The following is a 212,854-nucleotide window of genomic DNA, read 5'->3' as shown; positions in this document are numbered from 1 at the left end:
GCTACCAGCTGGGTCCAGCTCTTTCCTTACAAACAGATCCATTTTCTATTTTAGCCCATAGCTGTTGGAGTATCTACACACAGATTCGTACCATTCTCTTTTTTTTTTTTTTTTTGCTCTTGACAGGGTTTAATTCATCAGCTATAATCAAGCACTGCAGAGGTCATTTTTTTCAACCTCTCTCTCTCCTTGATTTTTTTTTTTTTTTTTTTAATTGGAGTACCCAAATTAAAATGACATGCAAATACAGTGATGTTACTGCAGCTCTGCAGTGCCCTTCCCAGCCTGCTGGCACACTGGCCAGCAGATCCTCCCTTGCCATCTGGTTCTTCCTAACTAAGGTAACTCCTGCAATCCTGCAGAGCAGGAAGCGCCTTGGCCAGAGCCTGGCAGCTGTTCACCTCTGGGGCTTGAGAAACAAGCTGCTGAGACAATTTCTTGTGCCCATTTTTTATAATTTTTGGCCATTGTTCAGGTGCCACTCAGAGCCAACCTCTGTCAAGGAAGATCCCATATGGAGAGGGGCACCACCCTTCCCAGCCAGGCTGGTGGGGAGGCATCAGAGCACATAACATCTATAAACCATTATACAATGCAGGTTTTAAAGAAAACCAAGTGCCCAGCCCTTCAACCAGGGTCACAGCCAGGCAACACCTCCAAAATACCAACCCCAGGCTTAGAATAGAAATAGAAGGGGAAAACAGAATTAAAAATAGAAGAGGCAAGAAAAGGCAAGCGTGTTCAGCCGTGAGAGTAAGCAGATTAGCAAGATAAAAAGAGGAACAGATTAACAGAGATTAATACAACTTTATTGGAATTGGCTAGTACAGATTTCCTTCTACATCTCAGCAAGGATTCCCCCCTTCCCTTCCCCAGCAGGCACAAGCCCTGGCCCTGCACAGTTTAACACAGCACGAGTTTCCAGCAGTCCCCATGAGCCCCTGCCACCCCCTGCTCCCAGGGAGCCCCCTGGGCTTCACCACAGCAGGGTGGGAAGGAGAACAGCCCCCCTCAGCTCTGCCTTCCATCAGCAGAGAAGCCACCAAGCTCAGGAATGCCCCAGAGGAGCAGGCCAGGGGCTGGGGGGGCTCCAAGCCCAACCCCAGCATTGCCAGGGGGCTGCCTGGGGAAGGAAAGTGGGGTCACCCTCAGGACACAGAGTCCCTGCTCTGGAACCAGGACACCCCGAGCAGCTCTCCCCAAGGAGAGGTAAGAGCAGCTCCCAGCTCACCTCCTGCTCCCCTCCTGGCCTGCAGCACGTTCCCCTGGCAATGTCCCAGCCCAGGCTGGCCCCACCGAGCAGGGGACAAAGGCAACTGTTCCACCCAGCTCCAGAGGCAGAGTGGAGGAGGTGGAGGCACAGGGGAGGCTCCTTGGGGTGAAACCCCAGCTGGGCAGGGGCCAGCCTGCACGATCAGACTCTGCTGTGCAGGACCCCCTCCCACCCACACAGCTGCTGGGGCTCACTGCACCACTCAAGGGCTGGCCAGGGCTCCCAGATGTGCTGTCACCTCTGTGCCCTGTCCCCAGCAGCCCCTCAGCAGCTGTGACCTGGCCCACGAAGTGATGCTGTCTGGGGAAGGACTGAGCAGGACAGAGAACTCCCTGTGAGCACCAACACAAGGGCAGGGAACCTACGCCTGCACCAGGAGCTACGTACGGGGGGCAGGTTCACAGTCACCACGGCCCCAAATGCCTCTGGGGTACAGAACACACAAACAGGAGGGTCAGTGCAGGCCACAGGTGGCTGCTGTGGCTACTTCCTCTCCTGCTTCTGCTGCTGGTACCTCCTGAAGTGGGTCTGGATGGTGATGGCTGCCCTCTCAGATGGGTCAGTGACCTTGCTCTCCTTGCTGCCATCAGGGGTCACGTCACCTGGGGGGACAAACAGAGCATCACAGTGAGCACAGACAGTGCCAGCAGTGCTGAACAGGCTCCACGGAGCAGGGCAGGGCTCTGGCATCACCCCCACGGGGTCAGTGGCCTCCCCATTCCCCAGACAGGACATCTGTCCCTGCTGCAGGGCCCACAGCATGAAACCACCACTCTGCCAGCTCACAGGGACATCCCCAGGGCAGCAGGAGCAGGGAGCAGGAGGCAGAGCAAAGCCCAGCCTCCCTGGCAGGGCTAAGCCCTCTATTTACCCAGCCCCAGTCCCCAGGGCAGCAGCTTCCCCACGTTTAATCAGCACGTGGGATGTTCACTTACTTTCGCACACACAAATAAGATTAGAAGGCAGCCCGGCCCCGCGCAGCAATAAAGCTCTCACGCTGACAAACGGGAGCCCTCCCCACTCCTGCCTAATGTGGCATTAGGGAAGTATTGTGAAATTCAACAGGAACTGCATCAAAGGCACTCAGCGGTGCTCCTCTAAGCCACTGTGTCACTGCTAAGCACCCCCTGAGCAGCCATCAGCAATCCTGGGGCCAGATGCTGCTGAATAAACCCACGCTGCCACCTGAACCCATCTCCCTTCCCTGCCTGAGAGAAACTGCAGAGCAAAAGGATAAATAAAAGGAGGGAGTGGGCTCCCCCCTGCCCTGCTCAACAGGACACTGCCAGCTGTGAACCCTGCCCAGGGGCAGAGGCTGAGGACAGGCACAGCTGGGCACTGGCAGGGTGAGCCCTGGTCGTGCAGCTCTGCCACGAGCTCACCTGCCCGAGGGGCTCAGCAGCCCCTGGCACCCCCAGAGCTGCCCGAGGGGCTCAGCAGCCCCTGGCACCCCAGAGCTGCCCCTGTTTGCAGCGAGCCCCAGGCCAGCAGCCAGGCTGGGCAGAGCTCCTGGCCATGGGGAGGGGTGGCACCCCCAGCCCCCCCAGCCCCTGATCCGCTCAGCACTGAGAATAGAAGGGCCCAAATCCTCTTTGCTGAGCACTGCAGGGCCTCGAGACAGGCCCGAAGAGAGGAGGGGGGAATGCCAGGTGGTTCTCCCAGAAGCAGGAGAAAGGGGGTTTCATGGGACAGCATGGCCCCAGCTGAGTCAGTGGGGCAGGTTTCCAGAGGAGCAGGGTCTGCACAGACACACTGGGGTTATAAATTCAGCCCTGCAGCACTGGGACCTTCACCGGCTGATGCTGCACACACTAACAAATATCTCATCATCAAATACCCCTCAACAACGTCACAGACATATCTGGGGAAGGAGAAAGAGGCCAAGAAGGATGCAGGTACTGCAATGCCTGCTCTTCTGCTGCATCCACAGCCCCAGCCATGAGTTCCACCCGCTTCTTGTGGTGATTGGGGTTTTCTTCCCTGCCTCCCTGCCTGTTCCACACTCACCTTTGTCTCCAGAAAGAGAGTAGATGCTGTTGTGCCGGGAGTTCCTGCCTCTCTAGAAAGGTAGAGAAATAAAAGTTACTTCTATCCCAGGCAGAGGCAGTGAGGGCAGTCCCTGTCAGGCCAGCCAGGAACCCTTCCACTCTCCATTCCCTTCAGGAAACTGCAGCATGCTCACTGTTGTTCCCTTAAAGAGCACTGATTAATTAATCTGCATTTATGGAAGGACCTCCAAGGAGAGGCAGGAAACAGCTCTGCATCCAAACCCAGAGCTGTGAGATGCTGCAGTCCATGGATGGATGTTGGCACTGGCTATCCTCACTGGATCTGCATTCCAAACCAGTAAGGAGGCAGCCCCTACACCATGAACCTGCAGCTCCTGGGCTGCCAGGGCTTCCGGGGGAAATTTCCATTTCTAAAAATAAACTTGAATTTGTCTGCAAATACCTGCTTACCCTGCCCTCTTGGCTTTACATTTCCCCCTTACCCAAACCTGCAGGACGCCTGGCTCACAGCTGCCCCTGCAGCAGCACTGCCACCCTGAGCCAGCTGTCCTGGCAGTGCCAGCATCCCTCACCTCACCTGGCTGTCCCAGCAGTGCCAACAGCCTCACCTGGCTGTCCCAGCAGTGCCAACAGCCTCACCTGGCTGTCCTGGCAGTGCCAGCAGCCTCACCATGCTGTCCCAGCAGTGCCAGCCTCCCTCCCCTCCCTGTGCCAGCCTCCCTCACCTCGCTGTCCCGGCTGGTGCGGCGGCTCTGGGACACGCACTGGATCTGCCAGGGCAGGGGTTGGTACACCAGGTAGGGCAGGGGCTCCTCACGGAACAGGTTGGTCCCCAGCTGCACCCGGGGAAGGTTTTTCAGCAGGGAAGAGCACAGGAGGGGAAGAGGAACAGAGAGAGCTGCTCAGGCACGCTCAGCACCAGAGATGCCAGCCCTGCCCAGCCACAGCGACCCCACAGAGCTCCCAGCCCTCCTGCCCAGGTGGTTTAGGAGGCACAGCAGCCATTCCCAGCAGGGCAGGCAGGAGCTGCTGCCTCCCCTGCCCGCCCCAGGCAGGTGAGCACAGCTCTGCAGCAATCGAGCTCCCCCTGGGAGGACTCACCTGTCTGACCACCCTCACCACGAAGAACAGCGCTGTCATCAGGGTGCCCAGCATGGCCAGGGCTGCGGGGCTCTGGGAGCAGCACTCAGGACGTCCAGCAGCAGAACTGAGCTGTGCCTCCTTGGGCAGGCACAGGCCAAGCCCCTTAATGAGCTTACAGCCCTGCTCAGCCTGCTGAAGTAATCAGGCCCTGCCCTTTTGCTCTTCTAATCGCAGAGTTTCTCCAACAGACAGGGCTGGCATTCCAGGAAAGGCAAATCCTCTGCTCCAGGAGTAGGGACAGACAGCCCAGCCCACACCTGCTCCCTGGGGACCACCTCAGCAGGGTCACAGCCCCCCACACCCCAGCTGGGATTTGGGATGTCCCAGAACCTCCCTGAACTGCTCAGCAGTGGGGTGGGAGACTCGTCCCCAGCAGTGCGTGCCTGGACAGTGTGTGCTGCCTCCAGAGCTCCTATCCAGCTCTCCAGAGGGCAAAGACACACCAGTTTTGGGGGGTTTTGCCCCATTTGCTGCTCAGCCACAGGAGCAACTGGGGCAAAAAAGTCTGGTGGTGGTTTGTTTTCTTTTTAAGGGTGAAACTACCAGCCTCCACTTGTCCCCAAGCAGCTGATGCACACCCTGCTCCCCTGTGCCCCACCTGATGCACGCCCTGCTCCCCCGTGCCTCACCAGCTCCCACAGGCTGCTGGCAGGTGAGCAGGAGATGGGGAAGAGCAGGAGAAGAACACGTCACCAAGCCTCCCTAGCTCCTGGTGAGAGTGTTACTCAGAGATCCCCCAGCACCCAGCACGCTGCTGGGACAGTTCCTGGCTGCTCCCAAAGCCAGGGGAAAGCAGCAGCCCCAGCCAAGCTGCAGTGAGACATCTTTCACAGATGCCAGGCTGCCAGAGCGATGCCTTGCTGTCGTTCTGTAGTTTTGGTTTTCAGCTTTCTTCTCGCTGCCTCTGCATTTGCTACCCTGTCCAGACACTTAAAAGAATAATGGTAACAAAGCCCCAGCGAGCTTAAGTGGTCTTGGGAACTGCCAGAAGTGACCTTGACAAGAAAAAACATGAGAGAGCCCAGAGACAGGGGGAGATGTGAGAGGTAAGTACAGCTGGATGCCCAGCTACAACAGAACAGTGACAACCACCAGCATCATACAAAACAGGCTCATGTTGATTTAATTTATACAAAACCAGATACAGCTGCTATCCCGGGTTTTAACAGGAAAAAGGAGCACGTTTCAAACCAAGTTATTGTTAAAAAAATGGCATTTCCCTGCACCATTAATGCATGCTTCTCCCAAAACACAGAATGCACTCAGTGATATGGCTTGGGCCACAGCAACCACAACTGTGGGGTCCCCTCTAAAACCCCTGACTGCAAGGACTGCCCTGTGTCCTCTGAGTATGCAGTAAACTAAAAGCAAAATCCCTGCAGGAAGGGGTTTGTGCAGTCCAGCAGCAGGGGGGATACCCGTGCTTGGCTCCCTCCTTTCCTAGGAAGGAATAAGGCTATTGAGCAATTACAAAAACTCTAGAAAAACAGCAAGGAAAAATAAAATAAATACCTTCTTAAGAGTTTCAAAATGGTGTTCATCAAAAATATATTTCCACGTTTCTATTTGCATGTAAACATCCCCGTGCCAGGCTCAGGGTGCGTGCCAGCACTCTGCAGAGCAGGGGCTCCCCCTGCCACCCCCACCCAGCCCAGGGGCTCTCACAGCACAGGGCTGAGGGGCAGCAGCTCCAGAGCCTCCCCCAGCAGCTGTGTCAGGAGCAAGGCTCTGAGGATGGTTCCTCACAGATGGGCTCCTTGTCCTCGGCAGCCGTGACGGGCGAGCGGCGCGGCAGCTTTCTAAAGCATCAAATATTTACAGTCAGCTCGGAGCAAATACTGACAAAGGCAACCAAACAGCACGTTCCCGTGAAAGCCTGGCTCCTCCCCGCTGCCTAGGGTGAAACCCTCCCAGCCCCAAGCATCCCAGCGGGCTGGGACACCCTCTGCATGTGGCCTTCCCAGAGGAACCTGGTGAGCAAAGCCAGGAGCCGCTGCGAGCTCCAGGAGCTGCCCATCCCAACTCCTCAGCCACCCTCCAGCCTTCCCACAGCCCTGATGCCCATGGATCTGCTGCAGGAGCAGCAACTCTGGGCTCCAGGATTCATGGCAGGGGCTCCCACCCGTGCATGAAGGAGATCCCAGCTGCTGAGCTGGATCCCTCTCCCCCAAGGGCATGGAGGGCACAGGTGGGGCTGTCCCAGCACCACAGGAGCTCCTCACTGTGCCTGCACACACCCTCCCTGTGTCCTGCCACCATCCCTGCTCCTGCTGCCATCACAGGGGACAGAGCTGCAGCAGCTGCTTTGCTGCTCAGCTCTGGCCAGCCTGGCATGAAAGGAGCAGGGAGGGCTCCTCCAGACCTGCCACTCTTGGCTCAGCTCCCACAGTTTCCACCCCAAACAAGCAGAAATTCCCCAGGAGCCAGCACGTGCCATTCCCTGATTTTACCCCGTCCTGCTGCTCCCACGTGCCAGAGGCCACCTGGCACTGCCCACCTGCCACCAAGCACTGCTGGGCACGGGGGCAGGCTCATTTCCTGACCCAATTCCTCCAGCAGAGCCTCAGCTGGATCCACATCCTCCCCCTTGACCAGTTACTCCAAGTCCTCTGTGATTCACAGCCCTGCCTCGCCATCGCTGGAATACCAATGAGGGCAATGTTGATTTATTGAAGCCCTGATATGTCACTGCTGGATTAAACACTCTATAAAGTATATTTGGACACATTACAGGATTAGAAGAACCCGCCTGGGAAGTTCTCTTCCCCTCTCCTCCACTCTCTTGCAGAAACACCCAGTTTCAAGGACATGGCCACAGACACAGTGGAGGTGCATCCCCAAAACCCAGCCCATGGTGGGGAGCCTGCCCAGGCCCCCCAGCCCACCCTCCGTGCAGAGGAAAACCCCACCTCTCAGTAGTGGTACACCTTGATCTCTCTGTTCTCATCCAGCCCCAGCTGCAGGAGGCTGGGGCTGCTGCCTGGGGGCTGCTGTGCCCGTGGGGAGCGCGCTCTGGCAGCTGGGTGAAGGAAAAGCCTGGCTCACAGCAGGGATCAGCCCAGCCAGGACAGGTACCGAGCCAGCCCAGGGCACACAGGCTGTGCTGGGCCTGCTGCACCCCAGTCTAACGGAATTAGAGGGGGATTAGGGAATTCAGGGGCACACCTCGCTCAGGGCAGCACGGAGCTTTGCTGCCAATATCAGTGTACACTGAGGAGACACCCAGAGCCCCAGCACAGCCTGGGAGCATCCCTGCTCACTGCACAGACAGGTCCTGCTGCCTGCATCCAGCCCCACGCTTCAGGATTCCTCAAACCAGAGCTGGAGAGAGCTCTGGGGGGAGCCCAGCCCTCCCTGCCCCACCAGAGCCCAGCCACACATCTCCAGGTGCCCTCACCTCCTCCCAGGTGCCCTCACCTCCTCCCAGGCTGCCCAGCAGGCCCTGCCCATGCCAAGGGCTCCATCCACGGCACCAGAGGCAGCCCTGCAAAGCCAGACCCCCTTCTTGCCCACCCCATCCTCCACTCTGCACTGTTTAAATCCATATTTTCAAATCCTCACATTCCCAGCTCCAACTGCTCCTCTACAGCTGAGCAGCGCCACTCAAGAGCATCACAACACAGGGAAAGGAAGGGAAGCTTCCTCAGCCAGGTCCAGCCCAGAGAGCAGCACACAGATCACTCCTGCTCCATCTGCAGCACCAGGCACTGCAATAGAGGCCAAGGCCTCGAAATTGCTGCTCAGTTCTTCATTTCACACCCCTCCTGCCACCCTCCTCCCACCTTCTGCAGGAATGCAATTAAAGACCAGAGCCAGGTAAAAGATACACTTTGGAATCCTTCTTGAAGCCTTTCAGCCATTTCTTGTTGCTCTCAATCATCCCCTCAATATTCTTTGTCTCTGGCTCACTGAACTTGGAGTGCTGGAAGAGCCTGATTTGTTCACTGTGGCAGAGAGAGAGAGAGAGAGGGTAAGAGGGGAAAAAAAGAGGTCTGGGAAGAAATTATCCCCGAGATGAGAAAGTGATGGGCTGCTGAAGAAAAAAACACCTCCTCTAATATATCTACTGATAGTTCACCTTTTCTCCTTAATAAATAGTTCATAGTAATTACCAAATTGTAATGTACTTGTTACGTGAGGAGTGACCCAATAACCAGTGCAGAGAAACAAAGCAGCACAGGGGAACTCAAGGGAAAAGTCCTTACTCTGCAGGGACATAGCCCAGCTTGCTGTCCAGGGGCACGGGAGTCCCACCGAGCCACGAGAACCCACCTGCAAAACAGACATGAAACACAGAGCCCTGAAAATGCACATTTCTGCAAAACAGACATGAAACACAGAGCCCACAACTCCACATTTCTGCAAAACAGACATGAAACACAGAGCCCTAAAAATCCACATTTCTACAAAACAGACATGAAACACAGAGCCCACAACTCCACATTTCTGCCTGGGTGTGCTCTCCTGCACCACGGGCACGCTGCCCCACAAGGACACCAAGGACACAGATGGAGACCCCTGGTGACACAGGGGACAGGGCTGGCCCCTCCTTTGCTGCTCCCTCGGGTATTAAAGAGCAGGAGGACAGGATCAGCCCCATGCTGCACTTCTGGAGGGAGCGTCTCATCCCTTATCCCCTTAGCACCCTTCCCAAGCAGCAGCAGCACCCCCACCCTCCCCAGCGCTGGAAGCTTGAGCCAAAACCAGCAAAGCAGGTGGGATGAGGCCAGGAGACTCACCTGGGAAATACCTGTGCCATTTCTCTGCCAGCATGCTGTCCACTGACTGCCCTGAGATGGGGTAACTGGAGCTGGGCCGGCTGCTCCGGGCCCACTGGTCCAGGGGGGACGCCCTGGGGGGGTTCCCCAGGGAGCTGCCCCCCCCCAGGCCGGCCAGGGAGGGGTGGGTGGGAAGGGGGATGCCCTGATGGGGTGTGGAGGTGAGCAGAGGGGGCTGGTGCTGGCTCAGGGAGTCCAGGAGCCCCAGGACCCCGCTGAGCTCGCTGGTGATGCTCTGCACTGAGTCCCTCAGGTGCTGGATCTTGTCCTGCTGCAGCACGGGCCACAAATCCATCCTCAAGTCAGCTGAAGGAAGAAAGGGGAAGAAAGGGATCACAGACCAGCCCTGACCAGAGCAGCCTGTGTGCAAGGAACCCAGCCCTGCTGCCTGCCTGCCCTTCCTCCCCCAGCACCACTCCAGGCAAGCAAAGCCCAAGAGAAAGCAGGAGCGGCAGAGAGGGAGTGGCAGCAGCTTCTCCTGCCATGGTGGGAGGAAGGGGAAGCCCAGAGTCCTGCAGAAGAGCAATACAGATCTGCAGGATCAGAGGGATACCAGAGAGGTTTTATAATCCACAGAGATTTACAAGGCAGGTTCACTCACAGACCCCTTATCTGCCACTAAGGCAGGAAATGAGTTTTGCAATCAGGTGTGGGACACAGAGCAGTGCCAGACCTGCCCTGGACACAGCTGAGCACAGGGGCAGCAGAGAGGTGAGAGGGAAAGGCAGAACAGGCCTGGAGCCTCCCATGCTGGCCACTTACACCTGGGCTGGCCCAGGTTCACACTGGACGTGCTGTTTGTGTCCTCAGAGGTGCTCAGATCAAACGTCACCACCTTCCTGCACGCAGAGCTCTTCAGCGTATCCTCATCTGAGAGCTGCCCAGGAGCAGGAAAACAAAGCCAGTAAAAGCTGCTGGATCATCCCTGGAACATAAAAGCTACTGGAAATCTGCCTGCAGAGCTGGACTGCAGTCAGGCACAGGTCAAGTGAAGGCACACTCGTCTCCAGCCCCTGACAGCACGGTCTGAATGTCCAGAGACTGCTGTGGCTCTCAGAGGGCAGAGGCCAAAGCCAGCAGGCACAGGAGGTTTGTGCTGTAAATAACCTCACAGCTCTCGCAGGGCTGGGCGCTCTGTGCCAAGGGCAGGAGTTTGACCACCAAAGGTCTGCTTCTCCTGCATCTGCTGCTGCCCTGCCTGAGGCCACGTGGCAGAGCCAAAGGCCCCGAGGTTTGCCGTGGTCAGGGAGCAGGCTCCATCCCAGCCCACAGGAGGTGACCTGCCCTGCTCTCTCCAGGCTCAATCCGTGCAGCTTTTCCAAGCTGCAGCCACACACTCAGCAGTCTCTGGTGCTCTCACACAAAGTGGTTCCACAATCCAGCTCTGCTGCCAGCACCAGGAGAGTTTACCTCCTCCAGCAGCGAGGACTCCAGCTGGCTGAGCTTCTCCTCCTTCTTCTTCAGCAGCACCTGTCCTTTCTGCATGGCCGACTTCATCTTGTCCAGCTCCTTTGCCTCCTGCACAGACCAACAGCCACGCCAGGGAGGGAAATTGAACAGCAATGACTGAAATAATCCCTGCCAGCAGTTGGGGTGAGTGCCATCACCTCACTCTGCTCAGCACAGGGAGTGCTGCTGCACTGAAATCCCTCCAATTCCCTCCAAGTGTGGGAAGGGGTGTGCACAGTGAGCACATGGCTCAAAGCAGGCTCAGCCTGAGGAAAAGGAGCTTTCACCTCCAAAGCCCCATCCAAGAGGGTCCCCAAGCCCCCATCCAAGAGGGTCCCCAAGCCCCCATCCAAGAGGGTCCCCAAGCCCCCATCCAAGAGGGTCCTCAGGCCCACGCCAAGAGGGCCACCAAGCCCACACCAACAAGGACACCAAACCCACACCAAGAGGGTCACCAAACCCACACCAAGGGTCCTCAAGCCCTCATCCAAAAGGGTCCCCAAGCCCAGGGTCCCCAAATCCCCATCCAAGAGGGTCCCCAGCCCCCACCAAGGGTCCCCCAGCCCCCAGCACAGCACCAGGAGCCGATGCCAGGGCTGCAGGCGCTCTGCGACACCCAACAGCCGGGCTCGGGCAGCGCCCAGGGCTCACCTCCTGCAGGTTCTGGCGCACTCCCTGCAGCAGCTGGGAGCTGTGGGGACCCTGCTCGGCCCCCTGGGCCCTGTGCAGGTGCTGGTGCCACTGCAGGCTGGCAGCCCTGAGCGCCGAGCGGCGCCGGCGCAGGGAGCGGCGCTGGCGCTGCAGGAACTCCTTGGCGCTGCGCAGGGACTGCCCCTCGGCCGCCAGGTAGCTCTGCACTCTGGGGGGAGAGGAGCGCTGTGCTGGCTCCCTGGGCTGCTGCACAGCTCACACAGCAGCCCCAAAACGGGCTCAGTGCCCAGCCAAGGCCCAACACAGAGCAGGGAGCTCTCCTGGCACAGGATCTCACCGGTCGAGCTGCAGCTCGCTGTCCTCGGGGCTCTGGGAAGGTGGGGAAGGCTCTCTGGACGAGTGCTGGGGGGTGACACATTGCAAAAACCAAGTGTTTATGGGGGAAACAGAAGGCCAGGGCCCCTAAGGATCCACTGACATCACCACGGCACTGCCCAGATCAAGCACAGCACCAGGGCTGCTCTTGATGTGGCTCTTGAAGGTAACAAAGACATTTCTGTCCCTGCTTTTGTCTTGAGTACCCCACACTCCTCTCCACCCACTAATAATAGACAGACACCTGCAAATACTACTGAACACACCAGCAAAGAGAAATCCATCTCTGCACCTCAAATGGTTTCAAACAGAAGGAACAAATGCTGGGATTTTCAAGGGAGTTTCAGCCTCAGATCTCACAAGGCAAACACCTTCACAGGCTGCTTTACTCACAGCTTGAGGAGTTTCTCTCAGGTCTTCAACACAGAGCTCAGCTTTCTTTCTTGGAGATTCCACACTTTCTTCTGCCTCCAGTTCTTTCAGAGACTCCTGCTTGCTCCTGATTGCTTCCTCCAGCTCTCTGCCACAGGAAAAAGCAGCAGCAGAGGCACTTGATTAGCCTGCACTGGTGTCCAGAGTGAGCTCCAGATTCCAGCAGGGAAAGGGCCACAGGTGTGCAAGACAACACCAGGGCTGGGCAGGGAAACTGCTTCCCACCCCTCCTGAGCAGCTCAGCCCCCTCAGGAAAACCCCTCTGCATTTCAGTGCCCCTCTCACAGCACCTCATTAACCACCCAAGGCAGGAGTGGAGGAGACAAACCTGACCTGCAGAGGTGAAGGAGCAAATTGAAATTCACACCCTGAGTTAATGAAAAATCCAGAACCAGCCCCCAGCAACTCTGTGCCCGCATGGGCACCTGAGGATTCTGAAGGAACAGGGCCCAACACAGAGCTCAGAGGTCGGGGAGAGGCCCAGGTTAGGCTGGGGAGGTTTGCCAGGGGCACAGGGCAGATTTTGGGGTATCAGAGGCAATTTCTCACACACACCCAATGCGTTTGTGCAGCCTCTGGCTGCGGCTCTGCAGCAAATCCACCTGGGCCTCCAGCTCGGCCTTCTGGTCCTGCAGCTCCTGCAGGGTCCTGCGCAGCTGCCGGACAGACTCCTGCAGGCTGCAGTGCTCCTTCCTGCTCTCCTCCAGGCGCAGCTGAGAGGCCAGAGCAGCTTCCTGGGAGAAAGCCAGAAGATCCCTCCCAGTCATTTCCCCAAGAGCCAAACAGGGGGCACACAGCTCACGGGCTCCCAGAGCCACACACCAATCCTGGGAGCTCAGAACTGCCCCCCACCCAGCACTCTGCTTCCCTAAAGCCCCAGTTCTGAGGTGCTGCCCCCAGCCCAGAGCAGCACAGCCCCTCTCAGAGTGTCCGTACGTCTCTCTCCAGCTGCATCCGTCCGTCCTCATCCAGCAGCAGCTGCCTCCTCCTCTGCAGGGACTCCTCCTGTCACAGGGGAAGGGCAGGGCAGTGACAGAGCCAGGACACTGCTGATGCTGAGCAGCACCTCAGGCCTGAGTCTCACGACCTTTCCAAAACAGGAGAGTGGTCAGGTTTGCTTTGTGACCCCTCTCACTGCCCCCAAAGCACTGAGCAAACCCAGAGCTCAGAGCTGCTCAGCAAACACCAGAATGCTCAGCCCTGCTCTGACTGGTGACAAAGCTTCACCTCTCAGTGGGATGGCAGCAGAAGCCCTGGCTGAGCTTCCCTGAGCAGCTCCTCGTGAGGAATCAGCCCAAGGACTGGCACAGGTCAGGGGAGCTCTGTGAGCCCAGCACAGGACTCACCTGGCTCTGGAGCTGCTCTGATCTGGCTTGGATGTTCTTCATGCGGATCTCGAGCTCGTTCTCTGAATCCTGGAGCTTTCTTTCCTGCACAGGGTTAAGAGAATGGCACAGGCTCCCCCCTCACCAGTAACACACAAGCTGGGAAGTGTGACCTGCCACTCGTGTCCATGCAGCACGGACCCTGTGCTGGTGATGGACAGGGGGACAGGGTGGGGATCCTCCAGGGCACCCCTGAGGAGCCCCAGGGGCCAGAAGCAGAGCCTGCTGCTCACCTTCTCCCTGTGCCTGTGCTGCAGGGCCGCCAGCCTCCCCTCCAGCTCTGCCTGCAGCCCCTTCAGGTCGGCGTCGTGCAGCTGCCGCAGCCGCGCGGCCTCGCTGCGCAGCCCCTCCAGCAGCTCCGACCTCTGCCGGCGCTCCTGCCGGCCCAGGGGGCAGGGAAACACCTCTGTGAGGCACAGGGGTCTCCAGAAATGCAGCACGGACACGCAGGCATCCCCAGCAATGCAGCACAGACACACAGGGCTCTCCAATGCACCATGGGCACGCAGGGATCCCCAGCAATGCAGCACAGACACACAGGGCTCTCCAACGCACCATGGGCATGCAGGGATCTCCAATGCAGCACAGACACACAGGGCTGTCCAATGCACCATGGGCACGCAGGGATCCCCAGCAATGCAGCACAGACACACAGGGCTCTCCAACGCACCATGGGCATGCAGGGATCTCCAATGCAGCACAGACACACAGGGCTGTCCAATGCAGCACAGACATGCAGCACCCATTGCAGGTGCAGCCCCCCAGGCAGTACCTCCTCCTCGTAGTGCTCCTGGGTCCGCTCCAGGGCCTCCCTGTGCTCCTCTCTCATCCTCTCCATTCTCCTCTCGTGCTCCTTCTCCACCTCCCGCCGTCTGTCGCCCATCAGCTCGCTGAGCTGCAGGGGGGGCAGGGAAAGAGGCTCCCCTGAACTGCAGCGCTGCACCGCAGTGGGCTCCCCAAAACCAGCCCCCCAGCCAGCCCAAGGGCACAGTGGGATCAGGGACTGTGTCCTGGGGAGCACAGAGCCTTCACCCTGCTCAGGTGAGGTGCTGAGGGATGTCCTGCCCCCCACAAGGCAGGGATGTGGGCACCCAGAGCTCTCCCCACACCTGAGAGCGTGAAGAACCTTCAGCACAGAGCCACCGCTCACCTCACGCTCGTATTCCTTCACTTTCAGGGCTTTTTCCTGCACTTTCTGGTCTGCTCTCTGCAGCTCCTCACGTAGCTGGGCCTCCTGGCTGCTCTGTGCCTCTGCCAGCTGGGCTTGCAGGCTGGCAATGACCTGTCAGGAAAGGCACCCACAGAGACTCCTCAGCCTTTGCACAGGATCCACCCCATGCCCTCCACAGGGCACGGCACGGCCAAACACTGAGCCAGACCAGAACCACAGCCAGGGAGGGGGAAAAAACTAATGCCACCCTCCCTGGCCACCTTTTACATTCAGCAATTGACATTCTGAGGACACCATCCTCACCTCGCGGTGCTTCTCCTCTGCTGCAGCCCTCAGCTGCTGGAGCTCCCTGGCAAACTGTTCTTCCAGCTCCTCTGCTGCCTACAGAACACGAGCACAACAGTCTGCTGGGAAAGCTCTGCGTGTGGGGACGAGGTGCATTTGCAATTAAATCCTGTCCAAAAGCACCAAAAGGCACAGCAGTGACCCCCTCCCTCCAAACGGGGTCACTGCAAGCGCCTTCATTCCCTCTGTGCTTTCCCTCCAGGGGATCTCCATGAATCCCAGCCAAGCTGGGCTGGAGGGACTGGAACTGCCCCACCGAGGGCTGCCCAGGGCCCTGCAGGGCTGAAGCAGCAGCCAAAGAGGTGTTGGGAGCTGATGGAGGCTCAGTTCTGATCTGGTAACAGGGCTGGGGACACACACCCTGATCCTTATCTTGTGATCCTTATCTCGTCTTCAATCCAGAGTGGCCATTGCAGTAACTGTTAGTTAATCACCACTGCAATAACAACTGGGGGAGCCCTGCTGCCCACCTCCCCGTGCCTCCAACAGCCCTGGCACCTGCCCTTGGTGCCCAAGAGAGCTGTCCCCAAACCCTGCAGGCGTGAGTCAATCCCACACCTGGCACTGCCCTGCCAGCCAGGACGGGCTCAGCCTGGCCCTGCCTGGCAATAAAGATCTCACCTTCTTCTTCTCCCTGCCCAACCTGTCCCTGAGCTGCCTCAGGAACTCCTCCTGCTCCTGCTCCAGCTCACTCATCTCCTTCTGCTGGGCCTCCTCTGCTGCCAGCCTCATTTCCTCCAGGGCAAGCTGCTGCTGCCTCTGCAGCCTCTCCTTCTCCAGCAGCTGCTGGGATTGCCACTCCTCCCTGAGCTGCTGCAGCCTGGCCTCCTGCTCTGCCCTGGTGGGTGTGGAACAGAGCACACACATGGCATCCAGCACTGGAGGGGGCTCAGAGCTCATCCCTGCTGGGTTTGTGCCCAGCCCTCCCCTCCCAAACCAGCCCTGCACAGCCCAGGAGGGGCAGCAGAACCTCCCACCTCATCCTCTGCTCCTCTGCCTCCACCTCTGAGGCCATTTGGGCTCGCAGCCTCTCCAGTCTCTTGGCTTTTTCCTCTCTGAGCAGCAACTCTTCCTCTTCCTGCTCAGACTTTGCTAAATCTTCTTCTGGAGCGCTGACAGAAAAGAAAACCAAAGGAAATGGGTTCAGTATGTCCCAGCCCAGTGTGCAAGGGCTGCAGCTCAGCTGGGGTGACACATTCATCTCCCCCACGCCTGCAGGACCTGGAGATGCACAGGAGATGCAGCCCCAGCACCAACCCTGAGCAGTGTGGGTTTAAAACTTGCTATATCACCATAGTTTTGGGGGTTTTGTTCTTTTTTCTTTGCAGGTAAGTGAAATCCACTCTCATTAAATGGATGCAGGCTCCCAGGCAAGGTACCTGGATGCATTAGCACATCTGGAAGCTCCACATTTCCATCTTATACCTTTTGCTACACATTTTTTTCCCCTTCAGGTGCCATTTCTGCATCGTCCTTCACACCCAGACTGCATCCCCACGATTTCCACGTCGACATGCTGATTCTGGCTGCTCAGAACATGAGCATCAAGCCAGCAAGACAACAGAGAAACCTCAAGAGCAGAGTTCCCCAGGGAAAGGACACAGCTCCCAGTGCTGCCCCAGCCCTGCCCTCAGACCCTGCTCTCCCACAGCCATCCCTGCCCTGTTGTAGGAGCCTCGTGGGGAAGGCCCTGTGTAGAACAGCCCCTGGCAGAGCTGCATCCAGCTCCTCTGGGGTAACCTCACCTCTGATGCTCCCATTTACCCAGGATGTGAGCAGCTGCCAGGTGGGAGAGCTCCAGCACTGAGCTGGGACCTCCTCCCAGGTTAAGCAGAAGCCACAGCTCTGGCTGTGAGTGTGTGACCACAGCTCAGCCTGCAGGATGCCCTCCTGCCCCTCTGCCAGGGCGCCAGGGCCCTTTCCTGAGCTCCCCTGGGTGGGCAGATCCTCGCACACAGAGCCGCCTGTGCCAATGCCTGTGCTTCCTCCTCCTCCTCCTCCTCCTCCTCCTCCTGAGAGCCCTGATCTTGCTCCTTCCCCAGCTCTGCCCCACTCCCAGCAGCACTGAAATCCCACCCTGGAAAGGCTTGCAGGACATGGAGTGAAAAAGGAAAGTACCTGAGGGGCTTTTCTTTTTGCTGATGAAGCTCTTCAGCTTCCACCTCCTCCTCCTGCTGCCTCATCTCCTCCTGGAATCGCTGGATTTTCTCCTCCTTTGCTTGAAATAAATGTATTTCCTCTTGCTCCAGCTCCGTCTCCACCTCCCTGACTATTTCCTCCAGGGATTCATCGTGAGGCTGGCTCAAGGACTGCTCCCTTTCCTTCTCAGGTTGCCTACCAAAGACAAAAAGCTCCTTTGGCAAAAGGGTGACAGAAAACAGAGAAACATAAAAGGAACAGCAACCTCCTCCACAGAGCATCGACTCCAAAGCAACAGTCTCAGAGCCACCTACTCCAAAAGCTTCCCTGCTGACCTCAGGGGGCTCCTGAGGATCACTGGTGGTCCAGAGAATCTCCAGCTGATCAACTGAACCCAGCCCCAGCTGCACTCCAGGCCCAAATGACTCCGATTTTGGCCCACCAGAGCTCACCTTGTGAGGACAATAAAATCTGACCTGAGGAAAAGCCCTGGCCAGGCTGCCAGGCACAGGAGCAGATGCCATCAGTACCTGCTCCCAGCCCAGGGGTTGCTGCTTCTCATGGACCAGGTATTCCTCTGCAATTGCAGCCTAAAGTGTGCTGGGAATGTGCCAGCTCCAGGCAACAGAAAGCCCTCAGCACTCCAAAAATTCAAACCCAATCTGGTCCTAATTAAGTGTTTTTTCAGAGAGACAGCAGCAAAATTATAAGCTGAAGGGGAAGGAGAGGAAAACTGAGATTAGCCTAGGAAGAAAGATTTTTGTTCTTTGCTCGTGAAGGCTGGAGCAGGAGGGTCTCACCATGCTGAGACTGGCAGGGCAAGGCAGAGGGACTCCTGCCAGGAACCAGGGAAATAACAGCCCCAGCTTTTCAGCCTCCAGTCAGGAGAGAAAAGGTCATTTCTGCAGCCATTAGCACAAAGAGCAAGGCACAGCAAAGTGGTGGGGTTGGAACAGTCCCCCTTCATGGTGTCCCCCTTCCACCAGGTGTCCTTCACCAGGCTGCTCTGCAGAGCAATTCCACCTGCTCATCACCTCGTTCTCTGCCCCACTTTGTGCTGCACAGGAGCCCCAGCACACACACACACAGTTACACAGCTCCTGGGAGAGCAGAGCTCCCTCCCCACCGCCCTGTCCCCAGAGACACTGCCTGATCTCTGCAGCTGCAGCTGTGTCACTGACGGGAATGCAGACTCAGCAGCTCGCATGCCCTGAGCTGCAGGTAGGAGCCCACACACACCAGCCTGGAGCAGCACACAACAGCAGCCTGGGCAGGGGCTCAGCTCTGACCCCACGGTTCCACTGCCCCCAAGGTGCCCAGTGGCTGTAAATGGGGTGAATTTGTGGGGTTTTGCCCTTTGTGCCCAGCCCAGCCTCACTCAGCAGGTTCAGTGTGGGTTTCTCAGGGAGGGAGAACGACACAGTGACACGTGCACGGGGAGGGCTTTCCCAAAGACAAAGCAGCAGCTCCCCTCATCCCAGGGAGCCTGAGCCACAGCCCCAGGGCTGAGTGCTGCCCTGGCCCTGCCCACCTGGCACTGTGGCAGGGGCACAGCTGCTGGCATGGGCACACGGCCCCGCTGTGCCCACCAACCCCAGCTGCAGCCACCCCAGGGGACAGGAGGACAGGAGACAGGAGGACAGAAGGACAGGAGGACAGGAGGACAGGAGGACAGGAGGACAGGAGGACAGGAGGACAGGAGGACAGGAGGATAGAAGGACAGGAGGACAGGAGGACAGGAGGACAGGAGGATAGAAGGAGAGGAGGACAGGACAGGGACAGGAGGACAGGAGGACAGGAGGACAGGAGGACAGGAGGACAGGAGCTGTCACAGCCACACACTGCCCCCAGGCACTGCCACCAAGCCCTTACACGTCCTGTGGGCCACGAAGCTCCTCAGGATCCACCAGGCTGTCCAGGGCTCCCTCCTGCTGCTGCACAGCCTCCTCCCCACGGGGAGTTTCCAACCCCCAGGGCTCCAGGCGTGTCTCAGCAGCACTGGGATCCCTCTCACTGGGCAGCACAAGAGAGGGGACACAAGATCAGGTGAGCTCAGGGGGCTGCTGCAGGTGGACAAGGTGTGCAGGTGACACAGGTGACACAGCCATGCCTGCCAACAGGACCTGCCTGGGGCTGCCAGAGCTGCAGGAAGCTCCACACCATTCCCAGCACCTCATTGTGGGCATTTTGGGCAGCTGAGGCTGTCATGGGCAGCAGCTCAGAGTGCTGGGGCCCTTCCCTGGGTTATCCCACTCTCTCCAGGCCCCTGGGGAGCGTGCCCAAGGTGTGCCAGCCCTGCAGCCATACTCACACTGCTGTCCCCATCACAGCTGGGCGTGTTGGCAGGCAGGCTGGTGTCAGAAGCACAGAGAGGAGAGGCAGGGCAAGCACGAGCAGCTCCACAGGCACACAGAGAGACAGAGAGAGGATGCTCACTGAGAAGCAGGAGCCAAGGGATAAGGAGACAATTCCTGCGGGCAGAACACGTTTCTGGAGACCCTCACACCAACAGCTCCTCCAGGAACAAGGCTGCAAATCCCACAGAGCACTCATTAGGATGGACTGCAGCTTCTGCTCACGGGCCTTCCTGGCACAGGCAGCAGCCCCTTGGTCCCCAGTGCCCTGGAGAAGGTGTGACTGCTGGAGGCCAAGGGCTCTGACAGCTCTCATCTGAGAGCTTCAGCCACAGGCTCAGCCCAGCAGGACCGGCGAGGTGGCACCAGGCAGGGCCCGGAGGCCACATCTGCCCTGGTAACAGCCAGCACAGGGCATTACCAGCTCAGAGCACCCTGGCAAGGGCAGTGGGAGCTGTGGGGGAGGCACAGCTGGGGCAGCCCCAGGGAAAGGACAGGCTGGCACTTCCCCTGCCCAGCCAGCCAGAAGCTGCTGGGAAAGGGAGGAGGAGGCAGCAGGAGCAGAGAGATTCAGTGGGAAACCCTTGGGAGAGGCTGCAGCACAGGAGGGAGCTGGGCAGGGCACACCTGGGCAGGTGCAGCACACGGGGAGCTGTGCAGGGCACACCTGGGAGAGGCTGCAGCACAGGGGGAGCTGGGCAGGGCACACCTGGGCAGGTGCAGCACAGGGGGAGCTGGGCAGGGCACACCTGGGCAGGTGCAGCACAGGGGGAGCTGGGCAGGGCACACCTGGGCAGGTGCAGCACAGGGGGAGCTGTGCAGGGCACACCTGGGCAGGTGCAGCACAGGAGGAGCTGTGCAGGGCACACCTGGGCAGGTGCAGCACAGGGGGTGCTGGGTAGGGCACACCTGGGCAGGTGCAGCACAGGGGGCTGGGCAGGGCACACCTGGGCAGGTGCAGCACAGGGGGAGCTGGGCAGGGCACACCTGGGAGAGGCTGCAGCACAGGGGGAGCTGTGCAGGGCACACCTGGGCAGGTGCAGCACAGGGGGAGCTGGGCAGGGCACACCTGGGCAGGTGCAGCACAGGAGGAGCTGGGCAGGGCACACCTGGGCAGGTGCAGCACAGGAGGAGCTGGGCAGGGCACACCTGGGCAGGTGCAGCACAGGGGGAGCTGGGCAGGGCACACCTGGGCAGGTGCAGCACAGGAGGAGCTGTGCAGGGCACACCTGGGCAGGCTGCAGTGAGCACTGCAGCGAGGGCAGCAGGAGCTGGAGCTGCCCAGGCCTCCCTTGTGCCTCTGTTTGTACCATACCTCTCAGCAGCTTCTGTTCCCTTCCTTTGCTCTTCCTCCTCCACACTGGCCTTGCTTTGGTCTTTGTCCTCTTCTCCCAGCTCCTGCAGGTAAAAGCAAACAGGGTGGAGTTTGTGGCTCCCTCAGCATCAGAGACCTCAGAGGAGCCCTGCTGAAGGAATCAGCTGGGCCATGCGGCACCCACAGGCTGTTCCAGAATGTTGGATGTGCCAGGCTCCTCTCCTGAGGGTACCCAGGGGTCTCCAACCATCCCAGGAATCCTTCCAGAAGCACAAGGGGAGGCCTGGGAGCTTTCTCAGGATAAAAGATTAATTCCCTGCCAGCACCAAGAACTGGGGACACAGGTTTGGCTTTTCTTTCCTGAAGGTCATTTTACAATCCTGAATCCCCTGGAAAGCACAGGAGAGAAATCTCCTAAAATAGAAATGTCCCACACAGCCAGGGCTGTGGCAATGAAGCACAGGATGCATTGTCTGGGACCAAAAACCACAATCCTGCCTCCCACCTGGGCTCTGGGGCAGGGCGTGAGGGGCTGCACAGAGTCACCAGTCCAGGCATTTCTGACTCCAGGGTACCTCAGCAACCCAGCCCCCCTGGCAGCACACTGAGCATTCAGTTGGCTCATTTGTGGCATAGTAAATACCAGAAATATGAATAGAAAACATCTGAATGTGAAATAATCAGCTGCTCCTTCCCCTCGTGCCAGCTCCCTCTGTCCCTGCAGCAGGGACACCTGAGGAGGGCAAGGACTTCCCCCCTCACCTGTGAGCCCCAGGGGAAGCAGGGAGGGCCCACTCCCAGGTTTTTGGGGATCCCAGCAGGCGAGCCCAGCCCCTGGCACAGGGCTGTGCGTGGAGCAGGGCCAAGGCAGGGCGGAATTAACGCCGCAGTAATTAATGCAAATGTGCAGCAGAGCAAACGGCAGAAGGGTTCCCTGCAAGTGCTGTCACCTCCCATCACATCAGCCTGGGCAGGGCCCCCACCCAGCCCCTCCTGCCCCTGTGACTGATGGCTGCAATTCCCCAGAACCGAGGAGCTCAGCAAACGCCTCCCGGCTCCAAACGGGCCGGTCAGAGCAGCCTGGAACGGGCAGGAGCCAGAAAAACGGGGCAGGAATCATCCTGGAGAGAGGGGAACTGCTCTGAGCCCATGAACAGGGCTCCTGAAGGGGAACTGCTCCCAGGGAACTGCTCTGAGCCCATGCACAGGGCTCCTGAAGGGGAACTGCTCCCAGGGAACTGCTCTGAGCCCCTGCACAGGGCTCCTGACTGGGATCTGCTCCCAGGGAAGCCCTCTGAGCCCTGGGGCTCCTGCTGCCCCTCTGCCCAGTCCCTCCCTTGGAACCACGGGCTGCAGGAGCCTCAGGACACGTTGGGAAGGTGAGGACAGCCCCCATCTGCAGGGAACGAGGGCAGATTTGAAGCCCTGCCTGTGGAATTGTCAGATCCTTGCCCCTCCTGCTGCCCCAGGATCCCTGCAGCCCCAGCAGCCCCAGCAGCTCAGTTTTCTGCCCAGCTGCATCCCCGCAGGACACTTCACACGCTCCAGACACAGAACCAGCTGTGTGAACACAGGGCTGACAGATCCCGGGCCACCTCCTCCCTGTGCACAGCCCAGACCCCGCGGGCCCAGCTCACACCAGCTCACACCACGCTGCAAGGCGCCAGCACTGAGCACCTGGCACAGCTCTGCCTTTCTCCTGAGGGTCTGGCACTGCCCAGGCTCCCCAGGGAATGGGCACAGAGCATTCTCACAGGGCACGGGGTGGGGTTTGGCTTGGATGGTGTTTGTGGGTTCCTTCCAGCTTGGGATATTGTATAGTTCCACAGTTCTGCATCTTGAACCTCCAGTCTGGGGAAGGGGAAAGGGGAAGGGGAAAGGAAGAGGGAAATGGGGAAAGGGAAAGGGAAGAGGGAAAGGGGAAAAGGGAAAAGGGAAAGGGGAAAGGGAAAAGGGAAAGGGAAAAGGGAAAGGGAAAAGGGAAAGGGGAAAAGGAAAAAAAAGGGGAAAGGGAAAGGGAAAGGGGAAAGGGGAAAGGAAAATGGAAAAGGGAAAAAAAAAAGGGGAAAAGGGGAAAAGGGAAAAAGGGAAAGGGAAAAAGGGAAAGGGGAAGGAAAAGGAAAAGGGGAAAGGGGGAAGGAGCAGCTTCCCCTCTCCCAGGTCCAGCAGGACACATCCCACAGAGCCTCTGCCCCACCACAGCTCCTGCCAAAACACACCAACAAACCCCCTCCAATTCTGTGCTCACAGAGCTGCCAGAGGTGCCTTTCATTTTTATCTGTATTTTTTTGAACAGGATATTTTGCCCATGAATTCAAAGCAAGGCAAGCCCCTCTCAGGGAAGCAGGCACATTCCTCCAGCCCAGCCTCTGAGCACAGACACAAAAGAGCAGCTGCAGTTCTGCAGGGAGCTCCATTTCACACCCAGCTCTCCCCAAGCAGGGCTGGAACAAACCCACCGTGGCTGCTCCCAGCAGCATTTGCATGCACAGAGCTGTGCAGGGAGGAGAGGCCCAGCACGGCAGGCGCGGGTTTTGTTTTCCCTTCACATCTGATTATGCTCATTATGAGGCACGAGAGGACAGGTGTGCTCTCCAGACACAGCCCTGCAGACAGGATCGCTCCTCTCTGCTGGACAGGTGGGGATTTGCCACCCGGGGGCAAATCCAGAGCAGCTGACGTGCTCCCAGCCAGGGCAGGGCTGAGGAGCCCCAGCTGCATGCTGCAGCTACAGACACGGGCTGCGAGGGCTCCGGAGGAACGTGGGGCTGAGCAAAGCAGCTCAGAGCCATGCTGAGAAGGCAAGGATGGAGCAGAGATCACAGCAATCTGCAGGCAGAGCTGCCTGGGCAGTGCTGCATGCCAGGCTGACACAGCCATGTGCACACACGCTCACTCCATGTGCCACAGACCCGCTCAAAGGAGCCCCTTTCCCCCCTGCATTAAAGCAGGCAAGGCAACCAAATGCTTCAAAATAAGCTTCCCTCTACCAAAATCTGTCAGAGGGAGTTAACCTCCTTTTCTTCCCATTGATTTTATCGTGTTCTGCCACACAAATCCTTCCCATCTGCTTAGGAGAAAGAAAAGGACACAAAATACACTGACAAAAGAAGAAAGGAGAACAGGCTCTGCTCCCTCCATTCCCCAGGAAAAGCCATTTATCTATTGGCTCTCCTGTTGGGGCAGGGACAGCACCCAGGGCAGCTGCCTGTGCACACCCCTCCAGCCACCTGTGCTCAGGGTTTGTGCTCCTTGTGTTCCTGCACAACAAACAATGCACAGCTGCTGCTGCTGGCACCCCTGGCACCTCACACCCCCAGCCCTGTTCGGCTCTGCAGGGCCTTCACTGACAGCACCACACCTCAGGGCTCCCCAGAGCCCCCCGATCCCCCACACAGCCCTGACCTGGCTCCTGGGGCTGTCCAGATCAGGGGACACGGTCCCCACACCCAGAACCTCCTGGGACAGCTGGCTCTTGGAGTCCAAGCCCTGAAAGAGAAAGCAGAAAGGATCAGCCTGTGATGGGCAAGCAGAGATGCTGACACCAATATCCCAGCACAGCTCAGAACCCCCCTCAGCACCCCAATGGCAGCAGCTCGGCAGCATTTCCCCTCCCTGGGGGAGCAGGGGACACTAGTGCCACTCTGGGAGGGCTCTGTCACCCCCAGTGCACCCTCCCGTGTCACCAACCTCAGGAGGGGGTGGCACAAGGAACACCCAAAGGGGACACTGTCACAGACACATTTTATGGAAAATCCTTTCCTTAGGATTTTTCCTCCTGAGAAGCTGAGAGGCCTCAGGAACAAAATGTAAGCAATGGTTATCTGCTGCTGTGGAATGCAACAGGTGCATCTGTGATTGGTCTCATGTGGTTGTTTCTAATCAATGGCCAATCACAGTCCAGCTGTCCGGACTGTCTCGGTCAGTCACAAGCCTTTGGTTTTCATTCTTTTTCTATTCTTAGCCAGCCTTCTGATGAGATCCTCTCTTCTATTCTTTTAGTATAGCTTTAATATAATATATATCATAAAATAATAAATCAGCCTTCTGAAACATGGAGTGAGATCCTCATCTCTTCCCTCATCCTCAGACCCCTGTGAACACGGTCACAGGGCACATCTTCCCAGCCCCTTGGTGCTACTGCTGCACATTTCCAGGGATTTCTGTGCTCACAGCCAGCCCCCCCAGGTGTTCCCCCTTCGGGACAATCCCCCTGTGCAGCCCTGGGCCCTGCACACACGAGGCAGAGCCCCTGGCCACACAGGCTGGTGCCACACGGGCAATAATGACATTCCCTGCCATTTGCTGCCCCTGCTCCCACTGGCAGATGGCAGAGGCAGCTTCCTGCGGAGCTGCAGAGATGCTGATGGGCATCTCCCCCAGCCCAGGGCTGCTCTCCCCTCCAGGGTGGGGTGTCCAGCCAGGCACAGCCCGCTCAGCAAAGCTGCTGAGCCCCCCAAGCCCAACCCTTACATCGTTCTTTTCCTTTCTGCAATGACCCGAGCAGGCTCCCAGCTCTGTGTGACCCAGTTCTGCAGGGATATCACCTCACCCCAGCCCCAGGAGCCACGAGGGGCAGCGGGGCACTGCTGGGCTGTGCCACCACACCTGGGAGGGCACTGCAGAGGTGGGCACTGCACCGTGCCAGGGGAAGCTGATGCCCACCCCCAGGGAAAAAGGAGAAAAAGGAGGAAAAGGATAAAAAAAGGGAGTAAAAAAGGAGAAAAAAAGGAGAAAAGAAAGGGGGGAAAAAAAGGGAAAAAAAAAAGGAGAAAAAAAAGGAGAATAAAAGGAGAGGAAAAAAAGAGAAAAAAAGGAGGGAAAAAAAGGAGAAAAAAAGGAGAAAAAGGAGAAAAAAAAGGCGAAAAAAAAGGAGGAAAAAAAAGGAGAGAAAAGGAGAAAAAAAGAGGAAAAAAATGAGAAAAAAAAGGAGAAAAAGGAGTTTTTGGTGACTCACCAGAGGCTGAGGCACCTCATGGTCGGAGCTCTTGGAGACTGGCAGGTCCTGCTCACAGCCACTGACCCCGGATGCCATTGAAAGCTGAGAGGAAAAACCCATCACAGCCTGCACAGGTCCCAGCCCTGCAGCTTCACCTGGGCACTGCTGCTGCCAACACAAACCTGGCCTGTCCCAGGGAAGAAAAGGTGACTGGACATCATGGGGAACACAGCAAGGATGTGTGACCCACAGGACAAGGATGTGTGACCCACAGGACAAGGATGTGTGACCCACAGGACAAGCACAAAGCACCAGAAGGGCAAGGAGCTGCTCTTTGAACACCCCTGATACAAGGCACTTGCTTCCTCTCCATCTGCAAGGATCTCTGCAGCTCTCAGAGCTCCCAGCCCAGCACGCAGCACAGCACTGGAGCCACAAAAGCACTTTAAAATTCCACTTTGCTGTGCCTAAGTGCAGCGAGGGCCCCTGCATGGCCAGCCATTTGCAGCTGCTCGATGGGAGCACCCTGTGGCCCTGCTGACCTCGGCAGAACAGCTCAGGTGCACAGAGCACAGAGATGAGCCTGGGAAAGCAGCACCCGCAGCTCTTCAGGGCACGGAGCGTTTTCCAGGCTCAGATTTGCAGTTCATCATTTCTTACAGACATAACGCATCAGTGAACTCGAGAAATGATCGGAATCAGCAGGAAGGCAGCCAGATCGCAGAGAGATCGTCCATCAGAGCCCGAATTCTGGCAGGGATCCTGCCCTGGAGCGTGGGCACGGGCGGGCAGCGCGGCTCTGGCAGCCCAGGCAGCGTGTGACACAGCCCCAGCCCTGCTGCTGCAGCTCTCCTCACACACTGCGAGGGCTGGGAGGGTCTGTGCTCCCAGAATCTGTGCTCCCAGCTCCAGAACCAGCTCCAGAACCAGCCCTGGGCTCTGCCCCACTCCCAGCTCTCACCTCGCGCGGAGCCGCGAGCGCAGCTCGGAGCAAGCTGGGAGAGACACAGCAGGAGAGAAACAAAGCAGCACGGGCAGCTGGGCTCCGTGTGAGCTCCATTATCAGCCCTGCTGGCCCAGCACAGGCGCTGGAGGCCGGGGCTGCTCCTCCTCCAGACTCAGAACACACCCTGGGCTCTGCCTGCGGCTGCCTGTGGTGTGTGCACGAGGGAAGGATTGCCCAGCTCAGCCCTGAAGGTGCCCAGCTGGGGATTCAGAGCACTCGTGCCCCCCCAGGAATGACTGCCCTGCCGACCAGGAAAGGTTTGGGCTGGCTGCACAGGAAAGCAGACAGTGCTCCAAGAGCTCTCCTGAGTCAGGGCCTGACGAGGCGATGGGAACAGCCAACACCAAAAGCACACAGGCAGGACTCTTACTTTGCCATCATCCAGCCTGTCCTCTGATACTGAATCAGCTGCTGCTTCTTCCCTCTCTTCCTGCAGCGCCTTCTCTGCACAGGACAGGGTGTCCGCAGTGGCAGCCAGGCTGGCTGGCTGATCTGTCCCCTCCACAGCCAGAGGGGCAGCTCGGGGCTGCCCGGCACAGCTGGGCACCTCCAGCCCTGCTCTGCTCCTCTCCCCCTCAGACAGAGGCAGCTCCTCAGCTGCAGAGGCGTCTCCTTCCACCTCAGCATCTTCTCCGTGCACTGCCAGGTCCCCAGCAGGCTCCTGCAGCTGTGCCTGGGCACACAGGCTGCTGCCAGCCTCTCCAGAGAGGAGCTGAGCTGCAGACGGGGGGCACGCAGCTCCAGAATCCAGGGAAGACTCTGCCACTTCTTCAGGGTGCCTCGATTTTAAGGATTCCTTCTAGGCAGCAAGTCAAACACAATTATAGACCCAATATTCTCCCTGGGGGATGCAGGAGTCGGGAACAGCGCAGGCTCTCCTACAGCAAGCAGCACAATCACAAATCTTTGGGTGACTTCAAGACCTGTTGGATTTCTTTCCACACAGTCCCGTTCCAAGGCAAGGGACTCCACTGACATAACCTCACTCATTTCTTGGGCTCTGACTTTTTGTGATCTGTTGTTTTTTACTCACAGTGGATAAGAGGGGCTGTGCAAGGCCACCAGCCCCTGTGAGCCCCCACGTGCCCCACTGCAGGCCCATTTATGCTCCCACATCGGATCTGTCTGGTGAGAGGTGGAAATTTGAAAGAGAGCACGACAGGACATTTCACTTCTGCCTGACATTTCAAGCAGAGGAGAGCAGCAGGATCTCCATCCCACCCTCCAGAGGGACAGACTGGAGGGTGGGCACTGACTGAAGGCAGCACTCAGAGCTCAGAAAGAGCCCGTGACTAACACAGGAGGCTGAGAGATGGGGGAAAAACAGCCCCAAATCAAAGCTTAGTCACCCAAAGGTTCCACTGCCTCTCCCAGCACAGGGGAGGCCACAGCACTGCCCAGGGAGAGGGGAACAGCCAGGGGAAGGCTCCCTCATCAGCATCAGCATGCACACAGAGCTGCTGGCACGTCCCACTTCCTCACTGTTTTATTAATGCCACGGTGCCTTGTCAAACAGGGCCTGCCTCCTGTGCACGCCGTGTTCTGTACACTGAGCGCATATTTTAGCTGTGTATTTTTATCAGAGTGCCTCTGGAACGCTCCCAGCTCCCAGGCCAGGGCTGCCGCGCTCCTGGAGCTCGTCCTGAGTGTGTCACTGCTCTGCCACACCTCCCCGGGGCTGGCAGAGCATCCAGCAGCATGGGGAGGGCAGAGGGGCCCAACCCCAGGCACTTCCCAAAATCCCTGCAGCTCTGGGGCTCAGCTGCAATCCCCTGGCACTGACAGCTCCCAGCCCTGGCAGCAGAGTCCCAGGGTCACCAACCACCACACCAGGCTCCTGGGCACAGCAGGAGCCAGAGGAAGGTGGGCACAGGGAAGTTCTTCAGCCACCCTCCTTTAGTGCTTCCCCTTTTATGGGGATTGGGGTGGCTGGAAAGTTTTGCTCCTTTTGCACAACTTGCTCCAGAGTTCTCCTGAGGACATCCCAGCAGGGCACCTGGCAGTGTCCAGGATATCCCAAACGGGGCCAAGCAGGGCTCTGATGCCTGAACACAGGATCACACACAGCCCAGAATGTGCCAGCAATGGTGTGCACACAAAAGGACTTCTCCCCAGGCAGGTTCACCTGAGCTACTGAGATATCCCAGAATAATCTCTCTGGCTGGCAGAATCCTGTTTCAATGGCAATAACAGGCAATCCTTTTGTTAGCCTCACACCTTGATGATCACAAATGCAACTCTGCAGAGGAGAGACCTGTGCTAGTCAGACCCACAGGAGCAGGAGGGAGGTTTTTTCTCCTGCAGCAAGACTTTCTATGAGATTTTCTAGAGACTTTCCAGATTTTCTCTGGATTTCAGAGCTGGACAAGTCAGCTGGGTTATCACTGGCTTTGGGTGATCTTTTCACAAGCTGTAACATTCCACCCACCCTGAGTAGCACTAAGTGATGGGAAATCCTATCAAATCACTGCTCCCAGTGAGCAGCATTAAACTTTAACCAGCACCAGAAACAAGCCAAGCAGCTGCAGACACACACCACAACACCAGCAGCTGCCTACTGCATGCAAAGCCTGGGTGGCACCGTGCAAGCAGGGCAGGGATGCCAGGGAGCCACTGTCACCTCTCCCAGGCTGGCAGCCTCCTCCTCAGGGCTCCCGTGGGGCTGGGGAGCAGCACCAGCAGCACCAGCAGCACCAGCTGACGAAGGGCTGCCACGCTCCTCCTGCTCCTCCTTGCTGTTCTCCTAGTGGGGGGACACAGCCGCTTGCAGGATTCCCCACAGCACCTTCCCAGGCTGGAGGGTTTGCCCACCCAGGACAGGTCAGCACCCACCACCCGCAGCCCTAGAGCAGAAAGGGACTCACAGGCCCAGATTCCCAAACATCAAGCTGTGGGATGCTTCAGTGCTGCTTTTCCTGCTGGCCATCTCCATGAACTGCTCCTGCAGACTCTTCCCAGCTCTGAGCTCCCTGTGAGCTGTGTCTGATGCTGCCTCTGCTCCACCCAACATCCTGGCTCAGCAAGTCACTAAAACCTCCTATGTCCTTCAAATACAGGCATCCAACCCTGACCACGGGCTACACGAAGCAGTTTTTTCATTATTTCACCCATTACTGCTTAGGACTTGCTACACAAACCCTCGTCTGCTGCTTTGCTGCTTTGGAGAGAGGCTGCTCCTAGGGATGCTTTTCTACTGCCATCTCATGGAGCTACAGGGGAATTCTGTTTTCCAGTCGGGCACTGCTGCCTTATCAGGACTCGGCTATCACCCATGTGGGTGAACAGCCTGGCTGCTGGGCAGCAATTGCCATTCCATAATGGATTCCCAGAGCCCCATCCCCACGGCACTGAAATGCCAAGGCAGCTCTTTGTTCCTGCAGACATTAACATTTCAGTGAGGAACTGGGCCCCCACGGGCTGCTGTTGTCTGGAGATGAGAGACTCAGGGCTCTCTTTGTCACATCCACTTCAGCATAAGCCTTTGCAGATCCTGCCCAGCACCCTGAATAGGTTCTCCAGCAAAGTACTTTACAGCTTAATTTTCCTGCGCCGTGAAAAGGATAAGGAAAATACTCTAAAACACTTTAAAAGAAATTAATTTGCCTTTCAGATACTGGAACAGGATTTTCAAAGCGGTGAGAAAGGATTAATGTCAGCACAAACAGTCGGGCCAAATCACCAGAGCTGCTTACAACGCACTTCCCATTGTGCCCTTGTCATGCTAAGCCTGATCCCAGCTAAGGAAGCGCAGGGAAAGCACAGCCCCTGCTCAGGGCCTTGGCTGCACTGCATGCTCTGAGCCTCAGCCACGGGATTTAGCAGTAGAGAGAAAAGAAAGAAGAACAGGTTTTGTGTTGGCACAGAGAAGGGGCCACGTGCAGCCCCCGTGAGGGTTCCTGTGGGGACAGCAGCAGAGCATTCCCACAGGGAATGTTCCCCTCTCCCCTCCCCAGGGCCAGCCCTGCAGCTTCAGCTGCCAAGGAGCCTTCCTCCATAGCCCTGACAAACAGAATAGAGGTGCTTCTTCCTCACTGAGCCTTCCTCCACAGCCCTGACAAACAGAATGGAGGTGCCTCTTCCTCACTGAGCCTTCCTCCACACCCCTGATGAACAGAGAGCAGAATGGAGGTGCCTCTTCCTCACTGAGCCTTCCTCCACACCAAGTGCAGCAGCCCCTCTGCCCCCAGAGCCTTTCCCTGCTGTTCCCTAGAAAAGCAGATTTCCCCCTGCCACCTCCACCCACCTGCCTTTATTTTCCCTGTCTGAGGATGAAGCAGAGCTCCAGCCTGGGCAAAGATGTCTCCTCAATCCCAGGTACCAAAGCACAACCACCCCAGGCACAAATGTCCCTTCAATGCCCACCCCACTGTCCCCTGTGGGCCACACCTGGCTTCCCCCAGCCCTGCTGCTGAGCCTTCCTCTCTTTTTCTCTGCTCCAGGTCATTCCTCTCACAGGAAACTCGTCCCTCTGGCACTGTTCCTGCAGTCCCATCCCCTGGCAGTGCCTCTGTCCCCTGGGCAGCCTCCCCTGCCCATCCCAGCACCCTGGTCTTACCTCAAAGTCAAAGCTGCCTGCCAGGGCTTCAACATCCAGGTACACGTTTTTTAACAGCCTGGAGGTCCCAGGGAAACTCTAAAAAAAAAAAAAAAAATGGCCAAAATTGAGTTCTGACCTGTGCAATGCCACAGGAGGGTTCCCCAGCAGTGAAATTGGGCAGCAGAGCCATGGCAATGCACCTACAGCCAATTCACCTTGCAACGACCCCATGGCAGATGCTCACTCATAGGGATTCCATGTGAAAATAGGATCAGATGATTTTGGGGACCAAGCAGCACAAGGAAAAGAGAGCACAAATGAGAGCCCAGGGGCAAATGGAACAGCCACTCCCAGGGGAGCACCAGGAGGCTCCAGCACTCTGCCTACAGCCAGGGCACACAAATACCTCATTTTCACTGTCTTCCTCTTCATTTCTCCATTTCTCTGGCACGGCCACGTTCAAGGAACTTTTCTCTTCACAGATCAAATCCAGCAGGTTCTTGGTGTGGCTGGTGGGCTTTGGGACCTCTGCAGGCTGTGAAGGCCAGGAGCCAGGGAAGGGAGGGGTCAGACAACAGGAAAGGGGAGATACAGACCACTGAGACACTGAGCTGCTGGGTTCTGGCAGGGAGGTCAGTTTCCTACCGCTAAACATCTTTGTTTACTTTTCAAGATGTTTATATCTATGTTTTGCACATATTTTGCTTTGGCTTCCTTTAAAGGGTCAATTTCTTCCCATTTAACATTGGCTTCCTTTAAAGGGTCCATTTCTTCCCATTTAACAAGTTTTATTGACCCTCAGGTCACTTCCTAGTAATAAATAAACAAAGCATTCCACATGGTTGTAAACCTTACACTCAGCAGGACAATAGTTCTTTAAATTTTATTCTCAAATAGAAGAGTGAAAATAGTTTATCAAATTGCATTATCTGCACTGTTTGTCATACTTCATTAGGGCGCCAAATCCTACTAAAACTCAACACACTTTTTTTCCTCTTCAATAGTTATTGAAACAATTCTTTCAATTCTGCCAAAGACAGCAGAAGAAAGCTCACCACTAATTTAGCACTAGAAGAAGAAAAGAAATAGAGTTTTTTAACATACAACAGCATTTCCAAACTGACAGAAGATCACAAATCCTGTCATTTAAGTGTCCCCACGCCAGTGACCCTTTGCAGTGTGCTTCCAGGGCACATTCCCAGGGGAGAGGGAGCCTCACCAGCGTTCCTTCCTTGGGGGCGAGGCTGGAGTCCACCACGTTCCCCAGGTCCAGGCTCAGGGCCCCACGAAGGGCGATGGATGGGTGTGGGGTGAGGCCACGGAGAGGAGAGAGGCTGCCCAGGGGGGGCTGGATGGGGGCCAGCTGCGAGCCTGGGGGCTGCAGGAGCACAGGGAGGTCACTGCCAGGACAGCACAGCTCACACTCCTGCCCCTGGAGCGGGACAAGGAGCTCCCCTGGGCAAACAGGGGCTGTGGGACCAGCCCTACTCAGAGACCCCACACTCACACATGGGACAGGTGGGGAAACAGGGTTTGAGTCACTCACACGCTCTGCTTTCAGAATTCTGAGTGGGTCCTGGGACAGGTGGGGAAACAGGGTCTGAGTCACTCACACGCTCTGCTTTCCAAATGCCTGACCCATCTGAGTGGGTCCTGAATACTGCCCTCCCTCCCAGACACACCAGGAGTGGGTGTTTACCACAGAGTGTCTCACAGCCAAACTCAAAGGTGATTCTGTCCCCAGTGCTCCCACCCAGCTGATTCACTGCCCATCACCCGGGCTGGGGTCACAAAGCACTTTGTGTCCTTGTCATCCCTGCCCAGCCCTCCCCAGAGCACTGCAGGCAGATCCCACTCACAGGGAGTTGCTTCAGGAGCTGCTTCTCCTTCTTGTCCTTCTTCTTCTCTTTCTTGTCCTTCTTGTCCTTCTTCTCTTTTTTCTCCTTCTTTTCCTTCTTCAGGCTGCCCCGTGCCAGCAGCTTCTCCCTCTCCCTGATGACCAGCTGCTTGTAGTGCTCATCACAGGGGTGCTCCCACGTGGAGAGGCCACTCTCAAAGTTGAAGAAATAGATGTCACCCCCTGCAATATCCTGGCTGCAGGGCAAAAACAGCAGGGAAAGGTGAAAGAGCACAAATTAAAAATACAGCTGCACAGGCCAGAACACCTCTGCTGATGGTGGGAGCACCTGAAGCCCAGGGAAGAGGAGTGTGATGTGTCCAGGAGGCCACAAATGTACCAGTGAGGGAAGCAGCTCTCCCAGGATGTCATACCCAGCTTCCCAAACAGTTCTTCCCTTTCTTCTGCCACCCTGAGCTCCTGATACCCCACCAACCCCAATCCTCCGCCAGCTGGAGCCGTTCCCCTTGTCCTGGCACTGGGAATGCCCAGCACAGCAGCTGCCAGAGCTCTCACCAGGCCTTCCACTCGGGGGGCATTGGGGTCACCAGGCACTCCCTGGCCAGCCACAGCAGCTCCGACTCCTTGTCGGGGTCAATCCCGATTGTTGGCGCAAAATCCCGGATTTCTGCGGAAACAGAGAGCAGTCTGTGAGCTTGGTCCACCCAGCAGAGCCACCCTCCTCAGCCAAAGCTGTGGGCACACTGGGAAATCCCGAGGCAAGGCCAGCAGCAGAGCCCTGTGTGCCTGCAGAGCCAGGCTGGGGACAGGGGCAGTGACACCATGAAGTGACATTCAGCTCTGCTAAAATCCCCTGGGTTCTGAACACCCCTGGAAGTGACCTGTGTGCCCGTATCCCCCCTCCCAGCCCCGGGGAAGGCGGGCTCACTCACCCTGCTCCTTGGGAACGTAGGATTCATTGTAGTCCTCTTCCAGAATGAGCTGGTCCCCAATGCGCACGGCTCCTGCCATGGGCGCCACACCTGGCACGGGGAGGAACCACTCAGAGTCACACCTGCCCTCAGGAAAGGCAATTCCTCACTCCCAGCACATGGCAGAGCCCTTCTGCTGCAGCACACCCAGCAAAACTGAACCAGAGAGCCTCCACACGCACTGCCACGGGCTGTGGAAACGGAGAGCAGAGCTGAACTGGACAAAGTTACAATCACATCCCCCGGGCCTCACAGGTCCTACAGGAAAGATGCTTCAGGCACTTTCTAACCAGGTAAAAAATAAGCTGAAATGAGACAGGGAAGGAAGAGAAAGCAAGCACCCCTCCCAAAGCATTGCTTTGTGATTGAACTCCCAGAGCTCACCACGGCTGGGCCCTTCCAGCCCATCCAGCACGGTTCACAGCTGGAATTCACCAGCTCACCCCAAACACCCTCACCAGGGGCTCTGTGTGGCCACATTGGGACCACAGCTGCTGCTCAAACACACAACTGAACACCAAGGTCAAGCATTCCAGCCTAAACCCCCCCCCAATTCTCAGCGCAAAAAGCATTCCTCTGCTTTCCTTGTGAGACTCAGGGGGTTGTGGTGCCTGCCAGGTACCCGCAGTGACAGCACCAGAGCAGGATCAGCACCTGTGACACGGCCAGCACTGCCCTCTCCACCTCCCCGTGCCCTCAGCCCGCTCTGTATTTATAACTCTTACATAAAGTCTCAGAAGCAGCAACTAATCCCGGCACTTCCAGGTGAAGATATCCTCAGGAGATCCAAACCACACCAGCACCACGGAGCTCGCACCTCTCCCCCTCCCAAACGTCCCCAGTCAGAGCTTTTGGGTGTGGGCACCTCACTCAGGGCCTCCTGTTCTTATTTTCCTCTCCCAAAACTATCTCAGCCCCGTCTCCCATCCCTGGCGTTGGCACTGGGGGATGAATGATGGGCTCACTCCTCTCCTGGAGAATCTGCCTCGCCACGAATGGGGGGACCTCAGAGCGACCTTTCAGTGCTTGAGGGGCAGCTACAATAGATGGGGACAAGGGGGAACGGCTTTAAACTAAAAGAGGACGATTTAGGTGAGATCTGGGGAGGGAATTCTTTCCGGTGAGGGTGGGGAGACCCAGGCACAGGGTGCCCAGAGAAGTTGTGGCTGCCCCATGCCTGGAAGTGTTCAAAGCCAGGTTGGATGGGGGGCGTGGAGAGAGCTAGGATAGTGGAAGGCCGATGCCCACGCCATGGAGGTGGAAGTGGATGATTTTCAGGTCCGTTCCAACCCAAAAAACCGTTCTATAGCCCCGCGCAAACAGAACCGAAGCCTCAGTGCAGCCACCGCCGCGCCAGCCTGAAGTCACGGAAAAAGCGCGGCGAGCAAGGAGAACAAACAGCTTTGGTTGATAGGGTAGTTGAAAAAGTAGGAAAAAAAGCCATTCTCGCCCGTATCACGACAGCACCCACGCGACACTCGCACAGCCCGCAGCCCGCGTGCGGCGAGGCCGGAACCGCGCGGCGCGGGGCCGCTCCCCGCAGCCCCCGCTCGCCGAGGGGACCCTCCCGGGGCCCGGGCCCGGCTCCCCCGCCGCTGTGGGGCCCCTCCCCGCCCGCCGCTCACCGTGCCGCGGGCCCCGTCCGCCGCCCCGCGGGTGCCGCCGGTTGCCGGGAGCGCGGGAGCCGCCGCGGCCGCTGCCCCAGGGCCCGCCCCTCCCCGCCATTGGCCGGCGGGGCGATGCGCGCCATCCCATTGGCCGCCGGGGAGGCAGGATGCATGACGTCACCGCGGCGGGGCCCCCGGGGCTGCGGTTGCCATGGCGACGCGTGGGTACCGCCCGCGGCCCGGCCCGGTCCGGCCCGGCGTGTCCCGGTGTGTCCCGGCGGGGCGGGACGGGGCAGCGGGACAAGCACGGGGAGAGGAACCGGGCAAGGGCCGCGGGCAGCGGGCAGGGGCCGGGGCGGGTCTCTCGGTGAGCGCTTCCGCCGGCGGGCGGGCTTTCCGGGGCGGGTCCGTGCGCGCCGCCATGCCCGCCGCTGCCGCGCCGCCCGCCCGCCCCGGCGCGGCCGCCCCCGCCGAGGCGCGGGGCGCTGCGAGCCCGCTGACCGCGTCCCCCGAGGGCTCCCCGCGGCCATGGCGCCCGCCTGGCCCTGGCTGCTGCTGTGGCTGGGCGTCCTGCGCGCCCTCCCGGCCCCGCCGCGCATCCGGCTGCCGCTGCGGGGCGGCGCGGCCCCGCCGTCGGGGCTCCGGCAGCGCCGGGCGCCGCTGGACGCCGAGCCCGACAGCGCCGGCAGCTTCGTGGACATGATCGACAACCTGCGGGGCAAGTCCGGGCAGGGCTACTACGTGGAGATGACGGTGGGCAGCCCCCCGCAGAAGGTGAGGTGGGAGGGGATCCCCGCATCTCCCGCATCCCCCGCATCTCCCTCATCCCCTGCATTCCCCGCACCCCGGGGGCTGCGGGTGCCGCTCCGGGCCGGTGCGGGGCGCGGAGCAGAGGGGCTGCGGGGGCCACCATGGCTTCGCGGGCCTCTCGCCGCACGGCCCGGGCACCATTCCTGCTTCTCATCGCTCCGCTGATGCTTTTCCCGCTGCCTTTCGGCTAAAACTGGCCGCAGGGCCCCGCCGAAGGTGACCCCAGCGCTCCCGGGGCTGCCCGGGCGCGGTGGCCGGTGCTGCGTGTGCCTCTACGTGCGGGCGAGCCAGGCTGCATCGCTGCATCCCTCCCTTCCCGCTCCATCCCTCCTCCCTCCCCGCTCCCGAGCCGCGGGTGCCGCTGGAGCTGCGCGGGCTGTGGGCGGCAGGGGGTGGGATGTGGCTGCGCAGCCCCGTGCCCGCCTGGAGCGGGCACATGCGGGCACGGAGGAGCCCACGGCCCAGCCGGGCTTGGCAGCTCCTCCCAGCGCAGCCCCGGGCGCAGCTGCTGCCTGGCTCTGCCTGCTGCTCCCGGCCGCGGAAATTCTCCAGAAATCCTCCCGAGCTCGGCTTTCCCGGGGACCTCGTGATGGTTTGTGCTGTGCAGGAGTTGGGGCAGCGTGGGGAGGCAAAGTGCAGGAAAATGGGATGGAAAGGGACCCAGAGAGCCAGCAGAGCAGGCGTTGGTGCGTCACCAGGCTCTGATCCTGCTCCATCTTTTTGTCAGCATCCCTCACACGCTGCCCAGCTCGTGTGGCACCGTGTGCCTGCCCGCTGGGGACGGGGTGAATGCTGAGGGCCAGGTGCCAGTCACACAGCACAGAGCAACCAGCTCCTCCCCTCTTTTATGGATGAGATCGGGGATGTTCCCACTGCTAAATCCTTTTGTGCCCATCCTGATCCCCGTTGTCACCAGCAACAAGTCTGGCCCAGAGGTCCAGCTCAGTGGTTGAGGCTCCAGTTCCTCCAAGCACAGGGCCACATTCCCTCATGCCTGCCATCACCGCTTTTTGGGTGCTGCCAGAACAGCCAGCACCCACACAGGCTGTGAAATAAAGGCTGGCTTTCCCCACGAGCTGGCTGTGCTCTGTGTGCGTGGTGGGAGAAGAGCAATGGGAGCAAGATGTGGATGGAGGAATGATACCACTGCCATGGAAATTGCATCTCTGGGAGCACTGTTGTGTTGTCCCTGTGTGCCTGGGCTATATTGCCTGGCAGGGTATGTTTAGGAGGGAAAAAAAGGGAGGAGATTATTTCTAAAATCTGGTTTTAAATGTGATTTCATCATCTCCTGCCTGCCACGTGTCGCAGCTGCCAGATAATTTCCGTGCAAACCACCTGTTCAGGCACCCGCGCGTTCCGGAGCCAGCCACCCTTTGGGCAGCATCTTCCAGCCTTGGATTGCTTCCAAATGCAAACGTGGTGCCTGTGTGTGTGTGTGTGTGTGTGTGTGTGTGTGTGTGCTGGAGCAGAATCCCTCCAGGCACTGCAATGGAATGAGAGGATTCCTATGAAAGAGTTCTGCTGTGCCTCTGCAGGAAATTGGGGGCGTGTTTGCCCCGGGGTGGGTGCATCCTTCCCAAAGGCTCTCACGCAGCAGGGAGATGGTGATCCATCTCCTCACCTTTCCTTTCACCTTCCCGATGCTGACAAGGAAGTTTCTGTGTCCCCTTGTGCTTTAATTTTGGTTCTGAGCCGTGCTGCGCTGCCAAGTCAGCGTCAGCAGCTGATTGCTCACACATTCCATGTGCCCAAGCATGTTGGTTTCCCTGGCTCCCCAGAACGGGCTGATTCATAAACACACAGGGGAGAGGGGTGAGCCGAGCAGCAGGAGCTGGTGTTTTGGGACGGATGGCACAGGATTGGTGCCCCAGGAGCAGCACACAGCTCTAGGGACACGCGTGGCACGGAGCCAGTGCTGCTGCTGAGGTGCCTGGAGGGGCTGTCACTTCCAGGGACAGGTTTCAGGCAGTGTAGGGACTGCCACACATGTCCTGGCCTCCCCAGTTCACGTGCCATGTCCTGGCCTGAATGGATGGCTGGGCTGAGTCTCAAGGATCTGGGTCCTCTCCACGTGGGTCCTGTGCGTGACCCCCTCAGCAGGATGGAGCCTGTGAGAGGAAAAGCCCTCCCTGCCTCCTCTCCCTGCAGTGTCAGCTCAGCAGGTCCTTCTCCAGGGAAACCGGTCTCCTCTGGGTGCCCTGGGGATTGCAGATGAGCTGTGTGGATGGAGCAGGTGGCCCCTAATGGCACAGAGCTGGGAGCAGCCCTGGCAATGCTGCTGCCGGGTTGCCAGGCTGTGTGGTGTGTGCTGAGCTGGCACCCGCCCAGGGTGGGTACTGGGGGGATGAATGTGCTGCTCTGGTCTTTACCCACGGCCTGAAGCATTCCCCTGGGCAGGGAGGTGGAGCTGGGGCACTCAGGACATGCCAGCCCCTGTCAGGGGGAGCCCTGGGCAGCTGCAGCCGGTGCTGCTGCGATTAACACAAGCGCATTAACCTCCTTCCTCTGCCTCTGCCTGCACAGATTAGGGGCCAAAGCCCTGGAGCTGCTGCCCGGGGTGCTGCTGTGAAGCAGCTCCTGGGTCTGGGGCCAGGGGGCCTTACCCCGAGCTCTGCTGCCCACGGCTACCAGGCCAGGGACGGCATGACGCCCCCAATCCCATCCCAGGCTATCCCACCGGCTATCCCACCTCTACCGGGTATCCACCGGGCTATCCCACCTGGGCTATCCTACCCGGGCTATCCTACCCGGGCTATCCCACCAGGGCTATCCCACCCGGGCTATCCCACCTGGGCTATCCCACCCGGGCTATCCCACCTGGGCTATCCACCGGGTCCACCAGGCTATCCACCCGGGCTATCTCACTGCCATCCGAGGGCGGAGGGCAGGATCAGGCTGGCCCACTCCTGCCCTGCCAGTGGGATGTTTGCCAGGCGTGGTTGGTAATCCTGCCCAGGCAGGAATGAATCGGGAGCAGGGCTCGGCATATGGGTGGTGATTAGGGGCACAGGGGCCCGCGGGGGCTGCCCACCAGCCATCCTGCCCACCAGCAGTGCCAGCCAATCTGCTTTCCTGGCAGGGGCAGCCTGTGCACCCTGTGTTGCTGCCCCAAGACACCTGCCAGGTGGTTCCTGAGTCCTGCCTGTGGATTTGGGGGCTGAGGCTGGGCCGTGCTGAGCGAGGAGCCCGCGCTCTGTTTGCACAGTGCTGGATGGTGTTTGCTCTTTGTGCAACTCCCTGATGTCACTGCCTCCTGCTCCACCTCCTCCTTCTCTCCTCTCTGGGCGCAACAAAAGGGGGTCCCACTGCATTCATGAGCCTTCCTGTCTTTCTTCCTTCTCCAGCTGAATATCCTGGTGGACACAGGGAGCAGTAACTTCGCTGTGGGAGCTGCACCACACCCCTTCCTCCGGAGATACTACCAGCGGCAGCTGTGAGTATTCTGGGGGGACACAGAGCACAGCCTCTCAGGCACACTGCTTCTCCTTGCTGCAGGTCCAGCCAGACCCTGCCAGGTACAACCTGGCCTCTGGGATGGCTGGGTGCACGTAAACCCTGCTGCTCTGACTCGTCCCTTCGCTGCCATTGCAGGTCCAGCACCTACCGTGACCTGCGGAAGGGGGTGTACGTGCCCTACACCCAGGGCAAGTGGGAAGGGGAGCTGGGCACTGACCTTGTCACCATCCCCCACGGCCCCAACGTCACTGTCAGAGCCAACATCGCTGCCATCACGGAGTCTGACAAATTCTTCATCAACGGCTCCAACTGGGAAGGGATCCTGGGGCTGGCGTATGCCGAGATTGCCCGGGTGAGTCCTGGCTGGCAGTCCTGGATGTCAGCAGCAAAACGCTTCAGCTGCCTTTTTCCTTGTCCCTGTTTGTCCCCTGGGGCACAGCAGTGCTGCTGAGGGAAGCTGCCCTGGGTGCAGAGGGCTCCTGGAGAAGGGACAGCACTGACACATCCCTGTCCTGCCTCTGCTTTCTCCTCCCACCAGCCCGACGACAGCCTGGAGCCCTTCTTTGACTCCCTGGTGAAGCAGACACGGGTGCCCAACATCTTCTCCCTGCAGCTGTGCGGGACAGGCTTCTCTCCCAACGAGACAGAGGCCGTGGCCTCGGTGGGAGGCAGCATGGTGAGCCCTCCACAGGTGGCTGGGGGGTTCCTGTGTGGCACTGCCAGCGCGTGGTGGCAGCGCCGTCCTGTCTGCTCTGCAGATCATCGGTGGCATCGACCGCTCGCTGTATGTGGGTGACATTTGGTACACCCCCATCCGCAAGGAGTGGTACTACGAGGTCATCATCGTCAAGCTGGAGGTCAACGGGCAGGACCTGAACATGGACTGCAAGGAGGTGAGCATGGTGGAACTGCCCCACGGGCACTGGAGGCTCCCGGCATTGGTCAGAGGAGGCTGGGAGGGGAGTGGGCTGGGGTCCTGCACCTGGGTCACTCCTCCTCTTCTGCCCCCCAGTACAACTACGACAAGAGCATTGTGGACAGCGGGACCACCAACCTCAGGCTGCCGAAGAAGGTGTTTGAGGCTGCGGTGAAATCCATCAAAACGGCGTCTTCGGTCAGTGGAACCCATCCCTTCCCCACGGGCACAGCCCAGGGGCCGTGGGCAGTGTGGCTGCCCCTCACCGGCCTGGCATCTCTGCTGCCTGCCCAGCTTGGCCCTGCTCACCTTCCCTTTCCCTCTGGCAGACGGAGAAATTCCCAGACGGCTTCTGGCTGGGGGAGCAGCTGGTTTGCTGGCAGGTCGGCACCACCCCCTGGCACATCTTCCCTGTCCTGTCCCTCTACCTGATGGGGGAGGCCACCAACCAGTCCTTCCGCATCACCATCCTGCCCCAGGTGAGTGCTGGCCTGGCCAGACCCAGGCTGGAGAGGGCAGGGCAGGCAGGACACAGCTGGCTGGACACAGCTGCCTCCCGTGCCCCCTCCCTGAGCGCTCCTCTGCCCCTGCAGCAATACCTGCGCCCCGTGGAGGACGTGGCCACCTCTCAGGATGACTGCTACAAGTTTGCCATCTCCCAGTCCTCCACCGGCACCGTCATGGGCGCCGTGATCATGGAGGGTTTCTACGTGGTGTTCGACCGCGCGCGCAAGCGCATCGGCTTCGCCGTCAGCGCCTGCCACGGTGAGCTGGGCCCGCGGGGAGGGGAGTGGGTGTGTGTGTCACAGACATGTTTTATGAAAGATCCTTTCCTTAGGATTTTTCCTCCTGAGAAGCTGAGAGGCCTCAGGAACAAAATGTAACCAATGGTTATCTGCTGCTGTGGAATGCAACAGGTGCATCTGTGATTGGTCTGATGTGGTTGTTTCTAATTAATGGCCAATCACAGCCCAGCTGGCTCAGACTCTGTGTCTGAGACACAAACCTTTGTTACTATTCTTTCTTTTGCTATTCTTAGCCAGCCTTCTGATGAAATCCTTTCTTCTATTCTTTTAGTATAGTTTTATATAATATAAAAATATATAATAATATTATATTATGTATATAATATTAATATTTGTATAATTAATATATATAATATTAATATATAACATAAAATAATAAACCTTCTGAAACATGGAGTCAGATCCTCATCTCTTCCCTCATCCTCGGACCCCTGTGAACACGGTCACAGGTGTGCAGAGACCAGAGCCTGCCTCCCCTTCCCACAGTGCACGACGAGTTCCGGACGGCGGCGGTGGACGGGCCCCACCTGCACTCCAACATGGAGGACTGCGGCTACAACATCCCGCAGACGGACGAGTCCACGCTGATGACCATCGCCTACGTCATGGCGGCCATCTGCGCCCTCTTCATGCTGCCCCTGTGCCTCATGGTGTTCCAGTGGCGCTGCTTCCGCTGCCTGCGGCGGGACCACGACGACTTCGCCGACGACATCTCCCTGCTGAAGTGACGGCGGAGCATGGGCACAGCCCCGGGGCTGCAGGTGAGGCAGCAGGGCAGGGGCCCCGCTCCCGGGGTGTGGTGGAGTGTGGGGAGCTCACACCCTGGGGACTCGGTGTCCATCAGGGCCAGCAGCCAGGGGAGCCCCAGCCCGGGCTCCATTCGTCTGGGAGCTGCAGCAGGAGCGTGGCAGCCGGGCAGTGGGAGAGCTCAGCACCCCCATCCTGGGAGCTGGCGGCAGCTTCTCTGCTCCAGCACCAGGACAGGAGCAAGCTCTCCCACCCAGCCTTGCCTGGCTTGGTGGAGTGACGCTGATGAGCCATCCCCTGCCTGTCCCCCTCCATCCCTGTGCGTCCCTTTCCAGCTCGCCCCGCCGGGAAGCTGCCAGCCCAGGCTCTCTTGTAGGGAGCTGTGCTGCAGCTGTGCCTCCCCCTGACTCCCTGCACTGAGCCAGACTGCGGGGATCATCCTGGAGCCATCCAGCCTCGGGCTTTTCAGAGACAGCCCTGCAGGGCCAGCCTGGGCTGCCCAGACAGGGCTTTCCCTCCTGCCCTGCTGCCCCTACACCGCTCACTGTCACATTTCCCCTGCATTTTCCTGCCTTCCTGAGCTGTGCTGCCGCTGCTGCCGGCCCCAGGACTCCCTGCACCCTCCTGGGACAGGCAGGAGCAGGCACCCATCCTCTCCCCACATCACATGGCATGGGAAACTCCCTGCCCTGGCTTCCAGCATCAGCAGCAGCTGCCATGCAGAAGCCAGTGGCAGGAGTGAAGTTCCCCGCCCTGGCAGGGGCTGCTCCCCAGCCCACCCAGCCCTTCAAAAGCCATAGGGGAGCCTGGGCCCCCCCTGCAGCCCCCCCAGCTCACTGCCGGCACATCCCACGGCCCAGCAGCTCCTCCCTGCTCACTCCACACGTCCAGGCCTGGCTGTGAGACGCCCTGGCATCCCGGGGACAGGCGGCAGCTGCGGGAACTGCAGCATTTATTGTTTTGTAAACACATGGTTGTATTTATTTTTTTTTTTTACAAAGCGTGTCACTGGTAGCGCAGCTGCGCGTTGAGAGCGTGTACAGAGCCGGTCCCACGTGTACAGAGCACGGCTGCCTCTCACCTGTACAGTATATACATATATCTCTATTTTTAATTCTAGCCCTGAAAGCCACTGTTCCAACGTTAGGGGTCGGTCCTGTTTTGTTTTGGGTTTTTTTTAATTAAAATCTTTTTAGCCTTCTGCTCAGCCATTGTTGGCAGCACGCAGGGCCGGGGCTCACGCTGCAGCCACGTGTGTGTGGTGGGAGATGCGATGGTGAGGGGCTCCCAGCTGGCTCGAGGAGGGGCTGCAGGGCTGGAGCACGCAGAGCAGTGGCTCACAAGCCCAAAGGACCCTGAGCACAGAAGGCACCTCTGTCCTCAGAGAGGATTTTCGGTGTGTGAGGACAACCCCTCCTCCCCGTGCTGCAGGATCACCGTCCCTTCCCCAGAGCAGACGCCTGTGACCTTGCAGGCAGTGGTAGTGCTGTACTCCCTTGCTTCTCTGCCTCCAGCCTGGATAGGAAAGAGCTCAGACACAGAGATTCCACAATTTAAAGGCATCACTCCTCCATGAGCAAAGAGGGGATACCTGCAGTGCCAGGGCTGAGCTGGCAGCTGCCTGCAGAGCCACCGGGTCAGGCAGGGACAGACTGATCACCCACAGCAGTCACCGAGCACAGAGCTTGTTAATTAAACCCTGCAGCCAAACGTTTCTCTGGGAAGGCAGCGAGGGAGCCAGGAAACACCGGCTGAGTAGGAGACCAGCCAGCCCTGCACGGGCACTGCCACAACAGCCCCCACGCTGCCCCCTGCTCACACCGAGCCCCCCGGCCCTGCCTCGCTCCAAACCCCATCCAGCCACTCCCTGCAAGAGGACAACGCTCTCCCCCCACCCTCGTGCCTGCCCAGGACCCCCAGAACCCCAGAGACTCTGTTGTGGACCACTGCCTTAAAACACACCCCGAGAGCCGGGTGGGCACAGGGGGCTGCCCTGCCCTCGGGGCACAGGGGCTGCCAGCAGTGCCCAGTTCTGCAGTGGGTGGGCACCAGGGGCTGCCAGCAGTGCCCAGTTCCTGCCACAGACTGCCAGGAAAGCGGGGGGGGGGGATTTTTAGAGAGTCATTGCCAGATTTTCAGCGGTGCTGAGCACCTCGCAATCCCACCGAGATCCATGGAGAAAGGGTTGGTGAGCCAGCCCGAGCTTTAGGAGGAAGGACAGGAGGGGGAACGCAGGAATTCTGACAGGTTGGTTTATCCCGAGCTGCAGCGCAGCCGCGTCCCTCCGCTCCCTCCCCGGGCCCGGGGACAGCAGGGGATGGGACGGGACAGGATGGGACCACGGGCTGTCGCTGGAGGCTCCAGTACTCTGTAACCCAGTGTCTATGTAAGAACAATGAATGTTAACATGGTAAATTATTATGACATTAAAATAAATGACCACAGAAAATCGGCTCTTCATCCGCAACTCGTTCGCTGGCAAGAGGGGAAAAAGCAGGTGATGAGTGGCAGGGATTGGGGGTGGTGAGGCAGCAGGTCATGAGGAATGGCCCTAGGAAAGGAGCTGATGGGAGCCAAGTGCGCAGAGGTCATTCCCACCAAGCAGGGAACGCTGACCCTCATTTGGAAGAAGCCAGCAAGGCTGCAGACTAAGAAATGAGGAGCTGCAGCAAATCACTGCATAATATACACACTTTATTTATGAATTTGTATGTTTACAGACTTTCTATACACACATTACCTATATAATAAAAATGTACATGTGTATACATGATCGTATAAATATAGAACTGTAGAAATCTTAGAACTGATCCTGTCTATTCACAGCAACTCCTCCCAGGGGCCCACGTTGTCCCAGCAGCCGTCATTTGAGGCTTGGGCAAAAGGGGCAAGTGTCATTCGTGTTGGTTTGTGCCCAGAATTTGATGCACTGGAAGAGAGAGAATTAGTCAAGAGCCACTGGCCCAACCCAGAGGTGCCATCACTGTCCACAGCACTCGCTTCAGGGGTGGTGTCCTTTGCTCCTTGCAGCCTCCAGCACAAGGTCACCGTGAGGAAGGAGCCCTTGTCAGTCCTGTAGGACCATCAGGCCCTCCTCAACAGGAGTTTCCATTTCCTTGGGCCACTGCTGGAGGCCCAGAGCCGTTGGGATGGGGGGCTGCCCACATAGGTGACCCACTGCCAGAGCCATGGGACAGGAATGTCTCCTCCTCTTGCCAGAGCTCTGTCTGGCATCCCCACCCAGACACCTGGGCAGCAGTGGCAGCTCTCCCCTCACCCTGTGTTCCAGATCCTTCCAGACTGCCTTGCTCCAGCATCCAACCCTCACAGACACAGCGCAGGCTCAGGGACACAAGGGCAGCCTGCTCCTAAAGCCACCACCCACTGGCCATGCAGGGTGGCCCAGCCCAGAGTAAAGGATGGCATGACAGGATGCAGGGAAGCTGTTTATTGATCGTACCCTTCTCCTGGCACAGTGTCAGGACAACAAGGACTCGGGAAGGGTCACCTGGAAGGACCAGGAGGAGGCTCTGAGCAGCAGAACACACTCACCTCCTTGTGCAGCACATGTGAGCAGGCCATGGGGTGAAGGTCACCGGGCTGCACGAGCTTCTGGCACATCAGACACAGCTTACAGGCAGCTGGGGTCTGGGAGGGGCAGTGAGGGAAAGAAAGGAGGCAGGGAAGTCAGACACAAAGCTCTGATCACAGATTCAGCTGCAGCCTGAGGCCACAGGGTGCTCAGTCCCCTCTGCCCACAGCCATCATGCCCTGAGAGCCACCATCATGTCTTGTGTCCCTCTGTTCCAGTGTGAAACCCAACGGATCTGTGCCCCACTCCTCCCCTTCACCTCAGCAGCCAGGCAGCTCCCGGGGCTCATCCCATCCCTTCAGGACACCCCAGGCAGGCTCCCCCTCCCCACTCCCAGGGAAGCCAAGCAGCCTTACGTGTGACGCCGTTCCTGGGTAGGCGACCTGGGCCGGGGGCAGGAACATGGGTGTGCTGATCTGAGGCAGGGGAGCAGAGAACATGGGGGCCCTGATCCGGCCCAGAGGCTGCAGCGAGGCAGAGGAGGCACATCAGAACAGCCCGGGAGGAAAGGACAGAGAAGTCACCCCAGAGAAAAGTGTTCCCTGGTTACGCTGCAGTCAGCAGGACAGGGAGCCCAGGGGACAGCCCTGACGCACAACCCGAGCTCTGTGGGGAGCCAGGGAGCAGGGGCAGCTCTCCCTGCTCCCCAGGCAGCTCTCCTGCTCCCCAGGCAGCTCTCCTGCTCCCCAGGCAGCTCTCCCGCTCCCCAGGCAGCTCTCTTGCTCCCCAGGCAGCTCTCCCGCTCCCCAGGCAGCTCTCCGCCCCCCGCTCTCCCGCTCCCCAGGCAGCTCTCCTGCTCCCCAGGCCCCTTGCAGCAGCCCCCAGGCAGCTCTCCGCCCCCAGGCAGCCCCCTGCCCCGGCAGCTCTCCCGCTCCCCAGCAGCTCCCCCCCAGCTCTCGCTCCCCAGCAGTCTCCCCCCAGGCAGCTCCCTGCTCCCCACTGCCCCCAGGCTGTCCCACCTGAGCACTGGCCGCTGCCCGCTCCTGCTGCTCTGCCAGCTTGGCTGCCACCAGCTGGTTCAGCTCCTCCATGGTCAGGCCGGCCATGGTCCTCCGGGCAGTCTTGATCTGCTGCAGGATGTTGGTCAGCTGGGCCCTGCGTGGACAGCAGCCTGCTAAGAGCTCCTGGTGCTCACACACGGTGGGATCCCTCAGCCACCGCTGCCTGGGGGAATCCGTGTGCTTCCCCTCCACCCTCCAGGTGAGGTGAGCCACGTGCTGAGGAGCTCCTCTCCCCAAAACACTGGGGATAGAGCAGGGAACCCCCAGAGCCAGGCTGAGGGGGCTGTGCCCAGATAGCCCTGCCGTCCTGCAAAGCTCCCAGTGATCCCCATCCCCAGCACTAGGGCAAACCTGACAGAGACCACCACCTCTGCCTGCCTCCCTTCCCAGAGCCCCCCTTCCCCTGATCCCAGCTCCCACTGCCCTCACCCCAAAAACCACCAGCACACCCTTACTTGTTGCACTGAGGGAAGCGAGTGAGCAGCTTCTCCAGCAGCTTCTCCAGCTTGTCGGCCGGCTGGGCCCGGGGGAACTCAGGCGCCGCCCAGGCCGGGCGGAGGAGGGATGGGGGCAGCGGGGGCCATGTGGGGGCTGTGAGTGCCCAGCAGCGATGCCACCACCGGGCTGCTCCTGCCCTGGGAGGCGGGCAGGGGTGGCGAGGGCTGGTTGGGCCTGGACATGGCAGGGTTCAGCAGAGGGAAGGACAGAGCCCGGGGATCGGCGCTGGGCATGACCATGGGGACGGGGACGGGCCCGATGGGGAAGGGGAGCCGGGGGGTCAGGGATGGGCTGGGCTGGAATGCCGTCAGCATGAAATCTGTCTGAGAAAGAAAAGCAGGGCAGGAGGGAAAGGCTGGTTAGTGAGAGCGCCTGGGAGCAGAGCTGAGCGCCCTCCTCTGCAGGCAGCGAGGTGGGAACTGCAGGCACCGGCAGCTGGAAAGGGAAGGAGACCCTTCCCTTCCTCTCTGGTAAGCCCAGACAGGGAATGGGCCACCCCACACATGCCCAGCACCAGGCAGGCTGTGCCAGGGCCTGGCAGCACCACGCTGTGGGGCTGGAGAGGCACTCACTTCTGAAGGTGGAGGAGGCAGCGTTGGTGTCGGGATCTGGGGGAGGCTGCTCAGCTTCGTGCCATTCCTCACCATCTGGATGTGGTCGTTGAACTGATCCTGGCAGAGAGGGAAGAAAATAGACACATTTATCAAACCTGAGCAAGTTTGGGGCACCTAAACCAGGGGGTGGCAGGCCCTGAAGAGGCACAGTTTGGCTCCCCAGAATGGAGGGAGCTGAAGGGAGGAACACTGTGTATGTGAAGGGCTGCTCACTGTGTGTGTGAAGAACTGCTCACTGCTAGGCTGGGAGAGGTCAGCAGGAACTTACTCGGACACTCTGCTTGGTCATACGTATCCTGTTCAGCCTCATCTCCCACTCCTGCTTTGGCCTCATGGTCTCCAGCGTGGGCGGCGCAGACCTGCAAGCACAGCTGAACTTTCCCACTTGCAACTGTGCTCTCACTGCCTGCGAAGGGGGAACAGCAGCCCCCACACCCGCCTGGCTTCCCCTCCTCCAGAGGGCTGGGAAGGGCTCACCCCCAGGTGAGGCACCCCACAAGGGAGAGGGACTGACCTGGGGCACACACAGGGACACTGGGATGAACAGTGACAGGGGACAAGCACAGCCCCACACACCCTTGCTGTGGGACACTACTGAATCACACTGATCCAGCAAGAAAACCACAGGAAATCCTGAACTATGCCAGTCCAACCTCCAACGTAAGCAGAGGAAGAGGAGATGGGACACCGGGACACCTGAGTGACCCTCCCTGCCACTTCTGACACACCACAGACTTACTTGAGGTAGGTGAGGTGTAGCTCTGCTTCTTTTTCTGCTTCTTCTAGTTTCAACACCAGCAGCTCCTTCCGGCTCTCCAGGGACAGGATCTAAGGAGAGAGGCTCAGTTTTTGTACTCCCATTTCTTGCTGCCAGCCCAGGCACTGGGCACGGCTCCCTGCTAATGCTCCCTGCACTCACACGTGTTCATCCTTCCTCTTATCCCAGAGTGGGACTTGGCCTTGCTCCCAGTCTCACAGCACTGTCCATCACCCAGCTGGAGCCTCAAACCAACCACTCTGCAGGGAAGGAGTCACCTGCTCACCTCTGCTTTCCAGGCCCGCTCTGTCTCCTCAAGAATGTTCCTGTTGATTTCATTGTGCTGGTTCTTCAGCTTGTCCAGCTCCATCTCCCACAGCTGCCTGCACACAGAACAGAGCAGAACGAGCCCCCTCAGGCTCAGGCACTGGAATGGCACCACAGGATGGATCCCAGGAGCTCTGGATGGGCTGGAACATGGAAGATCAGCAGTCTCCAGCCCGTGACACCAGCCCCAGCTCCCTGGGCTGCGAGAGTCACTGTCCCAGCAGTGAGCTGCTCCAGAGCACACAAACAAGCAGCGTGCAAAGACACTGGGCCAAACGAGGGGAGTTCCCCTCAGCAAAATTCAGTCCAACCCCAGGGAAGACCTGAACCAGGAATCAACACGAGCAGCTATGTTGTTCTGATCCTGGAGAAGTTTAAAGCTGGGCATTTCCACCTGTGCTTTGGGAACAGCTGGAGCATCCCTGCCCAGGGTTAAATACCCAGAGTTTAGTGTAGCTGGACAGCTGTGGGGAACAGACAGGGACATCAGTCTGCCCTAATTCTGGGGAGCTGAAGTTCAGTCAGAAGTAGCAGTTACAAGCTGAGTCAATCCACCAAGCACAAACTCTAATCTTGTGGGATCTTTATGTCACAAGTATCCAGGAGTCTGCTTGTGACTGGGATCAAGGAAGATTTAATCCAGAGCCCTGATGCTGAAAGAGGACATAAAACCTCTCGGGCACGTAACTGGCCAGCACTGCTGGCTCATTGTCTCTGCTCTGTCCCAGCCAAAGCACCGGATTCACTCTGAGGCACAATGACAGGAAGGAACAGTGCTCTGGGCAGCACTAACCAGGTGAGGGATAAGAGCCTTACTTCTCATCAGACTGCTCTGCAATCAGAGAGGCAATCTTGTTTTCCTTCTCCTCCTGCTCCTTCAGCAACCTGCACGGGAGAAAAGGGACAGCACAGCTGGAATCCCAAGGGAGCAGGGCCCACATTCAAACATCCCCAGGCCCAACCCCACACCACGGGCTGGGGGTGGCTCCCTGCAATGTGTGTGGGAAAACAGCCGCCACCAAGAGCCTCTGGAGCACAAATCCTGCTGTCTCATGACACTGCACAAAGGCTGTGGCACAGAACCAGGCTGGCTGCAGGCAGCTGAGCTGCTCTCCCAGCACGTGCTCTGCCACAGTCACCTGGGGGAAAAGGGCTGAGCACTCGGAGCCATCACTGGAGGAGTTTTACCCAAAAACATCACCAAGCCCTCAGAATAAAAACCAGATCTCTGTGACATAATGGAATGGCCCCATAAAAATGCCAATTCAAATATAGGGCCTATCCTAAATTCATCCATGTACAGGTGTGACCTAAGTACTCGCTGCTTCCTAAAAGTTTAAAGCTCTTTGCTCCATCAGGTTTATATCACAGTTAAGCAACATTTTCTTCCCCAAAAATAAACACTTTCTTTTCTGTACAAATACCTTCTGCCTTTCTCACAGAGTTTCTCAATTTCAGCTTTGAGATCCTGCTCTTTCTGCAGGAATTCTTTCTTTTCTTTCTCCATCTTTTTCTTAGTCTCTTCTCGCTTGATCGTAACATCCTGAATGGCTTTCAGGATCTCCTGGAGTAAAAGAAGCATCACAAAGACACAGAGCAAAATTACCAAGTAATGGTTTTTGATTTAAAATACATTATTTTTCTGTATTAACTGATTAATGAGATTACACAGCAAACTCTTTCTTTTTAGCAGATCCACTCAAGATATAAATTGGTTATTATGAGGAAACTCAGGAGACTGATGCTCTGGACTGCAGGTTGTTCTGCCTCTTCATAAAGACCTTAAAATTAATTACAGGGCAGGTTAAACAAAAGCAGTTCTTCACCAAATACCTGGTGGTTTTTCATCTCCTCTTCCCTCCGCTGCTGGAGCTGCTTAAGCTGGACCTGCAGCTGATTCTCCACCTGCCTCTGTTTGTCCAACACCTCCTGGTAGCGCTCCTTCAGCAAGGCCCTCTCGGACATCATCTTGTCCTGCAGTGGAGAGCAAAGCTCCTCTGTAACAAGGACAGCCTGTAACAGACTTCAAGGCTGATATTTGATGGACTTGGAGCTCTTTTCCAACTGCAATGATTCTGTGATTCTATTTTGACAGGAATAAAGTGGGAAGAACAGCTCCAGCTCCTGTGCCTGGGAGTGTGAGCAGCAGAGCCTGAGCACAGGGCTTTGACACCCACCAGGTTCTTCTCGATGTCCTGGTCCGTGTTCACGTCTGCATCGGCCGCCTTGAAGTCGGTCTGTGAAGGAACATGATTGAGATCAGCCCCTGCAGCGACCAGAGAGGGACTCCAGGCCCTCCCTGGGCACCTGCTCCAGTGCTCTGCCACCCTCCACAGAAAGGAGTTCTCTGTCATATTGTGATGAAACTTATTTTAGTTTATGGCCATTGTTCCTCATGCTATGGCTGCGCACCAACAAAAAGAAGCCAGCACCACCCTCTGACACCCCTTGGAGATATTTATATGCATTAATGGGATCCCCTCCCAGACTTATCCAGACCAACCAGGCCCAGCTCCTGCAGCCTCTCCGTATAAACCCCTCATCATCTTCACAGCCTCCGCTGCACCCTTCTTCGCTAGCTCCTTCTCTTTCTTGTACTGAGCAGCCCAGACCTGAACACAGCACTCCAGATGTTGCCTCATTAGAGTCAAATTTTAATTAAAGATTAATTAAAATTCAAGCAGAGGACCGGGCACACAGCAGCGCTACAGATGCGTTTTACCCTTCAGTCACGGTTTATTCAGTTCTTTGTCCTCTGGGTTCCACAGGAGCCTTGCAGGGCCCTGGCCCCGGGGAGCTGCACCCACCTGCACCGCGATGTTCTGCGACGGCCGGGCCGGGGCCGCCTCCTCGTCGGGCTCCTCGGCCGCCCGCGCTCTGCCCGCGGCCTCCGCGCCCGCCGGGCCCGGGCTCCGCATCGCCGCGGGGCGGGGCGGGCCGCGGGCTCCGCGTCCCCGCTGGGCCCGGGCTCGCTGGGGCTCTCCGGGGCGGAGAGCGGGCTCCCGCTGCGGAACGGGGACACGGCTCAGCGCTGCGCCGCGTCCGGGCCCCATCCCGGCTCCATCCCCGCTCCATCCCGGCCCTATCCCCGCTCCATCCCGGCCCCATCCCGGCCCCATCCCGGCTCCATCCCGGCCCCATCCCCGCTCCATCCCGGCCCCATCCCGGCCCCATCCCCGCTCCATCCCGGCCCCATCCCCGCCCCATCCCGGCCCCATCCCCGCCCCATCCCGGCCCCATCCCGGCCCCATCCCCGCTCCATCCCGGCCCCATCCCGGCCCCATCCCGGCCCCATCCCCGCCCCATCCCGGCCTCCATCCCGGCCCCATCCCGGCCCCATCCCCGCTCCATCCCGGCCCCATCCCGGCCCCATCCCCGCCCCATCCCGGCTCCATCCCGGCCCCATCCCGGCCCCATCCCGGCCCCATCCCGGCCCCATCCCGGCTCCATCCCGGCCCCATCCCGGCCCCATCCCGGCTCCATCCCGGCCCCATCCCGGCCCCATCCCGGCCCCATCCCCGCTCCATCCCGGCCCCATCCCCGCTCCATCCCGGCCCTATCCCGGCTCCATCCCGGCTCCATCCCGGCTCCATCCCCGCTCCATCCCGGCCCCATCCCCGCTCCATCCCGGCTCCATCCCGGCCCCATCCCGGCTCCATCCCGGCCCTATCCCGGCCCCTATCCCGGCCCCATCCCCGCTCCATCCCGGCCCCATCCCCGCTCCATCCCGGCTCCATCCCGGCCCCATCCCCGCTCCATCCCGGCCCTATCCCGGCTCCATCCCGGCTCCATCCCGGCCCCATCCCGGCCCCATCCCCGCTCCATCCCGGCCCCATCCCGGTGCGCTGCCGCCCCGCTGGGCCCCGCCGTTACCTGCCGGGCGGCGCGGCGGGGCCGGGCTCGCAGAGGCGCGGCGGGTCGGGGCCGTCGACCTGCGCCTGTTCCAGCGCCATGGGGGCGGCTGCGGGGCTGGGCCGGGCCGGCGGAGCGGCACCGGGGGCACCGAGCGGCACCGAGCGGCACCGGGCGGAGCGCACGACCCGCGCCCCCGCCGCGCCGCCCCTTCCGCCCCGCGCCCCGGCGGATGTGACGCCGCTGTCAGCGGCACCGCGGTTCCGGCGGCGGCGGCGGCTCATGCCCGGTGAGCGCTGCGGGGCGGCACCGGCGGGCGGCGGGGCTTCGGGTGGCGGGAGGGATGCGCCCCGGGCCGGGCAGCGCCGCCGCCGGCTCCCCACGGGCCCGGGCGGGGTGGCGGAGCGGAGCGGGGGTGCTGTGCCCGGCGGTGACCTCCGCGGTGTCCCCGGTGCCGGTGCCCGGCGGAGCGGGGAGCGCCGCGGCTGCCCCGGGGCGCTGCGCGGTGCCGCTGCCGGGGCGCTTAAAGCCCGAGTTTTAGGGAGAGAAACGCGGAGTTCGGTGTCCAGCGGCGGCTGATGAGTTGTGTCAGAGGGGAATGGACCGGGTCGAGGGAGGAGAAGGGCCGGGGTGTGGAGCTCCGGGCACGGCCGAGGCAGCGGGATCTCGGGAGGTGTTTTCCCCGCTCTGCGGTGCCGTGGTTTATGGACTGCGGGTTGAACCGGGGCTCGGTGGTGATTCCTGCCCGTGCCAGGGAAAAGCAGGTTCCTCCGGCCGTGGAGCAGGTGAGGAACGAGTTCGATGGGGCTGCTGCAGAAGAGGAACCGGCTCTGGGCTGCCCGCGGAGCATGGCGGTGCCCGTGGTGTTTGCTCTGGGGAGCCACGCATCAAGAGTTTCTTATCAGTTCCTTATCAGAGGCAAGAAGGGGAAGTGGCTGCTCCTGCCAGCCCAGCGCGGTGTTTCCTGGCCCGGGGCTGGCACCCAGCAGGGCAGGGCAGGGCAGGGCAGGGCAGGGCTGGGACGGATCCCTGGGTGTGCCTCCCGTTCTGAACCGCTGGGAAGGAGCCGCTGGGGTTCCCCGGGAAGGAGATCTGCCGTGCAGCGGGTTGGTGGCAACCCCTATGGGGTTCTGTGGGACCTTCAGGTGGCCCTGGCCACCGTGTCCCTCATCAGGAGGGGCTGTCACCAGTCTCACCTGTGCCCTTGCAGCCCTCCTGTCTGATGCTGCATTGGAGGCGGGCAGCGCCGCTATGGAGTGCGGGGATGGAGGCCACGCTCTGCATCCACACGTGCCTTTGGCTCAGCGCTTCCTGGATCCCCCTGGCCTCGCCGGCCCTGGACACTGAGGGCAGCCACGGGAAGCTGACGTGGGCGGTCAGCCTGGAGGCACCCGAGGAGGAGCTGGAGCAGCGGGCAGAGGAGCTGGCCCGGACTGCGGGGCTGGTGAACATGGGCCGTGTCGGGGAGCTCAAGGGCCATTACCTCTTTGCCTACCAGCCCGACGGCCACGCGGCGCCTGAGCACGAAGCCATAAGGAGATCCGTGGACACTTTGTTTGCACAGCACGACAGCGTGCGGTGGCACTCGGAACAGAAGCTTCTGAAGCGCTCCAAGCGCAGCCTGCACTTTAACGATCCCAAATACCCCCAGCAGTGGCATCTGGTGAGTGGTTTCCCGGCTCCTGCTGTGCTCCCAGGCTCGGGCTGTCTGTGTGGCCATGGGCGAGCTGTCATGCAGGAGGCAGAGCAGCCTCTTTCTGTGCTTTGGTGAGGAGGGAGCTCGCTGAGAGCTCGCCCTGCCTGCCACATGCTTGCTGTGATGGTGGGATGTGCACTGGTGGCACTGGGGTGGGCAGAGGGCTTTGGCTGGAGCACACTATGCCCTCCACCTCATGGCTCCAGCAGCTTTTGCTCGTTGTCAGCCTCAGTTTATCTCCCCTGACTGTCCTGTGAGTTCTTCCTGTGCTGGCCCCAGCCCCACATGTGATATCCAGTGCACCCAGGAGGTCTCCTCAGCGCTGACCGTGTCCCCTCGCTGTCCTTTCTGGCGCTCAGAACAACCGCAGGAGCCCCGGGAAGGACATCAACGTCACGGGCGTGTGGGAGCGGAACGTGACGGGGCGCGGGGTGACGGTGGTGGTGGTGGACGACGGCGTGGAGCACACCATCAAGGACATCCAGCCAAACTACGTGAGTGCCTGTGCAGGGCAGTGTGACAGGAGCGTGTGAGAGCTCGGAGAGCTCTGTCACCTTGGCTCAGCCAGGGCGGGAAGGGCCAGCAGCAAGCCTTTCCTGGGAGGTTCTACACCCAGGTTTTGGGGTTACCTGCCTTTGTGCAACCCGTGGGGGGCAGCTGGCATCGCTCTGACCCGCAGCAGTGCCTGGAGCTGCCCAGGTTGGTCCCTTCAGCAGTGTTGAGCAGCAGCCCTGTGAGGAAGCAGCCTCCAAGTTCCCGTGATGCACAGCCCGTGTTTCAGCTCAACTCCTGCTTTTCCCAGCCTGAGGAGAGCAGAGCCCCAGTCCTGACCGTGGGTCTGTTTGCAGAGCCCAGAGGGCAGCTATGACCTGAACTCCAACGACCCTGACCCCATGCCTCACCCCGACGAGGAGAACGGGAACCACCACGGGACGCGCTGCGCCGGGGAGATCGCGGCCGTGCCCAACAACAGCTTCTGCACCGTGGGAGTTGCTTTCGGCAGCCGCATCGCGGGTACGTCAGCCTGCCAGGCTGCCCCAGGGCCTGCCCTCCATCCCTGGGCATTGGAATATCACCAGTATAGCCAGACAGGACCTGCCTGAGCCGGGCTGGCCCTTGGTGCTGCACAAATAGCGGCACAGGGAACAGGAGGGCTTGCCCCACATCCAGCAGGACCTGGCGCTGCCTCAGCCCTCCAAAGCTGGGCTGGCCTTGCAGGGTGAGCGCAGCGGGGCAGCCTCGAGCCAGGAGTGTGTTTGCAGTTTGTGCAGCTCACGTGTCCCTCACGTCCCTTGTGCTCTGTCCTGCAGGCATCCGAGTGCTGGACGGGCCCCTCACGGACAGCATGGAGGCCATTGCCTTCAACAAGCACTATCAGATCAATGACATCTACAGCTGCAGGTGAGCCCTGGGACCCTGAGCTGGCTGCCAGCCCTGCTCTGCCTGGGCACGGGGCCACAGCTCGTGGCTGAGTGCTCACACCAGCTCCCATCCTGCTGTGGCTGCAGTTAGCCTTGAGGCACCATAATCCTGTTCCTGGAGACCTGTCCCGGGCTCTGCACAGCGCCTGCAGTTGTGAGATGTCCCTGTGTGTGCTGCTGCAGCACATCCCCTGGGCTGGCTGTGCTGGAGGGGGCACTGTGCTCCCCTCTGTGGTCAGGCAGCCCCGGCTGAGCCATGTGACGGGGACTGGAATGCGTGAGAAGCCGCTTGTTAAATAAAAATCAAACGTTTTGTGCACTGGAATCTGACCCAGGGGCGCAGTGCAGACACGACAGCCATGTCCCAGCAGCAAGGGGCCATCCTGATGGGTGGGAAAGTGCAGTGTTCTGCAGTCCCAGTGGTGGCTCTGGGAGCAGCTGGGAGCTCGCTGTGGTGACAGGAAGAGCCGCCCGTGCCTCCTGGGGCTGTCACCTCACGCTGTCTCTCTTTGCAGCTGGGGTCCCGACGACGATGGGAAGACTGTGGATGGCCCCCACCAACTGGGAAAGGTAAATCCCAGCTCCAGCTGCCCTGGGAGAGCCTCCAGGGCTTGTGGCTTGTTGCCTGCCCGTTCAGGGCGGGAGGGACATGGCTGTGACACTCTGCACATCTGTGTGTCCCTCCGTGCCAGCAGAGGTGTCCCTGTCACCGTGGGGCTGGGAGAGGCCGCGCTGCGTGCAGGCAGGGCAGGGCACGGTGAGCTTTCCAAGGAGAGGCTGCTTCCAGCAGGGAAAGGCTCTTTCACAACCTGTGGAAGGTGTGGCACTGACAGCTCGTGCAGCCCACGGGGTGCTCTCTGCTCAGGAGGCCGAGCTTTCCCTGTGCTCAGGGTGGCTCTCCAGGCAGGGATGGTGCCTTTGGATACTGGCAGTAAATAAGGGGGGGTGAGATTGCAGTGGGAGGAAGAGTCAGAGCTGAGGCTGCTCCTTCCCAGGCCATTAAGGTTTTCTCTGAGCTCATGTGCTGCAGAACTGCTGCAGAACACAGCCAGCCTGCCTGTGCTGCAGCAAGGGGTCACCGAGGGGCCCCAAAACCAGCAGTGGGGTGTGGTTCTGCTCCAGTGCTCTGCTGCTGTGCTTTTCCAACCACAGCTCAGCAGCGCTGACAGCCGAGCTGCTCGTTCACCGTAACAAATGGTTCCCAGTCCTGCAAGTTAATTTATTCCCTTCCTGCCTGCAGACAGCTGGAACAAGCTCCAGGACACAAAGCACAGGCAGGGCTCGCTGTGCCACAGAGAATGGGCAGAATGTGCCCTCATCTGCCAGGGGAGGGAGAGCAGGGTGGTCACTTCCAGTGGGGCTGTGTTCTTGCTCATCCCTCAGACGTGTCCTTCCCCTAGGTGGGAGCAGAGGCTGGGCTGAAATGTGCTGCCAGGTGGAGCCCCAGCTGTGGTGTGTGCCAGCAAAGGCAAAGCCCCAGGGTCTGTGGGGCAGGGCACTCAGAGAGGGGCAGTGGGGAGCCCTGATCACACGTGCTGGGCTGGCTGCTGCAGGAAGCCCTGGGATCGGTGTGGAAGGAGCCCCCTGCCCTGGGATCCTTGTGGAAGGAGCCCCCTGCCCTGGGATCCTTGTGGAAGGAGCCCCCTGCCCTGGGATCGGTGTGGAAGGAGCCCCCTGCCCTGGGATCCTTGTGGAAGGAGCCCCCTGCCCTGGGATCCTTGTGGAAGGAGCCCCCTGCCCTGGGATCGGTGTGGAAGGAGCCCCCTGCCCTGTCCCTCTCCACAGGCTGCCCTGCAGCACGGGGTGATCGCGGGTCGCCGCGGCTTCGGGAGCATCTTCGTGGTGGCCAGTGGCAACGGGGGCCAGCACAGTGACAACTGCAACTACGATGGATACGCCAACTCCATCTACACTGTCACCATAGGTGAGCCCTCTGTCTGCTCCCCTCCCAGCCTGGAGCAGTGAGGCCATCCCAAAATCTGTGGGGAATGTCTGGGGACAAGCATGGCAGTGACTGGGGTGTGCTGGGCTTCAGCCCCCACGCCTGCAGTTTGCTTCTGAGCTACAGAGCAAGAGGAGGCAGAGGAATTCCTGCCCGTGCCCAGGCTCCCTCCCGGGCTGTGACAGACACTGCCATGTTCAGGGAATGGTCTGGAATGCAGCATTCCCATCATTTGTGTTAGAGGAGAAGTGTGTGATCCACGTTCTCCAGAGCAGAAGCTGTGTGAGGGGCAGGAGATCTGTGTGACACTGGGCACAGTGAGGGATTATTTATCATGGCTGCCCTTTCTGTGCATCTTCCAGGTGGGCAAAACACAGGCTTGGTTCTGATTCCCCTGCCCAGCTCCCAGGCCCTGGAGGAGCACATCTGGCAGGAGAGGCTCTCAGGGGATCAACACCCCGAGATCCAGCAGTGGGAGCAGGGCAGTGTCACACAGGGGGTGCCTCTGCTGTTTCCCCAGGAGCTGTGGATGAGACGGGCTCCATGCCCTTCTATGCTGAGGAGTGTGCCTCCATGCTGGCTGTCACCTTCAGCGGCGGGGACAAGATGATGAGGAGCATTGTGAGTACCTGTGTCCCCTGTCTGTGCCCTCCTGGCCACCCCGGGGACAGCCAGGACATGGCTCTGTCCCCTCTGATTGCCTTTTATTCCCTCTGATGTGCCTTTGATCCAGGCCCTGCAGAGAGAGGCTCCTGTTTCTCAGCCCCCCTCTCTCTGCTCCCAAGGAGTGCTGGAGCACAGAAGGCAGGGAGAGCCTCGGGCTCTTTAAACCACTTGGCCCCAGCTTCTCCTCTGTTCTGGCACGTGGGCCTCTCCCAGTTGAATTTTTAAGAATATTTTTATCAGCTTTTCCCTTCTTTTGCCAAAAAACCACTTCTTGTCAACAACACGTCCTCTCTGCCCGAGCCAAGCAGCCAGAGCTGTTTTCCCCCCTGCAGGCCTGACCCAGCCTGTCCCTCCCTTGGTGCCAGGCTGCCCCCACCCCGGTGCTGTGACCCCTTCCTGTCCTGTGGGGCCAGCAGGGACTGCAGAGCCCTCCCACCCCAGGGCAGCTCGGGGCAGACATCGCTGCCTCCTGATATTTGGGGTTGGGTTGTCCATGTTTGGAGGATCTCCCACGAGCACAGGACTTCCCAAAAGCTCTTTCCTGTGGCTCTGTGCCTGCCACAGAGCAGCTGAATCCAGGCTTGTCAAACAGGCTGGGGAAACCTGGGGAACAGGGAGAGCCTGGGATCCTCAGGCACCTGGCTGGGACTCAGGCAGCTCCTCCTGCAGCCCAGGGCCAGGGCAGGGATCTGTGCCCAGCCAGGGCACGGCACAGTCTGCCACAGGGACAGTAAAACCCAGAGCAGGGCTGATTCTTGCTCTCAGAAATCCCTGCAGTTGTCCCAGGCTGGTTTGGAAAGTGCTGACCCTGGGAAAAAAGGGAACCAGCGAGGGCTGTGCTGCATTCCATCAGGAGCTCCAGGCTCAGGGCTTGGTCTGGCTTCCCCCAGCACGGTGTGAGTGCTTTGGAGGTCACAAATGCACGTTCATCTTAAACACTGGCTTTGTGGGACACTACCGGGGAGCTGGCACTCCATGGGGCAGCCAGGGCGAGGTGCACACGTGCACACTGTACCACAGTGGCTCCTCCAGCCAGCCTGAGCCTTGCTAAACCCCACACAGCCCTTTCCAGGAGCTGCTGAACCCCACACAGCCCTTTCCAGGAGCACAGTCTGCTCCTGGGCACCCTGGAGCTCGCTGCAGTGCTGCCAGAGTTAACTCAGAGTTAATTTCCCTGCAGCCATCTGCTCCAGCTCTTTTTGTTTTTTTTTTCTTTTACCAGACCATAAACTTTGTGTGGTTTCCTTAATGGGAAGAATTTAATACAGCTTCTGGCAGTGGATGTGTTTCCTACTGAAAGTTTGTGCTCTCGGGGTGCTCTGTGTGGGACACTCAGTGTCCCAGCGTGAGCTGGAGCCGCTCACAGCTGGAGAAATGGGATGGAGTCAAGCAAAAACACAAGAAACCCTTCAGATGTTGGGCTGTCTCCCCACAGGGAGCAGAGGGAGATGGATGCACTTGCTTTGCAGTGAGTGGCACAATTTGAGAGCTGCCTGCTGCCTCTTCGGAGGCTGTGTGTGTGCTCTGCCCAGCCCCACGTGGCCCCTCAGCCTGCTTGTGACACTGATCAGCAGTGACGGTGAGGAAGAGCCCGAACTGTGTCTGCCAGGGGTTTCCCACAGGGTTCCTTCGTTAGGGCTAGTTTCTCTCTCTCTCTCCAAAGGGAGCTGTGTCCATGCACCGTTTCCCAGCTGGGATCCCTGTCCCTGCAGCGAGGCTGTCCCAGGGACCCTTCCTGGCTGTGAGCAGGGACACTTGTGTCAGGGACACTTGTGTCACAGGGGCCAGGAGCACACGTCCCCGTGCAGCCCAGGGGCCTGACAGGGGCCTGTCCCCCGTTCCTCGGCAGGTGACGACAGACTGGGACCTGCAGAAGGGCACGGGCTGCACAGAGGGGCACACGGGCACGTCGGCGGCCGCCCCGCTGGCCGCGGGGATGATCGCGCTGATGCTGCAGGTGCGGCCCTGCCTCACGTGGCGCGACGTGCAGCACGTCATCGTCTTCACCGCCACCAAGGTGAGCCTGGCCCTGCTCCTCCTCCTCCCTCCCTCCCTCCCCTCAGGGTGCTGCAGGATGCCGGGCCCTGCTGTGCACATCCTTGTTTGTGTCTGCTGCCCCTCCATAAATCTCTGCCTCGCCTGGCTCTCTCCTCACCCCGTGTTCCTTCCAGGAATGTTGCTGAGGCATTTTCCCCTGTCATGATAATAAATGGGTTGTTTGCCTCAGGAATGCCTCCATCTGCCAATGGAGGGGTCTTCCAGGGGCTCAGCAGGGTCCAGGGGCTCAGCAGGTTCCAGGGCTCAGCAGGTTCTGGGGGCTCAGCAGGTCTCAGCAGGGTCCGGGGCTCAGGAGGTTCCAGGGCTCAGCAGGTTCTGGGGGCTCAGGGTGGGCTCAGGCGGGGTTCAGGTGGGGCTCGCAGGTTCCGGGGCTCAGGAGGTTCCAGGGCTCAGCAGGTTCTGGGGGCTCAGCAGGGTCCAGGGGCTCAGGAGGTTCCAGGGCTCAGCAGGTTCTGGGGGCTCAGCAGGTTCTGGGGGCTCAGGAGGTTCCAGGGCTCAGCAGGTTCTGGGAGCTCAGCAGGGTCCAGGGGCTCAGGAGGTTCCAGGGCTCAGCAGGGTCCAGGGCTCAGCAGGTGGGGCTGGCCCAGCCCAAGGGCTGCCACCTCTGCAATGTCACCTCACAGTCCAGGCACTGGGAAACAGCAGCTCTGCCCTGCCCTGGCCGTTCCTGGGCTCTCCAGAGAACTGGGCTCCTGGAAACAGCACAACAGAGCTGGGCAGCAGACACAGCCCTGCCCTTCACCCAGAGCAGGAGTGGGAACTCACTGCAGGGATGGGGCTTCTTCCTCACCCCTGTGGGGAGCAGGAGCTGTGTCCAGCTGATGCTGTGCTCTCTTTGGCATGGGACAGTGTTTTCCATAACTTCCAAGCCAATGTTGCCAGAGCAGTACGACCCAGTAAGTGATGGGACCCAGATCTGTCCTGCCTCAGCTCTTGGTGATTTAAAGGACTCCATTCCTTCTCTCCAAGGCCTCTGCCATGCCACAGGCAGTGGTTTGGGCAGCAGGGAGCAGCTGGGATGTTTCAGAGCAGAGGCATTTGTGCCCTTTCGTGCAGCTCCATTTCCTTTCTGAGGAGCTGGAAGCCGCTTTGTCCTGGGATTTGTTTCAAACAAAGATCAACCTGTTCCTTTCTAATAAGGCCATGTGGGTTTGCATCCCCACCCCTGTGGGATGTGTCTGGGCCTCCTTCCCTTCATGCTGGGGGTTCAGGCTGCCTGAGCCCCCAGGTGAGCAGAGCCCCCCGTGTGTCTTTGCAGTACGAGGACCGTCACGCCAAGTGGGACACGAACCAGGCTGGCTTCAGCCACAGCCACCAGCATGGCTTCGGCCTGCTCAACGCCTGGAGGCTGGTGAACGCTGCCAAGGTACCGCCCTGCCCTGCCACACCTGCCCTGGGGCAGGCACAGCAGCCCAGCCCAGCCCCATGGCAGGACAGCTCCTGTCCCGGTGACACCTCGGGTGGCACCGCTGCCGTTCAGCACTTTGGCCACCATCCTGCTGGCCCTGCCTCTGAGGCTGCTTTGCCTGTGAGCTCACGAGGCTCCCAGCAGTGCCTGAGAGCTGCCCCTGAGAGCTGCTGCTCTCCAGCACTATATATAGCCATGGTGAGGGCCATGATCCACAGCAACGGGAGCAGCCCAGCACCTTCCTCCCTCCACAGGGGCTGCAAGGAGGGTGTCCTGCCCCAGAACCAGGAGAGTGTCCTGCCCCAGATCCAGGCTGTGCTCAGCTGGCAGCTCTGGGGGAGTGGTGTGCTCACAGCAGGCTGAGGCATCCCCATCTCTTCCTCCTCTGTCACACGGAGCCCAGGGCACGTCCCTTTGGCACTTGGTCCCAGCTGTGTGTGGAGCTCTGTGCAGCTCTGCTGGGTCACTGCTGCTGCCAGCTGTGCCCCCAGGGTCACAGGGACCTCCAGGCTGCTCTCTCTTCCTGCAGGCACTTGGGTTCTGCTGTTCCTGTCCCCTGTATGGGGGTTGGAGTGGAACAGCCTCAGGACACCACTCAAAGCCAGAGCTGGGGAGTCCCAAACCTTGATCAGCCCTCCTGGCTCCCAGGCAGTGACTTTCCCTCCTTTCCTGGGCGTGTGGGCACTGCTCCTGTCCCTGGGGTGTCCCAGAGCACCATTGGGAGAGGCCCCTTGGCCTGGGCCCACATCCAGCACAGGAGCAGCCTGTGGGAGGGATGGGTGTGCAGGGAGGCTGCAATCCGTGCTGAACCCTCTCTCCTTCCCCTGGCAGATCTGGGAGTCTGTGCCATACCTGGCCTCGTACGTGAGCCCCGTGCTGAAGGAGGGCAGGAGCATCCCGTGGCTCCCTCAGGAGCTGGAGGTGGCCTGGAATGGTAAGAGCAGGTGTGCCATGGAGAGCAGAGCCTGCCCTGCCAGGTGTGCCATGGGTGGAGAGCAGAGCCTGCCCTGCCAGATGTGCCATGGGTGGAGAGCAGAGCCTGCCCTGCCAGGTGTGCCATGGGTGGACAGCTGAGCCAGCCCTGCCATGTGGCACAGCAGGGCAGGACCAGCCCTGGGCTGCAGGAGGCCAGGAAGGGGTTAAGTGCTGGGCTGCCTGGGCCTTTTCCGCTGCCCATCCCCAGGGGATCCCCTCCCCACACCCCCATCCCTGCTCTGATGTGTTTGGGGAGCCAGACGGGCTCAGGAGCAGGCTGGGCAGCGGCCAGAGCCGCGCTGCTGCCTTTGACCATTTTAGGAAATGCTGCAGCTCCCGACTTGGCCGGGCTGTGCCGAGCAGCAGCGGCTGCCCCGGGCTACCAGGGGCAGGGAGAGCTCAGCCCGGCCCTGCCTGGCCCCCAGCAGGCCTGCAGGCAGGGCACACTGCTGCCTCTGTGACCTGCCTGTCCTGCCATGTGCCCACGTCCCCTGGCAGGGGCTGGGGCACCCACCCAGCTCGCCCCAGAGCTGCCGAGGGGCTGCGGTCAGCAGCAGAGGGGCTGTGAGCATTCCTGGGGCTGGGAACGGCTGGAGATGGGCTGGGCCAGCCTGGACACCTGGCTTCTGCTGCCTGCCCCACACAGGGCAGTGGGGAAGAGGCAGAGACTGCGTGTGTGTCCTGTGAAGTGGCACCACAGCCCAGCAGGGCTGCCTGGCAGTGGGGACTCCATCCCAACGCCACCGGCCTTGACCAACCCCCCCTTCCCTTTCCCAGTGACCCCTGCCGACCTGCAGCTGTCCGGCATGAGGACCCTGGAGCACGTGGCTGTCACTGTCACCATAACCCACCCTCGCCGTGGCAACCTGGAGATCCGGCTGCTGTGCCCCAGCGGGATGATGTCCCTGATCGGCACCACGCGCAGCATGGACTCGTGAGCACCGAGGGCACAGGGCTGGGGCCGGGTCCTGCCTGCTGCCTCTGTGACCCCTCACGGGTTGTTTCCCCTCCCCTCTTGGCAGGGACCCCAGTGGCTTCTCCGACTGGACCTTCTCCACGGTGCGCTGCTGGGGCGAGCAGGCGCAGGGCACCTACAGGCTGCTCATCAGGGACATCGGTGAGTGCTGCCCTCAGGGCACCCTCAGGAGTGCTGGCAGCTCCGTGCCACGTCCCAGGGAGCTGCCAGCTCCTGTGGTTCGCTCAGAGTTCCCCACTGGAGCAGCCTGCTTCCTCCCCAGGGGATGACAGCCTGAGGCCTGGCACCTTGAGGCAGTGGCAGCTGACCCTGTACGGCTCCTCCTGGTCCCCAGCAGAGATGCAGGAACGGCAGAGGTAAGGCACCACGTCCCCACAGAGGTAGAACACCCCGTCCCCAGCGTGGAGGGAGCCAGCAGAGGGAGGCTGGGGGGTTCATCCCTGCCTCCCTATGAGCAGCGGCTGGGTTGGAGCCGTGTTGCTGTTGAGGCTGGGGCTGCCCTCACACCTCACAGGGCTGCAGAACACAGCTCTGTGTGCTGAAGGAGACACTGCAGACCCTTTGTGGGTGTTTTGGAGCCCCCCTACCCATGGGAGCCTCACGGGGTGTCTCCGTCCCCAGGCTGCTGGAGGAAGCCATGAGTGGGCAGTACCTGAGCAGTGACTTCTCCCTGCCCTGTCCCCCAGGGCTGGACATCCCCGAGGAGCAGCGTTACACCATCACAGCCAACACCCTCAAGGTGAGCCTGCCTGCAGGCTGGGAGCCCTGCGTGCCCCAGGATGGGCTGGAAGAGCAGGACCCTGCTCTGTGCCCTCTCTGCTGGGCAGTGGGCAGGGCCCTGAGGGGTTTGAGAGCTGTGTTTTTCAAGGGGTTTCCCTCTGCAGACCCTCCTGCTCTTGGGATGCTTTGCCGTGTTCTGGACATTTTACTACATGCTGGAGGTTTGCCTGACGAGGAACGAGGTGGGGCTGGACCTGGCCTGCTCCAGCTCCAGCAGCTGCAGGTGGTACCAGCAGGGCAGGAAGCACCGAGCCCTGGAGAGCGACCTGGAGATGGAGTCGGTGCCTCTGTACCGGGAGAAGGACGTGGAGGAGGCCGAGATGGAGTGTGAGCACCTGGAGCCTGCCCAGGATGGGCAGGAGGGGTCCTGGAGCCCCACACACCCCAAACTTTCCAGCAATGGCAGAGCTGGGAGCTCCCACGAGGCAGCCCCCACTGGAACGGGGTTCCTGGGCCAGGAGGCATCGACTGAACTCCTCGGGGAGGACAGGGAGCGCCAGCCCTGCTGACTGGGGCTGGGCTGGGCTCCCTCCCTTGGTACGACCTGCCTGGGCTCGGGCAGCACAGACTCATTCCTGAGCCTCCACGGACCATTGCCACTGTGTCCTGCGGGAGGTGGTGTTGGAGGGGCTTGGGAACAAGGAGAGAGGGCTGGTACTGGAAAAGGAGCTTCCCTTCCCTCCTCCTGGAAAACAAAGCAAGCCTTAAACCCTTTCCTGGTGGAGCCTGCCCTGCTGGGCGCTCAGGGCGCCGTTGTGAGTGGAGTGCCATTCCCACCGAGCCCCTTGCTGCCGCTGCAGCACGGCCAAGACGTGGCCCTGTGTCCCTGATTTCTGCAGAGCCAGCCTGGAAAATGCAGCAGGGCCCCAGCAGCCGCCTCTGCAGGCAGGGACCCCGCAGCGCTGGCATTTCCCCGGGCTGGCAGCCGGCCCCTGCCCACCAGTTATCCCAGTTTAGAAGCAGGGAGCTATTTCACTCATCTCCAGCCAGCGCTTCTGCCTGCCCCCGTGCTCCAGTGCTGCCGATTCCTCCTCTCCTGTGGGCACAGAGCAGCTGTGGGGTGGGGGAGGCAGGAGCCAGCCTGTTTGGGGGCAGGATGGGGCTGTCCCTGTGTCACTCTGGTGGCAGGTAGGCCTGGCTTGGGCTGGGGAGGGGAGGCTGAGTTGCTCTGGCAGTGGCTCATCTGAGCAGCGTTGGCTTCTTCACATGTCTTTGGGTTCGGTGGTTTATTTTTTTAAAGCTGGGGTTTGTTTTTTAATCAGCAAAGCCCTTTTGTGTAGCTTTCCAAATAAAGCCTGAAAAACCCTCCTCTCCCCCCCCCCACCATCCATCATTCTTCTGCCCTCCCAGAGCTTCCTCACTGTGGAAAAATGTGTCACACAGCAGCTCCCAGGGGCTGGGGGGGAACCCAGGGCTGGGGTGCTGCATCTGGGGGGCTGTGAGCCCGCTGTGCCCCGGGTGAAAGGGGCTGCTCCAGGCAGGGGGAGGCAAGGGCTGGGCCAGAGCCCTGGCAGGAACAGGACAAAAGTGGCTGTCATGGTTCAGTGGGAAGAGGGCAGAGTTTTCCGAGGCAGGCAGGGAAAATCCAAGCTTTTCCCAGCTTTGGAGGTGGCAGAAGGAGCAGCTCCCTTTTAGGGACAAGGACTTTGTCTCTCCAGGCGCCACCGGCCAGCCGCAGGAGGAAACCTCGTCAGGCCACGCTCGATGAATATAACCTTTTAATTTTGACAAAAACGAAGTACAAAACCGAGGCCAATTCTCTCTTCTCCCCGTTGCAGGGATCTCTGCGGCGGTGGCGCGGGGCTGGTGCGGGCAGGGCGGGCGGTGCTCCCGGGGTCCCACCCGAGGGTTCCGGCCGGGGCAGGGCCGGCTGGCGGCGGGGGTGCGAGGCCGGGGGCTGCGGGGGCTGCCCGGGGCACGGCGCTGGGGACACGGCCCCGGGCCGGGGGCTGCGGCGGGGCTCGTGCGGCCGCTGGCGGGGCGATGGGGCTGGCGGGCGGATGCTCCTCAATAAATACCAATGGACGGGCGGCGGCGCTGGGCCGGGGGAGCGGAGACGGAGGTCCCGGCTGGGGAGGGCTGGGGGCGGCGCGGCAGTGCCTAGCTGATGATCTGCCGGGGCCGGCCGTAGCTCATGCCCGCCTGTGACGCTCCCTTGTTGGTGCCCATCTGTAGCCCGATGATGTTCTTGCCCTCCTTCAGCTGGCTCTCGGTGAACTCCCGCTTGTGCTCCTGAGCTTTCCTGCGGGGCACGGGGAGAGGCCGTGGGGCTCCCGCACCCCCGGCTGCCCGGGAGCACCCCCCGATCCCCAGGAATGTCCCAGCCACGCTCCCTCCCCAGCTGAAAGTCTGGCATCCCAGCTCCGTGTGCTTCTAGGCACAGCAGAGAGCCAGCTCTGAGCAGCCGCAGCACAGGGCGGTCCCAGTGCCCAGCTCGGCACTCCCCCACTTACTTCATGAACCAGTTGGGGTCCCCGTGGTAGTTCCCGTCGTTCTTGGTGACTGCCAGGCTGCCCAGGGCCATCAGCGTCCTCTGCACCGCTGCCATGTCCTTGGCTGCCCAGGGAGAGAGGGGCGTGAGGATGGGCACAGCACAGCGGGACCCCCCGGGACCCCCAACCCCGCCTGCCCCCCTCCTGCACCTTCAAACAGGTCCACGGTCTGGAAGATGTCTGTCTTGACCACTCCATAGTCTTCAGCTGCCTTCAGGAACTGGGCAATCTGTTCCATCTGCTTGAAGACCATGGTGGGCGGCGCGTCGGGGATCTTGACGGGCTTGGAGCCGTCGGGGTAGAGGCTGTTCACCAGCCTGCTGAGCACCTGCCACAGAGGGGAGCCTGGGCTTGCTGCAGGAGCTCCCCATGCTGCCCATGGAGCTCCCCGTGATTCCCTCGGAGCTCCCTGTGCTGCCCTCAGAGCTCTCCACGCTACCCTTGGGGCTCCCCGTGGAGTTCCCCACGTTGCCCTCGGAGCTCCCCGTGCTGCCCAGCCCCAGCCCCACTTACGATGCCGTTCTTCAGCCAGACCTGGAAGCCCAGGCGGCCGCGCTCGGGGCGCCCCACGGCAGCCCCACACTGCGCCACGATCCACTCCACCAGCCGGTCCTCCAGCTCGTCATCGTACTTCTTCTCGATCTTGGACTGCACGTCCCTGCTCATGCCATAGGCCGGCCCTTTGTTTGCCATGGCTGCGGTGGTGGGAGACCTGGTGGCACGACAGGGACAGTCAGGCTGTGGAGATGCTGTCTCCTCTCCAGAGACCCCGCAGACACCATGGTGTCATCTGCCTGCCACTCTGCTGCAGTGGGCACAAGCCCTTCCAACTCTGCCCTCGCCCTTCAGCTCCATCCAGGTGTGTTTGGAGGAGAATTCACCACCATGACCTCCAAAATCTGCCCCGACAGATGGTTGGTGTCCTGGCAGAGATGCCTCATCCCCAGCTCAGACTGTGCACAGGAGCAGCCTCATCCCTGTCCCTTGCCAGCTCTCGGTTGGCATGGATGTCCCTGGTGTGACCCATGCCAGGATCCGGGGGCAGGGTGACCACGTCAAGGCTGGCTGGCTGTGGCATGGTAGGGTGGCAGTGGCACAGCAGGGTGGCCATGGGATGGCCTTGGCACAGCAGGGTGGCCGTGGGATGGCCTTGGCACAGCAGGGTGGCCGTGGGATGGCCTTGGCACGGCAGGTCCAGGAGCCAGGGAGGAGCAGGGGAGCAGCGGGAGCCGTGCCCGTGCCCTTGTAAGGACATGCTGCAGGCAGTGATGGCAGGTAGCCGGCTGCAGGCAGGTCCCGAGGGTGCCAGGGAGGATGCCAGGGAAGATGCCATCAGGGAGAGGCTCTGGGAGTGGCAGTCAAGCCTTTGGTGGAGCTGGCATCGCTCCCTCCTGCGCGGCTCCTTGCTTGGCAGGAAGCCCCTGGGTGCCTCCAGGAGCAGGGTGGATGTCCCACATCCACCCCAGCCTCCAGTGGGCTCCTCCTGACCACGGGGCACCCCGGCTGCTGCGGGCTGGGCTGAGAGCTGGCACAGCTCAGTGCGGGAGAGGACACCGACCCCTCTTGCTGCCAGCAATGCAGGGGCGCCCCCCGAGCCCCGTGATTAATGTGGTGATACCCCACGGGCCCCACGGGCAGCCTGTACCCACATCCCAAGCACTGCTGGGCACATCCCGTGATGCTACAGCTGCCACAGCAATCCCGCTCCGTGCCCTGGCCCGACCTGGCTCACAGGGGTCACCCACGGCTCCCTCGGCCACATGGCACTGCCTGGCGCCGGGCCCGCCAGCCCCGTGCCCATCTCCCGAGCGCAGAGCAGAAACGGGCACTGAGGTCTGGAGCTGCCCCTCCATCGCTGCCCTGAGCCCCGCACGGCCCTTCCGCGGGGACCCGCGGCTGCGCAGCCCCGCCGGGAACGCGGTCCTGAGGGGCGCAGCAGGACAGAACCCCGGCAGTGACCCCTGCCCGAGCAGGGGAGCCCGACCCTCCTCCGGGGAGCGGCATGCCCATCCCGGGGAGCAGCATCCCCATCCCGGAGGAGCGGAATCCCCATCCCGGGGAGCCGCATCCCCATCCTCGAGGAGCGGAATCCGCGGCATCCGGGGAGCCGCAGATCGCAGTCCCGGGAGCGGCTCCCCTGTCCCAGGTACAGGGTGCCCATCCCGGGAGCAGCACCCCCGTGCCGGGGGCTGGGGTTCCCACCCCGGGGACCCTCCCCGCCGCCCCCCTTCCCCCGCGGCAGGACTTACAAGCGGCTGCGGACGGAGCGAGGGCGATGCTCGGCGAGGGACCAGCGCACTGCCCCGCGGGGACCCCGACCTTGTGCTAAAAGGCGGGCGGCGGGACGGTGATGTCAGCGGGGCGCGGAGCCCGGCCCCCCCCAGACCCTCCCTCCCGGGGCGCCCGGCCCCGCAGCGCTCCGTGACTCCATCCCAGGCACCATATTTGGGGAAAGACTCCGAAAAACCAGCGACGAAAGCCCGTGCTGGAGCATTCCCCGCGTGCCTCCGCCCCAGCGCGGCCGGGGCCAGGGCGGAACCGGGCCGGGGGCTGATGGAGTAAATCCTTTTATAGCCAGGCGGCAGCGCCGAGGGCTCCTGCTCTGACTTCATGGCTGGTTTTCCCGTGCGCTCACCGCCGGGAGCCGGGCCGGCCGCGCGGGGGATGCTGCGGGGGCACGGGTGACACCCACGGGGCCCGCCCGGAGCCGCCGGACCGGCAGCGAGGCCGCGGCATCCCGCGGGCACCGCGCCGGGGCAGCCCGCACGCAGATGCCGGGATTCCCTCTGCCCCGCGGGCACCAGCTGGAGCGGGTCAGGGCACAGCGGGGCACGCAGCAGCCCTGGCACCGCGCTGCCAGGATGCCCCAGCCCCAGGGAACTTTGCTGCCTGTGAATTGGGACCCCCACGGGCATCCCTTACCCACCCGTGGGGCTGGCAGTGCCCCCGTGACCCACAGCCCGGGGAGGTGGGCTGGCCACGGCGGAATGTAGGCTGTTTTGGCAAGGAATGGTCAGCTGTATCGTGGATCATCGATTACAGAACAGGCTCCTCTAGGTGGGTTTGGGGCACTGTCAAGTCCTTAGAGTTTTAAGCATTGGTACTCATAGATCTTGGGCAGATGCTTTAGTAGGGGTAAGCATCAAGATTTAGGGCCAGGCATAGTGGGGTATCTAATACCAGTTTGGGCCCTGGCTTTCGTGGAGTTCAATTAATTGTTGTTCTTAAATCATTGATGTGGAGGCCTTACTGGCATCTTGGGCTTGTGACAGCTCAGTTGCTTTTCAATCTTAGCTACCCGGATAACCCCACCCTCCCCACATGCACTGTCCAGGGCAGCATTTCCCAGCCCCTGCAGCATCTCCCCCCTCCCAAAATCAATGGGGAGAAGGGACCCCTGGCAGGCAGCAGAGGCACGGGCAAAGTGCAGACACTTTAATGCGAGTCCCTTCCCAGCAGATCCCTGCGGGGAGCATGGCACCTTGGTGGGGAGTGACAGGGGCCCACAGCGGCCACCCCTCCTGGAGGAGACACGAGTGGGGCCTCTCGGGCCACTGCCACCACCGTGCTGGCCCCACGCACCCCCCATCCCACCCACTCAACTCAGGCACTGAAGAGAGACCCACACCCATGTGCTCGGGGGGCCACGGGGCTGCTGGCACAGAGCTCGCCCCAGTCCCCCCCTGTGCCCACGGGCACACGGACACGGAGCAGCAGCAGCAGCAGCAGCAGCACTTTTCCAGTGTCACTTGCCACAGAGGACGGATGCTCTGGTGGCCCCCCAGTCCCATTTTTGGCTGTGACGGGCCCAGGGATGGGCACGAAGTGCCTGGAGGGACCCGGCTGACGGGGAGGAGGCAAACCAGGACCCCAGGGCTGTGTGGGGAGGGGGACAGAGTGGCTGGCAGGACCTGCAGCGCAGACATCCCTCCCCAGGGGTGGGTGCCCCTCCCGGGGCTGCAGCCGGGCGTTTGGCACGGTCCCAGGGCAGCGCGTGGCTGCAGGCTCCTAGAAGACGTAGATCTTGTCCCGCTGGACACAGTCCAGGTCATCGTCCAGCGTCAGCAGCACCTGTGGGGCGAGGGCAGTGAGGGGAGCGGGGCACTGGGGACCTGGGCACAGAGGCTGCCGTGCCAGTGGAACCAGCACCTACCAGGAAGGAGCCGAACATGGCGATGGAGGAGAGGAAATGCCAGATGTCGTGGTCGTCAAAGAAGTCGAGTAGGATGCAGTCACGGTTGTGCTCCCGGGATTCAGCTGGTGTTTTCTGCCGGGCACAGGGCCAGCGTCACTGTGCCTGCCCATGGCCACCCTGCCCGCCCCGCTGCCCGTGCCACCCTCCTGCTCACCTGCCAGGTGCTGAGCCCCTGGAAGAAGAAGAAGAGGGCGAAGCCCCAGACCACGGAGGTGCTGATGATGCAGAGCAGGGGGATGAGCTTGATGCGCTCGCCACTGCGGAGCTGCGGGAGAGGCCGGGGTCACCGTGTGGGCAGGAGCTGGCAGCAGTGCCCACCCCTGCCCTGCCCTGCCCGTGGGGGCCGAGGGCTCAATTCCCACCTTCATGATAATGTAGAAGGCGAAGTAAAGGAGGAGGTTGCAGATGCCGATGGCCAGCAGGTAGGAAGCAAAATCATTGGGGCGGACAATGAGGCCGTAGGCAGCGCTGGGGAGGCAGGGACAGGCAGTGGGGTCAGCCTGGGGGTCCCCCTGCCATGCCCACTGCCCCCATAGCATGTCTGCAGCCCCCAGGAGATCAGGCAGCATGTGGGGACTCCAGGGTGCCACAGCTGCAGGGGGACCAGCATTCTGGGCTCACAGCTGCCATGAGCTGCCAGTCCCTGCCCAGCCCCACTGAGGGATGGCAGTGCCACAGGAGAGGGGTTGGGGCAGCAGCAGGGATGGGGAGAAGCAGGGTGGGATCTGCCACATGCCCAGCTCTGCACTCACAGCGACCAGTTGATGATGTTCCCCATGACCAGGAGCACCATTCGGTCCTGCAGAAGAGGAGGGGGCTGTGAGGGGCTGGGGGAAGCTGCTCTGGGGGGGCTGCCAGGCAGAGCCGGGGGCCCCGGGGCCAGCACTCACCACGTACATGGGCCCGCTGCACTGCCGCACGCAGTCCGTGTACAGCACGTGCAGGATCCTGCGCAGGATGCCCGAGTCTGTGGGGAGAGGGGACGTGACACGGGGGGGCCACCCACTGTCCCCTCCCACCTCGCTCCTGGTGCCCCCCTCACCCAGCTTCCAGCGGCCCATGTAGTACAGCTGGGTGCTCAGCAGCAGCGTGGCCACGATGTGGATGACGGAGAAGACGATCCAGAAGGCCGTGTTCCCCTTCCCAAAGACCTGCAGGGCGAGCGGGGGGCGGGCAGTGAGCCCTGAGGGCAGCCAGCCGCCCTCCCTCAGTGCCCACCACACTTACCACGCCCACCACGGAGAAGAAGATGACAAGGGCCAGGCAGGCGTAGGCGCTGTAGGCGCTGGCGTTGATGTCCGGGTGACGCTTCTGGTAGAGCTTCAGCATGCAGAGCCCCGCGATCATGTACATGAAGGAGGTGTCTGGGGGGGCACAGCAGTGAGAGGGGCGTGGGTGGCCCTGCTGTGGGTGGGGAGGGACCGGGGGGGCACTCACCAAACTGGAAGTTGGTGTAGTTGGGGCAGACGTGGTAGCAGGCGCTGAGCAGCCCCTCCATCATGAGGGCGGTGCCCATGGCGTAGAAGAGCCCAAAGTGCTTGGGGATGCCACACTCCTAGGGGGAAGAGGAGAGGCACGGAGGGGAAGTGGGGGGTCCCGGGAGGCTGAGCCCTCCCAGGCAGCCGCAGCCCCCCAGGCAGCCCCGTCCCTCACCAGGGCGTGGGCGTCGTTGCGCAGCAGCGCGCGGTTGTAGTTGATCTCGCGCTGCAGGATGATCAGCAGGAAGAGCAGACCCAGCAGCACGTAGCCCAGGTTGCTGAGGATGTTGTTGAAGGCGCTGCGAGGGGCCAGTCCCAGCGTGGGTGCTGTGAGCCCCCTCCCCCACCGGGGTCCTGCTGCAGCCCAGCCCTGGGCACAGGGGACCCCCAGCCACCCTCCACCGGCCCCCCAGCCCACCTGAGGTTCCCCAGCGGGTGGGCGCACAAGAAGTTGTAGTAGCAGATGTCCTGGTTGCCAGTGACATTCACCACCTGTGGGCACGAGCAGGGTGAGGGACACAGGGGGCTCCCAGGGACGTCCCCACCGTGCTGGGGAGCACGGTTTGGGACTGCAGCCCCCAGAGCTCCCGGTGAGGAGCCCTGCGTGGCTGCCCTGGCCGCACTCACTGTCTGGTAGGTGATGACGAGCTGGATGACGGGGAGGGCGTAGAAGACAGCGATGGTGGCGATGTTCCTGGGAGAGGGTGGGGCTGTCAGGGGGTCCCTGCTGTGCACCCCAGGCTGGGACACTGCTGGGTGCCCCCCTCCCCACTGCCTCCCACTCACCAGAAATAAATCTGGTACTTCTTCCGCAGCACCCGCTTGTCCTTGCGCGCCAGGTCGGCCACGCACAGGTATTGCTGGAAGGAGAGGGGGGTCAGGGGCCTGCCTGGCCAGCAGGGACATGCTGGGGCTGGGGCGGGCACTCACCTTGGTGCGGATGACGTTCTTGTCATAGTCAATGTCGGCCAGCGTGTCGTAGTCATCCTCCTCCACGGAGCTGAGCGAGTCCAGGCGCGGCCGGCTGGCCACGTTCTCCAGTGACCGCTCCCCTGCGGCCGGGCCAGGGCCATCAGCAGGGCCCCAGGGCCATCAGCAGGGCCCGTGGGCCAGCCCACCTTGGTGCCCACCCCGCAGAACCCCAATCAGCCCCAATTAACCACTGGGCTGCCTCCCTGCCAACTCACACTGGGGACAGGTTTCAGCTCCCTACAGCCCTGCCCTGGGGACAGCTGGTGGCTGTGCCCACGTGGGCAAGCACTGCCCTGTGCCCGTTCCCCGGGGCTCTGCCACGCTGGGGAACACAGAGAGCCAGGGGACAATTCCCTGCTCTGCAGCCCCTCAGGTGCTGCCCTGGCTCTGAGGGAGAGGAGCGGGGGTCCTGTGCCCTGGGCACAGCCGGGGGCTGGGCAGATTTCGCCCTGATTGGCCCGACCCTGCCCGGTACCAGCATCTACCCATGGGAATGCTCAGTGGCCTCGCCGGGGCGGAGGGCGTGCGCCGCTTGAACTGCTCCTGCCCTTCAAAGGAAAGCCAGAGTTACTGAAGCAGAGCTCCCTGAGGTGTGTCACAGATGGAAACCCCGCTGGGGGCTGCACGGAGGGGCCAGCAGCCCCAGGACCCTTCTCAGAGATGGAGGGGACAGAGCCAGGATGCCACTGGGCACGAGGCTCGGCGGGGCTGCGGCCACACAACTCACCCACGTAACTGTAGGAGACTTCTGCTGAGCCCAGGCTGTCTGTGATGCCCTCGGTGCTGCTGGAGGAGCCGTTCCCTGCAAGGACAAGGACAAAGGACAGGCAGAGGCTGGGCACAGCCCACGGGCAGGGGTGAGGGACAGGGGACAGTGTGTGGCACTCACCGAAGGAGCCGTAACCGTAGCTGTCGTAGGGGCCATGGTTCAGGAAGGAGTCGGGGATGCTGCGGGAGTGACCTGCGGGACAGGAGGGTTCCTGTCACCCTCTGTGGCACCCCTGACCCAGGGCTGCAAGGCCACTGGGCACACAGCAGCTCCCACCACCCCTGCCCTGGCACGGAGCGAGCTCAGAGCCAAGGACAGAGCTGGCACCTACCCAGGAGTGACGCTGGGAGTCCCCGGAAAGCCACGAGAAGAAAGAGATAGACCTGGTGAGATGCACAGCCCCAGCACAGCCCTGCCAGCCCCACAGCAGGGACCTCCCTGTCCCCCTGACACTGGGATTTACCCCCAGGGACTCAGGGGGATACTCCTGCAGAGGCAGAGGCTTTGCCACAGGCTAAAGAGGGCAGAACAATGAGGAACTCCCCAGGCAGAGCCTTCCATGCTGCTGGCTGCTGCCTCCAGCCCTCACCTGTGTCCAGGCTGGGCGAATCCATGGCGGCCAGGAGCCCCTTCCTCTTGTGCTGCCTGCCAAGGGAAGTGCCTGTCAGCCCGTCTGTGACACTGCAGGACTGTGCCCACGGGCTCAGCACCCAGAGGGGCAGTGACACCCAGCACTCACCGGCAGCTCTCCCAGCAGGCGATGAGCAGCGTGAGGATGTAGAAGGAGAGGAAGATGCCGAGGCAGAAGAGCACACTGCGCACGTAGGCCTCGGCTGTGCAGAGCCAGGACAGGCCCTCAGCAGGGGTGGCACCTCGGGGGCCCTGCCATGGGTCCCCACAGAGCACCCCCAGCACCCCCAGCCCCTCCCAGACTCACAGGTGATGGCGGGTGACACCATCACCTCCAGGGTCTTCTGCCGGTTGTGCTGATCCACGGGCTCATCTGGAAGAAGGCAGGGACGGGGCTCAGCTCTCTGCCCTGTGCCCAGCCTGTCCCCACACACAGCCCGCGGTGGCAGCCCCACTGCAAACCTGGAGAGGCGTTCTTGGAGAGGGGGTAGTAGGGCAGAGCCCCCCCGCACGCCTCGTCCTCCGTCTTCACCACCACCACCACGTAGAAGCTATGGCTGGGGAAATCCTTCTTCTGCAGCAAGAGACGGGGGTCAGCAGAGCCCAGCAGGGGATCTCCCATGCCAGAGGCGATCCCTGGAATGTCCTTTGTGGGCTCTGGCAGCACCAGGCAGGGACTGGGCACAGTTCAGCCCTGTGGCATAGCCCTGTGCCCACCTGCACCGTGATGGCCGCCTTCTTCGTCATGGTCTGGTACATCCCGATGAAGGCCACGTTGTTGTCCAGGTCGTAGACGGGGCACTGAGGGGGCAGAGGGGCCGTCAGCCCCCCTGGGCACCACGGGTCAGCCAGAGAGGAGACCCAGTGCCCAGACCTACCAGGATGTCCTGGATGGAGATGACGGAGCAGGGGAAGGCCATGGCTGAGGTCACCTTCACGATCACTGAATCCACTTCCTCGGGGAACTCGTACTTGAAGTACTGTGGGGAGAAAGGGCCTGTTGGTGCCATGGTGGCCACGCTCCCCTCCGGTGCAGACCTCCCTGCGCCACGCCGTGCTGGCAGCCTCACCTGCGGCTGGGCAGCCGTGGCATTGAAGCTGAACCTTTCATTGGTCCTGCAGAGAGCACGGGAGAGGTGATGGGTGGTGAGGGGGGCCCACAGCCCCTGCAGCCCCCGCAGGCAGCAGGCAGGGAAGGGGACAGGGGCGCGGGGCTCCCCTCACCGCAGCACAAAGTTCTCCACGCGGGTGACCCGCAGCTGGTAGGAGGTGTTGAGGGAAAGAGTGGACACATCCACGTAGAAGTGCTGGGTCTCCACCTCAGCCTTGGTCTGTGGCTGGCAGAGCGTGCGGCTCACCTCCTGGTACGCGTATTTCCGCTGGTACCTGGGCAGGGAGAGCCCAGGTGTGTGCCCAGCCACCCCTCCCAGGGACCCCTGCGTGGGGCATCCCAGCCTGGGGAGCTCCTGCGTGGGGCATCCCAGCCTGGGCAACTCCTGCGTGGGGAAGGAGGAGTCCCTGCCCGCCCCCTGGTACTCACAGGCCCCGGAGGATGAGCGGCACCTGGAAGGAGACCACCGCCTCCTTCTGCCTCACCACGAAGAGGACGGGCTGGTCCTTCTGGTCCGAGAGGACATGGACCGACACCCGCACGCCCTCGGTCTGCAGGGACAGGGGCAGCTGAGGCGTTGGCCGGGCAGGTCGGGCCGCGGCGCCTCGAAGCGAGGGCCGGACTTTGCTCGGCCGCCGTGGCAGAGGCTGCCGTGCCCGGCGCACCCCGCAGCCGCCCCGGGCACGGTCAGCCCGCGGGGGACGCGACCACCCCGGCTCACCCTGTTCCTGCGGACGCTGTGGTTGAAGGCGTAGATGTTGAGCAGGTTGGCGTGCACCCAGTCGCTGTAGGTGGTGTTGAACTGCGCTTCCTTCTCGTGCACTTCGCTGTCCCCGTGGGGCAGGGGCTGGGGCCGGACGGGCGGCGGGGGCAGCAGCGCCCCGGCCAGCAGCGCCCAGGCCAGCACGGCCGCCCCGGCGCCCGACATCCCGCCAGCATCCCCGGCCAAGGTCCGCGGGGCGGGACGGCACGGACGGGACGGAAGGGACGGGTCGGGTCGGGACGGGACGGACGGACGGACGGGGCGTTCAGCCGGGGCGCGCCCGGGCGCGCTGCGCCATGGCCGGGCCGGAGCGGTGCCGGGCGCGCTGCGGGGCTGTGCCGGGGCGCGGAGCCGCTCGCGGGGCGATCCCGGTGCCGGTCCCGTCTCCCCTTCCCGTTCCGCACCGCGGTAAACACGGACCGGCGGTGACGTCAGCCCCGGCGCACGCCGAGCGCCCGGCCGGGGAAGTGACGCGGCGGGCGGGGCGGGGGGACCGGCCCGAACCGGGGAACCGGCCCGAACCGGGGGGAGCGACCCGAGACCGGCGGGACGGACCCGAGCCCGGGGGACCGATCCGAGCCCGGGGAAGCGGCCTGAACCGGGGGGAGCGGCCCGAGCGCGGGGAACCGGTCCGAGCCTTGCGGACCGGCCCGAACCCGGGGACAACGGCCCGAGCTCGAGAGATCGGCCCGGCCGGGAACCCCCGCCCCGGGGCACCGAGCTCCGTGCGCGACCCCGCGGGGGAAGCCCGGCTCCATAGGGAACCATACAGGGGATGCCCTGTCCTACAGGGCAGGCCCTGTCCCATATAAAACCCCATAAGGGAGCCCTGATCCATATGGGACAACACAGGGGCAGCCCTGCTGTATAGGGGAGCCCCATGGCCATATAGGACCCCGGCTCCAAAGGGGACCCCGGCTCCATATGGGAACTCCAGTTCCCTGTGGAACCCCACAGAAAAGCCCTGGTCTGTAGGGCAGATCCTGCCCCATATAGAATGCTGTAGGGCAGCCTTGTCCTGTATAGCCCCTGCTCCACAGGAGACCCCATATGGAGCCCCTGCCCCAAGAGGGAAGCCCAGGTGCCATGCAGCACCCCAAACACCCACCCAAACCCCTTGCCTGGCCTCCCTGCCCCTAAAGTCTGTGAGGACATGGAAGAATCCTGTCGGGGAAGGGGTGGGTCTGCCCCATCCCTTTCTCCTGCTGCTCTCTGGATTCCTACCGGGGTTCCTGCAGCCTCTCCCCTTAGCTGCATCCTTCACCATCAGAGATGGAATAATTCAAAGTAACTTGGGAGTTTTCCCATGCTTGGGGGAAGCAGGAGTGATGCCACACTGCATTTTTGGTGAGTCTCCCAAAACACCCCCCAGTTCCAGCTGTTGCTGAGCCTCTTGCTTCCAGGCCTCTCTCCAACAGCTCTGTGACCCTTCCATCCCATTTTATTTGCCTGCAGTTGGGGGTTTTGATTTAAAATCCCCCTCCAAAGGGGCTCAGCCCCGTGTCACCTCACTCAGAGCCACTTCCTGGGCTGGCTCTGACATCCAGGACCGCTGCCAGCTTCCTGCTCTGCTCCAGGGGACAAACGCCACGAGACAAGGCTCTGCTGCTATTGTGCACTTTATTTCTCCGGGCCCTCCTGTCCCTGAGGATCCCACAGCTTGGACAGCCTGCCCATGGTTTCCAGGTGCAGGTGGTGGCGCTGGCGGCAGATGGGACCTCAGGGACAGACATGCGGGAAGAGAAGCAGAATTCCGGTTGACTCCTCGGCCCTGGTGGAACTCGAGTTGTCTCTTGCAGGATGGCTGTGAGCAGGATTGCGTGGGGATGTGCATTCCCTGTTTGTTCCAGGGCCATTTGAGATCAATCTCTCAGGAATCCAACACAGGCTGATGTCCTGTCGAGGGCCAAAGTAAACCAGTCCCCTTCACCTGCAGCACCGTGCTCGCAGGTTTGGGTGCAGCACCCAGATCTGCACGGGGAAAGGAGGAAAACCAGACGAAACCCAGACGGAGTGGGGAAAGCGGGAATTAAACGAGGAGCAAGTATCTGGCTGAGTACAACTCCCAGAGGCGGGGAGGACCCGCAGTGGGAGCTTTGGCAGCGCCTGCCTGGCCCCTGGAGAGCTCCAGGAGTGACCGAGACAGGGCAGGAGACGGCTGGGCACACACACACACACACACACACACACAGGCTGCGACACGGTGGGTGAAACATTGACATTTATATTGAAATATGCACTAACAGTGACTTCTACCAGCCGATGCATTTTTGCCAAAGCAGAATCACAAAGGTTGTGTCCCGGGGAAGGCTCGGGGCAGCGGGTGGGCAGCGAGGGGAGGTATGGGGGCCTCCCTGCTCCTGCCTCACCCTCCCCCGGCACCTCACAAGACTCTGTCATTTCACATCTTTTGTTTGTTTTCCTCTCTGCTGCATAAACACAAAACTGGACACGCTCACTCAGAGGAGGCCACAACTCCAGCCCAGCCCCATCCCGAGGGACATCCAGAGCTGGAACTGAAATTTTCTCACAGGAGGCACTCGGATTTCAGCACGGGGTGAGCAGGAGGCAGAGCCCTCTTGCCCACCACACCTCTCAGGTGAGCAGGGCAGTTTCCAGCCAGGCAGCAACAAGCAGAGCCGAGAGCACTGAACCAGCACAGAGCATGGCACCTCAGCAAGCCAAGTCTAAGCAGAGCCAGCAGAGCCTCCCTGGTGATGCAAGAGCCTGCCAAATTCCCTGGGCCACTCGGCACCCTGCCCACGGGGCTGGCTCACAGCGAGCACAGGGTGCTGAGCAGAGCCAGAGCTTTAGTGCAGAGTACATTCCTGGTTAGCATCTCTTCAGCCAAATGCAGCAGCAGCAGCAGGGAGGGAAGGGAGCAGGGATGCAGAGATTAAACTAGCACATGGCCTTTTCTCACAAGCCTGGAGATAAAAAGCTCTCAGGGAGCAAGAACGGGTTTTATCCCAGCTCCCTGAGGGGGCTGGGGATGGGATAAACCATTCCCCAGGAACTCTCCACTGCACTGTACTTTTAACATTTGATTTTCCACTTGCCCTTCCCCAGTATTTCCAGCCAAAGCTTATGGGAAGCACGAGCAGTGTTCTCTCAAAGCCTGCCCTGCAAGGCCGTGGAGCTGCAGGGAGCAGCACCCCTGATCTGGATCATGGGGGTAGGATGTGATCTCTCCTCTCTCATGGTACTCTGCAGCTCCCTGTGTCTGATCCTGGCCAGGGGAATGCTTCACCTTTCCTTCATCTGTGTGTAGATCACATATACTGGAAACAAAACACACACTATGCATGCAATCCAGGCAGGAATCCTGCTATGATCAAACCTACAGGAGGAGGGGGATGAGGTGGGACGTTAGGGGATTCCTCAACGCTAGGTCAGAGTTACACACCAGCCCTTGGCTACAGCAAAGGGCAGACAGACTATGTACAGTACCTATGGGCTTCAGCAAAGCCACCTGACACCTGAACCCCTCCCTTGGAGCACGGAGTGAAGCTCTCTGTTCCTCCCAGGATTACCTGCCTGGCATCCCACGGGAAGCACAAACCCAGCGTGGCACCACTGAGCTCCAGCTCCAGCAGGTAAGGCAGGGAGGAACAGATTTGGTTTAAAATAGGTCATTTGCAAGTTATCAATTCATCTAGGGCTCTGCCTCTCGGCTCCAAACCGCTTCTTTCTGGAAGAGAAGCTCCGAGTTTGAAATGAAAAGTTGTTTTGCTACAACCAGCCCTTTGAACTACAAACCAAACCAAAACCCCACTGAGCCACAGCCCTTTAGGAGGGCACCTGCCCCTCTGGCTCCCTTGCTCAAGGTGAGGAGCAGTGTCCAGGGCAGGAGAAGCTACACCTTAACTCCACTTTTTACTCTAAGAGGCCGTAGTTGCTCAAATAAAATGTTTACACAAGTAAACCAGTAGTGATAAGGAAATATACACCTTGGGATCTGTAAAGCTTCAGAGTGATTTAGGCCTTGCAGCCAGGGGCTCTTCATGTGAGTTTGCTTTAGGAAAAAAAGGATGTAACAGTCATACTTAATAAAAAAATAGAAAAAAAACTGCAAAGAGCCCGGGCACCTCAGAAGGATGTCTGTCAGTTCCAGAGGAGTGAGGAAGTGACTGCCAATTACTGGATCATTAAAATCCTACACTGAGCAACTGCTAAAAGCCAGCAACATCACGGGCAGCAGGAGCAGGGGCCAGCAGCAGCATGCTCCCAAGTGGGAGCATTCCCAGGAGGGCTGCGTGGGAGGAAGGGAAGGTGCCCCCGCTAGCAGGACTGGGGAAACGAGCACAAGACAAGCACTGGGGAGTGTTACACGAGTTCAGGTAACTGTTTGCTTCTTTGAATTTCTGAATTCCAGTTTCAAGCTGCTTCAGAAAGGAATGAGAAAGCAACACGTGTCATTTAACCCCCCCTCAGTTAAACAAACAAACAAACAACAAACAAACAAAAAAAACCCAAACCGCCTAAAAGGTGGAACCGAGTTTGGAAAAATGCATCTGTTCTGGCTTTTGCAAGTGGAATGTGATTCTTGTTCCCAGGCAAATACACAGAGCACGATGGCTGCAGCCAGGAGCGGCGAGCCAGGAGCGGGCTGTCGGACAGGCTACAGGGGCTCTAGGACAACCACGGGGCAACAAGACATGAGAGGGGCACAGAGTGACAGTCCTGTTCTCGTTTCAAATGAGGAATGGTTTAAAAGTAAAACTCTTCTTCAGCTAATTTCCTCCTGCAATAAAACCAACCCAGCCGGCCCTCGTATGTACAAGACCAGTTAAACATGAGCCTTCCCCCTCAAAACACTAGGTACGGACATCCGGTAACATTCTACAATGGAAAGTGCTTTAAGAAAGAAGGATTCTGTAGTGCCAGTGACAGAACTGATCTGATGGGCTGGATGATGCTCTCCACGCTGACAGCAGCGGCTCAGGCCAGGGCAGCTCGTTTCTCCTCGGGGGTCTCCTCCAGCAGCTGCATGATCAGTTCGTGGAGGGGCTTGCAGACCTTGGCGTAGCCCCCGCCCGTCAGGTGCAGGAAGTCGAACATGTCGTGGTAGGAGATGGTGCCATCCGAGTGCACGAAGCCCACGTCCACGTCCAGCAGCTGCACGTTGGGCAGTTTGGGCAGCGAGGCTTTCAGCAGATGGTTCACCTTGGCGTTCTTCTGCCGCAGCGGGTTTGGCTTCTCTCCACGAGGTAGCAGGCCCTGGCACGAGAGGAGGCAGAAGAGAGCTTTGATGCTCTGATGGCATCAGGAGCCCTGCTTTCCCTTCCAATTCAGGCTGCCTGTCAAGGTTTAGGATGTCTGTGACAAGAGGAAATCATCCCTTGAATCAGAATTTGTCCATTCAGGCCTAATGTGAAATGCAAGTGAAGGAGCCAGATGAGCTCCAAGCACTGACTGGCAGGGAAATTGCTTTCTTTTATTTTTTAAATGTATCACCTTGTGCTCTTTCCATACACTTAACTCCAGGCAGCAGCTTCCTTAGGACAAGGAAGCCAACTTGGATTCCCAATGCCAGCTGGGATTTGGGCACCTATTTTCCCCTCACAGAGGAAACATTAACATTCATAAGTGGGACAGTTACTGGGAATGAGTCCACCCAGCTCTGGAAGGGCCAAAGGAGGGCTCCTGCAATGCCAAGCCAGCGAGGGGAGGCACACAGCAGAGGGCAGATCAGGGCACTGCCCTCCCAGCACCGCCCAGTGACTCCCAGTAAGGCAGAGGCACAGCCAGGGAGCAGGGACGTACCAGCACAATCACTTTGGCCTGTGGCTGCTGGGTGTTTATCAGGCGCACGATGGCCTCGATTCCCCCTGCCACTTCTTCTGCTGTGTTTTCGTGGTTATTTGTTCCAACCCAAACAACAATGACCTGCAAGGAAAGAAAATTGTTTGCAGCTTTTCCAGAGCCAAGTGGTAAGTGATGACCCTGAAATCCCTGCATAAACATCATCTGTGGCCAGAGAGCTGCAGGGAGAGTCAGGCTTACGAGTTCAGCCCAGGGCTGGCACTGCCCACTGCCCTCAGGGAAGGCACTTGTGCCAGGCCTGCAGCTGCAGGAGATCTTCACTGCACACCTGGATGCCCTCACTAGCTCTGCAGCTCATACCTTGGGTTTAATGTTCTCCAGTTCACCGTTCTTCAGTCTCCATAGAACATGGCCCGTGGTGTCTCCACCAATCCCAAAATTCAGTGCATGGAGCGGTGAGAAGAGCTCTCGCCAGATCTGCAAGCAGAAACCAACGTGCTGCTTCAGAGCAGCATCCTGCCTGTGAGGCAGAGACACCACACGGGGTCCTCAAGGTCACTGAGGGCAGCCACGAGCCCTGCTCTGAAAACTCTCTCCACAAAGGGCACTTAGACAAGAATGAGGGGTTTTATGTGGAGTCAGAAGAGATGGAGCTGCTGAGGTTCAAGCTCTCAGACCTGGCACAAAGGAAGGAAAGATCTCTGCAGCAGTGATTTGCTGCACTCATCGAGCCCCAGAGTGCTGATCTATTGCAGACCACGGTGTCCCTAAGCACAGGGCCTTTGAAGAAGGAGTCTATGACCTGATTAAATCCTTCTCATCCCCAGGTAACAAAACTAGAACAAAGGGAAGCAGCTCTTGCAGAACAAAGCTGCTCAGCTGCCACCACGGCAGAAGAGAACTCTTCTTTCCCTCAATAACTTTAGGGAGGAACCAGTGGAACAATGCTCCTGGCACCCCAAATTCTACAGGCTAAGTGTGTGCTGGCCATGCCAGGTACAGCCACAGGGAACTCCATGGCCCTCAGGAGGCTGGGATCTGAGAGCTGAGGGGCTGTGCATGTGTGCCAAAATGCAGGCAGCCGGTCCTGGCCTCAGAGAGGGAGGCAAAAGCAGCCAGGTAAAGCAGTGTCCAGGCCCTGGGGAGTTCAGGAAGCAGGGCAGGAGGGCCTCAGGAGATGGCAGTGAAAATGGGAACAGTGGAAATCATCAGTGTTACACATGATCAGCCACCGGGGTAGAGAGAGATGCTCCAATTGCTCCACCCCTCCCTCCCTCCCTCCCTTCATCCCTACCTCGTACTGCTGTAGCAACTGCACCATGGAGTCCCCCACGAAGAGCACGTCGGGCTCCTTGTCCTTGCAGTCCAGGACAAAGCGATTGTGCTGCCAAAGAGAGCGACAAGGTGAGCTCCAGGTGACACTGCCCCTGCATCCACCCCTGCTGCAGCACAGGGACAGCTGCCCTGCCAGTTCCCCCTGCCATGCCCTCCAGCAGCCCTGCTGGCATTAACCCTGAGCTGCTGGACACTGCTCCCAGCTCCAGAACCCCGTGAGGATGGAACTTGGCGTGGTTTAGTTCATGGCCATTGCTCCTTGTCCTGTCACTGAGCAGGGTCAGGCCCCATCTTCTGGAGATTTTGTGTGGATTGATGGGATGCCCTGTCAGTCTTCTCAGGAGTAACCCAGCTCAGCTCCTGCAGTCACTCCTCATCACAAAGACACTCCAAACCTCTCTTCCTTTGCTCCATCGTGGCAGGACACACAGGTGTGACACAGGTGTGGCAGCTGCCAGCTCCAGGCTGTTGTGACCTCAGGGTCCCAATGTAGCCTGCCCCAACACCCCCCAGCAAGGAGGATCCCCCTGCCAGCCTTACCTGTGACATCCACCTGTCATCTCCCTGAATGTCCTCGGCGGCGTGTGGGACTGCTGCCGGGTTGGAGTCCCCCATGCCCATCCTGTTCCTGTGGGAAGAACAGCTCACAGCCACTGCTCCAGCAGCTCCCACAGCAGCAGGGCTGGCAAATGGCTGCAGGAATCTGCTGCACACAACTCCTGCCTGCTCCTGTGCCTGCTGGCAGCTGGCTGGGAACAGCAACACGGATGTTGCTCCATGCCAGAGTGACTCTGCAGCACACATTCCCCTGGAGCCAGGCCCCGATGGATGCCCCAGCACAGAGAACAAAGCCCAGCTCCAGGATGCTCTGCAGCCCCATACCTGAGCCACGAGGCTCTAACAGCTCAGCAACAACGGCTGAGAGTCCCAGGATAAGTCCCTATTAGCGCCCAGGGATCCAGCTTAGAGCTGCTGAGCTGCACAGTCCAGGTGGATAATCTGGCTCTGGGAGCAGCACAGCGTGGTGGGATTGATGCCATGATCCCAGAATCCCAGAACCGTTACAGATCGGGAGGGGTCTCTGGAGATCATCCAGTCCAGCCCCCTTGCCAAGGCAGGGTCACCTGGAGCAGGTGACACAGGAATGCACCCAGGTGGGTTGGAACGTCCAGACAGGGAGATCCCCATCTCCCTGGGCAGCTGTTCCAGTGCTGTGCCGCCCCGCAGGAAAAGAAGTTCCCCCCACGTTGCGGAGGAATTTGTAATTTAGTTTATGGCTCCTGCTCCTTGTCCTGCTGCTGGGCATCACTAAAGAGAGCCTGGAACCACCCTGCGGCGCTCCCTGGAGATATCAGTACGGATCGATGGCATTCCTTTCTCCAGGCTGACCAGGCCCAGCTCCCCATCATCTCCCCATCACAGAGATGCTCCAGCCCTTCATCATCCTCGCACATCCCGGAGGATCTAGAGCGGGAAGAGCAGCGGGACGATGCTTCCCGCGGCCGCCGCTCGCAGCCCCCCGCGCCGGGCCGGGCTGGGCCGGGCTGGGCTGGGCCGGGCTGAGCAGGGCGGGTTCCCCCCGCGGCCCCCTCCCCTTCCTCCTCCCGCTGTCCCGCTCCCCCGGCGGTGCTGGCGGGCGGGCGCCGCCCCGCTCCGCGGTGCCCCCGCACTCACGGCGGCTGCGGCTCCTTCCCCCGCGACTCCATGGCGGGCGCGTCCCCTCCGCTCGGCCCCGCGCCTGCGCCGCTTCCGCTTCCGCTTCCCCGCGCGCGCCCCGGCCGCCGCTTCCGCCCCGCGCCCGCGGAACTCCCGCCTCGCCGCCGTGACGTCACTGCGGCGCTCCCGTGACGTCACGCTGCACCGAGGCGAAGCGCCATCCACACTGGGGGGGATGGAGTCTCTCCCTGATGGAGTGATGTCACGAGGAATCCTTTTCCTGTTTATCGTGGGTTTCGCCCTAAAACCACGGCACCTCCCGCCCCTCGCCGTGACGTCATTCTAACTCCTCTGATGTCATTCTGCCCTGCATGTGCGGGGTCCCTGCTGTCCCCCAAGGAGTGATGTCACAAGAACAAGTTTCCAATTACCGTGTGTTCTGCCCCAAAACGGAAGCAGCTCCCTGGCCCCGGGGGTGCACCAGATGGGGCGGTCTCACCATGACATCATTCAGCTCTCCCCACTGGAGAGTGACGTCAGACTCATCTCCCGCATCTCACTGGTTTCTCCCCAAAACCGCAGCACCCACCACCCACCGCAGGCCCTCTCTGTGACGTCATTCTCCTCCCGAGATGACGCGTGACCCAGGTGTATGTGACCGGGGGGGTATCCTGTCCCTGGTGGCCTGACGTCACGCGCAGCAAGTTTCCCGTTTCCCGCGGGTTTCTCCCCAAACCCGCAACGCGCTCCTTGCTCTCCCCACTCTCCGCCGCGCGGGGGCGCCCTCCGCAGCCCGCGCGCCCGTGACGCATGCGGTGACGTCAGAGCACCGCCCCCGTCGCCATGGCAGCCGCCCGCCCCCCGGCGCCCCCCCGCGGATGAGCTCACGCGGTGCCGCAGCCCCGCGGGGGGGTTCGCTCCGCGCGACAAGATGGCGGCGGCGGCTGCGGCGGGAGGAGGCGGCGGAGCGGGGGCTTCCCCCGCGGCCCCCCGGCTCTCCCCGGCCCCGCCGCCCCCGCGGCCCCCCGGGCCCGCCCGCATCGGCTACTACGAGATCGAGCGCACCATCGGCAAGGGCAACTTCGCCGTGGTGAAGCTCGCCACGCACCTGGTGACCCGCGCCAAGGTGAGTCCCCCGCGGGGGTCGCGGCGCCGGCCCGGTGAGCGGGGAGCGAGCGGGGAGCGGCCGCGAGCCCCCCCTGCCCCGAGCGGGCGCTGCCGGGGAGCGAGGTCGCTGTCGCAGGTGACACGGGTGTCCCCGCGGGTCCCGTGGCTCCGGGATAACGTGGAGGTGGAGCGGGGGGATGCTCCCGCGGTACCCGGGGATGCTCCCGGCCAGCCGGGGGGACGCGGAGCGCAGGTGGGGGACAGGTCGTTCCTTACCGAGACGACGGGAATCGATCGTGGCCGAGCCCTCAGGGCCGTGGGAAAGCGCAGGGAGCAGCGCGAGGAAGGAAGGGCCTCCCGAGGGAGCGGCGGATCCCGGTGGATCCAGGTACGGCCGCGCTGCCCGGTGAGCCCCGGAACACGGCAGCAGATCCGGGTGGATCCCGGCGCGGGCGAGCCCCGGAGCGCGGCGGGAGATCCGTGAGGAACCGCGCTGTCGCCGCCGTGCTCCCGCTGGTGCCGGTGACACGGGGCTGCCGGGCACGGCTCGCGGTGCTGCATGCAGCAGTGCCAGCCCGGGATGGCCCCGGAGCTGCGGCAGGAGCGGGGCTGGCACGGGCAGGCGGCAGACAGGCCCGAACCAAAGCCCTGCGCCTGCCCTGCTCTTGGCTCCGCGCTGGCTCCTGCAAGCGCTGCAGAGGGAGGATGGTGTTGGCTGGCCTTGTCCCTCTGTCAGTTCCTGGCCTTGTCCCTCTGTCGGTTCCTGGGGTTGTCCTTCTGTCAATTCCTGGGGGTGTCCCTGTGTCAGTTCCTGGGGTTGCCCCTCTGTCACTTTCCGGGGTTATCCCTCTGTCACTTTCCGGGGTTGCCCCTCTGTCACTTTCTGGGGTTGTCCCTCTGTGCTTTCACCAATTATGCCTTTGTCACATTCTGGGGTTGCCCTTCTGTGAGTTTCAGGAGCAGCATTGTTTTGAAACAGGAGGAGAAATCCGCCATCGCCTTGGTTTGTTGGAGCTCTGGCTCTTTGCCCAGATAATAAAGTGAAATTAATTTCAGGGGCTATTTAAACATCGGTTATAACACCTCCTGGACAGTTCTTTTCAGAGCTGGGCTGTATTTGCCTGCCCTGACAGCTATTTTGTGCCTGCAAGTGCTCGGTGCCACAATTTAACCTGCACTTGAGATGCTCTGTGTTGTTCTTCTTGCCATGATGAACCTGAACCTTGCTGAGAGAAACAGGGTGATGGGTTCAGGTGCTCCAAGTGCAGGGCACTGGCCCCTCTGAGTGGAGATCACTCCTGGAAAAGGAGGGATCTAGCTCCAAGCTGCTTTCCTGTTCCTGTTTCCAGACTCCTTCCTTGGGTCAAGGTTTCTTCTCGGTGGTGCTGACTCTGAAGTTTGCAAAACACCAAAGCAGAGACCATCTTTTGTGCGATTGATTTTGTCCAAAGAACGGCAGAGTACACACACAGATTTTGTCTGGAAATTGTGTTCCAGGTTTACAGGGCCAAGGCTGGCTTGTGCACGTTGGCTTTGGGTGATGGAAGGGGACACTAAGCTTGGAAAGCTTTGCTTTGCAGCAGTGTACACTCATTCCCACTGCCCTGGAGTGACCAAGGGTGGGCTGTGGAGTTCAGGAAGCAGCCTTCTGGTGGGATGGTGAGATGCTGGGGGCTCTGGAGCAGCGGGTTTGACCGGCAGCATGTTCCCTGCACGGAGGAGATCCAGTCCCTGTCCCTCTGAACTCCGGGGCTCCCCGAGCCTGGGGAAATACCTGTGCTGGAACAACTGCCATCTGTTCGGCTGAGCTGGGATAGCTTGGAGCTGAAACTTGACCTGGAAGCTTTCTTAAGTCCGAGGTCAGGTTTCCTTTCAAATCCCAGCCTCTGGAGAGGAGTGCGAGTGAATGGATTGGATTCTGCTTGCAGACCCTGAGCACTGTGGGTTCAACACTTTTCCTTCACTGACAGAGCTGTTGCTGTTGGCTCTGGGAGAGGAGTGGGGAAGGAGAAAGGAGCTGCTTGGTTCAGGCTCTGGGACTCATGAGATTAGAGGGGAGGTGTTGATGTAAATGCGTTGGAAAAGCCAAATCCTTATGGGGAAGCGTTTTTGACTGGCAGCAGAAATACAAAATAATGCTACTGCGAGCTTGTCTTCATCACAGTTACACTTTTAACACTTTGACTTAATGGAAACAACTTGGAAGCGAGTGAAACCTTGGCAAAATGGTCCCATTTAGGCATCTGAAAGAATTCTTTGATCACGAAACGCAGGCGCAGCCTGGTTGCTGCCTGTGCTGGCAGCCCCTTCCTGAGGTGATCCTGCTCTCCCAGTAGTAGCTGCGTAAGAGAACCGGGCAGCTCAAATATAGCCACCAAATCCCTGCACAAACTTGACCCCGTGTCACATTCTCTTAGAGAAAAGCGGGTTTGCTCGGCACGGCCCCTCCTTGGGAGCCGCGCTCCTGCACCGTCTCAGACGGAATTCCGCTCTGAGTGTCTGTGTGAGCTTGGAAATGATGTACCCCGTGGTTTGGGGCCTTTTCCAGAGGGTGGAATTAGTGATGGTGTGGGCTGGTGCCCGCTGCTGAGCCTGGAGTTAGAGGTGCTCTGTGGATGGGTGTTGGATCCTGTTTTCCTTTCTGACGGACATTTACCAGGTCAAGTGGACTTTGACATGGCAGCTCGAGATAACAGCCAGAGCATTCCTGGCTTGTGTCCCCTTTTCCCTAAAAAGAGAAGCGGAGGGTAGTGGGTCCTGATCTGAATGGACTGAGATTTTCCTGGCCCTTGGGAAGTTGAGCACTGCATTTGTTTAGAGAGAGGAGCAGAGCGCCCGGCCCTGCTGGCACGTTCTGCTGACACCCAACGTTGCAGTTTACATAGAACTGCATTTCAGGAGCTGAATGTGGGTCAGCAGTGCTGGGGACACTGAGGAAGGGGAATGTTAATCATCCCAAAGGGCAGGAGGCCTGTATTCATAATTGTCTCCGCTGGAGCCGATGGAATAGAAGGGAACAGTCTGCAATTTATGTATTAACCAAGGCAGCAATTTACATTCAGTCCCTGCCCATGCAAAGTTGGACTCTTGTGCTCTGTCAGAGCTGCTCTGGTGGCTGGGCAGGAGCTGGAGCCACTGCTCTGACCTGGATCAATTGGGTACCTGCGGGATACCTTGCTGCATCCCTCCTTCTGTCCCCCTTCCTTTTTCTTTTCTCATCTTTTACAAGAAACCCTCATTTCTGTGCTAAAAATCTTCAGAGTGACCTGCTGAATGAATTGTTTTCCACAGAATTTCCATTTATAAATCATCCAAGTGACTTCATTAGAATTCCAGCTCCGTTCAGGCAGTGGGGTTGTTTTTAATGCCACATTTTTTTCACGAGGGCTGGTCAGGGAATGTTGGTGAGTGTGCCAAGGAGCACATACCTTATGTTCCCATACCCTTTGGGTGCTGTGTTTGAGCTTTCAGGAGGTGTTGGGGCTGAGGAGGACAGAGAGGGATGCTGTGGTTGCTGGGCACTGCTGAGAGCTCTCTGCTGTCCTGGTTCCATCCCTTCCATCAGCTCCATGTGGCTGGAGATGCAGCTGGGGCACAGAGCAGCACCTACCTGCCATGGCTGCCCTGCTCTCATGGAGCGTTTCACTGGGAGATAGGAGTCACTTTCATGTCCATCTTCCTCTTGAGATGGGATTGACAGTCCTGGGAGAACACAGCTCCTGCCCAAGTGCAGTGATATTCCTGCTGTGCTGCCTTTGCTTCTTGAGGGCTGGTTGTCAACTTAGGTTTGGGTTAAATTTCAGTAATATCTGGATGGGCAAAGCTCAGAGCACGTTTCACTGGCTGTCTGTTGTGAGATCCTGTTTAAGGGGTACCTGGAGTTGTTTAGTGGATAGTAACCCAAATCCATGCTGCTTTAATCCTTGGCAGAACACAGCCCTTCTGCAGCACATGCGCAGCTGCAGAAAGGCTGGAATTGAGCTGATTTTTATTGAGGTTTTTAAGGAGCTAAGCCTTTTCTGAAGGATGGGAGGCAGCTCTGCCCTCACAGGGAGAGGACATTCCCTTCCATGAGAGAACAGGCTTAATTTCTGTGGTCTGTCTTTGGGTGAGTTGGAGTCATCAGTGGAACACATTTTTCACCAGAGTTCTTGGAGGTGGGCAGCGTGGCTCTGGAACCCGGGATGAAGAGCAGGCTGGCACTTCATGGGGAGCTGGGCTTTGCCCTGGGAGCACTCAGGCTCCGTTTGGTACCCTCTGGTCTCTGAGCACGGGGGCTCCAGGGCTTGCCTGGATTTCTCTGCTCAGATGCAGAGCGCTCTCAGCCCAGAGGGTGGGAGAGCCTTGGTGGCTCTCTGTCCTGCTCTGGCCGTGCTGCAGCGAGGCACGTGCCTCTGGGCTGACTGAGGGCTGCTCCCTGCAGCCAGCTTGCCCGTGTGATAAGCCCCGTGCCAGCGTGCCCTGACTCATCGGCCTCGTGTCAGATGGGATTGTTCAATACCCGTGCCACATGTTTTGTAATGACCCACACCTGCTCGCCTTTCATCAGTCATTTTCCTTTTTTTTTTGCAGTGTTTGGTGGTGCTTCACCTGTCCTGCTTGTTATTTCTCCTGGCCACAAGGAAAGCTGATGCTGTGGATGGCTAATTCCTCAGGCAGCATGATCCTGCTGCTCACAGGGCCTTTGTTCTCCTCGCCTGTGTGCTGCAGGAGAGTTGTATTTTAGTTCTCATTTGGTGAGGAGATTTAGCAAAAGCCTAAAAGCTAGAAATGAACTTTGGCTAAGCAGAGTTGCCACAGTGAGGATAAGAGGGAATATTTCCTAAAACCTCAGAGAGCCATTGCCTGTATCAACTGTGGGCTGAAGTACTGACATTTTATGTTTCATTGCAATATTTTTCTTGCTACAGCAAATAACATTTGATTACCAAGATGTTAATGCCAGAACATGATTGAATTGTAGACCAGGCTTCTTCCTGAGATGCTCACAGGTAAAAACAGGAGAGCCAGCTGACAGAGGGCAGGGTGAGCTGGGGGGCCTGTGGCATGTGTCCTGAGCCTTTCTGGGCAGGGAGAATATTCCAAGAGAGCCAGGATAATTAATACCTACTTCTCAGCTGTGTGGCTCTTAGCTTATTTGGGGGGTGAGGTGGGTACAACTTCTGTGCCTCTTCAAGCTGGCTGCCTCCCACCTCCTGCCTGGAGTCCCTTCCTCCCGAATATTTGCTGTCCCACAGCTCTGGGGCTGCTGCAGCAGGAGGCAGTCCACACCTGATGAACGAGGTGGGGGCACCTTTGGCCAGGTACAGAGGCTGCCCTGTGAGGAAAAGCCTCTGACAGGAGCAGGAGGAGGAAGGGCTGTGCCAGACAGGGATCAGTGTCTCTTTTCCAGGAGGGTCTCCCAGAGGTTTGGTGAATGCTGCAGAGGCCTAATGAGGGTTTCTAGAAGCTGTCTCCTCATTTGTGTTTGAAGGAGGAATTACGTGAGAGGGAAATAAGGAAATGGCAGTGTGTTGCTGGGAGACTGGGCTCCTTGGGTATTAGACATTTTCACAGAGAAGCAGCTCTAAGCTCATTTTTCTCTTGTCCTCTCTCTGGGTCCTGTATCAGCCCTGTGGAGTGGCTGGACAGGGTGCTGCCCCTTCTTGCTCTCACCAAGACGATTGCATAACAGCTCCGTGTTTATCCCCTTCAAAGTAAAGCTTTGGGAAGTTGCTCCAGCATTGCCAGCAGAGTAGAATTCACAGTTTGTGGTGGAAGTTCTCCCTTCCTTTCTGGCTGAAAAGATTCTCATGAGAGTTGTGACTTCCCTGTGTGACCACGGTGGGTCTCATGCTCTGCACACCCCCAGCAAGATGCTGCATTTAGCTGAACCTGCACCAGCAGAGGTTGGACTGGCTTGGAGCTTGCACAGGTTTAAACAGAGCAATTTGGGGATTCTCTAGTTAAGCCATTGTACTCATTTAATGCATTCAGGGCCTTTCTGCTGATCCCAGGCCAGGGGTTTAATATGCTGCGTTAACACTTAAATGAAGAAACCACTGAAGGCTGATTCATTATTAGTCATTATGTGTCTTTTGCTAGTAATTCTGACCCCAAGTCTCTCTAGTTGAGGCTAAACCTCACCCTCTCTGCTAAATGGCCATCAAAAGGGTTCCATGAAAAGGGAATTATGTGGCTTCAGCCAACTTTCAAAGTAGTCGAATCATGCTATCCCACACAAACAAACTCCCACAGCCCGTGGAACTGACACGTTGAGCTCAAAAATAGCCCAGTGTGTGTGGGGGGAGCCGAGCTGAGCTCTGCTCCGCACATCAGAGGATGGGCAGGAGATCCTGGGGCAGCACAGCAGCAGCAGCAGAGCTGGATCTCACTGGAGCCTGTCAGACCCGGCTGGGTCTTATCTTGAAGCATTGGGTCCTTTCAGAATGCATGGTCTAATCCCAGAGAGATATTGCTGACGCTTCTGGTTTCTTCTCTGCATCCAGTGCAGGGGACAATTTCCAGCCAGGGCAGCTGCAGCTTGGAAGAGCTGCAGGAAAGAGCTGGTCCTTGTGCAGTGCAGGTGTGTTGGGAGTGACTCCAGCATCCCTCTGCGCAGGATGTGGAACTTTATCCTGGGAGCTGGGCTTGGGCCTGCACTTTGTGGCTATAACTCCGTAGCAAGAGTGCAGATGCTCTCCTTGGAGCTGCTTTGGCCATGGAATGTTGTAAATGAAGGTATCAACATGAGTACTGGCTCGTGCCCTCAGCTGCAGGGTGTGCAGGAGTGGCTGCCTGTGCAGGGTTTGTGACGGCTGTCAGAGGCAAACATGGCACTGGGAAACCTCCCCGTGGCATTTGGGAGCTGCAGTTCCTGAGAACCTGTCTGAAGGAGCAGGAGAGGAAGGTGGGGATGCAGACACAGAAACCAGACGTGCTCTGGCACAGTGCAAGGTGCAGCAGCAGGCTGTGGTTCACCTGGCCTGCATGGCAGTGCTGGGGTCAGCTTGTGCACAGGGTGATTCAGCACAGCCTGCAGCAGGTCAGCTGAGCCACGGACAGAAACTGGCCATGTCCTCCCAGCGCCTGCAGTGGGAGCCTGACCAGCTTCCCAAATCCTGCCCTGGCTGCCTAACTAGGGCCTGCTGACAGCAGTGATCTGTGTGTTGAGTTACCGCCTCGATTTGCAGAGGGATGGAGGGACTGGCCTGAGGCTGTGCTGTGCAGTGCAGGGGTGCCTGTTCCCCACGCCCCACTGGGGTGTTGCCATTGTAGCTCGGGATCTCCTCGATGTTCGCCACTCTCCTGTATGGTTTGGCTCTGCCTCCAGCTCCTTAAAGCATCGGCTGCAGTTACAGAGCATTAATTACAGTACATTTGGAAGATGGTTTAGAAGAAAAGGAGTCTGTGGGGTATCAGCGTGCGACTGCGGGCCCGGAGCTGGAGGCCAGCGTGGTTTGACAGGGAGCCAGGCCCAGGACGACTGTCAGAGCTCCATTAGCTGAGCACACGCCTCGGCACCGCTGGGAATACAGAGAACGCGGGGCCGCGGCAGCGCATTAAAGTGTTTCAATTAAAGTCTGCATTTGGAGGCTGTGTGCGTCTGCTGCCTTTCAGCAAGCAGATGGATGTTTCTTGTCTCCTTCCAATAACTTTTAAAATGTGGTTGGTCCTGTTGGAAGGAGTTCTGAATGAGAGGGACGTAGCGAGGTGTTTGCAAGGCTGGGGAAGCGTGCGTGGATTTCTGCAGCAGAAGGGAAGACACATTTTTTCCAGGTTTTTCCTTACCTACACAAGTCAGTCTCAGCTTGTCCTGGCTCTTTGGCTGTCTTGGCTTTCAGCTGTGCCTTTTCCTGCATAACCTCTGTCTGTGCAGAGACTTTAATTGCAGCAATACCTTTGGAATGTATATGGAGAATAGCAGGGATGGGTGTGTGACAGACCCATGGCCATCACACTGTGGGCACAAGGGTTATTTTTTAAGGCTCTGGGATCTGCTGTCATGTAACCTGAAGCGTTTCTGAATTTTTTGCGTGCATTCAGGCTCATCAGGTACTTCCAGGTGTGTTTCTGGCCGCTCTCAGGGACAGTATCTTTAGAGCCCTGAGGCTTCTTGCTGTTGGGCGAAGGCAGCTGCACTGAAGCTGATGCCTAAAAACTAATTGTGGCATTTCGCAACATGAAGTGCTCCTAATGGAAGGAGTACGTTTATGAGCTGTGTGTCATTGTGTGTGTGAAGTGTGATCAGATAACACGCTGAATTGCAGCACTGAGCCTAATTGGAGCTGGTTCCTGTCTGTGGAATGGAAGGATACAGTCTGTTCAGGTGTCGTGCTGCTCCTGCAGGCTCACAGGAGTCTGGAGCACTGCTGATGCTCAGGGTAGCCTTGCCAGGTAGATCTTCTGTGATACAGTCTTCAGACAGTGACAGTGAAGAAACTAGGGGGAAAAATGCCTCTTGTCACGTGTATATCTAAATTCTTAAAGATGTTTGTCTGTGCCCCTTTCAGCTGAAGTAATTAGTGCTACAGGAAAGAGTTTGCTTTTGTCAGTCACTGTGACAGTGTGGTCGTGTCTCTGCGTGCCCCAAATTTTCATTTAAGCTCACAGCACTGGCAGCAGCCAAAGATGAAAAGTCTTAGTCTTGGTGCTTAGTCCTTCCTCTCTGGATGTGCTTGTAGGAAATCCTTGGGCTGTAATCTCGCAAGTGGCTCTGTCAAGGTTATCAGGCTGGCCGGAGTGCCGCTGACGGACGGGCTCCGGGCAGCCTGCGCAGCTCTTCCCGGCTCCCACCGAGCCTCCGCGCTGCCGGGAATTGTGCTGGCCTCTCCCTGCCTTGGACAGAGCAAGCATCATGTGCTGGCTGATTTATGGCAGGTTTGCTCGTTCCCAGGTGGCCGGCAGAGAATGGTGCTCTTTTGTTGTAGCCGGTGTCCTCTGCAGCCCTAGGCTGGAGCAGCTGTGGCTGCTTTCAGCAGTTTTGGAGGTCGGAGGACCCCCCCAGCAAACTGATTATGATACAGCTTAGCTTGTGCTCTATTTCTTTGCACATGTACCATTAATGAAATCGAACTATTCCCCAGCAGCCATGGAGGAGCATGTTCTCAGCTCTACAAAGCCCATCTATGTTCTCCCATCTCTCTGACACAGTGAGGGGGTTGTCAGTCGTACAGCAACTGTTTGTTTTCAAGCACAATCTCATTGGAAACCAATAAAAATCATTCTGATTCATTCTCTGTACGAAGATTTCAATACTTGGCTTCCACAGAGGCTGTTTTTCCCCTGAGCAGCTCTGGGAAGTGTAAGATTTAAAAAAATCCAAAGACTTTTCCTTTCTGCTGGTTAATTCAGCTGGTTTATGTTAGAAACAAAGTGCAGAGTTGGTGGAGAGGGAAATCACGGTCGCTCCCTCCCCCTTGCTGCAGTGTGGGTGTCGTGTGCCCACTGCCCTGGCAGAGCTGAGGTACATGGGGAAACCTGTGCTTAGTCAGAACAAAATATTCATGTGTTTTTCATCCAAGCTGAGACTCCCATTACACAGTAAAATGACAAGTGAAGGCTGACTATAGGTATTTTCCCACTCAGTGGGCGCTTGTGCAGTTTCTGAGTCATCAGCTGACAGTGTGGGCCTTAGTCTCTGCTTTTCCTCGTGTGTGTGTGTGCTGCTGGTCCCAGTTTGGTTCCACAGACACAACTGGATCCTTGTTTTCCCTTACCATTGACACAGTTGGGAATGAACTCAGTCCCTTCACGTGAGCCCAGAGGAAAATGGGGTGGTTTGGTGACTGCAGTCTGGGATTTGAAATGCACCACCTTCTTTTAAGGTAAGGTGGGATACAGCCCCTAATTATGAGATCACTGAATTGTCTAGTTCCTTTTTGAGTGATGGTCAAATCTCTAGAACTTTTGTAGGGCTTAAAGGCAGATGGGTTTGGGATATGGAGGAGGTGTAACTGAAGTTGCCTGGAGCAGTGACCAGCACGTGGCTGGACCTGCTCCCTGTTTCTGGGGCTCTTGGGGTTCCTTGTTGCTGTGCCATGGCAGTGAGGTGCAGAGCAGCAGTTGCTTTAGTACAGCAGGAAATTAGTGGGAAAACTAAACGTGTCAGAGCTTTCACCATGGCAACAAAGCCTGGCTGGCTTGCAGCACAGCGAAACAAAAGCGGGTCAGGTCTGCACAGAGCAAGGTGGGAGCCTTCTCCAGGCTGAGTGTCTCCAAACCTGCCCCATCTCCTGGGGAAAGGGCTGGTGAGGTGACCAACATCAGGATTTGGAGCTGGGGATTAGAGGTGTGCTCCACTGATCTCATTCTTATGTCATCAAAGCACCTGACTTGGGAAGTGCCCACAGCCCCAAGGCTGCAGGAGCTCAGGGAGTGTTTGGACAATGCTCTCAGGCATATAGGGGGATCCTTGGGGCTGCCCCGTGCAGGGCCAGGACTTGGACTTCATGGGTCCCTTCTGACTCAGGATACTCTGTGATTCTGTGCTTTTTGCTCTGGATGGAAATGTTTTCTAAAGGCCACACAGTCACTCTGATTGTTTCCCTTTCCCTGAAACTGTTTGTAAATAATGGAGAGGTTGTAAGTCTGCCTTGTGTGACAGTGCCCAGACACAGTTGCTTAATTCCTGGGCTCTTTCTCTCGGATTTGCGAGCAGCCCAGAGGTTGCACGAGCACTAAGTCACGTTCTGATGGCACACCATCCATTTGCTTATCTGTCTTCTCATTCCATGTGTTCCAGCATTTTCAGCTCTTTGGTGAGGTCAGCACAAAAAGGGTTGAGAGCACCGACAGTGGCAGTGACACGTGGAAGGGCTGTCTGTGCTCTGTCCCCCTGACAGTGTCTCAGTGTGGTTTTGCCATCCCCAGCCAGGCTCAGCAGCGGGCCCTGAGCGATGCTCCTGCCGTGCTGCTGCTCAGGAGTTGTTTTCCCCATAATTGAGCGGGATATTAAAAGGTTTATGGTTTACAGTTACAGGCGTTGCTCCGGCCGGAGGAACGTCGAAATCGATACGGCAATTACTGCCCGGCTCGTCACGGGTTGTGACTCTCACATGCTTGGGGAGACAAAAGTGGAAGTGGCTGGAGGAGTGCCACCAGCGGGGTGGCCACGGGCTCGCCTCCAAGCCAGGGATGGGCAGCATTCCTGAGATGGGGACGGGGTGGCACACCAGGAACTCGCAACTGGGCTGTCAGTTTTGCAGAGCATGAATATTTAAAGAGAAAAAAAGTAACTTTAGAAGCGCTCTAAGAGCAAATTTTATACAATTTTCTTGTTCTTGTCATCTTCTCTTTGGATTCGTCATCCAGGCTGGGAGTGCAACTGGAGGAGGGTAATGGCAGCAGTGACCAGGCCTGGGTGGCCCTGGTCGGGAAGCGCCGCTTCCTGCCGGATTTGCATCCCAAGCCCTAAGTCAGCACTTCGGGGCTGTGTGTGGTAGGGTGCCCTGGCTTGTTGGAGTGAGTCATCATTCAAATAGACACCAGAGCAAACGTGCTTGTCCAAACAAGAGCAGCTCTGCAGAGGCTGCTCCGTCTGAGGTGAGCAGCAGAAGGCTTCTTGTTTTACCACCTGCAGGTCTCCAGGTTCCAGCCCTCGCGCAGTGTTGGTGTGCTAGCACCGCTCTCCCTCCCTGCTGCCTGGAACAAAGCTGCCTTCCTGTGCTCCGAGGTCAGATCCTATCGCCCTGGAGGGAGCGGTGCTTTGGGCCTGGCAGATGTTTTCCCCACCAGGTCCCAGAACAAAGGCTGCTCTGCACAGTCTGCCATGGTGCCTCCTGCCCCTCGCTGCTGGAAACCTCAGCTGTGCATATCAGTGTTGGGATTCAGTGCTAGCATGGATGCTCCAGTGGTTTTGTTAGAATAGGAGTATCAACTCCCAATTAAAATGGCGATTAAGATAGCTTTTTGGTTTTTGCTAGCTGTTTTTTTCTTATCTTAAATGTGTTTGAAGATCTTGAACAGCAATTCCAGTCCTCTGTTTGCTTTGATCCTTTGGTTTCAGGAGAGGCTGCGAGCGGCTCTGCAGGAATGGCATGTGTCATAGGAGCTTTGTTTGAGTTCTCTGTGCTCCAAATTCAGGGCTGGAGTAAGAAGTGTTTATGATGTGTGACTTGAGTGAGTCACCTCGAGTTGGAGGCAGCTGTCAGCCACGGGGACCTGCACAGCCCAACCCATGTGCAGTACACCTGGCTGGGGTTATGCCGAGCAGGGCACCTCGCTCAGCAGGCTCCTGGCTGGGCTCAGCTCCTTCTGTCACACAGAAACCCTTAAAGCTGTGTGAGAAAAGCACTGTCACCTCAGCTGTGCTCTGCCTCCTGCCATGCTCCTACCTTGTCGTCTTTGGAGGGATTCCTCCCCCAAATGCCCTCCCAAAGGCCAGGAAGAGAGTTGTGCCCTACACAAAGGTGCAGATCAGCTCCTGCTGGCACAGTCCTGCTGCTCTGGCCCTGGCAGCATCCCTTTGGGGTGACAACACTGGGCTCCCAGTGTGGGAATCCTTCCATGGAGTTCATTTTCTTCATTGTTGGCAAACTGTGAGCCAAATGTGTACACAGTTTAGAGCAACAACTTCCTATTGACAGTGCTTTCAGAGGAGCTGTTGTTTATAAAGTGAGGGATTTCCAGCTTTGTTTTTCTCTCTCTCCAGTACAGAGTAAACTCTTGGAATTGAATGTTTCATTTTTTGACTGCTTGATAATAGTTGTTGGATTCTGCTGCTGTTGGTGAAGCCCACAGACTGAGGGGAAGGCTGAGCTCTGTATTTTGGATGTTTTTAGATCTATGTGCAGCGTCAGTCCTCAGAGGATGGATGGGATCTGGGTAACAAAAGGTGTGTCAATGGGAAACACAGATGTCCAGCTGAGCCTTACACCTTGGCTCTGTGTGGTATCAGTAGAAAGGTCTTGACACAGGCTCTGTCTGTGTTCTAGCTGGAAGAGAAATAGGAACAAGAGGAAGAAAGGAAGATAGGTGTATCCCTGCCGTTTGGTCTGTGTGTGTACAGCACAGAGGGCCTGAGCAGTGCTGTGCTGCTGTCCCGTGTGCTCCTTCTCACTGCTCGGTTTTTTAATCCAGGCACTGCAGGAGCATTGCCAGGAGCTCTGAGGGAAGTGCAAGAGCTGGGATCCATTGAGCTGCTATCAAGCTGGTGTGTACAAAGTACCTTTTGATGCCATTGCCCAGCCAGTTCCATCTGGGTGAGCGGGGCGAGCTCCTCTCTCCACACAGTTGGGCTTCACGCCAGGGTGTTCCATCTCACACACATGGATGAGAATGTTGTAAAAACATAAATCCCTAAGCCTCTCCTGGTGATGTTACTGTCATTACTCTGCTAGTAGTGTTCAGAAGTTGGGGTTTAAGTGGTTCCTTGAGTCTGCCCTCTCCTGTGATATGTCTCAAACCGCCCCTGGAATTAGTGCCAAGCGCCGTGGTTGGGAGTCAGGTTGAGTGACGCCTTCGGCAACCAGCTCGAGATCAGCAGGAGGAGATACAAGATACTCGGGTGCTGTTCGAGCTGATAGTGCCAGAGAAATATTTAGCACATAGGTGACACTTCTAATCTTTAAAGCACTTCATAAACATTGGCTAATCCCACAGTGCAGTCTTGGTTGGCAACCTATCTGTCTTCCCTGGAGAGAACAAACGGCTGGAGGACTCTGGGAAGCTGCAGTGCAAGGCTGTGATAGAGCTTGAATTTCACTTGGATTTTTTAAAGTATAATTCGAGCTACAAGATCCGCTGCTTCTGTGACCTGAAGCACATGAACTGCCTGCACTTCACTCATACCTGGAGTGGGGGTTCCCTGTCCTCATTCACGGGACACTGGACTGCGCCGTGCGGCCAGGCAAGAGAGGATGAGGAGAGCCTTCAGCTCACCTGCTCCCTTCAGCACACCCTGGGGCCTGGCCAGGCAGCTGCAGCGGTGCTGTGTGAGTATCAGCTGTACAGGAGAGTCATGAGCACTCAGGGTGGGAGTCCTGAAAAAAAAAACCTGTGGCAAAATGCTGTTGTACAGCTGCCATTTGCTCTGAGGAGAAAACCTGAATGACTTCTGCTCTTCAAGAACTTGACCTTTTCCTTCAGCATCCTCATGGAAAGAGCAAATCCATGGGCTGGGAAGGTCAGTGCTTCCATGGCCTCCTGCAGCCACGTCCTCAGTGGCAGATGAGCACTGCACCCTGTGGGCGAGTGAAAGGCAGCTGGGAAAGGGCACTTGGTGTGACACCAGGTGAAGCATCTCCTCGAGCCTTGGGGCATCCCTGACTCCAGTTCTGAGAGTGCCCAAGTCCTCAAGCTACCGGCTGAGGAGGGAGGAGAGGCTCTGCCGCTCATGTTGAAACCGGGGCACTGTGTAGGAAGGAACGTAAGATTTGTATCATCAAAGGGCTGAAAGCAAGAGGGAACATGATTTTGTAGCCTAGTGATGAGGGAACTCCCCTGGGAGGGGATAGGGATCAGCTTCCATCTGTGCTTCAGGGACTGTTTATGTATTTTGTGTTGAGAATTGCTGGATGAAGCACATCTCGAGCAGCAGTGAGTTGCTGAGGAGTAACTGGCAGCTCTGCTGGGCTGGCTGGCTGTGCCTCACCACCACTGGGGCTTCTGCACTCACCTTGTTCTTTTAGGCTGTTTTTAGGACAGGGACCGTGGTTATTTACAGCTGAGTTACCAGAACTTAGAGAAATAATAGACCTCATCCCACTGCAAGTATTAAGCAGCCACAGGAGTACTGCCAGCCTTCTAGAAGGAAACTAAAGTGTGTTTGTTTGACCTCCTTCAGACACTTGAAGGTGTAAAGATAATGCAGTGTGTGAGACAGCTTGGACCAGAAGATGGTGGTTATCTGGAGCTACGAGGTGACGAAAACCAGTGTTGTTTAGATCTGGCGATTAAGAGCCTTCCTTTCACTTCTGATTTACTACTTGAGTATCTAAATTGCTTAATGAGAGACAGTAATATGGAAAACTAACAAGGTAGGAAGCCTGGTTTCCAGTAAAGCTTAAACCACAAGGAGTTTATCACAACCTGGCAGGGGGCAGTCCTGTTATGTATTAATAAAGAAATCAAAAGAGTGTCTTTGCTTCACAGCTCAGAAGACAGAATATATATTTTTTTTCAGGCCTTGGTTCATAAAAGATGGCAAAAGGCAGCCAGGTGAGGTGTACAGAGCTAACTGCTCACTTGCTACCGGGAGTAGAAGCTACAAGGGCGTTGCACCAAACAAGCCTGGTCCTGTAGCATTTTGCTTAGATAAAAGATACAGAGAACCCTGGGCAGTAACCTGCAGTTATTTCCAAGCGCTCGTGAGTTAATGAGCCGGTTCTGTGGAGCTGCCAGGTCAGGCAGCACAGCTGGGAAGGGGCTGGGGCACGGAATGGTGTGACCCTGGTGCTCACACCATCCCCTGCCCCAGGGTTTGGGGTAAATAAACTCTGATCCCTGCAGATTTTCTGTACAGGATCAATGTGAGTGGTAGAATTCACTGCGAGCTGGCAGTGAGCACTCACAGCCCAGAAAGCCAAGGGTGCCCTGGGACACATCAAGGGAGTGTTGGCAGCAGGACTGGGGAGGAGATTCTGCCCCTCTGCTCTTGACAGACCCCACCTGGAGTCCTGCACACAGCTCTGGGGTCTCCAGCACAAGCAGGACATGGAACTGTTGGAGCAGGTCCTGAGGAGGCCATGAAGTTGATGAGAGTATCTGTGTGGAGACCTCACAGCACCCTGCAGGATCTGGAAGGGTGGTGAGGTCCTGCACTGGTTACCCAGAGAAGCTGAGGCTGCCCCATCCCTGGAAGTGTCCAAGGCCAGGTTGAACTGGTCTTGGAGCAACCTGGGGTAGTGGAAGGTGCCCCTGGCCATGGCAGGGGGTGGAACTGAATGGTGTTTAAGGTCCTTTCCAACCCGAACCATTGTGGGACTCTATTCCATGCTCCTGTCAGTGGGCATTATCTGGCAGCTCAGCTCTGGCTACAGCACGCTGCCTGTTGGCTGGGGAAGTTGTTTTGATTAGCTGCATCACCCTCGTGTGTGCAGGGATGAGTGTTTTCCTCACCCCTCCGTAGTGAGGAGACTATCAGCTCGTGTGCAAGAGGAAGGGTCTGAGCTTTATATAATCTGTTGGCTCAAAGACTTTTCAGAAATAAATCTTGCGACGGAGCTAGAGGCTAATGACAGCAATATGTCTGCTGGCAGGCAGCAGTGATTCAGAAGAGCTTTGGATCTATCCATATGCTCTTTTCCTTGCGTTACTTCTCAGCAGAGCCGAGTGCACTTGAGGAGGGGTTTGGGGAGGGTGTGTGGCATGGGAGAGATTCCAGCTTACCTCCTGTCGGGGTGAATCCACTGCCTGTCTGTGTGAGGCAGTCATCTGCCTGTGTGCTGTTACCTCTTGCATCATAACATGTCATGGCCTTGGAAATAAGCCCCCACCTAGTGAAGAATGGGCTGTATTTAGAATTGCTGGGGTGCTTCATCTCTGTGAATTAATGTCCTTAAGCAGCCACTGCAAGAACTCTGGTCTGTGACTGGATGCTCTTTTGGAGTGCAGCTTCAGGAGCCCAGGAAAGCCCGTGTGTAATGCACAATTCCTGCTGGTTTCAACCAAGACTTGCATTCTTCTCTTCTTTCTCCTTAGGGAAATGGCTACAGTGCTTCAGCAAACCCTGTCAGCTCTTTGAGACAGGGAATTTCTCACAATGCTTGTGGAAGGATGAGTTCCACCATTCCATGAGTGTCTTGGGATACCGTGAGAGTGGGGTGCAGCTCATGTCACCCACTCAGAGCTGCAGTGGTGAGGAGGTGGCCCTGCTGCACAAAGACTCCTTACTTTAGGGGTGGTTTAGGTCTTGCTTTCTGCTTTTTATGGCTCTTACCTGCTGGTTTTGTACTGCAGCTGATAAGTTACTGCTGCTGCTCATCCTCCTTCCTGCACACCTCTGCAGGGATGTGCAGCCGAGGCAGGGATGAGTAATGCCTTTGGAAGAAGTGCTACCCTAACCTTTTATTCTGGGTGCGTACATCGAACACTCGAACCTCTACATTTTCCATTGCATTGCATGACTGTACATTCCTATCAAATGATTCATTGGATTAACATAACTTTTCTGTGAACCAAAATATCTCCTCAGACCCTCAGAGCTGAAGGGATCTTTAGCAGATGCACTGTTGGATGCTCCATGTGTGCCTTCCCCAGCCCAGTGCTGTGTACACAGGGGCTGGAGTGTGAGGCTCTCCTTTCGCTCCCCCTACTAGTGCACTTGGTTCCCTCACATTCCATTTCAGTGACGTTGGAAAGCTTTTTTCTTCCTTTTTCCCCAGAGGGACTGAGCAGAGCTGTTTACCCTCTGCTGGCCAGCTTCCCCTCGGAGAGCAGGGCTGGTGCACACGAGGGGGAAGGACAGGAGAGCACAGGCTTGGGGTGGGAGCAGGTTGATCCTCACCTGCTCAGGTGCTGTGCTGCTGCTCGTTCTGCTTCAGCAGCTGTCCTGCAGCTCTGTTTGGGCTTTCAGACTGGTTTGGCACTGTGCTTGGGGCTCTGTAGCTGCCTGTGCCCGTTTGTGATGGAGTGCCATCCCTGCTTCCATCCCTCGACAGCTGCTCCTTGGAGAGTTGCAGGCTGCAAAGCTGCTGCCCAGAAGTGAGGCGTGTTCTGTGTGAGCAGTGCAGCTCAGCTCACAGCTGCCAGAATCACAGCCTGGGTGCCTGTGGTACCGCTGTGGAGATGAATGGATCCCAGGTTTGCAGCGAGATAATTCCAGGCTGTTCCTCAAGACTTGCCAACGTGGGGTTGATTTTTTTCCTTGGTTGTTGTGAAACTGCCCTCGTTGCATGCCTTATCTCAGAGCTGCTTGCCTGTCCTGTGCATGTCCTGCTCCTGGAGCCCTGCTCCTGCTCCCAGGCTGGTTTCCAGGGGTGTTTATCTGTGCCCTGCCGAGCTGCAGTCCTGGACGAGTTGTTCCTGAGCAGTAAGCTGGGAATGATTTCAGCTGGGCAGTGCTGGAATGCTCTGTGCCCATAGGGAGCTGTGGACTGTGGACCATTGGGGTGTTTTGTGTGCAGTGACCTCGTGTCCTGCTCTTCTGGTGACGTTCAGTACCTTGATGTCCCCTGGCTCTGGTCCCCTCTGTGGCCATTGAACTCTGGCTACACCACGCCATGAGCTGGCCCTGCAGCTGTATTCACCTGTGTTACGGTGTGAAACTATTATTTAAACACTTACCTCCTCTTAATGTGACTTTTTTTTTTTGTAATTTTAAGCATCTCCAAGTTGTTAATCCTGCTGGAATGGTGGCCCTGTGTTTTGCAGCTCCCTGGGATACAGGGCTGTGTGATCTGAGGGTGCAGCTAATGACTTTACAGCAGCTCTTACAGCCTGACCTCGGAGCCTGCTGGTTGTGTCTGGGAATGAGCAGGGGAATGTGAGGCACAGAAGCTGTGGCTTGTAGGGAATATGTTTTTGTGGAGCCTGACTGATGGCAGTGACTGGCTCCCCAGCAGCCTTGTGGGCTCTTTACAAGGTGCACGTATTGGTCCTGGACCATTATAGTTATCTCAGATATCACGTTTATTGTCTGACACTCTACCACATTCTGCAGCCAGGGAAAAACTCTTGTTTTTCCTGAGGCAGCTGTTGCACTTATGGAATTTTTGGTATGTGCTAGAATAGAAACTCATTTTCATTTTGTACCTGAATCATAGAAAGTCAGGCTAACACGACAGAGCTCGTTGCTGCAGAGACAAAAGTTCTCCTGCACCACACAAACCTCGGGCTGTGCCGGCTCCGCTCAACTCTTCCCTCTCCTCACTCCCCCAGTTTCAGCACAGCTGTAACTGCACGGGGCAGACACCCGGGGCAGATGCCTTGCTGAGGGGGATTTTCCTGGCAAAGTGGCAGTACCTGCTGTGGACTGGGGAGCAGCACCCCTCACCCAGCGGGGCTGGAGCAGGAACTGTGCACGTTCCATGCAGGCTGTGGAGAGCAGTCCTGCCCTGAGTGTTCCCCTTGCACACTCTGAACAAAGTACAAAGCAATCCTTGGGCATGCAGGATCTCCTCTCTCCTGGTGGCTGACATCTTCCTGCATCCTGCTGCTGGGATTGAGCTGAAATAAGCTGCTCTGGTTGCTGGCACCGAGAGCAGCCATCAGTGTGGCCAGTCCTGCAGCTGGTAAATAAGCCTTTGTTTTCATCTGCATCTAAAGAGAGAAAAAATACTGATCAGCCTGGTGAGACAGCGCCTTCAGTTTCTTACTGCTATCATTCAAATTAATAGAAATCTCATTTATCTCCTTCTGGTGATATATGTCCCTGGAGAGCAAGGTCATGGCAAATGATACAAATGAATGAATAGGGGAGATGGGAAATATGATCTGAAATTCCTGCAGGCTCGCTCATCTCGCACCCTCCGTGTGTCAAGGGAGCCTGGATTTACGTCACTGTGCCTTACATAAGGATCTATAATGTGATAGCTCCCGAGGTTGTGTGGGTCTTGGGAGGCTCCTGTGTAATTGGTTCAGTATGTGCTCAGCAGAGCTGCACAGCTCTCGTGGACAGCTCTGCAAGGCTTGCTGCTCGGGAACCTTTATCCAGCCCTAAAGCCTTTTTTTTTCCTATAACATCACCATTGTCTTTGGGTGATGTTATAGCTGTTTCAGCTGTTGCAGGTATCTCAAATGGTTAAAAATGCTTAAGGGGGGAAGAATTCACTTAAGGTTAAATCAGCTCCCTGAAGCTGAGCACTCAATATTTCACAGAATCCTGGAATCACTGAGGTTGGAAAAGACCCCCAGGACCATCGAGTCCAACCTGTGCCCCATCCCCACCTTGTCCCCAGCCCAGGGCACTGAGTGCCATGTCCAGCCCTTCCTTGGACACCTCCAGGGATGGGAGCTCCAAACCTCCAGGGCAGCCCCTGCCAAGGGCTGAGCACCCTTTCCATGGGGAAATTCCTGCTGGTGCCCACCCTGAGCCTCCCGGGCCCAGCCTGAGGCTGTTCCCTCTCCTCCTGTCCCTGTTCCCTGAGAGCAGAGCCAGAAGGGCCCCCTGATCCCCCTTTTCTCCAGGCTGAGCCCTTTTCCAGCTCCCTCAGCCTCTCCTGGGGCTCCATTCCCTTCCCTGGACACAGAAGCAAGGAAAGAATTTGGGTAAATGTTGATATCAAGTGTGAATAAGCAAGGCAGTGTGTTTGGATTGCTGCACTTTTCCATGCTTTCTTGTACAGCTGCAATAAATCCCTTGCCCAGGACTGGTCAATCACTTGTTCAATCAGCTGCCCCCTCTCCTATTCCAGGCACTCCAGATGCTCTCTGTGCCCTGACCAGTGTGCCTGTCCCCACATAAGCAGAATTGCAAATGAAGACTCTATGCAGAAGGTCTGTGCTCAATCCTTGCAGGTTTTAGGGCACACTCAGTGGTTTGGCTGCAGGGCTGGGTGCGAGCAGGCACTGCTGGGCCTGACATTTATGTCGTGGTCTTGTGATAGTCCAGGTTTAGAAGGCAGGCAGGCAGCTTGTTTTACTGGGCACGTCACCCGAGAGCCGTACAGTATGAGCTGCTGGCTGCATCCCCTCTGACTGTACAGCCCAGGCAGGAGGGCTTTGGAGCACTCGAGCTCCAGGGCCATGTGAGAATCTGTGTGTGACAAACCTGCCCTGCGCTGGCTTTGTGCTCACAGGGATGGATGGAGCAGCCTCCCTCCCTCGAGATGGGAGTCTCGTCATCCTTGTGATAAGAAAGAGTCACTTCAAGTTGCACGTGTACTTTGAATTTTATTGTGGTTTTGTGTGGATGTGCAGGAAAACGAAAACTTGCTTTCTGAGTGACACTGAGGTGCTGAAGCCTGTGCAGAGAAAGGCAGTGGAGCTGGGGAAGGGGCTGGAGCCCCAGGAGCAGCCAAGGCTCAGCCTGGAGAGAAGCAGGCTCAGGGGGACCCTGTGGCTCTGCACAACTCCCTGACAGGAGGGGACAGCCAGGGGGTCGGGCTTTGCTCCCAGGGAACAGGGACAGGAGGAGAGAAAACAGCCCCAGGTTGTGCCAAGGGAGATTTAGATGTTAAGGAAAATTTCTTCACCGAAAGCATTGTCCAGCCCTGGAACAGCTGCCCAGGGCAGTGTGGAGTCCCCATCTCTGGAGGTGTTTTAGAGCCATGTAGATGTTACACCTGGGGACACAGGGGGTGGTGGCCTTGGCAGTGTCACTGGACTGATCTTAGAGGGCTTTTCCAACCTACACAATTCCATGCTTCCAAGGCAGCAGGGCAGACTGAGACCTTTATGTGCTGAGGCAGGGGTGATGGTGGTCTGCTCCATACACAGCACCTTCCTGGGCTGCCATTTTCAGTTAGGAGTTCTTAAAACAAAGTCCTGTAAGGGAAATGAAGCCCTGCCTTGGCAGCCCTTCTGTCTGATCTTTGGTAAGTGCAGATGTGCATCTTGGAACAATTTACTCCTGGTTGTGTTTAGGGCTACCAGAGTGACTGTTCATTCCCACATATGGAGCATGGTTTCAGAAGGTAATTTAAACAAATGGAGCGCCACTTCCAATTTTTCAGGCTTCTAGTTTAGGAGCCAAAATTGTTCTCCTGGCTCCAGCTTGCCCACCCTGGCTGTATCAGTTCCCACATGGCCTGCCAAGTTTGCAGAGAACTATCTATGGTCCCTTTTCCCTTCTGAGGAGGCAAAGCTCCCATGGCTGAGCATGGTTTGGGCTTTGTTGGGACACGGGGCGGGGCAGGGAAAGCCCTGCCTGGGACTGACCCGTGCTGTTCTAAAGTCACGGGTTTTGTGAGCCCAGCTGTGCCTTTGCCCATGTGAGGGGTTAACATGATCTGTGAGGTGCTCCTGGCTCCTGCTGGATGCTGCCAGGTGCCATCAGTTCCTGCTGCTGCGCTTTGGGAAGGGTAGTCTGGGATCAGAAAGTACCATGGGCTGCGTGGACCCGGAAAGCACACCTCTGTTTTGTGGCTGTTGGCACTGGAGAGTTGCCTTAATACGTAGTTCTTGTGCTGTTCATGGCTCTCGCTGGACGGTTAGGTCTAGGCTAAGTGAAATGATTTAGTAGCACATCAGCTTGTGCTTGTGAAAGTAAATATTTTTGTTCTACTGAAAGCAAATGGAAACGTGTGGTCAGTGTCCTGGTGCAGTAAGTCCTGACCTGCTGCTTGGAAGAAGTAGGAAATGCTGTGATGAGGGAAAAGCGATGTATTTTGAGCTTGGTGTGTGTGTGTGGAGGGGAGCAGTGCTGCACCCCAGAGATGCACAGCCACTTGCAGTGGCCAGGGGCCCATCTCTGTGCTGCTGTTACTCAGTGGTCCTGTGAGCTGTGAGTACTCACTGCCTGCCCCGGGCTTTGTGCATGTGGAACGGCTCAAATACCCAAAATTCAGACACGCTGAGCTGTGTGCTGCAGACTGGGTTTAAGACCCCCAAACGGATCTGTAGGTTGGCTGTATTTGTTTGGTTTTTGTTTTCTTGCAGTTTCTGCACATATGAAAGAGCCTTTGTCCTCTGTGGGCCCTGAATTTCCCATGTACAAGGAGAGGCATTGAGAGAATTCCAGGCTGCGGCTTTGCTTCCACGTGCCCCTGCTGCATTTACCTGTATTTAGTGCGTGTCTCTGACTCAGTGTTTACTCTTCAGTATTTAAACATTCCCTAGAAATTAAATCTTTTAAGAACATTATTCTTCACACCAAGTGCTTGTAGAAGCCCAGTTGTGCAATGCCTACGCTCATGTATTGGCTGCTGTCTTACTCCCTCGGAACAGGATTTATGGTGGCAAAGCAAAGCAGCAGCCACAATTAGAATTTGGGTACTACAGCGCTGAAGTGCTTTCAAAATAGCAGTGTCTGTGCTCCAAAAATACTCCATTGTCCCCTGCTTGGAGAGCTGGTGACAGCCATGGTTGCCAGCCTCACGTGAGGGCTGTGTGGGTGCCGAGGGCAGGATTCCCTCCCGAGTCTGGGGGCACCTGAGCCCTTGGTGCTGCCTGTTGGCACCAGGAACGAGTTTGATTTGCATGGCTGGAGCAGCAGGGATCAGAGGGACACCCATTGCTGTTTGATCTTTGGCCCTTTGCCCCGTGCTGTCACCAACCTGGGGCTAATGGCCGTGTGTGACATTTGGGAGCCTGGCTGCGGTGATTAGTGGGACGCTCCAGCCCAGACCTGAATTCACTCCTTGCAGTGCAGAAAGTGAATCACGAGCCCGAGGCCCATCCTCTGCCATGCAGTGACACCCAGCCTGTGTCCCAGGTGGCTGCCCTGCTGCGAGCCAGGTTCCTGGGGTGGCTTTGGCAGCCCTGGCACAGGGCAGGGTCTGGGTGCCCTTTTGCTCACACCGTGCTGTGCCACGCGGCCCCGAGAGCCCGGGGCTGGATCATGCTTTGGCTTTGAAGTAGGGTTTCAGCTCCTGAGCGTGTAATCTGTGGGTTTAAGTCATTTCTGCTGATAAGAGAAATCAGATAGTCTTGTTGGAAGTGGCTTGTAGGCTTCTCTAGTGTTGTAATTCAGCTCCATGCCCGAGTGAAAGGTGATTCTTTAACAAGTTGGTCTGTGCAGTTACTGCTGTGGGAGATTCTTCTGTCAAGCTTGCTTTGTTATGAAACAAATTCAAATTTCAAGCAAATCTTTGTGGTTTTGGGGGGAGCAGAAACTTCCTGAAGTTCCAAGAGGCAGCTCCTGTGTTCTGACATCACTGGGAGGTCTTAGTGGAAATGACTGCAAGGGTGTTTGTCCTCAGCAAGCTGGAATGAGATTCCCTGATTGTCCCTTGCTAAAAGGGAGGGAATTTCTGCCTTCACTCAGGCAATACCACTGTAGAACATCAGTTTATTTTAATCTGGACTTTACAATCAGACCCAAGCTGCCAACCTTTCACCTTCCTTTGTTATAAACTCTGCTGAGGGCAGGCAGAGGGCTGGGGGCAGCCAGTGCCTCTCCCATCTAACTGGGGGTAAATCTGTGGTGCTAAAGCTGGCACAGTTTGGTTTGCTTCTCCTGCAAAGCCTGGGCAAGCTGAGGGTGAGGAAGGGACTCTCCATCGCTTGGATGTGGTTTATCTTGGTTGTTGAGGGTTAATGTGTTGAAGCCTGCATTCCTCACAGTTTCACTTTTGGCTTCTCTTTCTAAAAATTTCCACTCCATTTCATAACAGTTCTGGAGTGAGGGGTGGTGATACTCGGGAACCTTTGAGTCTGAAAATGTTCCGTGTAATCGGGGGCTGGAGGCAGCCACAGTTGTTTTCAGGCCCAGGGGAACCAGTCTTCCTGACAATAACATTAACCCTCCCTAAATCAGCTAATTGAAGGATTTTTAATTAACTTAAGGGGTGGGGATGGTAAATAGAAGCAGTGGTTTTGAGAAGAAAATTGCTTTCTGCTGTAGTCTTGTGACTGATGAAAATTCTGATGTTTGAAGCTAAAAAACAGTGTCTCACTAGTTTGATCATTTCTATTGCTTTTGGAGTCAAGCACAGACTCCAGTGACTGGGTTTTGTGGCACGTAACAAACATCATTATTGATGGAGGAGTGTCTGAGAGGCACACTACAGCCTTCCAAAGCTGTGTGTGCACACAAAGGCTGGATTCAAGATTTTTTGAGTGTAACAACTGCACTGACTTTGTACTGAAAATACTTCGGGTGTATCCTGATAGTTCTGCCTCCCAACTGATAACCCGAGCTGGAGTATCTTTGCCAGGCTGCAGTACAGCATAAGAAACTTTCCTGAGACTCAATGCCTTCATCAGTGTCTCTACAAGACATCTTGTGACAGGGCCACTGCTTGTTTGTTCCCATAGAAACTGCCATCTGATCGTGGCAAACTGCACAAAGGCTCCCGCTGCAAACGCAGCGTCTAAAAATTCCTCAGTGTATCATCCAGATCTGGCATGGTGCTTTATTCCTCTCTTCCCTGGCAGAATCTCGGCCCTTCCCGCTCAGTGGGCTCCAGGACCCGCAGTGTTAATGCAATTGGCACCTTGAAAATAATCTAGAACTGGAGGTGATGGTGTCACTCCTAATTGTGATCTCAGAGGTGCTGGCAAGGGAGCAGTGTTTGCAGTCTCTGCCAGCAGCAGGATGATGCACATGGAAATCATAAATACTGAATAAAAGGCATTTGATGCATTTGAAATCTTCGATATTGGCGGAAAATTCCTTTTCTCTAAGTGTGTGGCTGTTGCTTTTGACTTGTTTTGAACATCCAGCTAGTTTGACTTTGGTGTAGAAAAGACCCAACGCTTACAGTTTTAGGAAAATATCTGTGCAAGTCTGTTTGGGAGCCCAGAATCCCACATTCCCAAATGGACCTGGTGGCACATGAAGAGGAGCAGCGATTCCTTCCATCCTCTCTGTCGCTGTAGGTTTTGTGTGGTGATCCCAGTGTGATATTTAAGGCTCCTGCAGCCCTGGTGTGAGCAGGAGCTGCTGCACTGCTGTACGGAGCTGCACACACGGTACATGCACGCTGCAGCTCCCGTGCATGGTGCAGGGCCCAGCCTCCCCTGGAATGCAGCAGGATCCGGAGCAGGAGCCCAGCACGGAGCCAGCAGCGCGCTCGGGCTGCTGGGCTGAGTGAAAGGGATTGTTATACGGGATGACAGATTCCTCTGGAGCTTGTTGCTGTTTGCAGAAGGGAAGCCAAGACATTGGTGCTTAATATCTTCCAGAAGTCCTTGGCTTTAACCCTTAGGGAACCTCAGGAAATCCACTGGAAGCCAATGCAAAGGCTCCCCGTGGCTCTGGCAGCTTCTCCAAGCAACCAGCAGCAGGATGAGGGGACGTGATAGCCCCAAGCTGTGCCAGGGAGGCTCAGGTTGGACATCAGGAGGGATTTCTTCACAGGAGGGGTTGTTCAACATTGGCAGGGGCTGCCCATGGAGGTTTGGAGACCCCATCCCTGGAGATGTCCAAGGAATGCCGGGATGTGGCACTCAGTGCTCTGGGCTGGATGACAAGATGGGGATTGGGCCCAGGTTGGACCCAGTGGTCCTGGAGGTCTTTCCCAGCCCAGATAGCTCTGTGATTGTGCTGCACGTCCTGGTGCAGTGCCAGGTGTTTTCCCAGGATGCAGTTTGCAGCAGGAGCATTTCTGTGGTGCACGGCAGGCTGGGGAGCCCAGCCAAGGGTGCTCCTGCTGCGTGTGTTGGTTTTGTCATTAAAAAATAGCCATCTTCTGTCTTTACAAAATAGCTGCTCTTAACTTGTGCTGCACCAGTGCTGGGTGCTCCATATGGGTTAGGCAGGAGTGAGGTGAGGTATTCCCTCTCCTCTCAGGAGACTTCTCAGTCCAAGTGGTGTTCTTTGCAGGATAAGCATTGCTTAAAAAAATCCAAACCCTAACGTACAGTGTGTTCTCAACACATCACTTCATGCGCACCAGCTTCTAAATTTCCTTATTTCTGAGCTTTTATTTTATAATCCAGTAATTCAAAGCTGCCTCTGACTGCACACTCTGTACCTGAAATGCACTATTTTTCCCTGTCACTTGCATTTTTAGGTCATGACTGAATTAGAGCAAAATGACAATCCAGGGAACTTTGTATAACACTTTCAAAACCTGCTTGCTGTAATATCCTGGCAGCTTTTTAAAGACTTGTCTTGGCGTTTGAGCCAGGCCTTTCCCATGAAACCTGGCAGGTGACTCCATGTCTCGTGGTCCCTCTGCTCTCAGGGATGGTCCCCACTGGGGCTCTGTTCCACAGCAGCATTCCTGATGCATCTCCTGCTGTCACAGATTTCTTCCTGCATGCAAATACGTTTCCAAAACTCTGCTGCTAAGCAACTCTCTCCCAGGCTGGAGAGTAAGGCATGAGGAGCAGCTGAGGGAGCTGGGGGGGCTCAGCCTGGAGGAAGGGAGGCTCAGGAGGGACCCTCTCATTGTCTACAAATTCCTGGCAGGTATTGGAAGGGGCTGCCCAGGAGGAGGTGGAATCCCTGGAGGTGTCCAGGGAAGGGCACTCAGTGCTCTGGGCTGGGGACAAGGTGGGAGTTGGGCACAGGTTGGATTCAATGATCTCAGAGGGCTTTTCCAACCTCAGTGATTCTGGGGTTCTTTAAATGCTTCAGTAGCAATCTCAGGAGAGGTTTGGAGGCAGAATCCTGCATGGAGGTCAGTTGCAGTGTTCAGCTGACATCTCTTGAGATAATACTGACAGATGGGTATTCAAGGTGTTGGTAAACTGAACTGGATTTGTTTCCATGGGATGTTTAGGCTGCAGTGCCTGAATTGAGGGGAGAGCAAGTGGTTTGAACGGGCGATCTGGACTGGGAGGGGACCAAGGTGGGCAAGTGTCCTCCCAGAATTTGATTCACCTCTTGGCTTTGCTTGCCTGCAGGTGGCTGGGAGGCCGAGCTGTAGCTCAAGCAGGAGTGCAGTCAGGCCTGAGCAGAACTGCAGCGCTCCCATCTGCTGTCACAGAGGCTGGAGCCTCCTTGGCCAAACAGTCAAGCTTACGTGACCGGGCTCTGCTTTTTCACATCACATTTGTTAGTTAACCAGTTTGCATCGATTTAAATGCACCTCCATGAGCTTCTGCACCAGTTTAAGTGCATTCAAAAACCGGTTTTAATTATCAAGTGCAGTCTTTGTGTAGTAAGTGCCAAGAGTGCTTTTAATTTGCATGGAAGCCATGGAGGTAGTGCTGCAGACTGTCAGCAGATCGTGGGGCTGCACCACAGCCGTGTTCAGGGCTCAGCCTTCATTCCTTCCGCTCAGCAGTGTCCTGCTGCATCCCACTAGAATTCCTGCTGATGCCACAGGCAGGAGCTTTTACAACCTGCCTTTTTCCTCAGCCTCTTTTCCTTTGGCTTAAGCTGATTTTTAATACTTGTTCTTAGATATTCTGCTTTTGTGGTCCAGGTGTGGAGGAGTTTGATGAACTGACCTCCCAGGCATGCAGCTCTTGGTGCCTGCTCTCTGTGGATGGACGTGTGGACATGTTTCAGGTAGCAGCACTCACTGTAGGCTGCCATTTGTCTGTGTGGTTTGCTTTCTTCCCTCACCAGGATAAATAATTTTCCATACCACCTCTAATTCACGGTTTCTGACTCCTGTGAAGTTCTCAGCCTTGCATCTGGGAGGCATTACAGGAATTTTACAAGGCTTCTGAACTAAAAACAAATTACTGGCATAAATGTCAGCCGAAGCTGTTGGGGCTGGAGGGGTTTTCTGCTGTAACAGAGTGAGAAATGAAAAGACAGGGAGGTCAGTGGGAATGCAGACAGGGCACGGTGTGAAGCTGTGGAATCCAGCAGACAGGAGTGGTGTGGCTGTCCCGTGCTGTGTTTGAGGTGGTTAGGTGTGGCTGCCTGCAGTCTGCTCTGCTGAGACTTGCTCTGCCTTCGGCTCAGTCCCATGGAGTCTCTTGCTGTAGCCCAGGAGAAAAAGGCAGTGCTGGCAGGGGCCAGGAGATTCAGTGTCTGACCAGAACTTTAAAAAGCTTTGGAAATCTTGTCATTAAGAAGGATAAGGGCTAGAAGGAGATGTGGTGTAGCTTAAGAGATTGCTGTTCTTAAGCTGTGCATGGCTGACCTCCTTGGTTGCTGCTTGGTCCTCTGAGTCCTGCTGAGCCTGAAGCCCAGGGAACTTGCTGAGCAGCCATCAGGTTTTGTGGGGCTATGTGCTAATTCCATACAGCCTGGAAATTCTCTTCCCAGCCCTGTGTGGAGTGCTGTGGCCTGTCCCTGTGCTCGGCCTCTTCCCAGGTGTGTGTTTGCAGCCCGAGGTGATGATTCACGGCGCTCGCCCTTGCGGCACCTCCCGTTTGCAGCGGGAGGTTCTTCGTGCACCAGGATGGTTTGTTTATCTAATTGGCATCTGCAGCTCCCTTCCCCGTGCCTTTCTCTGCAATCCCAAAGCCCTTGATGCTGTTCAGCATGCTCTGATGTAGTGTGTGTCAGCCAGGGCAGGTAACTCCGAGTCTCAGTTGTTTCCCGCTGTTGCCCCAGGTGATGAAATAATGAGGAGAAGCTCTCCGGGAGGGTTTGGGACCTGGCATCCAGGTGAGTGTGACAAGTGGAGCTCTAGCAATGTGACCAGGCTTTCTCGTGGCTGGCAGGACATTATTTACACAGCTGTGCTGTGGCTGAACATGACAGAATTTACCTGTCAGCCCTTGCAGCTTCAGAATGGGAAAGAGTTTGCATTTGGGATTAAATCACCACTGAGCTGGCACCGAGGCTGTGCAGCAGCAAGTGTCAGGTGGGGGGCACTTACCTCTCAGACCTGTTTGATGGCTTCTGTTGGAAAAGAGAAGCTGTAGCTGCTGGCATGGGGTTAATCCAGGACTGGGAAAGGAGGACTGCAGCACGGATAAAGGCTGGGATCTTGGGGGTGCTCTAGATGAGCTTCCTGTCCTGTGACATTTGTAAGCTGCCCTGAAATGATGAGATTTCCTTACCTGGGTGTAGCTGGTTCTCTGAGCCATGGATGTGAATGTGGGGTTTGTGCTTTGGCCACTGAAATCCCAGCTGTGCTCCCTCTGGGACGAGGAAAGGTCACGGCAGAGCACAGTGCTCACACAAGCCGGGTATTAACACTGCAGCCAGCCAAGAGGATTTGGATGTATTGACTTTTCTCGTAACACCATCAGTATTTTCTTCACCTTGTGCAAGACACAAGTCCCTGCATTGATTGTGCAGAGGGATGTGGACAAGGTGAGAACTTCCTTCCTGAGCAAATGCAGCTTCTCTGAGCACATCTTCGTCCACAGTTTCCTGCTTTCAGTTGCTGCCAATATTTGCATTTGTGCCACCTCCAAAAGCCACTGATGTTGCTGCAGACTGGCCTAATTTTATTTGCTGTATCACTTTGACTTAGGTAGGTTCTGTGTTGGTTAATTCCGAGGAGGAGATGCCCCCGTGTTACCCATGAGCTTGCCAAGAGAAGTCTGGGAATCAGCAGTGTCAGTGCTTCCCTTTTGTCGAGCGCTTTCTTATGGCTAAAAACTGTACAAATTGCCTGTTTGCATGGAGAGAGCTCGCTTTTGGTGACCCCAAACACACCAGCAGGCTTGTGCTGACAGCTTGCCTCAGAAACATGTGCCTGTGCCATTGGAGTGTCCGTGCGGGAGCGCGGCTTTGTGTGGAGTGACATCCACCCAGCAGAGCTCCCGAGGAGGACACGACCTGCAGGAGCCTGGAGCTGACGTTGTGGTTTTGTGTTTTTATCACACCCGTGTGTCCATATGCCACGTGAGTGCATGTGTGTGCCTCATACACATATCTCCAGTGTGCTTCCTTAGCCCTCTGTTTTCCCCCTTCTTCACTGTAATTCTGGTCTCTGCTGCTGGAGTTCTCCTGTGCAGCTCTGGTATCTGCTTACAGGAGTGATTTTTACCCCTCCAGCAGCTGCTTAATCCAAACAGGCCGTGTTCCCGAGCTTCCCAAGTGTTTGTGGCAGGCAGGAGCAGCTGGAAGAGCTGTTCCCTGCCAGCCCCTCTGACAGCTCACGTTGTCAGCCCAGGAGGGCTGCGGTGGACAGGGAGGAGGGGGCTCCTTTGCTCACTGCAAATGCAGGAGGAATTCGGGTGGATGAGCCTGCGCCAGGTTTATTAGTTTATTCCAGAGACCTTCTCTGGTGACAGCTCTGAGTGTGGCTGCAGGCTGCCACGTGCCCTCGGGGTGACACGGGAGCCGAGCTGCAGGGACACCTCCGTCCATGGCAGAGGACACCCTGGGACTGTTTACTGAGCCTTTTCCAGGAGGAATCTGGAGCAGGAGGACTCCCCAGGACAGTTCTAGGAAATGTCTTGCTCCCAAATAAACATGTTGATTTTCTCAATGCAGTCGCTTTGGCGGTGCCATCTGTTGGCTCCCATTCCATGGAGGAGACCCGTGCTGATTTACAGGAATGCCACTGCCATAATTACACTTTTACAGTGATCACTGATCACACTGAGCACATGGGCTCCTTTTGGAAGAAGTGGGAGTTTCTGATTTTCACTCAGGCCACTGCAGAAGCAACTGAACTAAAAGGGAAAAGGTGATTTCTTTATGGAATGATCACTCATGCAAGAAATTTTATTTATCATTGGATTATAATTAGATCTAAGTAGATGCATGGCATGAAGGAGCAGATTTTAGCCCAGGCCAGGGTCTCTGGCTTGTTCCTTTGTTCACAGCACAGAAATAAAAGGAAGCAGTGTCCCATGGCTCCTTTCCACTGAAAACAGACCGTGCTTCCACCTCTTTCTCCCCCAGAGCCTTTGCAAGCAGCTGGAGCAGTGCAGGGCACAGTGGCTGTCCTCTCCCTGCCCATCCGCCTGGGCACCCAGCAGTTCATTTCCCTTCCTGTTGGCAGGGCACTGTGCATTCAAGGAAGTCTGTCTGGATTGTTATCCACACTCAGCTGAGAAACAAGACGTCCATAGAAATTTTAACTCCTGCAAGTTGATATCCTCCTCTCTCCTGTTCCAGGCCTTGTGCCTTGTTTCAGAGCCCCTCACCTTGGCATATTTAGCTCTGCTGGCTGCCAGATTTGAAAATCTGGTATCTCAGAGCAAAGTAGGAATTTATAATGTTTATGTTACACTTTGGGAACTTTAGGAGAATCCTGTGAGTTTGAGAGCAAGAGTTGTCCAGGCTTTGTGTTCTGGGCTGAAGGAAGTGGTCAGTGCTCAGTGCAGAGGGGCAGCCTGGGCTCCTCCCCACATTTCTGAGCATTCTGGGCTGACTGAAGCCACCTTGCCTTGCCTGACACATGCCTTCCATCCCTCCTGCCTTCCCATGGATGCAGTGGGATGTGCTGGTACAGGGATATCTGGGTGCTCCCTTTTGGCCCCCAGAGTTTCATACCCCTCCCTCCATTTCCCAGCTAGCCCTTCTGCTTTCATGTGGTTGGAATTTCCACTCCTCCCCACAGGGCTTTGCCTGGCGTGCACATCCACCCAGCACAGCTTTGGGATCCCAGGAGTTACAGAGCAGTGTTCAGCTGAGCGCCAGGAGAAGAAAAATCTGGAAAAGCAGTGAACGAGCCACCTGCAACCTGCTGTCCCTTTGAACACCTTGCCTGCTCTCCACCAATTGTTTTTAGCTACTTGTCATTTCTCCCAAGTAACAATTCCTTCCCAAATTACTAGTGCAAGTTTTACTTGGATGCAAGAAGGAATAAATGAACTGTTTACAAGTGGCGGGAACATTTTGTTAATTGGTAGCAGCATGCATGCTCCAGGCTTGGCATTTATCCTCCTGCCTGTAAGCTTCATTAACTTCTGATAAAAGAATAGTTAATTTCTCAGACTCCTTTTTTAGAGTATTTCATTGTTTGAGAGTTTGGATCATGGTTTTCTTCCACTTCTACTTGTGCCTGAATTTTTGCTTTACTTAATGATGTTTAGTCGTCCTCTCTATTTTATGTGATGTTTGTAAGCCTGAGGGAAGGCACTCGATTTTGGGGTTTATTATAACTGAAACTGATTCTTTTTGCATAAATAATTGTGTATATTTATTTGGAGGCAGGGCAGGGCACCCTGACAAGGATTTTATCATAAAATATGAAGGTTAGTTTTCGTGTGCTTTAGATTTTTCCCTTAAAGATCCTAAAGATCCTTTTGTTTGGCTGTTTTTCTCCAATTTATGATCTCCAATAAATAAATAAATAATAAAATAAAGGACTGAATTCATTGTGGCCATCCCTTGAGCTTTAGATGGAGTCAGCGTGGCTGGTGCAACACAAGGACCTCAGCCAGTCCCTTCTCTGTTGAAATCCCAGATCATCTTTTGAGGGAAGGGGGAATATCAGCCAGCTAGGAGATGCAGGAATGGAGAAACCAACCTGATCTGTTCTGGAAAAATAGTGATTCTCCAAAAGAGCAGAGCTCTGGAACAGACCAAGTGCAGCTCCCCTGCTGCAGAGCCCCAGGTGGAACATCAGCCCCCTGAAATCCCTGAATTCCCTGCGTGTCCCTGCTGCCCAGCACACAGGGGATTTCCTACTTCCACCCTCGCAGGGTCCTGAGGAAGCTCTGCATTTCCTGAAACCGGAGCACGAGGTGCTTTCCCCAGGATTTTTCAGGAGACTTTTGCCTTTCATGTTGCATCGGTTGCTGGCGGCGTTTGTGTGGAATGAAAACATTTGGAAGAAACCCCTTCAGGTCTCTCCTGCGTAACTGCTGAGGGTGGGTTTGGGTTTGGGGCTGCTTGGCTGAGATCCTTCTCAAGAAGAACATCTCCTGAGTGCTGCAGGTCTGGCTTTGCTCCCCATCCAGCTATTGTGTGTCTTGTGGGTGTGGAGTTTCACTCACCGCGTGGAAATCCCGCAGCGTCACAGGGAGACGGGGAGGTGGCAGCCTGGTGCTCCCTGCCCCGGGTTATCAGGGAAAACCAGAGGAATTCAGTTCTGTTGTGTCTGGCCCTACTGACCAAGTTGGGTGCAATCAGATGCTCTACATACCCTGAACTTGGCCGAGAGTGTCAGCTCGAGCCATATAATTAAGCTGGGAAATGAGAGTTCCTTAGAGCAAATATAGAGCTGGGAATGAGTAAGGAGCTCAGGAATACTCCAGATCTGTGGATTTTCATTTACGTCTTTGGGCCTGAAAATGACTCATGTCTCTGGGTAGACATCTTGGCTTTGCTCTCGGAGGAAGCGTCTCTTAGCTTTTATGTGTATTTATGCTCCAGCTTTACAAAAGCCCGTTCTTGTAGGAAAACCTTGGGTGAAAAGCATGTGGAGAGTGTTTCCCAATCCCCCTCTGGTTCTCTGTACATCCCCAACCCTCTCCTGAGCGCCGTGCTTGGATCCCTGCGATGTGGATCCGCGCTGGGCTGCTCCCGGGGCTCTGCCCCCGTTAATCACAGCCCCGGTGCCTGGCAGCCCCTGCTGCCGTTTCACCTCGTGCCTGGGCTCCAGCCCCTCCTGCCAGCAGCTCCTAGCGCCGAGTGCCAGACCTGGCTGCCGTTCAGCTCCCGCTCCTGCTGGAGGAAGCATGCTCAGTGACTTGGAAGGCTGGAAGCGTTCCTGCGCTCTGAATTAAAGGTTTCAAATGAAAGAAACAGCTTATTGTGCTTGGGTGCCTTTTCGGGATTCTGCTGGGTTCTGCTCACATGCAGGGCGGTTATTGCTCTGGCAGGGATTTGATCATAAAATATGGGGCTTAATTTTCATGTGCCTCAGATTGTTCCCTTAAAGAAAGATTCCCTTAAAGGATCTGAAGCTGCTTTTGTGTGGCTGTGTGCGTGCCTGTGAGAGCATCCCTTGGCCCTGCCCTTGGGGCTGGCACCAGGACAGGGACATGTGTTTGGGTCGTGTGCCCCCGTGGGTTTGTGCCCGTGGTCCTGGCACGCTGCCGTGCACAGGGCACTTGTCCTTGTCCCCACTGAGCTCTGGGGTCTGGGACAAACCAAGCATTTCTGTGTCAGATCTTTCTGGCTGTGCATCCTCAGCGGTTTTCGTGGCAGTGCTGCTTTGCATGCCCTTCCCCAGGCCTTTGCATGATCCTGCAGCCTTCCTGGGCAGGACTTGTGTAAATTAGGCTCTCCAGCAAAGCAACCAGGAGATTTGTAGAAGCAGTTCTTTTCCCAGGGAGGGCCCTCTCTGAGTGAGAAAACTGCTGGGGGTGGGAACTCATCCCACAAATCCCCAGACTGGAGCTGCTCGCTCAAAGGAGTGTTTCGTGGTGGGGAGGAAGACACTAAAGGCTGAAATTTCATTTAGAAGCAGCAGGGCAGATGTTCCTCTGCCAGGCAGGGCAGCTTTTTCTCTCAGCTGTTTTCTCCATCAAGGTTTCACTCTGCCTTTTCTCTCCTGTTCATCCTGGCATTGCAGAAAAGATTCCCATGCCAGCTGTCTGTGTGTGGATGAAGCAGGGTGCCCAGTGGACTTGAGGACAGGTGGTTCTTAGCACAGAGGTGTCTCCATGTTTGGAGTCTGGTGGTTCTACAGTCCATGCCCAAAGGAGCTGGGAGCTGCCAGCACCAGGGAGGTGGAGGGAAAATCTTGGAGACTGGAGAGCAGCTGACTGGAATCACTTAGACTTGTTTAAACTCCATTAGTGTAGCGTTACAGAGCACTTCTGGTTTAAAACAGATAAATAAACACCTCAATTGTTAGAAGCCTGACACTACCCCCCATTCCCATCCCTGCTGGGGTTTATCAGACCTGGTGCAGGGAGCTGCTGTGTGGATAATGCAGCTGGGTCAGTAACTTCTCTTCTGCTTCCCCTCTTCCAGGTTGCAATAAAGATCATTGATAAGACTCAGCTGGATGAAGAGAACCTGAAGAAGATATTTAGAGAAGTTCAGATCATGAAGATGCTTTGCCACCCACATATCATCAGGTTGTACCAGGTAGGAGCATTCTGCCACGGAGTTCCCATCCCTTGACTCCACAGTGTGCAGCAGCACTTCCTCCAGAGCTATCCCTCCATTCCTTCCACTTGGAACTGGGAAAGCCCCTGATGTTTTCAAGGTCTCAAAGTGCTCTGACTGGAGGGGCAGGGGGAAAGTGTAGCTAATCCTTCTCTTTCTGGGACATCATGCTTCCGCTGTGGGCTGGCCTCCTGCCACTTGTTTATGGCCATTGTGTGCTTCTCAGTTTCCCAGTTGAAACCGGATGCAGGTTCCCCTTCTCCCTTTAAGGGAGGGAGTAATTCTCACCCTGGAGCAGGACTGGGCTCTCCTCTCCCTGCCCAGCTCCCTGCGGCCCCCAGGCCTTGCTGATCTGCTCAGCCCTTTCCTGGAAGGGGATCAATACTGGCAGCAGACCTGCTTTTGAATATTGTTTGCAGACTTTTTTTCCAGCTTGTTTGACTTTTTTTTGTCTGCAAACAAAATCCCCAGAGGCAGAAGCCACGTGGTCTGCCCTTTACACAGGTAGCTGGTTGTGCCCCTCTGTGAGGAGGGTGCAGCAGAGTGATGGGAGCAGAGGAATAAAGGACTCTGTTTCCCATCTGTGTTTGAGAGATATGAACATTTATTTGGACTCCAAAGAGTTAAAACTGAGTGGAAGTGACAGAGGTTAATGTTTAGCTCCTTTGACCAAACCATGTGTGAGATGCTTACAGGGACTGTGGCACTTTCAAGGTACCCAGGGAGTGCTTCTTTGCAAACTTACTCCTTAAACCTTTTGAGCCAAAAAACCTCTTTAAACCTGTTTCATTCCATCTAAAGCTTTTGATGTGGTACTGAAGAGGTGACACTTGCGGCTTGGCTTTGTTTAGGGTGGGAGAAGAGCAGGGTGGCAGCCCTGAGAAGTCTCGTAGGCTGCTGGAACAGGACAAGACCTGGGAGCACATGCTAATGGGAGGGGGAACATACCAGGAGGAGGAAGGTGCAGGTGAAGTGTAATGTGTAGTTACAGATTTAGTGTTTGAAACTTGCTGTTTCATCCTTACTGTCCCCAGTTCCTGTCATCCCTGCACCTGGTTCTGGGGAGCGCGGGAAGGTTATAGTTTGGATTTGATGAAAGCAGTTCCCTGTGTTACAGGGGATAAAGGTGGTTTTAGGGCTATTTCTTGTTGCACTCAGCAGTCTCCTTATGTGTCACTGCTGTGTCCTTGTGTGCAGGTTATGGAGACGGAGCGGATGATTTATCTGGTGACAGAGTATGCCAGTGGAGGGGAGATATTTGGTAAGTACATTTATTGCATTCTTTAATCAGATAATGCACTTGGTCAACTACAGTAAACTGAAAATAGCCACCACACTCTCTTGTTTCAGCCGAGAGGTGCCCTTCAGCCTGCAAACTTTCCATTGACAAGAGGAGTAAAGGAATAAATGAGACCAACTCAATGGAAAAATAGCCCCCATAACCTCTGTTTCTTCTTTGGGTTTCATTGACAGGTGGTGCTGCTCCTCTTTCGCGCTCACTTTGGGATTAAAGATGTTGGAAATAGTCATGCACTTGGATTTTAGTGTTGCTGAGTGCTTTGCTTCCCAGCAAGTTACATGAACCTTGTTGATGATAGTGGAACTGTTGGGATGTGCTAGTAGCTTTCAAAGAAACAGGCATTCCTGCAGTTCTGGAGGGTTTTGTGCTTAAAACCATGTCTTGTCTTTTCTTTTTGATATCTGATGTTATCTTAGCAAGCATTGGTTACATTCCTTCCAAGCACCATTGTCCCAGAGAGTTTTGGCTGAGTGTTCTTGACCACAGGAGTTGTTCTTGAAAGGGAAAAAAGTATCTGTGCAGCACAACTGAAAGAGCTGTGGGCTGATTGATTCATTTGTTTGGTGAACAATAGCAAAACTTATAGAAACAGGAATTTACTTATACACTGGAATTTTGTACTGGGTGACAGAGTTGGGATTTTGCAACACTGGTCTGTACTGGCTTTGCCAATATGAGCCTCCAAAAAGGGGGAAAATCCTGTGTGCTTGAATTAGCTTCAGTCAAGGAAGTGAGGACAGTCACGCGTGGCCTGTCAGCTCCTGGGAACACTCCCCCTGTCCTCCTCAGTCATTGCAGAAGATTCACTTTGGATTTTACTTCTCATTTCTCTGGAGGAGAAGCTGAGTTGTAGTAAAAGACGAAGCTTTTAGTGAAGCAAGAGAAGCCCCAAATTAAGGAAACTAAAAGCTGAAAAGGGCTGGTTTGCAGCCACTGCAAACTGCCACCAGTTCCTCAGTACCTCTGTAGATGGTTGCCATGGCTTCTTGTCAATATTGTCCATGTCCCTTGGATTTCTCCCTGAGAAGGTGACAGCCGAAGGGGAAGCAAGTGACAGCTGATGTTTGGGAAGTGTGGATTGCCTGGTGAAAAACTGACTTGCTGAGCCTTCCAGTTGTTTATTCAAATATGAATCATGGTGCTGGACACACTCAGCAGTTCCAAAGGCTTGTGAAATTCACCTTCCCATGCACAGCAAAATCACCTGCCTAGAGTTGGCTTGGGTGTGTATCACCACAGAAAAGTATAAATCTCTTTTTATTTTTTCTCCCTCTTCTGTTGAATTTGGCAGGGATGGGCTCATCTTTTTTTAAATCCAGAGCTATGTGCAAGCTCACATACAAACTTGGAATGAATTCTTTGGTTACAAAAATAGCCTTCTGCGTGAGTCGAAGTGAAAACCTAATTGCTTTCTGAAAGATTTTCTGCTGTAGTAAATTCAGCTCATTAGCATGGCTAATTTCCATGTTGCTGCCCAGCATTTTATCCTCACTGATAGCTGGGAGCAGCCAGCTCTGTAATAGTGTGAGGCATCTCCAGACCCAAGCCAGGAGGTCGTGCCTCTCTCCCCAGTTTTGAGGATTTTTGGGCACTTCCCTCAGTGCAAGAGCAGAGAGGGGAAAACTCAAGTCTCAGCTTTTTGTATTCAGAGTTTCCTGAGGAGCCATTAAGACTTTGTTCTACCAGCGGAAGCAATTTGCAGGGAGGAAGCAGGAGCCCATTCTGGGGAGGTTTCCTTGCAGTCCCTGCATCTCCAGCGCTGAAGGGTCTCACGTCCTTGTGTGCTGGAGACAGTCGATGGCAGCGTGGGCAGCTGGGCTCTCCTCCTGGGTAAAACTTCAGCTGCACCTCCTCTCAGTGCCTGTCGCTGCTAGGGCAGCTGGGCTTGTTGGGAATGGCTGGATGTGCTGCAGGGATGGTGTGTGAGGTGTGTGTGGGCAGTGCAGCACTGGCACCGTGCCTCGTACTGGGCACTGGGGGTTCTCTGTGAAATGGCCTCTGCTGAGTCTCTTCAATCTTCTTCTTGGTCATGTCTTAGCACCTGCATGACGTAGGCATGAAAATGTAGTGCTGGAGGGTAAGGGGGGCTGACAGCTCTGGTGTTCTGGGTGCCAAATGCCATGGGGCATTTGAGTGCAGCCCCATAGAACCAGAGTTGCAGCATTGTGCCATTGTAAACTGCAGGCTTTTGTAAGGAACACATCTTAAACTGCTTCTCTGATGCTTTCAGAACTTCCCAAGGCTTAAAGCTGTCAGGTTTCCCAGGCAGTGCCAGAGGTCAGAGCTTTCAGCTGCAAGAGCGATGGTTTCTGTAAATGGCTGCAGTCAGTCAGTCAGGGCTGGCCGTGTGTCTGGCCTGTCCCTGCCCATGGGAGCTCCACAGGATCCCAGCTCAGCACCTGGGAGGGCTGCACCACCTGTTTATCCCAAGTTCCAGTAAAGGGCTGAGCGCTCCTTCGGCGGCCAGGCTGTGCCGTAAGAGTCTTTGATTCATCTCTTACTGGAAATGTTTGATAATTCACTTTGTTTGCATAGCAGGGACCAGGGACAGGCCTTGGGTTTGCTGTGGGCTCCAGCAGCCAAATGTAAATTGTTATTCTTGTCCCTGTCCGTGTTTTGCATGTGGTTGGGTCGCTGGTTTGACATTATGAAGAAATGAATGTCTCCTTTTAAACATAGGGTGGTCTCTATTCCAGGTCCCTCGAGTGTCCTTTTTTGAGGTCAGATGGAATATAGTCTAAAAATCTGGTTTGCTTTCAGATGTTTACTATGAAAACTGTAAATAATCCGCAGTCCTCACTGACGGTATATGAGTTCTTGGTTGATTATCAAAAAAAAAATCACAGGAAATTTAGAAAATTATCATCTGGTTGATGTGGTTCCCACATCTGCCCTGTCTCCCCACTGCCCGCCCGCTTGTCCTGAGCACACTGAGCCTGAACTGGGCAGTCACGTTAAACAATGTTGTGGTGCCTGTCTGTAGAAGGTCAGACTGCTTCTGACATCACAAGGTCACCAAATTCACTGGAAATGTGACTTAATCCCCCACGCAGAGGAGATGTGAAGATTCATCAGCGTTTGTTTTCCAGACAGAAAGCAGCTTAAAAGCATGAGGCGTCTGTCCAGAGGCGGGGAGTGGAAACTTGTGTGTCAGTGCTCTCTGAACCAAAGGTGATTTTTCCCCAGTGTAGGATTGGATTGTTTTTTTAAGACGGAGAGCAGCGTCAGGTGCCTCATGTAAGTAGGGAGAGCAGTGACTGATGTGCGTAGGGGTTGTGCAATGAAATGATGCATTCCTTCCCCTCTGGAAGACACCCAGAGGAGCATCACTGTGCACGAGCCCAGCCAGGCTCTGGGTGCTCTGGCACGCTCAGAGCAGGGTGCTGGCTCCCAGCTCAGCACTCAGGTCAGCTCTGTAACCTCCCCGCATGGGAGGTTTGTGCAGACTAAGCTCTCAATGGTTAATTTTGGCATACAGTTGCCCTTGGTGGTATGTGAAGTATTCTGTAGCCTCATTGTTTCTGTCCTTCCTCTGGAGCTGGTGCAGAAATGTCAGTGGGCTCGGAGCGCGGTGCCTACGTGCAGAGCCTGGGCCTCTGCTCCCAGTTCTTCAGCAAAAGTGAAATTTCACGCCTAACCTAAAAAGGGCTTTTTGCAGCCTAAGCAGGGCTGGCTGGGCAGAGGGGCAGCAGAGTTTTCTGGGTGAGAGGTGTGGGGCAGGGGGTGCCCCAAGTGCGGCACTGAACGCGGGTGTCACCGGCTGTGCCGGGACTGGTGAACTTGCTTTGGGCAGAAATCCACTTAGGAAAGCCTTGCAGAAAGACACCTGCTGCAGTAGCTGGGTTTGCTTTCTTGCCTGCAGAATTGCTAAAATATTTTGGAAATTGTTGAGAGATTGGAGCCTTGTGCTTTGTTTCAAGGCACATGCTGTATGGGCAGGCTGGCTCCAAATCCCAGTGGAGCAGAAGGTGTGAATGACCTTGTTTAGGAGCTGAGCTATTACCTGTTGATCAGTGGCTTAAATTGGAGCAGCCCTTGCTGTGCTCTGCTGTCAGTCTCCTTAGAGTCACAAATTTATGACCATGCAAATGCCTTAATGAAATACGACGGGGCAATTTGAGATGGTGACTTTGCTTTGCCCAGCGAGCAAGCTGAGGGTCAGATTGGACTTGGGGATGGTTTTCCTTCTCCAGCCCTGGTTCAGATTTGCTTACGGAATAAGTTTATCCGATGAACAAGAGTTAATTGACAAGTTCTTTGAAAAACACCTCGAGTCTGTTGCACAACGTGAGTGGGCAAAGGCAGAAGTAGGTTGCTGTGCAGTCAGGAGCAGCACAACTGCTTTGATGGATCTTGGTAATTAGTATTTACTGCGAGTCAATTATGTTGCAGGTATTTTAATGAATGGGTGACTGGGGAAAAACACAACCACCCGATGAGAAACCTGCACAAGTGATTTATTGTTATTATTTTCAAGAACAGATATCTGTATTGAGCCCCCAGTTTAATGGAGTTTTAGGGAGGGATGTGAATCATTTCAACCTAATTTTGGCCAGACATGTTTTGAGGCCAACTCAATGGCCTGACCATAGAGTTACAACCTCCTGAAGTTACCTCCTCCTTTCTCTGCCATTTCTGCTGCCTGTCTCCTGCCTGTCCATCCCTACTCATGGGACAGTGACAAGTGGCTTCTGTGAGCCTTGTGCTTCCAGGTTTTAAGTGAACTGAACGTCAGCTGGGTCCCTGCTGTGTGCCTGCCTTTGTGATCTCTTGGAGAGGCTTTTCCTGTCTGTGTGTGCAGTGCTGGCTTCCAAGGAAAGCCCAGCTGGCAACAAACACTACCTTTGAGTGAGAGTACAGGCTTTCAGCAAAATATTTGGGAGTGCTCAGATTTCCGTAGTGGAGGCCAGCTCCATTTTTATAATGAAATGCTTTCTTGGATTTCGCAAGGGTGTTGTTGCATCGATGCACAGAGAGGGAGGATGTTCAAGCCCTCCCGCAGCTGCTGGTAGCTGTGCTGGCTGGGGAGCTGAGGTGAGCAGCTGCTTGTGTCTGTGACTACCTGGGAGCTCGCTGGTTCCAGCAGGAGTTAGACCAAGGACACGTTTCCTGTGAAAAAGCAGGAGGAGGGAAGGATGGCACGTGGTCAGGAAGCTGCACCTCTGAGGTGATGTGGTACCAGGCTGGGGTCTGACTGAGGGCAAAGGCTGGAAAAGCTTCATTTTTATTTTGATGAAAAAAAAGATTTAAAAACCTTTGCCCTTGTGTAGAAAACAGTTCTGATTTTCCAGGCATTCCTCAGCTGTCCTCTATATAACATCAATTTCAAAGCCAGCCCAAGCGAGGACCGGTTGGCAGCAATGTGCCTGTCCCTGTTTGTGCCTCCTCCACGTCTGCTGCTGGAGCTGGGAACCACGCCGTGCCCACATTCCTCCCACCTCCCCAGCTCTCTCCACGAGCAGGAGAAGCCCCTGTGTCCCTAACCCTGTGCTCTCCTCACCTCACAGATCACCTCGTGGCCCACGGGCGCATGGCCGAGAAGGAAGCCCGGAGAAAGTTCAAGCAAATCGTGGCTGCTGTCAACTTCTGTCACTGTCGTAACATAGTCCACAGGGATCTGAAGGCAGAAAATCTCCTCCTGGATGCAAACCTGAACATCAAAATAGCAGGTGAGCTAAGCTGAGCGGTGTGGGAGGAAGGCAGCTGCTTTCAGGAGTTAATAAATGTAGGCACTGGCTGCTTCCAGGTATTCAGGGAGAAGGAAACGCGGTGCAGCTAAAGGAAGCTTTGGATTTCTGTGTGGCCTGCTGCCCAGAGCTGGAACTGCCAGGTTGTAGCCAGGAGATTTATACCTCCCTTCGAGTAGTGCAAAGTAAAAGAAGGGAAAAAAGGGCAGGTTTGGCTTCCCAGGCTGCAGCCACTGCAGTGTTCACTCCTCTGGGTGATGGGTGAGACAGTGTCACAAAACTGACCTTGTTCTGAGTCCTGCTGCTGGTTCTGGGCTTCTTCAGAGCAGGTCAGGCTAGGTGAGAGAGCAGGAATGGCAAAGTAGGGATGACAAGGTGGATGGGGGAGCAGTGAAGGGGAAGCTGTGCTCCTGGAATCGTTCCCAATGTGCTGTGACAGAGCCAGAGGGCCTCAGTGCTTTGGGGCTTTGTTCCCTGCAGGGAGAGAAGCTGAAGCAGCTGAGCACACAGGCCCTCACTGCCTGCTCCTGGATTTTGCAGGGATATTTTTTGTCACTAACTGCCCTTCCAGAGAGCTTCTTCCCTGGGCATTTCTGTCCTGCTCTAACCCAGCTGCATGTCTGTGATCCTCTGAGCATGAGACTGAGCCTTGGCTCATCTCTGGGGGGCGCTGACTAGGCTTGACTTTATTGGGCTTGGTGGGATTATGACCAATTGAACCAATGAGATTTAATTTAAGAGTTGGACTCAATCCTCATGGGTCCTTTCCAACTCAGGATATTCTGTGGTTCTGCCCTGGTCATCTCATTGCACGGGCTTTGGAAGTGGTAGATCTTGTACTCAGCATTTAATTCTCCCAGAGCCTAGGGCACAGCAGAGCACCTTTAGAAAGCACTTGGTCGCTCCCTCTCCCAGCAGACTTCCTGGGTGAGATTGTTGTCTTTTGCAAGGGTTTGTAACTTGATTTTTTTTTTTTAAGTGCTGAGGGCTACAAAACTTCACTCTGAGCAACGTTACTTCTGGGACATGGGAAATACTCCTCTGTCTAGATAGCATCTTGAAGAAAGGAAACAGTCTAGCTCATTGTTGCTGTTCTCTCGTGTACCATCCTGAGGTGTTAGATTAGAGCTCAGCACTCGGTTTGTGGTAAAATCATCAGCAATTTCTTATGCTTCCCTCACACTCCATCTGTGGGGAGGGAGTGGGGAAGGAATAGGAAGGAGAGCAGGACTTCATGGACTTCCCTCTGGTGCTTAACAGTGTGAACCACGTCCTCCTTGGCACAGGGATGATAACCTGCTCCTCACTGTTCTGGGAGCAGCAGATAAGTGACAGAGGCATGGCTGATGAAGCAGGAGTGCAGCTCCTTGGAGAAGGAGTGCAGGGGCTGTGGAGCTCGGGGAGAGCTGCTGGGGAGGTCTCTGAGCAGCACTTTCTGGTGTTCCATGCAAAGGCTGCACTAATGGTTTGAGGCCATCTTGTGTTCATGGGGAAAATCCGCTCTGTGTGGAGGGGGAGGGTGCCTGGCAAACAGCAAGAAGTTAAAAACTAACCCAGGTGGAAACTGGAATTCAGCTGGATTTGCTGGAGAAATGTCCACATGAGCAGGCTGAGAAGCTCTGGAAATTGTGGAAGCCTTTTTTTCATCTAAGGGAGTTGGAAACTATTTTCCTTCCAAATCTGTGCTCCCAGAATGACTCCAGGAGATAGTCCCCACCCTGGTGGTGGCAGTGTTTGCCTTGGCAGGAAGATGCTGTAGCGCTTTGAAAAGTAGCCTGGAAAAGCTGATTTATGGTATAGGATTTTCCAAGTATTAACTTTTCTCCCTATAACTCATCAATTACAATTTGACACCAGTTCTTCCATTGTTTCAAGAGAAAAAAATAAAAAGTGATAGCAACAGATCTGCTTCACAGCAGACCTCCCAGGAGAAATGCTACAGAAATGCACACACCAGTTACACTGGTGGAGAACCAGCTGAACCTTCACTTATTGGGCCAAACCCATTAGCTGTGTCTAACTCAAACTTTGGAGCCTTTCAGACTCTCATCAGTGCAGATTTTCTGGCGCTTTCTGCCTGATACCCATTTGCAGCTTTAAATCCCTTGCCTGGCATTAGGCAGGTGCCAGCTCCTGGGGTGGGCAGTGCAGCTCCTCTCACTGGTGGGCACTCTTTGGGCTGGGTTTTGATTGATTGATTGATTGATTGATTGATTGCTGCCTCACAATTTTTCCATAAACAGCGAGATCCCAACGCCGTGACCCTCGTTCTCATTTTTCCCATGGATGCTTTTTCTCCAGTGTACCTTCTCAGAGGCTGAGTCAGTAGCTGCTGGCACTGTGTTCCCTGTGCTCCCAGCCCGAGAGTTCAGCCAGGAGTTGATGATTGCTAAACAGCCCGGCCTTGCTGGGGATGGTTTCAGAGAGGAATCTGATCTATGCATTGCTTTGCATTCGCTTTGCATTCGTCTGCAGGAGTCAGCTGCTCCTTCCCCTCCTGAGGATCAAATCCCTCTTGGGCAGGGACTGAAGCCACTCCCTGAGCTCGGCTCCAAGGAAACTTGAGGGACTGGACCCACTGTTTTGTAGCAGGGATGTTTGTTTTAAATATTTTCCCTGTATCACATCATTGTGACTCACCTTGCTGCTCAAAAATGCCTCTTTCCCTCTGCATCTGTTTGTGGAATGTGACCTGATTGCTCCCTGAGGATTTGGATTTATGCATGTCCTTGGCCATAGATTTTAAGAAAGTTTATTTAAGTTGTAATTTGTGTTTTTGTTTGGTTTAGATTTTGTGCTTAGTTGCACCAGGGTTTTCAAGTCCTCCCATGAACTTTCTTTAGGTTTTTAAAGCCCTGCTGTTTTCCCCAGCCTTGACCTCAGTCCCGCAGTGCAGGTGGGATCTGGAAGCTGTTTCCAGCCCGGGAGCAGTGTCCCTGTGCAGGATCTGCACCCTGCAGAGCCCAGCAGCCTGCCTGGCCTGCCCTGAGCCCAGGAGGGGCTGGGCACAGCAGCACCCCTGCCCAGGGAGAGGTTTCACCCTGAGCCAGGGCAGCTCTGGGACCCGCTGGCCCCGTTCCCTAGGGACAGACTCTGCATTTCCCCTTCTCCCCATCTCCTCTCCGTGTCCAAAAGAGCTGTGAATCCCTGCATGAATTTCAGCACCATGGGGAAGGGGTGAAGTTTCCCAGCCGACCAATCTGCAGGAAGCAGAGGAGGCTGCAGGAGGCAGCTGTTGCGTGTCTGTTCCGAGGCTGCGGTGCTGCCAGCTGGCATGGCACAGCCCTGGAATGGCACGGACCTGGAATGGCACAGCCCTGGAATGGCACAGCCCTGGAATGGCACAGCCCTGCCCCTGCTGCTGGCACTCGCTGTGACCTGTGCAGCAGAGTGAGGAGCACCTCGGGCCTCTCACCTGAGCAGGGCTGGAGCTGCTCCTGACTGTGCACTGCTTGGAAAATGCAGGTGGTTCCCCAAGGCCTGCTTGTGTGCTTACAAAGACAAATAAAAGTAACTAAACTAGGATAACTTGCTCAATATATGGGAAGTGCCAAAATTCCACAGTCACAAGGAGTTTATGTCTAAACCTGATACAAATGCTGTGTGTTGGGAAATACATCCAGTGCTGCAGCATTTATTGCTGGCTCCAGTAGCCGTAACTCAGGCACTTGTTACACATCCTACCTTGAACGTGAGACAGCAGCTCAAAGGCTTGCAGAGGTGGAAAAGACAATTGTGCAGCTGTGTGCTATTTCCCTGGAATTGTCCTCCAAAGGCTGACTGGGGGTTTAGATGGCTTCACTGCCAACAGTAAAAACCCAACGGGCGTGTAAGTGCCTTGTTTTGATTCCACAGTGCCTTTAAAGAACATTTACCATCTCTGCTCTGTTTGGAGGTGCGCTTGGAGCAGCCTGGTGTGTACTCCAGGTGTTTCCACAGGAGCAGGCTGCGTCAGGTATTCTCCACATGCATAAATCATCTCCACAGTGAGAATTTCCTCCCTGCAAAGGGACAGGGAGAAGGAATTTGGCTGTGTCCCCCTGGAGCTGAGCTGGCAGGAGCAGTGCCAGGTGGTCTGCTGGATTCTGCAGACGCTGTGCAAAGGAGGAGAGGAGTCACCTGAAATTAGGTCATGGAAAATCCTGTAAGGAGACCAGCAAGAGGGAGCCCGGACTCACCAGTTAGTGCATTCTGGGGAGTGCTGGTGGGATTTGCCTGCCTCTGGCACAGAGCTGTTGGCATCAGTGGTGATCCTCACTTGGAATTTGGTGTGGAACTGGTAGTTAATTGGTAACTAACTGGAAATATTGGGTAATCTTAAATGTGTTAGAGAAAACATGTGAACACCTCAGAACTCCTCTCTGTGACTGTGATTGCTTCAATTCAATTAAGAAAAAAAGGAAGGGAACTTCTTTTTTTTTAACAAGAGCCAGCTCCCTTGTCTTGGATCCAGACTGGTTTCCTTGCCCTTTGCAGTGCAGGTCCCAGCTGTGAGCCAGGGGGAGGCAGATTAATTAACAGAGAATGCCATTAGTGCCCACATAAGCTGATGGTTGGCTGCCTGTGAGGTGAAGACCTTTCTCTTTCAGGATTTGTTATTTGCTCTTGGTGAAGGATTTGACTGTTGGTAGAGCTGCCCACCATAACCCTGTAGTGCTTTCTGGAAAAATCAGAATTCCCATTCTTCTTCCCTTTGCACTCTGTCCTTGCTGGCACTGCTCAGAGCTCAGGGCACCAGGGAGGTTTGGAGTTGCCACCTCTGGAGGTGTCCAAGGAAAGACTGGACATAGTACTCAGTGCTCTGGGCTGGTGAAAGGGTGGGGATCAGGCACAGGTGGGGCTCGATGACCCTGGAGGCTTTTCTAACCACAGTGATTCCATTTCCAGTGTCTGTGTACCAGTTACCCATTACAGGATGGTACGTGACCTTACCAGACTCAGCAAGTTACTGAAATACCGTTTGTTCAGGACAGTTGGAGTGAATCACATTCCTCTCATCGGTTCTCTTTGTTCTTTCAGATTTTGGGTTCAGCAACATCTTCACCCCTGGCCAGCTGCTTAAAACCTGGTGTGGGAGTCCTCCCTATGCTGCTCCAGAGCTCTTTGAAGGCAAGGAGTACGATGGGCCAAAGGTTGATATTTGGGTATGTGATGAGCCTCTTTCTCTCTGACTTTGATCTGATTTTTGCTGTGTTTGTTTGGCTTTGCTTCCCGAGCGCTCAGTACATGTCTTGGAGAAAAGCCCTGACACAGCAAAAAGCGTTTTCCAAAGGAACATTTCCCGAGCTGCATTCTGGCTACTCCATCCTGTATTTTCCCCGTGGGGAGGTGCCAGAAGCATGCCTTGCCCAGGGATGGGTTTTGGTTCAGTGTGGCGCTGCTGACGGGGTTTGTTTGGTGCAGAGCCTCGGCGTGGTGCTGTACGTGCTGGTGTGCGGGGCGCTGCCCTTCGACGGGAGCACGCTGCAGAACCTGCGCGCGCGGGTGCTCAGCGGCAAGTTCCGCATCCCCTTCTTCATGTCCACAGGTAAGGGGCTTGTCACTGCACCTCCCTCACGTTCAGCTTTTTACTGCATTGTGGGGCATGAGTTCCCAGCAACAGCCCCGTCAGAGATGAGCGTTTGTGTCCTGCTGCTGCAAAAACACTTTGATAATAAATCTTGGGTGTGAAAAGTGTGATTAATTTTCATTTAAAATCAGCCTAACAAAGAGTCACGTGGAGGTACTTGGTTGCCTGCTGTCAGGTTAAGGAACAATTTTGCGTGGAGTTTCCCAGCTGAAGACTTCCTTGCTTGCTGTCTTATCTGGGGAAGAGGTTCTCTCCATGCAGAAAATTCTGCTAAAATATGGAGCTTTCACAGCAACCTTAGATCCCAGCCTAGATAGGAGAGCCTCAGCAGTCCGTCTTGGTGACAGCACAGGTGTAATATGATGGCACAACTGTGCAGTGGAGAACATTCTAAGAGTCCTTTGCTGTCAACCTCCAAAAGCCACTCACATCAGGACTGGGGGGGGACAGGTGACAGGGCTCTGTGTAGCCAGAGTGGCTTCCCTCCTTCCATTCCAGGGGAGTCAGTGTCTGCAGCAGTGAGGCATGTTGGGAACCAGCAGGTGTGAAGTGCAAGGAGAAGCAGTATTTCTGTGAGGTGGCTTCCCAGAGGGGAGCTTGGAAAGGGAGCGCTGCAGCAGCCATGTCCCTCCCCATGGGTGACCCGGCCTCTCTTCCCTGGCAGAGTGTGAACACCTGATCCGCCACATGCTGGTGCTGGACCCGAGCAAGAGGCTCTCCATGGAGCAGATCTGCAAACACAAGTGGATGAAGCTGGGGGAGGCTGATGCAGAGTTTGACAGGGTGAGCAGCAGCGAGCAGGGTCTGCTCAGTGACTCAAACGGGCTCTGGGCACGTGGTGCTGCAGTGTTGGTTCTGCTCTTTGGGAACACTCATTCCCGGGCGTGGCCTTTCCCTTTCTCTGTCTCCTGGCCTTGCTTTCCACATCACTCCTTATCTATGTACATTTTTTATCTTCCCCTGTGGCGCTGGGAGCTTGGGGCACTGGATTTCAGATCGGTTGCCATCAGACCTCACGCCAGCTGCAGCCAGAGCCCGGTGCTTGGGCTCTTGGGAGCGCTGTGACTCATCGGTGTGCCTTTGGGAATGTCAGCTCTGACTGTGTGCCTGTGCCCTCACAGCTGATAGCAGAGTGTCAGCACCTGAAGACGGAGAGGCAGCTGGAGCCGCTGAACGAGGACGTGCTGCTGGCCATGGCGGACATGGGGCTGGACAAGGAGCGCACGGTGCAGGTGAGGCCTGGCATATCCTGCCTGCTCCTCTTGCTCATCAGTGCCTGTGTTTGGTGGCAGCTGAGCAGCCCCACACAGTATAAAATGTACTTTATCACTGTCCAAGAGGGGGTGACCGCTGTGCTGTGCCTTGCAGTCGCTGCGAGCCGACGCGTACGATCACTACAGCGCGATCTACAGCCTGCTCTGCGACCGCCTCAAGCGGCACAAGAACCTGCGCATCGCGCCCTCGCCCAGCATCCCACGCACCATCACCTTCCCCACCTCGGCCAACATCCAGGTGCATCCCCTCTGCCGGGGTTCCTCCAGCCCTGCAGGGCCAGCCAGTCCCTTGCCTGCTAAACTCAGACCCGCTCGGGGGTGCCCACACCCTGGCTGGGTGTCAGACGTTCCTTGTCTGAGAATTTGGTGTGTGCTTAGGGTGCCCTGTTCCTGAGGTTAGGAACAGTTTGTGCATTGGCTGAACATCCTTCAGACAGTCTCTGCTCGCTTAGTGACAGAGGGGAAGGAGCTGAGGGAGTTATTGGGAGCTGGAGTTCCCAGCCCAGGGCTGCTGTGTGATGCTTCCTCCCCACCTGTGCTGCTGATGGAGCAATGAGCACTTGCTTTGGGAGAGGCCAGGCCACAAGGGAAGCAGAAGAGATGCTGACCCTGCCTGAACAGAAGGAAGGGGGGTAAACGAGGCAACCTCTTGAGAATAAGCAGCTCTTCACTGGCTCCAGGGTCACCTCCCGGTTCCAGGTGCTTAGGGCTGGTGTTAATCCAGCAGTGTTTGTAAAGCAATGCTGTGTTTGTGTCTTCTGACCCTAATCTCTCCACTCAGCAGACAGAACAGACAGGCAACACCATGAACATCAACGTGCCCCAAGTCCAGCTCATCAACCCCGAGAACCAAATTGTGGAGGTGAGGCACATCCCCATGACCCCTTCAAAGCTCTTTTTCTGGCTCACATCGAAGCCTTTCCTTTGATCCTCATGTTGCATTTCAACATCTCCCGTGTTTGTCCTGCCCAGACTGATGGAACAATGAACTTGGACAGTGATGAAGGGGAGGAGCCATCCCCCGAGGCTCTGGTCCGCTACCTGTCCATGAGGAGGCACACAGTGGGAGTGGCTGACCCACGGTGAGTACTGCACTCCAGCCTGCCCATTCACTCCCAGCAGGTGACTTTGGTCCTTCTGGGTGTTCCTTTAAAGCTGCCAGTCCCCCTGCACAGCTTGGTCAGTATTTTAGATGGGGATGAGGTACTTTCCTCCTGCCCTTCCTGATCAGCTCTGGGTGAGCTGTGCTTTGGTCAAGGCAGGTGTCTCACCTGACCTGCACTGCTGTCATGCCCAAGGTGAAGTTTTTGTGATAAATGCCATTGAGGTTAATGCCCAAGAGCTAATTCTGCCAAATCTCAGCATGGAGGAGAAAAAAGGGACAAATAAAACCAGAGTGGCTTGGCTGCTCTGTGTGGCCATTTTCCAGAGCAGTAAGAAGCTTTTTGTGAAGGGAAGCTGGGTGTGCTGGGTCTGAGAGGAGTTTCCTCACATTATGGCTAATTCCCCTCTCCAAATGTGGCTGTACAGGACGGAAGTCATGGAAGACCTGCAGAAGCTCCTGCCTGGCTTCCCCCGTGTCACTCCTCAGGCCCCGTTCCTGCAGGTGACCCCGAATGTGAACTTCATGCACAATGTGCTGCCCAGGCAGAACCTGCAGCCCACGGGGCAGCTGGAGTACAAGGTACTGCCCACGATCCCTGCTGTGCTCTGTGCCCTGCCAGGTGGGAGCGTGTTTGTGCTCCCTCTGTTTGTCACTCCTTGGACTGCATAGGCCTCAAGAATTACTCTCTTTATGTATGATTCCATTTGGTTCTCTAAAGTAGGTTTAGATCAAATATTAGGAAAATATTCTTTACTGTGGGAGTGGTGAGGCACTGGAACAGGTTGCCCAGAAAAGCTGCAGATACCCCATCCCTGGAAGTGTCCAAGGCCAGGCTGGATGGAGCTCTGGGCAAGCTGGGATAGTGAAAGGTGTCCCTGCCCATGGCAGGGGGTTGGAGTGAGATGATCTTTAAGGTCCTTTCCAACCAAAACCATTCTATAATTCTTTGAAAAAGCTAAAGAATGAAAGAGCAGTGTAATATGAAATGAATAAATGGGTTGGGGAGAAGCAGGACTGTGCTGCCTGGCTTTGAGCTGCAGGTTGCAGCCTGCCTGGCAGCTAAAGCAGCGTGCAGGGAGCTGCAGAGTTAAACCCTGCTCATCCACTGACCCTGCCTGTCCCTGCCCCACATCCCTCGAGATGCTGGTGACATCCCTGAAGCCCAGAGGGTTTGTCTTGCCCTGCTGGGTGCCCTGGGGCTGTGCTGGGTGGGTGACAGTGCTGTGTGTGTCGGGTGACAGTGCTGTGTGTGTTGGGTGACAGTGCTGCGTGTGTGTTGCAGGAGCAGTCCCTGCTGCAGCCCCCCACCCTGTAGCTGCTTGTCTCCTCCTGCTGAGCACCTGGGGCTGTGGCAGGGTGCCTGATGGTGCTGTGTGTGTGTTGCAGGAGCAGTCCCTGCTGCAGCCCCCCACGCTGCAGCTGCTGAACGGGATGGGCCCGCTGGGCCGGCGCGCGTCCGACGGCGGGGCCAACATCCAGCTGCACGCACAGCAGCTGCTCAAGCGGCCCCGGGGCCCCTCACCACTCGTCACCATGACGCCAGTGAGTAGCACAGAGCTTCAAATATCCGCTCCTGCAGGCAGAGGTGGCTGTGCCCAGGTCACAGCAGGCCTGGTGCTGCAGGGATGTGCCTGCTCGCTGCCCAAGGTTCTCCTGCTCCCCTTGCAGGACTTGCTGTGCTCTTCTGGAGGAGGCAGGTGGGGCTGTGTGCTCCTCTCTGGAACTGACAGTGTTTGTGCACTTTTTAATGGTTGCTTTTGTCCTTTGCTGATCCCATGGAGAAAACCCAAGTGTCCATCTCGGGCATGTTCTCGCTCCCTGGGTGCATCTGTGTCAATGAATTCCCCAGCAGCAGGAGCCCTGCCCAGGCACTTGGACTGGGGAAGGAATGTTGGAAGGGGTTCTTGGCCAGGTTTCCTTGGTGCTGCAGAGGAGCCAGCACACACCCCTGTGGAAGCTTGTTTGGGAAGATCAGGTGTCCCCTGTGTGGAGGGGGCTGTGCTGGGTGTCCTCCTGAGCCGTGGCTGTCTCTCCACAGGCTGTGCCAGCTGTCACCCCTGTGGACGAGGAGAGCTCCGATGGGGAGCCGGACCAGGAAGCTGTGCAGAGGTAACTCCCAGTTAACATTTGCCCTTCCTACCTCCACAAGGCTCACCTTGCCTGTTCCAGAGCTGATTCAAACACAGCCACCTCTTCAGGGCACCACTGTTGATTTTACAGCGAAGGCTCAGCACCTCTCCTGTTCCTCTGGGTGTTGATTACTGTAGGCAGTTGCTCCTCTGGCACTTCTGGGTGCTTGCAAAGCTGGATTCCCCTGAAATGGGTAGCTGATTGAGCAGTAGGTTCTCCAGAAACTCTTGGAACTGCTAAATTCCTTTGCTTAGTGTGCACCAGCATGCGATCCACACTAACCTGCCGAGTGAGTGCCGAGGGATTCCCCTCCCTGCTGGGTGCTGGAGGTGGGAGAATCTCCTCTGTGGCCTTGGGTGCCAGTGCAGCAGCTTTTGTATCAAGACATGCAGTAAACATCCAACTCTGATGCCTCAAACAAAATGAGCTTGCTGGAATTACGGGTACCTCTAGCTGCTAATTTTAGCATCAGGCCTTAAAATAGTCTGCTCCAGTAAGGGAAGCATTATTAGCTCTCAGGCTGGGAACTTCTGTTCTCTGTGTCTGCTCTAAACACATTGTAGGAAGTGGGTAGAATGTGCTTGTACTTTCTCAGTCCATGAACACACTAACCATGGCCTTGCTAACATTTTCTTAGGAGCTTTTGCATAGTTTCCTCTCTGCTAACCAGCTGGGCACTACGTGTGGTGGGTGCTCCTGCTTCTCACCTCAAACTGGAAGAGCTTTCTGGATCCCCCTTTGTACAGGTCATCACCTGGGTAAGGGAGTGGCTCCTCAGGGGCTCACAAGGGTTCAGGCTGGGGGTTGTCGCAGGCAGGGTGACACTGGGGTGGGTGCAGATCATGCTCCAGAGCCTTGGCCAGCTGTGCTCCTCTCAGTGCTCCCAGGGATCCGTGGCTGTGAGCAGTGACAGGCTGCGCACTGAGACTCCCTGTGCATACCTCAGCCTGGAAAGTGTACTTGTAGCCTCAATAATAGCTCCAACAGCCATTAACAGTTCTAATATAGGGCCAGTAATGTCCTCTGACAGCACCTCAAACAGCAGGTGGTCTTCTTGGCTGTGCAAACATAAATCTCATTCTTGGCAAGGGCATGCCTGGACATCTTACCTGGGCAGATTTTCACTATTCTAAACCTGAAGGTTTCAGCTGAGTCTTTAAAGCACTAGCTCAGCTGGAAACATTTTGAAACCCCTGTGCAGTGTTTTGCAAGGCACTGAAATGTTCAGATCCCACTGAGAACCAAGTCCCCTTGGACTCAGAGATCACTTCACTGCTCTCGACAGCGCTGCCCTTAGTTCTTTCACAGCACATGTTCTTCTTCCACCAGATGGCCTTGAAAAAGCACCATCCAGGTTGTGTGTTAACTTGTTCTCCACCCCTTGTGTTGCAACATGTCAGTAGTCATCAGAGGAGAAGGGTAAATAGCATTAACATCAGGGACAGATGCAAATATTTAGCTTCTCAGGACACTGCCCCAGATACTCTGTTTGCAGCCACCAGTGAGCAGCTTTTGCCCTCCTTAATCTGACCTTGAAAGCAGAGCACAGTCTTCTCTCTGTTCCAGGGAGCAGTCACATCTCCTTTGAGCTTTGGGAAACTTTCTTCCACCCGAAACGCTCTTAGAGCTCATGATTGGATTGTTCCCTGGAGGGCTGAAATAAAATGATCTTAGCAAACCACAACAGTAAAGCTCTTTGGGAACCTTTCCCTGTCTACATCAAATGATTCTTAAACAGCTAATGGCACGGGCTTTGGCAGGGCACCATGGCACTGTTAACCTGCTGCTTCTGCTTAAGTGGCTTCAGCAGCAAACGGAGGCTGGGTTTGGGCAAGTCTGTGTTGCTTGCTGCTCTTTCTGCTTCCCGGGGGCAGTAGCTGGGTAGAAGAGCAGAGGTGAGGGTGTGCAGGTGTCAGTGCCTGAGTGGAGCCTGGCCTGGTTACCAGGGCTGCTTCACAGGGCACAAAGGGTTCAGCTCATCCCAGCGGCCTTGAGCGGGCACAGCCTGGTGCAGTGCCAGCCCTGGGCAGGGGCTCCAGCCCCTCTCTGCCAGCTCAGCTGTGCCAGGAGCAGCAGGCAGGCAGCAGCTCTCAGCATTGCCTGGCCCTTCCTCACATCCTTGCCGGAGCAGAGCTCCGAGTTCCTCCTCCCCGGTCTTTGGGGGCTTTGCAGGAGACCTGCAGCTCTTCTCCAGCGCACAGCGGCCTTTTGTTTAAGCTGTCTCCTCCCAGCTCAGGTGTGAGAGGCAAGCCCAGCCCTGGTGCTGGTGGATCCGGAGGGAGGAACCCTCTTGCTGCTCGGTTCCCGTTCCCTGCGCATCCCGGGCCATTCCCGGCTTTGAGCAGGGACTAGATGGCGCACTTGGACCGGGCTGGCACAGCCCTGCTCAGCCCAGCCCTTGTCCTGCTCCTCGGGCAGCCTTCCCCTGCTGGGACAAGGTGGCCGCTGCTGGTGGCCGGAGCCGGGGCGGCGCAGGGTGGCTCTGAGGAGCCAAGGCTCCCGGGCGGAGCAGCAGCTCTGCTCTGTGCCCAGCTCCTGCTGGGTTATCTCTGCCCTGGCTGGGACACAGGGACAGTGAATCCCTGCTGAGGCAGGGGGGTATTCCCAAAGGGACATACCAGCATTCCCCTTGAGGTGAAACGTGGCTTTCCTGCTGGGAAGAGCAAACGGCTCCTCTTTCCTTCCAAGGCTGGCAGTGGAGCAGCAGCAGCTGCAGCTACACTTGTCCCCCAAGCACCGGGGAGCCAGTGCTGTGACGGGCATGGGCAGCGTGTCCTGAGCTGTGTTCTGAGCACTGCACAAGCTTCTTCCTTCCCGTGTTCTCTGGGTTATCTAACGCTCCCTGTTTTCGGAGTACTCCCATCAGTCTCTTATAAAATGTGCTCCTGCTTGTTGCAGATACTTGGCAAATAGGTCAAAAAGGCACACTCTGGCCATGACCAACCCTACAGCTGAAATCCCTCCAGACTTGCAGAGGCAGCTAGGACAGCAGTCCTTCCGACCCCGGGCTTGGGCTCCACACCTGGGACCCGACCAGCACCGGTGAGTAACGGCACCGGCCGGCCGGGCGGCTTGCTCAGGAACCCTGCCCAGGTGGCCCTGGAACGGAGCACTGAGGACATCCCGCTGGCAGGGAGGGGTGACGAGGAGGAGCAGGGACAAAGAGCAGACGCACAGAGCAGAGGGTGTCTGACCCCCTGCCTGCAGGGACCAGCAGGAACCAGCTGGCTCTTCCCTCCAGTCCCGCTTTTGTGGCTGGAAGCGATTTGCTGGAATGGCTGCCATCACAGAAATATTGGGAATAAGCTATTTTTTTTAGAGGAAAGCTTTTCCCTGTGTAATGGTAGGCATCAAGGTAGCAGATTTGCTACAGAACATTTTTGGAGGCAGATGCAGGCAAAAGATTGCACCAAGAGTCATCCACAGCAGAGCTTAAAACCCTCACTGTTCTGCACCAGAGTTGTGTGTTCTGACTGCAAAGTCTCTGTGCAAAGCTCCTCGAGAGTAACTTCATTTCTCACCTGAACCCTTGATGGGAATGATGTGAGAAAAGGAATCTGGGTGGGGAAGGAAATAAAACAATCAGAGTGTTTGGGAAAGGGGGAACTTTCGAATTAGATCTAAATACACTCAGGATATGTGGGAGGGACAGTCCTGATGAGGTGTTAATGTGATAGAGCCCTTGTCACAGCAGCCAAATGGAGACGCTAATGCCACAGAGGGAGCTTAAATTCCTCTTAACAAAAAAAAAAAACCTCCTAAAAAATGCTTGAAAGTGCTCTTGACACCTCAGTGCTAGGAGCAAACCAGCTGCACACTGGGGTTTGCTGCCTCTTGGGAAAGCAGCGGCTGCCAGGCCAGGCTGGTGCTGCTGTTCAGCCCCTCAGGCAGCTCACAGTGGCAGGCTTGACAAAGCCCTTTTTATTGGAGCCACAGACCTGCTGAGCTGAGCACGGATGTAATCAGCAGGGACAGGTGAACTCTGAGCAGACTGAGACAGTGCTAGTGCCACGCTGGAGCTGGAAAACCAAGATAAGCACCTCTCTGCCCTCAAGTTACTCTTCAGAGGTGCCTGGGGGATGGGAAGAGCAGAGGGGAAACATTTCTAGGGCCACAGCTTGATAGGAAGAGGAGTGCAGCTTGCAAAACAAGCAGAATGTGCTGTGTCCTGCTTTCAGGATTGCTGCAAATCCTAAAGGTAAGCCAAGTCCCTCACCACAGCAGGAACGGAATTTTTACAAGACTTTAAACACACTTACCCTGTAAATAACGTTGGTGTCACCTCTGGCTCTTGGCTCTGGAGTCCTGAAGCTCTTGCATCATGAGCAGGGTGGTATCTACTCGTTCCACTCTTGGTGTTGTAACGTGCTGTGAGCCTGTCCTGTGTTTTTCCTGTGAAATCACGGAAATTTCATCTGACCATGGTCTAAACACAGTGTTCCACAGTGAGTTCATTACATACCTGGCACAGAAATTAGCAGTCATTGTGTAAATAAATCACATTATTGAACGGCAGGTGGGTTTTATTTTAGCCCTTAACCTATTTTAAGCCATCTTATGTATGTTCTTATTTGTCACGTTAAATGTCTGAAAGCAGAATTGAAGTCCAGCTGTACAGGGAAGTGCAGCTGTTCTGCCTTGCCCACACAGGTTTCAAAGCATGATTTTATCTGTAGCTTCTGCTTTCCATCAATGCAACAGGAGAACAAATGGATCAGGATAATAGATGGGATGGCTTCAAAAGGCAGGAGCACAGCTCTTTCCTTGGAAGGAAGCTGAACTATGTCCTCCTAAGACAGAGACAGGGACAAAACAGAGCCCAGCCTGCTGGAAGTGGTGCAGCATCAGTCACTTGTGACAAGGGGAGCTGGAGCAGGCCCTCAGAGTGGCCTCTGGAGCTCAGGACCGCTCCAGCTGCAGCCAGGCGGGCTCCTGCTGGGTTTGGTGTCAGAGGTGCTGTAAAGACCACGTCTCCATGACCTTCTCACACACTAAGGCTGCTGCTGGAGCCTGTGCTTTAAATGCTGCTTGCTGGGTTCTGGAGGTGGCATCTGCAGAATCTTTACAAAAAAATCCTTTAGTGATGGAAAGAAATCCTCCCTGTGAGGGTGGGGAGGCCCTGGCACAGGGTGCCCAGAGGAGCTGTGGCTGCCCCATCCCTGGAGGTGTCCAAGGCCAGGTTGGACAGGGCTTGGAGCAGCCTGGGCTAGTGGAAGGTGTCCCTCCCAGGCCAAACCATTGTCTGTTTCTGTGATTTGCACAGAAATCAGGTTCCAGAGATAGCACTTGCCCGGAAGCCATCAGGGCAGGCAGAGCCCCAGTTGTTTATTGTGAGGCATGTTGTGCTGAGTGTCTGCCAGGTTATCTCTGCTCCTGATAACACAGATGGCACCTAATGGCAGGGCAGGAACTGAGTGATAATGAGGAGCCCCAGCTTCGGGAGAAAACAACTCCTGAAAAAAATCTGGCTCCCTCTGATGGCAAAGAAACCTCATTGAGAAGGGGAAGTGCTTGAGGTGCCTTGGGCACAGCTTGGTTCAGGTGTGCCCATTCTGATTGCCCAATGTGCAGCACCCAGCACCTGGGAGGCTGGTGGAAGTGGAAAGCCTGTGCTGCAGTTTGTGTTTTGGCTGGTCACGCGTCTGTAACCCCCTTCCCCCTGTGTTCAGTTCTATTTACAAGGACTCCAACACTCTGCACCTCCCCACCGAGCGCTTCTCCCCGGTGCGGCGCTTCTCCGACGGGGCCGCCAGCATCCAGGCTTTCAAAGCCCACCTGGAGAAGATGGGCAATAACAGCAGCATCAAACAGCTTCAGCAGGTGAGAGGGGGCTGGGGAAACAGCCTCCACAAGGAATTCTTACTGCCTTGGCCTTGCTGCTTCAGGAAACAAAAGAGGAATCTTTACACCCTGGGGACTTTGCAGGGTTTGTTCCTGCCCTGTGTGACTGCAGCAAACCCCAAGTGTCCTCTGGATGTATGAGCTGTTCACCTGCAGCTGGGCACCTGGGGGGATTCCTGCCCCCTCTTTTCTGGGGAGAACCATCATGCTGTGCCCACCCATGGGTGTGCTGCCTGTCCCACCAGCGCTGTCAGACTGCAGCTCCTGCTCTCCCACATTTCCTCTGGCAGCAGTTTGGGGCTGTTCCAGGGTGTCCTGGGAAAGGGCAGCCCCTGAGTGTGTTGTGGGATATTCCCTGCACAGCCAGGCACAGCTTGCCAATGGCTGGAGCAGGATTTGGCCCCAGGACAGGCCTTTCCCCTTGCAGCACAGCACGAATGAGATGCTCTCCTCACCTTGAAGTGTCGTTCCCAGAGCTTGCTGCCTGCATTAAGGGAACACAGCAGTGCCAGCTCAGTGTCACATGCACCCGTTGCTTTCCTGGCTTTTTGCCACGTCCCTGCACACCTGATTCTGTCAGAGGGAATGGATTAGGCTTGCTTTGCCAGCTTTTCTCAGAGGGGTGGGCTGCAGAGTGTGCCATTCCCACACAGCAGGGTGCTGTGCAGCAGAAGGTCATTTTTGGGACGTGCTGGATTCCTTGCAGGAGTGTGAGCAGCTCCAGAAGATGTACGGGGGGCACATGGACGAGCGGACGCTGGAGAAGACGCAGCAGCAGCACATGTTGTACCAGCAGGAGCAGCACCACCAGATCCTTCATCAGCAGATTCAGGTAGTGCAGCCCGAGCCAGAGCTGCTGAAGGCTCAGCTCTGTTTTCCTGTGTTGCTGCAGACACAACTCGTGAGCGGGTCCCGGCGGGATTGAGGGAGGGGCGTTTGCTGGGCTTGCTGTAGCGGGAAGGCTGAAGGATTTCAGCAGAGATGTTTGCACAGCTGCTGTGGTAGCTGTGGCAGCCAGGGCTGCAGTCAGGGACTGACACTCAGTGAATCTGGATATGTCCTGCTTCACCCAGCCGTGTTTCTAAATTTACTGACTGAGACATTGACTGCAAACACTTCTTGTTTTCTTGTGGTGCCTGGTTCAGGACTGTATCCGGCCTCCCCAGCCATCTCCACCCTTGCAAGCTCCATGTGAAAACCAGCCAGCTCTGCTCACTCACCAGCTCCAGAGGTAAAGAAATGGCTTTAGGACAGCTCTGGGTTTGACTCTTTCTGAAGCCCAGGGATGAGCTGACACACTCAGGAGAGGCCAGGCTGAGTTGGAGGTTTATGGAGTCAGAGTGGCACTGCCAGTTCCCAGGTGAATGTGCCTGGTCCTTTGGGCTGGATTCTCTCAGAAGGACTTTAGAATCAGAGAAATCTGTTCCAAAGGCACAGACCTGCTTTGAGCAGAGAATTGACAGTCCTGCCTTTTGAGTGGCCTGAAGCTCTCTCATGCTTCCTTGGGTGTCTCACACCTTTCCAGGCCCTTGGTGAGCTCAGCCTCCTTGCCCTCAGCACCCTGACTTGTGGGTGAGGGAGGCTGAGTTATGGGAAATGACAGCAGGGTGTCTCACCAGGTGCAGTGACTCAGGAGGTGAGCCTGCAGTGTCCTTGTCCCCAGGTTTCTGTGGTAGGCACCAGGTCATGCTCACTCCCTGTGTGACTTGGACAAGGGAGGTGGCTCTCAGAAGAGAAGCCAAGCTGCAGAGACCTTGGGATCCCCAGCAAGGGCTCTATGGTGTTTATTTTGAACAAGACACAAGTGTTTGGCATCAGTTCTCACAGTTGAGACAGCATCTTGACAAGGAGCAGGCCTGGTGAGAAGGTGCTTGTTTCCCTGCGTAGGTTACGGATCCAGCCATCCAGCCCACCCCCAAACCACCCCAGCAATCATCTCTTCAGGCAACCCAACAGCAGCCCGCCCCCCGTGAGCAGCAGCGTGCTCCAGCCCCATGGTAAGCACTTCTGGGAGCTGGGCAGGGCCGTGGGATCCCATCAAACCCTGCAGGAGCAGCCTGGGGTTGCCAGGGCTCCTTTCCCCCCCAGCCCAGGTCCTGCACAGTTTGGTGATGATGTAGAAGATTCTCCATCTGGCAGCAAGGGCTGCTGTTATCAGAGCTCGCGAGGAGCTGCCAGCTGGAATGTGCTGTCAGGTTCCTTGTCACAAGATCCTTACTTATCTCTCCCAGGGGTGGGGAGGAAGGGCTGATATTCTCAGGTTTATGCAAATCCCCGTCAGCTCTGCAGAGTTTCTGTTTTGGTGCAAGGGGCTCTGGCTGTGACGCTGGCACAGCTGGCACAGCATGACAGAGCACCCATATGGACACGTACTGGGCTCCCAGCCTGGCCCAGAGTCATGGAATGAATCACAGCATGGTTTGGGTTGGAAGGACCTTAAAGATCATCCCTCTCCAGCCCCCTGCTACGGGCAGGGACACCTTTCACTAGCCCAGGTTAATCCAAGCCCTGTCCAGCCCCTTGGGGAACGGAGCAGATCTCGCTCCCAAGCCTCGCCCTGGGCTGGCAGAGATGCTGAGTGTCTTTGTTCCTTGCAGGTGCTGCCTCCCAGTCCCAGTTCCAAGGGATGCCATCCCACAACACAATCTTCCCGCAGTCGGGTAACTGTTCCCCTCCCCCGGCCATGGGGCTGACGTGCCTGGCCCTGCAGCAGCAGCAGCAGCAGCAGTCCCAGCAGGTCACCATCCAGGTGCAGGAGCCCGGGGACATGGTGGGCAGCAGCCTCCTGCCCGGGGCCTCCCACGCCCGGGGCATGTCCCTGAGCCCCAGCGCCAGCCAGATCCAGATGCAGCACCGTGCCAACCTGATGGCCTCACTGAGCTACGGGCACCGGCAGCTGTCCAAGCAGCTGAGCGCCGACAGCGCCGAGTCGCACAGGTGAGGGCCCCTCCTGCCTGCTGGGGCTCGGGGCAGCGCTGTGGGCAGCAGGGAGCGGCAGCCTGAGACACGGTGTCCTCACCGCTCCGCCTTGTGCTTGTGCTGGCTGCCTCGCTGGCCCTGGGAAGGAGTTGGCCAGGCCAGGGCTGCTGTGCCACATGCCTGGGGAAGCCCCTGCAGTGCAGGAGCAGCTCTGGCTCCCTCTGAACACCACAGTCACTGGTCCTTTTCCTTGTCCTTGCAGTCTGAACGTGAACAGGTATCCCCCCGCCAACTACGACCAGGTGCACTTACACCCCCACCTGTTCCCGGAGCAGCCCCGCGTTTCCCCCAGCAACTACAGCCCGCCGGGAGGGGTGGGGTTCCCTGCAGCCCAGCAGGCTCTGAAGGTCCCACAGCTTGAGCAGTACCCCAGTTTCCCCCCGAACGCACATCAGCAGCAGCAGCAGCACTACACGGCATCGGCACTACAGCAGGCACTGTTGTCCCCGACCCCGCCCGACTACAGCCGACACCAGCAGGTACCGCACATCCTCCAGGGACTGCTCTCCCCCCGGCACTCGCTCACGGGGCACACGGACATGCGGCTGCCCCAGGCAGAATTTGCACAGCTCATCAAACGGCGGCAGCAGCAGCAGCAGCAGCAAGAGTACCAAGAGTTGTTCAGGCATATGAGTCAAGGGGATGCTGGGAATATGGGCGCCAGCATGGGACAGAACCTCTCGGAGCGCCAGTCCTTGTCTTTGCCTTATCAGAGTGCTGACACGTACCACCCCCAGAACAGCCCCCAACATCTCTTAAAAATCAGGGCGCAAGAATGTATCCAGCAGGTCCCTGCCTCCGTGCCACCGCCGCAGGGATACGGACACCAGCCAGCCCTGTTCCACTCGGAGAGCATGGAGGAGGACTGCGCCTGCGAGGGAAACAGGGACAGCTTTCCTGACAGTAAGAGTTCAAACACATTGACCAAAGGTTGCCACGAGAGCCCTCTGCTTGTGAACACAGGAGGGCACGGGGACCCCGAATCTTTGCTAGGAACTGCTAACCCCGCGCAGGAGCTGGCAACGCACCAGTACAGGCATCAGCCCGCATTCAGGAATAAGGTGCCCAGCAGAGGTAAGGCTCCCTGCTGCCCGTGCAGGCCAGCTGTCTGTCCATCTGTGCCAGCCGCTCACCTTCCTGCCCAGGACATCATCCCACCCGGCACACCAAGGGTTTCCTGACATGCTCTGCATAGCACAGAATACCGAGATTCTTTCTGGCTTTTGTGGCCTGAAGTAAATTGCAGGCACAGCCTCTGTAATAAACAGGGTTGAATAAGGAAGGAGCCCCATGGGCTGCTGCTCTTGGGAATTTGACCTACTTCTGCAGGCAGGTAAAGACCAGGGCCCAGCTTGGTGCCATCTTCTCAGGGGTGCTGCATGGTGGCCACAGATTTATTCTTGTTGGTGATGTTCCCCATCCCCTGTAAACACGGGATAGGACCAGCTCAGCTGCCAGCACACCCCAGCTGTGGCAGTGCAGCCATTTATTTCTGCTCTTAAGCACAGACGCTCAGGCTCAGGCACTGCTAAACCTCCCACAAACACACACAGTAACAGTGTTGGTCAGTGTCCTGTGGCTCCAGCAGCCCTGGCACTTTGGGAAGCAGCAGCAGCAGCAAGATTCTATTCCTGCTTGAACTGGGAAGGGTGAATTCTGGAGGGAGTTAGTTTAAACTTGCCATTAGGATCTGAAGACCTTTCCTGCTCCTTGGAAGCAGCTGCACCTTTGCTCCTCAGTGGCTGCTCTGGCAGCACTGGGCTGTCAGAGAATTCCTGCCTGAGCTGTAGTCACAGGCTCCTCTGCAGGAAAAACACCCCTTGAGCCCCTTGCTAAGAGGGCTTTGAGGAGAGGCTGAGTGGGCAGATCAGTATTCCCTGCAGGACTCGGCGTGCTGGGCTGCAGCCACCAGCTCGCCCTTGGCACTCGGGGCCCTGTTGCGGAGGAGCTCTGTCCAGGGCACAGGAGGCCCAGCTTTGTTCAGGGACACAGCACGGGTTTGTTGGGAAAGTACCGGGCTGGAATAGGCTGGCTCAGAGGGCTTAGCGGGGCTGCCAAGCCCTGACCCCCCAGAGCGTGGGCGGGGGGCAGGGACGAGGCTGGGCTGTGCTGAAATCCTCCTAAATTCTGAATTCTGTTTGCTCTCAGAGCTCTGCTTCCCTGCTGTGCTTGGAGTGGGGGGAATAGCCCCAGGCTCAGCGCAGATTGGAAGCTCTGGAGGGGCGTTTGGTATGAAATCATGAATCTGAATTTTGTCACTGAAGCCTGTTAGATGGACAGTGAGGTCTGCTGAAGTCAGAAGCCAAATCTCAGCCCCCACACTGCTGGTGCGAGGGCTGGTTACACAAAGGAGAAGGACTTTAGACTGCAAGGCCTTGTAAATGAGTAAAAGCAAATAGATGTTTACAAATAGGCTTGTGTAAGCCCTTCTCACAGGGCTGTTTGTAGTAAACTCTGTCCTGGGATGCAACTGCTTTTACCATTTTCCCTATGGCCTCCATAACCCACTTGGACTCAGGCCTGCGCTGCTTCAGGTCCAGGCAGAGGCACCTCAGAGCTTCCCAGGCACCCTTACCTACAGCAAATCCTACACCCCTGGGCTTTCCTGGTTTTGACCTACACCAAATCCTACATCACTCAGTTTTCCCACTATCCACCTACATCAAATCCTGTATCCCTGGGCTTTCCCACTATCCACCTACACCAAATCCTGTATTCTGGGCTTTTCCCACTCTTTTCCCTAGACTGTATGATGAGGGTGCAGTTTGAGGGGTCTCTTCCCTCCCTGCCTCAGCTCCCCAAATGTGTTTTCCCTGGAGCAGAGTGTGGTTTCCCTGTGGCTGGGGAGTGTCTGTGCTAACGCTGATCACAGCGCTCTGGATGTCTGTGCAGCAGCTGCCAGGGATGGCAGCCGGGGACCTCGAGAGCCGACCAGATCTGTTTGGGATGTGACTGAGCTGCCTGTGGATGGCCCTGCTCCAGTTTTGCTCCAGCGTGGCCGTGCCGGGGCTGGGAGCGCTGCCCATGGGAAACCTGGGCGGAGGGAGCCGGGCTGGCGGCAGCGCCGTGCCAGCGTCACATGCCACAGGGACACAAAGGATGTGGGCATGAAAGGCTCTCCTCTGCGGGGCTGGGGGTGTCAATTCGGGCTGTCTGTCCCTTGCTCCAAAGCAGCATCCCCAGAGGCGAAGTGCTGGCATTGGGAAGCAGCTGGTTTTGGGCCCTGGCTCTTCCAGGCTGAGGGAACTCGTCGCCCGCAGCACAGGGGTTGGGGCTGTTTGTGGAGCTGGAGCAGCAGGCTGCTGGCCCCAACCACTGTTCCCACAGTTGGAGCAGCATCCCAGGCGGTGTGTGGGTGGCACTGATCCGCTAACATCTGTTACCTCATGTTTTCCTTCTCGCTTTTCCGGGAAAGCTGACTGCTAACCGCACGTAACCCCACGGTTGTGCAAAGGAAGGGGGAGGCTGCATCTCTGCCTGCCCTGGGACAGGGCTCCGGCAGGAATGCCACATTCCTGATGGAGGAAGGGCACGGGGAGCAGTGTGCTGCCTGTGCTGTCCATGCTCTGCCGTGCTCTGTCCATGTGCTGCCTGTGAGCAGCGTGGGGACCACATGGGATGGGGTCTCACTTGAATTCTGCTAAATCTGTGGACAGATTTTGGGACTGCTCTGTGCAGGTCAGGCATGATCCTTGTGGGTCCACGTGGGGATGTTCTAGGATTCTGTGAGATCTCTTTGGGGAGCAGTTTTGTGGCAGTTGCAGTGTCGGCTGGGCCGTGCAGTGTCCCAGCACAGCAGGACATCACTTCCACTGGCCAAAGCCCTGGGAAAGCTCTGGCTTTGTGAGGGATGTACCTGCAGCTGTGTCACCTTGGGGCAGCTCCCCAGCGCTCGGGCGTTTGTGCTCAGCAGGGTCTGCACTCAGCGAGCTCAGCCCCGATGGAGGCTCCTCCATGGCTCAGGACTTTATCCAAAACATCATGTACTTGATGATGAGAGGCTTTGCCTGATAGGAATGTGGCCTTTGCCCTCAGTCACAAGAGCTTGCAGTGCAGATGGACTTTGCCAGGCAAAGCACTCGTGTGCTCCCGCAGCCAGATTGTGGGAGGGCAGGGAGAAGTCATCTGATAAAAGTGAAGATCCTGGCAAGCTCTTTCAGCAGGATTATGTTGCTTACAATTGCCAAGGGGCCCTGCTGGAACGTCCCGTGTTGGAGGCTCCCCCAGCTCTTGTGTAACAATGTGGGGGTCGAGCTGAGGCTCGAGGGGAAGGCAGAGTGGGAAAGGGTCTGGTTCCTGTGCTCCTGCCCCACTGCCTCCAGCCTTAGGCTGCTTTTGTAGACCTGATGGAAGGCAGCTACCATTGGGATCTTTTGGGATATTGATGCTATGAGTGCAGCTGGGGGCAGTGGTGCTGCACCACTCTAACTGGAGCAGCCAGGGGTCCTGTCCCTGCCTCTGCCAGCGAGGAACGTTTGTGCGTGGCATCACATCTCAGTTCTGCAGTGGCACAGGAGGCTGCAGGTTCCTTGTACTAACGTGTCCTTTTTCTGTCCTGTCTGGTTTTCAAGAGTCCATCGTAGGGAACTGCATGGACAGGAGCTCCCCCGGCCAAGCCATGCAGGTGCCTGACCACAACGGCCTGGGCTACCCCGTGCGCCCCTCGTCCAGCGAGCACCCGCGGCCCCGCAGCCTGCAGAGACATCACACCATCCAGAACAGTGATGATGCCTACGTAGGTGCCCCTGCCTGCCAGGTCCCTGCTCTGAAACAGCCTGGCCTGCCTGTGGCCGCACAGGGCTCTGCAGACACAGCCAGCCAGCTGAGAAGGAGCTGGTCAGGGCAGCCCAGACCTCAGTGCTCTGTGCCCTCTGGGCTTTGGGGTGCTGGGGACTGTCCTGCCCAAAGCTGGGTGTGGGCTTTGCTACAGCTCCCTTCTGCTGTAGATGCGAATGTCAGCTTCACTGGGTCAGGGGTGCCCAGAGACAGGACAAGGAGCAATTTCCAGAAACGAAAACACAACAAGTTCCACCTCTACAGTAGTAAGAACTTTCCATGGGGGGTGGCAGAGCACTGGGACAGCTGCCCAGGGTAGGAGTCTCCCTCTCTGGAGACATCCCAAAAGCAGCCAGATGTGTTTCTCTGTCACAGGCTCCAGGTGTGCCTGCTGTGACAGGGATTTGTGCTGGACGATCTCGTGATCTCCCTTCCAGCCCCAGCTGTGCTGTGATTCTGTTAGTTCAGAGGCATTTGGACCATTCAGTCCATCCTGTTGAAGGGACAGGCTGCACCCAAGCTGTGCCTGATGCAGTTCTTGTCTTTCCCAAGCCTTGCTGAAGTCTTGCAGAGGCTCCCTGCGCACCCTGTCCGTGGGCAGATGGGGAGCAGCAGGATCCCGAGCTCCCCCTGAGTGTGTCCTGCCATCCCCACAGGTGCAGCTGGATAACTTGCCTGGGATGAGTTTGATGGCAGGGAAAGCCCTCAGCTCGGCCCGGATGTCGGACGCCGTGCTCAGCCAGTCGTCGCTGATGGCCAGTCAGCAGCTGCGCGACAGGGACGGCGAGGGTGAGCACGGGGAGGGGGCCTGGGCAGCTCCTCGGGGAGCTGAGTCACTGCCACGGCTGCTGAGTCACCTCTTTGCCCTTCCAGAATGCGGGGAGGGTTTGGAAGGTCAAGAGCACGCGAACCTGGGCGACGGCAGCCAGCACCTCAACGCCTCCTGCTACCCCTCGACGTGTATCACGGACGTCCTGCTGAGCTACAAGCACCCAGAGGTGCCCTTTGGGATGGAGCAGGCAGGGGTGTAACCAGGAGGGAGTGAGTATCCCTGTGTCCTTCTCTCAGCCTCACTCCCGTGGGTCACCTTCCCTGCTCATTGCTCCAGTGCTGGGGTTGGGGCCATCCACTCAGAGCTCCCGTGCTGAAGCTGTTTGCTGTGCCCCATGTGCCCAGGGACAGCATCCCTCCTTCCAGGCTTGTGCTGCACTCAGACCCCTCTGCACAGCAGGGTCTCCCTCCTGGGGCAGGGGCAGGAATGGCCTGGGAGTGCAGGAGGGCTGTGGGAGGAGATGTGCCATGCTGGTGTCCCCTAACATCTGTTTTCTCTCTCTTGCAGGGTTTGTGTACAGCTTTGAAATGAAAAGGTCCATTTTAAACCAACAGTATCTAGCAGCATTGCGCCAAATTGCCGTAGTATTTCTGACTAACTGGAATACCATGGCCCCTTTCCTCATCCTCACTTCATCCAGTGTGTCGTTCCTTTGGGTTCTTTAATTTCTGCCACACTTGCCTGTATCTCCAGCTACACCCAGAGCCCTGAGCCCGACACGGAGGATCGGCCTCGGCACCGGGGCTGCTCTGGGGGCTGGCCCTGCCCGGGGCCCCACGCCGGGCTGAGCCTCCCTGGAGCCTGCCCTGGGCAGCTCCAAGGGGGCTGGAGCCGCTCCTGGATGGAGGCCACGCTCTCCTTCCCCCCTGTCCTCTGCACTGGGGGCTCTGGGCCTGGCAGGGCCCTCCCCGCCCCAGTGCAATCCACTTCTTGTCTCACCTCTGTCTGCTCTGTTCCCTCTCGTGTGTCGGGGTGCTGACAGGATCACCCCTGCCCTGCCCTCCCTCCCCTTTTCTTTCCAAATCTGCCACGACTTGGGGTTTTTTCTTTTCCTGGCTAATGCAGGGCAGATGGATTTTTCTTTGTTTCCTTCGCTTTTCCTCCCGATCACGTAGGAATTGTTTTTTTTGGTAAATGTTGTTTTATTATTATTGTTATTAATAAAAGGCAAAAGGAATTTCTGTTTGAGAGAAATTTTTAACTAGATTCTGTTCTATATGAATTGTGACTTGCACCTTTTGTTCAAAGTATTTTATTTCTTTTAACGACATTGTACTTGTGGCTGGTTTTCTCTCGTGCCAGTGGCGACAGTGGTAATTCTCCTTATACAGTCGGGACGTGCAGAGGTCTCTTCTTTGTCCCTTTTCCATCCTTTCCGTGGTGGATAGAGCGGGAGGCCCCCCCGCCCTGGGGCTCAGGAGCACGTGGTGTCACCCGTGCCTTTGGGACTTGACAAGCTCCAGCTCAGACCCTTCTTACTGACATTTTTTCCGGAATATTTTTTAAAACTAAAGGAAACATCGACCCAGCCCTCCTGACTTTGCACAGAAGGAAGTGTGAAACCAGCACGGCAGAGGTGACTTTGCTATCCTTACCCCGTGCCTCTTCCCGGCCTCCCCTTCTCCGGGAGAAGACGCTGACAGCTCTGCGATCCCGAGAATCAGAGAGGAGGGAAGGAAGCTCCACAGCCCGGCCGTGCCCGGCCCCTCAGCGGCGCCTGCGGGCCCGGGGAGCCCGCGGCATGGAGCGGGAAGGGTGGGGAACGCTGAAAGCCTTTTGCTCAGTCCCTTTGGTTCATTTTCCTTTTGTTTACATGACACTGTATCCTGGGAGAGTCACCGGGCCCCCCTCAGCAGCAGCTGCCCCGCAGGGCCGTCACCGTGCCATCCGCAGTATCACACTTTTTTTATCATGGCTTTGTATTGTAGTAATCAATACGCGCAGTATATGTTGAATGTATATTAATATACTTTGCTATTATTTCTGTTTTTTGGAAATGTCAGAAGTATTTTTTTTTTCTTCCTCATTTATGTTGGACTAAAAACGGAACAGGAAAAAAAAAGTTTCAGTAAATCTTCAGTCCATTTTTTGTGGGTCACTTGCAACTAGTCAATTAGTTGGACAGTGGGATCATAACAAATAAAACCATGATTATGATCTTCCCTGGGCTCTTGTTTGCCTTGTTGCTCAACACCAAAGTTCAAGGGGCGGCAGCTGCTGTGTCCCCAGCCCATCCCTGGCGCTGTCACTTGCCCCGGTCCCCAGCAGCCCCCCTGGCCGGTTTCCCGAAGCCCCCCGGCAGCGGCAGCCCCCTGCAGCCGGAGCCGGCTCTCCGTGCGGGTGTGGGGACGCAGTGCTGCCGATCGGAGCCTGCCCGGCATCTGCCGCCCTGGGGCTTTTCCAGCTGCGGGCAGGGTCTGGGAGGCGCAGGGAGCTGAGCTGTGCCTGTGCGGGCAGCACCTGCCCTGGCAGTTCCCGTGCGATGCCCTTGCGGTGCCCAGCGGGCTGGGGCTGCAGGGAGCCGGTGCCACCCAGAAACGGGAGCATCGTTCCTCTGTAGCAGCTCCCCCTGGCATTGCCAGCCCTGCACAGCCCCTGCAGCCCCTCTGGGGACCCGGCCCCTCTCTCGCCGTCCCCTCTCTCCCCTTTCCCGTCCGGGCTCAGCCTGGTTCCTGTGCATCCCTGGACCGGTGACCATGGGACGGGGAAGCTCCTGGGCTTGGCTCGGGCTGAGGGCGGTTTTGGGGCGGCCGTGCCAGTTCTGGTGCCTGCTCTGAGCCTTCCCCTTCCCCCTGCCCAGGTCCCCAGCGAGGGCTGGCGTGGGCGGGCAGGGGCGCCGCTGCCGGGACCTGTGAGCTGGGGACACAGCGGGAAAAGGGGGTGACGTGAGCGGCCCCGTGAAGGACGGGGCACAGACCCCGGCCGAGGCGAGGGGTCCGGGTACGGCAGGCCAAATCCCTGCGGGAATAAACGTTGTCCCCGGGCCCGCGGCCAATCCCTGGGGGCTGCGAGGGGCCCCGGCAAGGCCAGCGGGAATCTGGGTCACCGGGAGCGTAAACAGCTCCTTGGCCGGCCAGGCGCGTCCCGCGGGGAGCTCCTGTTTGCTCGCCGCCCCTGCCAAGCCGCGCTCCGCGGCGATGCCGCGATCCTTGAACCCTGCGCGCACATCGGGGGCCGCCGCTGGCTTATCTCCGCGGAACTGCCCCTCCGGCATAAATAGCGGCGGCGGAGCCCCGGCCGCTCAGACGGGACGAGCAGCAGCGGAGGAGAGAGCTGGTAAGAGCCCGGGCTGCCCCGAGGAGCCGCACGGACGGAGCGGGGACCATGAGCCGGGCTGGGGGCTCAGCCCCGCCAGGCTGGCTCTGCCCCGGCTCCCCGCGCCCAACTCTCCCGCTCTGCCCGCAGGTCCAGCGCGAAGATGAGAGCCGTGGTGCTGACCCTCGCCCTGCTCTGCCTGACGGGTAGGTCCGGCCGGGGCTGCGGATCCCCGCGGGATGCGGCGGCACGGGCGGGACGGGGCGGCAGCGAGCGCCGCTGGAAGCCGCCGCTTTCCGAAGCGCTTCGCGAGCCGGGCTGCAGCCCAGGGGCTCCCCGGTTCCTCCCGAGCCGGGCAGGACTCCGGCAGGGCCGGAGCCGTCCCCGGGCGGCGTGTCCTGAGCGCGGGCGGCTCTCTCCGCAGGCACCCAGGCCCGCTCCTTCTGGCAGCACGATGAGCCCCAGGCGCCCCTGGACCGCCTCAAGGACATGCTCGATGTGTACCTGGACTCTGTGAAGGCCAGCGGCAAGGAAGCCATTGCCCAGTTCGAGGCCTCCACCGTGGGCAAACAGCTGGAGTAAGTGGGGGGCGTGTGGCGGGGGGCTGGGGGGGCCCGGGCGCCGTGCGTGACCTCCCTCCCTCCCGTCCCGCAGCCTGAAGCTGGGCGAGAACCTCGACACGCTGGGCGCGGCCGCCGCCAAGCTGAGAGAGGACATGGCCCCCTACTACAAAGAGGTGCGGGAGATGTGGCTGAAAGACACCGAGTCCCTGCGCGCGGAGCTGACCAAGGACCTGGAGGAGGTGAAGGAGAAGATCAAGCCCTTCCTGGACCAGTTCTCTGCCAAGTGGACGGAGGATCTGGAGCAGTACCGCCAGCGCCTGGCACCCCTCGCCCAGGAGCTGAAGGAGCTCAGCAAGCAGAAGGTGGAGCTGCTGCAGCAGAAGCTGACCCCGGTGGCCGAGGAGGCGCGGGACCGGCTGCGCGGGCACGTCGAGGAGCTGCGCAAGAACGTGGCCCCCTTCAGCGATGAGCTGCGCCAGAAGCTGAGCCAGAAGCTGGAGGAGATCCGGGAGAAGGGCATCCCCCAGGCCGCCGAATACCAGGCCAAGGTGGTGGAGCAGCTCAGCAGCCTGCGGGAGAAGATGACGCCCCTGGTGCAGGACTTCAAGGAGCGCCTCACCCCCTACACCGAGAGCCTCAAGGCCCGTTTCCTCAGCTTGCTGGAGGAGCTCCAGAAGACCGTGGCCTGAGCTGCCGGCCGGCGCGGCCAGGGACTGACCCCAGCCCCGCTCGCGCCGCCCCGGGTGCTTCTCCTCAGGGGGCTCTGGGGACAGGCTGCAGGAGCCCCGGGCCAGCCCAGCCCTCGGGTGTCCTCCCCGGAGACCCCCTCTTCCCCTAGAATTCCCTCCCCAGCCCGGCGTCACTCTCAGCTTTGCCTCCCTTTTGAGAAATAAACTTGACTTAAGTTATTGGAGCTCGCTCAGTCTTTGCAGTGGATGCTGGAGGGGGCAAGGGGGGCTCTGAGCTGGGGGTACTGGGGGCCCAGAGGGACTGGGGAGACAGGGAGCTGGCGTGGGGTGCCCTGGGCCGGTGAGGGATGCCCTGGGCTGGTGAGGGGTGCCCTGGGCTGGTGAGGGGTGCCTTTGAGTCCAGCTCTGCCCGAGGTGCAGCCGAGCTCAGCCCCACACAGGTTGCTGGGGTGTGTGGCACTGAATGTGAGGGAGTTTTTGGGAGCAGCGCACGGCTCCTGCCACCCTGGGCACCCTGACACGGCCGTGCGTACCCCGGTGCTGGTGTCTGTCCCAGCCCCAGCTCCCCCTGCGGGTCCCGCTCCTCCCGGCCCGCCCGCAGTGATGGCAGCACAGCGTTTGCATCAGCCCCGCTTTATTGAGAGCACCGCGACAGCGGGGGGAGCCGGGGGTCCCCAGCCGGGGGTCCCCAGCCCCGACAGAGCCCGGGCAGTCCCCGGCGAGGCTACGAGGCCGGAGTCTTCTTCAGGAGCTCGGCCAGCTGCTCCTTGAGCCACAGCAGCCGCTGCTTGGCCAGCTCCGCGTTGTCCGACAGCCACTGCCTGCGCCGGGAGGGAGAGGAGGGCAGGGGGTGAGCGCGGGGCCCTGGCCGGGTCCCCCGGCACCGGGGACAGCGACAGGGCTGGGGTTGGGGGGCACCTGGCCTGCTGCGCCGCCTCCGACTCCCGCACCCTGCTGAAGGCGTCCTTGGTCATGGCCGAGACTTTCTGGGCCAGCTCCTGCACCTTCTGCACCAGCGCCTTCGAGTCCTCGGACGAGTCGGCCCCTGCAAGGGCGAGCCTGGTGGCGCGGGGGGCGCGGGGTCCCGCGGCTGTGCCCCCCCCTGTGCCCCAGCGCCCCGAGCCCCCACCCCTCCTCCTGCGCAGCCCCCGGCCCTTACTTGCTCCCAGCGCCAGGACGGCCGTGCAGGCGAGCAGGAACAGCAGTGACGCCTTCATGGCTGCGGAGAGAGCAGAGCGCACGATGTGGGGCACGGGGGTCCCGACCCCGTCCCCTTACAGCACGACCCTCGCCGGGGATGTCCCCACTCACCTGTGCCGGGCTCTGACGCGGGGCAGCCCCGGGCTCACCCTTTATAGCCTCCCCGCGGCCGCCCGGGGGATTCGTGCAAAGGTCGGGGCAGGGCGCGGGGGGGCTGCAGGGGCGCTGCTCCAGCCAGGAGTTGGGAAATGCCGCGGCACGGAGCTGCAGGGCCCCGCGTGCCTGTGCGTGTGCGCACAGAGCGGGGCGCGGGCACACGCGTGTGCGCAGCCAGCCCGCTGCCCGCGGAGGGGACGGCCCGGGCACGCACGGCACAAGGGTGACATCCAGCGGCCCCGGCCCCGGGCATGACGCCCTCGGGCACCGCGAGGCTCTTCGGACCTTGGCACTGCCCCTGCCTGGCGGGTCCCTGCCCTGCCCGCCGTGCCCTTTGCCCGCAGGGACACACGGCCGCGGCTCCGCTGTGCCCGGGGCGGGATGGGCTGGGCCGGCGGCTGCCCCGGTGCGTGCCCAGAGCCCGATGCCCGCGGCCGGGGACACGCACGGGTCCCAGCTGCATTCCCAGGCACCGTGGGGCTGCAGTGCCCTGCAGTGCGCCTCTTCCTGTGCCAGGGCTCGCTCCAGGAGCCTGGCCCGGGAAGGAGCGATGCCATCCTGCCTGTGCACAGCCTCGTGTGCCCCCAGCTCCATCACAGCGTCCCCCTGAGCCCGTGTCCCGCCCATTGCCCAGCCGGTCACAGAGCTGGGAGGTCCCTGCAGCATCCCCAGCCCCCGTGTCCCGTCACAGTGCCACTCATCCCACACCCACCCATCGCAGGTGCTGCCCTGCCAGCACTGACAGAGCCACTGCTGCCTCCACAGAGCTCTGAGGTGTCCCCTCAGCCAGGTCCCTGTCCCCAGGAGGGGCTCGGTGTGTCCCCCAGCCCTGTCTGTCCCTGTCCCCCTGCTGGGGGCCGGCGGGGCCGCGGGTGATGTCAGGGCCCTGGGTGATGTCAGGCCTGCGCACACGTCAGGCACCTCCACGTCGTGACCGACTAAAGTCCAAGCCCTTGCTGTGTCACAGCCTGCGTGGAAGCTGCAGGAGCCCTCGGGCTGTATAAATAGTGCTGGGAGCTGCCGGCTCTGCAGCTACCGCGGCACTGGCAGCACAGGTGAGCAGTGCAGGGGCTGCAGGGAGCCGGGAGGGAGCCCAGCTCTCCGTGGCCTCTGGCTGCGGGCTGCTGGTCCCTGGGCCTTCCTTCACCTCTCTCTGTGCTCCCGCAGGAGTCCCCAGCACTCAGGATGGCGCCCAAGGCGGCCGCCCTTGTCCTGGTTCTCCTGGCGATCTCAGGTGAGTGTTGTGCGGGTCCCCGGTGCCAGCAGGGCGGGGATGGCAGTGTCCCCGCTGTCCCCGGGGGAACGGGCCTGTGTGGGCTCTGACCCCAGCACCCCCTGCAGGCTCCCGGGCTGATGTGAACCCTGACGAGGTGGCCAGCGTGATCTGGAAGTACTTCACGGAGCTGGGCAGCAATGCCAAGGACACGGCGGAGCAGCTGCACCAGAGCGAGCTCAGCAAGCAGCTCAAGTGAGCCCAGCCTTGGGACCGGGGGGCTCGGGGGGCAGACGGGGCCCGGGGTGGGGGCACACGGGCCCTGACGTGTCCCCTGTCCCCAGCACCCTGCTGAAGAGCAACCTGCAGAGCGTCAGCGCCTACGCCGAGGACCTGCAGCAGCGCCTGGAGCCCTTCGCCATGGAGCTGCACGCCAAGCTGGCGCAGGACTCGCAGCGCCTCAAGGAGCAGATCCAGCGGGAGCTGCAGGAGCTGCAGGCCAAGCTGGCGCCCTACGCCGACCAGGTGCACCAGCAGATCGGCACCAACATCCGGCAGCTGCAGGCCAGGATGGGCCCGTACGCCGAGGAGCTGCGCTCGCAGGTGGATCGCAGCGCCGGCGAGCTGCGGCGGGCGCTGGAGCCCTACGCGGCCGAGCTGCGGGAGCGCCTGCAGGACAACGCCGAGAGCGTGCAGGCCTCGCTGAGCCCCTACGCCGAGCGCCTGCAGCAGCAGATCGACGGCGGCGTGGAGGGCGTCAAGCAGCGGCTGTCGCCCGTGGCGGACGAGCTGAAGGCACAGGTGGAGCAGAGCGTGGCCGAGCTGCGGCGCGGGCTCAGCCCCTACGCGCAGGAGGTGCGGGACGGGCTGGAGCGGCAGCTGCAGAGCCTGAGCGCGCAGATGGAGCGGGCGGCCGAGGAGCTGCGGGCCCGCCTGGCCGCCAGCTCCGAGGAGCTGCGCGCACAGCTGAGCCCGCTGGCCCGGGAGCTGCGGGAGGCGGCGAGCGGCGACGCCGAGAGCCTGCGGCAGCGCCTGCAGCCCCTGGCGCAGCAGCTGGAGCAGCGCCTGGGCCAGAGCCTGGAGACCTTCCGGCAGCAGGCGGCTCCCTTCGGAGAGACCTTCGGGCAGCAGCTGGTGCAGCGGCTGGAGGAGATGCGCGGCAAGCTGGACTCGGGCGCGGCCGGCGTGGAGGATCACCTGGAGCTGCTGGAGAAGGAGGTGCGGGACAAGGTGGCCGCTTTCCTCAGCACCGCCGCGCCCCCGCAGAACTGAACCGCCCCACCAGCCGCAGGCGTCCCAAGCGCTCCTGGCCACTTGCAGTGGCAGAAATAAATCTCCTTGTGATGCACGTGCTGCTCCGTGTCCGTCCTTCCTTCCCGCAGCATCCCCTGTCCATCCTCCCCTGGGCTGGGGTACCTGGGGCGCCCCAGCTGCCCCGAGGGGGGAGCGTCCCCCCGAATCCGGGCTCTGGGGCAGCAGGGACAGGGAGCACAGGCGGGGTCAGGCGGGCGGGAGGTGCCTGTGGCGGCAGCCAGGGGAGCCCATGGGCGAGCCCAGGCCGCGCTGTCCCCTGAGCACGGCTGGGGACACCGGGGGGCAGAGCCGCGGGGTGCGCCCAAACATCCGCAGCGCGGTGGGGCCGCAGCTGCCCCGAGGGGCGGGGATCGCTGGGTGGGGGACAGATCGGTGGGCGGGGGACAGATCGGTGGGTGAGGGACACTCGCCTCGTCCCCGCAGCGCAGCGAGGGAGCTCGGCAGGTCACCGACAGGGGAAGCTCTGCTGGCAGGACAGGACAGGACAGGACAGGAAGGACAGGACGGGACGGGACGGGACGGACGGGACGGGAGGAGGTGAGGCGCGGCCAGCGCTGCCTGGAGCGGCCTCACGTGTCGGCGCAGGCCGTGTCGGGCAGGGACCGCGCGGACTTTGGTGCCGCAGCAGCGCTGCCGCCCGCTCGGCGCTTCACCCCGGCAGCGCCGGCCTTGGCCCCGCAGCCCCGGTACCCGGGCTCGTTCCCGGGAAGAACCAAGGCGGAAAGGAAAGGACACGAGAGCGGCCTCGGAAGAGGAAGATGCGAGCCCGACCCGCTCATCCCCGCACGGCCCGAGCCGGGCTCGCCCTCCCGCACCCACCGCGGGGCTCCGGGCTCCCTTCGCGTCCCGACGGGAGCGGCACCGATGCCCCCGCCCCCATCCCCATCCCCGTCCCGCGTTCCCCGCGGGATGCAGCGAGCGGCGCCAGGCCAGGGCCAGCCCCGTCCCCCGAGCCCGGGGGGCAGCGGCCCCCAGGTCACCTGCCCGGACCTCCACGTTGTGTTTACACGGAGTGAGGTCCAAAAAGCCTTCCCGTCCCAAAGCCGCCTTATCGGCCGCTCCTCGGCCGCCCCCCGAGCCTACATAAGGGCGGGCAGCGGCCGCCTCCGGGCGGGAGGGACACGGGAGGGACGCGGGAGGCGACCCGAGCCAGGTGAGGGGCGGGGGGCTTTAAGGCTGCGCGGCCGGAGGAGCTGGGCGTGACTCCAGCGGGGCAGCCGAGGTGTTCCGGGACCCACAGGTGTCATGGGGACCCGCAGGGGTTTTTAGGGGCGCTGCGGGTGCCCAGGGGAGCCCAGATCCCTGCAGGGAGCAGCGGGGGGCGCGCAGCCCCCGTGGGCGGGGGCTCCTGTCCCCTCTCCCGCAGCCCGAGCATGCTGCTGAAGGCCGCGCTGCTCCTCTCGCTCCTGGCCGCCTGCCCAGGTGGGTGCGGGCCCGGGCCGGGCTCAGGGGTCCCCCCGGGGGCTGCGGGGGCGGCCGGGCAGCAGCAGCGGCAGCAGTGGCGCTCCCGCCCGCAGTGTCCCCGGCCGGGGCGGCGCAGAGCGGGCTCTGGCGGTACCTGAGCCAGCTGACGGGGGACAAGGACAGCCACAGCAAGCCGGGCAGCGACAGCACGTGAGTGCCGCGCCCCGCTCTCCCCGCCCGGGGACGGCGGGGCAGGGCCCGCGGGGGGGCAGCGATTATCGGGGTGCGGGGCACGGGGGGCCGCGGCCACTCGGGGCTCTGGGGGCTCTCTCGTGCAGGAACCTGAAGGAGAGCGTTCAGGATGGGGTCAGCTCCATGGCGGGCTTCCTGGAGAAGCTGTCCCCGCTGGGCACGGGCCTGCAGCCCCCCCGGCTGGGGGAGGACCCGGCCAGCCTGCGCAAGGCCCTCCGCAGGGAGCTGGACAGCCTCCGCCGGCAGCTGTCCCCGTACGTGGACGAGGTGCACCAGCAGGTCGGCAGGCAGCTGGACGAGCTGCGGCAGCAGCTGCGGCCGCTCACGGAGGAGCTGCTGGACCAGGTGTCCCTGCGGGCCCGGGAGCTGCGGCGGCGCCTGGTGCCCAGCCGGGAGGTGGCGGCGCAGCTCCTGGACGGCGCCGACGAGCTGCAGCGCTTCGTGGCTCACTACGGCGACAAGATCGCCTTCCACACGGAGCAGGTGAAGGACATCTTCCAGCCGTACGCCGAGCGGCTGCTGAGCGAGATCCACCGCAACGTGCAGGAGCTGCACCGCGGCGTGGCCCCGCACGCCCGCGCCAGCCCCGAGCAGCTCAACCAGCACATCCAGGAGCTGTCGGCCAAGCTGACCCGCAACGCGCGGGACCTGCACCGGCAGATCCAGCGGAACCTGGAGCAGCTGAAGGCCAAGCTGAGCCTGTACCCCGGCGGGGCCGCGGCAGCCCCGGGCCGCTCCCGGGAGGCGCTGGCGCGGGAGGTGCAGCGGCGCGTGGAGGAGTTCCGGCGGGACACGTACGCGCAGATCCAGGCCTTCACCCGGGCGCTGGACCAGGAGACCGAGGAGATGCGGCTGAAGCTCAGCGCCCGCCCGGAGCCGCCCGAGGGGCCGCTGGACGCGCCGCCGCCGCCCGTGGAGGACCTGCGCGCCCGGCTGGACGCGCTGTGGCGGGACCTGGCGCTGAGCCTGAGCGAGCGGGGCGGGGAGGGCCCCGGGGAAGGTCCCGAGGGGGGTCCCGGGGGCGATCTCGGGGAGGGTCCCGGGGCGGGCCCGGGGCGGCTCCGGCGCTGAACCCCAATAAAGGCGCCGCCATCGCGGCCCGCGCACGTCACATGATCCGCCCGAGCCACGTGACCCGTAACGTCATCCCCCCGCGCCACCAACATGTCGGCCCTCGGGGCCACCGCGGCGGCGGCCGCGCCCGCCGGGGCCCTGTTCCGGCCCCTGAGCGCCGAGGACGGCGAGCAGCAGCCGGCAGAGATCGAGTCCCTGTGCATGAATTGCTTCCGCAACGTGAGGGGCCCCCGGGGCCGGGCAGCGGCGGCCTGCGGGGACTGGGGGGCACCGGGGCCTGCGGGGGCCGTGGGGGGTTCCAGAAGGGGCAGCAGCGAGGAAGGACCTGCCGGGGGCCACAGCTGCTCTCGGAGAAGGGGGCACTGGGCAGGGTTTCCAGGAGCTCCTGGGGGCTGAGGGGAGGTCTGGGGGGCAGGCAGGGGAGGGGCAGGGACCTGCCCGTGCCGGAGGTGCTGTCAGGGCCAAGGCTCCAGGCTCAGGTTCCCACAAAGCCCCTCGCTGCCCCCACAGGGAGTGACCCGGCTCCTGCTCACCAGGATCCCCTTCTTCAAGGAGATCATTGTCAGCTCCTTCTCGTGCCCCAGCTGCTCCTGGTCCAACACAGAGATCCAGGCAGCGGGCAGGATCCAGGAGCAGGGCGTGCGCTACACCCTGGCCGTCACCTCCCGCCAGGTGGGCACTGCCCCACCCTGCCCTGCTGCAGGCCCAGCAGCTGCACATCCCTGCAGGAGGGGCTGGGCCAGGCCGTGGGGTTCCCCTGCGTGCCAGGGGAGGCTCAGGCTGCTCCCTGCTCTGTGCAGGACATGAACAGGGAGGTGGTGAAGACCGACTGTGCCTCAGTCCGAATTCCAGAGCTGGACTTTGAGGTGCCTGCCTTCAGCCAGAAGGGAGGTGGGTGAAGGGAGCAGTGCTTGGGGGGCTCCTGGGGGTCCCTGGGGTCTGTTCATCGTCTTGTCTGTGTTCTTGCCAAGTGCTCACCACCATCGAGGGCATCATTGACAGAGCTGTGGCAGGCCTGGAGCAGGACCAGCCCGCCCGCAGGGTAAGGCTGGCAGGGAACTCCTCAGGGATGGGGAGTGCTTGGGGTGTCCGTGCCCTGTCCCTGGTGCACACAGGGCTGCAGGGGACAGCTCTGTCTGTGCCACCTCTGTCTGCAGCTCTGGGCTGTCCCCAGCAGCTGAGCCCCACTATGGGGGTGTCCCCACTTTAAGGGTTCTGTGGTTCCGTGTCCCCTTCCAGGCAACAGACGCAGAGGTGGCCAGGAAGATAGACGAGTTCATTGGTAAACTGAGGCAGCTGAAGGACGTCAGCTCCCCCTTCACCTTTGTGAGTGCTCAGGGCAGGGCAGGCCTGGCAGGGTGAGGCTGCAGGGCAGCTCCCTCAGGGCCCCTTGTCCTGCAGGTCCTGGATGATCCCTCTGGGAACAGCTTTGTGGAGAACCCGCGGGCACCACAGCGGGACGAGGCCCTGCTGGTCGCTCACTACAGGAGGAGCCCGCAGCAGTGTGCCCTGCTGGGCCTGCAGGTGCCTGCAGCAGCCCCTGCTCCTTGCCCTGCTCGCTGGAGCCCCAGCAGGGAGCAGGGCCTGACTTTGCTGCCCTTGCAGGGAGAGGAGGTGGACGCGAAGCCGCCGGACGCTGCCGAGGACCTGAGGGACGAGGTGGGGCCAGCTGCAGTGCCAGGGACACTCGGGGACACTGAGGCCAGCTGCAGTGCCAGGGACACTCGGGGACACTGAGGCCAGCTGCTCTGGGCTGTTTGGGACCTTCTGGCTGCCCCTTCCCTCCCCAGGTGCTGCAGTTCAACACCAACTGCCCCGAGTGCAACGCCCCGGCCAGCACCAACATGAAGTTAGTGCGTATCCTTGCACAGGGCTGGGGGCTCTGCGTGCCTGGGCTCTCCCTGCTGCACCACAGGCCTGAGGCAGCTCTCAGCTGGGGCCTGCTGGGGTGCAGAGCTGTCTCAGGGCTGCTCACAACTCCCCTCAGTGGGGTTCTGCCATCCCTCGGCTGCTGCTTTGGTGTTTGCCTTGACTCCCTGCTCCAGAAATCCCCCACTTCAAGGAAGTGATTATCATGGCCACCAACTGTGACTCCTGTGGGCACAGGACCAACGAGGTGAGCTGGGCAGAGGGCAGGGAGTGGAGCTCTGTGCCTCTGTCCCTGAGCTCTGCTTCCCAGCAGGGCTGCTGGGGAGGGAGGCTGCACCTGGGGCTTTCTGCTGGCTGCTGAGGCCACTGTCCCAGCTCTGGAGAGGGCTCTGGGCTGCTGGGCTGAGCCTGTTAAAGCACCGGGGAGGGCTGGGTGTGAGCTCACTGCCAGCTGTTCCCAGGTGAAGTCTGGAGGAGCCATCGAGGAGCAGGGCACCAGGATCACGCTCAGGATTACAGACCCTTCCGACATGACCAGGGATATCCTGAAGGTGCAGTGCCCAGGATCGCTGCCCTGCCCTCCTGTAGGGCGTGGGGGGCCCAGCACTGGCTCATGGGGGGCTCTCCCATGCAGTCAGAGACGTGCAGTGTGGAGATCCCCGAGCTGGAGTTCGAGCTGGGCATGGGAGCGCTGGGGGGGAAGTTCACCACGCTGGAGGGGCTGCTGAAGGACATCCAGGACCTGGTGAGTGCTCCTGGGGGCTCAGCCCCTGGCTGGCCCTGCTGGGGGGCTGGCTGCCTCACAGCTGCCTCACCTGCCCTTGCAGGTGGAGAAGAACCCCTTCACCCTGGGGGACAGCTCCACGGCCAGCAGGACAGGGAAGCTGCAGGAGTTCATTGGGAAGCTGCAGGACGTGAGTTTGCTCTGGGTTTTCCGTGCTCTGCGCGGGTCCAGGAGGTGCTGGAGGATTGGGAGGAGCCTTAATGGGACGTGCTGTGTTCCTGCAGATCATAGAGGGGAAGGCCCAGGCTCACTTCATCATGGATGACCCTGCAGGCAACAGCTACCTTCAGGTACAGCCCTGGGCCCTCGGGCTGCGCTCCCTGGGCAGTGTGGGGGGTTCATTTCCCTGGCCCGTGGTGGCAGTCGGGGTCCCATTGGAGCTCTGGGTGTGAGCAGATGCTGGAAACCCTGCTGGCTTTGTGGGGCTGCCCAGGGCTCCCAGCCTGGGGCACAGGGGAGTGCAGGGGCTGTGCCCTGTCCCCACAGAACGTGTATGCCCCGGAGGAGGACCCGGAGCTGAGCGTGCAGCGCTACGAGCGCACCTTTGAGCAGAACGAGGAGCTGGGCCTGAACGACATGAGGACAGAGGGCTACGAGGCAGAGCCGGCCTCGGGCCGGTAGCAGGGCCAGCCCAGCCCTGCCACCCCCTGCCCCAGCTGCGCCAGGGACCAGGACTTGTGTGGGGCCAGGGCTCCTCTGCCCTCCCTGGGCCGGGGAGCTGTTCGTGCCTGCAGCAGCGGCTCGGGTCTCCCCGCGGAGCTGTGCCATGAGCTGCTGGTGCTTTGGGGCACGGGGTGGCTCCCCAATAAAGCTGATTGAAAACTCTGATGGCACCCTGTCCTCTTGCTGCTCCATTCATAACTGTGACTGCCGCCCGGCCACGCCCACGGTCCCGCCCTCCGCTCCATTTATGGAATTGGCTGCCATTTAACCCGACCTACTGCCCCGCCCTCCACTCAATATATGGAATTGGCTGACATTTGGCCACACCTACAGCCCCGCCCTCCACTCCATGTATGGTATTGGGTACCGTTTGACCACACCTACTGCCCCGCCCTCTGATCCACTTATGGCATTGGCCGTCACTTGGACCCGCCTGCAGCCCCGCCCTCCACTCCATTTATGGCATTGGCCGCCTACAGCCCCGCCTCCCGCTCCATTTATGGCATTGGCCGCCTACAGCCCCGCCCCCGCTCCATTTATGGCATTGGCCGCCTACAGCCCCGCCCCCCGCTCCATTTATGGCATTGGCCGCCTACAGCCCCGCCCCCCGCTCCATTTATGGCCTGTCCGCGGCCTGGCCACGCCCATCCCTCTACAACTCCAGTGACCACGCCCATCTCAGCCCGCCACGCTCAGGCCCCGCCCCTTCCTGCCGGCGCCGCAGTTTTGCGTCAGAGCGCGATGGCGGCGCCGGGGCTGTCGAAGGCCGAGTACCTGCGGCGGTACCTGAGCGGCCCCGCCGAGTCCGGCCCGCCCCGCCGCCGCCGCAGGAGGAAACCGCCGGGCGGCACCGCCAGAGGCGGGTGAGTCCCGGGGCAGGGGCCGCAGGCGCGGCCCTGTGCGCTGCCCGGCCTTGGGAACCCCCCCGAGCGCACCGCCCCGAAACCCCCGCTCGGAACCGAGCCCCGAGCCCCCGGGGCCGGGACTCTCCCCGCGGCTGCCCCGCTGCTGATCCCCCTGGGCCCCCGGGGCTGCCCCGCGCAGATCCCCACGGGCCCCACGGGCCCTGACCGCGCCTCTCCCCGCTGCCAGGATGCGGATCGTGGATGACGATGTGAGCTGGAACAGCATCGCCGCCGCCCCGGAGAAGGAGGAGGAGGAGGACGAAGGGGACATGCCTGTGGTGAGCGGGGAGTCCCGGCAGACGCCCTCAGTCTGTCCTGGCGCTCACCTCGTGTCTCCCTTTGGGAAGAACTCGCTGGAGCGCCTCTCCCTGCCCTGTTGCGGCGGGTTCTGCCTCGGGGGTGGGCGGGAGCCCTGCAGGAAGGGGGGAGCTCCCTGCGGATCCAGGCAGCCCGTGCTCGGATGCAGGCAGCCCGTGCTCGGCGGGCCAGCACGGGGCTCTGTGCTCCAGAACAGCTGCTGGAGCAGGGCAGAGGGAGTGGCATTGCTGCTGCCTGTGTAAGGAGTGGGAATTGTGCCTTTTGCTGAGCCCCTGGTGCTCACTGGGTGTTTGCAGGTGGCAGAGTTCATTGATGAGCGCCCAGAGGAGGTGAAGCTCATGGAGGAATTCCGAACAAACACCAAATGGAAGCTCCTGGGAGGTGAGAGCAGCCCCTTCCACCCTCTCCCCAATGCCTGCCTTCTCCAAACAACAATGCAAGTTAAAAATAATCCTGGAGATGCTGGAGGGCTGCTGGGCCGTGCAGAGCCCTAATAATTGATTGCAATTGTCTTCCCTCAGATGAGGACTCACAGAGTTCAGATGTTTCGGGATCTGCCAAGTCTGTCACGAGGTATGGGGGAATTCCAGGCAGGAGTTCTGCTCTCTGCTTGTTTGGCTTTGTTTGTCTGGTTCTGTGCTTTGCTGGGAAATGTGGGCACTTCTCCCTGCTGGAGAGCCCCTGCCTGGGGCGGGCACTGGCAGCTCTGGGTGTTTGTGACACTGCCAGGGAGGTTGGGGTGATGGTCCCTGTGAGTTTGAGTGATGGTGGAGAGTCTCCCATTGCAGCTCTGCTGGGATCCAGGCTGCCTTGGAGGGTTTCTGGGCTCTGCTGGGGCTCAGGGCTGCAGCATCGCAATGAACCCACGCTCACAAGCTGTTCCCAGCTCTGGGGTCCTGCTGTGTTTTCAGACAAGCCAGACATGATGGGAGCTCACTGGCACCTTCTCTGCCCTCGCAGGCGGCGGCACCAGGACTCCCCAGAGCCCTCGGCCACAGCAGGGAAACACAACGGCTCCCTGGGGCTCTCTGCTCCCAGGAGACAGAGACACGACACCCCAGATTTGTCACCGCCCAGGAGACAGAGACACGACACCCCAGATGTGTCACCGCCCAGGAGACAGAGACATGACACCCCTGACCCATCCCCTCCTAGGAGGCACCGTCACGACACGCCAGACTTGTCATCTCCCAAAAAGCAGCGTCGTGACACCCTGGATCTGTCACCTCCGCGGCGGCGGCGGCGTCACGATACCCCCGACCCCTCACCTCCCAGGAGACAGAGACACGACACCCCTGATGTGTCACCTCCCAGGAGACAGAGACACGACACCCCAGACTTGTCACCTCCCCGGCGGCGACAGCGTCACGACAGCCCTGACCCATCCCCTCCCCGGAGACAGAGACACGACACCCCAGATCTGTCCCCTCCCCGGAGACAGAGACACGACACCCCAGATCTGTCCCCTCCCAGGAGACAGAGACACGACACCCCAGATCTGTCCCCTCCCAGGAGACAGAGACACGACACCCCAGACTCTGTCCCCTCCCAGGAGACAGAGACACGACACCCCAGATCTGTCCCCTCCCAGGAGACAGAGACATGACACCCCAGACTTGTCCCCTCCCCGGAGACAGAGACACGACACCCCAGATCTGTCCCCTCCCAGGAGACAGAGACACGACACCCCAGATCTGTCCCTCCCCGAGACAGAGACACGACACCCCAGATCTGTCCCCTCCCAGGAGACAGAGACACGACACCCCAGATCTGTCCCCTCCCAGGAGACAGAGACATGACACCCCAGACTTGTCCCCTCCCAGGAGGCAGCATCAGGATTTGTCACCTCGCAGAGAGAAGCCAGGGTCCCCGAGTGGGAGGAAGAGCAGAACAAAAGGTGAGTGTCACACGCTGTGTCCTGGGGACCCGCTGGGATCCACGCTGCCACAGGTGAGGGCTGTGGGCTGCTGGCACAGCTGGCACAGCTGGCAGTGTTTGTCTCTGTGGGCACAGCTGGGTTGTACTTGTGCACAGCTGGGTGGGAGTTCAGCCAGGCTGCAGTGCCTCTGCTGCAGCTTGGGCTGTGTGCACAGCGAGCCCCTGAGCGTGCTCCTGCTGGGGGAATCAGCAGACCCTCTTCTGATTTATCTCCTCCTGGGGCAGTCAGCAGACCTCACTCTGATTTATCTCCTCCAGGACGGGCTTCTCCCACCCAGAGGGACCAGCAGAGGTCACGGAGCCCCCCGGAGCACTCCCCACGCCACCGGGATGCCAAGGGCTCTCCCAAGAAGGTAAAGGTTGTTAGTCTCTTTCCCTTCCAGCTGTGAAAGCCGAATGATTGACAAACTGGGGGAGTTCTTGGCTCTAACAGGGCTGTCTCTGCCCTGCCCCGGTGGTTTGGGTCACCCCTCGCTCTGGCTGCCCCTCTCAGCCAGCTGTAAGTGGGATTTGTGTGTTCTCCAGGCTAGCACGATGTCATCTGGGGCCAAAGCGGGCCTGGTGTCAGCTGATGTGCTGCAGAGGGAGAAGCAGGAGCTCAGGAAGCACGAGAGGAACACCAAGCACCTGGAAGGTGGGAATGGAACACAGCCCGAGCCCCAGCTCACTTCTTCTCTGCTCTGTCAGGCCCTGGCACTGGGATGCTGCTGGGAGCATCACTGTGGAGCTGCAGCTGGACATGCTGCTGGAAACCTTGGCCAGGGCCTCTGTTCTGCTTGGGGATTTCAGAGCAATGCCAGGGAGGTCACAGGGAGTGGGAAATGCTTCTCTGCATGGATAGTGAGAGCTCAGGGTCTGTGTGGGGCAGCAGGGAAATCTGAGATCCTGCTTGGCTTTGGGACAGGCTCTTTGGGAGATGAGGACATACAAAAGAGAAGTCACAGTTAGTCATTGAATTGTCTGGAGGTGATAAAATGTTCCAGAATTGTGACTTGAGGCATGTGTCCCCACCAGAGGAATCCCGGAATGCTCAGACCGTGTTCCGAGACAAGTCCGGCCGCAAGAGGAACCTGGCCCAGGAGCAGCTGGAGCAGAGGCTGAAGGCTGAGGCAGAGGCCAAGAGAGAAGAGCAATATGCCAAGTGGGGAAAAGGGTGAGGAAGGGATTGCAAAGCACAGTCCTTGGGCCTCCCATCTCCTGCTGTTAGTTTGGGTCTGCTGCCAGACGGGCGTTGTGCTCTGAGCTTGAGCCTGGGACCAGCACATGTTCCACATGTCTGAAAACCCCTTCCCGTGCTGGAGGAGCTTTGGGAATGCTGCACAGGCAGTGGGAGTTGAGGGGTGTGACCCCTCCTGCACACTGAACCACTCCCAAGGAGTGCTGGCTGGGGTTTGGGTGACGCAGTGTGTTTTCCAGGCTGGCACAGGAAAGGCAGCAGCAGCAGAACGTGGAGGATGCAGTCAAGGAGATGCAGAAGCCCTTGGCCCGTTACATCGATGACCAGGACCTGGACCGAATGCTGAGGGAGCAGGAGAGGGAAGGAGACCCCATGGCCGCTCTCATCAAGAAGAGGAAGGCCAAGGAGAGCAAGGAGAAAGGTTTGCCTCTGGAACACACCTGTGTGTGGTTTCAGGTGTCAGCAGTGCAGAAATGCAGCTGCTGTTCAGTAAATAGCCTAGGGAGGACTTGTGGACCCTCTGGAGTTCCTGGCCTGTTACCAGTACCAGTTGCATGAGTTCTTAGCTGGGACAGCAGGGCCTGCTGACTGAGAACTCAGCACTTTGTCACAGTGAGCCCTTGGCAGCTGTAGCTGGCTGCCAGGAGCCTGTGCTGTCTACCTGCAGACACCTCCTGGGTGGGTGAGGATGTGATCTCCTGGCTGTGCTGGACACAGCTCCTCTGCTCTTTGTGTTCCAGAAAAACCCAGGTACAAGGGACCAGCACCTCCACTCAACAGGTTCAACATCTGGCCCGGGCATCGCTGGGACGGTGTGGACAGGTACTTGTTCCTGTTGGAATAACAGTTAAAATAAAGGAATTCTGCTTCAGGGCATTGCCAGTTATGGGGTGAGTGAGGGTGGTGGCACTGGAGGTTTGAATGGGTTCAGTTACTAATGGGTGATGGGACAGATGGGACAAGGGAGGTGAGGCACTTCAGAGGCATCAGCTCTTGGTAACCACAGGTCCAGGTGGAGACTGAGCCAGGGTAAATCAGTGGAAAGGTTGCAGTGGTCAGGAGAGCTGGTGGCAGCAGCTGCTGTCACTGAGTGTCCCTTGCAGGTCCAACGGGTTCGAGCAGCAGCGCTTCGCCCGCATTGCCAACAAGAAGGCAGTGCAGGAGCTGGCCTACAAGTGGAGCGTGGAGGACATGTAGGGACAGCTCCTGCAGTGCCCCACAGGCACCACCTCTGCCACAGCCCTGAGGAATGGCCTGCTCTCCCTGCAACCAGCCCTGTGCTCAGCATTCAGCAGCCCACTGGGCCATCTTCTGAGAGACCAGGCTGGATTTCCCTGGCGGCCAGAGCCTCCAGCTCCGTGGGGAGGACACTGGTTGCTTGTTTGTTTTCTAACAAACTTCTGTTCTACGCCAAATGACTTCTGAGGGCAGTCCCAAGTCTTCAGGTGTCCGAAATCTCAGGTGCAAATCTGCTGAACGCTTGGGCTTGGGAGAGTTACCCTCATGCCGTGGGTCAGTCTGCTCCAGAACTCAGGTTAAGTGGAACTCCTGAACTTTTGTCAAGTTTATGCAGTTATTTTGCCATGTAGATCCCAGAGTTATCAACGTGCAGGAAAGTTCAGACTCAGCTTCTCCTGACCCTGCCCAAGCAGGAAACTGCGCAGGGAATGCTCTGGCACTGGAAGAGAGACCTGCAGTGCTGCACTGGGCAGCAAGATCTTCAGGAGCCTCAGCAATTCTGCAGGGCTCCATTTCTACTGGAAGTAAATGTGCGGAGAGTTAGGACTTGAAACCTGGAATTGCTTCCCTCATAGTTTGGAGCAGCTGCTTCCCCCAGACCCCTCTGGATTTGGGGCAGATCTCAGCACTTGGCTCGCTCTGGTGGGAGGTGTAACAACCCTCTCCTGTGATCAGATTTGTCAGTCTCGGAGCTTCCCTTAATCCCTGTGAGCCAGAAAGCACTTGAGAAAATAAATACAGTTGTTCTTGTTGAGGTCCCAGGGAGCAGGGAAGAATGCAGGCAGCAGTTTCCATGGAGATGCCTTGGCTGCAGCAGTGGGCAGGGCAGGATCGCTCTTTGCAGGGATTCTCCAGCCCTGGGAGGGCCGTGGGTGGGGGGAACAGCAGCACAGTCTGCTCTGGAGTGCCAGACTCTTGGGACTTCCCTGCTTTTCATCCCTGTGTCACATTTCCAGCAGCCCTGGAATTGGTGTATTCACCCAAAAATTCCATTAAAAAACCCCCAAAAATTCCAATAAAAATTCTCTTTAAAAACCTTCCAAAACAATCAATTAATAATCCCTAAAAATTACCTTTAAAAATCCCCAAAAATGCCATAAAAAAAAAAAAAAATCCTTTTAAAACCCCAAAAATCTCAAAAAATCCTTTAAAAATCCCCAAAAAACCTCAAAAATTCAATTTCAAACATCCTAAAAATTTCCATTAAAAATCCCCAAAATTCCCATTAAAAACCCTAAAAATTCCCCCAAAAATTCCTTAACACCAGCAATTCCATTAAAAATCCCTAAAAATTCCCCAAAAATATCCCCAAAAAGCCCTCAAAAATTCCTGAAAAACTAAAAAAAAAATTCTTTAAAAATCCAAAAAAATTCCCAAAAACTACCAAAAATTGCATTGAAAAAACCCCCCATTAAAAATCCATTCCATTAAAAATCCCCCAAAAAAGCTTTAAAAAAACCCCAAAAAATTCCATTAAAAACCCTCAAAAATCTTTTAAAAAACCCAAAAATTCCATCAAAAAATCCCTAAAAATTCCATTAAAATTCCTTTAAAAAGCAGAAAAAAAAAATCAATAAAAATCCCTAAAAGAACCCCGCTGTCGCCATCCTCGCGGCCCCGCCCCTAATCCCGCCTTTACGAGCTCGCCCACCAGCGCCGCCGCGGCCCCGGCCCCGCCACAGCCGCTCCTGCGGCCCCCGAGTCCCCCGAGTCCCCGCCGACACGGCGCCGCCGGTGGCCCAGGTCCCGTCGCTGCCGCGTCCTTGCAGCTCCCTGCGGCTCCCGGATCTGCGGTGCCGAGCGCGCCTGGCGCCGCTCCAGCGCAGCCTCCCGGCAGCCACCCCAGCTCCCGGCGGCTCCGCGCCGCGCTCCAGCCTCCCGCCACCCCGGGAGCATCTCCCGCGGACCAAGCCGCCGCCCCGCCGCCGCCCGTGGGCGCTTTCCCGCTCCTGCCGCCGCCGCTGCACGGCGGGCCGAGCCGTCCCTTCCCCAGCGCAGCCTCGCGCTTCAGAGCCGCTGGATGGCGCGGCTCCGCCGCCTCCTGCAACCACGGACGTCCTGTCGTTCCCTTCCACAACCGCAGCCGCAGCCCGCTTTCCGTTCCCGCAGCTCCGCCGCTTCCCCCCGCCCCGCGACCGCCCCGCCCCGCCCGCCACGTTCCCGAGGGCCAATGATTGCTGAGGTGTAATTTAGCAGTTGTGATGAGAGTGATGGTGAGTTGGTGTGTAAGCTGAAGGGGGTGTTAGTGGTAGATGAGTGTTGTTTTCTGTGTGCTTTTGTTGTTTTGGGTTTCCTGTAACAATAAAGCAACGTGTAATGAAAATAGGAAAAGGTTATCATCTTGTGTTAATAGGTGTACTGCTCTGTACTGCTCTGTATTTGCATTAGCTGCTGCATCTCCCTGTATTGCTCTATATGTAAATTAGATTTTTACCAGTATGTCTATGGATTGCATCTGCACTTGCATTTCTATACACTGTTTCCATGTATTTTGCTGAAGTAAATAAAAACATTCATTTAATAAAGTTGAATCACCCCTAATAAAGATACCCCTTGCCCTTCCCCTACCCCCACCCTGGCTCTTGTCTTTTTTTGGTGTGGTTTTGTAATTTCTTTCTGCTGTATTTCTTCCTTTTGCTCCTCACTTTACTTTTCTATTTCTAACTTAATTTTCATCTGTCTCTAACCCTTTGTTTCTGTTTCTCACTCTTTCTGGCACTGTGTCTCTGCTTCTGTAACTCTATTTCCATCTGCTTCCTTTTTTCTGTTTGTCCGCTTCACTCTTTCTGTCTGACTGTATTTATTTTTCTCTCTTCTGTCTATACTTTGCACCTTATTCCTTTTTTTATAACTTTAACCCTCAGTCTTCTTTCTTCTTTTCCTGTGTTCTCCTTTTCCTTGGTTTGTCTTTTCTGCTCTTAGTCTTTTCCTTTTTCACTCTAACCCTAAGTTTTCCCTTTAACTCTAATCCTAACCACTTTTCCCTCTAACTCCTGTCCTTTTTCAGTTTTCCACCCGGCTTTTATTTTCACTCCCTCTTCTTCTTGTTTACTCGGTCTCTCTTCTTGTTTTCTGTCTCTCTCGCCTTCTTTTCTCTGCCTCTCTCCTTCTTGTGTGTTCACCTGTAAATAAACCCTTTCTTTTTTTGCTCGATTCTGCGTGCTGGTGGTTTTTGTTTTTCCAAGGCAGCTGAACCATTCCCAGCCCTGCCGCACCTGCTGGGCAGGAGATGGTTTGGGAGCAGGGGGTGCTGGTGTGAGGTGGCAGCACATTTCCAGGCAGCTGCTTCCAGTTGTGCCTCCCACTTCTGGCACCAAGGCCCTGTTCCATTCCCCCCTGTAACCTGAGGCAGCTGCAGCCTCCACAAGTGCAGTTCCACTTGACACATTCGTTTTTGCTCTCACTTAATCTGAGTGCTGCTGGAGATGTGAAGAACCTGCTGTGGAATGATTGGATTCGCCCTGGTGGGCAGAGCTGGATGCTGGTTCTTCCCCCACCTGCCTGGTGACAGTGGCTGCTCTTGCAGAGCCACAGCTGCCAGCAGCTGCCTCGTGCCACTCTTGGGACTGGAGGCTGCTCTTAAGGAGGCAGAGCACTTTTAAATGCTGGTACTAAACAAAATGTGCTGAAAATGGCATCAGGTTCTGCTCTTGCAGCTGGTTTTGGAAGCTGGGGTTTTAAAATTTTAGAGGCACTACCCGGGGGACCTCCTCGTTCTTCACAATGCTGCATTTATACATCTGTTACTTGTTTGCTACCAGGTATTGTATTTTTAAGAGATCTCTGTGAGGAAAGGGGGCTCACGTGGTGAGCACCTCCCGCCCTGATCCCATCCCGTGTGCTGTGTGGAGAAGGGAGCTGGGTTTGTCCCTGTGCCCTTGTTCTGCATCGCACATCCCCCGTCCCAGCTGTCTGAGCAGTTCTGGCAGCAGAGCAGCTGGAAAGCGCTGTGGGATCCTGTGGGATGAGCTGGGTGATGGAGATGGAGCAGTGACACCAGCACTGGATCTCTTCATTAGTGGTTCTGGAAAGGGCAGAGCCCCGGTCTTGGCATCGAGCAGCAACTTTGATTAGCTTTAACCCAAAAAAAATGAATATTAAAATCTTAATTTAATTTAAACCACTGTCATTCACAGTCATGGCAAACAGCAAGCAGAGTAATTATTATGCAAATGAGACAGATAGAAAAATGATTAATAATTGCGCAAATTAAAAATTATTGTAAACATCCTGTGAGTGGTGATAAGTCGGGGAGGAGCGAGCGGGGGAGGCAGCGGGGCTCAGCCACCTCCTGCATCCCGATTTCCTCATTAGCAGGAGCAGCAAACGAGGAGCCCAGGGCTGCCTGGGGGAGCAGGCCCAGGCTGGGGATCTGCTCCAGCTTCTCTCTGCTGTGAGAAAAGCTGGGTTTAACCATTTCCCCCTTCCTGGGGTCCCTGTGCTCCTGTGTGTCTGTGTGTCCCTCTGCAGCCTGCCAGGGGATGCCAGCAGTGCTCCCCAAAGCTGCTACTGGCCCTGGGAGCTCCCCCCAACAATTACCAGCTGGTTTGTCGGCTGTTTCTCTCTAATTGCACAGCCCTATTTCCCCACTTTTCCTTTTGTGCTTTTTCCAGGGATCAGGGTAATTCCAGTGCCAGGCTCTCGCTGGCTCCTGAGCTTCCAGGGGCACCGCTGGTGTCAAGGACGAGCAATTAACCCGGCCTCGCACAGCGTAATTAGATTTTTGTTGATGAGCTCGTGGTAATGTGTTTAGTTTAGATTAAGAGCTTAATTCCTGGGGTGTGACACTGCCTGTCCCTGGGAGCCCACAGGAGTGGGGCTGGTCCTGGGAGGGGACCCTCGGCCACCACCCTGCCTGTGTGTCACCTGTCCCCACAAAGGTGAATGTGGCTGCTCCTCCCAGCTGCCTCTTGCCTCTTGTTTCTTTCTAGCAGCTCCAGCAAAGTGTTTTTTGGCAGTGTTGTGTTATTGCTCCGTTTCCTGCCGAGTTCTATTATTTTTTAATTAAAAAGAGCCTGAGATTTGTCATTTAACGTCTCTCTGAGCGGCAGCAGCTGCAGGTCGTGGGTGCTCGGCAGAGCTGGCGGCTCCCTGAGTCATCCCGGGCTCCCAGCATGGATCACCTGGGCATGGGGGCACGGTGGGGCTCCCCCTGGGCACAGACACCCCCTCTGCCTTTTGGGGAAGAAGAGTTTTCCCTGAGGACTCCATCCCACAGCAGGGCTGGCAGTGAGAATCCCTGAGACTGGCAGGTTAGTGATTGTATATGCATATGTGCACTTTCCCTAATTATGGAATAATTAGGGACACGCAGAGATAAAAATTACTAATAATATTTACTCTAGACTCTATTTTTTTTTCAATAACCTCTCTCTCTCTTCCTCCTTCACCGAGTCTTGGTGGAAATAACTTTGCAGATCCCAGCTAATGAATATTTGTAAATGCAAGAACATTCGGCGCCGGAATATCCAGAGGGCATCCTCTCTCTGCCTTGTAATTTTTTTTCCACCAGATATTTAATATTTATGGTTCCACAGCCTGGTGAATAAAGAGCCACACGCAAACCCCCAGGAGCTCGGGGGCCGGGATATTTATGGCGCTTCCTCTTTTCCTTTTCAATTACAAAGACACCTCACATAATTAAGTGCTAATAACCTTGTTAATCTAAAATTGATACTCTTTCTCCTGGCTATCTCTTAATAGAATTAAAAACAGATTAATAATCAAGGGTAGGAGAAGTTGCACGGGATGCAGGGAGAGGGGGCCACGCTCCGGAGCTCTGGGGAGCCAGGCTGGGATGGGCAGCGCCAGGAAGGGGCTGCCAGGGAGCTCTGCTTCCCCCGTGCTCTTTACTCTGCTTAAATTTTTAAGACAAACAGCCATGTAACACCGTCTCCTAATGAAACTGTTTTATGTTAATTAATTATGTATCAAGGCTCATTTTCATGCGCGGCCCGGCTCCGCTTCCCCTCCGCCGAGCCTTTGATCTGTCAGAGGCTAAACGGGAGATAAATAATCAAATGGAGAGGCAGCCTGGATGGAAATAAACACGGTGTAGATGCGTTATCTGGAGGGTGAGCAGGGCCCTGGTCATGGGGCTCAGGCCTCAGGGCTCAGCCACTCTCAGCTGCACCCCTGGGCTGGGGAAAGGTCCTGTGCCTCAGTGTCCCTGGGGACAGCACCGCGTCCTGTGCCTCAGTGTCCCTGCAGCCCCACTCCAGCAGAGGATGTGGGAACAGCCCATCCCTTCTGGACAGGTGGAAGGGATGCAGGTGAGCACCTGTGCCCTCACCGTGCCCTCACCTGTGCCCCCACCTGCCCCACCTGTGCCCCCACCTGTGCCCTCACCTGTGCCCCCACCTGTGCCCTCACCTGTACCCTCACCTATGCCCCCACCTGTGCCCTCACCTGCGCCCCCACCTATGCCCCCACCTGTGCCCTCACCTGTGCCCTCACCTGTGCCCCCACCTGTGCCCCCACCTATGCCCCCACCTGTGCCCTCACCTGTGCCCCCACCTGTGCCCCCACCTGTACCCTCACCTGTGCCCTCACCTGTGCCCTCACCTGTGCCCCCACCTGTACCCTCACCTGTGCCCCCACCTGTGCCCTCACCTGTGCCCCCACCTGTGCCTCCGTGGGTGGCAGAGGGGAGGGAGCAGCCCCGGGTGGCTCCCATGGCACATCCTCGCTCGGGCGGCAGTGCCAGGACCAGCCGGGGCTCCGGGCACTGCCACCCTGCAGCCACCAGCCCGGCCGTGCCTGTCACCCGGCCCGAGCCGCAGCAACCGAAGGGAGCGCTCCGAGAGCCGCGTCCCCTCCCGCCTTGCCCCGGGCCCTGCCTTTGGGCTTCTGAAAGCTCTGCCCCAGCGCTGCCGGCTCTCGTTAATCCGTACATCCCAGCCGGGGCTGCCGAGCATCCTTCAGGAGCCCTGGGGATCGCTCACAGCCAGCGGCGGGGCAGGGGGCTCGGGGCTGCCCAGGACACAGCACGGTCCCTTGGCATGGGAGCTGCTGGGAAGGGGTGGGATGTCCCTGAGCAAGGATGTGCAAGTCCCTGAGCAAGTGAGCAACACGTGGTGATCACTCAGAGGTTGGACTTGATGACCCGGGAGGTCTTTCCCAACCGCAATGATTCTGTGGTTCTGCAAAGAAAAGGCCCTCCCGCAGCAACATCTCCCACGTGCCACTTGTGTGCGAGCAAGGAGAAGAGATTTGGCAAGAAAACCCACAAAAATCGAGCAGAGAGGGTGCTGCCGCACTCTGCGGAGCGGAATTTGCCTGCCGAGGTCCTCCCTGTGCCTCTGTGGCTGCAGCCTGGGATTCCCTGCTCGGCCCAGGCGTGGCTCAGCATCCTGCCAGCCAGCTAATCAGGTCAATGCATTTTTAACGGGGCATAGGAAATCTTTATATTTTCTGTCAGGCTCATTCTTCTCCCCCGTCTCTCTGTGGGGGCTGAATTATTTAATGCTGAATATCAAGCAGGGCTGGTTTCCCCGAGCTGGCTGCTGACTGTGCATTTCAGGGCTGCTGAGATTGGCAGTGGCTGCGCTCAGCCGGCCCGGGGGAACCCGAGCAGCAGCACTTCACCTGCCTGCAGCCAGATTTATGGAACACCTCGGGTCCTTCTGGGCGTCTGAATTAGGGGGACAGGTTTGGAGAAGGGATGGGCAGGGCCAGAACGGGGCGCTCACAAATCACACCATGCCCAGTGCCCCTAATGCACCCCTGTGTGCCGCCAGAACGTCAGCTGGAGTTTGGGGTTGATCTCCATGCTGGGGAAGGGGTTTGGGGGTGATCTACACACTGGGGAAGGAGTTTGGGATTGATTTCTACACTGGGGAAGGAGTTTGGGTTTGATTTCCATGCTGGGAAGGCTGGGAGAGCAGAGCAGGATGCCAGGGGATCCAGCAGCCTCAGCTCAGCACATCCCCGCTCTGGGGCACCGCGGTGGGCAGGGCTGGGGTGGCAGGGACCCGTGACAGCGGGCACAGGTCGTGTGTGGCCAGGAGCAGCCCTGGGCACTCAGACACAAAGGGCTGGCTTGTGTATCGGGGTTTATCTCTCCCATTAATGGCTTTCTAAATTGGTGGCAGTGGAGCAAAAAACCCAATCTGAACTCGGAGCATGCATGATTACTATTGTAATAACCTTGGCTAATAAGAATATGATGTGGTGTTAGGCTGGGAAAGAAAACACATTTCTCATTAGCTTTTTGATTAATTACTCCACATAATTTCCTAGGGGGACATGCCTGGGACTGATTGCCTTTGCTTTTGACGCGTGGAAGTGGTTTACCTTAAGTTAATAATTTTCTCGGTGACATTTTAATGGCAGGCCTCAATTAATCTCCAGTCACGGGGCAAAGGCCAGGCCCCCACCATCCTCTGGGGGCTCAGAGCACCCCCCTTGCCCACCCTTCCCCAGGACAGGGCACAGGAGCTGCCTGGGGCTCAATGTTAAGGTCAGGCTTGGGCAGCCCTTGGCAGAGGTTTGGGCTCCAAGGTCCTGGACCCCCTGCCCTGCCCCACACGTGATGCTGTGGCTTCTCAGGGCTTTGAATAGCTGGGAATGCAGCAGCTGTGCAGCCCAGTGCTCCCCCAGCACTGCCAGGGATCCAGCTGTTCCCAGGCATATGTTTACATGGCCTGGAAGCACCGATTTCCTTCCGTGCCTTATAATATAAATATTTTACAGGAGCTAAAATATTCAACACTCGTTTGATGTTGCCACATGGAGCGGGATCAAATGAGGGTGGGAAGGAGGGGAAAACAGGAGAGGGGAGCAAGCAGAGCCTCATTTGTTTTCCTGCCTGGAAATGGAATGATGCTGCATATTTCTGCATCAGGAATCACCCGGAACAGTGATCTCTGCTCCCCAGCAGGTGCCGGGCTGGGGCAGCTCTGCAGGGCATCCCTGCTGTGCCTGGGGATGGGGCTGTCCCAGGGGCTCCTCCTGCTCCTGGGATGTGCATCCCACGTCCCAGGTGCATCCAAACCCGCCCTGCACTCTGCAGCCGAGCTGTGCTCTACACAAACTTTAAAACATGGGCAGGTCGGGCCGAACTCCTGCCAGCTGAAATGTCAGGGTAATTCCAGGCCTTGCCCTGGCATTCCTGGGGCTGGTGCCTCGGTGCTGGGCTGGAGGGATGGGGATGTGGGTGGGCACGGCCGGGCAGCACCCCTGGGCACGCTCACCTGCGGCAGGTGCTGGCTGGGAGGAGAAGAGCCAGCAATATTTATGTTTCCATCCAAATGCATGGATCAAAGCTGACACTTTAATCTGCTCAACAACATCTCAAGGATAAAAAAGTTGCAGGCAAATCACAGGCCTAAATTGGTAATATATTTCTGCTTGTCAGTTGACAAATCACTTTACAAACCCCTTCTGCATCTTCCCTCAGTCCCTGGTTTGCTGCTTTGGGCTGTGCCAGCCTTCATCCCTGGGTGCTGTGGTGTTTGTGCCACACTCCTCCTCAGGAGGGAGGCGCTGGAGCTCAGGGCAGGCTTCGGCAGCAGCTGGGTGAGCTGGGGCTGCTGGTGCTCAGCTCTTCTGCCTGTCCCAAAGCAGTTTCACTGCCCCAGCGAGGCTGGGGACGTGCCCAGCCCAGCCCACCGTGCTGATGGTGGCACAGCAGCCCTGTGGATGCAGGCCAGGTTCCAGTGGGGAGCCAGGAGTCCCTGCCAGACCCAGCTCAGAGCAGAGGGATCCTGCAGGGAGACAGCACTCGCTGCCAAGGGCTTTTTCTGCCTTGACTTCTTTTTATTGAGTTTCTTTTTCTCTTCTTTCTCTCTCCTGGCCAGTGCCAGGCCAAGTTGATGAATTATCCCAATATATATTCTGTCTGGAAAGAAAACACATATCATATGTATCTTTGACAAGTTATTATTCTTCCTTATCAGAATATGTGTGCATCCAGCCCGGCCATAACTCACCCCCGGCGGGATCCAGCCCTGCTGGGATGCTCCGGGTGCGGGGACGGGCAGGGGAGGGGGCCTGGGCGGAGGCGAGAGCACCACGTCGAGCTAATTCAGCGCCTGCCTCACCTCCAGCTGATTGCTGCAAATTAAATTTCACGCCAATGAGCCGGAGGAGGCGGCGTGCAGTGCAGGGGGAGAGGGGATGGTGCGGGCACGCTGGCACAGCTCCTGCCCCAGCAGGGGCACTGGGGGTCTGCCCGACCCCTGGGCTGGCCCTGAGCCCCCCAACCCATCCTGTCTGAGCCCCTGGGCTGGCCCTGAGCCCCCCAGCCCGTCCTGCCCATGGCCCCTGTGCCCCCACAGCGGCGGTGCCAGGCTTGGGCAGAAGTCAGAAATCAGAAATCAGAAATGAGAACTCAGAAATCATTCCCAGACGGGTGAGCAAACATTTCTGGCAGTTCCTCCCGCAGTGCCAGCCTCAGGCCCTGCAGTGAAGCCCAGCAGCAGAGCAGCTCTGTCCGCAGCAGGACAGGGCGCGGGGCTGGGCTGCTCGGGGTGCAGGGTGGGCTCTGCCAGGTGCAGCCATCCAGGTGTGCTCAGCATGCCTGGATGCAGGGCTGCCAGCAGCAGGAGCGCTCCCATCCATCCCCGCTGCAGAGCCTTTAATGTTGGACTTATTAAGATAATAACTGCTCCATCTCTGCCGGTTTGAAACATGATCTAATAGGAATCTTACAACAAAAGTTGCCAAGCAGCCAGGCCAGGATTTACTAATAGACTCCGAGCGTGCTGTAACTGAGATGGAAATTAATTTAGTGATTAGGAGATTAATAAATGGAGCAGAGCCTATCCTTTCCTTGAAAGGCCGGGAGGAAGCTCTGGGATGTGGCATTCCCGTGGCGCCTTCACGGGAAGTGTTCAACTCTTTAATCTCCACGCTTCCTCCCGGCTCTGGGGCGAGGCTGCAGGAGAAGCTGTGCTGCCTCATTTTCTCTTAAATCCCATCTTCCTCCCCAGCTGTTTGTCAGAATTCTTTTGTCTTCACAGACACCTGAGCCTGGCACCTGGGGAAGAAATTCCCGATCCGCCCCCTCCGAGCCGCCTGAATCCGGGCCAGCGGCAGCACTGGGAGCACAGGGGGGGAAGGAGGGAGTGGTGCTTGGAGCCTGCCCCTCTTTGTTGCTGCTGGTTCTGCTCAGCAGCAGCTGTGCATCCATATTTATTGAGGGGAAGGGAAGGAAAACTGTCGGTAATCCCAGGGAAGTGGAACGTCTTGCAATTACCCAGGCAGCTTGGCCGGCGTGGGCGCACAGGGGATCCAGGGAGCCCTGGGTCACCCCGAAGGGCAGATGGGAAAGGTGGGGTGTTAAACATGCTCTGAGCACTGCAGGGGGAAAGGGGATTGATGCACAAGGGGAGCTGGTGGCCTCCTGCCCTGTGGCCCCTTGGCTGGGGTGAGGTGAGAGCTGCTTCCCTCCCGAAATGCTGCTGGGACCAAAGGCCAGGGTGGGAGATGGTGATGACAGGGAATGTGGCAATAATGCCCAGGGTGGGAGATGGTGATGACAGGGAATGTGGCAATAATGCCCTGGCTGTGCTCGGAGCAGTGGCCAGAGTGGCTGAGGTGGGCAGCCAGAGGGACATGCCCACGCTCTGAGGGTGTGAGATGCCCTGCGTACCCCTGGGCCAGGGGCAGGATATGGAGCTCAGGACACCAACAGAGCTGGCAGCTGCTCTCTGCTGGCATTTCCAGAGGGGAAACGTGATCTCTTACAGATGCTGATAAGGCTTCTGAGCGAGGGCAGGAGTTGGAGATGAAGGGGAGCGTGTGTGTGCGTTTCTTCTCCCTCGCCTTTTCTCTCCCCTGCTATCTCCAGCACAGCCTTGCAGGAAGAAAAGCTTGTGGGCATCTGTTCTTTGCCTGTGCCTTCCCTGGGGACCATCAATATGCAGGGACTGTTACCTGGGCAGGGGCCTTTCCCTCTGTTCCTCAAGGTCACGCCAGGAGCTCCTGGCTGCTGAGGAAGGTCCTGGAGCAGAGCAGGGATGCTTGGGCAGAATGTGCTGCCCTGGCAGAGGAGGAGGATGAGGATGGGTTCGTGTTGGGGTCATGCTGGTGGTGATAGAGTGCAGCCAAATCCGTGGTGCAGTATTTTCCCAGTGGGAAATCCACCCTCCTGCCCTCAGGGAGTGAAGGTGGGTGGAGAGCATCCCTGCTGAGGACATGGCTTTGTCCATCCCTGCTCCCCAGCTCCTGGCACTGGGATGAAGGCAAATATTTGGAGAACGGCAGAGCCCGGCTTGCTTCAGACAGAGCCGGCAGCCTCTCGGAGGCTGGGATTAATTTGAAGGAATTTACTGGTGGGGTTTGTGGCAGAGAGAACAGTTTGCTTATTTCACACTCGTATGGCCACCTGCTACGAACTGTTTGTTCAGTTTCAAATTCTTTAATTAAAATCAACATAAAACAGATTGAAAACATCCCAAGAAGGGGATGCTTGATTTGCTGGAGGATATTGCAGCAAACGAGCCAAAGCACTCAGAGGACACCGGATCAGGGAAGAGCCCTGGGCGGACACTCGGGTCTGCCTGTGCCACCGGCCTGGGGCTGGGGGCAGGTGGCCCTGGGGCACCTCAGCCCCAGCACCGAGGCAGAGCGGACGTGCTGCCTCCTCCTTTATCAGGATTCCCTCGCCAGCGTGGCTGTCCCGCGGCGGGCGCAGGCGCGCGGTGGCGGCTCAGCCCTCGGCGGAGCTGATCAGAGGCCTCCTCCAACAAACATCAAAGCTTCAATTAACGGGGGCCGCGTGCGACCCTCTTGCAGAGCGCAGATAAGAATAGAAATTTCCCTTGGAAAGCGGATTTGTGTTTGGCTGCGTGTGCCGGGCGGTAAATGACCTGCGCCGGAGAGGGGCCGGGGACAATTACGGTGCTCATTGGGAGCCGGTTATCTGAGGGAAACAGGCGCGCTGCTATTTAGCTGTCTAATATCCCAGTGGGAGGGGAGGCGGAATTAAAACCCGTCTCTTTTCAGAGCCATTTCAATCTGAAGGATTCTTCCTTTATGCGGTGGCTTTTCATTTCAAGGGGCTTCTTCCTCTCTCCCGGGCCCTGATTTGCGTGTGGCCGCCTGCAATGGAGAAGGGCGGCGAGGGGAAGGAGGGCTTGGCTGGGTCTGCACCCTGCCATGGAGCCTCAGGGTGCTCGGGGAGAGGAGCAGCCTCTCCATGGATTCCTCCCAGTGCCAGCATCTCCCGCTCCGATCCTGGTGAAACAACAGCAACCACGCGGTGCAGAAAGTTAATCCAGAGCCAGACGGGCATTTAATCACTGGAAAGGTTAAAACAAGCCCTCCCCGGCTGTGCACGGCTCCCGCCAGCTCCCGGGCTCCTGCGGGCCTGGGAGACCCAGAGCACCACGACTGTATTGATTCAATTATTCTCTACAATGTAATACTCTGCATTTGTGTGATAGCAACAAACAGAGTTGAAAGACGTACAAAAATAAATGATCTGAAAGTTAATATGGCTGAATGAGCAGCTCTGAATGAGGGGAGAGCGCTTTGGTTTTACATTGTGGAATCAATGGCGTGCAGAACAATGTCCTCCCTTCCCCGGGGCCCCGGGGGCCCTGCCTCAATCGATCACTATGCAAATTAATTGAATTCATGAAACCTGCATCACTGGGTAATTGATGCTTCTTATAATTACCTCCAAGTTATGAGCTTTTAGGGGATTTCATTGATCCCTGCTCGGGGCCGGGGCCAGGGCAGGTTCCGGGGGTGAGGCTGAGGCACCGGGGGCTCATGGGGATCCCTGGTGTGCCAGCCACTGCCCAGAGCCTGGATGCTGTGTGGATGCAGCCCCTCAGGAAAGCACCTTCCCCTCCTCGGGGCCCAGAGGATGCAGAGGTGGCAGCGACAGGTGGCCAGGCCAGCCGGGCCTGGCTGGTGGCTGCTGGGAGCGAACAGGTTGTATCCAAAGGGATAATAGGCTTATACAGCGCATTATTTAAGAAAAAGGGACAGGCAATTGAGCTCTGCAGACTAATTAGATTAAACTGATGAGCTCATCAGTATTGTGTGTAATTAAGATCAGAGCTAATTGCAGCACTTTGATGCCCTGCCTTACCCGAGGTGTCCCTTGCCCAGCTAGTGGGAAGTGGCTGGGCTGCCTGGGCTTCTGCTCCCTCCAGGGAAGAGCTGGGGCCAGGCACGAGGGAATCTGGAGGCTTGAGCAAAGAGATTTGTGCCAAAGGGAGAGAGCAAAGGGGGAATGGGATGGGCTGCATGGAAAGTTAGAGAAGCAGAAGCCGGCCCAGTTTCCAGTGGAACCGCAGCCATTTCTTCCTGGAGGATGGACAGGATTTATCCAGGTGGACACTGCTCCAGGAGACAGACAGTTCTGGCTGTGGTGTGGCAGCAGGAGCAGCCTGGGTTCAGCTTTTATCCTGCTCTTCCCTGCTCCTGTCTGATCTTTCCTCTTGCTCCTGCACCGCCACCTCCTCCCCGCTTCTCTCCCGTTATCCGCCCACCTCGCTTCTCTCTCCCGCTGTCTCACCTGCCTCACCCTCCTGCTCCCCCTCCCCGACACAGAACCGATTTGTGCCCCTCCAGGCCCTCCAGGGCTCCGCTCCCGGGCCCTCTGTGCAGCTCTGGGCAGGGCAGGGGCTCCCACCGTCCCTGCCGAGCCCCTCCCGATGCTCCCCTCCCGCTGCCCGCTCCCTCCGTTCGTTCGGGCTCCTTGTCTCCGTCTCCAAGGTTACACCAACCGCTTCCCGCTCCTCTCCCGAGCTCCCAGCGGGATTTCCCGATGCTGTTCACCAGTCGGGTTTTGTTCCTCGCTGCCTTTCCCAGTTCTCCCGCACCTTTCTGCATCCTGCCACCGCATCGTTCCTCGGAGAGCATCGCTTGCCCTGACTGAAGGGAGGGCAGGGCTTTGCAGCACCTTCTCTCTAGAGAAATCCCCCATAACTCAGGGCTGAGCATCCAGGACCCCTCCAGGGCACCCTTGGCTGAGCTGGCGGCCCTCGGGGGTCCCTGGGCAGCTCCCCCGAGGTGGGGTGGGTTCCTGCAGGGGCTGCCTTTGGAGAGCTGCTCATCCTGGTGGGGATCCGGGCAGAGGAGAGCAAACGTGAACATACAGCATTTCCTTCTTTATTGTGGACATACAGCATTTCTTTCTTTCTTGTGAACATACAGCATTTCTTTCTTTCTTGTGGACATACAGCATTTCTTTCTTTCTTGTGAACATACAGCATTTCTTTCTTTATTGTGGACATACAGCATTTCCTTCTTTCTTGCTGGCTGTGGTGGCAGGAGCAGGCTCAGCCCTGGACAGCAGCCCTGAGGTGCCTCTCTGCCTGTCCTTCCTCACAGTGGGGCTCCCCAGGGCTAGAGAGGGGCTGGGAGTCCCTCCAGCTGCCCCTGCAGCCGGTGTCCCCATGGCACACCCCTTTGGGCGAGCATTTGGGGACAGTGCCTCGAGAGAATGACAGGGAGGTTTGACTCTACTCCTTTCTGCGAGGCTCTCCGGTTCTTACGGCCCGGAAAGTGACGGGGGTGGGGGAAGCGGGCGAACCCCAAACCTCTTCCCAGATGCACAAGCAGCCTGAAATATCTCTGGCTTCTCTCTCTGCAATAACTGCAGGGAACAGGAGCAGATGTTTATAGGTCACGCTGCTGGTTTTTCCCTTTCTTTTCAACCGAGTGTTTATTTTTCTCCAATTTCCCCTGCTAGCGGGGATTCGGGTCGCGTTGTCCCCATTCCGCGGGCGGCAGCGGAAAGCCCGAGAGGTGCCCCCGTGCTGGGGGGGATGTCCCGGGCACAGCGGGCCCCGGCAGCGGAGCAGGGACGCGGAGCCCGGGGGGACACGGGCAGAGGGGTGGGCGGGCGAGCCCCGGGCTGTCCCCGCGGCGCGGACGGGAGGTGGCACTGCTGCACCGGCGCAGCCCCGCAGCACCCGCATCCCGCATCCCGCTCGCTGCAACCAGCGAGGGGCTCTGACAGCACCCGCATCCCGCATCCCGCATCCCGCATCCTCCATCCCGCATCCTGCATCCCGCATCCTGCATCCTCCATCCCGTATCCTCCATCCCGCATCCTGCATCCTCCATCCCGCATCCCGCATCCCGCTCGCTGCAACCAGCGAGGGGCTCTGACAGGGCCCGCAGGGCTCCGCAGTGCTCCCGGCCGCCGTGTCCCCCTCCCGATGGCAGCCTGGCCCCCCCCAGGTCGGGACTGGCCGTGTCCCCGCGCCGCTGGTGACACTGCGGTGATGAGGATGCCCTGAGCTGGCCCCAGGGGCTGTGTCTGTCCCCCACTGCTGTGCTGGTGCCCCAGGAGCTGCGGCAGCCAGAGATGTCCCCGCAAAGTCCTTTCATCCCTGTAGGAATAAAGGCTCTTTCTGCCTCCTGACGGGCGCTCAGCTCAGCCACACGGCGGGATGCAACAGGTCCCGTGTGCGGGCCCCGTGCTTTTGGGGCCACAGCATCCTGCCCTAAACACCCCCAGTGCCTTTGGGGCACAGCATCCTGCCCTAAACACCCCCAGTGCTTTTGGGGCCACAGCATCCAGCTCTAAACACTCCCAGTGCCTTTGGGGTCACAGCATCCTGCCCAAATCCAGCCGGGGAGGGGCTGGTCCTGCCCACACTGCCCGGGGTGAGCCCAGATGCATCCAGCTGTTTCCACTGGCACAGGAGAGGGACAGGAGGGCTGCTCCTACCTCTAGGGGCACGTTCCCAAAGGAAAGGTCTTGGAACAGGACAGATTTCTCTCTCAAAGCTTTTCTTTGTCTACAAGCTCCTTTGGCGGGGGGAGTTAGGAGCAGAGGAGAGTTCAGACAGATCTGATTCCCCTATCTCAGACAAACACACTCGCCTTTCCCTCACTGCAGATCAACAGGACATGTTCCAGGGAAAGATCATCTCGAAAGAAATGGATTTTCCCCCTACTGCTTTGCCATTTTTGCTTGTATTTCTGAAAGCCGGAGTGACGGGTTGTGAACTTTAAGGAGCGATTTCTACTCCCTGCTCTGGTCTGACATGTGGGCAGCGGGACTGCGAGCCCGAGGAGGAGACAGGGCTGAGCAGCTCGGGGGAGGATGCTGAGGGCGAGGCAGCAGCTCCCTGGCTCCCAAAGCAGCTTGTCCTCCGAGTCTGCCGCAGGGAACTCCGCGCAGGGTGCCGGGGAGGGGCAGGGGCAGCGCCCCGGCAGTGAGGCCTCGGCGCTAATTGCAGCCAGCAATAAACACCGGGAATATCAATAGAATGATGGCATGTAATTAGTATCCAATGGCTCGTATGGATTTCTGCGTTAGATCCACATTAACATGAGATTCTCTGATCCCGAGTAACGTTAGGAACAAATGCTTGGGGATGAGTCCAGGTGCAGCGATCCTCGCCGTCTCCAGGGAGAGGGAGGTCCCTGCAGGTGTGTTGGGATGGCATCTGTCCCGTCCTTCCCCTTCCCTGGGCTTTCTGGCTCTTTTCCCAGCACAGAGCTTTTCCAACAGGTCCTGCCCAGCTGGGCTGGCGGCGTCCATAAACAAAAATCCCGAGAAATGGAAATGAAGTTTCCGAGCTCCACCCAAACCCGGCGCCCTCCGCATTAAGTGAAGCCCCCCCACCAGCCCCGCAGCCTTTTGAGTTTTGTATGAAACACTCATTATACCTTTGGTGTGACAAATGATTGAAAAGTGTAATTTGAAAGCTAAGCTCCCCATCACACTCTTCCCTATTGTTTATTTGCCAGCTCCAAACGGGTTGGCTGCCAAGGAAAGTAATCAGAAGGTAATAGCCTGATATCGGATGAATCCCCAGAGCTGCCAGCAAGCTGGAAAACTACAATCTCGGTGCCGCCTGCAGTATTGATGCGCTGAAAATAATTGTGTAGAACAGCAGAGCTGGGATCAAACTTGGGCTGACACTCGGCATTGTACGGCTCGCGCTCGGCGCGGTCTGATGTGGTTATTTGTGACTGGCTCGGGGCAAGGCAGCCAAAAGCGTCTCAGGGAGAGCTGCCGCGCTCTGTTTGCCCATGTAGATGAGAAAACACCTTCCCAAAGCAAAGTGCATCTCTTTATCTCCATCCCTCCCTCCCTGCCTTGCCTCTTGCTTCCCCTCTTGCTGCGATCCCGGGAAAGCGTTGATTTTATTGAGTGTGGCAAGTGGCAGTTCATTAAAAAGTGGGAGCAGATGGGGAAGGGATTGTAGAAGAAGATTAATGATGCGCACCGACAAGTAAATCGGCCCAGGTTCTGGAGTAAACACAATCACGCCGGCTTCCTGGGAGCGGGTAATCCTCCTCTGTCAGCTCGGGCCTCGTTAGCCGGCTGCCGGGGCTGGAGCTAACGAGCAGGGACACCTCGGGAGCCCACGGCAGGCCTGGCGTGGCCACAACCTGGTTCTGGTGCTGGTGCCAGAGGGACCAGGAGCGGGCGTGGCTGCAGGGCTGGCACTGCCTGCTCAAGAACATCCTGGTGCTGCCCTGCCCGGGACAGCCCGTGAGAGCATGGGGGTTTCTCTCGTGGGGGTTGCTGGCATGGTGGGCTCCATGTCCAGCAGCCTCTCGTGGGCTCCGTGTCCAGCAGCCTCTCGTGGGGGTTGCTGGCATGGTGGGCTCCATGTTCTCGCCGGTGCAGGGTTTCTCCGTGCCTCCCTCCCTGCCAGCTCTGCCCTGCCTGAACTGCTGCAGGCTGAGCTGTGCCCGTTCCCTCCGGCAGTGCCCAGGGACTCGTGGGTGATGGATGGCCGGGGTGGGAGGGAGCCCAGTGCCCTGCAGCACTGCCCATCCCTGGTGGGTTGAGTGGCATTCCTGCCTGGGATGCTTGGTGACACCACTTGAGCTGTCCCAGCAAAGGGAGGAGAGCGGGGCTGCTCCTGTTAAACCCCTGCCTGCAGCCTCCTCTCTCTGCTGTTACACAGCTCACCTGTCCCTCCGTGCCCCACCTGTCCCATCCCGGGGCTCCGTTTGTCCCCTGCCAGCCCTGACCTCGCCGTGCGCTGATGGAGAGGCCGCGCAGGGATTTAAACACAGGCTGCAGCCGTCGTGCAGCAGGACAGCTGGCTCCTGCCAGCCTCCCCTCCGGAGGACAAGCCTTTCATTATGGATGGGGCTGTAATTTTGCTGCAATTTCCAGAAAAGCGCCTGGCTCCTTGTTTAAGCACCAGCGGGAGCGGGATGAGGGCACATCCGCGTGTGGCGCATTCAGCAGTGACAGGGGACACGGGGAGCTGCTGGCCCTCGCTGGTGTCAGGGGGATGTCACCCCCCGGGGGGCTGCAGAGCAGGATCCAGGCAGGACAGGGCTCTGTGGATCCTCCCAGGCTGGCATTGCTGCTGTCACCGCTGCTGTCCCTGCCTCACCCGCCACTGCAGCCACCCGGCACAGGGGGATGCTGCCAGGGAGGGCCACTGCCCAGCTGAGCCACCGCCAGGGGCATAAATAATTTAATAAAGGAACTTTGGAAATTATATTGCCCTAAATAATATAATAAACCCTAATTTACTCACATTTATCTCCCGGAGTTTTTTGTGAAAGCAGTAATCTTGCATCTTCTACAGTGATGGATTAGCAGGAAGGAAACTCCGCTGGGGAATAAAAACCCACATCGTGTAGTTTTTGACATGTTATTATTCAGTTTTATCTCGGGTTGCTTATTCCTGGGCCATTACTCATGTTCAGGGATCTTTCTCCCCCCTTATTTATTTATTTTTACCATGACCAGAAGCAGAGATGTCAACAAATCATCCCGCCTTCCCCTGTTCTGTTTGGAGGGGACAGTGTGGCATGCCTGGGGGGTCCTGGTGGCACCCCACACCACAGGGCAGGGAGGATGGCACCGTGCGGGTCCTGCCCACCCTCCCTGCAGCACTCCAGCTGTGGCAGCCAGGGAGGGACACAACTTAATTAGTCCACGAGTTTCTGAGAAATCTGATCGATGGAGCAGATCAGAGCAGCGAGTCCTGCCTGTGCTGAGGGTGCTGGATAAAATAACCCGGGCAGGGAGCCAGGCTCTGGCAGGGCAGGGTGTCAGGGGACAATGCTCCAGCAGCCAGGGACATGCCAGCACCTTGTGCCATGACCCAGGAGGGATGGCACGGGTGGCACTGCTCCCCTTCTCCGTGCCAGGGCGCTGCAGTCAGCACCGAGGACACGGGAGCCCTCGGGGAGCTTTAATTATTCCTAAAAGTCAGCCTTTATTGCTCATTAGCAGCTGCGAGCGGCAAGGCAGGATGCGGCGCCCCAGCACTGTGCCCTCGGAGGGAAGGATTTTTGGCTGCCTTGCTTAAGTCACAAGGAGGTTATTAAATAACTGCAATTACACGAGGAGTGCCGGGATGGTGCCTCTCATTTATTAGCACTGCTTTGTTTACTCCCTGCCTTGAAAGAAATGGAAGAACTGGAGCAGCAGGCAGTGCCCAGCAGAACCACGGCGGCATCAGAGTGGCCCATCCCAGCGGGACCTCCCACAGAAAAAATATTGGGAAAAAATTCTTTACTTTGAGGGGGCGAGGCCCTGGCACAGGCACCCAGAGCAGCTGGGGCTGCCCCTGGATCCAAGGCCAGGCTGGACTGGGCTGGGAGCAGCCTGGGGCAGTGGAAGGTGTCCCTGCCATGGCAGGGGTGGCACTGGATGGGCTTTAAGGCTCCCCCCAACCCAAACCTTCCTGGGACTCTTTGATGCTACAAAACCAGTGCCCACTGTGGGGTCGGCAGCCCAGGACTGCCCCAGCCCCACTCCCAGCCAGATCCAGCACCAGCTGAGGACGTGCAGGCGGCGTTTCCTCCTCTGTGTACAAATACAGAGAGATCTGTTTGTTTGGGTGTGCTGGAACGTGCCTGCTGCACGCACACACACGTAAATATAAATATAAATATAAATATAAAATATAAATATAAGCACAGGGGCTGGGCTGGGAAGCACGCAGCTCACAGTGGGAAGGGGTTGGCAGAGCAAAAAACCCTGGAAGACATCCAAAATACGGGAATGATGGTACATATGGGCCCCCTGGATGATGGGGGAGGCAGGACTGTGTTCCTTCCTCCACCACTGCTGCAGGCACCATCCGGGGGCTCTGCCAGCCCCTCCTGCTCCCCCCACCTCCCAAACACCCTGTGCATCATCCCAGTAAGAACCAAACTGGAAGAAGCAGAACCCCGTCCCTGCAGGGCTGAGCTGCAGGGGTGCAGAGCGGGCTCTGTGATGCTGCAGGGTACCCACAGCCCCTGCACAGCCCGGGTCCCACGTGGGATTTCTGGCACAGCTCTCCCGCAGCAGTGACCCCCCAGACCCGGGCAGCAGGTCCCTGTTTGCCCAGCCCTCGCCAAGTTTGCTCAGCTCGAGCCTGACCACGGTGAGCAAACGAGTGGCTGTTTATCCGCACGCCAATGAAGAGCTGAGTGAGGGCAGCTGGGCAGGGCAGCGTGTTTTCCAGGGAACATCCATCCAGCCACCAGTTTTCCAGTGAGCCCAGGCTCTCAGTGGCACTGCTGTCTGTTTTCTGCTGTGTCAGTGCCCAGCACTGCCCCCGAGCTGCCCGCTCTCCTGGGGCACCAGGAAATCTCATTTACTGCAAACAGCGATGGTATTGAGCCAAGCCAGGAGATGATCAGGGGCTCCTGGAATTGTCAGTGGGGATGTTTAATTAGAGCTCAGTGAACAGTCATCATTCCTGCTGCTCTGCTCTGATCCTGGCTCTGCGTCCCCGGGCTGCCCCAGCACATGGAGCTGGCTCCACACCCAGCTCCATCCTGGGCTCCATCCCCAGCTCCATCCTGGGCTCCATCCCAGCTCCATCCCTGCTCCATCCCAGCTCCATCCCGGGCTCCATCCCCAGCTCCATCCCCTACTCCAAACCCAGTTCCATCCCCAGCTCCATCCCTGCTCCATCCCCTCTCTATTCCCACTCCATGCTCGTCTCCATCCCAGCTCCCTCCTCAATCCTGCTCCTGCCCCTCAAGGTGAGCTCGATGGGGGTCAGCCCGCTCCAGCGCTGATTACAGAGCCAGCAGGAGCTGCTGAGATTTCTAATTAAGATTAAAGAATGCACACAGCTTATAAATGCTTCCTAGGAATGTGTAATTTGATTTTCTTGTTTCCTCGTGTCTCCCGCTCCCGAGGCAGCTCAGATGGCTCCTGGCCACAGGCTCCAGCTGCCCCTCGCCCATCCCGGGGATGGAGAGCAGGGTCCTGGTGCCTCTCCCTGGGCAGGGGTGGCATGGAAAACACCCTGGTGAAGGCTCTGCATGTCAGGGAGGACAGGCAGGGCCCTCTGGCCGGGTGCTGTGCTGTTCTGCAAAAGGAGGAGGCACCATGAGCCCACGGTGCCTTTGGAGGGAGCTTGGATGTGATTTCTGTACCGGGGGGTGGCTGGAGGATCCCGGTGCCCCCTGTCCCACCCCTGGCCCCGTTCCCGGCCCAGGCACCGGCCCAAGGCCAGCCTGGAGCAGGCACACACCTCTCCAGCCCAGGTACCTGCACGGGGGGGGCCAGCTGTGCATCAATATTTATTCAAAACTCCCGGGAAACCTGGATGAAGTGTAATTATCTCAGCTCAATCAACCAGGATTAGCATAGCATCCAGTCACCCATCAGACGGGGTTTGATTTCTGGGATCAAAGCCGGCTGGAGCCGCTGATGAGGCGGCTGCAGCGAGGTGGGAGGGGAGCTGCGGCCGCTGCTGCCTCTGTCCCGGCTTTCCAGCTCACTTTTCCCTCCCAGACCCATCCCAGGAGCGCCCACCACGCTCCTCCTCGCTCCCGAGCAGCATCGCCCCCTCTGCTGCACTCCCCGTAATTAACAACTAAATATAGATCTTAATTAAGGCGCTGATGAATTTAATTTGGAGTGGCATTACTGCCTTAACTTCCAGAGCTCAACGCCTTGTTTGGATAATGTATAATATAAGCTAAATGAGTGCTTACTTGTTACCACCATAAATAATTCCTCACAAATCCCTTCAGATATGTCTCAGTCACTAATCCATCTCCTCCTACGGAATATGCACGGGCACCAAGCCTCTTCCTGCAGACTTCAACGTAAACCTTCGAGCCTCACACCAAATTCCCCCCTCTGGGCCTGCTGGGGAGGGAAAGGGGAGAGGTGGCAGTGGGAGGATGGGGAGTTGGGTGTGAAACCAGCTCAGCCCCGAATCCCCTGGGAGGAGCCTGGGCTGGGGATGCCTGGCAGCTCCCAGGACGCTGCTGGTGGGTGAGGAGCCCAGGTGGGAGCAGCCCCTGGCTCTGGCACACGATCCCAGCCAGGGGTGCAGGTGGGAGTGCAGTGAGGGAGCTGCAGGGGGGCACAGGGGGCTCCACACGGATGCCTGCATTAGACCTGGTGGGAGGGAGGCTGTCGAGTGCAGCAGGAGGTCGGATAGTCAGGAATCAGCTCCTGCCTTTGATTAAATAACTTCCACAATCATTTTCCTCTGCAGAGCAAGTCCAGAGCTGTGTTGGGAAGAGAAATAAACCCCTGGGTTTGCTCTGCACTCAGCCCCGAGCCACGGCTGTGTCTTGCTGCTCAAAGGATTTCTGGGAAAGCTCCTCCACTTTCATTCCTTAAACACAGAGCAAAACAATCAATGGGATTGGATATCCCCTAAGCCCCTGCTCACGGGAAGCAGCGGTGAGGGGATGGAGCTGTTACAGCCTGAGAGGGAACACTCACAGGAAAAGCCACCGCTGGAATTCCAGTGCCCCCGCTGCCCTGGCCTGCCCCAGCAGCTCCGTGCAGATGGAACAAGGACAGTGCCTGTCCCTGGGAGCCCAGCTGGGAGCCACCCCTGCCCCGGGCTCCCACTGGGACCCCGCTGCTTCCCCAGCCCTGCGCCTTCGTTTCCCCACACAGGGCACAGCACTCCACAAGGGATTCAGTCCCACGCTGCCTTTTGTCACTACAAGTGCATGAAAACCTGATCTGAGACCCTTCAGTTTGTTCATCGCTGGAAGGAAAGAAACACTTGAGATCCTGCCGAATAAAATCATGCTGGCGGCAGACACGTTCATGAGGGAGTGACCTCAGGGCAGGGCCAGTCCTTGGATGGCCAGACAGGCTGTGTGACATCATGGGTGTCCTTGCTGCCATCCCAGTGGGTCACAGGCAGCCAGGCAGGGCTGGAGGAGCGACAGAGCTGGGCCACCACCCTGTTAGTGACAGCAGTGTCACCAGCTGCTGAGGACAGCAGCTGCCCTGGGCACTCGGCCATGCCCTGTGTGCCCTGTGTGCCCTGTGTGCCCCGTGTGTGCCCTGCCCTGTGTGCTGGCCCTGGTCCCTGTGCCGGCCTGTCCTGTGCCTGGCCCCGTGTCGTGCCTGTGCCCTGTGTGCTGTGCCCTGTGTGCCCTGTGCCCTGTGCCCTGTGCCCTGTGCCCTGTGCCCCGTGTCCTGTGCCCTGTGCCCTGTGTGCTGTGCCCTGTGTGCCCTGTGCCCTGTGCCCTGTGCCCTGTGTCCCCACTGTCAGCTCTTCCCTGGGAGGGATGTGGCCCAGGGCAGTGAGATAAAAGCTGGCTCACCCCATGCTCGAGGCACAGGGACAGCATTTCTGGTGGCAGAGCACTCTGGGCTGCTGTGCCAGCCCGGGCAGGACCCTGGCCAGGCTGGGCACTGCTCCCTGCCCCGGCCCTGCTCCTCCTGTCTGCTCCACTTCCCTGCTCCTGCTGTCCCGGTACAAATCATTTGCTCAGATAACAGATGACGTGTTTATCCCAAGGGACACAAGGCTGAATATTAGGATGTCAAAACCAGCTGCATTTGCAATACGTTACTGTCAAATGGAGAATAAAAAGGGAGTTGCAGTTATTTAATTTGGTGCCAGCGCAGGAGAGCGGGAGCAGGGGGAGCCGTGGCTCTTTGCCCAGCTGGGATCCAGGCCCCTGGGGCTGCCAGGGCTGCCTGGGGGTCTGGGGAGGGCAGGGCTCGCCGCTGGGAGGACGCTGCTCTGCTGCCTCTGCTCCCCTCACACCCAGCCTGGGAGCAGGAGGAGCCAGGCAGGGCACGGGGGGCACGAGGCAGCTCATTCATCCGTGCCAGCAAAATTTGTACTTGAAAACATTTGTTGGGAAAAGAAAGGCTTTTTTGAAGGCAAACATCCCAGCTCCTTGGGGAAGGCTCTGAGCTTGCAGAATACCAATTAAAAGTATAAAAGTGCTTTTAAAAAAATAAAATAAATGTGCGAAGGCGAGTTCTGAGGTGGGGAGAGGGGGCTGGGGGATGTTGGCACACGGGGTCCTTTGGCAGGAACCAGTCCAGGGGAGGACTGGAGAGCAGTTCCTGCTGCACATCAAAGGCACTGAGCTGTTTCTCCAGGTGCCAAGGGGACCTGCCACCTCCTAGGGCAGCACCATGTCCCTTTTGCCCCCCTGAGCCCCCCGTGGCTCTTGGCAGCACCACCTGGCCCAGGTGACCTTCCCAGAGGTGGCACTGGCGCAGGGGACACTCTGTCACCTGAGGGCCTGGTGAGGGACAGCCTGCCCGTGGCAGGGACCAGAGCCTCCCTGCTGATGCTGAGATAATGCACTGGGTAATACTTTTTGACATATTTCATTGAAATATAACAAAATATTTGCATAGCTTTATTAGATAAAGGGGAGCTGACTGGAGGCAGAGCTCGTTTGGAAATACGATGTGAAAATTCATTTAAAATGAAAGAATCTGGAAGCTTAAGTTCATGGTAATAGATTGATCGCCCAGAGTAGCTAATGACTGCCAACAAATAGATCTCAGCGGCTGCATCCTGCTCCCCTGCTGCCCTGGAGTTAACAAATCCCCATTTAGGGGTGAAGTGGGGCTGTGGGTGCCAGTTCTGGCCCAGACTGGGAGCACTGGGAACACTGGGAGCCCCTGGGGCGGTGGGACGGGAGGAGGAGGGAAGGGGCTGCGTCACTCCAGCTTTAATTTCCATCTCCTGATGCTCAGGCAGATTGGAATGAAGGCACCAAAAAGCTGCAGATGAGAGGTGGGGAAATTAATAATGTCACAGTAATAACAGTAATGAGTGGCTGTGCGTGTGCTAATTAGTTTGGAGCCCTGTCTGCAGCTCGGGCCCACCTGTGCGTGCCGGGTTCCTCAGCAGGGAGGAGCTGCCAGCTGGGAGCAGCCCTGCTGCTGGGCTTTGGCCCTAGAACCAGGGAATGGGCTAACCCAGAGCTTTCCTTGGTGAGAGCAGCCCTGCTGCTGGGCTTTGGCCCTAGAACCAGGGAATGGGCTAACCCAGAGCTTTCCTTGGTGAGAGCAGCCCTGCTGCTGGGCTTTGGCCCTAGAACCAGGGAATGGGCTAACCCAGAGCTTTCCTTGGTGGGAGCAGCCCTGCTGCTGGGCTTTGGCCCTAGAACCAGGGAATGGGCTAACCCAGAGCTCTCAGAGGAGTGGTCCCTCTAGCCCAGGGCTGGTCAGAGGAGCTGTGCCAGGTCCTGGTTGGCACCAATGGTTGCTCCTTGGCAGCCCAGTGGGACAGGGTGGTGCTGGGGGCACTGCAGGGTCCCAGACCCTCCCCAGATGTGCACTGGGCACATCTGGGACAGGCTGGAAGGGCCCAGAGAACAATTTGCTCTCTGATTGCAGCAGTTTCCCTAAATCCCATCAGGCCCATGAGCAGCCTCAGCTCGAAGCTCTCCTCAGAAACCAGCTGCCCATGGCTCCTCCTGGCACTGCTCCCTCAGTGCTGGCGTTTCCCTCGAGGGGATGGTGCTCAGGAGGCTGAGGAGAGAAACCTGCTGCTCACAAGGGGGGAGCTGGAGATTCTCCTGCACATGGGAATAGCAGGAAGGGTTGGCTACTTTCCCCATCCCTGTCTCCTGTGTGGATGCAGCTCCCATTAGTATTCGGGGCTGGTGGGAGCAGCCACTTAGGCCTGGAGACAGCTCTGCACAGGCACGGTGGAAATGTCTCTGTAAATGACCGTGGGTTTGAGTGACGTGCCCTTCTTAAGCTAAATAAAATGAAAGATAAACCTCCTAAAAAATACATGAGCTAAACATCCCTTCCACGCTTCATTATGCAAATGGCTCTGCCCATCGCCGCAGCAATTAGCTGCTCCCTCGAGCTGGGGCCAGGGAAACCAAACCGGGCCTTTCTCCTCCTCTTCCTGCCTGGGAAGGGAAGGGGAAGCATCAAACCATCGGCTGCTTGTGGCTCTGCAGTGCTGGGGTGGAGTTTTGGGGTGCTCTGGTGTGAAAGGTCACCTCTGGCGGCAGCAGTGGCTGTGGTGTGCCCTGGCCAGGTTTGGGCAGGGAATATCCAGGGGAAGCAGATGAGAACTGATGAACCCTCTCCCCTCTCTGGCAGGGACACCTCTGGCCGTGGTTCCATCTCCACTTGCCTCTGTCCTTGTCAGGGCTCTGTCCCCTCTGAGTCCCTCCTGCTCCAGCGCACAACGCGGATTTACAAGTTATCAACCCTGCTCTGGAGCTGCTCCATCAGTGAGATCCCTCCCTGTTGGTGCCCAGGCTCTGCCAGGGCCCTTATCAGGTTTGCAATTTGGGATCTGCGTTAAGTGCTCAGAAATCAATTTTCAGCTTATTTTGTGCTGCAAAATTTGCCATGCCTGGATCTCTGATACTAATTGAACAAGAGCAATTGATGTTTTAGTAGTAATTAAAGATGGTAATTATTACCAAATCTCCCCATGGCCCTGCATGTTTGCTTTGGACTTGTCAAAACTGGAGGCAGGTGGAATCAATCTTAATAAAGTTGGGACTTCAAAGCTGCTTCCTGGTAATGGCTTTCCACAGGGTTGGTGAGGAGTGGAAGGCAGAGATGGAGAGAGAGCCTTGTAGAGGGCAGGGATATCAATGGGTCCTTTCCAATTAAATGAATGTTAAAAATCTTTATCCAAAATGAAAACTCCTCATGCTTTTTTCATCCCAGAGTGGCTGGAAGGGAGTTTTGCAAGGTGTAGGGATGCTGTGGCTGTCCCAGCCCTTGCTGCTGGCCCGTCCCCTCCCCGGCAGTGGGAGGGCTCCTGTGCTTGGCTGTGCCTCCAGTGTCACAGTGCTCAGCCCCAGAGCCGTGCTGGGCATGAATTGCTGACCTGTTTATCAGCACCTGCTTCACGGGCACCTTTCCGTGTGCTGGCAGGGCCCAGGAGCCCCTGGGGACACGGGGGATGAGTTTGGGACATGGGGGATGAGTTTGGGACATGAGCACAGCTGGGGACACGGGGGGTGAGTTTGGGACACGTCCCATGGAGATGCAGTATGGGCAGCAGGAGGGGAAGGAGGAGAAGCCTCTGTGCAGGAAGGCTGGCAGTGCCCAGCTGCATTTTGGGGCAGATGTGGAGATGCTCCAGCCAACAGGAGAGCATGCAGAGACACAAATCTGCTGCCTGCATTCACCTGCTGCAGCTCCTCTGCCAGGCAAACCCATCTTTGGGCTGAAAGGGCTCCTGGCTGGGTTCTGCAGGCTCGGGCAGGATCGCTGCCTCCGTGTCCCCATGGAAACAGCTGCGGGATGCTGCAGAGCAGAGCCGAGCAGGGCAGGGCAGAGCTCCTGCAGCCCCAGCCCCGCTCCCCAGCCCCGCTCCTGCCACAAGAGCCCTCGAGCAGGGGGGGCTGAGCCCCAGCTCCCTTTTCCCTCGGGAGAGCGAGACCCTCTCTTCAGGGGAAAATGGAAATGTAATCAGATCGGCTTGTGTGGAGCAAATAGAAAATCAGTTTTAATAAAGGCAGGAGAAATGCAAAGCAGCCGCTTGTGACGGAAATGGTGCTAAATAGGCACCTCTTTAAGGAGAACTGCTCCGGGGATGTTTATCGGGAGAGGCACGGCCCTGGGCTCCCTCCTGCTCCTCTGCTGATCCCGGGGGGCAGCTGGAGCAATTCCCTGATGGGACTGGCACTGGGGCAGGAGCAGCTCCCTGATGGGACTGGCACTGGGGCAGGGGCAGCTCCCCGATGGGACTGGCACTGGGGCAGGAGCAGCTTCCTAATGGGACTGGCATTGGGGCAGGAGCAATTCCCTGATGGGACTGGCATTGGGGCAGGGGCAGCTCCCTAATGGGACTGGCATTGGGGCAGGGGCAGCTCCCTGATGGGACTGGCACTGGGGCAGGGGCAGCTCCCCGATGGGACTGGCACTGGGGCAGGGGCAGCTCCCTAATGGGACTGGCATTGGGGCAGGAGCAATTCCCTGATGGGACTGGCACTGGGGCAGGAGCAGCTCCCTAATGGGACTGGCATTGGGGCAGGGGCAGCTCCCTAATGGGACTGGCATTGGGGCAGGGGCAGCTCCCTAATGGGACTGGCATTGGGGCAGGGGCAGCTCCCTGCTGGGACTGGCACTGGGGCAGGGGCAGCTCCCTGCTGGGACTGGCACTGGGGCAGGGGCAGCTCCCTAATGGGACTGGCATTGGGGCAGGGGCAATTCCCTGATGGGACTGGCATTGGGGCAGGGGCAGCTCCCTGCTGGGACTGGCATTGGGGCAGGAGCAGCTCCCCGATGGGACTGGCATTGGGGCAGGGGCATCCTCCCTGGAGGGGCACGGGGTACCCCCATCCCAGCCCCCTCTCGGGGCAGCCCCTGAGGGGGGAGAGGCTCCCCCGGCACCGCGGGGCTCAATTATTGCTCAGAGGAGCCACTTTGCCTTTATTGCCTCCATTTATTACCCGGGGGCCTGTGCCTGTTTTCTGAGGCAGCTATCTGGTTACATCGTGGCCGATAAGCAATGCTGGTCTGTCTTTATAAGACAGCCAAAATTTATCACTTTCCACTTATTTATTTATTTGGTGGGGCTCTGGTGGTGGCCTGTATTTTTCTTCCAGTGACGTTTTGCAAAAGGCTTTATTTTCCAGTTCAGCCCCGGGGGGAAAAAAGCAAACCCAGCCCAAAAGAGGAGACAGCTCTGTAATGAACCCCACAGGAAGGGAGTGCAGGAGATACGAGTGTGCTGGCCCCACGGGGCAGCCATTGCAGCCACTGCCGGGTTCATTTGCCAAATGAGCTCTGGGGTCGTGCCCAGGTGGCTGAGAGGCAGGATGAGGGGCAGAGCTGGGGGTGGGTGGTGTGGGATGGGTTTCCCAGTCTGAGCCCCTTCCCAGTGGTGTGGGATGGGTTTCCCAATCTGATCCCCTTCCCAGTGGGTGTGGGATGGGTTTCCCAATCTGATCCCCTTCCCAGTGGTGTGGGATGGGTTTCCCAGTCTGATCCCCTTCCCAGTGGTGTGGGATGGGTTTCCCAGCCCCCATGCCCAGCTCCTGCTGGGAGCCATGGATTAAACACCTCAGCCCTTCTCTGCTCCTCACTCTGTGCCTTTCCCCACTGGGAAGCTGCTCCAGAGATAAATGGCAGTGCTTTCCCTTTCCCACCAGTCTTGCCAGAAGGAAAGGGTTGGGTGTTTGGGGGCAGGAGGAGTGGGAAGGCACACAAAGCCGAGGCAGGATCAGTAATTGGCCAGCCGTAATTTCATAATTCATCTCTGTGAAACACAATGGAATTAAAAGAGTTTAGATTCCAAAGTGTAATGATCATCAATTAAATTCTGCCGGGGCTGAGCTTCCTTCTCATTTGAATTTTATTTTATTATTATGACTTCTCTGTGATTGCGAGAGGATGAAAACAAAAGCTGCTGCTGGAGGTGGTGGTGGTGGGGAATTAGAGGCAGCAATTACTGCTGGGTGACAGAGGGACCGAGGGACAGGCGGCGGCTCCTCGGCCCAGGCAGGGGCATCCATCATCCTGAGCCTAATCAGTTAATGCTGATAAACTGCCAGCAATAACTGACAATTGAGCTGGGGGCTCTGGGCTCGGAGTTCATTCATTTTGAAAGTGCCATAACTAACCCATTAAACCCGGGGAAGCACAAAAGCAGAGCCCCGGCCCCTGCCTGCTGCCCTAATGAAGGCTGCTGTTGATTCTTTTAAGCGTGGATGATGATGTGTTTAGCGGCTATTGATGCCGGGGGTTTAGCCCGGCCTGCAAAAGCCGCTTGACGCTTTGAAGAAAGGAGTTTGTGTTTATCCCTGGCAGCTCCTGCCCCGGGTGCGATAATCCCGGGCCGGGGGGCCGCGGGTCAGGGCTGGGGCTGGGCTGTGTCTGCAGGACCCCAAAGTGTGTGCGATGGTCCCAGAGAGCTGCTGCTTCCTGCGGGATCCCCTCCGTGGGATGGATCCTCGTGTCTCCCTTAAATTCCTGCTGCAAAGGAGCGGGGCTGGGCGGCAAAGCGGCCCTGGGAGATGGTCAAACACACATCCAGCAGCACAATCCAGCACAATCCAGCAGCACACATCCAGCAGCACAATGCTGCAGCACAGCCCTCCAGGAAAGGCGCTGGGGATGCTGCCTGGAGCTGCTCCCCGCCCTGCACTCCCTCCTGCCCCTCTCAGCGCTGGCACGGAGCGAGGGAAGGCAACCCAACGGGACACAACCCCAGGAGCCGATCGTGCCGAGGCCGGGCACAGGGGGATGTCCGGGGTGGTTCATTCACTGCCCCAGCTCTGGGCTCATTCATTCCCTGCCCCAGCCCCGGCCCTCGGCTCTGCCCAGCCCTCTGGCTGTGGCCCGGCTCCCATCAGAGCCACAGGGACAGAGGTGTCCTGATTTATATCCCCAGGGTCTCTGCTCAGCCAGCGCTCCGCAGGGAATGGCTTCTCCCACAAATTACATAAATTATATAGCTGGATATAATACATAAATTACACAGCTCTTTTAGCTGTGCACCAGGGGCTGGAGGGGTTCCCTGGTGCGCTTTTCCCTTGGTGGGGGGGTTTACCCACACACCCCACAGGGCTTACACCATTCCGGGTGCTGAGATGTCTTGCCCAGCTCCCGATGTCTCGTCCCCCTCAGCCTGGTGCCTGCATTCGTCTGCCTCCCGCTCCCAGGCACCGGTTTTTTTCCACCTTTGTTGTTAGACTGAAGAGCCCTCTATTATCAATTTTTTTTTTGTTCTCTGTGTAGGTATTTAAGACTTTGATCAAGTCACCTCATCACCTTCCCTTTGTTAATCTGCAGAGACTGAACTCCTTGAGACTTTTGCAATGAGGCAGGAATTGTGCCTCTGCGTCCCTCGGCTCCTTTGAAATTCCCAGCCAGAGAGTCGAAGGTTGGGCACCTGAAAACGAGAGGGTACCTGGAGAACTTGCCCCATCGGGGCTCTGTGCTTCTCTCCTGCTTTTGCAGCGGGCTTTGACACAGTGTGAGGGACTGTCGGGAAGTTTCTGATCGCGCTTTCCCTTTTTTCTCCCCGATGGATAATAACTCCTCCTCGGAAGCAGATTTCCCAGGGAAACGCTGTCTCTTCTCCGAGTGTGCTCTCTGCCCTGAGCCAGTGTCCCATGCTGGGACCTGTGGGGTCTGTGGCCAGAGGAGCTGGGGAGTCGCTGCTTCCTCCCGTCCTTGCCAGCATCCCATCCACCCTCACCCCGCTCTTCTCCTGCCCTTCCCTCTCAGTGCCACAGGATCCCCCTGGTGTGTTTGGAGAGGTGGGGAGAGCACCTGGGAGTTGTTTTCCCGGAAAATCTGCTGTGCTTGGCTCTGTGGGTCAGCCCAGGAGGAGTGGCTTTCATGTGGACCCCGCAGCCCCCTCTGCACGGCGCTTTTGGGGGCTGGGGTCCCCTGGGAGCCCACTAAAGCTGCTTAGTCTTTGCAGGAAGCAGGATTGCAGAGAGATTAAACGGTTCTGAGGGGATGTTTCACCTCAAAGAGGTCTGTTTGCCAGGCTGGCTCTGCATTTCAAACCCCTGGCTGCTCCCTGGGCCCGGCCCGGTCTCCAAAGGAGCAAAGTGCAGCGTGTTTGATGGATTCCAGGCTGGGATTGCCTGGGCTGTGGCAGGCTGGTGGCTGTGCCAGCCCTGTGCCAGCCCTGGCCATGGCTCTGCCCCTCGTCCCCCAGACCCCCAGGCTGTGAGGCTGCCCCTCCTTGGCTGCTGGGCTCACCCTCCCTCACACCACGGGGCCTTCCTCCCTCCCTCAGCCTCCTCTGCCAGCTGCCCTGGTGTAATGAGTTGTCAGGATGGTGAGGATGGACGGGGCGCACGGGGTCCTGATGAGATGATACAGCAACAATTCCATTTCATCTCGAATTTGACATTAAACTTTAATAGTCTCAAGGACAAGAAGCCAAGAGATATCAGATGTAATGAGATAAAGCAAAGTTTCTCTGACAGCAAATTTGATCACAAATGGGCTCTGAGATTGCTTCTTTGATATAAATGAAACATAATTCATCTTTCAGTGCCTTGAATGGGCTTTGAGGCCATGTGTAATAACAGTGTCGCCATTGCTGGCTCTGACAAGTGCCAGCGTGGCACGGGCAGGACAGGCCCTGAGACGCTGCTGCTGCTCCTCCCTGGCCCTGCTGGGGCGAGCAAGTGCCAGGAGGCGGCGAGGGGAGCCACAGGCAGGGACAGGCAGCGCTGCTCTGCTCCCCAGCACGGCAGAGGCGCTGCCAGCGCGCTCCTGTCTGTAAGAACCACCCACGAGCTCCTGGGCTGCGTGCAGGGCTTCCAGCCACCGTTTGAGCTGGAGCCTCCGGACTCACCTGGCCAAGCACAAGGCAGGGCTCAACCTTGTCGCAGACATCTTTTCATAAAATCCTTTCCTTAGGAGTTTTCTTCCTGAGACGCTGAGAGGCCTCAGGAACAAAATGCAAACAATGGTTATCTGCTGCTGTGGAATGCAACAGGTGCATCTGTGATTGGTCTCATGTGGTTGTTTCTAATTAATGACCAATCACAACCCAGCAGTCTCGGACTCTCTGTCTGAGTCACAAGCCTTTGTTATCATTCTTTCTATTCTCTTCTTAGCCAGCCTTCTGATGAAATCCTTTCTTCTATTCTTGTAGTACAGTTTTAATGTAATATATATCATAAAATAATAAATCAAGCCTTCTGAAACATGGAGTCAGATCCTCGTCTCTTCCCCAGTCTGAAAGCCCCTGTGAACACCATCACACAGCCTGGCACTTCCTGGTGCCCCTTGGCACGACTTTCACGGTGGTCCTTGTCCCCAGGGGAGGATGAGGAGGGCAGGGCAGGATGAGGAAATCTTTCTGCTGCAGTTTCAGACGTGTCAAATATCTGTGGAGAAACGAACAGGCCCTTTTTGCATGATAAAGAAGCCTGAAAATCGAGGATGGCAGCTGCTTCATTTCCTGTTGGTTTTTTTTCTCCTAATTTTTATTATCATTAAATTGCTTCCAGTGACCTGTAATATTTTTGTACAGTGGCAATTACAGCTCTGGGAGGATTAAACTGTGCTCACAGACACACACAGAGCCCGCTGGCTTCATCTAAAGGGCAGAGCCAAGGCTCCCTGCCACAAAGGAGCCACATCCCATGGAATCACCCCTCTTTCTCCTGCCAAGGCCTCCAGCAGGGCTGGGGTGAGGAGAATTCTCCCCTCACTGCTCCTCCCGTGGCCAGGAGCACAGAGCAGTGGGATCCAGCCTGGCTGTGCAGCTGGAGCTCCCTCATTCCCCCCGTGCAGCTGGAGCAGGAGCACAGGGGTTGAGCAGCACTGATGGGGCCCTTCCTGCCTCCAGCTCCCGGTGAATATGAAAACTCCAATTGATTCCCTCTAATAAATGAAGCAGTTGGATGTCTCATTTGTAACTTGACATCCATGCCGGCGCTTCAGCTGCTGCTCCTCACCCCTGGCTGGGAGATGCTCTTATTATTGAGATGGTTTTGTGCAGAGCTATTGCCGTGTGCAGGCACCAACCCGTCCTGATGGGCTGGGGCTGGGGAGGGGCTGCTGGCAGGGGCAGGGTGGGCTGGGGTGGGACAGGGCTCAGGGGGCTGTGGATGGCTGTTCTGTGCCCAGAGATCAGGGACAGGGCTCAGGGGGGCTCTGGATAGCAGAGATCAGGGTGGGCTGGGGTGGGACAGGGCTCAGGGGGCTGTGGGTGGCTGTTCTCTGCCCACACATCAGGGACAGGGCTCAGGGGGCTGTGGATGGACGCGGCTGTGCCCACTGCCCTCCATCCCCTCCCCTCGCTGCTGCCCCTTCCTCCACAGGCTGGAAACAATCATGATAAATCAGAAACCCTCAGCCTGGTCTCAGCAAGGTGCTGGGAACTCGGCATAGGAGTTTATCCATCCTAAATACTAATGCACTGGAGCTGCCAGCTCCCCGCTGGCTCCATTTGCATGATGCTAAAAATCAATGACCCGGGTGACTCTTTGGTGGCGAGAGGAGTCCAGAGGACTCGGAGCTGGGCTGCCCAGGGACTCGGGATGCTGGCACTGAGGGGGCTGGCCCGGGCTGGCCATGCCCTGCTTTTCACACCAATCCAACAAAGGGAGCTGGATGCTGCCAGGGCAGAGCTGGGGCCAATTAAATCTTTGTTTAAGGGCTCCAGAGCTCCATTACCTACATCAGGAGGGAGTTAACTACACAGGGAAGGTGGGAGGGGGGGGCTGAGGGCATTTCCGTGGAGGGAGCAGCACAGACAGTGTGGCAGACAGGAGCCAGCCCTTGGCACCACTGTCTGCCTGTGCCACTGCCAGCACATCTGGGGGCAGCTGGAAACCTCCAGCGTGGTGCCACCTCCTCTCTGGCCCTGCTGTTCCCTCCTTTCCCCCTGGAATCTCTAGAAAATGGGGCTTTTCCAGGAATTCCTTGGAGATCCTCTCCAAGGGCAGTGCAGCTGCTGCCTCTCCAGGCCCTCCATTTGTGTTTGGGATTTTGTTTTGGGATGCTTGGAATTGGTTTCCGCTTCCCTGTCAGGAGTGGGAGGCTCCGTGGCAGCCCCTGCTGCTGCCACTGGGCTGTGCCAGCCCATAGATTGGATTCCTGCTCGCTCCATGGAAGATCCCTGGTGATATCAATTAGATTTGTCAGAGGGACCCAGGGGAACGTTTCTGCTGTTATTTATTTATTGGTGCCGGGGCCATTGCTGGCTCCCAGAGCGAGACACATAATGTCTCTCACCTTTCTTCACTCACACTCCCTCTCCTGCTTTTTATGCTCCTAATAAAGCCCAGCAAAGGTTATTTCCAGAGGGGAGAGGCTGCCGTGGGTTCCCTGCCGTGCTGGATGGAGCCTCCCTGCTCACAGAGCCAGGCTGGTGCTCGCCCTCCCTGAGCCAGAGCACGGCTGAGCCGTGTCCCCTGTGCCCCCCTGCACACTTCCAGAGCCTCCTAATTCCCTCTCCAGTGGAGCTGCCAGCTCAGTGTGCCCTGGACAGCCCTGGCACGGGGCAGAGCCAGAGGCACCCTCAGCCCCAGCAGCTCCTGCTGCAGGTGCCAGCAAGAGGGACCCGAGCAAATGTAATGAGATACGTGTGAAAGTGGTGCAAATAATTAAAATCTGTCAGGGCTGGAGGCAGAGAGAGAGATGGGGGGCATGAAAGGAGCCTTGGTAATTCCTGGATGCATCCACTGAGCAGGTGCTGTATTGTGGGGCCGGGTGCAGGGACAGGGAAATGTCACTTATGGTGTCACATTCTGTGTGGCACCTTGGGGCAGCCTGTCTGGGTCCCTTCTCCACTGCAGGGAGCTGGGGGATTACCAAAGTGAGGATTATTTTAAGAGGGAAAGGTGTAACCAGCCTGAAATTCGGTGTTCATCTTTGCCATGCCCAGGGAGGGACGCTGGTCCCCAGCACCCTGGCGCCCAGGCTCTGCAGAGCGGCTGCCTGCACACCCACATCCCAAGGAATTCCCCCAAAGGCACAGCTCCCCTGCTCTAGAGGACGCTGCAGGGTTTGCTCTGCAGCGTTGGAGGGCTCTGAGTTCCTGTCCTGCAGCCCGGCTGCTCTGCAGGGCCCGTTAATCTGGCCGGGATGAAATACTGCTGGCTCCTGTCATCATCCATCTCCTGCTCCCCCCGAGGTCAAGTGGGGCCCTCCCGTCCATCCCAATGAGCAGGGCAGCCCATAAAACATGTTTTATGAGCGCTGCCTAACGAATCCCTCCCCTGAGGCGTGTGCTGGGAACAGCTCCTCTCCATCCCCCCAGCAATCTCCTCGGGGCTCCAGGGGCTTTATCCCAAATCTGTGGGGTTTCTCAGGAGGATCGGTGTGCTTTAGTGTCCCCAGGCTCTTGCTGGGGTCCCTCATGCTCCTGTGTCACCCCCAGCAGGTTTGGGGGGTCCTGCCCCTGCCACCCCCCTGTGAATAAATCACTGCACCCCATCTGGGAGCTGCCCAGCGGCAATGGCCGGGTTTGCTCCAGCCCCATCCCTCGGAGTGAGCCCCGTTCGAATGTTAATGCCTCCGGGATGAAACCTGCCCGATGAAATGTTCGACCTGCAGATGGCTTTGGTAAATAGACGTCGGGAAAGGCGGGACGGAGCTGCTGCCTCATCGCAGACACAGCAAATAGCAGCACTTTGTGATTAGGTGTGAGATTCACTCTCGCAAAATGGGAGTCTCCAGGGGCTCTTTTCTGGTGAGAAATCCTTTAAGTACATAAATTTATGGCAGTCTTTATTTCCCCAAACAAAAGGAGGTCCCAGGCTGTCGTGGGCGGCTGAATGGGCAATTAGGGAGTGAGGAGCTGGAATGGATGGCAGCCCTGGCTGGATGAGGTGGTGGCCACTCACATCCCACCCCAGCACTGGGGGCAGCGGGACAGTGGCTCACAAGGCTCGGGGGAAGGTGGTGTTGTGGGAAATGCCTCTGAGATCGGGATTAATCCATCCATGCTCACCCTGCGGCTGCTGCTGCTGCAGGGAATGCAGGAACTGCGGGCAGGCAGGGGGCAGGAGCCTTCTGCTCCTGGGGAAGCACTTGGGCATCATCATCGGTGGGTGCGGGAGCGAAGGTGGGGAGCAGAGATGCAGCTTGGCAGGGAGAGAGCTCCTTCCCTCCCGCCTGGGAGCAGAGATGCAGCTTGGCAGAGAGCTCCTTCCCTCCTGCCGGCCCTGGGAGCAGCCCGTGTCTCAGTTGCAGCCGAGGATGGATTATTCCAGCCTGGCACACGGGTTTCCTTTATTTTCCTGATGAAAAAGCGAACTTGGATCTGAAACACCTTTAAAAATGCAGATAGTGGGGCAGCCCGCCGTGACCCCAGTGCACGATACAGAGCTGGGCTTTAATGGGAGCCCTGCATCCATTCTTATCTGCAGCGCTGGGAAACGCTGCCAGGAAAGCAGACAAAGGCAGTGCCGGAGCTGGAGCCCGCGTTTAGCACATATTAAACCATTTGTCTTTTGCTCCCCTGCTGAGCAAGAGCACACGGGGCTGCTGCAGCCCCAAACTCTGGGGAGACAGGCAGCAGAGGCAGGCAGGGTGTGAGGGGAGAGGGCTGAGCTGCACTCAGAGCGCAGGGGCTTTCCTTGGGCTGCTTCACTCTCTGGCAGAATCCTCCCAGCCTGGAGAGGCTTTTGCTCTGCACTGCTCTCCAAGGGCCTTTCCTGGCACCTCGCTGTGTGTCTGACACCGGCAGGGCCTGCCCCAGAGGAGGGTGTACCCAGGTGGGGGGCAGAGCCTTCTCCCAGGTAACGAGCAGGAGCACAAAGGAAAGGGCCTCAGGAGAGGTTTAGATGGATATTGGGACCTGTTTCTACACTGAAATTGTGGTCCAGCCCTGGAGGGATTTAAAAGTGAGGTAGATGTGGCACTTGGGGACATGGTTTGGTGGTGGTCTTGGCAGTGCTGGGTGGGGCTTTTCCATCCCAAACAGTTCTATGATCTCTCTCCCCTACCCATTGCTCTGCTGAGCATTCCTGGGATTGGATTCTGAGTCTTCACCTCCTGGCCTGCCCTTCTGCTGGGGAGCTGGGAACATCCACGGAGAGCCAGAGTTTTGATTTACCCACCCGAGATCTCCATTGCATTCCTTGTTCTGGGCATTGCAACATTCATCATCCATTCACTCCAGAGCAATCTCCAAATGGTCCTGGCTCTGAGCAAACACGGCTGCACTCGCTGGGTGTCAGCAGGGATTGTCACAGA

General features: G+C 57.8%; 14 protein-coding genes across 22 annotated transcripts; 8 read left to right on the top strand and 6 right to left on the bottom strand.

Annotated features, from left to right (window-relative positions):
* Positions 1–5,525: 5,525 nt before the first annotated feature.
* Positions 5,526–35,817, bottom strand: CEP164 (centrosomal protein 164). Its single transcript, XM_030964891.1, has 30 exons — positions 35,756–35,817; positions 34,092–34,181; positions 33,715–33,826; positions 33,161–33,395; positions 32,521–32,679; positions 31,708–31,836; positions 31,320–31,397; positions 25,777–25,860; positions 24,225–24,308; positions 20,820–20,902; positions 17,130–17,345; positions 15,989–16,123; positions 15,633–15,849; positions 14,970–15,047; positions 14,646–14,777; positions 14,268–14,390; positions 13,729–13,872; positions 13,457–13,540; positions 13,047–13,115; positions 12,666–12,844; positions 12,072–12,198; positions 11,641–11,705; positions 11,304–11,511; positions 10,614–10,721; positions 9,966–10,080; positions 9,165–9,509; positions 8,631–8,697; positions 8,253–8,369; positions 7,335–7,437; positions 5,526–6,224 (listed from the first exon to the last, which is right to left on the bottom strand). Exons 2-29 carry the CDS (start codon positions 34,168–34,170, stop codon positions 7,338–7,340), a joined length of 3,672 nt encoding a protein of 1,223 aa, XP_030820751.1. The 5' UTR covers positions 34,171–34,181; positions 35,756–35,817; the 3' UTR covers positions 5,526–6,224; positions 7,335–7,337.
* A 380-nt stretch (positions 35,818–36,197) lies between these two features.
* On the top strand, positions 36,198–45,202 carry BACE1 (beta-secretase 1). Of its 2 annotated transcripts, XM_030964945.1 has the most exons (10): positions 36,198–36,511; positions 39,895–39,983; positions 40,142–40,358; positions 40,545–40,682; positions 40,765–40,899; positions 41,019–41,120; positions 41,252–41,401; positions 41,516–41,687; positions 42,215–42,489; positions 44,181–45,202. In XM_030964945.1, exons 1-9 carry the CDS (start codon positions 36,266–36,268, stop codon positions 42,454–42,456), a joined length of 1,491 nt encoding a protein of 496 aa, XP_030820805.1. In that variant the 5' UTR covers positions 36,198–36,265; the 3' UTR covers positions 42,457–42,489; positions 44,181–45,202. The 2 variants fall into 2 exon arrangements, with proteins under 2 accessions (XP_030820805.1, XP_030820804.1); XM_030964944.1 differs by having other exon boundaries at positions 42,215–45,202.
* RNF214 (ring finger protein 214) lies at positions 45,149–52,182 on the bottom strand. The gene is given in 15 exon segments (XM_030964943.1): positions 45,149–45,404; positions 46,028–46,123; positions 46,424–46,531; positions 47,027–47,162; positions 47,524–47,604; positions 47,606–47,889; positions 48,139–48,237; positions 48,449–48,539; positions 48,920–49,008; positions 49,224–49,320; positions 50,081–50,149; positions 50,689–50,828; positions 51,098–51,238; positions 51,442–51,501; positions 52,072–52,182. Coding segments are annotated over 15 exon segments (1,668 nt in total). The 3' UTR covers positions 45,149–45,338.
* A 1,173-nt stretch (positions 52,183–53,355) lies between these two features.
* PCSK7 (proprotein convertase subtilisin/kexin type 7) lies at positions 53,356–66,350 on the top strand. 2 transcript variants are annotated; one of them, XM_030965020.1, is made up of 16 exons: positions 53,356–53,405; positions 54,327–54,779; positions 55,172–55,306; positions 55,661–55,826; positions 56,123–56,213; positions 56,749–56,803; positions 58,019–58,157; positions 58,696–58,796; positions 60,691–60,858; positions 62,158–62,265; positions 63,139–63,241; positions 64,060–64,216; positions 64,305–64,399; positions 64,521–64,614; positions 64,880–64,997; positions 65,143–66,350. In XM_030965020.1, the coding sequence occupies exons 2-16, from the start codon at positions 54,339–54,341 to the stop codon at positions 65,545–65,547; spliced, it is 2,376 nt and encodes a 791-aa protein (XP_030820880.1). In that variant the 5' UTR covers positions 53,356–53,405; positions 54,327–54,338; the 3' UTR covers positions 65,548–66,350. The 2 variants fall into 2 exon arrangements, with proteins under 2 accessions (XP_030820880.1, XP_030820879.1); XM_030965019.1 differs by lacking the exon at positions 53,356–53,405 and adding an exon at positions 53,711–53,901.
* Positions 66,351–66,738: 388 nt separating this feature from the next.
* Positions 66,739–69,914, bottom strand: TAGLN (transgelin). The gene is made up of 5 exons (XM_030965021.1): positions 69,780–69,914; positions 68,044–68,242; positions 67,681–67,858; positions 67,492–67,594; positions 66,739–67,280 (listed from the first exon to the last, which is right to left on the bottom strand). Exons 2-5 carry the CDS (start codon positions 68,221–68,223, stop codon positions 67,139–67,141), a joined length of 603 nt encoding a protein of 200 aa, XP_030820881.1. The 5' UTR covers positions 68,224–68,242; positions 69,780–69,914; the 3' UTR covers positions 66,739–67,138.
* A 1,046-nt stretch (positions 69,915–70,960) lies between these two features.
* Positions 70,961–77,867, bottom strand: SIDT2 (SID1 transmembrane family member 2). Of its 4 annotated transcripts, XM_030964838.1 has the most exons (27): positions 77,407–77,867; positions 77,115–77,236; positions 76,799–76,960; positions 76,645–76,690; positions 76,453–76,554; positions 76,292–76,375; positions 76,037–76,148; positions 75,882–75,947; positions 75,684–75,777; positions 75,534–75,589; positions 75,276–75,287; positions 75,065–75,136; positions 74,903–74,977; positions 74,134–74,255; positions 73,990–74,063; positions 73,831–73,897; positions 73,622–73,695; positions 73,379–73,502; positions 73,163–73,280; positions 72,953–73,089; positions 72,768–72,876; positions 72,616–72,692; positions 72,478–72,524; positions 72,088–72,193; positions 71,880–71,990; positions 71,684–71,797; positions 70,961–71,601 (listed from the first exon to the last, which is right to left on the bottom strand). In XM_030964838.1, the coding sequence occupies exons 1-27, from the start codon at positions 77,611–77,613 to the stop codon at positions 71,539–71,541; spliced, it is 2,553 nt and encodes an 850-aa protein (XP_030820698.1). In that variant the 5' UTR covers positions 77,614–77,867; the 3' UTR covers positions 70,961–71,538. The 4 variants fall into 4 exon arrangements, with proteins under 4 accessions (XP_030820698.1, XP_030820696.1, XP_030820699.1 ...); XM_030964836.1 differs by having other exon boundaries at positions 72,616–72,876; XM_030964839.1 differs by lacking the exon at positions 75,276–75,287.
* A 1,182-nt stretch (positions 77,868–79,049) lies between these two features.
* PAFAH1B2 (platelet activating factor acetylhydrolase 1b catalytic subunit 2) lies at positions 79,050–86,301 on the bottom strand. Its single transcript, XM_030964965.1, has 6 exons — positions 86,224–86,301; positions 85,090–85,177; positions 84,509–84,598; positions 83,575–83,691; positions 83,215–83,337; positions 79,050–82,668 (listed from the first exon to the last, which is right to left on the bottom strand). Exons 1-6 carry the CDS (start codon positions 86,253–86,255, stop codon positions 82,390–82,392), a joined length of 729 nt encoding a protein of 242 aa, XP_030820825.1. The 5' UTR covers positions 86,256–86,301; the 3' UTR covers positions 79,050–82,389.
* An 844-nt stretch (positions 86,302–87,145) lies between these two features.
* SIK3 (SIK family kinase 3) lies at positions 87,146–156,211 on the top strand. 4 transcript variants are annotated; one of them, XM_030964868.1, is made up of 25 exons: positions 87,146–87,331; positions 122,462–122,578; positions 123,797–123,860; positions 129,407–129,568; positions 134,606–134,730; positions 134,990–135,113; positions 135,820–135,938; positions 136,277–136,387; positions 136,524–136,667; positions 137,211–137,291; positions 137,402–137,511; positions 137,960–138,113; positions 138,921–139,076; positions 139,573–139,643; positions 142,563–142,706; positions 145,334–145,484; positions 146,212–146,337; positions 146,651–146,736; positions 147,393–147,502; positions 148,103–148,442; positions 148,687–149,558; positions 153,056–153,219; positions 153,917–154,049; positions 154,134–154,301; positions 154,600–156,211. In XM_030964868.1, the coding sequence occupies exons 2-24, from the start codon at positions 122,537–122,539 to the stop codon at positions 154,289–154,291; spliced, it is 3,747 nt and encodes a 1,248-aa protein (XP_030820728.1). In that variant the 5' UTR covers positions 87,146–87,331; positions 122,462–122,536; the 3' UTR covers positions 154,292–154,301; positions 154,600–156,211. The 4 variants fall into 4 exon arrangements, with proteins under 4 accessions (XP_030820728.1, XP_030820730.1, XP_030820733.1 ...); XM_030964870.1 differs by having other exon boundaries at positions 87,161–87,331; positions 137,214–137,291; positions 154,600–154,757; XM_030964873.1 differs by lacking the exon at positions 142,563–142,706 and having other exon boundaries at positions 87,161–87,331; positions 137,214–137,291; positions 154,600–154,757.
* A 996-nt stretch (positions 156,212–157,207) lies between these two features.
* On the top strand, positions 157,208–158,823 carry APOA1 (apolipoprotein A1). Its single transcript, XM_030964812.1, has 4 exons — positions 157,208–157,368; positions 157,498–157,553; positions 157,772–157,925; positions 158,002–158,823. Exons 2-4 carry the CDS (start codon positions 157,511–157,513, stop codon positions 158,597–158,599), a joined length of 795 nt encoding a protein of 264 aa, XP_030820672.1. The 5' UTR covers positions 157,208–157,368; positions 157,498–157,510; the 3' UTR covers positions 158,600–158,823.
* Positions 158,824–159,246: 423 nt separating this feature from the next.
* On the bottom strand, positions 159,247–165,236 carry LOC115913160 (apolipoprotein C-III-like). Its single transcript, XM_030965081.1, has 4 exons — positions 159,911–165,236; positions 159,759–159,818; positions 159,518–159,644; positions 159,247–159,420 (listed from the first exon to the last, which is right to left on the bottom strand). The coding sequence occupies exons 2-4, from the start codon at positions 159,814–159,816 to the stop codon at positions 159,324–159,326; spliced, it is 282 nt and encodes a 93-aa protein (XP_030820941.1). The 5' UTR covers positions 159,817–159,818; positions 159,911–165,236; the 3' UTR covers positions 159,247–159,323.
* APOA4 (apolipoprotein A4) lies at positions 160,849–162,440 on the top strand. Its single transcript, XM_030965082.1, is given in 6 exon segments — positions 160,849–160,891; positions 160,894–160,973; positions 160,975–161,010; positions 161,123–161,189; positions 161,297–161,423; positions 161,513–162,440. Coding segments are annotated over 6 exon segments (1,281 nt in total).
* Positions 163,610–165,209, top strand: APOA5 (apolipoprotein A5). The gene is made up of 3 exons (XM_030964778.1): positions 163,610–163,916; positions 163,949–164,096; positions 164,225–165,209. Exons 1-3 carry the CDS (start codon positions 163,856–163,858, stop codon positions 165,207–165,209), a joined length of 1,194 nt encoding a protein of 397 aa, XP_030820638.1. The 5' UTR covers positions 163,610–163,855.
* Positions 165,237–165,293: 57 nt separating the features above from the next.
* ZPR1 (ZPR1 zinc finger) lies at positions 165,294–168,686 on the top strand. The gene is made up of 14 exons (XM_030964911.1): positions 165,294–165,431; positions 165,723–165,884; positions 166,013–166,103; positions 166,184–166,254; positions 166,452–166,538; positions 166,614–166,736; positions 166,818–166,871; positions 167,003–167,069; positions 167,258–167,328; positions 167,543–167,632; positions 167,716–167,826; positions 167,909–167,995; positions 168,090–168,155; positions 168,352–168,686. Exons 1-14 carry the CDS (start codon positions 165,303–165,305, stop codon positions 168,484–168,486), a joined length of 1,344 nt encoding a protein of 447 aa, XP_030820771.1. The 5' UTR covers positions 165,294–165,302; the 3' UTR covers positions 168,487–168,686.
* A 576-nt stretch (positions 168,687–169,262) lies between these two features.
* BUD13 (BUD13 homolog) lies at positions 169,263–175,105 on the top strand. Its single transcript, XM_030964883.1, is given in 13 exon segments — positions 169,263–169,391; positions 169,621–169,711; positions 170,048–170,132; positions 170,273–170,324; positions 170,712–171,288; positions 171,290–171,471; positions 171,473–171,648; positions 171,948–172,042; positions 172,215–172,323; positions 172,704–172,842; positions 173,106–173,287; positions 173,607–173,688; positions 173,970–175,105. Coding segments are annotated over 13 exon segments (1,986 nt in total). The 5' UTR covers positions 169,263–169,269; the 3' UTR covers positions 174,064–175,105.
* Positions 175,106–212,854: the final 37,749 nt, after the last annotated feature.

This window comes from Camarhynchus parvulus, chromosome 24 (assembly GCF_901933205.1).
Source record: "Camarhynchus parvulus chromosome 24, STF_HiC, whole genome shotgun sequence".
NCBI lineage: Eukaryota > Metazoa > Chordata > Aves > Passeriformes > Thraupidae > Camarhynchus > Camarhynchus parvulus.
The sequence above is the reverse complement of the archived record's forward strand: the minus strand, read 5'-3'. Positions and strand labels throughout refer to the sequence as shown.

What these genes read in the sequence shown, in the direction of transcription:
- PAFAH1B2 (XM_030964965.1), bottom strand. Translation starts at nt 86,255, where the DNA reads ATGGAGTCGCGGGGGAAGGAGCCGCAGCCGCC. An exon ending in GGGAAGGAGCCGCAGCCGCC is followed by an intron (nt 85,178 to 86,223) that starts GTGAGTGCGGGG and finishes TTCTTCCCACAG; the next exon opens with GAACAGGATGGGCATGGGGG. An exon ending in ATGACAGGTGGATGTCACAG is followed by an intron (nt 84,599 to 85,089) that starts GTAAGGCTGGCA and finishes TCTCTTTGGCAG; the next exon opens with CACAATCGCTTTGTCCTGGA.
- ZPR1 (XM_030964911.1), top strand. Translation starts at nt 165,303, where the DNA reads ATGTCGGCCCTCGGGGCCACCGCGGCGGCGGCCGCGCCCGCCGGGGCC. An exon ending in TGAAGGACATCCAGGACCTG is followed by an intron (nt 167,827 to 167,908) that starts GTGAGTGCTCCT and finishes CTGCCCTTGCAG; the next exon opens with GTGGAGAAGAACCCCTTCAC. An exon ending in TCATTGGGAAGCTGCAGGAC is followed by an intron (nt 167,996 to 168,089) that starts GTGAGTTTGCTC and finishes GTGTTCCTGCAG; the next exon opens with ATCATAGAGGGGAAGGCCCA.
- APOA1 (XM_030964812.1), top strand. Translation starts at nt 157,511, where the DNA reads ATGAGAGCCGTGGTGCTGACCCTCGCCCTGCTCTGCCTGACGG. An exon ending in CGCCCTGCTCTGCCTGACGG is followed by an intron (nt 157,554 to 157,771) that starts GTAGGTCCGGCC and finishes CTCTCTCCGCAG; the next exon opens with GCACCCAGGCCCGCTCCTTC. An exon ending in ACCGTGGGCAAACAGCTGGA is followed by an intron (nt 157,926 to 158,001) that starts GTAAGTGGGGGG and finishes CCCGTCCCGCAG; the next exon opens with CCTGAAGCTGGGCGAGAACC.
- CEP164 (XM_030964891.1), bottom strand. Translation starts at nt 34,170, where the DNA reads ATGGCAGGAGCCGTGCGCATTGGGGACCAGCTCATTCTGGAAGAGGAC. An exon ending in TGGACAGCCCCAGGAGCCAG is followed by an intron (nt 20,903 to 24,224) that starts GTCAGGGCTGTG and finishes TTTTACCTGCAG; the next exon opens with GAGCTGGGAGAAGAGGACAA. An exon ending in AGCGAGCTGCAGCTCGACCG is followed by an intron (nt 11,512 to 11,640) that starts GTGAGATCCTGT and finishes CTCTCCCCCCAG; the next exon opens with AGTGCAGAGCTACCTGGCGG.
- TAGLN (XM_030965021.1), bottom strand. Translation starts at nt 68,223, where the DNA reads ATGGCAAACAAAGGGCCGGCCTATGGCATGAGCAGGGACGTGCAGTCC. An exon ending in TCTGGCTGAAGAACGGCATC is followed by an intron (nt 67,859 to 68,043) that starts GTAAGTGGGGCT and finishes CCTCTGTGGCAG; the next exon opens with GTGCTCAGCAGGCTGGTGAA. An exon ending in GACCGTGGACCTGTTTGAAG is followed by an intron (nt 67,595 to 67,680) that starts GTGCAGGAGGGG and finishes CTCCCTGGGCAG; the next exon opens with CCAAGGACATGGCAGCGGTG.
- SIK3 (XM_030964868.1), top strand. Translation starts at nt 122,537, where the DNA reads ATGAAGATGCTTTGCCACCCACATATCATCAGGTTGTACCAG. An exon ending in TCCTTCATCAGCAGATTCAG is followed by an intron (nt 146,338 to 146,650) that starts GTAGTGCAGCCC and finishes TGCCTGGTTCAG; the next exon opens with GACTGTATCCGGCCTCCCCA. An exon ending in CAGCGTGCTCCAGCCCCATG is followed by an intron (nt 147,503 to 148,102) that starts GTAAGCACTTCT and finishes TGTTCCTTGCAG; the next exon opens with GTGCTGCCTCCCAGTCCCAG.
- PCSK7 (XM_030965019.1), top strand. Translation starts at nt 53,821, where the DNA reads ATGGACTGCGGGTTGAACCGGGGCTCGGTGGTGATTCCTGCCCGTGCC. An exon ending in TCGTCTTCACCGCCACCAAG is followed by an intron (nt 60,859 to 62,157) that starts GTGAGCCTGGCC and finishes GTGTCTTTGCAG; the next exon opens with TACGAGGACCGTCACGCCAA. An exon ending in GGCTGGTGAACGCTGCCAAG is followed by an intron (nt 62,266 to 63,138) that starts GTACCGCCCTGC and finishes TTCCCCTGGCAG; the next exon opens with ATCTGGGAGTCTGTGCCATA.
- BACE1 (XM_030964945.1), top strand. Translation starts at nt 36,266, where the DNA reads ATGGCGCCCGCCTGGCCCTGGCTGCTGCTGTGGCTGGGCGTCCTGCGC. An exon ending in TGGGCAGCCCCCCGCAGAAG is followed by an intron (nt 36,512 to 39,894) that starts GTGAGGTGGGAG and finishes TTCCTTCTCCAG; the next exon opens with CTGAATATCCTGGTGGACAC. An exon ending in CGCCGTCAGCGCCTGCCACG is followed by an intron (nt 41,688 to 42,214) that starts GTGAGCTGGGCC and finishes CCCTTCCCACAG; the next exon opens with TGCACGACGAGTTCCGGACG.
- LOC115913160 (XM_030965081.1), bottom strand. Translation starts at nt 159,816, where the DNA reads ATGAAGGCGTCACTGCTGTTCCTGCTCGCCTGCACGGCCGTCCTGGCG. An exon ending in CGTCCTGGCGCTGGGAGCAA is followed by an intron (nt 159,645 to 159,758) that starts GTAAGGGCCGGG and finishes TCGCCCTTGCAG; the next exon opens with GGGCCGACTCGTCCGAGGAC. An exon ending in GAGGCGGCGCAGCAGGCCAG is followed by an intron (nt 159,421 to 159,517) that starts GTGCCCCCCAAC and finishes CTCCCGGCGCAG; the next exon opens with GCAGTGGCTGTCGGACAACG.
- SIDT2 (XM_030964836.1), bottom strand. Translation starts at nt 77,613, where the DNA reads ATGTCGGGCGCCGGGGCGGCCGTGCTGGCCTGGGCGCTGCTGGCCGGG. An exon ending in CTACGGTTACGGCTCCTTCG is followed by an intron (nt 74,978 to 75,064) that starts GTGAGTGCCACA and finishes TTGTCCTTGCAG; the next exon opens with GGAACGGCTCCTCCAGCAGC. An exon ending in CCATGTTCGGCTCCTTCCTG is followed by an intron (nt 71,602 to 71,683) that starts GTAGGTGCTGGT and finishes CTCGCCCCACAG; the next exon opens with GTGCTGCTGACGCTGGACGA.
- APOA5 (XM_030964778.1), top strand. Translation starts at nt 163,856, where the DNA reads ATGCTGCTGAAGGCCGCGCTGCTCCTCTCGCTCCTGGCCGCCTGCCCA. An exon ending in CTGCCCAGGTGGGTGCGGGC is followed by an intron (nt 163,917 to 163,948) that starts CCGGGCCGGGCT and finishes CCCCCGGGGGCT; the next exon opens with GCGGGGGCGGCCGGGCAGCA. An exon ending in AAGCCGGGCAGCGACAGCAC is followed by an intron (nt 164,097 to 164,224) that starts GTGAGTGCCGCG and finishes TCTCTCGTGCAG; the next exon opens with GAACCTGAAGGAGAGCGTTC.